Source organism: Oryctolagus cuniculus, chromosome 11, assembly GCF_051225735.1.
Source record: "Oryctolagus cuniculus isolate XC-2025 breed Fujian yellow rabbit chromosome 11, ASM5122573v1, whole genome shotgun sequence".
NCBI lineage: Eukaryota > Metazoa > Chordata > Mammalia > Lagomorpha > Leporidae > Oryctolagus > Oryctolagus cuniculus.
The window spans coordinates 52,083,658-52,364,554 of NC_142877.1; the positions used below are offsets into that span (position 1 = coordinate 52,083,658).

General features: G+C 48.6%; 9 protein-coding genes, 1 long non-coding RNA gene, 3 other non-coding genes and 2 pseudogenes across 65 annotated transcripts in view; 5 read left to right on the forward strand and 10 right to left on the reverse strand.

Annotated features, from left to right (window-relative positions):
• Positions 1 to 11,960: 11,960 nt before the first annotated feature.
• LALBA (lactalbumin alpha) lies at positions 11,961 to 16,252 on the reverse strand. Its single transcript, NM_001082052.1, is given in 4 exon segments — positions 11,961 to 12,294; positions 14,429 to 14,504; positions 15,313 to 15,471; positions 16,091 to 16,252. Coding segments are annotated over 4 exon segments (426 nt in total). The 5' UTR covers positions 16,224 to 16,252; the 3' UTR covers positions 11,961 to 12,236.
• An 8,889-nt stretch (positions 16,253 to 25,141) lies between these two features.
• Positions 25,142 to 25,254, forward strand: LOC127491264 (U2 spliceosomal RNA; annotated as a pseudogene).
• A 24,687-nt stretch (positions 25,255 to 49,941) lies between these two features.
• On the reverse strand, positions 49,942 to 50,559 carry LOC149123461 (small ribosomal subunit protein eS12 pseudogene; annotated as a pseudogene).
• Positions 50,560 to 51,620: 1,061 nt separating this feature from the next.
• KANSL2 (KAT8 regulatory NSL complex subunit 2) lies at positions 51,621 to 74,239 on the reverse strand. 19 transcript variants are annotated; one of them, XR_016216702.1, is made up of 11 exons: positions 74,201 to 74,239; positions 73,425 to 73,683; positions 72,495 to 72,673; positions 71,973 to 72,087; positions 67,746 to 67,909; positions 67,015 to 67,181; positions 65,186 to 65,282; positions 62,162 to 62,252; positions 58,830 to 58,981; positions 53,208 to 53,327; positions 51,621 to 52,335 (listed from the first exon to the last, which is right to left on the reverse strand). XR_016216702.1 is itself a non-coding variant. In XM_070052185.2 (10 exons), exons 2-10 carry the CDS (start codon positions 73,673 to 73,675, stop codon positions 52,204 to 52,206), a joined length of 1,377 nt encoding a protein of 458 aa, XP_069908286.1. In that variant the 5' UTR covers positions 73,676 to 73,683; positions 74,201 to 74,239; the 3' UTR covers positions 51,621 to 52,203. The 19 variants fall into 19 exon arrangements, 12 of the variants coding, with proteins under 12 accessions (XP_069908286.1, XP_002711238.1, XP_089164388.1 ...); XR_016216700.1 differs by having other exon boundaries at positions 58,728 to 58,981; XR_016216703.1 differs by having other exon boundaries at positions 58,830 to 59,608.
• Positions 52,551 to 52,686, reverse strand: LOC127491231 (small nucleolar RNA SNORA2/SNORA34 family). Its single transcript, XR_007919820.1, has one exon. It is a non-coding gene; the product is annotated as a small nucleolar RNA SNORA2/SNORA34 family (small nucleolar RNA).
• On the reverse strand, positions 64,955 to 65,091 carry LOC127491230 (small nucleolar RNA SNORA2/SNORA34 family). Its single transcript, XR_007919819.1, has one exon. It is a non-coding gene; the product is annotated as a small nucleolar RNA SNORA2/SNORA34 family (small nucleolar RNA).
• A 7,395-nt stretch (positions 74,240 to 81,634) lies between the features above and the next one.
• Positions 81,635 to 111,162, reverse strand: CCNT1 (cyclin T1). Of its 3 annotated transcripts, none has more exons than XM_089308257.1 (10): positions 111,052 to 111,162; positions 109,851 to 110,248; positions 108,173 to 108,254; positions 98,020 to 98,148; positions 94,251 to 94,311; positions 92,410 to 92,472; positions 89,058 to 89,103; positions 87,533 to 87,696; positions 87,294 to 87,364; positions 81,635 to 83,188 (listed from the first exon to the last, which is right to left on the reverse strand). In XM_089308257.1, exons 2-10 carry the CDS (start codon positions 110,009 to 110,011, stop codon positions 81,788 to 81,790), a joined length of 2,178 nt encoding a protein of 725 aa, XP_089164383.1. In that variant the 5' UTR covers positions 110,012 to 110,248; positions 111,052 to 111,162; the 3' UTR covers positions 81,635 to 81,787. The 3 variants fall into 3 exon arrangements, with proteins under 3 accessions (XP_089164383.1, XP_089164384.1, XP_017197315.1); XM_089308258.1 differs by lacking the exon at positions 111,052 to 111,162 and adding an exon at positions 108,909 to 108,943 and having other exon boundaries at positions 109,851 to 110,081; XM_017341826.4 differs by lacking the exons at positions 87,533 to 87,696; positions 111,052 to 111,162 and having other exon boundaries at positions 82,456 to 83,188; positions 109,851 to 110,146.
• Positions 90,830 to 90,936, reverse strand: LOC127491282 (U6 spliceosomal RNA). The gene has a single exon (XR_007919853.1). It is a non-coding gene; the product is annotated as a U6 spliceosomal RNA (small nuclear RNA).
• Positions 110,418 to 157,742, forward strand: SPMIP11 (sperm microtubule inner protein 11). Of its 3 annotated transcripts, XM_051845401.3 has the most exons (4): positions 122,161 to 122,386; positions 149,117 to 149,239; positions 157,035 to 157,179; positions 157,556 to 157,742. In XM_051845401.3, the coding sequence occupies exons 1-4, from the start codon at positions 122,308 to 122,310 to the stop codon at positions 157,602 to 157,604; spliced, it is 396 nt and encodes a 131-aa protein (XP_051701361.1). In that variant the 5' UTR covers positions 122,161 to 122,307; the 3' UTR covers positions 157,605 to 157,742. The 3 variants fall into 3 exon arrangements, 2 of the variants coding, with proteins under 2 accessions (XP_051701361.1, XP_089164393.1); XR_016216704.1 differs by lacking the exons at positions 122,161 to 122,386; positions 157,556 to 157,742 and adding an exon at positions 110,418 to 110,529 and having other exon boundaries at positions 157,035 to 157,047; XM_089308267.1 differs by lacking the exon at positions 122,161 to 122,386 and having other exon boundaries at positions 148,887 to 149,239.
• On the reverse strand, positions 111,940 to 178,475 carry ADCY6 (adenylate cyclase 6). 21 transcript variants are annotated; one of them, XM_089308255.1, is made up of 24 exons: positions 177,456 to 177,588; positions 175,345 to 175,520; positions 171,488 to 172,340; positions 167,977 to 168,126; positions 167,454 to 167,575; positions 167,229 to 167,340; positions 166,945 to 167,072; positions 166,308 to 166,466; positions 166,084 to 166,225; positions 165,850 to 165,978; positions 165,571 to 165,596; positions 165,276 to 165,423; positions 164,987 to 165,084; positions 164,718 to 164,805; positions 164,433 to 164,549; positions 164,073 to 164,231; positions 163,662 to 163,840; positions 163,108 to 163,143; positions 162,895 to 163,024; positions 162,340 to 162,603; positions 161,453 to 161,657; positions 160,584 to 160,708; positions 113,220 to 113,285; positions 111,940 to 112,250 (listed from the first exon to the last, which is right to left on the reverse strand). In XM_089308255.1, the coding sequence occupies exons 2-23, from the start codon at positions 175,473 to 175,475 to the stop codon at positions 113,223 to 113,225; spliced, it is 3,564 nt and encodes a 1,187-aa protein (XP_089164381.1). In that variant the 5' UTR covers positions 175,476 to 175,520; positions 177,456 to 177,588; the 3' UTR covers positions 111,940 to 112,250; positions 113,220 to 113,222. The 21 variants fall into 21 exon arrangements, with proteins under 21 accessions (XP_089164381.1, XP_069908279.1, XP_051701351.1 ...); XM_051845387.3 differs by lacking the exons at positions 111,940 to 112,250; positions 113,220 to 113,285 and adding exons at positions 157,973 to 159,215; positions 160,213 to 160,374; XM_070052174.2 differs by lacking the exons at positions 111,940 to 112,250; positions 113,220 to 113,285 and adding exons at positions 157,973 to 159,215; positions 160,213 to 160,374 and having other exon boundaries at positions 161,423 to 161,657.
• Positions 178,476 to 198,768: 20,293 nt separating this feature from the next.
• CACNB3 (calcium voltage-gated channel auxiliary subunit beta 3) lies at positions 198,769 to 209,740 on the forward strand. 4 transcript variants are annotated; one of them, XM_051844886.3, is made up of 13 exons: positions 198,769 to 198,964; positions 204,914 to 205,036; positions 205,229 to 205,351; positions 205,638 to 205,753; positions 206,030 to 206,094; positions 206,302 to 206,321; positions 206,493 to 206,573; positions 206,721 to 206,779; positions 206,929 to 207,038; positions 207,240 to 207,391; positions 207,572 to 207,667; positions 207,795 to 207,944; positions 208,385 to 209,740. In XM_051844886.3, the coding sequence occupies exons 1-13, from the start codon at positions 198,923 to 198,925 to the stop codon at positions 208,676 to 208,678; spliced, it is 1,431 nt and encodes a 476-aa protein (XP_051700846.1). In that variant the 5' UTR covers positions 198,769 to 198,922; the 3' UTR covers positions 208,679 to 209,740.
• Positions 209,741 to 210,355: 615 nt separating this feature from the next.
• Positions 210,356 to 226,231, reverse strand: DDX23 (DEAD-box helicase 23). Its single transcript, XM_002711033.6, has 17 exons — positions 226,095 to 226,231; positions 220,599 to 220,807; positions 220,072 to 220,182; positions 218,066 to 218,159; positions 217,896 to 217,961; positions 217,179 to 217,317; positions 216,770 to 216,903; positions 216,546 to 216,658; positions 216,183 to 216,326; positions 215,859 to 216,084; positions 215,439 to 215,584; positions 214,907 to 215,084; positions 213,552 to 213,794; positions 212,780 to 212,931; positions 212,479 to 212,587; positions 211,649 to 211,823; positions 210,356 to 211,254 (listed from the first exon to the last, which is right to left on the reverse strand). Exons 2-17 carry the CDS (start codon positions 220,805 to 220,807, stop codon positions 211,031 to 211,033), a joined length of 2,463 nt encoding a protein of 820 aa, XP_002711079.1. The 5' UTR covers positions 226,095 to 226,231; the 3' UTR covers positions 210,356 to 211,030.
• A 78-nt stretch (positions 226,232 to 226,309) lies between these two features.
• Positions 226,310 to 258,832, forward strand: LOC149123462 (uncharacterized). Of its 2 annotated transcripts, XR_016216705.1 has the most exons (5): positions 226,310 to 226,457; positions 237,017 to 237,161; positions 251,733 to 251,839; positions 257,488 to 257,593; positions 257,945 to 258,832. It is a non-coding gene; the product is annotated as an uncharacterized LOC149123462 (long non-coding RNA). The 2 variants fall into 2 exon arrangements; XR_016216706.1 differs by lacking the exons at positions 257,488 to 257,593; positions 257,945 to 258,832 and adding an exon at positions 255,785 to 256,038.
• RND1 (Rho family GTPase 1) lies at positions 232,189 to 240,396 on the reverse strand. Its single transcript, XM_002711044.6, has 5 exons — positions 240,150 to 240,396; positions 239,425 to 239,512; positions 236,852 to 236,961; positions 235,922 to 236,056; positions 232,189 to 233,214 (listed from the first exon to the last, which is right to left on the reverse strand). Exons 1-5 carry the CDS (start codon positions 240,267 to 240,269, stop codon positions 232,969 to 232,971), a joined length of 699 nt encoding a protein of 232 aa, XP_002711090.1. The 5' UTR covers positions 240,270 to 240,396; the 3' UTR covers positions 232,189 to 232,968.
• Positions 258,833 to 271,271: 12,439 nt separating the features above from the next.
• DRC2 (dynein regulatory complex subunit 2) overlaps positions 271,272 to 280,897 on the forward strand; it is a 12,002-nt gene continuing 2,376 nt past the window's right edge. For 2 of the 7 annotated variants that reach the window (XR_016216707.1, XM_051845405.3), the window contains exons 1-5: positions 271,281 to 271,653; positions 271,909 to 272,076; positions 278,037 to 278,206; positions 279,006 to 279,144; positions 280,343 to 280,540. Coding sequence is in view for 6 of the 7 variants with exons in the window: in XM_051845405.3 (XP_051701365.3) it covers positions 271,522 to 271,653; positions 271,909 to 272,076; positions 278,037 to 278,206; positions 279,006 to 279,144; positions 280,343 to 280,540 (807 nt within the window). In the remaining variant the exon portion in view is untranslated. Of the gene's footprint in view, positions 271,654 to 271,726; positions 272,077 to 278,036; positions 278,207 to 279,005; positions 279,145 to 280,342; positions 280,541 to 280,897 lie in introns of those variants that run through there. The other 5 variants (XM_051845404.3, XM_051845407.3, XM_089308270.1 and 2 more) reach the window with 5 other exon arrangements.

The following is a 280,897-nucleotide window of genomic DNA, read 5'->3' on the forward strand; positions in this document are numbered from 1 at the left end:
GAAAAAGGAAACGTAACAACAGACACCACAGAAATAAAAAGAATCATCAGGAATTACTACAAGGACTTGTATGCCAGCAAACAGGGAAACCTATCAGAAATGGATAGATTCCTGGACACATGCAACCTACCTAAATTGAACCAGGAAGACATCAAAAACCTAAACAGACCCATAACTGAGACAGAAATTGAAACAGTAATAAAGGCCCTCCCAACAAAGAAAAGCCCAGGACCAGATGGATTCACTGCTGAATTCTACCAGACATTTAAAGAAGAACTGACTCCAATTCTTCTCAAACTATTCAGAACAATCGAAGAAGAGGGAATCCTCCCAAATTCTTTCTATGAAGCCAGAATCACCTTAATTCCTAAGCCGGAAAAAGATGCAGCACTGAAAGAGAATTACAGACCAATCTCCCTGATGAACATAGATGCAAAAATCCTCAATAAAATTCTCGCCAATAGAATGCAACAACACATCAGAAAGATCATCCACCCAGACCAAGTGGGATTTATCCCTGGTATGCAGGGATGGTTTAATGTGCGCAAGACAATCAATGTGATACACCACATTAACAGACTGCACAAGAAAAACCATATGATTATCTCAATAGATGCCGAGAAAGCATTTAATAAAATACAACACCCGTTCATGATGAAAACTCTAAGCAAACTGGGTTTGGAAGGAACATTCCTCAATACAATCAAAGCAATCGATGAAAAATCCACAGCCAACATCCTATTGAATGGGGAAAAGTTGGAAGCATTTCCACTGAGATCTGGTACCAGACAGGGATGCCCACTCTCACCACTGCTATTCAATATAGTTCTGGAAGTTCTAGCCAGAGCTATTAGGCAAGAAAAAGAAATTAAAGGAATACAAATTGGGAAGGAAGAACTCAAACTACCCCTCTTTGCAGATGACATGATTCTTTATGTAGGGGACCCAAAGAACTCTACTAAGAGACTATTGGAACTCATAGAAGAGTTTGGCAAAGTAGCAGGGTATAAAATCAATGCACAAAAATCAACAGCTTTTGTATACACAGACAATGCCATGGCTGAGGAAGAACTTCTAAGATCAATCCCATTCACAATAGCTACAAAAACAAGCAAATACCTTGGAATAAACTTAACCAAGGACGTTAAAGATCTCTACGATGAAAATTACAAAACCTTAAAGAAATAAATAGAAGAGGATACCAAAAAATGGAAAAATCTTCCATGCTCATGGATTGGAAGAATCAACATCATCAAAATGTCCATTCTCCCAAAAGCAATTTATAGATTCAATGCAATCCCAATCAAGATACCGAAGACCTTCTTCTCAGATCTGGAAAAAATGATGCTGAAATTTATATGGAGACACAGGAGACCTCGAATATCTAAAGCGATCTTGTACAACAAAAACAAAGCCGGAGGCATCACAATACCAGAGTTCAGGACATACTACAGGGCAGTTGTAATCAAAACAGCATGGTACTGGTACAGAAACAGATGGATAGACCAATGAAACAGAATTGAAACACCAGAAATCAATCCAAACATCTACAGCCAACTCATAATTGATCAAGGATCCAAAACCAATCCCTGGAGTAAGGACAGTCTATTCAATAAATGGTGCTGGGAAAATTGGATTTCCACATGCAGAATCATGAAGCAAGACCCCTACCTTTCACCTTACACAAAAATCCACTCAACATGGGTTAAAGAACTAAATCTATGACCTGACACCATCAAATTATTAGAGAGCATTGGAAAAACCCTGCAAGATATAGGTACCGGCATGACTTCTTGGAAAACACCCCAGAAGCACAGGCAGTCAAAGCCAAAATTAACATTTGGGATTGCATCAAATTGAGAAGTTTCTGTACTGCAAAAGAAACAGTCAGGAGAGTGAAGAGACAACCGACAGAATGGGAAAACATATTTGCAAACTATGCAACTGATAAAGGGTTGATAACTAGAATCTACAAAGAAATCAAGAAACTTAAAAAGATCAAAACAAACAACCCTCTTAAGAGTGGGCCAAGGACCTCAATAGACATTTTTCAAAAGAGGAAATCCAAATGGCCAACAGGCACATGAAAAAATGTTGAAGATCACTAGCAATCAGGGAAATGCAAATCAAAACCACAATGAGGTTCCACCTCACACCAGTTAGAATGGCTCACATTCAGAAATCTACCAACAATAGATGCTGGCGAGGATGTGGGGAAAAAGGGACACTAACCCACTGTTGGTGGGAATGCAAACTGGTGAAGCCACCTTGGAAGTCAGTCTGGAGATTCCTCACAAACATGAATATAACCCTACCATTCAACCCAGCCATCCCACTCCTTGGAATTTACCCAAAGGAAATTAGATTGCCAAAGAAAAGAGCTATCTGCACCTCAATGTTTATTGCAGCTCAATTCACAATAGTTAAGACCTGGAACCAACCCAAATGCCCATCAACAGTAGACTGGATAAAGAAATTATGGGACATGTACTCTATAGAATACTATACAGCAGTCAAAAACAACGAAACCCAGTCATTCGCAACAAGATGGAGGAATTTGGAAAACATCATGCTGAGTGAATTAAGCCAGTCCCAAAGGGACAAATATCATATGTTCTCCCTGATTGGCGACAACTAACTGAGCACCAAAGGGGAAACTTGAAGTGAAATGGACACTGTGAGAAACAGTGACTTGATCAGCTCTTGTCCTGACTGTTGATGTACAATGTAATACTTTATCCATTTTAGTATTTTTTTTGTTCTAGTACCATTGGTTGAACTCTGTAATTAACACACAATTATTCTTAGGTGTTTAAATTTTAACTGAAAAGTGATCCCTGTTAGGAATTTGGAAAACATTATGTTGAGTGAAATAAGCCAATCCCAAAGGGACAAATACCACTTGTTCTCCTTGATAGGTGACAACTAACTGAGCACCAAAAAGGAAACCTGTTAAAGTGAAATGAACACTATGAGAAACGGTGGCTTGATCAGCCCTCACCCTGACTGTTGATGAGCAGCTTAATATGTTATCCCTCTTAGTATTTTTTTGTTTGTTCTACATAATACTTTTGGTTGAATACTGTAATCAATACACAATTCTTCTTAAGTGCTGAAACTTAACTGAAAAGTGACCGCTGTTAAATATAAAAGTGGGAATAAGAGAGGGAAGAGATGTGCAATTCAGGACATGCTCAAGCTGACTTACCTCAAACGGTAGAGTTAGAAACATACCAGGGGATTCAAATTCAATCCCATCAAGGTGGCATGTACCAATGCCATCTCACTAGTCCCAGTGATCAATTTCTGTTCACAATTGATCGTAATGATAGGACTAAGAACCAAAGGGATCACATAAACAAGCATAGTGTCTGCAAATACTAGCTGACAGAATCAAAAAGAGAGAGAATGATCCAACATGGGAAGTGAGATACACAGCAGACCCATAGAATGGCAAATGTCCTAACAGCACTCTGGCCTCAGAATCAGCCCTTAAGGCATACGGATCCAGCTGAAATGCCCATGAGAGTATTTCAGGCATGGAAAGCCAAGACACTCTGGGGGGAAAAAAATCTAAATGAAAGATCTCCATGAGTGAGATCCCAGTGGAAAGAATGGGTCATCAAAGAAGGAGGTACCTTTCTCTGAAGGGAGGAGAGAACTTCCACTTTGACCATAGCCTTGTCTAAATATGATCAGAGTCAGTGAACTCAGGGGGCTTCCATAGCCTTGGCAGCTCATGACAAGAGCCTAGGGTGATTACTGATGCCATAAACAAGAGTGTCAATTTGTTAAGTCAACAACAGGAGTCACTGTGCACTTACTCCTCATGTAGGATCTTTGTCCTTAGTGTGCTGTGTCGCTCCCCCTCTTCGTGGAGGAACGACACTGGACTCTGCGCTGTTCTTTTGTCTGCTTGGCCCTTCCCGGGTTTGCTGCTGGTCCTTCCTGGGTTGGCTGCCGACCCCCCCACCTCCGTGGAGGGGCGGCTCCCCCTGCCACTTTCCCCCACTTCCACGGGGGAGCGGCACACCGCCAGCCGGCTCTCTCGGGGGCTGCTCAGGTGTTATCCGGATGTTCCTGGTGCATGTTGTCTCTCTCCTCCTTTATAGTCCTCGTCCACCAATCCCAACTCTGCTACCCACACGCCGAGCATGCTGCTCTCTTCCAATCAAGAGCAGGATCAGCTCCTGCAGCTTATCAGTCAAGTTGGTGAGAGGCAGCTGCGTTGAAGTTGTTTACTCCCTTTCAGCGCCATATTGTGGGAGAGCAGATCCATAGAATAAGTCTTAATTCCAGTAACTTAGTCTAGTCCAAGTTGCTCCCCACAGTTCCCCCTTTCTTTTTATTTTTGGCGTTGATACGCGCCTGTCTTCGGTGCCCCACGGCACACACTCTGTTCTGCTTGCTAGAGTTGCCCACAGGTGCTTACAAGCCCTACCAATCAGGCAAACCGAATCCGGGTCCTCTCTTAGCCATGTTGTAAGGAGGTTTTTAGGCGCTGATGCGTGCCTGTGTTCGGTGCCCTGCAGTGCATGCTCTGCTCGAGCTGCCTGCAAGTGCTTATCACCTTACTAATCAGGCAGGCCGAATCCGAGCTCTCTCATTGCCGTATTGTGGGGAGACTTATTGATGTTGATTCGTGCCTATCTTCAGTGACCTGCGGCTCATACTCTGCTCGAGCTGCCTGCTGGTGCTTATCGCCTAATCAGGCAGACCGAATCCAAGCCCTCTCATTGCCGTGTTGTGGGGAGGCCTTATTTTTCTCTATTTCTCTATGTCCAGGCATTCCTATTTCTCTTATTTTACTTCTATCTGCCAGCATTCCTATTTCTCTCATTTTACTTCTATACTTCTGTTTCTCTTATACCTGCGGCTTCCCGGCGCCCGCCCCGAGGTGGCTTCCCAGCTCTGCGCGGCTTCAGCCCACGCTTCTCTCATCTGCGCAGCTTCCTGGCTTCGCGCAGGCTCCGCGGTCTCCGCGCCCTTCGCGCCCGCACCACGGCCTCCGCGCCAGCCCTGCGCTCTCCTATCTACTCACGCCCCATGCGCTCTCTCCGCTTGTGCCCCGCGCGCTTTCTCTGCGCTCGGCGGCTTCCGCGAATCACGGCCTAGCTCACGTTTCCGCTACCGGTCTTCAGTCTAAGTTCCCCGGGCTAACCTGACGAATTCCAACCTAGCTTATGTCTCCGCTTTTCGGTTTGGCTTCCCGTCTTTTTGCTCCCCAGGCTAATCTGACGGATCCTAATCTAGCTTACATCTCCGCTTCCAGTATAGTTTTTTCGCCTTTTGCTCCCCGGGCTAACTTGACGAATTCCAACCTAGCTTACATCTCCACTTCGGCCTGCCCCGCAGCTTCACTTTCCCTAGCTTATATTTTTCTCTACCCGGTATATTTCCTTTCTTCCAACAATATTTCTCTCTTTTCTCCTAGCTTCTCCCCACAGTCCATATCCGAGTCTGTTTCTTCTAGCTTTCACTTTCACTTTCAACCATAGATTTCTCCTAGCTTCCCCCCGTAGTCCGTATCCAAGTCTAAGTTTCTTCTGGCTTTCACTTTCAATCTTAAATTTCTTCCGGCACTTTTTCCATCCGGCTTTTCCCTAGGCTCTCTCTAATCTCTCTCCAGTATTTTCCCACTTTTTCCTGCTTCTTCCCTCCTAGGTTTCCTATCCGAGTCACGGCACCATTATGTCGCTCCCCCATTTGCGGAGGAATGACAGTGCTGTACATTGTGATTTAATGCTATAACTAGTACTCAAACAGTATTTTTCACTTTATGTTTCTGTGTGGGAGAAAACTGTTGAAATCTTTACTTAATGTATGCTAAAATGATCTTCTGTATATAAAGAGAATCGAAAATGAATCTTGATGTGAATGGAAGGGGAGAGGGAGTGGATAAGGGGAGGGTTGTGGGTTGGAGGGACGTTATGGGGGGGAAGCCATTGTAATCCATATTCTGTACTTTGGAAATTTATATTCATTAAATAAAAGTTAAAAAAATTAATTACAGAAAGCTTCCCCAATTTGGAGAAAGATAGGGATATCCACATACAGGAAGCACAGAGAACTCTTAATAGACATGACCAGAAAAGATCTCACCACCACACATTGTAGTCAAACTTTCAACAGTAAAACATTAAGAAAAGATTCTAGGAGCAAGAAGATGGTGGAATAGGGAGGGAGCTTACTGCTCCAGTCTAAGGGAAGATGGTTTTTAAAAAGTGGAAAGAGTACAGTCTCAGCAAAGAGGGATAAAACAACAAAGAAAAATTCATGCAAACTAGAGGGACACTGTGGACCTATGTAGAGGGTGTGGATGCACACAATTCAGGACCCCAGCAGCCAAGAGCCTCAGCACCAGCTTTGGAGAGTCTGCAACAGCCAAGCCACTGGCAATAAAGCTGCAGGAAGAGCCTGGCCATGGGCCTGGCTTGGAGCCCCAAAGGGGACAGTGTACCTGCCAAATTAGAGGAGAAAAAAAGGAGAGGCTTGTTTCTATCTCCCCAACTACCCTGCAACCAACATGCTGTAACAAGCCAATAGAGGATGGGTGCCATTTTGACATACATAACAACTGCACTGGGATATGTACAGCATGGAATATTACACACCAGTAAAAGAAAAATGAAATCTGGTCATTTGCAACAAAATGGATTAAACTGGAAAACATCATTCCTAGTGAAATAAGCCAGTCCCAAGGGCACAAATACCATATGTTCTCCCTGACCTGTGAAAACTAATATAGCACCTAAAAGGCAATCTGTAGAAGTGAAATTGACACTTTGAGAAGCCTACTTTGAACAGCCCTTATCTCAACTGTTGAGGAACAGTTTTTTTATACTGTTTATTGAACTCTTTACTTAACATAGAGTTAATCATATGTATATAAAGTTAATTGAAAATAGATCTTAGTAAAGAATAACAGAGGGAGGAGGAAGGGGGTGGAAGTGTAGGCGTGAAGGCAGGCATGGTGGGAAGTACAATCATGTTCCTAAAGTTGTAATTATGAAGTGTATGAAGTTTGTAGCTGTAAAGCTGTATAGTTCTGGATACACTCCTATGGACTTACTTCTAAGGGTACAGTTTTAAAACTTGCCATGGGACCCCAAAACCCCTTAAGCTGGGTGGCAATAATAGCATAGGATTAAGTGTTTGATAATAATAACAGATACAATTAAAAAGGAGTGAATGCTCCAACATGAGGAGAAGTCCATACAGCAGGCTCATAGAATGGCAATCACCTTAAGTAGTACTCTGACCCCAGAGCCAGCCCTTAAGGAATTCTGGTCTGGCTGAAAAGCCCAAGAGAGCAGTTCAGTCATGGAAAACCAAGACACTGTGGCGAAAAGTGTCCTACATGAAGGACCTCAGTGGGTGAGATCCCAGTGGAAAGAAGTTGTCATCAAAGAATGATGAACTTTTCTCTGAAGGAAGGAGAGAACTTCCATTTTGCCTATGGCCTTGTCTAAACACTTACCGAGTTTATGGAATCAAAAGTCTTCCATAAAAAAATTTAAAAACACTCATACTGAATAAAATCCTTAAAAACTTAAAAAAAATAAAATGGAGGAGGGGCTTCCATAGCCTAGGCAGCTCAAGTCAAGAGCCTCAGGTGATCACTGAGGTCATACGTAAGAGTGTTAATTGTTAAATTAATGACAGTAACTTCCTATGCAGGACCTCTGTCCTCAAAGAGTTGTATTATGAGAGTTAATAGTAAAACGTGTTCTCAAAGATTTCCTTCATTTTAGTGTATTAAGCGGAGGATATTCTTATGTCTCATAGTTGTGTCTAAGTGCTCTCAAAAGATGTATAATTCTTGGATTCTTTAAGTTTATTGTTTCTCAAAAGAAGAATGTTTTAAAAAAAGAAGTGAAATTAACTTCAAGATACAACATTGAACAGCCCTTATCTCAACTGTTGAGGACCAGGGTTTTTTTCATACAATCTGTTTAACTCCTTACTTAGTATAATCTTCATGTATAAAGTTAATTCAAGATATATCTTGGTTAAAAAGTGAGACTTTGAATAGGAGAGGTAGGAAGAATAGGGGTGGGAGTGTGGGTGGGAGGGCAGGTACGGTGGGAAGAATCACTGTGTTCCTAAAGTTGTATTTATGAAATGCACAAAGTTTGTATTCCTGAATTAAAAGTTTTCTTTGGGGAAAAAATAAAATAAAATAAAGAAATCTATCTTTTAAAAAATGCATATGTGAAGTATGTTCCCTTTATAGAGGTTTTAAAATTATTTTTTTAAAAAGGTGATCTTTTAAAATATGTTTTATAAATAAGAAGAAAAAGAAATCAGATGGGTCTGGTGCTGTGGTACAGTGGGTTAACACCCTGGCCTGAAGCACTGGCATCCCATATGGGCACTGGTTCAAGACCCGACTACTCCACTTCTGATCCAGCTCTCTGCTATGGCCTGGAAAGCAGTGGAAGATGGCCCAAATCCTTGGGCCCCTGCACCCACATGGGAGACCTGGAAGAAGCTCCTGGCTCCTGGCTTCGGATCAACACAGCTCCAGCAATTGCAGCCAATTGAGGAGTGAACCAGCGGATGGAAGACCTCTCTCTGTCTCTACCTCTCTGTGTAACTCTGTCTTTCAAATAAATAAAATAAGTCTAAAAAAAAGAAATCAGAAGGATCCAAATTTTCACTGGTACATGCTTAAAGATTTCACATCAAAAAACTGCAAAATGACCCTTACTTGATGAGAAGAATGGGAGCATTGTCATGGTAGAGAAGGAATCTGGTGAAACTTTTCTAAGCACATTTCTGCTAAAGTTTTGGCCAATTTTCTCAGTCTCCTAATAGCAGGGGTTAACATTCTTAGAGCTTCCAGAAACTCTATTGCCATGACCTTTGCTCTTGACTGGTCTGGTCTTGTTTTGGCTGACCACTTCCACCTCTTTGTAGCCATTGCTTTGGTTGTGTTCTGTCTTTGAGAACACCCTGGTAAAACTATGTTTCATCTTCTGTTCCAGTTCTTTGTAAAAAAATGCTTCAGCATTCTGATTCCATTTCTTAGAAATTTCCATTGAAAGCTCTGATCTCTGCAGCAGTTTCAAACACAACTGTTCTGGTATCCACTGAGCAGAAAGTTTGCTCAACTTTAACTTTTCAGATTTATGTAAGCTGGACCAACTAAGATGTTTGTGGCATTGGTTATTGTTTCTCCTGTAAATCATTGATCCTCTTCAATGAGGGAATGAATTGGACTAATTTTTTCCTTGAAAACGGATGTGGATGGTCTGCCACTGTGAGATTCCTGTCTTTTTATTACAAAAAACAGGCTTTTCCTTCAACATCACCCTTGTCACTCCTCAAAACGAGTTATTCATTTGCAAACCGCTTTTCTGAGACATTATCTCCATAAACTTATAAAGTATTAATTACTTCACCATTGTCTCCAACCTTCACCATAAATTTGATGTTTGCTCTTGTTCCAATTTTGCTAGAATTTATGTTATTCTAATAAAGAGTCTTTTCAAACTGATGTCCTTTTTCCCTGTTATTAGATTTCACATTTAACTTTTCATCATATTTTTGCCTCAAATCTCTTTTTAAAAAATTGAACGATTACCACCATAAGTAATATAAATAATACTTCGTCCTTTTTACAACTATCAAGCTTTTCCTTATTCTGACATTATGAAAGAATCATATTTGTTGTTCTTTTACCTCATCCTTCTTAGTGCCTCAAACTGCATCTTTTCAGCCATGTTACAACAAGTTAGTACAAGTTTATTTGGGTACAAAGGAAATATTTAAATCTACACAGAGTTTTTCATAATACATGATTTCCATAAATTTTTGGAAACCATATATATATATATATATATATATATATATATATATATATATATGGTGGAGCAGAAGATATTTGTAATGACTAAAACTGACAAAAGATGAGCCCTAAAACTCAAATGCAAAAGAATGCCAAAACAACAAAGGGGAAAACAGACAAAGGATAAACAGTGGTATATATGCAAGAGAAAACTCACATAACTGAAGAATATATGGAGCCAGCACTGTGACATAGCAGTTAAAGCTGCTGCCTGCAATGCCAATATCTCATATGGGCGCCGGTTCAAGTCCCAGCTGCTCCACTTCTAATCCAGCTCTCTGCTATGGCCTGGGAAGGCAGTAGAAGATGCACCGAGTCCTTGGGCCCCTGCACCTGTGTGGGAGACCCAGGGGAAGCTCTTGGCTCCTGGCTTTGGATCAGCACAGCTCCGGCTTTTGTGGCCATGTGGGGAGTGAACAAGCAAATGGAAGACCTCTCTCTCTCTCTCTCTCTCTGCTGCTTGTTCTCTCTCTGTGTAACTCTGAGTTTCAACTAAATAAATAAATCTTTTAAAAAAGAATATATGGAAAGATACTCAAACTCATTAGTGATTAAACAAATGTAAGGTTTTTTCTTTTTTCAATATTTTATTTCTTTAAAGTGAACAAATTTCATGTATTTCATGTATACAGATACCTGGTAAAATATACAGACGCTTCCCACCCTACTTTCCTCCCACCCACACTCCCACCCTTCTTCCTCGTCCCCTTCATATTCCCTCTCTTAATTTTTACAATGATCTACTTTCTGTTTACTTTATACTCATAAGATGCACCCTATACTAAGTAAACAGCTCAATTTTATCTTCTGAGCACTTAACGTATCACAGCTATGCCTAAGTAGATTCTAAAATTTAACCAAACCATAATCCAGTTGAACAGTTTAAGCTGTCTCATTATTCATCTCTTTCCAGAGGCCTTGTTTTCTCTTCCTCCATTACCACACACTCAGTCAAGGAAAAGGAAGACAGTCCCACAGAGAAGGTGGCACCCATTCACAGGGTCCCAGGTCTGCAAAAAAAAAAATATATATCCTCAGGCCCTCACTAGCCATTTCTATACTTACTGCTTTTTCCTTTCATTATTATACTTTCTATTATCCTCTTCCCACTCTTCCTCTCCTATTACTTTCATCTATGCACAAAGTGTAACTCAACCTAGCAAAGGACCAGCAAACCTACCAAACCATTTTGGCCAAAGATATAGTTACAGAGAGAGGTAAAGCCACAGAGAGAGAAAGAGGTCTTCCATCCACTGGTTCACTCCCCAGATGGCCGCAACAGCCAGAGCTGAGCTGATCTGAAGCCTGGAGCTTCTTCCAGGTCTCTCATGCAGGTGCAGAGGCCCAGGGACTTAGGCCATCTTCTACTGCTTTCCCAGGTGATAACAGAGAGCTCGATCAGAAGTGGAACAGCCAGGAGTCAAACCGGAGCCCATATGGGATGCAGGAGCCACAGGCCGGGGCTTTAACCTGCTGCACCAGAGCACAGCTCCAACTGCACAGATTCTTAAAAAATTATTGAGCTGAGTATAAGGTCCCTGTTCTATCCCTGGTTTCCAGAAAGAGTTCCTTCCACAGTTTGTCATGAGGATAAGGAAACACCTCAACTCTCTCAAGCCACCAGTTCAGGATTTGGGGTGCCCCTGCCCCTCCTGTTCCTTTCCCATCCCACACCTGTCAAAATCTCACCCACACTTCAAAACCAGCTCAAATTTTACCTCGTTCATGAATCCCTTATTCATCCCTTTTTCCACTTCTCCAATGAACATGAAGTATGTTTCCTCTTAGGAAGGATCATGGCACATTTTACCACTCCCATGATGCTTATGATACTATTCTTTATAACCATCAACAGCTTTCTTATCTCCCCCATTAGTCCTTGAGGAAGCAAGAATTTGACATTTTAGCAAATTTGGATCCCTCTATTGTTCCTCGAACACACTGGGTAATCAATAAAAGTTCGTTGAAGTGGTGCAGAAAGCAAACTGCTCCTCTCCCTGGTAAGGTCTTCAAGAGAGATGAACGGTGACCTTGTCCTGTGTCCTTGGTGACCACCCATTTACCCCGTTTCCTCCCTTCCCTCAAAGAAGAAAATACAACGGACCACTCCATATGAGGCCCTTTATTCAGTACAGAGGTGGGATCTGCTGCTGTAGTAAGAATGCCATCAAGGGCACTTAGCTGTAGTCTGAAGTCCAGTGCACCAATCACACATCATTGGAGAAGAGTTCGAAAGAGTCCAGTGGTACACTACAATGCTCAGGGATCAGGGACAAATCAGCTTTGGGGGGAGGGCAGGGGAGAAAAGAGGCCAACTGAGGTAGCATTAGGGAAGTGGAGTTCCAGGAGCATAGGTGGCAGGAGCGGCAAAGACAGCAGGAGCTCACTTCTTACAGACCCACTGTTCCAGGTTCTCAGAGCAGAGTGGTTTATGTGCCAACCTGATAATGGAGAAAGGGACAAGGTAAGTTGGTTATCTGCATCTTAGGGGGAAATTTCCATCTAGCCTCATTCTCAGAAGGGCTGAGTTGAAAGAGTGTGGGTGATAATGGATAAAAGATTTGCCTAGCCAAGTGGTGCTCTGAGCCATCTAGTGGAGTAGTCTCTGTTAAAAACCCAAGAAAAGTGTACAACTAGAAAAGGTGTGCAAAGCAGAGAGTAGCTAACCCTGACAAGGTTGTAGACAAAGGAGAACCTGTATACACCTATTGGTGGGACTGTAAATTAGTGTGTGCAGACACTGCGGACAACAATGTGGGCATTTCTCTAAAAACTAGAAATAGACTTGCCATGTGATCCAGCAGTCCCTCAACTGGGCATATACCCAAAAGACCTGAACACAATGTATCTAAGAGATACCTACACCACCATGTCTATAGCAGCACTGTTCACAATAGCCAAAATTTGGAATCAACCAAAGTACCCATCATCAGATGAATGGATAAAAGAAAATGTGGTACACATACACAATGAATATTATTCATCTATTTAAAAAAAGAACGAAATTCTATCATTTGCAGCAAAATGCACACAACAGGAGGATATCATGTTCAGTGAAATAAGCCAGACCCAGAGAGACAAATGTTGCATGCTTTTCTCTTATATGTGGGAGCTAAAATTTAAAAAGCAAACAAAAAAGTAGAAGGAAAGAAATGTCTATATGTATCAGTATTAGTAAAAATATGGTTTTGTAAAATTTTGTTTTATACTTCTGTCAAACCAATGGTTAAGAATGTTAAACTGGGGCCGGCACCATGGCTCACTTGGTTAATCCTCTGCCTGCAGTGCCGGCATCCCATATGGGCGCCAGGTTCTAATCCTGGTTGCTCCTCTTCCAGTCCAGCTCTCTGCTGTGGCCTGGGATAGCACTGGAGGATGGCCCAGGTACTTGGGCCCCTGCACCCGCCTAGGAGACCAGGAAGAAGCACCTGGCTCCTGGCTTCGGATCAGCGTAGTTCCAGCCGTAGCAGCCATTTTGGGGGTGATCCAATGGAAGGAAGACCCTTCTCTCTGTCTCTCTCTCTCTCACTGTCTAACTCTATCTGTCAAATTAAAAAAATTAAAATACTTACTAAAAAAAGAATGTTAAACTACCGTGGTTTAAGCCAGCGCCGTGGCTCAATAGGCTAATCCTCCACTTTGCGGCGCCGGCACACCGGGTTCTAGTCCCAATCAGGGCACCAGATTCTGTCCCGGTTGCCCCTCTTCCAGGCCAGCTCTCTTCTGTGGCAAGGGAGTGCAGTGGAGGATGGCCCAAGTTCTTGGGCCCTGCACCCACATCGGAGACCAGGAGAAGTTCCTGGCTCCTGGCTTCGGATTAGCACGGTGTGCCAGCCACAGCGGCCATTGGAGGGTGAACCATCGGTAAAGGAGGACCTTTCTCTCTGTCTCTCTCTCTCACTGTCCACTCTGCCTGTCAAAAAAAAAAACTACCATGGTTTAACGATTTGTGATTACTTTAAAATTTACTGTCTCTGTGAAATGGTCATTTTTTCCATTCAATTATTGTTTGTAGCCATTGTGCATATTCCCTGCTAACCTAGGGTCTTTTTGCTTTTCAGTTGTTAAACATCTAGTTCTATGAAGTATTAAGCCTTTTTATTGTAATGTAACTTTAAAATATGTTATCTGAAAAATCTAAAAAACAAAAAGAAAAGGAGAAGGAATGAGGATGGGAAGAAGGGGGGAAAAAGGAGGGAGTGAAGAGGGAATATCATTATGTTCTTAGAACTGTACCTACAAATCACAGTGAATCTGTTAGAAACTAATTAAAATTAAAACAAAAAAAAGTGCAATGATACAAAGGGCTTGAAGTAGGAGATGAGACTAGATGCCAGAATTGTATGTCCAAAGCCAGGTAAAGGGAGGTCTGGGTCTCAGCCCACCATTAGAGACCTGGAAGCTATGAGATCAAACAGGAAACTTAAAAATGAAAAGCTGAGTCTGCGAGAGGCATTTTGTTTTGGATATTATGTTCTGTATTAAATGATAAGGAGAGAAGAAAGTGGCACTGGGCCAAAGGGGTAAGAGGAAGGAGAGAGAAGGACAAAGTAAAAAAAAAAAATGAGAATTTACCAGTGGTCAATCCCTTCTTTATCCAGGATCTTCATGGCACACTTTACATCATCAGTAAGGTTATCATCCAAGAAATCTGGCAGGAGTTTCAGGGAAAGAAACCAAAGAGCTTAAAGGTGTTACCCAGAAAGGTTGTGGGTGCCCCTACTCCCTAGACCCAGTGGGTATGGGTCGTCTTTAAATTGAAGGCTTATGCTTATCATCTTTCTACATGAGAAGACCGATACGTGAATGCCTCTTGTGGGGATAAGACATTTGGTGTAGCAGTGATGAAGCCCACATTCTATATAGATGTGCTTGTATTTGAGTCTCCAACCCATTTCTGACCCGGCTTCCTGCTACTGTGCACTCTGAAAGGTAACAGGTGCTGGCTCAAGTGTTCAGGTCCTTACCTATAGTGAGTTTCAGGCTCTTGGCTTTGGCCTAGCCCAGTCCCAGCTGTTGCAGGAACTTGGAGAGTGAACTGGGAGATGAGATATCTCTTTGTCTCTCCCCTCTCCCTCTCCTTCTCCCACTTCCTCTCCCTCTCTCCTTCTCATCTCTCATCTTGAATTTTTTAAAAATACAATAGTTCCTTCCCCCGAGGAAGGGGCTTCCTTAGCTTCCCTAGGACATCTCTGGAAGAATCATCAACTTCCATGAAAATACAGATTATCAAACTTCAAGACTCTCAGTTCAGAATGCTTGCCTTTGAACTTCAGTGGGGACTATCTGGGGATTTGATCATGAAAACTCCAAACAGGTTCTTACTTAGCACTATAAATTCAAGTCCCAAGATTTTTGTAGAGTCCAACCAAATAATGAAACCAGAGGTGTGTTTGACACCAATAAAAGGAGATCATCGCCGGGAAAGGTCCCAAGGGAATAGGGCAGAGGCTGCTCACTTTCACAGGGGGTGTCACAGATGTTCTTCGACTGAGGGTTCTGTTTGCTCACACACCACAGCTTATCGCTGATCTGGAAGATTCCATATTCTGTGCTGCCATTGTTATTGACTGTAATCTTTGTGTCAAGGCCGCTGGTATGAAATAAGGTACATATCCCTGTGGAGAAAATGAGAAATATATATGACAGAGATGCCCAGAATCAGCAAAGATGAGGAAGTGTTGTTCCTAGAGAGAATGAGCCTTTCCAGCAAACCTCCAAAGATGGCAATACATCTAGGGTATTTTTATAATGCAGAGTTCCAAAAAGGATTAAGCAACTGAAGAAGAGAACAAATGGAATAAAAGAGGGGGCCAGCACTGTGGCATAGTGGGTAAAGTCACCTCCTGCAGTGCCGGCATCCCATATGGACATCAGTTCAAGTCCCAGCTGCTCCACTTCCGATCCAGCTCTCTGCTGTGGCCTGGGAAAGTAGTGGAGGATGGCCCCAGTCCTTGGGCCCCTGCACCTGTGTGTAAGACCCAGAAGTCCTGGCTCCTGGCTTCAGATCGGCACAGATCCGGCCATTGCGGCCAACTGGGGAGTGAACCAGAGAATGGAAGACCTCCCTCTCTCTCTCTGGCTCTCCTTCAATCTGTGTAACTCTCTCCAAATAAATAAGTAAATATTTAGAAACACACATACACAGATAAGCAGGGAATACAATATCCTTAGACAATTAACTGGAGAAGGGAAACAGATAAGGAATGCAATGAAACAAAGGAGCAAGGAACTCACACTCAGACATAGAGATATCTCTGTATCCATCCAGCTCCTTCAGCTTCTCAGTCAGCTCACACCTCGTCAGTTGTGTAGCCTGGATGCCGGGGAAGACGATGCTCACCAGGAGCAGAGGGACAAGAGGCATCATTCTGGCTGTCTCCAAGAACCTGAAATACGAGCTCCATTCAGTTGTCCCTCCTTTTATTCATGAAGAAAGCCTCAGGGGCCCTGGCATCAAGCCCTACGTCCAGGAAGAAGTTGAAGAGAAACTAGTCGTGCCAAGACAGAGACATAGAGCCTGCCAGTTTCCTTCCATCATTTCACCCTACTTTTCCTTCACCGCCTCCAACATCTAGACCATATCAGGTATTCTTCTCTGCCCAGAGACTTCCAAGCACTTGACCTTGTTTATATCTTTGTTTATTGTATGGTCAGTTCTCAGAAGCAGGATGTGCACAGCCCACTCTAGGAACAAAAGCCTCAGGGGCAGTGCAGGGGAGGTAACCAGAAAACACACTGAGAGTCCACAGCCAGCTCCATTTTCCCCAGGAAACACACACAGTGTGGAAAAGGAGTGTATGGCATCACATCTCAGGATGAGAATTGGCACTTGTCCAAAGAACCTATGGAACAAGGTCCAGAAAAGTCCCTTAATATAATGGTTTATGAAGATTCAGAAACAGGAATAAAATATGGGAACATAGACTATAAAAATCAGATGCAACTTGGAAATTTCTAGCATCCTATGAGCTGTTACCAAGTTTCCCACTTCAATTACCACTAGCATAAATATCCAGATACTATTTTGGCATTAAGATGTTATGTAAATACAAAACAACTAACTTGTAACAGACTTGTTTCTGGGTAGAATAGCTTTTATACAATCTCAGAACTGACCACAGAAAGTTGGAAAGAAGGTATATATCTGGATTTATCTGGAATCTTCTGATTGAGTCATAAAGTCAGTGGCCCTCAGCAAGTAGAGTTGAAGGTACTAGTCCAAATAATTGCTCTAATTTGCTGGCATCAGTTCTGATGTTACTGTGCCTATAGATGCTAGCCTCCTTCATGACAAGGCTCACCCTCTATTTTCCAACCTCTAAACCTTATGTCTTACATTTCGGGGATTATCTGTCCCAGCCAAAGTATTCATGACTTAAAAACTGAAGGTATGGCCGGCGTCACGGCTCACTAGGTTAATCCTCTGCCTTGCGGCGCCGGCACACCAGATTCTAGTCCCGGTCAGGGCGCCAGATTCTGTCCCTGTTGTCCCTCTTCCAAGCCAGCTCTCTGCTGTGGCCAGGGAGTGCAGTGGAGGATGGCCCATGTGCTTGGGCCCTGCACCCCATGGGAGACGAGGAGAAGTACCTGGCTCTTGCCATTGGATCAGCGCGGTGCACCAGCTGCAGCGCGCCAGCTGCAGCGGCCATTGGAGGGTGAACCAACGGCAAAGGAAGACCTTTCTCTCTGTCTCTCTCTCTCACTGTCCACTCTGCCTGTCAATAAATAAATAAATAAATAAATAAAAACTTAAGGTATTCCAAGTTAATATCCCCTCCAAGTTTTCAGTGTCAGGAAAGAATCCTGCCACTTTAATCCTGTCTTCTACCATCGACAAGCAGTGCAGGAGCTGGCATGGGTGAAATAGTGTGAAAGGACTTCATGTACCAAGGGAGGAGCAGAGCTATGTGTTCTGAAACAGCCAAAGCTCTGCCCCTGCATTTCTCTTCCTCTGAGTCCACTCAGAAGCATTGGGAGGGAACATAACAGGAAGGAGAATTCTAACAAACATGGGACGTGAAGATGACTTTGAACCATGTGGGAGAGGACAGTTAAGGAGGGCTAGTCCCGAAGACTTGTCTCTTCAGTAATGAAAACTTGGGTTAAAACGCCCCCCTTGACCAGTGCTAAGGAGCCAGTTCCTATGACACAGTAAAATGGTGGGTCAGAGTACCAGGAATCTCAGGGGCTTTCTACCTTCAGCCCAGTCAAGGCTTCTAGGGTAGCAGCCTGCTTGCCTGTAACTCTGCATCTCCCTGTAAGCAATAAAAAGCAACCTTCAATCAACTCTTCCCTGATTGATGGCTATTGCTACACGCAAGTAAAGTCTGGGCTTTTATTGCACAGTAAAGTGAAAGTAGATAGGGGCCAGTACTGTGGCATAGCGGATAAAGCCACCGCCTGCAGTGCCGGCACCCCATATGAGCGCCGGTTCAAGTCCTGGCTCCTCCACTTCTGATTCTGCTCTCTGCTATGGCCTGGGAAAGCAGTGGAAGAGGGCCCAAGTCTTGGGCACCTGTACCTGTGTGGGAGATCTGGAAGAAGCTCCTGGCTCCTGGCTTCAGATTGGCACAGCTCCGGCCATTGCAGCCATCTGGGGAGTGAACCAGCGGGTGGAAGACTCTCTCTCTCTCTCTCTCTCTCTGTGTGTGTGTGTGTAAGTGACTTTCAAGTAAATAAATAAATCTTAAAAAAAAAATAAAGCAGATAATGTTAATTTACCGCAAATTTCACTCATAAAAATAAACTACAAGATGGAATTTTTGGATGTTTTCACCATAACGAAATGTTAAATTCTTAAAAGGATAAATATATTTACACATATTTAATCTGATTAGACATTACACACTGTGTACATTTAATTAGACATCACATAATACCTCCATAAATCTGTATAATTTTAAATAACTGTTAACTTTTTTTTCAAAAAAATTTCAATAAAGGAACATTCAATTAGGACTCACAGCTGAGCACAGAAAAATAATAAATGAGCCTCATGTAACAGGAACCATCATTTCCCTGGAAATGTTTATAAACTAGGGTACCTGGGGAACATCTGAAAAGGGGGATGGAACATGTCTAATGGGAACAATTGCAAAATTCAGAGAAAGATACAGATTCTTAGAGATGGCCCAACAGTGAACAACAAACAATGATCACAGCCTTGAAAGAGGAAGTATATGGAAAAATGCAGTCACAGCTCATGGAGGAAAAGTAAGCAAGTGGTGGTGCAGAGAGAAGAACCTAGGGTCACCATTTGTAGACAACACCCTAGCACCAAGAATATCAGTCATGACTTCTGACAGTTAATATTCTTAGTTCTACTTCCTCTCATAATTCAGAAAAATTATCACCAGGTAGACAATGAGGCTAGATCTTGAACTTGAAACCAAATTTCACACAAGCACGTAATTGAATTAGAGACTTAGTTAAAGCAATTCTTTGAAGAGGCAATGGTTTCTACTGACATTTTCTTTTTTTTTTTTTTTTTTTTTTCTTTTTTTTTTTTTTTTTTTACAGGCAGAGTGGACAATGAGAGAGAGAGAGACAGAGAGAAAGGTCTTCCTTTGCCGTTGGTTCACCCTCCAATGGCCGCTGCGGCCGGCGCACCGCGCTGATCCGATGGCAGGAGCCAGGTACTTATCCTGGTCTCCCATGGGGTGCAGGGCCCAAGCACTTGGGCCATCTTCCACTGTACTCCCTGGCCACAGCAGAGAGCTGGCCTGGAAGAGCTGCAACAGGGACAGAATCCGGCACCTCGACCGGGACTAGAACCCGGTGTGCTGGTGCTGCAAGGCAGAGGATTAGCCTAGTGAGCCGCGGCGCTGGCCTCTACTGTCATTTTCTTTTCTGGTTGTTCATACAAAGGTCTTCGCAAAGTCACTTAGTGCTCTGGATTAACATTCTGCATCCACACTGATGGCCAGCTCTCAATTTATATAGGGTTATTTTGAATTGTTCAGGCAATCTCTCAATACGAATGTCCAATTTTTGATTTTTTTTTTTTGCTTTATGTTAGTTCAAAGACACATACTCAGTAGAAACTGTTACTTCAGTTTTTGAATTTTGATCTTTCCTAGGCTAGTGATATCCCAGTATGATATTGCTGGGCTACAGCAACAACTCTCAGTTCTCAGGCATCCACGTGACCATGAGAGTAAACAACCAATAATCCATAGTGCACTGTATTGCTAAGCTATGCTGTTCAGTAGGCTAGCTGTATTAATGCATTCTGGATTTATGATATTATCAACTTATAGCAGGTTTATTAGACATAACACCATTGTAAGCCAAGAAGAACCTGTATTTGCATTACCACTTTTTTTTTTTTGACAGTTAGACAGTGAGAAAGAGAGACAAAGAGAAAGGTCTTCCTTTTGTTGGTTCACCCCCCAAACGGCCGCTATGGCTGGAGCTACACCAATCCGAAGCCAGGCGCCAGGTGCTTCCTCCTGGTCTCCCATGTGGGTACAGGCGCCCAAGCACTTGGGCCATCCTCCACTGCCCTCCCGGGCCATAGCAGAGAGCTGGACTGGAAGAAGAGCAGCTGAGACTAGAACCGGTGCCCATATAGGATGCCAGTGCTGTAGGTGGAGGATTAGCCAAGCGAGCCATGGTGCCGGTCCCTGCATTACCACTTTTAAAATTGCATTTTTACTTAAATTGAGAGCAGGCCATCAGTGTGGATACAGAATGACTGATATTCTTGGTGCTAGGGTGTTGTCTACAAATGGTGACTCTAGGTTCTCTCTCTGCACCACCACTCACATACCAGTTAGAGGGTTTTGTTTTGTTTTGTTTTGTTTTGTTTTGTTTTGTTTTGTTTTGTTTTGTTTTTGACAGGCAGAGTGGACAGTGAGAGAGAGACAGAGAAAAAGGTCTTCCTTTGCCGTTGGTTCACCCTCCAATGGCCACCGCAGCCGGCGCGCTGCGGTCGGCACACCTCGCTGACCCGATGGCAGGAGCCAGGTACTTATCCTGGTCTCCCATGGAGTGCAGGGCCCAAGCACATGGGCCATCCTCCACTGCACTCCCTGGCCACAGCAGAGAGCTAGCCTGGAAGAGGGACAACAGGGACAGAATCTGGCGCCCCGACCGGGACTAGAACCCGGTGTGTCGGCGCCACAAGGCGGAGGATTAGCCTAGTGAGCCGCGACACCAGCCACCAGCTAGAGTTTAATGTGAGAAATGTGTTCTGAAGCAGACACTGCTGATTCTCTGACTCCTGGAAGTCCTCCAAAAATTGATTAACTTTTATGAACTAGGAATAGTATCAATCAAAAATGCAAATGTTAATAAGATAAAAATAATGTTTAAATATACTAAAATGAATTTTAAATTTTAATTGAATATTAACTAAAACAAACTGTAAACAAAGCCACCACCTGCGATGCTGCGTCCCATATGGGCACCAATTCGAGTCTTGCTGCTCCACTTCCGATCCAGCTGTCTGCTAACACACCTGGGAAAGCCGGAGAAGATGGCCCAAATCCTTGGGCTGCAACATCCATGTGGGAGACCTATATGGGAGTTCCTGGTTCCTGGCTTTGGCCTGGCCCAGCTCCGGCTATTGCAGCCATTTTGGGAGTGAACCAGTGAATAGAAGATATCTCTCTGTCTCTCTCTGTCTCTGTCTCTCTCTCTCTCTAACTCTGTTTTTCAAATAAACAATAAATCTTTTTTAAAAAACAAACTGAACACAAGTAATTATCAAGAAAAAATAAATGTGCAAATGTGTGTACAAGTTTATCAATATATTTTTCATTTTTAATTGATAATTTTTTATTTTTAAATGAACACATCTTTCTATAATTTCACACCTACATTTATTTGATAGAATCTCACATCCTTTTTGTTAATGTTACTTTTTTTCTTTCCTTACTAGATCAATTTCCCCCTTCTTAATTTCTTCCCTGACTGCCATCATCCAATTAATTAACATTAACAGTAAACCATGTATATGTCTATGTTTCTATCAATTACTGTATTTGTCTACATTCATATCATTTCTCCACATCCATTTTAAAATTTTGAATCCACTTAGATTCATTTTTCATCTCAGCTGATCATATTTGCTTATTTGAACACAAATATCTCATTGACTTCACTGCAGTGGGGCTTTTTGCTATATTCTGCTATCCAGTTTGATAAATATTCTTTGTTTTCTCTTCTTTTAGAAGATTCAACTTTGGGGCTTGGTGCTGTGCTATAGCAGGTAAAAGCCACTGCCTGTGACACCAGCATCCAAATGGGCGCCAGTTCAAGTCCTGACTGCTCCACTTCAAATGCAGCTCCCTGCTAATGTGGCTGAGAAAGCAGTAGAACATGGCCCAAGTGCTTGGGCCTCTGCACCTAAGTGAGAGATTTGGAAGAAGTTCCTGGCTCCTGGCTTTTGCCAGGCCCAGCTCCAACCATTGTAGCCATTTGGGGAGTGAACCAGCAGGTGGAAGATAACTCTCTTTCTGTCTCTTCCTCTCTGTGTGTAACTGAGTTTCAAATAAATGTTTTTAAACAAAAGATTAAACTTTGTATTGTCAAAAAGAATTCAAGGGGCAGGCATTTGGTGCTGCAGTAAAGGTGCCATGGATGCTTGCATCTCTGGGTTGGAGTCCTGGCTGCACTCTGTTTTGTTTTGTTTTTTTTGTTTTGTTTTGTTTTTTGGTTTTTTTATTGTTTTTTAATTTTATTTAATGAACATAAATTTCCAAAGTACAGCTTATGGATTACAATAGCTTTCCCCCCCCATAACTTCCCTCCAACCCACAACCCTCCCCTTATCCACTCCCTCTCCCCTTCCATTCACATCAAGAATCATTTTCAATTATCTTTATATACAGAAGATCAATTTAGCATATATTAAGTAAAGATTTCAACAGTTTGCACCCACACAGAAACACAAAGTGTAAAATACTATTTGAGTACTAGTTATAGCATTAATTAAACACCTAAGAGTAATTGTGTATTAATTACAGAGTTCAACCAATAGTTTTAAGTAGAACATTTAAAAAATACTAAAAGGGTAAAGTATTAAGTTCTTTTTTTTTCTTTTTTTTTTTTTGTTTGTTATATAGTTTATTTAATAAATGTGAATTTACAAAGTGCAACTTTTGTATTGTTGTGGCTTCCCCCCCCCCAACCTTCCTCCCTCCCGTGGCCCTCCTCTCTCCCACTCCCTCTCCCATCCTGCCCTTCATCGAGTTTCATTTTCAATTACCTTCATATACTGAAGATCAACTTAGTACATACTAAGCAAGGATTTCAACGGGCTGCACTCACACAACCACACAAGGTATAGGGTATTGTTCGACTAGTAGTATTGTCTTTTAAGTTTCATAGTAGAACACATTAAGGACAGAGATCCTACGTGGGGAGCATGTACCCAGTGACTCCCGTTGTTAACAATTGGCACTCTTATTTATGACGTCAGCAATCACCCAAGACTCTTGCTATGAGCTGTCTAGGCTATGGAAGCCCCTTGAGTTCACCAACTCTGAACTTGTTTAGTCAAGGCCGTATCACAGTGGAGGTTCCTTCCTCCCTTCAGAGAAAGGCGCCTCCCTCCTTGATGGCCTGCTCCTTCTGCTGGGGTCTTGTTCACCAGAATCTTTCATTTAGATTTTTTTTGCCACCGTGTCATGGCTTTCCATGCCTGTGAGACTCTCATGGACCTTTTACATCTTTTGCCTTTTTTTATAATAGTCATTCTAACTGGAGGGAGATGGTACTTCACTGTGCTTTGGATTTGCATATCCCTGATGGTTAGTGATAATGAACGTTTTTCATGTATTCATTGGCCATTTGTATTTCTTCTTCTGAGAAATGTTTATTCAGTCAGCCCTTAAGGCATGCGGATCCGGCTGAAAAGCCCATGAGAGTATTTCAGGCATGGAAAGCCAAGACACTCTGGCAAAAAAAAAAAAAAAAAAAAAAAAAAAAAACTAAATGAAAGATCTCCGTGAGTGAGATCCCAGTGGAAAGAACAGGTCATCAAAGAAGGAGGTACCTTTCTCTGAGGGAGGACTTCCACTCTATGACCTTGTCTAAGTATGATCAGAGTCGGTGAACTCAAAAGGCTTCCATAGCCTTAGCAACTCACGACAAGAGCCTAGGATGATTACTGATGCCATAAATAAGAATGTCAATTTGTTAAGTCAACAACAGGAGTCACTGTGCACTTACTCCTCATGTAGGATCTCTGTCCTTAACGTGCTGTACATTGAGATTTAATGCTATAACTAGTACTCAATCAGTATTGTTCACTTTGTGTTTCTATGTGGGTGCAAACCATTGAAATCTTTACTTAATATGTGATAAATTGATCTTCTTTATATAAAGAGAATTGAAAACGATTCTTGATGTGAATGGAAGGGGAGAGGGAGCAGGAAAGGGGAGTGTTGTGGGTGGGAGGGAAGTTATGGGAGGGGGGGAGCCATTGTAATCCATAAGCTGTACTTCGGAAATTTATATTCATTAAATAAAAGTTAAAAAAAAAAAGAAATGTTTATTCAGATCCTTTGACCATTTCTTAACTGGATTGGTTGTTATTTTTTTGTTGAGTTAGTTTTCTGAATTCCTTCTGAGTGTTAATCCTTTGTCAATTTGAAAAAATTTTCCATTGTGTTACATGTCTCTTCACTCCATTGATAGCTTACTTTGCTGTACAGAAGTTCCTTTGGTTGATATAATCCCATTTATCTATTTTCTTTTTTTATTATCTGTGCTTTTTGAGTCTTCTCCAAAAAGTTGTTGCCTATAACATTGTCTTAAAATGTTTCTCCTAATAGTTTCATAATTTTAGGTCTGAAAATTTTCAATCTTTTATCCATTTTGAGAGATTTGGAATAGAATGAGAGGCATAAGGTGAGAGGTGGGGAGACATTCTTGTTTCAAGTTTTGCATATAGATACCCAGGTTTCCAGGACCATTTGTTAAAGAGACTGCCTCTTCTCCAGTATATGCTTTTAGTTCTTTGTCAAATAAAAGTGATGTAGATGCGTGGATTGGTTTCTGGTTTCTGTTCGGTTACACTAGTCTATGTGTTTGTTTTTATGCCAGTGTCATGCTGTTGTGCTTAGAACAGCTTGAAATCTGGGATTGTCGTGCCTCCGGCTTTATTTACTTACTTACTTATTTATTTATTTATTTATTTATTTTGTTCATGATCACTTTGGCTATTCACAGCCTTTTGTAATTTCATATGAATTTTAGAACTGTTTTTTCTAGTTCTGTGGAGAATGTCACGGGTATTTTGTTGGAGTCGTATTGAACTTTGTATTGCTTCAGGTAATCTCTTCTTGGCCTTTTGGCTAAGATCAAGTGTAGTAAACAGCTTTGGGAAATATGAAAATTTCAATAATATTATTAATGATTAATAATATTATTTCAACATGTGAACACAGGTGTTTCTAATTTTTTTAATTCTGTTCAATTTCTTTTAGAAATGTTTCATAATTTTCATTGTAAAAGGTCTTTCACATCCTTGGTTAAATTTACTACAAGGTACTTTTATGGAGTGGTGAATAATATTGCTCTTATAATTTCTTTCTCAGCAAGTTGATTACTAGTGTATAAAAATGCTAATAGTTTTTGAATATTTATTTTGTACCCTACAACTTTACTGAATTTGTTTATCAGCTCTAATAGCTTCTTGGTATAGTCTTTTGGTTTCTCTCTATGTAGAATAATGTTATCTACAAACACAAATCATTTGACTTCTTTCTTTGCTATTTGTATGCTTTCTCTTGCCTAGTGGTTCTAGGTAAAAATTCCAGTATTATATTGCATAAGAGAAGTGACAATGGACATCCTTGTCTGGTTCCAGGCCTCAGAGGAAAGCCTTTCAGCTTTTCCCCATATAATATGATGTTAGCTGTGTGCTTCTCCTGGTCTCCCAAGGGGTGCAGGGCCCAAGGACCTGGGCCATCCTCCACTGCACTCCCTGGCCACAGCAGAGAGCTGGACTGGAAGAGGGGCAACCAGGACAGAATCCAGTGCCCAGACCGGGACTAGAACATGGGGTGCCGGTGCCGCAGGCAGAGGATTAGCTTATTGAGCCACAGCGCCAGCCCTATTTGTATTTCTGCGCATTGTTTTACTGGATTCCAGACATTACAGATGTTCTGTGTGGTGTGTCTTCATTTTGTTATCTTTCTTTGAAGAGTTTTGGCTTTGCACCGTACACAGCCATTTGAGGTTCAATTTAACCTTTTCAAAACTTGTTTTAAAGCTTTGTTGCTGGCACCGCGGCTCAACAGGCTAATCCTCCGCCTTGCGGCGCCGGCACACTGGGTTCTAGTCCCGGTCGGGGCACCGGATTCTGTCCCGGTTGTCCCTCTTCCAGGCCAGCTCTCTGCTGTGGCCAGGGAGTGCAGTTGAGGATGGCCCATGTGCTTGGGCCCTGCACCCCATGGGAAACCAGGATAAGTATCTGGCGCGGCGGCCATTGGAGGGTGAACCAATGGCAAAGGAAGACCTTTCTCTCTGTCTCTCTCTCTCACTGTCCACTCTGTCTGTCAAAAAAAAAAAAAAAGCTTTGTTAAAATGCATCTAGATTGAGTCTGGCTTTGTGGCACAGTGGGTTAAGCCACTGCTTGTCATGCCAGCATCCCACACTGAATTGCCACTTGAAGTCCCACAAGTCAGAGATGGTGGAAATATTTGGGCCCTTGCAGTTCCAGACTCCTGGCATCAACCTGACCCAACCCAAGCTGGACCATTTGTGGAGTGAACAAGTGATGGAAAATCTCAATCTCTTTCTCTCTCTCTCTCTCTCTCTCTCTCTCTCTGCAACTCTGCCTTTCAAATAAATGAATGAATCTTTAAAAGAAAGTCAGAGTTACACAGAGAGGAGAGGCAGAGACAGAGAGAGAGAGAGGTCTTCTGTCAGATGGTTCTCCAGATGGCTGAGACAGGGAGAAAGAGAGAGAGAGAGAGAGAGAGAGAGGTCTTCCATCTGCTGGTTAACTCCCCATACGGCCACAATGGCCAGAGCTGTGCTGATCCAAAGCCAGGAGCCAGAAGCCTCCTCCAGGTCTCCCATGCAGGTGCAGGGGCCCAAGCACTTGGGCCGTCCTCTACTGCTTTCCCAGGCCACAGCAGAGAGCTGTGGATCAGAAGTGGAGCAGCCCGGTCTCGAACCGCTGTCCCTATGGGATGCCGGCACCTCAGGCCAGGGCGTCAACTTGCTGCACCACAGCACTGGCCCCATTAAATGAATCTTTTAAAAAAAAACCTAAATATTGGGCTGGCGCTGTGGCATAGCAGGTAAAGCCGCCGCCTACAGTGCCGGCATCCCACATGGGTGCTGGTTTGAGTCCTGGATGCTCCACTTCTGATCCAACTCTCTGTTATGGCCTGGGAAAGCAGCAGAAAATGGCCCAAGTCCTTGGGCTCCTGCACCTGCATGGGGGACTCAGAGGAAGCTCCTGGCTCCTGGCTTTGGATTGTCCCAGCTCTGGCTGTTGCAGCCATTTGAGGAATGAACCAGTGGATGGAAGACCGACCTCTCTCTCTTTCTTCCTCTGCCTCTCTGTAACTCTGCCTTTCAAATAAATAAATGAACCTCATAAAAAACTAAATTAAATATTTTTTGTTTTTAATAGCAGAGTTGTTGCATTTTACATGAAGTATAGTTATATTTTTTAACCATGATCCAAGACTAGTTTTGGAAGAAAATTGACCAGGCTATCTAATCTTCTTCATGAAAGATAGTTATTTCATGGCCGGCACCATGGCTCACTTGGCTAATCCTCTGCCTGCAGCACCGGCACCCCGGGTTCTAGTCCCAGTTGGGGCACTGGGTAATAGTCCTGGTTGCTCCTCTTCCACTCCAGCTCTCTGCTGTGGCCCGGGAAGGCAGTGGAGGAGGGCCCAAGTGCTTGGGTCCCTGCACCCACATGGGAGACCAGGAGGAAGCACCTGGCTCCTGGCTTCGGATTGGCACAGCTCCGGCCATTGCAGCCATTTGGGGAGTGAACCAGCAGATGGAAGACCTCTCTCTCTGTCTCTACCATTCTCTGTAACTCTGTTTTTCAAATAAATAAAATAAATCTTTTAAAAAAACAAATATGTACTCTGCTAACCAATTTGTGTTGCTCACTGCTCTATCTCTAGAGTATAAAACAGGTAAAAACATTCAATGAGTGCATTCAATTAACTAATGCTATGATATTTGTTTATACAAAAACATAATTTAATGCCTAAAAACAGTATATGGATCCTTCATGTATACTTTAAACTCATACATAACTCCTCAGAAAAAGAGCTGATAGGGCCAGTGTTGTGGTGTAGCAGGTAAACCCGCCGCCTGCAATGCCAGCATCCCATATGGACACCAGTTCAAGTCCCAGTTTTTCAACTTCCAAACCAGCTCCCCATTAATGTGCCTGAGAAAGCAGATAGCTCAAGTGCTTGGGCCCTTGCACCCTTGTGGGAGACCTGGAAGAAGCTCCAGGCTCCTGGCTCTTGGCTTTGGTATAACCCAGCCCTGGCCATTGCAGCCACTGGGAGAATGACCCAGAGGATGGAAGATGTCTCTTCTCTCTCTATCTCTCTCTCTCTGTCCCTTCCTTTCTCTGTAACTCTGCTTTCAAATAAATAAAATAATTTCTTAAGAAGAAAGAGTTTAAATTAAAATAAACCTTTAAGCACAAGTTGGATATTTTTATTACACTTATTATATGTTCTAAGTCAATAAATATTGACCTACCTAGAAAAGATAGAAAAGACTGATTCGTTCTCTCTCTCTCTCTCTCTCTCTCTCTCTCTCTCTCTCTCTCTCCTGGTAGCTCTCTCAGGCTCTTTACACAATGTAAGATCTAGGTTGGGGCCAGCATAATGCATAGCAGGTAACCACCACCTCCAGTGCCCACATCCCATATGGGCTCCAGTTCGAGACCCAGCTGCTCCACTTCCAATCCAGCTCCCTGCTACTGTATCTACTGTACCTGGAGAAGTAGCAGAAGATACCCCCATGTGGGAGGCCTGGAAGAAGTTCCTGGCTCCTGGCTTCAGCCTGGCCCAGCCCTGGTCATTGCAGCCATTTAGGGAGTGAACCAGCAGATGGAAGAGTTCTCTGTCTCTTCCTGTCTCTAATTTTGTCTTTAAAAAGACTTAGGCCTACACACTTTACTTTTAGCTAACGCCTTTTCTAACACATGCTAATTATCCCTTGCTGGTCACTTTTCCTCATCCAAGCCTCTCCACTCCTCTTCTGCTGAGGTGAGACCCTTGCCCAGTCCCTTTCAGAAAGGTCCATCCTTGTCTGCTGCTAGGAAAGCCAAGCCCCACCCGGACCCGTTCCTTCCTGCTCAGGTCTCCTTCCCCATGGAAGGGGTGTGGTGCTGTGCTCCAGTGGGAGGGCTCCTTGTTATACTTGTCATCCAGCTTCATTTTACTATCTGGACTTGGTTTATGCTAGTCTGGGCTGTTGGACTATTAAACCCAAAATAACTAACGGCAGCACAGAGCAGTCTCCTACTGTCTCTTCGTTGCTAAGAGCTCAAGAAGGACCCCAAGTCCTACATCACGCCAGAGTAAGAAGACTGCTAATCCAGTCTTGGAGCACAGACTTGGTTATCCACCCCAGTCCTCTAAGAATCAAACAGTTATTAAACAAGCTAACATTTGCATTATAAAGTGTTACATAAATATTGACTTTATTACTCTTGAGTCTTGTCAGCATTTCCCTGTCTCATAAGCGGCAAGTCACTAGATTTGAGTGAAACACCTGGATGTGGTCCCTGTGGACTAGAACATTCCCCTGGAATATAACATAGATGCAGCTGCTCCATTTGACTCTAAGTCACATTTCTTCTCCAAGGAGGCTCTTTTCCAGGCCCCAGAAGGAAGGGAGGCTATCTTGCTTTAGGAAAATCTTTAGCATCAATAACACCACAAACAGAATGGGGACCAGAGCCTTTTATGAGCACCATGCGGGTGGGGGGACCAATGACAGAGAGACACCACAGGGCTATCGGATGGCAGAAGAATAGAGTCCCAAGGTAAAGACATTCTAGAGAACAGTTCAATCTGAGCCCAGAGCAGGTCAGGGCCCCACACCACTGAGTATATGGTTCATCTGGGTCAATACTGCCCTCTGCTGTCTACAGAGAAAACCATCTCCAACCCAATCTAAATATATACAGAAGAGAATTTAACATTCTTTCAACACCCGTGTTTGTCCCATGAGGGTACAATGGAAGAGGTCCTTATTTGCCAACAAATCTCTGGAGGCCTGAAGAATAAACTCCATTTCCCACACTCTGACCCTATTCCCCGAACCTCATCCTAATTTCATACCCAAAAATAATGCTGTATGGAGCAATAGCTAACCCCTCAAGAAGGACCTCCAGGAAAACCAGAGATGGGTAGCCATGGATTCTCTGCCACAACCCACTTGATCCCGATTCTGCCCTCTGAAATACTGAATATGTGATCTCTATTTCTCATAAGAGTTCCTCAAATTTATGGAAATAAGTTTGGGATCCTTCCCTTTGCTTTCACTTGTCCAGACTTACAATCCTCATATTTCTTTATTTTTTTACTTTTTTATTTACATAAAGAGAAAAAATTTCATTTATTTTTATATATACAGTTTTAAGGGCATAATAATACTTCCCACCCTACTCTCCCTCCTCCTCCTTTTTTAATTTGTTTTTTTACAACTAACCATAACATGCAACAAGTAAAAAGTAGGAAGACTGGTGGAGTGCGGCAAGATGGCGGAATAGGAAGGGAGCACACTGATAGTCCGGGGAGAGACAGTTTGATAAAAGTGGAGACACTGCAGGTTCAAGGAAGAGTAGGGGAGGAAACAGCAGAAGAAACTCTTCCGGAACACGTGATTCACAGTGGACATGCGTGGAGAGTGTGGGAGCCCACAGTTCGGGACACCAGCGGCAGACTCAACACACCAGCGCTGGAACGCGAGGTGAGCCTAACCTCAATAGCCTGAGACACCGGCAGGCAAGCAGAAAGAGGAGACTAGAGGGAATGAACCTGTGGGGGAAAGTTCACCAGGCTAACTGGAAGAGAGAGAGAGAGAGAAAAAAAGGTGACTGGTACGGACACGGGTTTCTCTCTCTCCGCTCACCTCTCAAGGGCGAGCAAGACAAAGAGCAGGCGCTATCTTGGACATACATCATAAGCAGAGCGACCTCAGGTCTGCACCGGCCCTGAGCCTAGCAGAAAAACCTGACTCTGGGCAAGGCAAATTAACAGGAGATTAGGACCTAGTAAATTTGTGGTGTTACTGAACTGAGACTGTGAAAAAAGAGACAGTGGGGGAGAGAATTCACGGAATTCACGTGAGTACTCTCCAGAGACGCTACACTTCCGTAACTTTGGCAACCCAGTGGGAGACTGAAGGAGAATTTGAGCCCACTCTGAGGGCAGAACAGATTCCCTGTGGGGTCCTTGGGAAAGAGCTTCCGATCTCTGGCTCCTGAGGGTATATCATTTGCCTGCTAACTACATCCAACTTCGTTCAGCTGTGCGGAATTACTTCCCTTTTAAATCAAAAAAAGAAAGAGAGAGAGAGAGATCTACCACGCCTAACCTGGGAGTGTCACATTTGGCACACCAAACAGAGCTCTCAGGCCACACCCATCTCAAGCCTCTAAGGCTCCATCAAAAACAGACAGTCCACTTAATCTAGAGTCATAGTATAACAAGAAAAAGCACCACAGTGAAGAAACCAAATATCTCCAATATGCCAAATAACAAATGCAAAAACCGAGGTAACAGAAACAAGGAAGTCACCATGACGCCCCCAAATGAAAAAGACACCTCAATTCAAGATTATGAAGATGATGACATAGAACAAATGCAAGAAGCAGATCTCAAAAAATTGATAAGAACATTAAGAAGTTCTCAAAAACAAATTCTTGAACTTCAGAAATCCTTAATGGACAAGATAGAAAATCTCTCTCGTGAAAATGAAATATTAAGGAGGAATCAAAATGAAACGAAACAACTAGTACAACAGGAAACTGTGATAGTGACGAGAAATCATAATGAAGTGAAGAATTCAATAGATCAAATGAAAAACACAATAGAGAGCCTTACAAACAGAATCGGTGAAGCAGAAGAGAGAATATCGGACTTAGAAGACAGAGAACAGGAAAGGATACAGTCAGACCAAAGAAAAGAAGAGGAAATTAGAAATCTAAAACATATTGTCAGGAATCTTCAGGATACTATTAAAAAACCCAACATTCGGGTTCTAGGAGTTCCTGAAGGCATGGAGAGGGAGAAAGGATTAGAAGGCCTTTTTAGTGAGATATTAGCAGAAAATTTCCCAGGTTTGGAGAAGGACAGAGACATCCCAGTACAGGAAGCTCACAGAACCCCTAGTAAACATGACCAAAAGAGATCCTCACCACGACACATTGTAATTAAACTCTCCACAGTGAAACATAAAGAAAAGATCCTAAAATGTGCAAGAGAGAAACGTCAGATTACTCTCAGAGGATCTCCAATCAGACTCACAGCTGACTTCTCATCAGAAACCCTACAAGCTAGGAGGGAATGGCGAGATATAGCCCAGGTACTAAGAGAGAAAAACTGCCAGCCCAGAATATTATATCCTGCAAAGCTCTCATTTGTGAATGAAGGTGAAATAAAGACTTTTCATAGCAAACAGAAATTGAAAGAATTTGTTGCCACTCGTCCAGCCCTGCAAAAGATGCTTAAAGATGTGTTACACACAGAAACACAGAAACACAGTCATCAATATGAAAGAAGGTAAAGGAAGGAAACCTCACAGCAAAAGATCACAGGGAATTCAAAGCATATATTAGAACTTATATTTGGCAAATGGCAGGGCAAAGTTACCACTTATCATTAGTCACATTGAACGTTAATGGCCTGAACTGTCCAGTTAAAAGACACCGATTGGCTGATTGGGTTAAGGAACAAAACCCATCTATTTGCTGCTTACAAGAAACACATCTTTCCAACAAAGATCCACATAGACTGAAAGTGAAAGGCTGGAAAAAGATATACCATGCCAACAGAAATGAAAAAAGAGCGGGCGTAGCCATCTTAATATCAGACAACATAAACTTTACCATAAAAACTGTTAAGAAAGACAGAGGGACACTATATAATGATTAAGGGATCAATACAACAAGAAGATAAAACAATTATCAATGTATATGCACCTAACTACAGGGCACCGGTTTATCTAAAAGATTTGCTAAGGGACTTAAAGGGAGACTTAGACCCCAATACAATAGTACTGGGGGACTTCAATACTCCACTCTCAGAAATAGACAGATCAGCCGGCGCCGCGGCTCACTAGACTAATCCTCCGCCTTGCGGCGCCGGCACACCGGGTTCTAGTCCCGGTCAGGGCACCGGATTCTGTCCTGGTTGCCCCTCTTCCAGGCCAGCTCTCTGCTGTGACCCGGGAGTGCAGTGGAGGATGCCCCAAGTACTTGGGCCCTGCCCCCCATGGAGACCAGGAGAAGCACCTGGCTCCTGCCATCAGATCAGCATGGTGCGCCGGCTGCAGCATGCCAGCTGCAGCAGCCATTGGAGGGTGAACCAATGGAAAAGGAAGACCTTTATCTCTCTCTCTCTCTCTCACTGTCCACTCTGCCTGTAAAAAAAAAAAAAAAAGAAAAAAAAAAAGAAATAGATCAACAGGACAGAAGATCAACAAGGATACAGTAGATTTAAACGACACTATAGCCAAATGGATCTAACAGATATATACAGAACTTTCAATCCTACAGCTAAAGATTTTACATTCTTCTCAGCAGTACATGGAACCTTCTCTAGGATTGACCACATATTAGGCCATAAAGCAAGTCTCAGCAAATTCAAAAGAATTAGAATCATACCATGCAGCTTCTCAGACCATAAAAAATGAAGTTGGAAATTAGCAACTCAGGAATCCCTAGAGCATACACAAACACATGGAGATTGAACAACATGCTCCTGAATGAACAATGGGTCACAGAAGAAATTAAAAGAGAAATCAAAAATTTTCTGGAAGTAAATGAGGATAACAGCACAACATACCAAAACTTATGGGACGCAGCAAAAGCAGTGTTAAGAGGAAAGTTTATATCAATAGGTGCCTACATCAAGAAATTGGAAAGGCACCAAATAGATGAGCTTTCAATTCACCTCAAGGATCTAGAAAACCTACAGCAAACCAGACCCAAATCTAGTAGGAAAAGAGAAATAATTAAAAATCAGAGAAGAAATCAACAGGATTCAATCCAAAAAAACATTACAAAAAATCAGCCAAACGAGGAGCTGGTTTTTTGAAAAAATAAACAAAATTGACACCCCATTGGCCCAACTAACTAAAAAAAGAAGAGAAAAGACCCAAATCAATAAAATCAGAGACGAAAAAGGAAATGTAACAACAGACACCACAGAAATAAAAAGAATCATCAGGAATTACTACAAGGACTTGTATGCCAGCAAACAGGGAAACCTATCAAAAATGGATAGATTCCTGGACACATGCAACCTACCTAAATTGAACCAGGAAGACATCGAAAACCTAAACAGACCCATAACTGAGACAGAAATTGAAACAGTAATAAAGGCCCTCCCAACAAAGAAAAGCCCAGGACCAGATGGATTCACTGCTGAATTCTACCAGACATTTAAAGAAGAACTGACTCCAATTCTTCTCAAACTATTCAGAACAATCGAAGAAGAGGGAGTCCTCCCAAATTCTTTCTATGAAGCCAGCATCACCTTAATTCCTAAGCCGGAAAAAGATGCAGCACTGAAAGAGAATTACAGACCAATCTCCCTGATGAACATAGATGCAAAAATCCTCAATAAAATTCTCGCCAATAGAATGCAACAATACATCAGGAAGATCATCCACCCGGACCAAGTGGGAATTATCCCTGGTATGCAGGGATGGTTTAATGTGCACAAGACAATCAATGTGATACACCACATTAACAGACTGCACAAGAAAAACCATATGATTATCTCAATAGATGCCGAGAAAGCATTTGATAAAATACAACACCCGTTCATGATGAAAACTCTAAGCAAACTGGGTTTGGAAGGAACATTCCTCAATACAATCAAAGCAATCTATGAAAAACCCACAGCCAACATCCTATTGAATGGGGAAAAGTTGGAAGCATTTCCACTGAGATCTGGTACCAGACAAGGATGCCCACTCTCACCACTGCTATTCAATATAGTTCTGGAAGTTCTAGCCAGAGCTATTAGGCAAGAAAAAGAAATTAAAGGGATACAAATTGGGAAGGAAGAACTCAAACTATCCCTCTTTGCAGATGATATGATTCTTTATTTAGGGGACCCAAAGAACTCTACTAAGAGACTATTGGAACTCATAGAAGAGTTTGGCAAAGTAGCAGGGTATAAAATCAATGCACAAAAATCAACAGCCTTTGTATACACAGACAATGCCATGGCTGAGGAAGAACTTCTAAGATCAATCCCATTCACAATAGCTACAAAAACAATCAAATACCTTGGAATAAACTTAACCAAGGACGTTAAAGATCTCTACGATGAGAATTACAAAACCTTAAAGAAAGAAATAGAAGAGGATACCAAGAAATGGAAAAATCTTCCATGCTCATGGATTGGAAGAGTCAACATCATCAAAATGTCCATTCTCCCAAAGGAATTTCTAGATTCAATGCAATACCAATCAAGATACCGAAGACCTTCTTCTCAGATCTGAAAAAAATGGTGCTGAAATTCATATGGAGGCACAAGAAACCTTGAATAGCTAAAGCAATCTTGTACAACAAAAACAAAGCCGGAGGCATCACAATACCAGATTTCAGGACATACTACAGGGCAGTTGTAATCAAAACAGCATGGTACTGGTACAGCAACAGATGGATAGACCAATGGAACAGAATTGAAACACCAGAAATCAACCCAAACATCTACAGCCAACTTATATTTGATCAAGGATCTAAAACCAATTCCTGGAGCAAGGACAGTCTATTCAATAAATGGTGCTGGGAAAACTGGATTTCCACGTGCAGAAGCATGAAGCAAGACCCCTACCTTACACCTTACACAAAAATCCACTCAACATGGATTAAAGACCTAAATCTACGACCTGACACCATCAAGTTATTAGAGAACATTGGAAAAACCCTTCAAGATATTGGCACAGGCAAAGAGTTTCTGGAAAAGACCCGGGAGGCACAGGCAGTCAAAGCCAAAATCAACTATTGGGATTGCATCAAATTGAGAAGTTTCTGTACTGCAAAAGAAACAGTCAGGAGAGTGAAGAGACAACCGACAGAATGGGAAAATATATTTGCAAACTATGCAACTGATAAAGGGTTGATAACCAGAATCTACAAAGAGATCAAGAAACTCCACAAAAACAAAACCAACAACCCACTTAAGAGATGGGCCAAGGACCTCAATAGACATTTTTCAAAAGAGGAAATCCAAATGGCCAACAGGCACATGAAAAAATGATCAAGGTCGCTAGCAATCAGGGAAATGCAAATCAAAACCACAATGAGGTTTCACCTCACCCCGGTTAGAATGGCTCACATACAGAAATCTACCAACAACAGATGCTGGCAAGGATATGGGGAAAAAGGGACACTAACCCACTGTTGGTGGGAATGCAAACTGGTCAAGCCACTATGGAAGTCAGTCTGGAGATTCCTCAGAAACCTGAAGATAACCCTACCGTTCGACCCAGCCATCCCACTCCTTGGAATTCACCCAAAGGAATTTAAATTGGCAAACAAAAAAGCGGTCTGCACCCTAATGTTTATTGCAGCACAATTCACAATACCCAAGACCTGGAACCAACCTAAATGCCCATCAACAGTAGACTGGATAAAGAAATTATGGGATATGTACTCTTTAGAATACTATACAGCAGTAAGAAACAACGAAATCCAGTCATTTGCAACAAAATGGAGGAATCTGGAACACTTCATGCTGAGTGAAGTAAGCCAGTCCCAAAGGGACAAATACCATATGTTCTCCCTGATCGGTGACAACTGACTGAACACCAAAAAGGAAACCTCCTGAAGTGAAATGGACACTTTGAGAAAAGGTGACCTGATCAGCATAGCCCTGACTGTTAATGAACAACTTAATACATTATCCCTCTTAGTAGTTTTTTTTTTTGTCTGTTCTACTTAATATGACTGGTTTAATTCTGTAATTAATACACAGTTATTCTTAAGTGTTGAAATTTAACTGAAATGTGATCCCTGTTAAACATAAAAGTGGGGATAAGAGAGGGAAGAGATGTACAATTTGGGACATGCTCAAGCTGACTTGCCCCAATTGGTAGAGTTAGAAACATACCAGGGGACTCCAATTTAATCCCATCAAGGTGGCATGTACCAATGCCATCTCACTAGTCCAAGTGATCAATTTCTGTTCACAATTGATCATAATAAAAGGACTAAGAGTCGAAGGGAGCACATAAACAAGTCTAGTACCTGCTAACACTAACCGATAGAATAAAAAAAGGGGAGAGTGATCCAACATGGGAAGCGAGATACTCAGCAGACTCATAGAATGGCGGATGTTCTAAACAGCACTCTGGCCTCACATAAACAAGTCTAGTACCTGCTAACACTAACCGATAGAATAAAAAAAGGGGAGAGTGATCCAACATGGGAAGCGAGATACTCAGCAGACTCATAGAATGGCGGATGTTCTAAACAGCACTCTGGCCTCAGAATCAGCCCTAAAGGCATTCTGATCTGGCTGAAAAGCCCATGAGAGTATTTCAGGCATGGAAAGCCAAGACACTCTGGCAAAAAAAAAAAAAAAAAAAAAAAAAAAAAAAAACTAAATGAAAGATCTCCGTGAGTGAGATCCCAGTGGAAAGAACAGGTCTTCAAAGAAGGAGGTACCTTTCTCTGAAGGGAGGAGAGAACCTCCACTTTGACTATGACCTTGTCTAAACAAGATAAGAGTCGGAGAACTCAAGGGGCTTCCATAGCCTTGGAAACTCATGACTGGTGCATAGGGAGATTACTGATGCCATAGACAGGAGTGTCAATTGGTAAAGTCAACAACAGGAGTCACGGTGCACTTACTCCTCATGTAGGATCTCTGTCCTTAATGTGCTGTACATTGAGGCTTAATGCTATAACGAGTACTCAAACAGTATATTTCACTGTGTGTTTCTATGGGGGTGCAAATGGTTGAAATCTTTACTTAATGTATACTAAACTGATCTTCTGCTAAAAAAAAAAAAAGAAATTATCAATTCCCAACTTGACTCTCACTTGGATTAAACATGACAATAGGTCTGATCTGATTTCATCATCATTTAAAAAATCATCTATTATTTTTATGTTTCTGTGTGCGAGCAAACTGTTGAAATCTTTACTTAATGTATACTAAACTGATCTTCTGTATATAAAGAGAATCGAAAATGAATCTTGATGTGAATGGAAGGGGAGAGGGAGTGGGAGAGGGGAGGGTTGCGGGTGGGAGGGACATTATGGGGGGGAAGCCATTGTAATCCATAAGCCATACTTTGGAAATTTATATTCATTAAATAAAAGTTAAAAAAGGCCGGCGCCGCGGCTCACTAGGCTAATCCTCCGCCTAGCGGCGCCGGCACACCGGGTTCTAGTCCCGGTCGGGGCGCCGGATTCTGTCCCAGTTGCCCCTCTTCCAGGCCAGCCCTCTGCTGTGGCCAGGGAGTGCAGTGGAGGATGGCCCAGGTGCTTGGGCCCTGCACCCCATGGGAGACCAGGAAAAGCACCTGGTTCCTGGCTCCTGCCATCGGATCAGCGCGGTGCGCCGGCCGCAGCGCGCCGGCCGCGGCGGCCATTGGAGGGTGAACCAACGGCAAAAGGAAGACCTTTCTCTCTGTCTCTCTCTCTCTCACTGTCCACTCTGCCTGTCCAAAAAAAATAAATAAATAAATAAAATAAAATAAATAAAAAAAATTTTAAAAAAGTTAAAAAAAAAAGTAGGAAGACTACAGTTCCATAGGCATTTAGCAAAGGATAAAAGTGACAATCATATCACAAGATGTCTGTTTCATTACTATGCATTTTTTGTATTCTATACTAATTGGCACATACGAGAGAAAACATGATATTTGTCTTTTTGATACTGGCTTATCTCATTAAGGGTAATTGTTTCCAGTTGCATCCATTTTGTTGCAAAAGACAAGATTTCATTCTTTTTTATGGCTGAGCATTTTTAGAAAGCTTTTTTCAAAACACTTTATCAGGCCAGCGCCGCGGCTCACTTGGCTAATCCTCTGCCTACAGCGCCGGCACCCCGGTTCTAGTCCCAGTTGGGGCGCTGGATTCTGTCCCAGTTGTTCCTCTTCCATTCCAGCTCTTTGCTGTGGCCCGGGAAGGCAGTGGAGGATGGCCCAAGTGCTTGGGCCCTGCACCCCCATGGGAGACCAGGAGGAAGCACCTGGCTCCTGGCTTGGGATCGGCGCAGTGCGCCAGCCAGAGTGGCCATTTGGGGGGTGAACCAACGGAAAAGGAAGACCTTTCTCTCTGTCTCTGTCTCTCTCTCTCTAACTCTGCCTGTCAAAAAAATAAAATAAATAAAATAAAACAAAAATAAAAAACTATTTATTTATTTGAAAGACTAACAGAGAGACAGGTATCTTTTTTTTTAAGATTTATTTGTTTATTTGAAAGGCAGAGTTACACAGAGAGAGAAGGAGAGGCAGGGAGAGGGAGAGAGAGAGAGAGAGTCTTCCATTTGCTAGTTCACTCCCCAATTTGCCGAAATGACCGGAGCTGTGCTGATCCAAAGCCAGGAGACAGGAGCTTCCTCCAGGTCTTCCCACATGGGTGCAGGAGCCCAAGGACTTGGGCCATCTTCTACTGCTTTCCCAGGCCACAGCAGAGAGTTAGATTGGAAGTGGAGCAGCTGGGAATTGAACCGATGCCTATATGGGATGCCAGCACTGCAGGCGGCGCCTTTTCACACTGCACCACAGTGCCAGACCCAAAGAGAGAGATATATCTTCCATCCATTGGTTCACTCCCCAAATGGCCAAAAAGGCCAGGGCTGGGCCAGGAAGAAGCCAGGAACCAGGAGTTTCTTTCAGGTCTCCCACATGGGTGGCAGGAGCCCAAGCACTTGAGCCATCTTCCACTGCTTCTCCCAGACCATTAGCAGGGAGCTGGACCAGAAGTGGAGCAGCCGGGCCTCAAACCAAAACCCATATGGGGTGTCGTTGCAGGTGACAGTTTTACCCACCACATCACAATGCTGGCCACCATTTCTAGAAATCTTACGTTGAGTGACATTGGCCTCGTGGCTTTATGGGATGAAAAGAGAAGTTAAGACATCAGGGGTGGGCCGGCACTGTGGCGTAGCAGGTAAAGCCTCCACCTGTGGCACTGGGAGCTCATATGGGCAGCAGCTCATGTCCCAGCTGTTCTTCTTCTTATCCAGCTCTCTGCTATGGCCTGGGAAAGCAGTGGAGGATGACCCAAGTGCTTGGGCCCCTGCACCTGCATGGGGACTCAGAAGAAGCTCCTGGCTCCTGGCTTTGGATCAGCCCAGCTCCGGCCATTGTGGCCATTTAGGGAGTGAACCAGCAGATGGAAGACCTCTCTCTCTGTCTCTCCCTCTCTCTATAACCCTACCTCTCAAATAAATAAATAAAATTTTTAAAAAAATACATCAGGGGTACAGACTCCTGACAACTATGGCCAAGGGTATAGGGAAGCTGGAACAGACACTCATTCAGAAGATACTTGACAGCAAGTAAGCATCTGGTCAAAAGATCTTCGACATCATCCATTAGGAAAAAACTAATTAAAACCTCAATGAGATATCACCATACATCCTTCAGAATAGTTCAAATTAAAAAGACCAACTTTTCCAAATGTTGATGAATATGTGGAGAAATGAACTCTCCTATACTACTGGTTCTTAATATTAATAATATTAGGAGGGCCGGCTCTGTGTAGGTTAATCCTTTGCCTGCGGCACCAGCATCCCATATGAGCGCCGGTTCTAGTTCCGGCTGCCCCTCTTCCAATCCAGCTCTCTGCTATGACCTGGGAAAACAGTAGGAAGTGGCCCAGGTCCTTGGGCCCCTGCACCTGCATGGGAGACCAGGAAGAAGCACCTGGCTCCTGGCTTCGGATTGGCGCAGCTCCGGCTGTTGCGGCCATCTGGGGAGTGAACCAACGGAAGGAAGACCTCTCTATCTCTCCCTCTTACTGTCTTTAACTCAATTTGTCAAATAAATAAAGAAAATCTTTAAAAAAAAAAAAAAAACTTTGGGAAATAATTTTGCAGGTGTTTTAAATTTTTTGCATTTATTTCATTTTTACATAAAAGGCAGAAAGGTGAGATCATCCACTCAACTGGTTCACTCCCCAAATGCCAACAACAACCCGGGATGGGCCAGGCTGAAGCCAGGAGCCCAGAACTCAATCCAGTTCCAGCTACTCAGCTTCTGACCCAGCTTCCTGCCCATGCGCCTGGGAAGCAGCAGATGACGGCCCAAGTACTTGGGCCTCCGTCATCCATTGTGGGAGACCAAGAGGGAGTTCTGAGCTCTTCTTGGCTTTGGCCCAGTCCAGACTTGACTGTTGTGGTCACTTGAAGAGGGAACCAGTGGATGGAAGACCTCTCCCTCTCTGCCACTCTGCCTTTCAAAATAAAATTAAATAGATGAAATCATAAAATTTATATAAATGGTTACCTATAAAGTGCAAGAGAAAGAGAGAAAATAGACTAGAAAAAAGGGGTGGAATTTATTTGAGGATGCTTTATTTTATAGCTTTGACTTTGGAACAATGTAACACTTTATATAATTTTTAAGCAATCCCTAAAAACTCAATAAAAATAAATGCACCTCAGTGTTTATCTGAAAAAAAATCATTCAGGAAGTAATCATGTCAAAGTGACTTTAAAATACAGTAATTACAGTGATGTGGGTGGGTGTTGTGGCACACCAGGTTAAGCTGCCTCTTGGGATGCTGGCATCCCATATCAGAGATTCAAGTTCCAGCTCCTCCACTTCTGTCCCAGCTTCCAGCTAATGCACCCACAAAGCAGTAGACGATGGCCCAAGTGCTTGTGTTCTTACCACCCCTGTGTGATCCCAAATGGAGTTGCTGGCTCCTGCCTGCTGGTTTCAGCTTGGGCCAACTCTGACTGTTGTGGGCATTTGGGGAGTGAATCAGTAGTTGAAAGATCTGTTACTCTGCCTTTCAAATAAATAATCAAAAATATATAAATATATAAATAAAATACCGTAATTTTGCTGAGTATTCCCCTTGGATTCTACCCTAAGGACAGAAGATCTCAAAAAAAAGATGTTTTGGGGCCGGCACTGTGGCTTAGCAAGTAAAACTGCCACCTGAAGTGCTGGCATCCCATATGGGCACCGGCTGCTCCACTTCTGATCCAGCTCTCTGCTATGGCCTGGGAAAGTAGTAGATGTCCCAAGTCCTTGGGTCCCTGCACCCACGTGGGAGACCCAGAGGAAGCTCCTGGTTCCTGGCTTCCGTTCAGTACTTGAGGCCAACTAGAGAGTGAACCAGCAGATGTAAAACCTCTCTCTCTCTCTCTCTCTCTCTCTCTCTCCCTCCCTCCCTCCCTCTCTCTCCTTTTGTGTGTACCTGTTTCAAGTAAAATAAAATAAACTTTTTAAAAAGATGTTTTCACTGATTTAATTTCTTTAATTTATTTGAAGGGCAGAGAAACAGACACAGAGTGATATTCCATCTACTGGGTCATTCCCCAAGTGCCTCCAACAGCCAGAGCTGGGCCAGGTCAAAGCCTAGAGCATAGAATTATATCCAGGTCTCCCACATGGGTGGCAGGGAACCAGTTACTTGAGCCATTGCCCTTTGTCTCCGAGGGTTCACATCAGCAGGAAGCTAGAATTGTGAAAGAAGGCGTGACTCAAACTGAGGCACTCAGATATATATGAGCACCCTAAGCAGCATCCTAACCACTATACCAAATGTCTTCCCCTTTATTGATCTAATAATCAATTTTGATGATTGTGTTATTTTGAAACTGTCGTGCTTATATGGTATAATAAATGAGCAATTAAGTTATATTCTAATTCTATCATCTTCGGTGTCCTGGAAATGGAAATGACGAGCATGACAAAAGAGAGCTGTATGGATGTAAGATAAAAAAGGTTCAGGTGAAATCCTTTAGTCCTTATGAAACCATGGGGCAGCATATCACAGCAACTGTTACAGTAGGAATGGGCATCCCTTGCACTCAGATTGTGAAACACGGCTTCCTATTAGAAAGGAACCAGGGGTGGGGAGGGAAGCTTGGCATTTAGCTCTGTGGCTGGAATGCCCACACCCTAAGTTAGAGTGCCTGATTCAAGTCCCAGCCAGACTTCCTGCTTCAGCTTCCTGCTAATGTACACCCTGGAAGGCAGCAGGTGATGGCTCAAGTACTTAGGTCCCTGTCACCCAAGTAGGAGACCTGCATGGAGTTCCAGACTCTTGGTTGGGGCCTCACACAGACACACCTGTGTGGGCATTTGTGGAGTAAACCAGCAGATGGAAATCCTCTGTCCCTCTGTCTTTCAAATAAAAGGTAGGTAAGTAAATAAATATGTACATAAATGGAATCAGTGTCACTTCTAGAAATGAGTGCTTCTGGACTTGGAACAGGAAATAAACAAAATGAACCCAAACCATCTTGACATACAAATGGCAAAGAAACTATCCAAGATTCTCAAGGTCACATGGAAAGACTTAGAGGCTAATTTAGAGACTATCCCTATGGCCAAAGCTAGGCTAACTTAAGTACTAACAAACATCTTCAGCGTAATAGACTGAACCATATCAAATACACTTAAATTTGTTTCAGAAAAACCTGGCATAGGAAACCAGCTGTTGAAGGTGGAAGTTACCATGAAACCAAAGAAAGAGGCGGACAAATCCAGGATTACACACAGTGCAGTTTATCAGAACCCTGTCCCAGGCAGTGGCAAGACCAGAGGAGCCCCACACCAGGAAGCACGAGAGAAGGGTTTTATAGAGAAAGGGGGTCTGTGTCTCACCAGAATGTACCTTAACTTTCTCAAGAAACATTAACATTCCAGGCGTCAGGCAGGAGACATTCCAAGATCAGATAAAAGTATCCAGCTATCCTGATGACTTTATCTGTAGGGTTTGGGATGACTGTGAGCACCACCTAGAGGGCAAGAAAGCAGCTGCAGCCAAGAGGACCGCAGCCAGACCAAGCCACATCCACGCACATTCACAAGTCCTTAGCTGTAATTTTTAAACTCTGATTACTTTTGAAGGATGCTAATAACTCACTGTTTTTTAAAATAGCAAGTACAGGAAAAGATTTAATGGGCATGCTCTGGGAACAGCAGTTAAGACACCACTGGGGATGCCCACAGTCCACATCAGAATGCTTTGGTTCGAGCCCCAGTTCTGCTTCCAATTCCAGCTTCCTGTTCACGTGCACCTGGGAGGCAGCAGGGGATGGCTCAAGGAATTGGGTCCCTGCCACTTACATGGTAGACTAGAACTGAGTTCTGAGCTCCTAGGTGCAGCCTGGCCCAGCCTGATTGCAGACATTTGGGGAGTGAACCAGTAAGTCGAAGCACACGCTCTCTCTCTCGCTCACTCGCTCTCGCTCTTGCTCGCTCGCTCCCCCCCTTCAAAGAAAAATGAAAATAACAGATGTTTTAAAATATTTGAAGAAAAATAATGAAGCATCATTATGGTCTGAATACCTGTGTTCCCTCCCCCACAAAATCCATATGTTGAAATCCTAATCTCAGAGGTGATGGTATTTCAAAGTGGAGCCTTTGCAGGGAGTGGCTGAGTTGGAGGGGAATGAGATCAGTGCCCCTGTTAAAGAGACCTAGAGAGTGACTAGGACAGAGCAAGAAGGTGCCCTCAGCAGACACTGTATGTGAGTGCCTGTGAGGAAGAAACGTGCACTGTGTATAAATCTCCTAGTGTGTAGTATTTTAACACACCAACCCAAAAGGACCAAGACGGGCCTTTATCCTGACTCTCCTATACCACTGGCTAGCCAGATCCAAGGTAAGGAGCAATTTCCCTTCATAGAGATTGTCCAGATGATAAATGAGGGACAAGTCATCAACTTGGAAGATCACCATTTTACAACTCTGGGAGTATCACTCCTGACAAAAGCAGACATCAGCACCCATGAAATAAACCTCTCAAAATAAGGAACTGGAATCTGCTCAAGGCTCTAAACCCAACTGCTGCATGGTGGTCAAGCGATCAGCCAAATTCAGAATGAAAATTCCACAGCCCACCCCATTTCCTTCAGGACAACAAAACAGGAAGAAGGGGAAAAAGTAACGTATAAAGAAACTCATGTTATCCACCGATCATATTGTGTAAACCTTTTACAATAAATTCAACTTTGAATTCCACTTTCCATGAACTTGTTTTTGCAATTATTTATGTCTTTGAGATGGGGGGGGGGGGATCTTCCATCCACTGGTTTACTCCCCAGGTGACCACAATGGCTGAAGCTGCGCCAATCCGAAGCCAGGAGCTAGGAGCTTCTTCCGGGTGCAGGGACCCAAGGACTTGGGCCATCTTCCACTGCTTTCTCTGGCCATAGCAGAGAGCTGGATCAGAAGTGGAGCAGCCAGGACTCGAACTGGCACCCACATGGGATGCTGGCACTGCAGGTGGCAGCTTTACCAGCTACAGCACAGCACCGGCCCCTGAATGTCATTTTTAAAATCCTGCATCTATTAGGATGGTTATGATTGTTTAACTTCTGTGTCGAAAGATACAACAACATAATAATCTTTATTTAGTATAAAGAATTGCTATTCCGCATTAGAGAACCGAAAGGTCACAAGTGGACATTGCGATTTCACAGAATAATTGCAGGAAGCAACTAGCACCTAAAAGGACCCAGAGTTTGGATAATGGAGCTCCTTAGCTGCTACCACTGCCTCCACTGAGGGACTGTGCACAGGCTGACACAATGTATCTAAGAGGCCCTAGGAAAATGTTTCTGGGAGTGTGCAAACTGGAACCCACTGCATCTAGTACAATCAACTGATGTTACTGTCAGGGTGAGAAGCCACACTGAGAGAATGCTAACTGGGTGACTGGAAGAAGAAGCAAACAAGAAGGAAAAGTGTCCCACTTTCAGTCCTACAACCTGCCTTTCACAGCTCTCCTGGGTAGAGCCCACGGGCAGCTGGCCAGCTGGCAAAAGAGGAACATGGCTTATAGAATTTAGAAACAAGCATAGGGTCCGGCACTGTGACGTAGCAGGTAAAGCTGCCACCTACACTGCCGGCATCCCATATGGGCGCCAGTTCAAGACCTGGCTGCTCCACTTCCGATCCAGCTCTCTGCTATGGCCTGGGAAAGCAGAAGAAGGCCCAAGTGAACCAGCAGATGAAAGACCTCTCTGTGTGCCTCTGCCTCTCTGTAACTGCCTTTCAAATAAATAAATAAATCTTAAAAAAAAGAAAAAAAGAAAAGAAACAGCTGAGAATTCCTTAAAAGGAATCAAGTAGGAGGATTTTTCTCTACCAAGAATCAATACTTATCATAAAAAAATAGACAAAATTATGCCTGCACAGTAAGAAAGACAGTGTAATATGTAGCCATATGGGAAAATAAAAAACCATAAACTTGAACCCTTACCTCCCTAATAGAGTACACAATAACAAACTCTAGATGAGTTAAACCTAAAAGACAAATCTATAAAATTTTCAGAAGTTACATGGGAGAATATCTTTATGATTTCAGGGTGGAGAAAGATCAGACCCAAAAAGTACTAAACATAAAAGGAATAGCTGATAGACTAAATGACATTAAAATTAAGAAACTCAGTCCCTAAGAAATAAAACTAAGTTTAAAACGAAGCACAAAATGGAAATAATCCACAAAGGACTATACTCCACTATATATATATATATATATATATATATATATATATATATATATATATATAAAGAATTTCTACAAGTGATGAGCCAGGGCCCGGCACTGTGGTACAACAGATTAAGCTGCAGCCTGCAACTCTGGCATCCTATGAGAGCGTTGGTTCGAGACCCGGCTGCTCCACTTCCAATCCAGCTCTCTGCTAATGCATCTGGGAAAGCGGTGGAAGGTGACCTGAGTGCTTGAGTCCCTGCCACACAGATAGGAGACCCAAATGGAGTTCCAGGCTCCTGGCTTTGGCCTTGCCTAGCTCCAGCTCTTACAATAATTTGCAGAGTGAACTCAGCAGATGGAAGGTATTTCTCTCTCCACCTCTCTACCTCTCTACCTCTTAACTCTCAAATAAAAAAAAATCTTTAAAAAAAGAATTAGCTACAATGCCCTAGTAAAAACTAAGGAAGTACTTCTGGAACTGGATTTTGAGGGTGCTTGAACAAGGAGACAAGAAAGAACAGAAGACTGGGTAAGCAAGTCATTGGCTGAGTCATGGGCTACATAGGATTTAACATCCTGGCAAGGACACCTAGAAAAAGTGGTGCTAACACTCAGCAAAGAGGGAATTCCTGGAGCTCCCTGGCAGAAGTCAGAGTGAGGAATGAAAAAGGTATATGGAGGGGGCAGGCCGTGGTGGGCATTTGTCAGAACAATTAAGATGTCACTTAGGATGACTGCGTTTGAGCCCCAGCTCCAGCTCCCCATTCCACTTCCTGCTTAATTTTTTTTATTTTTTTATTTATTTTTTTATTTTGGACAGGCAGAGTGCACAGTGAGAGAGAGAGACAGAGAAAGGTCTTCCTTAAAAAAAAAAAGAAAAGAAAAAAAGAAAGGTCTCCCTTTTGCCGTTGGTTCACCCTTCAACGGCCGCTGCAACCGGCGCACTGCGGCTGGCGCATCACGCTGATCCAAAGCCAGGAGCCAGGTGCTTCTCCTGGTCTCCCACGGGGTGCAGGGCCCAAGCACTTGGGCCATCCTCCACTGCCTTCCCGGGCCACAGCAGAGAGCTGGCCTGGAAGAGGAGCAACCAGGACAGAATCCGGCGCCCCGACCGAGACTAGAACCTGGCAGAGGATTAGCCTATTGAGTCGCGGCACCAGCATCCACTTCCTGCTTATGCAGATCTGTGCATGTGTGTGGGCAACTTTAAAAAATGTGTGTTTGTATGTACACACACATACATATATACATATTTTCTTTTAAAGGTATGGCGTTGTGGCACAATGAGTTAAGCTGCCACTCCCGGAACCTCCACTTTTGACCCAGCTTCCTGCTAATGAGTCCTGTGAGGCAGTACATGATAGCTCAAGTGACTGGGCCTCTGCTACCCACGTGGGAGTTTCTGCCAGTGCAAGTTAAGCCACAGCCTGCAGCACCCCTGCATCCTATGTGGATGCTAGTTCAAGTCCCAAATGCTCCACTTCCTAGCCAGCTCCCTGCTGATGTGCATGGGATGGCCCCTGCACCCACATGGGAGACCTGGAAGAAGCTTCTGGATCCTGGCTTCAGCCCAGCCATGCCCTGGCCATTGCAGCCATTTGAGGACTGAACCAGCAGATCGAAGCTGTCTCTCCTCTCTCTGTCCTCCTCTCTGTAACTCTTTCAAATTATATTAAAAAAAAAAAAAAAAAAAAAAAAAAAAAAAAAAAAAAAAAAACCACACATCAGGAATGGAAGGTAGGTTCACACCATCAGGTAAGCTCCAGACCTGTCATCACTGACAACAAAGACCTGAAGGAATTTTTTTTTTTTTTTTTTTGACAGGCAGAGTGGACAGTGAGAGAGACAGAGAGAGAAAGGTCTTCCTTTGCCGTTGGTTCACCCTCCAATGGCCGCCGCTGCAGCCGGCGCACCGCGCTGATCCGATGGCAGGAGCCAGGAGCCAGGTGCTTTTCCTGGTCTCCCATGGGGTGCGGGGCCCAAGCACCTGGGCCATCCTCCACTGCACTCCCTGGCCATAGCAGAGAGCTGGCCTGGAAGAGGGGCAACCGGGACAGAATCCGGCGCCCCGACCGGGACTAGAACCCGGTGTGCCGGCACCGCAAGGTGGAGGATTAGCCTATTGAGCCACGGCGCCGGCGACCTGAAGGAATTTTTGAGTATTTGGTGGAGGAGGGTATTGACTACCAGTTGTGGTTCCAAGACAAACAGCAGCAAAAGGGCCTGTAATTCATCCTTCTAAATTTCTCCTAAAGCAGATCTCTTAGGAGTCATGGAATTCATGGAACCGGCAGCCAAGGCAGTGTGCCACCCAGACTGCTTCCAGAGGAACCAGCTCCCTCGCAGCTCCCTCACAGCACAGACACATCCCCTCAGGCTGCTGTCAACAGCGGAGCACAGCAGGGATACAGGTAGCCTTTGCTTGGGCCAAGACTCAGCAGCAAGGTGCAGTCTGAAGTCCATGTTACCCAGTGCTTGTCTTCCCTGTGCTGACGTAACCTTTAGAAAATGTTTGCTGTGGGTAATCTCCACTCGCCAGCGTCTGCAAGAATTTTTGCAGTACTGAGTACAGGTTCCCCGGCCTCCAGCCCTCAGAAAATGTTCATGGCCTGTTACTTGATTTAATCATTTAGAGCATTTTGTTAGAACTTAAGCAATTCTTCTTGAAGGAGCACTCAAGTTCTTAACACATAGTGGTATTAATGTTTGTCTCAGGGCCAGCGCTGTGGCTCACTTGGTTAATCCTCCGCCTGCGGTGCCGGCATCCCATATGGGCGCCGGTTCTAGTCCCAGTTATTCCTCTTCCAGTCCAGCTCTCTGCTGTGGCCCGGGAAGGCAGTGCAGGATGGCCCAAGTGCTTGGGTCCCTGCACCCACATGGGAGACCAGAAGGAAGCACCTGGCTCCTGGCTTCGGATCAGTGTAGTACCAGCCGTGGTAGCCACTGGGGGATGAACCAACAGAAGGAAGACTTTTATCTCTGTCAAATAAATTAAAAAAAAAAATGTTTGTTTCTGGATGACATTGTATTGCAGCAGGTTAAGCCACCCACCTGCAATGTCAGCATCTTATATTGGCACCAGTTCAAGTCCCAGCTGCTTCACTTTCAATCCAGCTCCCTGCTAATGCACCTGGGAAACCAGTGGAAGACGGCCCAAGTACTTGACCCTCCACCACACTCAGATGAGAGTTCCAGGCTCCTGGCTTCCAGTGGCCCTGTCCTTTCAAATAAATAACCAAACCACAAAACTGGAGCAGCAGGAACGACACACTGATCGCTATCACTCGAAGACCTATCAGAGGCAACCTCCCCAGGAATTCATCTGATGACCTTCCAAGAGTTACATTTTTGTGTGTGAGCCAAGTTTTCATTTGTTCATTTCTTGTATTTGAAGTTTTCTTCAAGGAGATCCTTGGCCTGAGATTCTTCACCGTAATCCCTAACCACTACACAACTGCAACTGACCACCTTACGGGGTCCCCCCTCTTGGTCAATCTCAGAGCCCTACCCATTCACCAAGTGTCTTGTCATCAACCTTAATGAGGTTGACCTGGGGTTCAGCACAGAGCCTCCCCCTGTAACGGCTCACCATAGTTAGACACAAGCATGCAAAGACAGGCTTGGTGCGTGTCTGAGGCTTTGGTGGCTCACGAATTCCACGTGCGAGGCCACTGTGGATGAGGGTGGCCTTCAGCACCTCTTGTAAAGCAGTATCAATGTCCATTTCATAGAATCTTTCAGCTTCCTGGTTATAGTGCACTGCAGAAATAAGAATTTGTAGCACAGCTACCTTAACCTTAACTGCTATTTTAACTCTAAGATGAAGCAGCAAAATATCTTGACAGTTCAGGCCCTATCTCAGTAACCTAGCAGCAGGCCCAATTTCTATGGATATCATACGTATATTCCTAAGTCCTGAAGAATTCTGAGGGGCACATTTTTTTTTTTTTTTTTTTTTTTTTTTTTTTTTTTTTTGACAGGCAGAGTGGACAGTGAGAGAGAGAGACAGAGAGAAAGGTCTTCCTTTTGCCGTTGGTTCACCCTCCAATGGCCGCCGCTGCAGCCGGCGCACCGCGCTGATCCTGGCAGGAGCCAGGAGCCAGGTGCTTTTCCTGGTCTCCCATGGGGTGCAGGGCCCAAGCACCTGGGCCATCCTCCACTGCACTCCCTGGCCATAGCAGAGAGCTGGCCTGGAAGAGGGGCGACCGGGACAGAATCCGGCGCCCCAACCGGGACTAGAACCCGGTGTGCCGGCGCCGCAAGGTGGAGGATTAGCCTATTGAGCCACGGCGCCGGCTTACATTTTGCACAAACTTAAAGCACCACTTGGGACGCCTGCATCCCACACCACAGTGCCCAGGTTTCTGTCCCAGTTCTGCTTCAGTTCTGGCTTCCTGCTAGTTGCTCAACTCATGAGGTAGCAGATGATGGTTCAAGTCCTGGGGTCCCTACAGCTCTCATGGGAGACCTGGGCTGAGTTCTGGGTTCCTGGCATCAGCCTAACCCAGCCCTGGCTATGTGGGGCATTTAGGGAGTAAATCAGCAGGTACAAGTATCTGCCTCTGCCTTTCACAGAAAGTGAATATATTTATAATGCATAATTTAAGAAATAAAAATTTTTGACATACAACCAGGCATCAATTCTGAGAGGGAAACAAAGGGTACGGAACACACACTAGAGGGTGAACAGGAGGCTAAGTGGGACTGGTTAGCTTGAGTAAAGACGCCCCATACCTCTTCATTTATTATTTCTTCCAGGTGTTTACCTTATCCTCAAAACCAAAACAACAACTATTGAATTTACTTACTTCTTAGGCTGGGCCTGTATCTAATTTTCCCTTTCCCATCAGAGACAGCTCTCTAAAACCAAGGGGAAAAAAAAAAAGACACTCTCAAATACAAACAAAATATGCATTCAGGTCAGGTGACTGTTTTACATTTTCGTAACATTTAATAGAAACTATATACAATAAAGTTTTACTATATCTTACATAAGATAAATGACCACAGAAATTGACATAGGTTAGGAACAGATGGATAGTTAGGGAGAGCCCAGACCCGTGAGCCGTTTCCTCGGAGGAGGAGGTGTCAGATGGCCCAATTCAGCTGAAGAGGAAGGGCTACAATCCCCTTGGCCTCAGAGACAGCCAGGCATTGGGGCCACCAGTACTTCAAGGGCACCATCCATAAACAGTCCCCACCTGCGTGGATTCCTGACTGTGACTTGAGAAACCCCATTACAGACATGCATTCACTCCCAGAAGCTTTGACAAGGGATCCTCTTACTCCTTGCTCTTCCTTGCCCAGGGTGGGAAGAGCCCCACAACTCTGACAATACTATTCCACTCTCCCCAGATCTGGTTTCATGTCTGACTGCAGGACTTAGTAACCCAGAAGAAAACCAAGGTAGTCTGGATTGCCATATATAGTGAGAGATGATCAGAGACATTTTTCTGAAGAAAGGGAAATTAAAATCCACCAAAGTCAAATGGTTTTCAAAGCAAACTGTCAACTGATGGACGTAGGTTCTGGCTTCCCATTTGCAGTAGCCAAGCCACTCTGAGGCAACTGTGCAGAGGCTTTCTCAGGATTTTGAGATCCCTGGGATCTGCACCCTTCTCCAGCCATCTGCATCTGGCCCTGTTAAAACAAAGAAAGGCACTGTGGTTAGAAATTCATTAGTTCATTATGAAACATGAGCCTGACGTATCAAGGCCCATTTACAGCAGTAAGAACAAGACAATAGAAATAAAGCAACTCTGCGCAGTTCTCCGGTTCTTAGCTATGCCTGTCCCTTAAAGCCAGTTACTACTTACAGCATTCCTGAGGCTCTCCCACTGGGAGACAGAGCTATGGTTTGTTTCTTCTGAATCAAACAGCCATTCTCTGCCAAGGTTCCAGAGCAGCCAGCAGACACAGAAAGACCATACTTTAGGCCTCTGCTTGAAACCAACAGCCAGAGAGTAACTGCTGGTCTTCAGTCAGGGCCACTGGTACCCCACCCACAGCTCAGAGAGAGAAGCCAAATCATTCTATAGTCGGAACAGGCTCAGAGCTCAATTCCCTTAAATGGCACGATTTACCTAGATCCACTGTCTCAACTTCTTTCTGTTCAGTTAATACATAATGAATTTATTATTATTGTGAAGTAATCAAATTTTATCCTTCAATTCTAACTTCAAATACACTGACAATGAATAGGTAAAACTCTTTGGGTCTGTACTTATTTGGACTCAACCTTTTACTTCAATTCCTACTCTGGAATGAGGATTGGAGGCACCAGGTACTCTAAGGGCCCATCTGCAGGATTAGAGCAACAGGACACTCAGCAGCAGAAACAGGCTTTTTTTCAAGTACCTGCCTCCCATGGAAATTCACTGAGTGAAAGCCACCTTTCCAGGGCATCTTTATGGTCTACTTGTGATGACACCCACTTCCTGCCAGCCAGCACGGAGCCCTCTGCCTAACTCAGTCTCTACATGAGGGAAACTTGGCTGGGACTGTTCACTTGCCAAGATATCCGCTGGGCCTCCAGCCATTTCTTTGATTGAGTGATCTTCAAGGGCGAGTGAAGGATCAAAAAGCAGAGGTGACGGAGGGCACTGCATACCATCACCCACAACATCCAAGTCCTAGGGAAGAGAGAGAAGCTCATGAGCAACCAGAGGGAACCAAGAAGCCAATGCTGGCACATTCTGCAGCAAACTTCACAGCAACTCCACGGTCTCACCAACTCTCGCCAACTGTCAAGCAAAAGAGAATTTTACCAGAATGTCCAACAAACAAGATCCAAAATCACTGAGAACTTTTTCTTGCTGCCAAGTATAAAAGCAAAACCATTACAGTGACTTAAAAACAGCAAATCCCTGGGGAAATTCATAGTGACAAAGTAGAACAGTGTTTGCCAGGGACTGGTGGACAGGAGACAGAATTATTATTCAATCGGTATAGTTTTTCTGTTTGGGTTGATGGAAAAGTTCTAGAAAAGGAAGAGTGGTGATGGTTGCAGACATCGAAATTGTACACTTCAAAATGGTTAGAACAGGGGCCAGCAGTGTGGTGTAACGGGTAAAGATACAAGCTGCAGCACCAGCATCCCATATGGGCACCAGTTCAAGTCTCGGATGCTCCATTTCCAATCCAGCTTTCTGCTAATGCACCTGGGAAAGCAATGGAAGATGGCCCAAGTCCCTGGGGTCCTGCACCCACATGGGAGACCCAGATGAAGCTCCTGGTTCCTGGCTTTGAATGGGCCCAGGTCCAGTAATTGCAGCCATTTCAGGAGTGAACCAGCAAATGGAAGACACCCCTACCACCCACCCCTACTTTCTCTCTGCCTCTGTGTCTCTGTAACTTTCAAATAAAATATATATATATATATATATTTTTTTTTTTTTTTAAAAAGGTTTAAACAGTTAAAGCAGTGTTATATATTTACCACAAAAAAGTTTTTTAAGAAAGCATATTCCCGGCCAGCACCACAGCTCAATCAGCTAATCCTCCACCTGTGGCGCCGGCACACTGGGTTCTAGTCCCGGTCAGGGCGCCAGATTCTGTCCTGGTCGCTCCTCTTTCTGTCCTGCTCTCTGCTGTGGCCCAGAAGTACAGTGGAGGATGGCCCAGGTGCTTGGGCCCTGCACCCGCATGGGAGACCAGGATAAGCACCAGGCTCCTGGCTTCGGATCAGCACAGTGCGCCAGCTGCAGCACACCTGCCACAGCGGCCATTGGGGGGTGAACCAACGGAAAAGGAAGACCTTTCTGTCTCTCTCACTGTCCACTCTGCCTGTCAAAAAAAAAAAAAAAGAAAAGAAAAGAAAAGAAAAGAAAGCATATTCCCTCTGAACTGAACTACAGCCTACATCTAAGTTTACTAGTTGTGAATCTACCATGGACCAGCATGAACATAAATTAAACACTGCTTAAAACATTAGGCACGGCAAGATTGTCTGAGTAACACCCAAATAGCCAAAAGGAGACATGCCTGGGGAAGGAAGGCGTGCAGATCAAAAACTCAAGTTCCTCTGAATGGCCAACATGATTTTGGTTAAGTCCTTATCCCCTCAGAAAAGTCAGAAACCAGCTGGGACTCCTACCCACCAGGTAACTGAGAAAACATTCCTATCTAACAAGCGGGCAGAAAAATGCTGAGGCACACACCCCGACCCAAGTGCTATGCTATAAAATTGGGAAGGGAACCCCAAAACCCAGTTACTCCCTGTGAAGGGAACCAATTCTAAGGTTCCCCATGACTCACTGGGAGCTCAAGGATTAGACACAAGGCCTCTGTACCACAGAAATGGCAGAACACCTGCAGGAAACACCCAGGACTTCACCCCCAGAAGCAACTCCAAAAAAGCAAAGACCCAGGTTTCCTTGCTCACAACTTGCACCCCAACTTTATAACTTCCTCTGGGAGCAGAGGGATCTGGCATATATTTCTCTCTTCAGAGTACAGGAAGAACCATTTCCAGAGGCTTCATCCCCCCCACCCCCCCAGGAACAGTGAAGAGGCTTAAAAAGCACAGCCGTCCTCACTTACCAGCCACCTCCATTCCTGTCCCAGCTGCTCCACTTCCTATCCAGCTCTCTGCTATGGCCTGGGAAAGCAGTACAAGATGGCCCAAGTCCCTGGGCCCCCGCATCCGCGTGGGAGACCTGGAGGAAGCTGCTGGTTCCTGGCTTTGGATTGGAGCAGCCAAATGGGGAGTGAACCAGAAGATGGAAGACCTCTCTCTGCCTCTCAAATAAATAAATACATCTTTTAAAAAAAAAATCACTTATTTACTTAAAGTCAGAATTAGAGAGAAAGAGAGAGATCTTCCTTTCACTGGTTCACTCCTCAGATGTCCACAACTGCCTGGGCTGGGCCAGACTGAAGTCAGGAGCCAGGAGCTTCTTCTCAGTCTCCTACATGGATGGCAGGGGCTCAAAAATTTAGACCATCTACGCTGCTTTTCCCAGGCCACCAGCAGGGAATTGGATCAGAAGTGAAGAAGCTAGGCACAAACCAGCACCCATATGAGGTGCCAATGCCGCAGGCTTTACCTACTACCACAAAGCTGGCCCCATGTTTTGTTCTTATCCCAAAAATGACCCAAAAAGAGCCAGTAAAAGCTCAAAGTAATGGAATTAAGGAATTATGTTGTTATATTTGCCAGTCATTCTTGGATCAAAGGATAGAAAACAGCAAATATCCAGAATGAAAAGCCATATTTTTAGTATTTTTACCTAGAACTGTTCCCTGGTCTTCCCACAAGTAAAAACTTGCAGAACAGAGAGTACTTAAATTTGCTTGATAGGCCGGCGCCGTGGCTCAATAGGCTAATCCTCTGCCTTGCAGCGCCGGCACACCGGGTTCTAGTCCCGGTCGGGGCGCCGGATTCTGTCCCGGTTGCCCCTCTTCCAGGCCAGCTCTCTGCTATGGCCAGGGAGTGCAGTGGAGGATGGCCCAGGTGCTTGGGCCATGCACCCCATGGGAGACCAGGAAAAGCACCTGGCTCCTGGCTCCTGCCATCGGATCAGCGCGGTGCGCCGGCTGCAGCGGCGGCCATTGGAGGGTGAACCAACGGCAAAGGAAGACCTTTCTCTGTCTCTCTCTCTCACTGTCCACTCTGCCTGTCAAAAAAAAAAAAAAAAATTTGCTTGATGATATCTAGATAATTCAAAAAATTATTTTTCTAACAAGATTTATAACAAGTATATCCCGAATTTATGAGTACAAAAATTACCATAAACTGGATTTGTTTTAACATTTTCAGAATTATCCTCAAAGATTAAAACTGTGCTTTTTAATGACCAATGTGGCTTATCAAAAAGTACATTCAAGGCCGGCGCCGCGGCTCACTAGGCTAATCCTCCGCCTTGCGGCGCCGGCACACCGGGTTCTAGTCCCGGTCGGGGCGCCGGATTCTGTCCCGGTTGCCCCTCTTCCAGGCCAGCCCTCTGCTGTGGCCAGGGAGTGCAGTGGAGGATGGCCCAGGTGCTTGGGCCCTGCACCCCATGGGAGACCAGGAAAAGCACCTGGCTCCTGGCTCCTGCCATCGGATCAGCGCGGTGCGCCGGCTGCAGCGCGCCGGCCGCGGCGGCCATTGGAGGGTGAACCAACGGCAAAAGGAAGACCTTTCTCTCTGTCTCTCTCTCACACTGTCCACTCTGCCTGTCAAAAAAAAAAAAAAAAAAAAAAAAAAAAAGTACATTCATATGAACATACAGATGACCAATTACAAATAGATGATTGTCATTTTTAAACTTATAACAAAACTCCACTTAAAAACTCACTGGATTCTCAAAAATAAGGTTACTTCTCATACATTCATGCTGCAAAAAAGGTTAACTAACTTGATGGCATGTTTTTACAGTAAGATTCCTTATTGTCAGGAAACTGCACACAGAAATATCTCACATTCCTAGCTCTCCTTAAACATCCTCTAAAGAATAAACATGTCAGCCACTGAACACAACAGTCATACTTCTTAAAATCTGGATTCTCAAAGATTGGAGAAAGAAAACATCATTTAAAACTACAATGGCAAAAGTACAAAACTGTTTACATATAGCAGGTGGTTAAAAACTGGTGAAACAGGAAAAGTAAAAAGGTCAAAAAAGAAATGGCTCTAGAAATTATCAGAAAGGCAGCTAACTAGTATGTGTATATAAAGACTACAAAACATGCGAGTTTCCACACATACATTAGTATTTGAAGAAAATCGCTATTTTAACACTTAAAATCACTAACTTGGGCTATACACTTACTCTCTTCAATATAACCTCACTGGAAGTTTGGGAAGCACTGGAATATGTCACCTCAAAGGTCCTTTCTACTTCTCAAACTTGGTCAATCTATGAAAGAAACTTTTTCTGTTTAATTATTTGAGACAGAGAGGGCTCTAATCCTCTGGTGCACTCCCCAAATGCCTGCAACAGCAATGACTGGGCCACATCAAAGCTGATAGTCAGAAACTTAATCCACATTTCCCACATGGATACCAGGGACCCAACTACTTGAACACCTCCCAAGGGTCTCCATTAGCAGGAAGCTGGAGTCAGAAGGTGGAGTCAAGACACAAACCCAGGTACTCTGATATGGGATGCAGGCATTTTAACCAATATCATAACCTAATGTTGCTCACTCCCCAAATGGTGTCAATAGCCTGGCCAAAGTCAGGAGCCAAGAACTCCATCCGAGTCTCACATGTGCTTGGCAGGGACTCAAAGTTTCTGAGCCATCATCTGCTGCTTCCACACATATCTCAGCTCCACTGTCAACTCCAGCTTTCGCTAGTACACAGTCTAGGAGGCAGCATACGGTGGCTCAAGAATGTGGGTCCCTGCACATGCAAAGCTCAAATGGAGTTCTGAGCTCCTGGCTACAGCCTAACTCAGCCTGGAGAGACTTGGACTGAGTCCCCAGCTTCCAGCTCCAGCTCAGCCCAGTCCCAGCTGGCGTGGGCATCTGGGGAAGTAATCAGCAGACTGGGGGAAGGGGTGCTCTCTCTACCCCTCAAATAATTTAAATGTTAATTAATTCAGCCACAAAAAAAAAAAAATGAATGATATACTGACACACACATGGATAAGCCTTAAAATAATGCTAAGTCAAAGAAGCTGGACAAAGACCATATTTATACACCGCCCAGAATAGGCAGGCTTACACATGAAAGGCAACCAGTGTGCTGACAGGGTACAGGGGAGGAGAAATGAGGAGCGACTGCTAATAGGCTTTGGCTTTCTTTTGGGGGTGATGGTTGCGTAGCTTTATGAACATACTTTAGAACACTGACTCATATGCTTTCAAAGAGCAGACTTTATGGCATCTGATTATATCTCCAAAAAGGTAAGAAAACAAGCAAGAAAAAGTCAGAAGAAAAAGGATAGGACAGAACTCTCAAAATGAGCACGTTAACATACAAATATAACCACACATCTTATCACTTCAACTCTCCTGACCACAAAAAAAACCACCTTACTCTCACCACCAATAAATAAGGCCTTGTCTCCAGGGCCAAGCAGAGCAGAGCTTCTCTAACTTACATCACTGAACTCCAGAGGTAAACTCTCAGTGGGCTGAAGCTCAGAAGCACTCAAGTACAGATCCGTGGGGCCGGCTTCCAGATCGTCTGGCACAGACAGTACCTGCTCGGGCTTATACATCTGAGGAGGCAACTGGAAGTGCAGTGGGCAGCAGGGATCCTCAGAGAGGCTTACAGGAACCGGCTTGTTGCAGGGAACCTCTTCAGATCCCTGGCAGCATTTGAAGAGAACCTGATTCGTATCCTGACAGATATCTGGAGAAACGGTCAAGGGAAATAAAACAGGATCTATGAGAGGTACAAAGTAAGACAGAGTTGTCTACCCCTGTAAAACTCAAGGTCTAGACTACAGTAAATAATTTCAAATACATCTGATACAGAAAACCAAATGCAACTGATAATTTTCAGTTACTTCTCAAAACACAACTGTCATTTACTAGCACTTAATTCTCAATCAGTCCTCAATCTCATTAAATCAAGGACATCATACCTGTTCTCTCTTAGGAGAATGTTAGGTAGGGCTAATCAAACAGCACTAGTGCTCCTAGGAAAGTTAAGAGCTATTCAAAAGAATGACATTGTGGCAAATGTAAATAGCTTACATAAATCAACAGAAGATGGCCCAAGTGCTTGGGTCCCTACCACCCATGTGGAAGACCAGTATGGAGATACTGGCTTCAGACTTCAGCCTGGCCGGGTCCTGGCCATTGTAGCCATTTGGGGAGAAAATCAATCTCTCACTCTCTCTGCAACTCTGCCTTTCAAATAAATAGATAAATCTTCAAGAAAAAACAAAAGGAAAAGGATAAATATGCTTATAAGGGCCATAGTACTCCAGAACATTCAGTTAAGAATAGTTATATTTCCAAGATGGCAAAGAAGCTGTTAAGATGAATCAAAATTGAGATAATTGAAGTTCAAGTTACTCTACAAATATTTCATGCAAATGTTAACATTTCCCAAAAGCTTACTACATAGCTATTTTCCCTAGCTTACTAAATGGTATTTTACTTAAACTTGAAATTATCTTTAACTACAAAACACAATTTTCCACAAACTGATTATATAAGGATTGCAGAATTATAAATTTCTTCAAAAAAATTTTAAGGTAATGTTGCTCCTGAATATTTATTTGAAAGGCAGAGTGAGACAGAAAGATGTCTTCCGTCCACTAGTTCATTTCTAAATGACTGCAACAGCCAGAGCTGGGCCAAGCCGAAGCCAAGAATCAGGAACTCAATCCAGGTTTCCCACGTGAGTTGTAGGAACTCCAAAGGTACTTCAGCCATCACTCACAGCTTTCCAAGCACTTTAGCAGGGAGCTGAATCATAGCAGACTCAAATTGGCACTCCAATATAAGATGCAAGCAACAGCAGGTTTGCGCCAAGGTCTGCCCCTTTAAAATCACTTTTACAAATAAAAAATCAGGGCTGGCGCTGTGGTGTAGCAGGTAAAGCCACCACCTGCAGTGCCAGCATTCCATATAAGAGCCGGTTCGTCCCAGCTGCTCCACTTCCGATCCAGCTCGCTGCTATGCCCTGGGAAACCAGTAGTAGAAGATGGCCCAAGTCCTTGGGCCCCTGCACCCACGTGGAAGGCCTGGAGGAAACTCCTAGCTCCTGGCTTCGGATCAGCGCAGCTCCGGCCGTTGCAGCCAATTGGAGAAAAAACCAGCGGATCGAAGACCAGACCTCTCTCTCTGCCTCTCCTTCTCTGTGTAACTCAGTTAAGAATAAATAAATAAATCTTTCAAATAAATTAAAATAAATATCTTTCAAATAAATAATCTTTCAAATAAATAAATAAATATTTAAAAAGAATAAAAATTAAAAATCTAGTGTAATTCTAACTTTTAGACCAAATAAACCTACTTAGGGCCAGCACTGTAGCACAGTGGGTTAAGCTGCCACCTACAATGCTGGCACCTCATTATGGGTACTGGTTCAAGTACTGGCTGCTCTACTTCCAATCCAGCTCCCTGCTAATGTGCCTGGGAAATCAGCCAAAGATGGTCTAAGTCCTTGAGCCCCTTGAACCCACATGGGGACCTGGATAGAGCTCAAGGTGCCTGGCTTCAGTCAGCTGTTGCAGGCATTTGGGAAGTGAACAGGCAGATGAAAGACCTCTCTCTCCTTTCGTCCCTCTCTTAACTCTGCCTTTCAAATAAACAAATCTTTCTGGGGGGGAAAAAAAAGCCTTCTTGAACAAAGCTATTTCTTTCAATCCATACTTAAAAATAACTAGCCACTAAAGCAGGATTGCACAGTGTGCCACACTGACACTGGACACCAGGAAATGCTGTGTTGCATGCAGGCTGTTGGCAGCGTCCTTTTCTCTGTTCACCACATTGAATAGCCCCTACTCAAATTAGGACAGCCAAAACTTTGTCCACAATTGCCAAATGGCAGGCAACATAGCCCGAAGTAGACAATCACTATGCTGAAGGAACAGCAGACAGTCCAAAGTATTTATTCCTTAAACATTTGAACCTAAGAGCTGGCATGGTTGCACAGGGGGTTAAGCCACCGTCTGCAACACCATATCCCAAATGAGTTTGCCAATTCGAGTCCCAACTGCTCCATTTCCAATCCAGCTCCCTGCTAACGGGCCTGGGAAAGCAGCAGAGGATGGCCCAGGTACTTGGGCCCTGGCTACCCATGTGGGAGACACAGATGGAAGTTCCAGGCTCCTGGCTTTGGCCTGGCCCAGCCCTGGCCATTGTGGGGAGTGAACCAGCAGATGGAAGGTCTCTGTCACTTCCTCTAACTTTGCCTTTTAAGTAAATACATAAATCTTTTTTAAAAAAATACATATGAATCTATTAGGAACAGAGTTGTGCTCTACAGGCTGAAGAAAACTTAAGCATTATCTAATATATTAAGAAGCCTAGTTTTATATAAATAATTATTAGTATTTAAAATGCCAATCCACTGAATTCAATGTTTCAATCCAGGGGCCAGTGCTGTGGCATAGCAGGTAAAGCCACTGCCTACAGTGACTGCATTCTATATGGCTGCTGGTTTGAGTCCCAGCTGCCCTACTTCTGATCCAGCTCTCTGCTATGGCCTAGGAAAGCAGAAGAGGATGGCCCAAGTCCTTGGGCCTCCGCACTCACATAGGAGACCCAGAAGAAGCTCCTGGTTCCTGCCTTCAAATCGGCCTAGCTCCAGCTGTTACAGCCATTTGGGCAGTAATACAGCAAACATCAGAGCTCTCTCTGCCTCTGCCTCTCTGTAACTCTGCCTTTCAAATATTTTTAGAAATCTTTTAAAAAATGTTTTAATCTGAACTTTTTTCATAGGACTTAAAGGACTCACAAAAATCTCTTATTTAACACCACAATGGCCTGGAAAAACCCTTTCCCCATCTTCCTCCACCTCTTTTCCTTTCAGAAGGGGACAACAGAGACAAAAGGAAGGGAATGGTTGACCTACAACTAAGAGTCTGGGTCCTTCACTTTCAGTCCAGTGCTGTCTCCATTAGACCAGAATATATACAGGTCACCAATGGCAGTCGAGTCTTTCTCTGGGATAAGGACTTAAGGAAGGGTAAGTGACTTAGGCAACCATGGAGTGGAAAAGAAAAGAGCATAAAAGGAAAAACACTCCCCTTCTCTTTTCAAATTTCATTTCCAACTTTGCTTTTTAAAATATTTACAACCTATTTGAGCATAGTACTTTAAGAAACATTTAAAATTATACTTAAAATCTGTAGACTGTGTTTTTTCCTTTATAAAATTCAAGCCACCTTAAAAAAGAAAACCCAAGAAGTATTTAAAATACAACAAAAATAGGGTATTCACAACCCCATCATGTAAAAATAGTCACACTCATGTTACATTCCTTCCCAGTATTTCATTCCATGTAGTTAGCAAAACCTATTCCCAGGGCTGGAGCTGTAATGTAAGTGGCTAAAGCCACCAACCACAATGCTGGGAGCCCATATCGACGCCGGTTCATTACAATTTCCATCCAGCTCCCTGCTAAAGGCCTTAAAGCCCCAAAGGATGCCCCAAGTGTTTGGGGCTCTGCAACCAATGAGGGAGACCTGAATGAAGCTCCTAGCTCCTGGCTTTGGCCTGGCCCAGTACTTGGCTGTTGCTGCCATTTGGAGAGTAAACCACAGGATGGAAGATCTCTGTGTGTATGTGTATGTGTGTGTGTGTGTGTGTGCGTATGTGTCTTTCTCTTTCAAATAAATAAAATTTTTAAAAAATCTACTTTACAAAATCCCTATCCTATTTTTGTCACTGTAATTTTTCTGCTATTAAATTTTATAAAATATGCCCCACATTATGCGGTGCCATGATTTACTTCCTATTCCCATCTCTAAAAGTGTTAAGGCTGTCACTAGTTGGAAAAATTATTTTATGTAAAAATATTGATCTACAAACAACCATCATCTTAAATTTCCAGCGGCGAAATTACCCTATTGAATGATGTACTTTCAAACTGCTTTCCAAATAGTTTGCATCAATTTATATTCCCACTGGCAGTCTTACCCACCTTTGAAATTCACTCATTAAAAATTAAACTTGGCGGCATGTGTTTGGCCTAGTCAAGATGCCTACATCCCTTATCAGCACAACTGAGCCAAGAGTCCCAGCTTCCAGCTGAAATGCCCCCTGGGAGGCAATAATGGTGGCTCAGGTAGTTGAGCCCCAGCCACCCACATGGGAAGCCTGGATTGATTTCCCAGTTCCCAGCTGTGGCCTCAAAACTGTCCATTTTTGGCATCTGGGGAGTGAACCAGCAGAAGGAAGCTCTCTGGTTTTTTTAAATATATACTTATTTATTTGAAAGGCAGATTTGCAGAGAAACAGGGACAGAGAGACAGCTTCCATCTGCTGGTTCACTCCCCAAATGACCGCAATGCCCAGGCTGAGCCAGCCCAAAGAGCCAAAAATTCCAAGTCTTTGTGGGTACCAGGAGCCAAACACTTGAGCCATCTAGCACTACTTTCTTAGGCACATTAGCAAGGAGCTAGATCAGAAGTGGACTCAGCCGGCGCCACGGTTCACCAGGCTAATCCTCTGCCTGCGGCACCAGCGCTCCGGGCTCTAGTCCCGGTTGGGGCACCAGATTCTGTCCCAGTTGCTCCTCTTCCAGTCCAGCTCTTTGCTGTGGCCCAGGAAGGCAGTGGAGGATGGCCCAAGTGCTTGGGCCCTGAACCCGGATGGGAGACGAGGAGGAAGCACCTGGCTCCTGGCTTCGTAGCGGCCATTTGGGGGCTGAACCAACAGAAGGAAGACCTTTCTCTCTGTCTCTCTCTCTTACTAACTCTGCCTGACAAGAAAAAAAAATGTAAATGTTCAACAAAATTTTTTTTTAATTTTTAACACCTAAAATATAAAATACTTGGTATCTCGTTAGACAAATGATTTCTGGTAAAAGTTATGCCTCTCTAACAAAAGTCATCTATTTAACTACTAATAATGCTTTTACTATGCAAAAATTCTTAATAAATATCCACAATAAAGATGTACTTTCGGGGCCGGCCGTGGCTCACATGGCTAATCCTCCGCCTGCAGCGCCAACATCCCATATGGGCACCGGGTTCTAGTCCCGGTTGCTCCTCTTCCAGTCCAGCTCTCTGCTGTGGCCCAAGCAGTGGAGGATGGCCCAAGTGCTTGGGCCCTTGCACCCACATGGGAGACCAGGAAGAAGCACCTGGCTCCTGGCTTCGGATTGGTGCAGCGCCGGCCGTGGCGGCCATTTGGGGAGTGAACCAACAGAAGGAAGACCTTTCTGTCTGTCTCTCTCATTGTCTGTAACTCTACCTGTCTAATAATAAAAAAAAAGACTATTTTAAAAAAATATGTATTTTCACAATAAACAATTCAAAAAGTTTTGCAGCCCAATGATAAATACAGTTCTAGAGTAGAATCAAGAGATGTTATGGGCAGTTCAAAGGCAAGTTAAATTTACGAAGAAAAAACAGCATCTTATTTTTTGAACCATTGTTACTAATTTGAATGAAGTTTAAAATACATAAGAGTCTTGATCATACAAATTTATAATAATGGAAGTTCACAATGCAATATCAACATCATCATTTTGTTTTGGGTAGAAAACCCACCATTCACATTTTTTTGCTAATCATAATTTTACAGCATTATAATCTGATGAACAAGTTAAATCAAGAATCCAAAGATAAATACAAATATTTTAGAATCCCAGTACAACGACTAAAAATAAATATTAGCCCACATCTATCACCAACAACTCCATTGTTTCTTCCCAATGAATTGACCATTACATTTCAGAAGTTCTGAAATGGTCAACAGACCATAGAAAGACATTTCTTTAGGCTCCTGCTTGAAACCAACAGCTTCAGCACACTGCTGGTCTTGATTCAGGGCCAAAGTAAACAAGGAGCTTCAATTAAACAAGCCAGCAGATTCCCACTAGCTCTCAGTCTAGCAAGCAAATCACAGCCTGAACACAGTAAAAGGATACGAGTAAGGCAGTGTCTGGTCATAGGAAGAGACTGATTGGAACAGCGAACATCATCCACAAAGGCCAAACACCTCTGACTAGAACGAGTGGTATGCGCCTAAAATGGAAAAATTAGATAAACTCTTCAAAGAACATACAACCAATTATGATGAAAAGAATTATAAAGTACATCTTCACAGGGTAGAAAATTCAACATCTAATAAATGAATACACCAATATTACACATAAGAAAAAATGCAGAGGGTGGGCATTTGACATAGCAATTAAGACACCTTTTGCGTTTCCCACACCCCACACTGCAGTGCCCAGGTTTGTATCCCCCACTCTGCTTCCAATTCCAGCTTTCTGCTAATCTGCACCCTGGGAGGTAGCAGGTGATGGCTTAAGTGTTTAGGTCCCCCAAGCCCACATGGGAGATTCAGAAAGAGGTTTGGGCTCTTGGCTTCGGCCTTACCCAGCCCAGGCTGTTCAAACCATTTGGAGAGTGAACACCAGCAGATGGGAGATATCTGTCTTGCAAATAAAATCAAAAATAAAATTTTTTTAAAAAATAACAAATTCAAGAATGATCACGGGCCAGCGCCGCAGCTCACTAGGCTAATCCTCTGCCTGCGATGCCAGCATCCCAGGTTCTAGTCCCAGTTGGGGCGCCGGATTCTGTCCCGGTTGCTCCTCTTCCAGTCTAGCTCTCTGCTGTGGCCTGGGAAGGCAGTGGAGGATGGCCCAAGTGCTTGGGCCCTGCACCCGCATGGGAGACCAGGAGGAAGCACCTGGCTCCTGGTTTCAGATTGGTGCAGCACACCAGCTGTAGCGGCCATTTGGGGCTGAACCAACAGAAGGAAGACCTTTCTCTCTGTCTCTCTCTGTCTATAACTCTCTCTCTCTCTCACTGTGTAACTCTGCCTGGCAAAAAGAAAAAAAAAATGATCATGGGCCCAGCACTGTAGCACATCTACCCGCTGTAGCACAGTGGGTAAAACTGCCCCATTCAGTGCCAGCATCCCATATGAGCACCAGTTTGAGTCCCAGCTGCTCCACTTCCAATTCAGCTCCCTGCTAATGCACCTGGGAAAGCAGAAGATGGCTCAAGTCCTTGGGCCCCTGCACCCACATGGGAGACCTGGAAGAAGCTCCTGGCTCTTGACTTTGGACTGGCTCAGCTCCGGCCATTGCAGCTATTTGGGGAGTGAACGAATGGATGGAAGACCTGTCTTCTCTTTCTCTAACTCTGGTTTTCAAATAAGTAAATAAATCTTAAAAAAAAAAAAATCACTTCTTATAAACCTAACTTCCTTACATTCAACTGCTTCTGTTCTATTTTCCCACTCTTTATAACAAGATTGTCAAGCAAGTTAGGCTTAACCTATGCTTACTTCTGAACTGAAGATTAGAGATCTATCCCAAATAATAAATCTGCAGATAAGTTAAGCTATTATGTGATCACAGGAGTAGTCAGAAGGGGACTAAGATTGGAACCCATGTCTCCTGACATCTTGGTTAGGTGCCTTCATTACAATCTAAGTCTAGTGAGTGAGATTACAGAGCCAGGATTGGATATAGTATTTTGACAACACTCCAAACTTCATAAATAAAGGGGCTATATATATACCTTAAAGCAGGAATATGGAATACTTGGCCGCTAAATAGCACCCACTAAATCATTTGGTCTGGCCTTGTCAAGGCAACTATATGTGGGACTCAAAATTGAGTAAACCTACAGCAGACTTAATTTTTAACTGGATAATTTTGGATGGCCCACAAATGACGTTATAAATACCAAAATGGCCCTTGACAGAAAAAAAGGTTCCCCCACCCCTACGTAAAATCACCTGTTGAGCGGCCCCATCTGTGGCTAGCATTCTGCGTTCCTTCAGCTGCCTGTGTAGTAACGCTTCGACTCCATAGCGCTGGCGATACCGCCGCAGACATTTTAATCGTTTCAAATTCTCACGTTCTTTGGCCAAAAGTCCCTCTGGGCCAGTCAGGAGACTACCACCTGGGAAGTCCCAAGAGTCAAGATGTTATTTGCCAAGCAATCCACAAAGGATATGTCTGCTAATCAACAAGAAAAGAGGAAAATCTTGGGACCAGTGCTGTGGCACTGCTATCTGCAGTCCATATGGGCACCAGCATGAGTGCCAGCTGTTCCACTTCTGATCCAGCTCGCTGCTGATGTGCCTGGGAAAGTAGCAGAGGATGAAGCAAGTGCTTGGGCCCCTGCACCCATGTGGGAGACCAGGAAGAAGCTCCTGGCTCCTGGTTTTGGCTTGACCCAGCCCTGGTCATTGCAGCCATCTGGGGAGTCAAACAGCAGACAAAAGATCTTTCTCCCTCTCTCTGTAATCTTTCAAACAATAAATAAATCTCTTTAAAAAAAAAAAAAGAGAGAGAGAGAGAAAGAGAGAGAGAGAGAGAGAGAGAGAGAGAGAAATGGCTATAAGATAAGCAATCCCAAAAGCAAATTCTCCCCCACTGCAGGTACTAAGACAGAAATAAATCTAATTACTACCAAATCCAAATGCTGAATCCACAACATCTGTGGTACTGGCATAAGACTTGCCTAGGGCTTCATGTTCCACTTTGCGGTTATGTAAGTACCGGCGCTTCTTCTCCTTCAGCAGATGCTGAAGTCGTTTAAACTGGTCGATGTACAAAGACTGCAAACGAATCAGCTTCTCGCGCATAATCAGGGCCACTTCTTCAGCTGTGTAGACACCAGCATGTCTGGAATAAAACAGAGATTCCAGCAAAGCATAAGAAAACATTGTAATAAAAACCTAAGCTTAGGAGCCAGCATTATAGCACATCAGGTTAAGCTGCTGCTTGTAACCCCAGCATTCTGTATCAGAGTACCAAGTCAAATCCCAACTGCTCAGCTCCCAACCCAGCACCTTACTATTGTGCATGGGGGCTGAGAATGGCCCAAATATTTGGCCCTGCCACTCACATGGGAGTTCATGCCTCCTGGTGTTCATCTGGCCCAGCCCTGGTTGTTACAGCCATTTGGGGGAGTGAACCAGTGGATAGAAGATCTCCTACCCACTTCTCTTTCAAAAAATAAATAAATAAATAAATCTTTAGAAATAATCAAAAAAGTGAAGGCGTGAATCCATGGTTGCAGTGCTTTAACCATTTAAAATAGAATAATCTCTAACAAGTCAGGACATCTTAAAGTGTAGACTGAACGTCTACATACGCATCAGTATACTTTAATTAAAGTATAAAAGATACCAATAACAAATGATTGGAACTTCTGATTTTTCAGAAAGCCTATCAGACAGGGCCGGCGCTGTAGCATAATAGGTTAAACCTCTGCCCGCAGCACCATCAATCCATATGGGTGCCAGTTCGAGTCCCAGCTGCTCCACTTCCAATCCAGCTCTCTGCTGTGGCCTGGGAAAGCAGAAGATGGCCCAAGTGCTTAGGCCCCTGCAGCCTCATGGGAGACACAGAAGAAGCTCCTGGCTCCGGACTGACTCAGCTCCAGCCATCACAGCCATTTGGGGAGTGAACCAGCAGATGGAAGACCTTTCTCCCTGTCTCTCCCGGCCTCTCCCTCTCTCTGTAGCTCTACCTCTCAAATAAATAAAATCTTTAAAAAAAAAAAAAAAAAGCATATAAGATACTTGAGCTATCACAGACCCCTAACCAACAATCAAAATGGCCTACAAACTACTCAGCAGTTTCTTGACAGTATCCCAAGTCAATCCTTAATAGCCAAATCCACAAAGGTCCATATCAACTTTAAACTTTGCTGCCAATTATAAACAGAACTTCAAAGCATGCCAGTAACTGATGCATTGAAAACTATGTCCTATTTCTGATTTTTAAACCTCAAAATTAAAAGATTAACTTCAAATTTTAAAGGTCTTAGGTTAACCAAGTCTTATCAGGCCATTACACTAACAGAAAACTTAAGTTCAATATACACCATACCTTAATACTAAGTTTCATATTTTCAGAGAAAACATTTCCTTTATTCAAAATTTGGTAATACAAAAAAATCACATACCTAATTAATTTTAAGTTAAAAAATTATGTTCTCTTAAAAAATAGCTGTTAAGTCACCAGAATACACAAAGCAAAATTAACTTTAGGACTGAAATCAAGTTTCTGCCAAAATAATTTTTATAAACGGGAGGGGGCCGGTGTTGTGGTACAGCAAATTAAGACTACTTACAATGCTGGCACTCCATACTGGAGTGCCAGTTCAAGTTTGAGTCCCAGCTGCTCTGCTTCCAATCTAGCTCCCTGCCAATGCACCGGGGAGAGCAGTGGAAGACAACCCAAGTACTTGGGCCTCTTCTACCCAACATGGGAGATGAGAACTAGATGGAGATCCAGGTTCCTGGCTTTAGCCTGGGCCAGCCCCAGCCATTTCAGCCATTTGGGGAGTGAACCAGTGGATGTAAAACCTGTTTGTTCCTCTAACTGTGCCTTTCATATAAACAAAATCTGTACAAAAGGGGGCAGGGGGGGCGGCACAGTGGCATAGCAGGTAAAGCCGCCGTCTGTAGCGCCGTCATCTCACATGGGCACCGGTTTGAGTCCCGGCTGCTCCACCTCTGATCCAGCTCTCTGCTATGGCCTGGGAAAGCAGTGGAAGATGGTCCAAGTCCTTGGGCCCCTGCACCTGCGTGGGAGACCCAGAAGAAGCTCCCGGCCTCAGATCGGTGCAGCTCCAGCCGTTGTGGCCATCTGGGGAGTGAACCAGCAGATGCCAAGACCTCTTTTTCTCTCTCTGCCTCTGCCTCTCTGTAACTCTGCCTTTCAAATAAATAAATCTTTTTTAAAATGTCCAAGGAAGAAAGGAATCAAGAACACATAAAGAAAATAAAAAGTACTTCATTAAATGAACACACTACTAATAAGCTAATAATGTCAACATATTAATTTATAACATTTAACAACTCGATGTACATCCCAAAATTGCATGTATTTAGTGGATCAAATTCTTTTTGGACAACCTCACTAGGAAAATTAAGCAGAGTCTATATAATTTAGTTGCCTAACAGTTAAGAATATTTGGAGCTTTATTTTCCCTTTTGAGTGTCTTTCTTCTTTGAGACTGCTATCAATTACCTTAGTCCTTTTGGCATTTTTACTTCTCATAAAATTGACTGATATTCTGGATTATACAGCAGTCTCTTGTGAATTAATGTATAAGAATGTGTCCCCTAGAGACTAAACCACTCTCCTGACAAAATCAAATTTCTGGACCTTCAAAGCTTAGTTTATTTACTGCATCAAAGGTCAGGCATTTTCTGACTGCACAGAGCACACACATCTGTAAAGCAAGTCTGGCCGCCCAGAATAACAACGGGGGCAAAAACATGTTCTATCTAATTACTACTGTGAAAGAATCCTGCTAGGAAACATTCTCTTTCAAACAACTTAGATGGACTTTCTAAACTAGTACTTCCTGAATAGCTGACTACCCTAAGATTACTCAACAGAAATGAAAGAAATCATTCTACTCAGAAAATGTCACCAGGGGCAACACTGTGACGCAGCAAGTTAAGCCACCACTTAAAATGCCATCATCCCGTATCACAGTGCCAGGATAAGTTCTAGCTACTTCCCATCCAGCTCCCTGCTAATGGCCTGGGAGGGCAGCAGAAGATGGCCCAAGTGCTTGGGCCTTGGCCACTCACATGGGAGACCCAGATGGAGTTTCTGAGCTCCTGACTGTTGCAGTCATCTCTCTCTTGACCTGCCTGCCAAATAAATACATATTTTTTAAACAGGAAAGAAAATGGGGCTGCTGCTGCAGTATAGCAGGTTAAGCCTCTGCCTGCAATGCCAGCATTCAATCTGGGTGCTGGTTCAAGACCCAGCTGCTTCACTTTCCATCCAGCTCCCTGCTAATGCACTTGGGAAAGCAGCAGAAGATGGCCCCAGTGCTTGGGTTCCTGCACCCACATGCAAGACCCAGAAGAAGCTCCTGGCTTCCGTCTAGCCCAGCCCCTGTCATTGAGGCCATTTAGGGAATGAATCAGCAGATGGAAAATTGTGCTTCTCTCTCTTTCTCTCCCTCTCTGCCTTTCAAATAATATCTTAAAAAAAAAAAAAAAAAAAGAAAAAGAAAAAATGTAAGCTGGGTCAGGGGTTTGGCACAGCGGTTAAGACGGCCACATCCCATATTAGAGTGCCTGGGTTCAATTCCTGGCTTCACTGTGTCCAGCTTCCCCTGAGAGGCAGCAGGTGACAGCTTAAGTATTACTTGGGTCCCTGCCATCCTCCTGGGACTCCCAGATCAAGTTCCTGGCTCCCAGCTTCAGTCTGGCCCAGCCTCAGCTGTTGCAAACATTTGGGGATTAAGCCAGGCAGGGAGATCTCAGTCTCTTTGTCTTCCAAATAAAATTTTTTAAAAATCCATAAACACAGAGTTTTACAAAATAAGTAGTTATTACTCCAGTAGAATCACCTCATTATTCCTGAGGTTTAGGCCAAAAATCTGTTCACACCCATCTTCTCTTCTCTAATCCACACTAAGAATTTCTCAACCCACCACCCACTCTCATGAAATTTCCTCTTTTCTCCCCTCTTTTCTTATGTACAGAATCTAGTGTTCAAATTTTTTTCTAAATTACAAGACTTCTAAAAATGAATTTCATCCTGCCTTGAAGCAAGATGGTGATGAACCACGATATGCGAAGCTATCACTGCTCACAACAGCCATCTTGCCCCCCTCCTAAGGTTATTAATGAATTAACAGCATGCAGCACTACATTCCACATACTAACTAGATAAAACATTCAAAAGCTTTTGTGGAGTTACAACTTACTTTAGGGGATCTTCTTGATCACTGTCTATGCTATCAGCTTCACTGTCAGGGTCACCTCTCCATGTCTGATCCACAGTAATGGGTTCCTGCTCCCCATCACTCCAGCTGTCTTCATCTGAGGCAAGGGAGGGAGAGCAGCCATAAGACTTCCCACCTCTGTAACTCCACCACACAAAACTAGGTTACTTAACATATCAACTCAATACACAGGCACTGGCAAATAAAAACACAAGTATAGAGTGCTGATAAGATTATTTACAACTCAAGAGGTCCAAAAAAGTCAACTTAAAAAATTATTATTCTTTCCTGAAATAACCTAGCAAAGTGCTGAGCATAAAAACAGCAATGAAGGAAGAGTCACCAGCTCAGGAAAACAAACCAAAAGCAACACTATTTCAGATTTGAAAGAGTTGGTGAACATAGCAATCCTGGAATTCTCACCAGATTCCCAATAAATTAACAATACTGCCAGCACATTCAAGGCACTACCTTCCCTTTTCCACTACAGGGAAAGGCCCTTACCCAGGATGCGGCTGGCTTCACTGCGGCTACTTTCTGGAGTCTGGGAGCCCAGCTCCGACTTGGCATATGAGCTCAGCTGGCACAGGAGTGTTTCACCCACAGGCCCTGGGTTGGTCTTCTTCATCTGAGCATGAAGCGCCAGGGCATTCCTGCGGGCATGTTCCGCACAGAAGGACACCCTAAGGAGACAAAATACCAGTATTTCACCATAGTCCTTGATCCTCAAAGCATTTTTAAGCAATTCAAAGGACTATTTTATTCACTTCAAAAAGCCAATGAGTCAGAGGAATTTAACTGGCCCGAGATCAACTTAATTGTATTAAAGGAAAATGCAGATAACATAACCCAGCATTCCAACCAGCAAACAAAACATTCCAACTATAAAAATGTTGACATCATCTAGAAACAAATCAAAGAGATTCACTTTTCATCTTTCAATACTGGTTCCGGAAGGCACATTTTAATGCCAATCCACTGCAGGTTAATAAGATGTAACACACAGTTTTAAATTAGAGAATATATACAAATGAACAACCCCAGTTATATTTTTGCAGGGACGCCTCTGAAGTCATGAAGCCTCTTCCAGATTATACACACACACACACACAATTCGGCATATTATTTAACAAAGTTCACAGACACACCAAAGAGCCATACACCCCAAAGTAACAGTAATTTTCAGCATCCCTTCATTTTCAAGAAAAGGGGAAAGACTCCCTTCATTTTCAAGATAGATTGAAAGTAATTTCAATAGACTGAAAGATCCAAATTGAACTAAGTGATTCCAGTGTGTTTCCGGTTTTCACGATTTTAGTAATTTTCCAAGGATATATGCATAAGCCCGGTTTCACAAGGGCGTGACCGAAAACTCCACAGCTATGCAGAAGCCAACATCCCAGCACATTCCCTAAGAGGCACAAGTCTGCATACCCATCCTTCTTCTCTGGTTTCGGGGCAGCATTGGGACATCTTTTCCCATTCTTGGTCGAGATGTAACTGCACTGCTTGAAGGGCGCATTCTTGTCTTCAAGGATGTGCTTAATGCAAAATTCCTGCCCTTCCAGACGAGGCTGAGAGCACGGACGATGAGTGAACGAGCAAGACAGGGGCTCCTGAGACCTGGGCACCGGGGTGATCCTACCCCGACTGGTTGGCAAGACGTGAATCCGAATCCTATTCATACCAAAACCTGTAGGGTCACGCACAAGATCCAAGAGCCCTCAGCGCTCCTGAAAACTCCTGCCGCCGCCGCCCCCCTACATCCGGACGGACCACGTGCAGTCACTCCGCCTCGCCGGCCTCGCTCCCAGACTCCGGCCGCCCTCCCTCGGGCCTCCCGGGCACTTGCACACTTACCTCCCCGCCGAGTTCTCCCTCCAAGCCCGGCCCGCACCGCGCTGAACGCCTGTCCACGGCTCGCACGGCGGCAGCACGAGGCGAGCTCCGCAGGTTCGCGCCCGCCCCGCCTCCCCTGCGCACCGCCTTTGTCCAGGCCCGCCTCACAGCTCCCGCCCGGCCCCAGCGCCCATACAAGCGCCATTTTGTCCTAAGACCCTGGGCACCGGAGAACCAGGCTCCTGGGAGCCTACAAGAAAGGGGAAGGGTACAGACGCTGATACAGACGGGGCACCATGTCTGGGCCCACAGAAGGGGGTCTGCAGCAGCCCTCCGACGGGCACGAAGACCCAACAGCGCCGCCATCTTACCTCCACTGCCGCACTCTCCGGAGGAGCTCACCCTTCTCTGGCCGCGCCAGCCGCTCCTACCTCGGCCCGGCTCCTTTCCTGGCTCCCAACCGTTGATTGGCTACTGCTCCGCTGTAGCCGTGTCGCCATTGGCCGAGGCTCACTACCTATCAAGCCTGGAGGGGGCGGAGCGCTGAGAAAACGCGCGCTTCAGATGGCTGAGATGAACTGTCCGTCAGCAGCACCGCCCCAGGAGAGTTGCCCTGCGGCTGGCTGCAGCGTCCGCTGGCCGCGACTGTGGATTTTCTTTAAGACATGGGCCGGCCCCTGTGCTTGTGGTCTTAGGCTGCCGCTCCCTCAGCTTCCTTACACGGCGGGTGTAAAATCGGACAGAAGGACTCTTAGTATTTATATATGACAGAACTAGCTTTCTTTTATGAGTTCAGTACACGTACACGATGAACCTGAGGAAATTCAAGTATAAATTCATTTTCCAAAGCAGCCCTAAGGAGCAGAGGACCCAGGAGCACAATGGGCTATCTGAACCCAGCTATCCTGCGTTTTACTGCCTCTCACATGGTGGTGTGGAGCACTGGACCGAGAATAAGGAAACAGGAGTTTGGGGTTAAGCCTTGCTTCTCCTAAACTGTGCCCTGATAGCCTACACACCTTCCACAGGCACATGTTAAGTAATTCAGGTGTTATAGAAATGACACAACACCTGCTTCCCGCACACATGCTCGCTCTCTCCAGATCTTTCTTCCTCACCCAGTCTCCTGATCTCTCTCTCTCTCCACCGTATCAGACTTCCCCCATCAATAAACCCTTTCCCTTAACTCTGGTGTTTGGTGTGTTTTGTGGCGGCCCTACATCAACCTTTAAGGATTTTTATTAAAAACATCACATGTATCTCCATAACTCTTGTAGAAATGACCCAATACTGGAGGCCAATGCTGTGGCACAGCATCCCATTTGGCGCTGGTCCAGCTCCCTGCCAATGCACCCCGGGAAGGCAGGAGTAGATGGCCCAAGTGCATGGGTCCCTGCCACCCACATGGGAGACCCAGATGGAGCTCAGGTTCCTGGTTTAAGGCTGGCTCAGCCCTGGTCATTATGGCCATTTGGGGAGCAAACCAGCAGGTGGAAGCACACTCGCACTTTCTCTCCCCTCAACTCTTTAAAATACATCCTTTTTTTTAAAAAAAAAAAAAATCAGTTTCGAGACAAGGAATGATTAAAACCAAATTGAGGAGTTGTGGTGAAATTGGATGGTGCTGTTTCCAGAGAGCAAGGCAGTCCTAGAAGGTGGCCTTTTCCTGAAATTCACACAACAAAGATTGTATTGAGCACCTAAGTGCCAGGCACTAGGGATACAGGGAAAACAACAAAACTTTTTTTAATCCTGCACTCTTGAACATTCTAGAACAGCTTAGGATTCTGAATACAAGTATCAATAGCGGTAATGATCTATATACAGAACAAACACTCCACACCTCAGAACGGGTTCAAAGATGTTTGTTACATACCCCCTTATAACTCAACCCTAGCTGGAGGCAGAAAATTCAGGAACCAGAATCTGCAACAGGGGCGAGTGGTGGGCTTTAAGCTGCTGCTTGGGATGCCAGCATCCAGTATCAGAGTGCCTGGGATTAACCCCTGCTTCCACTTCTGATCAAAATTCCTACCAAATGTGCCTGAGGGACAGCAGATGATGGCTGAGGTCCCTGGGTTCCTGCCACCTGCAATTTGCCCTGGCCCAGCCCTGGCAGTTGTCAGCATTGGGGCAGTGAACCTGTGGATGCAAAATCTCTCTCTCTGTGTCACTTTGACTTTCAAATATGTATTTTTTTTTAAATCCGCAAATATCCGGCCAGTGCTGTGGCATAGCAGGTTAATAAGCCTCTGCCTACAGAGCCAGTGGCCCATATGGGATCCCTGCTAACTGTCTGGGAAAGCAGAAGAGGATGGCCCAAGTCCTTGGGCCCCGGCACCCACGTGGGTGACCTGGAAGAAGCTCCACGGCCCTGGCTTCAGATCAGCCCAGCACCAGCTGTGGCTGCCATTCGGGAAGTGAACCAGCTGGTGGAAGACCTCTCTGCCTCTGCCTCTGCCTCTCTCAACTCTTTCAAATAAATTAATAAAGACTTTTCAGTATCAACTTTTTTCCTTTTAAACCCTTTAGACTACAACTATTGGTAATTTTATATAGTTTGGAGTACTTTTCATTAGAATTCTTTCCCTTTAAGCTCATAATCTTTTTTTTTTTTCTTTTGACGGGCAGAGTGAACAGTGAGAGAGAAAGGTCTTCCTTTGCCATTGGTTCACCCTCCAATGGCAGCTGCGGCCAGCACACCGCGCTGATCCGATGGCAGGAGCCAGGTACTTCTCCTGGTCTCCCATGGGGTTCAGGGCCCAAGCACTTGGGCCATCCTCCACTGCACTCCCGGGCCACAGCAGAGAGCTGGCCTGGAAGAGGGGCAACCGGGACAGAATCCGGCGCCCCAACCGGGACTAGAACCCGGTGTGCCGGCGCCACAAGGCGGAGGATTAGCCTAGTGAGCCGCGGCGCCGGCCTAAGCTCATAATCTTTAAGACTTGTTTTTTTGTTTTCCTATTCTAGGAAAAGAATGGGTATTCACTATCAGTTCTTCCAGGAACCATCAAGAAATTCTTTCTTCTAAAATGTTATTTTCTTCTGAATACATTGCTATACCTAACATTCCACGTTTTTCAAAGAGCTAGATATACAATTATGAATTATGTTGATCATGCTGCTATGTAGGCAGTGCCTGTTGTCAACTCTTGGAGCTATTGTATTTTTGTTGTTTATAAGTCACTCTTTCAAAGTATTCTCGCAACAATATAGAACGAGGGCTCTCCCCCACAAAACAACTACTAGGGTCACTGTGATGACCAAATCTTAGGTCTTTCCAATATACTCAAATTCCCACAGGATCTTGCACACTGACAACCTAGCACTAACACAAGTGAGAGAAAACTGTTATCAATAAAATGGCAGTTAAAGGCTCAGGACATATAAACAACAATCAGATAAGTGTTTTATCAGTAATATTTATTGATGGGATGGATAAATACAGAGAGAAACATACTTGACAGCAAGATATCAAACTGATAGCCAGACTATAAAATGTATACAATATCCTTTTTAAAATTTTTTTAAATTTTTAATTTTTTTTTTTACAAAGAGCCCTTATTATTACAATGGTCACTTACGTCCTATCATTCACTTAACAGCAGTAGAGATCCCAGGGGTAGCATCCAGAATTGAGGTGCCCCAAGGAGGACAGAGGCAACAGCACATAATTTGCTGACAAAGGACTCTTAAGAGCTATACAAAGAAAACACAAAATCTCACCACAAAATTGTACCTGAGTGACGTAGATTGGTAAAGTGTTTTACTTTTTGTTTTTGTTTTTTTCCTTTTTGCTCTTTGGTCTGATAAGAAAATGGACAGGTTCAGGTATATGAAGTAGGACTGGGGAAAAGGTCAGTTTCAAGTTAGAAATCTCGGTTAACACTAAGTTAGGCTGTTGTATTCTTTTCTTTGGGTACTTCAGCCAACTAGCACTTTCACTTTGTAACCAATTCATTATGATCAACGACTAATCAGTTCTAGTTACTCAGCTTTCAACCGAAGAGTTCTTGATGGAGACATACTTGCTCTGGCTTCAATTCGCATGCTGTCAAGCATCCCTCTCCACGCTTCCACGTGGCAACACAAAACCCGAGTCTTTCTCTTCTTTCCATTCAATCATGAATACACACTCATAAAGGAGAAGAGTAGACACTGCTTTTTTAATGAACATTCTTTTTCTTTCCCTCCCTTTTCCAATGCCAAGTTCATAGTTAAAAATTTAGACATTAAAATGGAGCGCTCCCACTTAAAAAATAATTCTTTGCAGATTACTCTGTAAGGAAGGATTACAGTACTGTGATGATTTCAAACTCAACGTTCACAGATAAAAAGGTAAAATAAAACTTGACTGTGAGGCAACATGAACATTTCCTAAACCATCAGAAACAAACACTCAGTTAAAAGCCGGGTGTTAGCAAGCAACACAGGAAATCTGGAGAGACATTAAAGTCACTGAAAGATTAGTGGGACTGCAGAAGGCTATTTGTCACCATCTGATGGCTTGCGCAGACTAAGCTCTCCCAAACCCAAGAGAATACTCGTATTCAAACTTCTATATGTCCTAGATACTCCCTTTTCCTAGTATTAGTATCAAAGTAACTCATCAATAGAAAATTTAAAAAAAGATTAATCAGTTCCCAAAGTAAAGGAAACACAGATATATTTGAAGTTCAACTATACTGGGATAGATATGGCCTCCCTAAATGCCTTTGTCCACAAGTAAGGTTTGAGAAGGATCCATTTTCAATATGAGGAATTAGGTAGCAGAGGCTTAAAGAAACCCAGCAGCGATATTACCATGATTTTATTTCTACAATTTAGCCCATTGCTGTTTGCAACTGGAGATTGAAATTTTTTTTCTATCAACACTGGTGAAGCCAATTATACAGAACTATATAGGATACACTAAATAAAACACTTAAGATGATTTTTTATGTGAAAAGGAAGGATCTGAAATATGGAAACACATTGATTCATGAGTGGAAACACTAGACTACCACCTAAGAATTTTCTAAACCCAAGAAGCATAACTGATAACGTCAGAAGATGAAATTGGCTTTCGATTCATGCTTCACTAGAGTTCAGCTAACAGCAACACAGATATCTGATTAAAAGCCCTAAGGACAATCCACAGGTATTTGTTTTTTCCAACATGAGAGTCAAACGAAGTATTAGGAATGAGATTTACAGAACTTGAGGCTCTAGGCCTGTTTATCATCACTTTCTTAACAGGCTCAAAGAAGAAACAAAAAGCCATGTTTAGTAGACTAACTTTGGCTAAATAAATCCCATTCTCACCATATGAAGGTGGGAAGGTAGGGAAGACACAGAGCTTAGAAACCACACAACCCTTAGAAACCTTATTAAGTTTATGGAATGTGGATGATATGCACGCTAATTGACATGCACATATGCTAACCCAAAGATAATGCAGCAGCTTCATGGAGAGTCCACAAGGAGTTTCAAAACATGTAAATCTACAGACAGACATTGTTGGTTATGTCAAGATAGTACCAGTAGGCATTAAAACACAAATGTCACAAAACAGACCTATTTCAGCAATGATCTATTTAGTGCAAAGGCCAAACAAAGCATTAGACCTGAATAAGCACTTTTTTTCTAGTTCATTTCTGACAAAGGTCTAAGAAAATTAACTACAGTCCTGTCAAGGAGTACTACTGTGAGACCAAGGAGTATGCTGATGGATATGTGCCTCTGTGGGGAGGGAGTGCACGTGATTAGGAAATATGTGACATTTGATGAGAATAATTAAAACACAACCAAATCAGCAACTATCAATTCCACAAAGATACACATGTAAACTAAACGTCGCATTCCCTTTCAGGAGATCGGGAAGGAAAGCGCATTCCACCTAAAGAAAGCTAAAGGAAAGCCTAAAATTTCGCAAACACAACCACACAGTTACCAGTTTACCTGGCACAACACAGAGAACATCAAGAAAGAGGAAATTATCATCTATTAAAGTGAAATGACACTCCAAGTATTACTGTTTACAGTCAGCAGAGAGCTCCTTATCTTACACAGCAATAGCAGGCAAGTACAGAGATGCAGGACGCTAATCCACCTTCCTACAAACTGCTTCCCACATTAGGCCAGCGTATCATCGATCCCTCTTGCCTCCGTTTCTTCCCCCAGCCTGATCCTAGAGCAGCAGTGCATGCATAACTTCCATCTGCCCCATAACTTCCAATGAAAATAATTTAGTTTCTCCCTACAAACTATTTGGCACACAGGAAGCTGCATTAAAAATGATAAATTCAAACAGTACCACCTTTTTCACCACAAGAAGAAATCTCACGAAGACCAAAGAATATGCCATCAAATTATCTGTAGGTAGGTGGCGCTTTCAGTTAGACAGCTTGGTCTCGAATTCTTTCTAGCCAAGATTTCCTTCATGATCAAAACTGTTCACTCCTAGTATCTGGTGTTAACGGAGTTCTCGTAACAGCACTCCTGGCCTGTTTAAGAAAAACTGTTAGAAATATCCTTACAAGCCTGTCTAGAATCTACAGCCACCACAAACTATACCTAACAGCGACCTGTTAGCAAAGTTCACTCATTCTCATGGCACCAGTACTCTTAAATAATTCACAAGCTCCAACCTCTGAAGTCATATTGGCTACAAAACATTAGGATGAAGCTGTTTCCCTTCAGATACACAAATAAAAAGCAAGTCTTACATTCATAATGCATTTTAAGATGTAACACTCTAAAAATTCTGAATCACAATTTCATTGCTTTTAATATCCTCTGGCTCTACAGCTTCTCCCAGAACTACTCTCATATATGGTCTGGGCTTTCACTTGAGGGATATATATCGCACATCTCCTTCCTTCCGGAGACCCTGCAACTGTTCTTACCTGAACCTTTCCCAAAGCCCTATCTGAAAAAAAGACACACCCAATTCTATAGGGCAGAAGCTGGCCCTGCTTGCCCAACCTTCCTCAACCCTATTTTTTGTTCTGCATCAAAATGAAAAATGGGGTGAAAACAAAGTTTTCAGTATGTAGCTAACAGTCAAGCCACCGGCTGCACTTACGGAAAATAGAAATAAGAGGAATACTGCTCAATTGCAACATAAAGGAAGAAACAGCCTGTCAGATAAAGGCATCATCTTTCCTTTAGGATCCCAAGGCCAGCCCTGTTCTCTCTAGTAGTAGACTGTTGGTAAGTGAAAAGTGGTAAGGGAAAGGGAGGGAAAGATCAAACATGATTTTCAGACACACACACTTAAAACACACACATACTCACACTTGCAGACGTACTTAAAGGTTTCAACACTTCAAATGGCCTGAGCCTATTTCAGAACTCTTAGCCAAAAGCCTACCCTCCCACCCACCCTGAACACATTCCCACCCTCCAATCCCACCCCGCAAGAGTTACTGCTATGTATCTCTTACACACAGCAAAATCTCAATCCCCTCCCCAATTATATAAAAAAACTAAAGATAACTTACTTTCTTTAAATTATTTAAAAGTCTTTTAAAAGATTTTGATGTTTAAATACTCCCTCTCTTCTGATATATTAAACACCAAAAGGATCCACAATTGCTTGATAAAACAAACTTTCCATATTTCAGTTCTGGCAAGAAGAGGGAAGATATCAACTCCAATCAACCTAATCAGGAAGTGGAGAGGCCAAGAATGGAGAAAGTGTTCTTAATCCTTCACAGCTTGAACACATTCCCACCCCTCTTATACCAGTAAAAACTAGAATGAAATAGTGAAAACGTAGGAGGCAGCACATATAATAACCAAGGCCACCCACCACCTTCCCACCTACTTCTCAATATCAATTTATTCCCTAGTCAAAGAAGGCTGACATATTTCATAAGGGAAGTAATTTTCTTAGTCCAGAATCAGTAGTAGAGAAAAAAAAAAAAAAAAAAAGCATGTTTTTGAAACAAGTTTTTTTCCTCCTTTTTCCTTCTTTACTTAGGAAGCGGTGGAAGTGGTGGAGGAGGTTCCGATGGCAGAGGTGGTGGCCGGGGTTTGTCTGTATTGCCAGCTCTGGAGGATATTCCACTAGCTCGTGGATTCAGATATTCACCATAAGAATGCACAAATTCAAATGGGGGTTGCGCAGGCTGAACACCCTGGGCACTAAGCAGGGAGTTAAGCATATTCACAGTATCTTGATAGTCTATTGTCTGAGCTGTATTGTGTCCATTGGCCCCAGTAGGGCCTTTATCCAGTTTCATATGAGGAACTCGAGTTTTACAGCTGGGCTGTGAGAAGGGAAGGCCACTTGTGTCTGAGCTATGCCCAGGCAGTTGGGCCATCGCAGGAAGAGGAGGGAAGGAGAAATTTATGGAAGATGATTTAGTACTCTTGGCAACCTTGGCTGGATGATCAAACACTGCCCCCGTCTCTTCAGAAGGGCCTCTTTTACGACTAGAACTAGAAGAGGAAAAAGAACTAGACAAGCTATAGGTTTTATGTGGTAAGGTGCTTGACTGGCTACTGTGTTTTGGGTCACCTGGACGTTTGTTCCCAGTACCAGCTGGAAGCTGTGAGTGAGAGTGCTTATGAGAGTGGTGATTGTGATGATGGTGATGATTAGATGGGTGAGTCTTGTGCTTTTCTTTGTGCTCTCGGCTTTTTGTAATGCTGTCCTCTACAGAATTGTGCTTATCAGTGGCAGCATGGACTTTAATGCGCATTTTAATCTCCTCTGGTTTCGAAGAGGCAGCTTTATCTCCACTTGCCACTGGTAGTCTCATTTTGAGAGCTGTTTTGTCAGCCTTTTCCAGAAAAGACCGCTCAGGGTTCTCTAAGCCTTCCACAGGCATCTTCAGAATGACTGAAGAATGGCTATCATGGTGAGACAACAGATTCTGGGCAGCAAACGCATACTGTGACTTCACGTTGGCCTCCATGTTCTCCAGTTGCCTCTTCTGAGCTGCCAACTCTTCTGCATGCTTGGCACGGTATTCCTTCAGCGACACTTTAGCTGATGGCACATTCTTACTACTTTGTTTCTGGGAAATGAATGTATTTGAACTGTCCTGTTGCAAGGAATGATCAACTCCTATAAGTGCTACATTGTCACTAGTCCGATGACCCTGAGCAGGTTCTAGTTTAAAAGGAGGTTGGGAGGACAGCCAACGCTCGCCCTGCAACATCTCCACGCTGGTTAAGTTGCTAGATGACTCTTCAGATACCGGAAGGGAAGGCACTACACTTGTGGTAGAAGACGCTGACATACTCATTAAACCTGCAATAGTTGTATCTGAAGAGCTTTGGGAAATCATGTTTAGAATTGTCTGCTCTGAAGTGTTTTCATCTGCTCCTCGGTCATCTGCTTTTGTTTTATTGGCAGCTTGGCATGCCTACAATGAAGCAAACAACATCTTTTCAATCCAGATAATTTAGTAAACAGAAAAACACCGAAATGAGTAGATTTTACTTGCAACACCACCAAAGTTCTGGAATTACCCATATGAGAGCCAATGAATCACTGCCATCAGAAGATTTTAAAACCTTCAGTCAAGAGCCACAGCAAGGGACCAGCACTGCCTGCGGTGCCAGCATCCCATATGAGTGCCAATTCATGTCCTGCTGCTCCTCTTCCTATCCAGATCTCTACCATGGCCTGGGAAAGCAGAAGATGGCCCAAGTGCTTGGGTCTTTGGACCCACATGGGAGACCCAGAAGCAGCTCCTGGCTCTTGGCTTTGGATCAGCCCACTCCGGCTGTTGCAGCCATTTGGGAAGGGAACCAGTAGATGGAAGACATTTCTCTCTCCCTCTCCCTCTCTCTAAATCTACTCTCCAACTAATAAATAAAACTTAAAAAAAAGTCACAGCAATCTATAACAATGTTACAGAACAACAAAAATCAATCAACAATCTGTGGGGCAGGCATTTGGCACCTTGGGAAGCAGCAGATTATGGCCCAAATACTTCAGCCCCTGCCACTCATTTGTTTGAGACTTGGACAGAGCTCCACTCTCCTGGATTCAGCCCAGACCAGCCCTGACTGCTGTTGTCATTTGGGGAGTGACAGAAGATGTGTGTGTGTGTGTGTATGTGTGTTGTGTCGCTGTACCATTCAAATAAATAAATCCAGAGTACCTGGGTTCAAGTCTCAGCTATGCTTCCAATTCTGGCTTATTGCTAGTGTGCACCTTGGGAAATATCAACTAATGGCTCAAGTACATGAATTCCTATCACCAGTGGAGGGCACCTGACTTGCAATCCAGGGTCCTGGCTTCAACCTGATCCAGCCCTGGGTGTTGAGGCATTTGGGATGTGAATCAGCAGATAGCAGACCTCTTAGTCTCTTTCAAAAAAATCTAACCAATAAAAATTTAAAATACTTTAAAAAGGGGGAAAAAAGCTGGTATTATCTAGAAATCACTCATGAATGTCTATGACTTTTTTTTTTTTTTTTAAGATTTATTTATTTGAAAAAGAGAGAGGAGAGATCTGGGGCTGGTGCTATGGCGCAGCGGGTTCAAGTCCCAGCCTACAGCACTGGCATCCCATGTGGGCACCAGTTCGAGTCCCAGCTGCTCCTCTTCCAGTCCAGCTCTCTGCTATGGCCTGGGAAAGCAGTGGAAGATGGCCTAAGTTCTTGGGTCCTTGCATCCACATGAGAGACCTGGAGGAAGCTCCTGTCTCCTGGCTTTGTATCAGCTCAGCTCTGGCCATTGCAGTTATTTGGGAAGTGAACCAGCAGACTGGAAGACCTCTCTCTCTCTCTCATATAAATAAAATAAATCTTAAAAAGACAGAGAGAGAGAGAGATTTTCCATCTGCTGATTCACTCCCTAAATGGCCATAACGACTGGGGCTGGCCCAGGCAGAAGCCAGGAGCTTCTTCCAGGTCTCCCAACATGGGTGCAGGGACCCAAGGACCTGAGACATCTTCCACTGCTTTCTCAGGCCATTGACAGGGAGCGAGATCAGAAGCAGATTTGAAGCACAGCCAGGACTTGAACCAGTGCCCATATCCAATGCCAGCACTGCAGGTGGCAACTTAACCAGCTAAGCCATAGCACTGGCCCTCTATGGCTCTCCCCCACCCCCAATTTAATGTTTCCTTGGTCTAAATAGCACAACAGGCAGAGCTGAGCCAATCCGAAGCCAGGAGCCAAGAGCTTCTTCTGGGTCTCCCACATGGGTGCAGGAGCCCAAGAACTTGGGCCATCTTCCACTGCTTTCCCAGGCACATTAGCAAGGAGTTGGATCAGAAGTGGAGCAGCAGGGACTTGAACTGGCACCTACATGGGTTGCCAGCACTGCAGGCCAGGGTTTTAACTCACTGCACCACAATACCGCTGTACTTGGTCCACCAACAAATTCAAGCCTGCTTCTAAGAAAACTCATTTTCTGTAACTCACTGAACTGAGAAGAATGAAATTAACTTACTGCCCTGAATATATGAGATATGAGGGAAATATTTTTCATTGTTTATTATTCTTTTATTTGAGAAGCAGAAAGAGGAAAAGAGACAGTAAGAGAGTTTCCACCCACTGGTTCACTTCCCAAATACCCTCAATGGCTGGGATGGGGTGGGGTGGGGCCAGGCCAAGTTGGGAGGCAGGAAAACCATCTAAACAGGAGCAAAAAGCTGGAGTCAGAAGCTGAGTATCAAATGATGTGTGACAAGACATTTTAACTATAAGGCTGGGTGCCTACTTCCTAAAATTTTCTTTTTACATAAATTGCAATTTAAAATTGTACCTCAGGAGCTGGCATTATTGTGGTGTAACAGATTAAACTCCACCTGCAGTGCCAGCATCCCATATGGACACTAGTCCCAGCTGATCCATTTCCAATCCAGCTCCCTGATAATGCACTGAGAAAGCAGCAGACAATGGCCCAAGTCCTTGGGCCCCTGCACCCGCGTCAAAGAACAGGAAGAAGCTCCTGGCTCCTGGCTTTGGTCTGGCCAACCCCATCCAGTGCAGCCATTTGGAGAGTGAACCAGCAGACAGAAGATCTCTCTATATATCTCTCTCATTCTCTCTATAACTCTACCTTTCAAATAAATAGATCTTTTTAAAAAGTTAAAAGTTAAAATTGAACCTCAAAGTCTTATTTATGAATAATGAGATCATTCTTTTTTATTTTTTCCACTGTCAGATAGATTTTCAAGATACCCTAGGTCCATATCAGAATACTTGAGGTTGAATACCTGGCTCTAGCTCCTGACTGCAACTTCCAGCCATTGCAGATCCCAGAGGGCAGCAGCAATGGCTCAAGTTACTGGGTTCCTGCCGCTCACATGGGAGATCTAGTTCCCAGCTTCTGGCTTTGGCCTCAGGCCACCCTCAAACAAAATTGTTACAAGCATTTGGGGAGTGAACAGATGGGAGTTTACTCTCTATCTTTGTCTCTGTCTTTTTGCCTCTCAAAAGTAAAAAAAAAAAATTAAAAAATTCTAAAAATCATTTTAAAAGTAGGTAATGGCAGGAGCCGGTGCTGTGGCACAGCAGGTAAAGCTGCTGTCTGCAGTGTCGACATCCCATATGGGCACCAGTACAAGTCCCAGCTGCTCCACTTCCGATCCAGCTCTCTGCTATGGCCTGGGAAAGCAGCAGAAGACGGCTCAAGTAGTTGGGCCCCTGCATCTGTACAGGAGACCCAGAAGAACCTCCTGCCTCCTGGCTTTGATCAACATAGCTCCAGCTGTTGTGGCCATTTGGGGAGTAAACCAAGAGTTGGAAGAACTCTCTCTCACTCTGCCTGTCATTCAAATAAACATTTTTTTTTTTTTAAATAGGTAATGTCAGGGCCAGCACTGTGGCATAGTGGGTAAAGCTGCTACCTGCAATGCCAGCATCTCACATGGGGGCTGGTTAGAGTCCCCACCACTCCATTTCAGATCCAACCCCCCTGTTAATACACCTTGGAAACCAGTGGGAGATGGGCCCAAGTTCTTCAGCCCTGAACCCACTCTGAGACCCAGAAGAATCTCCTGGCTCCTGGCTTTAGATTGACTCAGCTCTGGCTATTGTGGCCTCTTGGAGAGCGAACCAGCAGATGGAAGACCTCTGTCACTTCCTCCCTCTCTAAATTCTGCCTTTCAAATAAATAAATCTTTAAACAAATTAAAAAAAAAAAGGTAATGTCAAAGTCCAGTGTTAACATAATTCTATAACTTGATTCTACCAGAAGCCAATAAATGCTCTTCAAGGAAGCCATGGTGCTTTTTACAAGTGTTTCCACACAGAAAATATGCCATGAACATTGCTGAAGAAATGACCATATAACAGGAGTTCCATAATGCAAAGCAGATCCCACTATTGCCCACAGCCACCAACCTCGGGGCCAGTGTCCAGGCTGAGGAGTTCAAGTCATGATTACTGCGCAACCATTAAAGGGGAGATTCCAAACATAAAGTACACATCCAATTCTGCTGTATTTTCACTGGTGCAGTCAAAAGAAACTGGTTTTGTCCCACAAGCTGACTAGAATAATTTCTTACCCTCCAATTCCGAATACGTTTGAGCCTGCTGGGAGTTTTCTCCAGAATCTGTAGAAATTCGTGTGTCAGTTCTATGAATACAGAACAGAACATTCAAGAAAGACTCAGAGACACAGATAATAAAACAAGAATAACCTCAACTACCTCACTCTTTTCATGTAAATCAAGCCATCTTTGGCCAGATATGCGAAGGCAAAAAGTACATGTTTTTCAAGGTCCCTTACTCTTCTAAAACTTACCATCTAAAAGTTCCAGGGTCACAGTGGCGTCAACATACTCCCACCAGTGCTTCCCATCAGTTGAGACTGGGATCTCCCAGTTGGACCACTTGCAAGCCAGGTGAATGCAGACACAGGCCACCACAGGAGGTGTGTACTGCAGGCTAAATGTGGTCAAATGCAGGCTGACATTGGAGGGAAGGAAAAAGAGAGTGTCATGAGCTCTCATTTTTCAACCCAAAGCTAAAACTCTCCACTATTTAAAAAAAAAAAAAAAAAAAAACTAAAGAAACCCACAGAAGGGCAAGAATTATCCAATTATCAGTGCACTGAACTAGCATTCAATGTAATGATTTTTAATTAACCCTCTCCTCAGGTAACATTCCTAAATGTTTTGACTACACATTACTCAATCCATACATTGAGCAGGTACCCCCAAAAGGCTAGATTTTTAGAAACACTGATTTCTAAGGGTGGGCATTTGGTGCAGCAGTTAACTTACTGTTTGGAACACACAGATTCCATATTCGAGTGCCTGATTTTGAGTCCTGGCTACATCACTTCCAGATCAGCTTCCTACTAATGCACACCCTGTGAGGCAGTATGTGGTAACTCAAGTACTTGTGTCCCTGCCACCGATGTGGAAGACCCAGATTGACCTCTGGGCTACTGGCTTCAGCCTGGCCCTGCCCTGATTATTGTAAGCATTTGAAGAGTAAACCATATCTTTTGAATAAAATGAAAAATAAACAAAAATCTAAAACAAAAACATGGATTTCTGGTTTCTAAGCCCAGAAGTCAATGTTTAGCATGTATTTTCCTAAGGAAAAGCTTCTAACAAGGTAAACTATAAGCTTTTTGGTTTGCATAATCCATAAATCAAATACAAAAGGAAATGCCATAAAAGTTATCCTTCTCATCAATCACAGTTCTGTTCTATTTAAAATAATGAGCATTATGGGGTCGGCAATGTGCGTAGCAGATAAAGCCACCACCTGTGACACCGGTATCCCATATGGGCACTGGTTCAAGTCCTGGATGTTCCACTTCCAATCCAGCTCCCTATTAATATACCTGGGAAAGCAGTGAAAGATGGCACAATCCTTGTGACCCTGCACCCATGTGGGAGAACCTCCTGGATTCAGTCTGTCCAGCCCTGGCCATTGTGACCATCTGGGAAATAAGCCAGCAACGGAAGATATCTCTCTCTCTTTCTCTCTGTTAACTCTGCTTTCAAATAAATAAATCTTTAAAAATAAATAAATAAATAAATAATGACCACTCACTCACTCAAGTGTGGATTCATGGTATATTTCAAAAGTTTCAGGTTATCAAACTGAGCTTGTTAGCCCTGACAGTTACTGTGAATATCTTTAGTTACCATAAAAAACACAGGAAATCAGAGATGAGAATAAGCAAGGCGCTTGGTAATACAAGTTATATACCAATAATTTATTTGGGTTCTATAAATCCCTCAAAAGGTGACCATTCCAACCCAAGTAAAAACCAATTCCAAAAATAGAAGAGAAAAAATTAAAATTTAAACCTGTTAGTTGCCATGAAGTAAGACGTCTGTGCTAAGTCCTTGCTTGCTGAAAAAAAATAAATAAGGGGATTGAGGAAAGAGAAAATATTAGTTTCATTCATTCTCAACAAATATTTGCAAGGTACTATGAATACAGGGGTAAATGAGGCAGATGAAGATCCCTAACCACCTGATGTTTACACTCCACCAAAGGACACAGATTAATTTTTGATTTTTTTATTTTAATATTAATTATGCTACTTCCAGACCTAGGGACTCAAGCTTTACTCCATACCCAACGTCTCAAGGGTACTTATTTAAAATTCAATTCCTGAGTCTGCTCCCTAGAATTAGGTTCAACTAAGTGTGGAGAAGAATGTGAGCAATTTGAACTAACAGCCCAGAGATTCAGATGCAAGAGTTCACTGTGAAGCACCAAGGTAAAGGATGAACTAAGATGATCTGAAGGCAAGATAGAATCCAGAAGATCCTTATATTTGGGAAAAGTGACTTTTTCTGACAAAATAAAAGTCTTAAACTGAGTAGCCTGTTAGTTAATCCCCAAATCATAAATATTAATTGCTCTGGATGATAAAGCAAATTTTTATCTTCCTTAGAAAATAAGTCTTTTCAGTATTAATATATACCCATCTTTGGACCGGCGCCGTGGCTCACTTGGCTAATCCTCTGCCTGCAGTGCCAGCACCCCGGGTTCTAGTCCCAATTGCTCCTCTTCCAATCCAGCTCTCTGCTGTGGCCCGGGAGGGCAGTGGAGGATGGCCCAAGTGCTTGGGTCCTGCACCCGCATGGGAGACCAAGAGGAAGTACCCAACTTCTGGCTTTGTAGCGACGGCCATAGCGGCCATTAGGGGAGTGAACCAACAAAAAGAATTGTCTCTCTCTCTCTCTCACTGTCTTAACTCTGCCTGGCAAAAAAAATAAATAATAATATATATAAATACACACACACACACACACACACCCATCTTTGTTTAACCCTACCCAGCTGAATGTAAACATCTTAATACTTTCAAATTAAGAATTTGGGAGCACAGTGGTATCCAGATTTTTTTTTTTTTTTTATTTAATAAAAGTAAATTTAGGAGCTGGTGCTGTGGCATAGCAGGTAAAGTTGCTACCTGCGGTGCTGGCATCCCATATGGGCACCAGTTCGAGTCCCAGCTGCTCCACTTCCAATCCAGCTCTCTGCTATGGCCTAGGAAAGCAGTGGAAGATGGCCCAAGTCCTTGGGCCCCTGCACCCACGTGGGAGACCCAGAAGAAGCTCCAGGCTCCTGGCTTTAGATCAGTTTAACTCTGGCCATTGTGTCCATCTGGGGAGTGAACCAGAGGATGGAAGACCTCTCTCTCTCTCTCCCTCCCTCCCTCTCTGTACCTCTGCCTCTTTGTAACTCTACCTTTCAAATAAAATAAATAAATCTCTAAATCTCTTTAAAAAAAAAAAAAAAAAAGACTGCAGGCTTAAAAAAAAAGAAAATTTATTAAAAGTGCAGAAAACACTCTTGTTGGGCAGCTTAAGGAACAATAACAATGTGTCAAAGTGGCCAAATATATCTGCTGGCTCCATCACAAATGGCCTGACATACCAGGTGAACATGTTCTAATACCAAATACTGAAGTCATTAGGGTTTCAGAATCTCGAATGGTGACGGCCACCAGTCTTTGGGCGGAACATCCTCTGGAGACAGCCTCTTGTGCTGAACAGAAACCAATGCCACCTGAGTTGCACTCTGCACTCAGTACTCAAGCCTCATAAAGGTCGGGGCGCCATGCAAAAATATGGAATGCTTCACGACTTTGCCTGTCATCCTTCTGCAGAGGCAATGCTAATCTCCTCTGTATCATTCCAATTTTATTATACGTGCTGCCAAAGCAAGCACCAGATATTCTTTATTTATTATTATTATTATTTTTTTGACAGAGTTAGACAGTGAGAGAGAGAAAAGAGAGACAGAGAGAAAGCTCTTCCTTCTGTTGGTTCAGCCCCAAATGGCCACTACAGCCGGCGTGCTGCACCAATCTGAAACCAGGAGCCAGGTGCTTCCTCCTAGTCTCCCATGCGGGTACAGGGCCCAAGCACTTGGGCCATCCTCCACTGCCTTCCCGGGCCACAGCAGAGAGCTGGACTGGAAGAGGAGCAACCGGGACAGAATCCGGTGCCCCAACCAGGACTAGAACCCGGGGTGCTGGCGCCGCAGGCGGAGGATTAGCCTAGTAAGCTGCGGTGCCGGCACACCAGATATTCTTGATACAACTATTTAAACTAAAGAAAAGAACTGGGTTTCATTCAGTTTTAACTGTTATTATTAAGTCAGAATGAGAAAAGTCCTTCCAAGGAAATGTCAATCACGGAAATAAATTACCATAAACTCCCTACAATCTTCTAGATAGGCTTTGATCAATCCTGGATTTAAAATATGTTCACCCACTCCCAAGACTTCCTTAAAACTGCCATGACAGCACTTAAGACAACACTTTGGATTGCCTGCATCACACATTAAACTGCCTGGGATCAAGTTCTGGCTCCACTTCCAATTGTAGCTTCCTACTAATGTGTACCCTGGAAGGTAGCAAATGATGGTTCAAGTACTGAGTTCCTATCCACCCATAAGGGAGATCAAGATTTTGAGTTCTGGACTCCAACTATGGCCTGCCCTAGCCCAGGTTGTTGCATGCATTTGGGGAATGAACCACTGGATGGAAGATTTTTCTCAGTCTTGGTCTCTTTTTCTGCCTTTCAAATAAAATGAAACTAAAAAGTAAATAAAATTGCTGCTATATACTTGTGATTTGGTGACTTCTCAAAATATGCCCCCAGTTTAACTCTCCTTACCTGGAAAACATCTAAAAACATTAACTATGAGAACCCAATAGAAAAACTTCAATTCAGAACTACAGATTTTAAGCCAAACAGGCCTTCTAACTTTTGACCAAATAGCTGTGTTGCGGGATTTCCCATAACAAATCAAAGCCTCTAAACTGTAAAACAATTTCTTAAAGATTTATTTATTTGCAAGGCAGAGAGAGAGAGAGAGAGGCAGAGAGAGAGAAAGCAAGTGAGCGAGCAATCTTCCATCCACTGGTTCACTCCCCCAAATCTCTGCAACAGCCACAATTGGGCCAGTCTGAAGACAGGGGCAAGAACTCCATCCAGGTCTCCCACATGAGTGGCAGGAACCCAAGCACTGGGACCATCATCTTCTGCCTCACAGGCACATTAGCCAGAAGCTGGATAAAAGCAGAGGGAGGACTTGATTCCACACACCCTGACCCAGGATGTGGGAACCCACTGCGCCACAATGCCCAACACTGCACAGCAATCTAGACAGTCATCTCCGGCTGGGATTCCTTACCTCGAACAAGCTGAGTGCACTTGACCACATGTGTATGTGGGTGATCTATCGTTAGTTCAAAGCCTTCAAGAGAAAAAGAAACTGGTCAAAAAATGCTAAAGATACCGAGAGGATTTAAACTTCTGTTTATACTTTAGTGCTCATTCATTTCCCTCTCCCTCAACCACTGAGAGGCTAAGAGGCACTGTCTTCTCTCAGACCTATTGATTATCTCCAAAGTTGCTGATGCTTAGAACAGAGCCTGCAAGTACACAGGACCAATGAGTAAACGAAAACCTCCTTTTCTAGGGACAACAGAACACAATACAAAACTGGAATAAGTTGCTCAATAATGACCACCTCCCAAACCTTAATCTTGAAAAAGTTTTCAAGCCTTTCTTCTCTTAGCTGTTTTGTTCATCATCATCTCACATAGGTACCACTTACCATATCCAACCCCAAATGGTCTTTACCATAACTTGGCAAAATCAGTGTGCTATAAAAGTTATTTTTAAGTTTCTCTTTGAATATATAACTAAAATTTCCAAGAAAACATATTCTATTGTAAAATTTACATGATGTTAATTATTCTAATTCTGTGAATTAGATCTTACTGGTTCACACATTAAAACGTTAATAAAAATTTATTCCACCAGAGTATCATTGTCTTCCGAAGTATGATTACCTTGAAGAGGAATGAAGTTAACTAGCAAGAATTAACCTCAAAGATAAAAGAACATCATCAGAGTTGCTCATCCAATCCCTACTGCCTGAATTCCTACACTTCTACTCTACAGTTTTAAAAAACTGGCCCACATTGTGGCATAGTGGTGAGTCCTCACTACTCTGCTTCAATCTAGCTCCCTCTAATGGCCTGGGAAAAGCAGCAGGAGAGGGTCCAAGTGTTTGGGCCTCTGCCAGCTATATTGGAGACTCAGATGAAGTTACTGGCTTTGACTTCAGCCTGGCCCGGTCTTGGCTGTTGTGACCTTCTGGAGAAGGAACCAGCGGATGGAAGATATCCTTGCTCCCCACCGCCACCACTGCCCTGTCTCTCCCCCTTTCTCTGTAATTCTTTGAAATAAATAAATCTTTAAAAACTGGCTACCAATTTTAATAATAAATACTGTTCTCCAAACACAATGACAAGCAGACCATAACAATCCACAGAACTAAAAAGGTTCTGGAGACAGTTCTTGACAGTATTTATTTGGTTAAAGATTGGCAAACCTGGGGCTGGCATCATGGAGTAGTAGCTTAAGCCTCAACCTGCAGCACCAGCATTCTATATGGGTGCCACATATGGGTGCTGGTTCACATCCTGGCTGCTCCTTTTCCAATTTAGCTCTCTGCTAGTGGCCTTGGAAAGCAGTGGAGGATGGCCTAAGTCCTTCTGCCCCTGCACCCACAGGGGAGACCTGGAAGAAACTCAAGGCTCCTGGCTTCAGATAAGCCTAGCTCCAGCCATGGAGGCCATTTGGAGAGTGAAGCAGTAGATGGAAGTCCTCTCTACTCTGTCTCTCCCTCTCTCTCTCTGTAACTCTGCCTCTCACATAAATAAATAAATCTATTTTTAAAAAGTTTACCAATCTTAAAAAGCATACCATGAACCCTAGAATACGGAGAAAAAAAACCCACTAATTTATGCTTTTTCAAAGATCAACTGTGCCTATATTCTCTCTATGATACACACCAGGGTTAAAACTCTAAGCTCTACAACCTCTAAAACCCAGACACAGATGGATATTTTGCAAAAACCTTTCCAAAGGATTTTCTTCCTGTTTCCATCCGACAAACCTAAAAATCAGATGATTTAATTATGTGCATAGTTTTTGAGGTGTGTTGAAGGAAAATATACATACCTAAAGTTTGCAAAATTATGCTTTCTAAAATCACCAGATCTTGAACTTGTTGTAAGTAAGCCTAAAGATGAGAAGACAGAGAAATTATTTCCTGAAAAGCATAATATACAAAATCTAAACAATTCTAACAAGCTCTCCCAGAAAAAAATAAATAAATAAAAAGCAGGGATAAAATTAGAAGTTATAAGGTAGACGAGGAACTGGTGTGCAATCCTTATCTCCATGCCCATTCAACACATTTTCCTTTAAAAAAAAAAAAAAAAAGTGAAGCAATACATTGAGAAATAATTGTGTAGTGATAGAAAAAGCCCCAGAGATTTTGTTCATTGCCTTCTTACAGTACAGTAATATTTTAGTCAAATGTTTGATTCTCACTGAATAATTGGAGCAAAGCTAAATTTCTAAAAGTTAATACAAGAGTTCAAAGGATAAACAAAAAAAAAAATTGAGATTATTCCAGTCAAAAAAATTCAGATTTATCCTACATGGGCTAGTGAACACTTTATTTATTTATTTATTTTTTTTTTTTTTTTGACAGGCAGAGTGGACAGTAAGAGAGAGAGACAGAGGGAAAGGACTTCCTTTTCCATTGGTTCACCCACCAATGGCCGCTGTAGCCAGCGCGCTGCAGCTGGCACACGGCACTGATCCGAAGCCAGGAGCCAGGTGCTTCTCCTGGTCTCCCATGGGGTGCAGGGCCCAAGCACTTGGGCCATCCTCCACTGCACTCCCAGGCCACAGCAGAGAGCTGGACTGGAAGAGGAGCAACCGGGACAGAATCCGGCGCTCCGACCGGGACTAGAACCCGGGGTGCCGGTGCCGCAGGCAGAGGATTAGCCTATTGAGCCACAGCGCCGGCCTAAATTACACACTAGATTTTAAAGACAGTTAAAAAAATAGAGAATACCTCAAGAAGTTTTTTGGTTTTAAGATTTTTTTTTTTTATTTGACAGGGTAGAGTTAAGTTATAGACAGTGAGAGAGAGACAGAGAGAAAGGTCTTCCTTCCATTGGTTCATTCCCCAAATGGCCTCAACGGCCAGAGCTAAGCCAATCCAAAGCCAGGAGCCAGATGCCTCCTCCTGGTCTCTCATGCAGGTGCAGGGGCCCAAGTACTTGGGCCATCCTCCACTGCCTTCCCGGGCCACAGCAGAGAGCTGGGCTGGAAGAGGAGCAACCGGGACTAGAACCCGGCACCCATATGGGATGCCGGCGCCATAGGCAGAGTTAGATTAACCTAGTGCACCACAGCGCCAGCCCCCTCAAGAACTCTTTAATATTGATTACATGTATGCTAAAATGGTAATGTTTTATATATACTGGGTTAAATAATTAAAATTAATTTCTACCTTTCAATGAGGATTTTTAATAAAATTAGATGAAAAGTTTAATTCTTTTAAAATGCATATGCAGCTAGTATGGGCCCTGTGCTGTAGTGGGTTAAGTCACTGCTTAACCCACATCAACTGCATCTCACTATGGGAGAGCCTGGTTTGGGTCTGGCTGACTTTGTGCTTCTAATCCAACTTCCTGTTAATGAACCTGGGAGGCATCAGATAACTTGGAATTTTGGTTCCTTCCATGCATATGGGGGATCCAGATGGAGCTTCTGGTTCCTGGCTTTAGCCTGGCAAAACCTTAACTGCTGCAGGTATCTGGGGTATGAACCAGTGGATGGAAGACAATTGTGTCTTTATCTTCCTCTTTCTGTTGCTCTGCCTTTTAAATAAATAAACAAATCTCTTTTTTAAAGAATTATTTTTTTATATGATCCAGCATTCCAATATTCTAATATGGGATTTGGGCACCATAAGTGGCACCTTAATACACTATGCCATAATGCTGGCCCTCTTTTTTTTAAATCACACATTCCATATTGGTGCCAGTTTGAGTCCCAGTTGTTCTACCTGTGAACCAGTTCCCTGCTAATAAGCATGGAATAGCAGGGGAGGAAGGCCCAAGTGCTTGAGCCCTTGCATCCACATGGGAGACCCGGAGGAAGCTCCTGGCTTCAGTCTGGCCTTGTTCTGGCCGATAGGATCATAGGGGAATGAACCAGCAGATGGAAGATTTGTCTCTCCCTCTCTCTATAACTCTGCCTTTCAAATAAAATAAATAAATCCTTTAAAAAAAAAAAAAAAGGGCAGTGGGGGAGAAGAAGTAAACAAAAAATTATGTGAACATGCATAAAATAAAGATCTCAAAGAAAATATATCAAACTGTGATAAGTAATATCCTCTTGGAAGGAGATGAGTTTGTTGGTTTTTTTGTTTGTTTTTGTTTTAAGATTTATTTTATTTGAAAGGCACAGTTACAGACAGACAGAGGGAGAGAAAGACAGCAAGGTCTTCCATCTGCTGGTTCACTCCCCAGATGGACACAATGGCCAGGATGGAGCCAAGCTGAAGTCAGGAGCCATGAGCTTCCTCTGGGTCTCCTGCACGGTTGTAGGGGCCCAAGCACTTGGGCCCTCCTCCGCTGCTTTCCCAGGCACATTAGCAGGGACCTGGATTGGAAGTAGAGCAGCCAGGACTGGAATAGGCCTTCATATGGGATGCAGCCGCTGAAGGCAGTAGCTTAACCTGCTGCGCCACAATGCTTGGCCCAGAGATAAGCTATAAGTAAACTGTTTCTTAACTGTATTCCTTCAAACTAAGCTCACAGAATTTTTATAATTGCTTAGAAAAATTTTTAAAACTAGTAACAAGATTCACCTAAGGATTCATAACAAAAATCTGTAAGAACATTCTTCTTACAGTGATGAAAAGCCACAAATGACCTATACTTAATAGAGAATGGCAAAATATATCAACAGAGAGATACATTCCTACATATATGATGAAATACTATCTAGAAATTTTTAAAAAGTAAAGCAGACCCAACTGCTCCACTTTCTATCCAGCTCCCTGCTAATGTGCCTGAGAAAGCAGAAGATGGCCCAAGTCATTGGGCCACTGCACCCATGAGGGAGACCCAGAGGAAGCTTCTAGCTCCTGGCTTCAGACCAGCCCAATTCCAGCCATTGCAGCCATTTATAGAGTAAACCAGCAGATGGTTGATTTCTTTCTGTCTCTCTCTCTTTCTACAACTCTGAATTTCAAATAAAATAAACCTTTTAAAAATATAATAAAAAATTGAAAAATAAAAAAGAATAGCATGGAGTATTGTAAAAAAAAAAAAAAAAAATACAGAGTCAGCACTACAGTGAAGATTAAGCCTCCATCTGCAGTGCCAGCATCCCATATGGGCACCAGTTCAAGAACTCGGCTGCTCCACTTCCAATCCTGTTTCCTGTTAGTGTGCCTGGGAGAGCAGCAAAAGATGGCCCAAGTACATGGGCCCCCTGCACCCATGTGGGAGACCCAGAAGCCACCTCCTGGCTTCTGGCTTCAGCCTGGCCCAGCCCTGGCCATTACAGCCATTTGGGGACTGAACTAGGAGATGGAAGATTTCAATCTGTCCTCTCTCTGCACAAATAAATAAGTAAATAAAATCTTAAAAAAAATACATGCACATGTACCTATTCATAGAAAAGCTGGAAATAATAGTGGTTCTCATATATCTGTGCTTCAGCAGTCTAAAATATATCTATTTTTCTGCATTTTCTAATTTTACTACAATGAATACAATGAACTTGTATGATTCTTTTTTGTTAATAAAAAGACAAACACTAAAGTTTAAGTTCCAATTCAAATTTCAGTAAATTAAAGTTGCAAAATTTAGTTACAATCAAAATAAATAAAGAACAGATGTGTAATTGAATTTCCTACCTCACTTCTGGTATCAGGAAGTGACTCCTGTGGACGGAGACAAGTATGTGCCACCTTGATGACATGTTCCAATTTTTTTGGCTGTTCTTCTACTTTAGCTGCCAGAAACAAGGCTGCTGGAGCCACAGACTGCATAAAATGAGAAAAGAAATTATAATCATTATTTATTTATTTCTAGATCAAAGTACAACAAAAGAGGAGCTAAGTCTAAAATCAAGTTCTTTGCTTGGGTCATTGTCTTCCTCCTACTTATAAGATCTTCAACTCTCCTATGGATTAATCCATATCCACCTGCAAACACCAATCCTCCAACAAACTTCTAATAAAAGTTATGCATGGGAGAAGCTACTGATAGAAGCAGACTATATATATATATATATATTTTTTTTTTTTTTTTTCTTTTTGACAGGCAAAGCAGAGTGGACAGTGAAAGAGAGAGAGACAGAGAGAAAGGTCTTCCTTTGCCGTTGGTTCACCCTCCAATGGCTGCTGCAGCTGGTGCGAGACCGGCGCACCGCGCTGATCCAAAGGCAGGAGCCAGGTGCTTCTCCTGGTCTCCCGTGCAGGTGCAGGGCCCAAGCACTTGGGCCATCCTCTACTGCCTTCCCGGGCCACAGCAGAGAGCTGACCTGGAAGAGGGGCAACCGGGACAGAATCCGGCGCCCCAACCAGGACTAGAACCCAGGGTGCTGGCGCCACAGGTGGAGGATTAGCCTATTGAGCCGCGGCGCCAGCCAGAAGATTGTATTCTACTTAAAGTAAGTTTCCTGGGGCCAGTGTTGTTGTGTAGCAGGTAAAGATGCTGCCTGAGATGCTGGCATTCCAAATGGGAGCCGGTTCATGTCCCGGCTACTCCACTTCTAACCCAGCTCCCTCCTAATGGCCTGGGAAAATCAGCACAAGACGGCCCAAGTCTTTAGGTCCTTGCCACCAACATGTGAGACACAGACGCAGCTCCTGGCTCTGGCCTGGCCCAGCGCTGGCTATTGCAGACATCTGGGGAGTGAATCAGTGGATGGATTATCTCTCTCTCTCTTTCTCTCTCCCTAACTCTTTCAAATCAGTAACTAAATCATTTTTTTAAATCTTTAAAAAATTAGTTTCCTTATAAATTTGCATCAAATCACTATATTTTTTAAAGAAATAAATTGAAATGTCCAGAATAGGTAAATCCAGAGATTAAGTTAGTGGGTGCGGAAAGAGAGCAAATAGGAGTGAATGTTAAAGGTAAGGTGTTTCTACAGTAATATCAATCTCTTGGGATTAAGACAGTGATGATGGCCGCACAATTTTATAAATGTACTAAAATCAATGAACTGTATACATAAAACAATGAATTTTCCTATATGCAAATCATCCCAGTTATTTTTATAAGTATACATAAAATATTTTTTAAAAGAATACCAGGCATAGTGTTAAACTCACAAGATGATTTATAGAAGGCATGTGGAGGAAAAATTTCAAGCCAATTCAGACCTAAATTACATTAGAACAACATAACATAGATATGGCCTGATGATCTAGAAAAATCTCAGGAAACAGAACTTTTCTTGAATCTCAAGAAAACGTCAATGAATCAAAGATAGCAATGGGGGGCCAAGGTATGGCGCAGAAGGTTAAGCCTCCGCCTGCAGTGCTGGCATTCCACATGGATGCTGGTTCAAGTCTCTACTGCTCTACTTCTATTAAAAAAAAAAAAAAAAAGATTTATTTATTTGAAAGTCAGAGTTACACAGAGAGAAGGAATGGCAGAGAGAGCGAGGTCTTCCAACCGCTGGTTCACTCCCCAATTGGCCACAATGACTGGAGCCACAAGGAACCAAAGCCAGTAGCCAGGAGCTTCCTCCGGGTCTTCCCATGGCCTGGGAAAGCAGTAGAAGATGGCCCAAATGCTTGGCCCCTGCACCCACGTGGGAGACCTGGAAGAAGCTCCTGACTCCTGGCTTTGGCCTGGCCCAGCACCAGCTGTTTAGGCCATTTGGCAAGTGAACCAGCAGACAGAGGACCTCTCTCTCTGTCTCTCCCTCTCTCTTCTGTAACTCTGCCTCCCCAGTGAGTAAAAAAAAAAAAAAAAATGACAGCAAGAGCTAGATCCTAAGAGCCAAAGGAATGGAATAATTTAATATCTATTTTATTTACTGACAAGAGCTGCCATTCTAATACTTATTTGTAGCTCCACTGTTACCTATGTTATTTTTCTATAATATATTTTCTTTTTTTTTTTTTTTTTAATTTTTTTTGATAGGCAGAGTTAGACAATGAGAGAGAGAGAGACAGAGAGAGAAAGGTCTTCCTTTTTCCGTTGGTTCACCCCCAAAGTGGCCATTACGGCCAGCACGTTGCGGCCGGCGCGCTGCGCTGATCCGAAGCCAGGAGCCAGGTGTTTCTTCCTGGTCTCCCATGCGGGTGCAGGGCCCAAGCACTTGGGACATCCTCCACTTCACTCCCGGGCCACAACAGAGAGCTGGACTAGAAGAGGAGCAACCAGGACAGAATCCAGTGCCCCAACTGGGACTAGAACCCAGGATGCCAGCGCCACAGGTGGAGGATTAGCCTACTGAGCCACGGCGCCAGCCTCTATAATATATTTTCTCCAGATAATAAATAACAATTCTTTTCCTTCACACTGGTTTCACCTGTATATGGAGCTGAGTGTGTATGCATTCCCCAGACTTCAGCATAAACAAAGCAGGGTGAGGGGGAAATGGCCTGAATAAAGGTTAGGGATTTGGGAACGAAGGCTATTTTTTTTTTGAACACTGCACTGAACAGTTAAATGAACTAGATAACAGCATATGGAGCACTAAAGATTTTAGAACAGATGTAGAATTTAATACCTGGTGCTGTGGTGTAGTGGGTAAAACCGCCACCTGCAGTGCCAGCATCCCATATGGGCACCAGTTCTCCACTTCCAATCCAGCTCTATGCTATGGCCTGGGCAAGCAGTAGAAGATGACCCAAGTGCTTGGTCCCCTGCACCCATGCAGGAGACCAAGAAGAAGCTCCTGGCTTTGCAGCAATTTGGGGAGTGAACCAGTGGATGGAAGACCTTTCTTTGTCTCTCCCTCTCTTTTGTCTGTAACTCTACCTCTCAAATACACAAATAAAATTTTTAAAAATAAAACTTTTTTTTTTTTTTTTTTTTTTTTTTTACAGGTAGAGTGGACAGTGAGAGAGAGAGACAGAGAGAAAGGTCTTCCTTTGCCGTTGGTTCACCCTCCAATGGCCGCCGCGGCCAGCGCGCTGCGGCCGGCGCACCGCGCTGATCCGATGGCAGGAGCCAGGAGCCAGGTGCTTTTCCTGGTCTCCCATGGGGTGCAGGGCCCAAGCACCTGGGCCATCCTCCACTGCACTCCCTGGCCACAGCAGAGGGCTGGCCTGGAAGAGGGGCAACCGGGACAGAATCCGGCGCCCCAACCGGGACTAGAACCCGGTGTGCCGGCGCCGCTAGGCGGAGGATTAGCCTATTGAGCCGCGGCGCCGGCCAAAAATAAAACTTTTTAAAAATAAAATAAAGAAGCACTTGGGGGACTTTCAAACCTACTCCCTCCAGAGTCTGATTTATTTCAAAAAACAAAAAAATTCAGGCCCTGTGTTTTGGAATATAAAAAAATACAATATGGGGGCCAGTGCTCTGGTGTAGCGGGAAAAGTCCCGCCTGCAGTGCCAGCATCCCATGAGCGCCGGCTCAGTCCTGGCTGCTCCACTTCCAATCCAGCTCTCCTCTATGGCCTGGAAAAGCAACAGCAGATGGCCCAAGTGCTTGGGCCCCTGCAACCACATGGGAAACCTGGGAAAAGCTCCTGGCTCCTGATCAGCTCAGCTCTGGCCTTTGTGGCCATTTGAGGAGTAAACCAGCAGACAGAAGACCTCTCTCTCTCTGCCTTTCAAATAAACAATCTTTTTTCAAAAAAAAAAAAAAAAAATACAATATGAACACATACACACATCCCAATAGTAGTATAGCATTATTTATATTTCCCCCAATTCAATTAATGAGGTTAAATTTCTTCTCAAACAAGACTAAATGCAACTCATAATATAAATGAAAAAAAAAATGTGAGGGGCATGTGTTTGGCACAGCAGGTAAGCGATGGTTGGGACACTCATATCCCATACCCAAGAAAGGGTTAGTCCATGTTCTGCTTCCAATTCCAACTTCAAGCTAATGCACTCCTTGAGAGGCAGCAGGTGATGGTTTTTCCAGCCACATGGGAGACCAGACTGAGTCCCATGCTCCTGGCTTCAACCTGGTCCAGGCCCTGGCTACTGCACACATTTGGGGAGTAAACCAGCAGATGGGAGATTTCTTTCTCTGCTTTACAAATAAATAAATTTTAAATTAGTTATCTGTTTATTTGAAAGTCAGAATTAGAGAGAGAGAAATCTTCCTCTGCTGGTTCAGTTGAAGGCTCTTCCAGTTCTTCTGGGTCTCCTACATGGGCAGGAGGGGCCCAAGCACTTGAACAATCTTTTGCTGCTTTCAGGCCATTAGCAGGGAGCTGGATTGGAAGTGGAGCAGTTGGGACTCGAACTGGTGCCCATATGGGTTGCTGGCACTGCATACCATGGCTTACTCCACTATGGGGAGAGACAGAGAAAAAGGTCTTCCATCCACTGGTTCACTCTCCAAATGGCTGCAACAACCAGAACTGCTGGACCAATCCGAAACTAGAAGCCAAGAGCTTCTGCTGGGTCTCCCATGTGGGTACAAGGGCCCAAGCTTTTAGGCCATCCTCCACTGCTTTCCCAGGCCATAAGCAGAGTTGGATCAGAAGTGGAGCAGCTGGACACGAACCAGCACCCATACGGGATGCTGTCAAAGCAGATGGAGGCTCAGCCTACTATGCCACAGCACCAGCCCCGAAATTTTTTTTTTTACGAAAGAAACCAATGATTTAACCATGTCCACTAAAAAAATAAGATATATTTCAATGAAAAGGCAAGTACTCTACCTTCCAGGGTATTAGAAATACACTGTCTTTTTGTGTAAGTGGTGGTTACATTCACAAATATAAAAATTAAGAAATGATTTACATGCTTCTCATTTTTGTGCTTTACTGTTATACCTCAACAAAAACATTTCCAAAAAATGAAAGAAAGGCACGAGCTCTGGACTCCAAAACACTATAAACAAAGAGACAGAACAAAATGGAAAAAGTATTCACAAGTGCTTTGACCCCATCACCCATGTGGAACACATAGATGGAGTTCCAAGGCTCTTTGCCTGGGTAGCTCTAGCAGTTGTGTGCATTTGGGGAGTGTCATTTTACCATTTTGCCTTTCAAGTGGATGAAAAAAAAAAACCTCATATAAGTAAGATAATCAGGCTGGTGCCGAGGCTCACTTGGCTAATCCTCCACCTGTGGTGCCGGCACCCCGGGTTCTAGTCCTGACTGGGGCACCGGATTCTGTCCCGGTTGCTCCTCTCCCAGTCCAGCTCTCTGCTGTGGCCTGGGAAGGCAGTGGAGGATGGCCCAAGTGCTTGGGCCCTGCACCTGCACGGGAGACCAGGAGGAAGCACCTGGCTCCTGGCTTTGGATCGGTGCAGCGCGCCAGCTGTGGCAGCCATTTGGGGGGTGAACCAACGTAAAAAAAGGAAGACCTTTCTCTCTTTCTCACTGTCTAACTCTGTCCAAAAAAAAAAAAAAAAGATAATCAGTACAATAAAAAGAGGACAGAAAGAATCAACAGTAATTTTTACCCAGTTCTTCCATTTCATAGGAATAATGATCAAAAAGAAAAAGAAGCTCAACTTTGCTAACTTAAGAATTACTTTTTCAGATTTTATTGATTTATGTGAAAGGCAGAGTGACAGAGAGACGACACACATCTGCTGATTCACTCCCCAAATGACTCAACAGCCAAGGTTAAGGCAGGCGACAGCCAGGAACATGAACAGCAAGATCCCAAGCACTTGAGCCATCATCTGCCTCCTAGGTGTGTTAGCAGGAAGCTGAATCAGAAACACAGGGCAGCCAGGACTGTTAAACTGATGTGAGATAAACAGGCAGGAAGTTAATTTAGGATTACTGAGCTGGAAGTCACAAGCTCCCATGTGTAACTCTATCCTACTTGTCAATCAAAATGTCCCCTTTCCCAGGATGCATCCATTTCATACAGGAACTGAGGGAAGATGCCATGAATATATTATATCGAGCTCCACAATGAACTTGTGTAAGCGTCATATATTTCCCAGGTAGCTTCACACCTGGAGAGGCACCACACTGAGCTCATAAAGGAGACCAAAAACTAGAAAGGGCTTTCTCTTCTGCCACAAATCACAGCTGGAGAGATGGCCAGGCACTTCTGTCTCCCTCCCTCCACGTTTCTCCTTTCAGGCAAATCTTCTGACCCACTGCCGTTTCATGACAGGTGTTTCTGTGTGGGACAACCCATGTTCACCTGAATATGTGTGTGTTTACTTTCTCAACTTTTAAATACACTTTGTGTCAGCACTTAGAATTTGTATCTTTGTGCATGACAGGGACCTGGAGTTAAAAAATAAATACCCATACTCACCCACATCAAAATCAGGCACTTTGATATGGGATAACAGTATCCCAAGTGTGGCTTAACCTGCTACAACCCAAGACCCAAACCAATTTAAGATATTTAAGAAAGTAATTTAGGACCCCATGCATCTTATTCAACAATGTATCACTTGTACTTGACAATAGTTAGTACTTAGTAGTTCTTAGAATGATGAATATTTGTTGTCAAGGTATAGAAAAAAGGAACCTTACACATAGAAACAATGTTGATCTTTCAGTGGGGCAAATTGACACAACAAAAATTTTACACTCTCATACCTTTGGTCAAAGCAATTCCACCTATAAGAATTTAAATTAAGGGGCCGGGGCTGTGGCATAGTAGGTTAAGCCTCTGCCTGTGGCGCCTGGTATCCCATATGGATGCCGGTTCATGTCCTGGCTACTCCATTTCTGATCTAGCTCACCAATAATGCACCTGGGAAAGCAGCCAAAGATGACGCAAATCCTTGGGCCCTTCCCCTTCCAGGGAAACCTGGAAGAAGCTCCTGGCTCCTGGCTTTGGCCTGGCCCAGCCTTGGCTATTGCAGCCATTTGGGGAATAAATCTGTGAATGGAAGACCTCTCTCTATCTCTCCCTCTCTCTCTCCGTAACTCTGCCTTTCAAATAAAAAAGTAAACCTTTTAAAACAATAAGAAAGGTAAGGAAGGTAAGGGACAGTGTTGTAGCATAATGAGTTAGACCACTGCCTGTGATGCCAGCATCCCACAAGAAGAGCTGGTTCATGTCTGGGCTGTTCCACTTCTGATCCAGCTCCTGCTAATGCACCTGAGAAACCAGCAGAAGACATGCAAAGTGTTCAGGTCCAGCCACCATTTGGGTGACCTGGTTGGAATTCCAGGTTCCTGGCTTTGGCCTGACCCAGCCCCAGTCGTTGGCAGCCATCTAGAAAGTGAACCAGTAGATGGAAAACATCTCTCTCCACCACTGCCACCCCACCCAATCTATAACTCTGCCATTCAAAAAAAAATTTTTTTTTAATCTTAAAAATAAATAAATGAATAAATTTGACAGCTTTTAAAAATTTATTTATTCATTTAAAACATAAAGCAACAGAAAGAGAGAGAGAGAGACAGAGAAAGACACAGCATGATCTTCCATCCACTAGCTCACTCCCTAAAGGGCCACAAAGGCCAGGGCTAGGCCAGGACGAATGATGCCAAGAACCCAAAACTCCACCCAGGTCTCCTACGTGGGCTGCATGGGCCCAAGGACTTTGGTTTGCTGCTTTCCCAGGCATATTAGCAGGGAACTGGATCGGAGGCAAGGCAATCAGAACTCCAACAAGCACTTCAATAAGGAATGCCAATGCCTTAAGTGGCAGCTTAACCTGCTGGGATATAACACCAGCCCCACTTTTTAAACTTCATTTCCTTCCATTTATTTGAAAAGCAGAGAGAAACAGAGACAAACATTCCATCCACAGTTTCATTCCCCAAATACCCACAACAGGGTCTCCCACGTGGGCAGTAGGGACTCAATTACCTACTACCTCCAGGGATCACATTAAGAGAAAGCCGGGACTACAAGTGGACCTAGGACTCAATCCCAGTCACTGTGATATGGGATATGGGTGTTCTAAGCAACATGTTACTACTCTGTCCAACACCCACCTATAAAATTTTTCTTTAAAAATCAGGATTTTAAAGAGGACCAACAACCCCAAAGTAACTACTGGATTCTGGAAACAGTCATGACAGCTGAAAGATAACCCATTATGGGAGAACTGCCAGATCATTCATTAACAAGTTTACTGAAGGTGCTTTGGAGAATACATAGAAACTCTGTCCTTGCTGAACTTACTATATAGGAAATAAGAAAAGACACAATTCAAGGAGCAGGCATTTGGCACAGTGGTTAAGATGCCACTTGTGGGGTTGATGCTGTCGCGTAGCGGGTAAAGCCACCGCTTGTAGTGCCAGCATCCCATATGGACATTGGTTCCAGTCCCAGCTTCTCCACTTCCGATCCAGCTCTCTGCTATGGCCTGAGAAAGCAGTAGAGGATGGCCAAAGTCCTTGGGACCCTGTACCCACGTGGAAGACCCAGAAGCAGCTCCTACCTCCTGGCTTCAGATCAGCCCAGCTCAGGCTCTTCCAGCCATTTGGAGAGCAAACCAGGAGATGGAAGATCTCTGTTTCTCTTTGCCTCTGCCTCTCTGTAACTCTGCCTTTCAAATAAATAAACTGATTTATTTATCCCCAAATCGTCTATTTTTATCATAATAAAAGGGAAAAGCCATAGAAAATCTTCAAGTTAGGAAGGCAGCTATGAAGTTCCTCTTCAGTTTCACAATATCCCATCTGGTGCTGTCAGACAGAACGATTCTCTCCCAATAACAATGGTGTATTCTTTACAATCAGAGTAGGTATCAGGGCCAAAAACAGAAGAAAGTCAAGCTGGCTGAATAATCAGAGACAGTCAAGAATTCCTAATCACACCAAAGGGTGTCCCAATCTGGATTCTACCAATTTTTTTTTTTTATATATTTATTTATTCGGAAGGCAGAGAGAGAGGTCTTCCATCCTCTTGTTTACTCCCCAAATGGCTGCAACAGCCAGAGCAAGGCTGATCCGAAGCCAGGAGCCAGGAGCTTGCTCCAGGTCTCTCACGCAGGTGCAGGGGCCCAAGGACTTGGGTCATCTTCCGCTGCTATCCCAGGCCATAGCAGAGAGCTGGATAGGAAGTAGAGCAGAAGGGACTAGAACTGGCGTCCATATGGGATGCCGGCACTGCAGGCGGAAGCTTTACCTGCTACATCACAACATCAGCCCCTGGATTCTGCCCATTTCTTACTTTACAGGAGCTATATCTAGCTTCACAAACTCTCTTCCAAGAGCTTAAAAAAAAAAAGCTCAAAACCATCATCCCAAAGTAAAGCCTAAAACAAATTTATTCAAAAGCATAACCTTTTTCTTTTTACAAAATAATGAAATCTCTGATGAGCAAACCATATAAAGTGTTCCTCAAGCTTATCACCATTACCTTGGAATGTTTTCAAAACAAATACAGCCTTAGTGGACTACCACTATGCATTCACTTCCAAGCTACTTATAATAATCTTAAATAGGACCATTTCAGTTAGCAAAACTGAAAGTAGCATAATTTACAATCTGTCCAGGAGGGAAAAAAAGGTCTTTTACTGCTAACATCTTCTTTGTTCTGTTCTTAAAATTCATTTCTCGAGGCATTACCACATTTTGTACATTCCAGATCCTCTGGGCATTGATTGGAGTTTTGTAAAAGGCTTGTGAAAATCTAAATTACTTATATTCATTTGCTTTCCTGTGACATTATTTTGCCACTTTGAACGCTCTACTGAAATATGATTTCCACTTTAATGCCATCCCCCACAAAAACATCTTTACACGTTTGATAATCTATTTCATTACTAGAGAACCTACCTACTGTAAGGGTGCAGAAAACTACATTTCATAGGAAAATGGGAAAGCTGTATTCATAGCAACAGTGTGACACAGAATGAAAGTGAGCAGCAGAGTTCTCAAGTTCAAATCCCAGCTCAGTGGCAAAGACCAACCTGAAGAAACAGGTATGTAGAAGACTCACGAAGCGAACACCACATAAGAAAAGTCATACTCACATTTCGATGAAACTGAGTGAAGGATTGGATCATGTAGAATCGATGCACATATACTATAGCGGTGTTGATGGTCAGTTGCGAGCTGAAGTGCTCCAGTGAAGGCAAAAACAAGCAGGATACTTCCAGAAAACATAACATCTGGCCCCTTCCAGAAAGACCAGAAGACCAAGCATGATAGATGCCCTTAAAGGAAAACCTACTTACCTCTCCAAATCAGAAAGCAGCCCATTCTCCTCCGCCAAATTATTAACTGCCAACTGGCACTGACCACAATGCCTTCCACATTTACTTACACAAGTACTCACTACAAATTCACCGAATTACTAAGTTTCTCGGGCTGTGTGGCTCAATATGGCTTATAAACAAAACTATGTAATGAGCTCTTAAATGCTTTCACTCACCTTCTGAACACCCTGCAAAGATGATGCATTAGCTCGGGGTATCTCTTTAATCATCATTTACAAGGTCCTCCCTGATGCAGCCATAGCCCTGGGGAATATGTCACCACTATCTCCCTCAGCTTCTACACCCCAGCAATTAAGTTTACAGTTCCACCTCTCTCTGGTCACAGAGCAACCCCTGGGACTACCATTTTTCAAAAGGCCTGATATTCATTCGCTGAAAATAAAACTGTTTTCATGTCTTACATCTTAAGGCCGTCCCAAACAACATGAGATACAGAAATGTCACTTAGCAACAAGGTGAATAACACACATATAAAAAGTTTCAAGGATACACTGAAAACCGGATCTCAGACAACATGATTTAGCTCTGTACAGATCAGATGCTTAGGAAACAAATTTGATACGGAAAACAGGCTGGCAACAGAGGGCAACCCCTGCATTTCAGACTGGGCGCACCCCCACAAACACGACCAATTACATGGAAGCTGCACTTCAGAAAAAAGTTTTCAGCCCACGACAGAAGCAGCTTGAAAACGACATTCTTCCCTCCGACGCAAAACAAACGTCTTCCGACAAGCAAATACATTCGGGCGGAAAAACAAAGCACGGAATTCGCTCAATTTTGAATTACGAAAGGAACGAATACACACTCAAACTCGGCGTAGCGTTAAGCACCCAGAATCTCGCAAACGGTGGGAAACATGAGATCCACAGCTCTACGCATCCCCTACACACCTAATCTGCCATCTTTTCCTTCCTCAGAACTTCTAACAGCGCCCCCTTCGACGTCTGGCCCCCAAGCACCGTGGTGGACACGGAACCGAGGCGGGCCAGGACGGAGGAAGCCTCTGACCAAGTTAAATCAGCACGCGGGAGTCACAGATTCGGAACCACTGCTTGGACACGAATTCTAAGCCACCTGTGCAAGGCTTTCGGGTACTGAATCGCTAACACGCCGAGTTTAAGGGGGACAGGCGTCAACAGTGAACCCTCCACCAGACCCCGAGGGCGTAAGGGAAAGAACAAGCTCAAAGGCAGCCGGCAGACCACGAGAACCGGTGGAAACACAAAGCCGGGAAGGGCCTGCATTCCCGGCAAGGGTGAGCAAGCGGGAAACGAACTCCGCCTCGCTGCCCTGGCGCCAACCCCGACTTTCAACCCGCCCCGCGGCGCGCTCGCTCACCTAGCGCTCCGGCTCCTGCCCACCTCCCGTCCCCGCCCCGAGCCCGGCCGGCACCGACTCCCAGGCCCGAAGGCCTAGGCCGCAAGGATACACGAAAAGACGTTGACCCATGTCCTGAAGCAGATTGGCCGCCTGCTGGCGATAAGAAAGTTCCTTATCGGGGTCCAGGCCACACCGGCGGGATGGGCTGTTCTCCAGCTGTTCTCGAGTAAAATACCACCGCTTGTTGCTGTTCTTCCTCTCTCCCTCCATAGTGCTACAACCAGAAGGCAGCAGCAGAGGCTGCGAGCACTTCCCAGCGTCACCTACGCGGCGACACACATCCGCCGTGCGGGGGCAACTGCGACGTGACGAGTTTCCGCTAGGATTCGACGGCCGGCTTTGTGACACGCTTCCGCCGACGAAGCGGAAGTCTGAGCGCCCACTTCCGGAATGGCCCTCGCGACGCTCCGTAGCCGGCTGTGCAGCTTGCGTACCGCCAGGAAAGACCTTGAAGAGAGGGCGCAGGCGCCGGTCACGTGACCCCACCCCCACCCCACGCGCCGAGTAGGGCGGAGTCATACGTTTACGTTTAAAAACCGCGTCTCTTCCCGCGAGAACTGAGCTCGCGATGGTTGTTTGCGGGGGGGAGGGGGGTGCTGCGAGGCAGTTCCTGGGACTATTATGGTGGCGGCTCACGGCCACGTGCCGCTTGGTGGGTCCTACGAGAACTTTGCTCCTGGCTGAAGTGGCGACGTAAAATGGGACGGTGGCAGAGCTTTGTAGAATAGGTGAGAAGCGAAGAGCGTAGCCGCTATCGTACCGCGGAGATGTAAAGCCAGCAGAGGCGGGCTTTTTTTTTTTTTTTGACAGGCAGAGTGGATAGTGAGACAGAGAGACAGAGAGAAAGGTCTTCCTTTGCTGTTGGTTTACCCTCCAATGGCCGGCGCACCGCGCTGATCCGATGGCAGGAGCCAGGTACTTCTGGTCTCCCATGGGGTGCAGGGCCCAAGCACTTGGGCCATCCTCCACTGCACTCCCGGGCCACAGCAGAGAGCTGGCCTGGAAGAGGAGTAACAGGGACAGAATCCAGCACCCTGACCAGGACTAGAACCCGGGGTGCCGGCGCCGCAAGGCGGAGGATTAGCCTAGTGAGCCGCGGCCGGCCTGAGGCGGGCTTTTTTTAATATTGCTGGTGGGTGCCGAGCACTGCCACTCGTTTGAACATCCCCCTCCTAATAAGTAGCCCAAACCCGTGAGAACAGGAGCAGTGGTGCCCCGGGAAGGTGTAGCGTGAAGTTAGCAGCACTCACTCAGTGCTTGCAGGTCCCGAGCACGATGCTGACGTCTCCGTGTACCGTATGCCTTCGTCATCGTCATTCTTAGTAATATTTAATTCCCGTGTGCAGAAGAAGGTTTCAAGCGGCACCCCTCGAGGCGGGAGGCTCCCACCACCACCCGCCATGGGCGCAAACTTGGGCCTTCCTGTCTCGTGGTGAAGTGGCTCCGACGTCTTGATGCTGGGCAAGATGCCTCATTTCTGACTCTTAAAATATGCAATTGTTAGTACCTACGTTTTAAGTATCAGGTTGTGAACGGCAGTAAATGAGAATTTTTTTTTTTTTTTTTTGACAGGCAGAGTGGACAGTGAGAGAGAGAGAGAGAAAGGTCTTCCTTTGCCGTTGGTTCACCCTCCAATGGCCGCCACGGCCGGCGCACCGCGCTGATCCGATGGCAGGAGCCAGGAGCCAGGTGCTTTTCCTGGTCTCCCATGGGGTGCAGGGCCCAAGCACTTGGGCCATCCTCCACTGCACTCCCTGGGCACCTCAGAGAGCTGGCCTGGAAGAGGGGCAACCAGGACAGAATCCGGCTCCCCGACCGGGACTAGAACCCGGTGTGCTGGTGCCGCAAGGCGGAGGATTAGCCTAGTGAGCCGCGGCGCCGGCCAGTAAATGAGAATTTAAGTTTGCACTCGTACTTGAAATGGTCTGTAGGTCTCATTACGTTGCATAGTAGGCGAGAGCAAATGCAGGGACAGTGCTTTCATTTCTGTCCCTCCGGCTCCTGAGTAGTACAGCCCTGGCCCTTAGAAGATACTCAGACCATCAGCAAATAAACGTCCGTGACACCCTGGAGTATACAAACAAGCTGGTGGAATATCAAGGAGCTTGCCTTACATTATACTGCTAATACTTGTAGACTTTTTTTTAAAGATTTATTTACTTATTTATTTATTTGAAAGGTGGTGATAGAGAGGAAGCTGCATCAGAGGCTAAGCAACCAGAATGTCAGTGGCTGGTGCTGAGATGTAGAGGGTAAAACTGCCGCCTGCAGTGCCAACATCCCATATGGGCGCTGGTTCGAATCCCGGCTCCTCCACCACTTCCGATCCAGCTCTCTGCTATGGCCTGTGAAAGCAGTAGAAGTTGGCCCAAGTCCTTGGGTCCCTGCACCCGTGTGGGAGACATGGAGGAAGCTCCTGGCTCCTGGCTTCGGATCAGCTCAGCTCCATCTGTTGTGGCAATTTGGGGAATGAACCCATGGATGGAAGACTTTTCTCTCTCTGCCTCTCTGTAACTCTGCCTTTCAAATAAATAAATCTTTAAAAAAAAAAAAAAAAAAAAAAAGCCAGCCTCAAGCAGCAGCTAACCTGCCATACCAAAATGCCAGCCCCTAAGTGTAGCTTTTTTTTTTTTTTTTAATTTATTTTATTTGAAAGGCAAAGTTACAGAGAGGTAGAGCCGAGGAGGGGGTCTCCATCCTCTGGCTCATTCCCCAAATGACATTAATGACCAGAGCTGAGGTCTCCCATGTGGGTGCAGGGACCCAAGGACTTGAGCCATCTTCCACTGCTTTCCCAGGCCACAGCAGAGAGCTGGATCAGAAGCAGAGCATCCAGGACTTGAATCGGCACCTTTATGGGATGTCGGCACTGCAGGCTGGGGCTTTAACCCACTGCACCACAGCAGCGGTCCTCTAAGTGTAGATCTTAAAAACAAATTATTCTTTGCATTCTGACAAGCTGCCTTCCTGCTTTTCTGGACCCATACTCAATTTACCTTAAGTTTGCACAGCTTTAGATAAAATTTTAGAATAGAATCCTTTGTTTTGCTTTTATATTTTGGGTTTCATCATTTCTAACATTTGATTCTAATTCATTCTCAGAAGTGTTTCGTTCCATTTGAGGCCCTGCTCTGCTGTATACTGCCCATAATAATTCACTTCAGGTTATAAGCTAAAAGAGCATTTGATTTTAAACTTCTTCTATCACAGACTTTTTTCTTTTAATAGACTAAGCATTTTTTCAGTCATGGAGTCATGTATTGTTTCTTAAACAGCCAAAACTATTTCCCCAGGATTCTTCTTGCCTATTTCTTTGACCTGTGTTTGATTCTCCACTTAACCTCTTGGATTAATGACTCCGTATTGAATTTGCCATTTCTACTGAGCATGCCATTCTTCCAGGAAAAAGTTCTGGTACCTGTCAGGCTCCAGGCAATGCAGCTGCTGCCCATGGCTTGCTACCCTCCCATACAGGACAGGGAGCCTGTCAAAGAAAAGACATATTCTTTTGTCTCAAGATGTAATTATTTCAAGTAGGAAACAATGATAACATAATGCTAAATATGAGTTTGTGAGACAGGCCTGTATTCACATCCCAACTATTCTTCCCACTCTCCCGCACTCCCCGCCCGCCAACCATCTTAACAATTTTAATTGTGCAATTTAGTGGCATCAACTTTATTCACATTGTTGTACAGCAGACCTCAAGAACGTTTTCATCATGCACTACTGAAACTGTACACATTGAACAACTCCCATTTTCCCTTCTAGCCCCTGGCAGCCATCATTCTACTTCCTGTTTCTGTGGTGCTGACAACTTCAGATGCCTCAGATACGTGTATATAGAGTATTTGTCGCCCGTGATTGGCTTATTTCATTTAGTATAAAGTCCTCAAAGATGCCAGCTTTTCTTTTGGTGTGATGTTGAATGATATCTCTGCATTCTGATAGAATACCATCCAGCACATATTAGGTATTCAATGCAAGTTATGTTGTAAACATAACATTAGCCTTCAGATACAGTGCCCTTAAAGAACCACTGACAAATCTTAAGTCACAGGAATTTTCCTTTTTTAAAAAAAATGTCAGTAGGATACAGGCATTGTGGTACAGTGAGTTAAGCTGCCCACGTGCATATTGGAATGTCTGTTCCAGTCATGGCTCCTCTCCTTCCAATCCAGCTTCCTGCTCATGCACCTGAGAAAGCCATAGATGATGGCCCAAGTACTTGGGTCCCTGCCTCCCAGGAGACCCAGATGGTGATCCTGGGTCTTGACTTTAGCCAGGCCCCGTCCTGGTTGTTGCAGGCATTGGGGAATGAACTAGCAGGTAGGAGATCTGTGTGTGTCTGTCTCTCCCTCCTTTACCTCTCCCTCTCTCCCTGTCACTCTCATCTTATTTTGCACTATGCATATGTCATCTTTTAATCATGTCAAACATTACCATTTCTACTCAACATTCATATAGTCTCCATTTAAAATATGAAAGGATGGGGCTATTGGCAACATTCCTCAATTCCATGATAGTTTAAAATCAACAGCACTGTGGTGGGGCCAGCATTGTTGCACAGTGAGTAAAGCCGCTGCCTGTGATGCTGGTATTCCATATGGACACCATTTAAAGTCTCATCTGCTCTGCTTCCAATCCAGCTCCCTGCTAATGTGCCTGGGAAAGCAGCAGAAGATGGCCCAAGTGCTTAGGCCCTTGCATCTATGTGGGAGACCTGGACAGTGTTCTAGATTGCTGGCTTCAGCCTGGCCTAGCCCTGGCTGTTGTAGCCATTTAAGGAATTAAACCAATGGATGAAGATCTTTCTTGTGCTCTCTCCCCTTCCCTCTCTGTAACTCTGCCTTTCAAATAAGTAAATCTTTAAAATCAGCTATGGTATTTGTATGTGTTGGTAACTTATTAATTGTCCATTAAAAATTATATATATATATGCATCTACGTTCATTTTAAAATCTAATATAAAGGATGTGTAGACCACAATTTATAAAACATAAAATTTATAATCTTTTATCATAAATTTCCAGTAGCGAGCTAATTTCTTGCAAAATGCTTTGAGGCTTGCCAACTTTTTTTTTTTTTTTTTTTTTTTTTCATTTTCTTTGAGAGGCATAGAGACAGACAGTTTCATCACTGGGCAATTCCTCAAATGCACACAATGACTGGGGCTGAGTAGGGACCAAAGCTAGGAATCGGGATTGCAAACTAGGACTCCCATGTTAGTGGCAGAGACCCAGTTGCTTAAGCTATCACTGCTGCCACCCAAGGTCTTCATTACCAGGAAGCTGGAATTAGGAGCTAGAGCCAGGTATTGAGCTCAGGTACTTCAGTGTGGGACACAGGCATTTTAACCACTGGGCCAAATGCACACACCAAGTTTTGTTAGATTCCTGAGTTAACTGTGGTTATATTTGACAATAGAGTACAGTGGATTTTTTTTTTAAGATTTACTTATTTATTTGAAACAGTTACAAAGAGAGATAAATCTTTCATCCACTGGTTCACTCCTCAGATGGCTGCAATGTGTCCCTGCAATGGCTGAAGCTGGGCCAGGCCAAGTCCAGGAGCTTCATCTAGGTCTCCCACATGGGTGGCAGGGCCCAAGCACTTGGGCATCTTTGCTGCTTTGACCAGGCCTTCAGCAGGGAGCTGGATCAGAAGTAGAGCAACAAGACACAAACTGGCACCCATATGGAATGCTGGCATCTCAGGTGGCAGCTTCACCAGCAGAAACCGAGACCTCCCATCTGCTGGTTCACTCCCGAAATACTTATTAACAGCTGGGGTTCTGAAAACAGGAGCCAAGAACACAGTCCAAGTCTCCCATGTGGGTGCAGGAACCCAGTCACTTGAACCATCACTGCTGCCTCTCACAGTCTGCATCAGCAGGAAGCTGGAGTCAGGAGAGAGAGCAGGGTATTGAACCCAAGTACTCCAATATGGGATATATACCTCTTAACCAGTGTCTTAACTGCCAGGCTGCATGCCCACCTCTCCTGATACACTTTTTTTTTTTAAAGATTTATTTATTTCACTTGAAAGTCACAGAAAAGGAGAGGCAGAGAGAGAGAGAAAGAGAGATCTTCCATCCGCTGGTTCACTCCCCAGATGCCCGCAACAGCCAGAGCTGCGCCAATCAGGAGCCAGGAGCTTCTTCGTGGGTCTCCCATGCAGGTGCAGGGGTCCAAGGACTTGGGCCATCTTCTACTGCTTTCCCAGGCCATAGCAAAGAGCTGGATCAGAAATGGAGCAGCCAGGACTCGAACCGGCACCCACAGGGAAGCCAGCACTGCAGGCCACGACTTTAACCACTGCACCACAGCACTGGCCCCATCACTTTTTTGTAAGGCTTTATTTTTAATTTGAAAGAGTGATAGAGCTAGAGACAGAGGGAGAGATCTTCCATCTTGCTGGTTTACTTCCCAAATGGCTGTGAAGGCCCCAGACAAAGCCAGGAGCCCGGAACTCCATCCAGGTATCCCACATGGTAACAGATCCCAAGTAGGTGGCCCATCTTCTGCTTCCCAGGCGCATTAGCAAGGAGCTGGGTTGGAAGCGGAGCAGCCAGGACTCAAACTGACACTCCAACATAGGATGCCTGTGTTGCAAACAACAGCTTAACCCACTGTGCCACAAGGTGGGCCCCCATCACTTTCTTAAATTGAGACAATCAACAAAAGAATTAAGTCAGGCTTGCTTTGTAACCTTTGTCAACTTCTGTGGGGTAAAGTCTGCCCCTATAGCTGATTTCAGGCTACCTGTATGATGTCACTGATCATTAAGTTGGGATGAGATGCACACACCATCACATAGTATTTCCTCCTGACAGATGCAAGAACAGATGGGTAATGTAAGCAGAGAGATAAAAACATAAAGAATAAACGACACTGTAGGACCGGCATTGTGGTGTAGTTGGTAAAGCCACTGCCTGCATTGCCAGCATCCCATATGGGCACCAGTTTGTGTCCCAGCTGCTCTACTTCTCATCCAGCTCCCTGCTAATGGCCTGGGAAAAGCAGCAGAAGATGCCTCAAGTGTTTGGGCTTCTTCCATCCACATGGGAAACCCAGATGAAGCTCCTGGCTGCTGGCTTTGGCCTGGCTCAATGCTGGCCATTGTGGCCATCTAGGGAGTGAACCAGCAGATGAAAGATTTCTCCCTCTCTCCCTGTTTCTCCCTCTCTATAACTCTTAAAAATAAATAAATAAGTCTTTAAAACAAAACACTGTAACATAAGTAAATGCCACTGGTGGGCTCATCAGTAGACGGTATGAAAACAGGTCCTAGAAACTTCCCAAACTGAAAAGCAAACAGAAAAAAGATTTTTAAAAAATCCAGATACACTAGCAGTAGACCCATAAGCATAGATAACAGTGAAATAAGGTAAAATAATTAGGAAGAGATGAACTTATTTAACTTTTTATTTCAAATAACTTTAAATTTGAAAAATAAAAATTGCAGAATTATATACAGTTCTCATATACCCCACATCCAGAGTCCCCTATTATTAACATATTACTCATAATTGGTGAACCATGCCGACTTCCTCTGCTTTTTCTCCAGACTCCCTCTTATCCATCTTACCCCTCTCAGCCTCTAAAAATCAAATTTTGTGTCCAGAATTGAGGCTGTTTTTTAGCTCCCACATATGAGGAAGAACATGAGGTATTTGTCTTTTTGTGTCTGACTTATTTCATTTAACTTGATATCTTCTAGTTCTATTCATATTGCTGCCAATGACAAGGAGTTTATTTTTTATGACTGAATAGTATTCTATAAGGTGAGTTTTTAGTATTTACTACTTTTACTCTTTTTTTTTTTAAGATTTAACGTTTATTGGAAAAGCAGAGCAAGAGAGAGAGAGGAAGAGACAGACCTTCCATCCACTTGTTGATTCCCTAAGTGACTGCAGCAGCAAAGTTTGGGCCAGCTCAAGAAGGAGCCAGGAATTCCATAATGGTCTCCTACATGAGTGGCAGGGGCCCAAGTATCTGGGCCATCCTCTGCTGTCTTCTCAGGCATGTTAGTAGGAAGCTGGATGGGACTAGAGAAGCTGGGACTAGAACTAGCGCTCCGGTAGAGAATACTGGTGTCACAAATAGCAGCTTAACACGTTGCATCACAATACCAGTCCCCTAATGGGAAAAGTAGACAACTAGCAAGAATATGTGGGTGATATAAGCAGAGATGAAATCTCTGAGAATCAAGCCGGCGCCGTGGCTCAACAGGCTAATCCTCCGCCTAGCGGCGCTGGCACTCCGAGTTCTAGTCCCGGTCGGGGTGCCGGATTCTGTCCCGGTTGCCCCTCTTCCAGGCCAGCTCTCTGCTGTGGCCAGGGAGTGCAGTGGAGGATGGCCCAAGTGCTTGGGCCCTGCACCCCATGGGAGACCAGGATAAGTACCTGGCTCCTGCCATCGGATCAGCGCGGTGCGCTGGCCGCGGCAGCCATTGGAGGGTGAACCAATGGCAAAGGAAGACCTTTCTCTCTGTCTCTCTCTCTCTCACTGTCCACTCTGCCTGTCAAAAAAAAAAAAAAAAAAAATCTCTGAGAATCAAAGGAGGTGCCAATTCTGTGGTGTAGAGGGTAAAGCTGCTGCCTGAGTGGTCATATGAGAGCTGGTTCAAGTCTCAGCTGCTCCACTTCCAATCCAGCTCTCTACTATGGCCTGGAAAAACAGTAGAAGATGGACCAAGTCCTTGGGCCCTGCAGCCAAGTGGGAGACCCAGAAGAAGCTCCTGGTTTCTGGCTTCAGATCAGTGCAGCTCCAGCCATTGCAGCCATCTGAGGAGTAAACCAACAGATGGAAGACCTTTCTCTCTCTCTCTGCCTCTGCCTCTGCCTCTCTATAACTCTGCCTTTCAAATAAATAATAAATAAATCTTAAAAGATTCAAAGGAAGTGCTCAAAGAAAGAAACACTGTAACATCAATAAAAAAATGCCACTGATAAGCTTATCAGTAGATGATATGACAAAGAAAGAATCAGTGAGTTTGAAAAAGTTTGAAAATAGGTCCTGGGGCCAATCAGGGAGAACATATGATATTTGTCCCTTTGGGACTGGCTTAATTCACTCAGCATGATGTTTTCCAAATTCCTCCATCTTGTTGCAAATGACTGGGTTTCGTTGTTTTTGACTGCTATATAGTATTCTATAGAGTACATGTCCCATAATTTCTTTATCCAGTCTACTGTTGATGGGCATTTGGGTAGATTCCAGGTCTTAGCTATTATGAATTGAGCTGCAATAAACATTAATGTGCAGACTGCTTTTTTGTTTGCCAATTTAATTTCCTTTGGGTAAATTCCAAGGAGTGGGATGGCTGGGTTGAATGGTAGGGTGATATTCAGGTTTCTGAGGAATCTCCAGACTGACTTCCATAGTGGCTTAACCAGTTTGCATTCCCACCAACAGTGTGTTAGTGTCCCTTTTTCCCCACATCCTCTCCAGCATCTATTGTTGGTAGATTTCTGAATGTGAGCCATTCTAACTGGTGTGAGGTGGAACCTCATTGTGGTTTTGATTTGCATTTCCCTGATTGCTAGTGATCTTGAACATTTTTTCATGTGCCTGTTGGCCATTTGGATTTCCTTTTTTGAAAAATGTCTATTGAGGTCCTTGGCCCATCTCTTAAGTGGGTTGTTTGTTTTGATGTTGTGGAGTTTCTTGATTTCTTTGTAGATTCTGGTTAGCAACCCTTTATCAGTTGCATAGTTTGCAAATATATTTTCCCATTCTGTCAGTTGTCTCTTCACTTTCCTGACTGTTTCTTTTGCAGTACAGAAACTTCTCAATTTGATGCAATCCCAAATGTTAATTTTGGCTTTGACTGCCTGTGCTTCTGGGGTGTTTTCCAAGAATTCATTGCCGGTACCTATATCTTTCAGGGTTTTTCCAATGCTCTCTAATAATCTGATGGTGTCAGGTCGTAGATTTAAGTCTTTAATCCATGTTGAGTGAATTTTTGTGTAAGGTGAAAGGTAGGGGTCTTGCTTCATGATTCTGCACGTGGAAATCCAATTTTCCCAGCACCATTTATTGAATAGACTGTCCTTACTCCAGGGATTGGTTTTGGACCCTTGATCAAATATGAGTTGGCTGTAGATGTTTGGATTGATTTCTGGTGTTTCAATTCTGTTCCATTGGTCTATCCATCTGTTTCTGTACCAGTACCATGCTGTTTTGATTACAACTGCCCTGTAGTATGTCCTGAAATCTGGTATTGTGATGCCTCCGGCTTTGTTTTTGTTGTACAAGATTGCTTTAGATATTCGAGGTCTCCTGTGTCTCCATATAAATTTCAGCATCATTTTTTCTAGATCTGAGAAGAAGGTCTTCGGTATCTTGATTGGTATTGCATTGAATCTAGAAATTGCTTTTGGGAGAATGGACATTTTGATGATATTGATTCTTCCAATCCATGAGCATGGAAGATTTTTCCATTTCTTGGTATCCTCTTCTATTTCTTTCTTTAAGGTTTTGTAATTCTCATTGTAGAGATCTTTAACATCCTTGGTTAAGTTTATTCCAAGGTATCCGGGGCTCACTTGGTTAATCCTCCACCTGCGGCTCCGGCATTCCTTATGGGTGCCGGTTCTAGTCCCGGCTTCTCCTCTTCCAGTCCAGCTCTCTGCTGTGGCCTGGGAAGGCAGTGAAGGATGGCCCAAGTGCTTGGGCCCTTGCACCCACATGGGAGACCAGGAAGAAGCACCTGGCTCCTGGCTTCAGATCTGCGCAATTACGGCTGTAGCAGCCATTTTGGGGGTGAACCAACAGAAGGAAGACCTTTCTCTCTGTCTATAACTCTGCCTGTCAAATAAATTAAAAAAAAAAATAGGTCCTGAGGCTGACACTGTGGCACAGTGGGTTAAGGCCCTGCCCTCAGCGCCAGCATCCCAAATAGGCACTGGTTTGAGTCCTGCCTGCTCCACTTGCAATCCAGCTCCCTGCTAAATGTGCCTGGGAAAGCAGCGGACAATAACCCAGGTCCTTGGGCCCCTGCACCCATGTGGGAGACCCAGAAGGAGCTCCTGGATCCTGGCTTCGGCTCAGTACAGCTCTGGCCATTGAGGCCATCTGGGGAGTGAACCAGCGGATGAAAGACCTCTCTCTCTCTGTTTCTACCTCTCTCTGTGACTCTATCTTTCAAATAAGTAAAATAAATAAATAAATAAATCTTAAAGAAAATAAAGAGAGAAAGAAAATAGGTTCTGGGAGTTTCCCAAACTGAAAAGTAAAGAGAAAACGGACTTTAAGAAAGCAAAGACGTGGGGCCAGCAGGTAGCAGGGGCCCAAAAGCTAGGCCATCTTCCACTGCCTCCCCAGTCACATTAGCAGGGAGCTGGATTGGAAATGAAGGCTCTGGAACTCAAACCAATGCTCCAGTGTGGGATGCTGGAGTCACAAGCAGTGGCTCAACCCATTGCACCACAATGCTGGCTCCTAAATTGTTTTAAATCTTTGTGTATTTGACACAGAGAAAGCTCCCAACCACTGGTTTACAACCCCCATGCCTGCAACAACCCTTGACTGGGACCTAACTCACTCCACATCATCCAGGTAGGTGTTGGTAACTTCACCACTTGAGCTATCACTGCTGCCTCCTAAGGTCTGCATTAGCAGAAAGCTGGAGGCCTGTAACAGAACCAGGTGTCAAACCCAGGCACTCTGGTGTGAGATGTGGGCATTCCACCTGGCATCTTAACTGCTAGACCAAAGGCCCACCCTCATACGCAAATCAAAATATTGCCTCTTAAGGTTCTGTTAGGTGCTAAATAGTACGATAAGGAAATTTGCATGTATTAGCTAATTTCATTCTTAAAATTATGAGATAGATTTTGTCATAATTTGACATTTCTTTTAAATTAGAAACATAAGCTTAGTTAATCTATTCAAACTCAAACCTAAAATATGACAAAACTAAGATTTGCACCCATATCAATGCTCTCTTTACTGCCTTCTGAAACAATATAAGACTGTTGTGGCAAAGCAGGCTAAGCCACCTCCTGTAATGCTGGCATCTCATATGAGTGCAGTTTCCAGTCCTGGCTGTTCCACTGCCGATCTAGCTCTCTGCTAATGTACCTAACAAAGCAGTGGAAGTTGGCCCGAGTGCTTGGGCCCTGCACCAACATGGCAGACCAGGATGGAGTTCCGGGCTCCTGACTTCAGTCTGGTCTAGCTGTTGAGGCATTCGGGGGAGTGAACCAGTGGATCTCTCCCTCACCCTCTGCATCTCTGACTTTCAAATAAGTAAATAAATCTTGGAAAAAGAAAAAAAGACTGAGTCAAGAAAAAGGTGTACTGACAATTCCTTCATTGTTTTGAGATTGTACAGCTCTCCCTCATTCCAACTCCACTGTGAACCCAAAAATCCTGTCCCTCATTAGACAAAGGGAGTGTCAGTCATGGAAATTCTTTGTGACGTTACCGTGGTTACCAAACACAGACTCCCCAGTGCTCCAGTGGAGACATTCTAGAAGAGCACAGGGAGGAGCTGAGATGGCCTTCTTCAACTTATACCTAATGGGATATCAAAATGCCTTTCGGAACAAAAAGAGGGACACAACTGAAGAGACAAGTAAGGGGAATATCGCACAGAGGTCTGGGAGAGCCATTTCCTTGCCACTCCCTAGCCATTTCTTTTCCCACCTTGGTTAGAGATATCATCCAAGCCCAATATGGTGTAACCACAGAATCCATTCAGCTTCACTTCCCTGTTATTTAATATCCTTTTTTTTTTCTTTTGGATTTTATTTATTATTTTGAAAGTCATTGAGTTCCAGAGAGAGGGAGAGATCAAGAGATTGATTGATCTTCCATCCTCTGGTTCACTCTCCAAATGGCCACAATGGCCAGGGCTGGGCCAGGCAAAAGCCAGGAGCCAGTAGCTTCATCTGGGTCTCCCAAATGGATGCAGGGGCCCAAGGATGTGGGCCATCATCCCCTGCTTTCCCAGGAGCATTAGCAGGGAGCTAGATCAGAAGTGGAGCAGCTGGGCCGGCGGCAGTGCGCCAGCTGCGGCGGCCATTGGAGGGTGAACCAACGGCAAAAGGAAGACCTTTCTCTCTCTCTCTCTCTCTCTCTCTCTGTCCACTCTGCCTGTCAAAAAAAAAAAAAAAAAAAAAAAAAAGGAAGTGGAGCAGCCGGGACAAGAACCAGCACCCATATGGGTTGCAAGTGTCACAGAGCCAGCTTTACCTGCTACACAACGCCGGCCTCTATCATTTTTTTTTTTAAGATTTATTTATCTACATGAAAGTCAGAGTTAGAGAGAGAGACAGAGAGATCTTTCATCCAGTGGCTCACTCCCCAAATGGCCACGTCATTCAGAGCTAGGCCAGACTGAACCATGAGCTTAATCCAGGTCTCCCATGTGGGTGCATGGGCCCAAAGTACTTGGGCAATCTTCCACTGCTTTCTCAGGTATATTAGCAGGGAGCTGGATTGGAAATGGAGCTACCAGGACAAGCTGGCACCCAGATGGGATGCCAGCATCATATGTGATGGCTTAACCTGCTATGCCACATCACTAGTCCCTTTATATCCTTATTAAGGTCACAATTTATTCAGCCAAATAAATGTATTCTTATTCATTGATTTGCTCATCAGCCAACATTTATTTAGCACCAGCTATGTGCCAGGCTTTATGCTGGTGACTGGAGATAGAATAAGGTCTATGTTAAAAGGCAGCTGACTATATGAAGAGGAAGATGAATATGGAAACAAAATAATTGCAATATAGTATATGACTAAGTTAAATATGGAATGTTACGGAACTACAAAGGATGAAGTACGTAATACTATTGGATTTGGGATAAGAATGGGGAGATCCTTCAGAAAGTTCCCATACAGGAAGTGCTTCCAGAAGTGAGTGTTAAAGAGTGATTAGGCTTCACTTAATGAACATGAAAGGGATATAGCACAGATAAGAAACAGAGACCCAAGAGAGAGTGTAGCCATCTAGGGAGTGAACCAGTGGATGGAAGACCTCTCTCTCTCTCTCTCTCTCTCTCTCTGCCTCTCCTTCTCTCTCTATGTCTCTGACTTTCAAATAAATAAATCTTTTTTTAATTTTTTTATTTTTTGACAGGCAGAGTGGACAGAGAGAGACAGAGAGAAAGGTCTTCCTTTGCCGTTGGTTCACCTTCCAATGGCCGCCGTGGCCTGCGCGCTGCGGCCGGTGCACTGCGCTGATCTGATGGCAGGAGCCAGGTGCTTTTCCTGGTCTCCCATGGGGTGCAGGGCCCAAGCACCTGGGCCATCCTCCACTGCACTCCCTGGCCACAGCAGAGAGCTGGCCTGGAAGAGGGGCAACCGGGACAGAATCCGGCGCCCCGACCGGGACTAGAACCCGGTGTGCCGGCGCCGCTAGGCGGAGGATTAGCCTAGTGAGCCGCGGCGCCGGCCCAAATAAATAAATCTTTAAAAAAATTCACAATGCCTAGCCTTCCCCCATAATATTATTTGTTGAGTAAATGAATGAATCAATGATTTTGAATGACTATAAAGCAGGAAGTTGGGGGGGGGGGCTTTGCAGAAGATATGACGATAAATCTAGGAAAAGTGAAGGAACTTAAAGATAGGTGGAAACTGAAGCAAATTGTACTCAGGTGGGGAAGAAGTGACTGCTAAAGTATAAAAGCACAAAGTCAATATAGTGGAGGAAGATTCACTTTATAAAAAATGGAAGCCTTGGAGTAGGTATTTAGTATGGTGGTTAAGTCCCATACACATCACATCCTGGAGTGTCTGTGTTCAAATCTTGGCTCCTCTGCTTCTGATCCAGCTTCCTGCTAATGCACACCAGGAAGCAGCAGTGACCATTCAAGTACTTAGGTCTCTTGCAACCCACACAGGAGACCCAGATTGAGTTCCAGGCTCCTGGCTTCAGCCTAGATCAGCTCCAGCTATTGCAGGCATTTGGGGAGTAAACCAGCAGATAGAAAACCTGTCTCTGTCTCTCTGCCTTTCAAATACATAAATAAAATTATTTTAAATTAGTATCCTGATGTCATCTGCTTACCCACTTTCTTAGTCTGGTAGCAGAGCCTCGGAGGCAGAAGGCCAAAGTAAGGTTAAGAGAAAGACTGGACAATAAATTTGCTACCCATATTCTTTGCTCTCTTCCCACCACTCCCAGCTTCATACCCTCTTAAGACAGAGGATAATTTCTAATTAATCCATACTTTTTTGCCTCAAGCACTTAGTCAACTATTTATCATTATGTGCAGTGTGCCAGGCATTTATTAGGCATTCTACATGCTTAATTTAACCTTCTTAACATTCCTGTAAGGAACTACAATCCCCCCCCCTTTTTTTAAAGATTTATGTATTTACTTCAAAGAGTTACACAGAGAAAGAAGGAGAGGCAGAGAGAGAGAGAGAGAGAGAGAGAGAGAGAGAGAGAGAGAGGTCTTCTATCCGCTGCCTCACTCCCCAAATGGCCGCAATGGCGAGAGCTGCACTGATCCAAAGCCAGGAGCCAGGAGCATCTTCTGGGTCTCCCACATGTATACAGGGGCCCAAGGACTTGGGCCATCTTCTGCTGCTTTCCCAGGCCATAGCAGAGAGCTGGATTGGAAATGGAGCAGCCGGGTCTCAAACCGGCACCCACATGGGATGCCAGCACTGCAGGCAGTGGCTTAACCTGCTACGCCCCAGCGCAGGCTCCCCAAATTGTCTTAACATCTCCACCTGTGGTCTTAAATACTTTGTTACTTATAGAGTTCTATTACACAAGTCTTTTCCTGTGAACAGGCCACTGTACAAATGATTGATGATCAGCGTTCCTAGGAAAAATCTATTAACCCCAAAATCCAGAGTTCAAATGTCAGATGGACTTTCTTATAGCTATTTGCTGTTCCCTAACAAGTGGTCTCAAGATTGCCAAGAGTCCACCATTCACTGTAGCTGAATGGTAACTTTGCCACACTAATGGTCAAACTTGTTGAGTTGAGACCTCCTATATAAAGTCAAAACCTTGCAGGCTCCCCACATAGCCCCTATGCAGCTTAACAACTTTTGGATAGCATTCTGCAAGCTACTGGAAGGGAAAGAATAATTGGATGAGTTTTTTCTGATCTCTCATTCTCTCATATACACATCAGAGAATCATCTGCTTGTGATCCAACTCTATATGCAGAAACCAAAGCAATAATTCGATTCATTTTCTGTGCTTAAACTTTACTGGAATTATTGGTGAAGACTCAGTGCTAGGAGTTCATCTGCACATATCCTTATTCCTCCAAAGAAAATTCAGGAGTTTTACTTCTGGGATAAGAATTTAGTGAAATAGCTGGCACTGTGGCATAGTGGACTAAGCCTCTGCCTGCAGGGCCAGCATCCCATATGGGCACCGGTTCTAGTCCTGGTTTCTCTTCTTCCGACCCAGCTCTTTGGTATGGTCTGGGAAAGCAATGGAAGATGGCCCAAGTGGGAGACTGGGAAGAAGCTCCTGGCTCCTGGCTTCGAATCAGCCCAGCTCTTGTCATTGCACCATTTGGGGAGTGAACCAGTGGATGGAAGACCTTTCTCTCTGTCTCTGCCTCTCTTGGTCTGTAACCTCTCAAATAAATAAATAAAATCTTAAAGAAAAAAAAAAGAATTTAGTGAAATAACCATTTAGCATGGCAACCAATTACCATTGATCTCATCCTTCAAGGAGGCATCTTGAACTAAATGTGGCCCGTCTGACCCTGGGCTGTGACTCACCTGATCCAAAAACTTCTAACCACCACTACATATACTTGGTATAAACATATCCCAACCAAGCTAGCAGATTTGAATCGATTACTAAGTACTATTTGATAAAAGTTGAGTATAAGTACAATAGAATCTCTCATCACTGACAAACAGTTGGGCAGTTAAATTTTTCAAAGGTTAAAATGTAAGTTGGGAAGAAAAAACACATACATACTTTGTTTTCACTTAGTATGTTTAAATGTGGGTTCACTTACCATTTTTTTTTTTTGGTATAGTGTCAAAGAACTTCCTTTTCTTGGAAAACGTGTCCATGAATGAGGGTCATAACCTCTTGTCTCTCAATGCATCATCTATAATTTCAGTTTGATTACAAATTTGCAAACCAATCTGATTTTTAAATTTATTTTATGATTTTCCCCAAATATTTTATACTTGCTTTCCCTAAATCTAATGTAACAAATATTTATCTTTTTTTATTCTTTTTCAGAGTAATTTTACATGTAAAGAATAGTGTTAAAAGTCTCTTAAAGGGCCAGCGCCATGGCTCAATAGGCTAATCCTCCGCCTGTGGCGCGGGCACCCTGGGTTCTAGTCCCGGTTGGGGCGCCAGATTCTGTCTCGGTTGCCCCTCTTCCAGGCCAACTCTCTGCTATGGCCCGGGAGTGCAGTGGAGGATGGCCCAAGTGCTTTGGCCCTGCACCCACATGGGAGACCAGGAGAAGCACCTGGCTGTGGCAGCCATTGGAGGGTGAACCAACGCCAAAAAAGGAAGACCTTTCTCTCTGTCTCTCTCTCTCTCACTGTCCACTCTGCCTGTCAAAAAAAAAAAAAAAAAAAAAAAGTCTCTTAAAGAAAAACAAGAGTCCTCTGCCTCAGCCTTCTCATCTGCTCTCTCTAGAGACAATCATTTTCAACTCTTTTAATTGTTTATTTTGGAATTTGCCTTTCTAATTCTAAAGAAAATGTGTATATTCTGAATATTATCCATTTTTGGTTGTGTATACTGCTTTCCCATATTATCCATTTTTGGTTGTGTATACTGCTTTCCCATTAAGACAGCTCAGAATTTTGCTTTCCAAAACTACATACTTTCCATTCCTGACCCTTCTTTTTCCAGTACAATTGTCCCTTGGTTTCTACAGGGGATTGGTTCTTCCAGGAGCCTTCTCAGATGCCAAAATCTGAGGATAATCATGTCACTTAAATGAGATGGCACAGTATTTGCATATAACCTACACATATCCTCCCTTATATTTTAAATCATCTCTAGATTGCCCATAATACCTAATACAGTGTAAATACTATGTAAATAGTTGTTATACCATATTGCTCAGAGAATTATGACAAAGAATAGAAGCACTGGGGCCGGTGCTGTGGCACAGTGGGTTAATGCCCTGGCCTGAAGCGCCAGCATCCCATATGGGTGCTGGTTCGAGTCTTGGCTGCTCCTCTCCTGATCCAGCTCTCTGCTATGGCCTGGGATAGCAGTAGAAGATGGCCCAAGTCCTTGGGCCCCTGTACCCATGTGAGAGACCCAGAAGAAACTCCTGGCTTCAGATCGGTGCAGCTCCGGCTGTTGTGGCTATCTGGGGAGTGAACCAACGGATGGAAGACCTCTCTCTCTCTCTCTCTCCATCTCCTTTCTCTGTGTAACTCTGACTTTCAAATAAATAAAAATAAAAATCTTAAAAAAAAAAAGAAAATAGTTTTCTTGGGACAGGCATTTGGCCTAGCAGTTAAGATACTGCTTGGGACACCCACATCCCATAATGGAGTAACTTCTGTTCTCTATTCCAGCTTCCTGCTAATGTACAACCTGGGAGGCAGCAGGTAATGGCTCAAGTAGTTGACTCCCTGCCACCCACATGGGAGACCTAGACTGAGTTCCTGGATTCTGACTTCAGCCTGGCCAAACCCCAGTTGTGGCAAGCATCTGGGAAGTGAACCAGCAAGTATCTGCTTCTTTCTCTGCCTTTCAAATAATAAGTAATAAACAAAGAAATAAATAATTTTTTAAAAATATTTATTTACTTGAAAGAATTACAGAGAAAAAAAGGAGAGACAGATTTTTCCATCCACTGGTTCACCCCACAAATGGCCACATCAGCGGTGGCTGGGACAGAACAAAGCCAGGAGGCGGGAGCTTCTTCTGGGCCTCCCACACGGGTGGAGGGACCCAAGGACTTGGATCCATCTTCTACTACTTTCCCAGACCATAGCAGAGAGCTGGATAAGAAGTGAAGCAGCTGGGATTCGAACTGGTGCCCATATGGGATGCTGGTGCTGCAGGCCGGGGCTTTAACCTACTATGCCACAGTGCTGGCCCTTAACTTATTTCTGAAAAGAAAATGTATCTTCTCAGAAATCTGAAGATATGTTTTTGTTGTCTTCCATCTTCCAATTAGATTCTTTTGTATCTAATTTCTTTGTGAAGGCTTTTAATTTTCTTTTTTATTCCCTAGATTTGTGAAATTTCAGAATCATGGGACTTGCAGTAGGTCTTTTTTCATCCTTGTGATGGGCACTCTGATGAGCTCTTTTATTCTGGTAATTAATACCTTTCATTTCCGAAGAAAATTTTTTTTCTTTTTTATGACATCCTTAATTGATCTTTTAACTTAATAGCCTTTCTCTATGTTTTCTTGTTTTTATTATCCTCTATATCCTCTCTTCTATTTCTTTTTTAAGAATTATTTTATTTATTTGAAAGATAGAGTTACAGAGAAAGCTAGAGCCAGAGAGAGAGAAAGGTCTTCTATTCCACTGGTTCACTCTCCAAATGACCACAACGGCCAGAGCTGAGCTGATGTGAAGCCAGGAGCCAGGATTTTCTTCAGGGTCTCCCACATGGGTGCAGGGGCCCAAGGACTTGGGCCATCTTCAACTGCTTTCCCAGGTCATAGCAGAGAGCTGGATGGAAAGTGGAGCAGCAGGGACTCAAATGGGCGCTCATAAAGGATGCAGGCAGCGGCTTCACACCACAGTGCCAGCCCCTACGTTTTCTTTTATTAGTAGTATTTGCCCTTTGAGGAGGCTTCCTGAATGTTATCTTTCATCCTTCTATGTTAATTATCTTTTGTTGAGTGACACATTCCCCTAGAGTTATGCTTACAACAACAATCATTACATCCTTGTAATATGTCCAGGAGCAGCTCAGATGGTTCTGGGCCAGGGTCTTTCATGGGGTTGCAGACAGGATGTCATCCAGGGCTGTATTTATATAGACAAGGTGAGCCTGGAGGATTCATTTCCAAGATGGTTAGAGCCCTCAGTTCTTTGGCTAGTGACAGGACACATCAGTTTCTCACTTTCTCACTTTACTTGAGCGTTCTCAGCTAACTCTCCCCAGAGCAGGTGATCAGAGACAGCAAGGGCACTAAATAACTTTTTATAACCTGGTCTCAGAAGTGACTGTCCCTGGCCGGCGCCGTGGCTCAATAGGCTAATCCTCTGCCTTGCGGCGCCGGCACCCCGGGTTCTAGTCCTGGTTGGGGCGCCGGATTCTTTCCCGGTTGCCCCTCTTCCAGGCCAGCTCTCTGATGTGGCCAGGGAGTGCAGTGGAGGATGGCCCAAGTCCTTGGGCCCTGCACCCCATGGGAGATGAGGAGAAGTACCTGGCTCCTGCCATCGGATCAGCGTGGCCACGGCAGCCATTGGAGGGTGAACCAACGGCAAAAGGAAGACCTTTCTCTCTGTCTCTCTCTCTCTCACTGTCCACTCTGCCTGTCAAAAAAAAAAAAAAAAAAAAGTGACTGTCCCTCCCACTCTTTCTGTTAGAAGAGAGTCACTAAATCCAGCCCATACCCAAGCTCCTCTTCTTGAAAGGGACAATATCAAAGAATGTATGGCATATGTGAAAACCACTACTCACATTAGAATATTTTATTTTGGTTATTACAGTACGAGATATGTTCCAAGGTCCCCAGTGGCGGCCTGAAACCATGAATATTTTCAAGCCTTATATGTACTGTGTCTTCTCCTAGATACACATACCTATGAAGGTTTACATTTTAAGTTAGTTACAGTAAAAGTAACAATAATAACTAATAAAATGGAATAATTCAAATGATATACTATGGTAAAAGTTATCTTTAAAACTTATAGATTGTTTATTTTGTGAATTTTCTTTGTAGTATATTTGGGCCATGATTGACGGCAAGTAGCTGAAATGACAGAAGGCAGAACTGTGGATAAGGGGCAAGTGCCATGTTTTTGTTTTTTTTGTTTTTTTTGTTTTTTTTTGTTTTTTTAATTTTTTGACAGGCAGAGTGGACAGTGAGAGAGAGAGAGACAGAGAGAAAGGTCTTCCTTTTTTGGCGTTGGTTCACCCTCCAATGGCCGCCGCGGCCGGCGCACTGCAGCCGGCGCACCGCGCTGATCCGATGGCAGGAGCCAGGAACCAGGTGCTTTTCCTGGTCTCCCATGGGGTGCAGGGCCCAAGCACCTGGGCCATCCTCCACTGCACTCCCTGGCCACAGCAGAGAGCTGGCCTGGAAGAGGGGCAACCGGGACAGAATCCGGCGCCCCAACCGGGACTAGAACCCGGGGTGCCGGCGCCGCTAGGCGGAGGATTAGCCTAGTGAGCCGCGGCGCCGGCCAGTGCCATGTATTTTGATTTCTAAGGGACATTCTTGGCCTTTTGGTTTTCCTTTTCATATTTTCTCCTTTTTCTCTAAAGATATTATAATTTATTTGAAATTGTCTTCTGTTTTCTACATTAGTTCTGTTTCTTCTGAGTCCTTTTTCCTGTGAGTTTATTTTGGCCTCTGTTTTCTCATTGATTATTGCCCTCAAATATCTGTTTATCCTCGCCTCCCCTTTAATGAAGAAGCTGACTAGGAGCCCATGGAGGGAGCTGCCCTTTTGTGGGCTTCACTGGAAGCTTCCCTCTGGATCTGCAGTTTTTTCCAGAGAAGAATCCTTGGGAGATTGGTTATGTGCTCGTCTATTGGCATCCTCAGACCAGGACAGGTGAAGCAGGTTTTGAGAGATCTTTTGGGGATCTGGCTTTCACTCCATCATCAGACTTTCATTCTTGCACCATATGCCAGCCTTTGCAGTGAATCCTGTCCAGGGATGCATTGCCTCCTAGATTGAGCTCTTCTAGGGAAATCTTTCATATCCTTGGTAGGGCAGAGTGATGTGCCTGATTATGCTAAATGCTCTGTAAACAGCTTCAGTAATTCTCTTCTATTGATGTGAAAGTCAGAGTTACACAGAGAGAGAGAGAGAGAGAGAGAGAGAGAAAATCTTCGATCTACCGGTTCACAGCCCAAATGGCCATAAATGGGGCCAGGCCAGGCCGAAGCCAGGAGTCAGGTTACTCTCCTATATTTTGTGAAACATGTTACATTCTAAATTTTGGGCCTGTAAGATGAATTAGCTTACTTCTAGATGTATCCTTCACCACAGACGTAGATAAAAACTTTCTCTCTGATAGGTTACTTGCCAACCCTCTATCTGCTTTCTGTAATAGTTAAGAAAGGGCCTACATATATATACAAGCTGTTTTTTTTTTTGTTTGTTTGTTTGTTTTTTTTTTTTTTTTTAAGGCAGAAGGACAGAGAGAGGGAGAGACATAGATCTTCCATCTGCTGCTTCATTCTCCAAATGCCCATAGTAGCCAAGGCTGGGACACACTGAAGCCAGGAGCCAGGAACTCCATCTGGGTCTCCTTCTTGGATGGCAAAGACCCAACTACATGAATCATTATCTGCTGCCTTCCAGTGTGCACATTAGCAGGAAACTGGATCAACAGTAGAGGCGGGAATCCATCCTAGGCACTCTAATATAGGGGAAAGGCATCCTAAGCAGTGGCTTAACCTGCTGTCCATTGCCCACCCCATCTTCTTGAATAACTTGAACAATTCCTCTACTTATCTTTTTTAATATTCAGTCTTTTTAAAAAATATTTGTTTATTTATTTGAAAACCAGAATTACAGAGAGGCAGATGCAGAGAGAGAGAGAGAGAGAGAGAGAGAGAGAGGTCTTCCATCTGCTGGTTCACTCCCCAGATGGCCACAGATTGGCCCGGAGCTGGGCCAATCCGAAGCCAGGAGCCAGGAGCCAGGAGCCAGGAGCTTCTTCCAGGTCTCCCACGCCCGTGCAGGGCCCAAGGACTTTGGGCCATCTTCTTCTGCTTTCCTAGGCCACAGCAGAGAGCTGGATCGGTAGTGGAGCAGGGGAGACTGGAACCAGTGCCCATATGGGATGCTGGCACTGCAGGTGGTGGCTTTACCTGCTACACCACAGCGAAGGCCCCAGAAAAGTTTCTATAACCAGTCTTTGATTCTAAGAATATTCTGGTTTTTTCCTAATGTTTCTGTAGGACTACTTCATACGTTTAGTTCTCTAATTCATCTAGAATTTATTTTTAAGCATGACGTGAGGTAGGAGATCTTTATTACACTAAGAAATACCCCTTTATTCTTAATTTTCAAATAGCTTTTTCAAAGAAAGGCAATGCATATTTTTAGTTTCTAGTGGTCTATGTTCTCTGTTTCCCCTGAAAGCATTCTAAAAGAGGCCTGAACCACTCCTGTTGCAGCTGAGAGCTATTCTGGCATGAATAAAAAGGTGGCCCAAGTCCTTGGGTCCCTGCACCCGCATGGGAGACCTGGAGGAGGCTCCTGGCTCCTGGCTTCAGATCCACGCAGCTCTGGCCGTTGTGGCCACTTGGGGAGTGAACCAACGGAAGGAAGACCTTTCTCTCTGTCTCTCTCTCTCACTGTCTAACTCTGCCTGTCAAAAAAAAAAAAAAAAAGAAAGAAAAGAAACTTTTTATTAGAAGACATTAAGCCTAGATGACTAAAAGACTGACAGTTTTTACTGAATACATTCTAAGTTCGCATCAAAAGACATCATAGAGTTAAAAATAGAGAGACTGGGAAAAAATGTGTGCTATATAAAGATATATGTATAGCGATATCTATCTACACAAATATACACATGTATAAAGACCATATACATGCACATATGTACATATCTATGATTCATGTGTACAATAATATTCAGAATATATTAAAAAGAAAAAGCTCCTAAGAAAGGCACCAATCCAGACCCCATCTCTCATCCAACAACTGACATTAACTTATTGGGAACTGACTATGCCAGGCACTGTGTTAGGCACTAGATATACTTCAGTGACAAATATAGATAAAAGGTAAATAAGATACAGATTATGACAAGTTCAAGGAAGGAAATAACAGGGTAATGCAACAGAAGAGAAGTTGTAAACTGCTGCTCTTGGGGCCAGATACAGCCCGGTAACATGTTCAGCCTGCAGAATGTTTCCCAGAAATTCGGACAAACACTTAAAGTCAGGAAATATTATATAAAACCACATTTCTGACTTCTTAAAAAAATTATATCTGGCCACATTGGCTCTAAACTGTGATCCTAAATGACAAGTAACAGAGCAGTGTAGCAGCTGTTCCTTCAGGTAGGGTAGGTTTCTTACCCAGCTCGCTCTACTCATAAGCATTTGTCTGGCCCTATGGGTGACTAAATTGCAGATCCCAATATGGAGAATAACTGGGAGAGGCTCACCTGCAGTGAAGATAGAGTAATCAAGGAGGTGATGTCTGTGCAACACCCTGAAGAATGAGAGCAATCTAGGGGTGTGTAGAGAGCTCAGGCCCGAGTTTCATCTTCATAAAAGCAAATTTCAAAATCTTAACAGCTCAAAGCCAAAAATGTAGGAAGGCACCTCCACGTCCCACTTGGATTGTACTGCTTTCACTGCAGCCCAGCAAGAAGCCTGAAACCCACCTCCCACTTCTAGCCTTTTTCTTGTGCAAACCCTGACATACCTATGCAGTCTGCCCACTGTCCATGACCTCATAGCAAAAGAAAGCGTACAATAATATTTGTGATGCCTCTACGCTTTCCATAAAGACTTTGAGCCAGGGGGCCAGCCCTGTGGCATAGTGGCTTAGGCTGCTGCCTGCAGCGTTGGCATCCCATATGGGTGCCAGTCCAAGTCCTGGCTGTTCCACTTCCAATCCAGCTCCCTGCTAATGTGCCTGGGAAAGCAGTGAAGGATGGCCTAAGTTGTTGGCCCCCTGAACCCACATGGGAGACCCAGAAGAAGCACCTGGCTCCTAGATTCAGCCTGGCCCAGTCCTGGCTGTTGTGGCCATCTGGGGAGTGAACCATTGGAAGGAAGATCTCTCTCTCTCTCTGGCGCTCTCTCTCTCTCTCTGTTGCTCTCACTCTTGCTCTAACTCTGTCTTTCAAATAAATAAATCTTTAAAAAAAAAAAAAAGACATTCAGCCAATTTGGCTAACCTCTGCCAAGTTTGGTTTCAACAATTTCAGCTACATCAGTCAATCTTTTACCTGGAAATTCTATTCAATAGTAATTATGGTCCCTCCCTAAGAATTCCTTAAAGGCACATGAAGTACCCCTGAGCTGAACTCTGGTTCTGCATGGCAAGTTTTAGGGCATATAGGCACTCAAGGAAACTACTCCAATAACTTTTCATTTATTTATTTATTTTTGGTATTAGTTTTTCCATTTCTTTCTTACATCTTTCTTTTTAAAAAAAAAGATTTATTTATTTATTTGTTTATTTATTTGAAAGGCAGTGACAGAGAAGAAGGGATCTTCTGTCTGCTAGTTCACCCCCCAAATGCCCATGACAGCCAGGACTGGGCCAGACCAAAGCCAGGAACTTGAAACTCCATCCAGGTCTCCCTCATGGGCAGCAGTGGCCCAAGTACCCGAGCCATTATCCACTGCCTTCCCAGGCACATCCCAGGAAGCAGGATAAGAAGCAGAACAGCTGGGACTCCAATATGTTGACTGCCAGCATCAGTGTCACAGTGGTAGCTTACCTGCTGCACTCCAATGCCAGCCCCTCTTCCTTGTGTCTTGGAACCCCACATTCACTATTTCCATGGCCCTCCCCAACCATACAGCAAAATTCCTGGAAAGAGTTTCCTGTTCTTTGTTGTCTGATTGTTCTGCAATTCTTTCTTTTCTTTTCCCTTTTAAAGATTTATTTATTTATTTGAAAGGCAGAATTATAGAGAGGCAGAGAGAGAGAGAAGAGAGAGAGAGAGAGAGAGAGAGAGAGAGAGAGAGAGAGGTCTTCCATCCATTGGTTCACTCCCCAAATGGCCACAAAGGCCAGAGCTGTGCAAATCTGAAGGCAGGAGCCAGGACTTTTTCCAGGTCTCCCACATGGGTGCAGGGACCCATGGACTTGGGCCATCCACTACTGCTTTCTCAGACCATAGCAGAGATCTGGATTGGAAGTGGAGCAGCCAGGACTCAAACTGGTGCCCTTATGGGATGCCAGCACTGCTGACAGTGGCTTTACCCACTACCAGCTACCGGCCGCCTGCAACTCTTTCTTGAGGCCAGGCTCTTTCCCCAACCACTCCACTACAACTGCGAGTATCCAGTCACTAGTGACTTCCATCCTTCTAAACAGTAAACTGTTAATTCTCATAAGGTCAGCAGCTGGGGGTGGGTCAGGGTGGGGGGACCGGCGCTGCAGCATAGCGGGTAAAGCTGCTGCCTGTGATGCTGGTGTCCTGTATTGGAGCCTGACTGCTCTATTTCTGATCCAGCTCCCTGATAATGCACCTGGGAAAGCAGTCAAAGATGGCCAAAGTACTTGGAACTCCACATATACTTGGAGACCTGGAAGAAGCTTTTGGCTCCTGGCTTCTGATCATCAAATACCTGATGATACCATCACTGATACCTCCCAGTATGTGCATCAGCAGGAAGCTGGAATGGAGAACAGAGCTGGAACTTGAACCCAAACACTCTGATGGGAGGGGGCCCATCCCAAGTGGCAGCTTACCCATGAAGCCCATGCATAATTCTTTTCTAACACACATTTCTATGAACTCTTTTGAAAATCCATTGTAGAAATTAAGTAGAAAGTGGAAGTGGAGTCAGGACTTGAACCCAGGCACTCTGCTCCGGGATACAGGCATCCCAAGAAACATCTTAACCACTGCATCAACCTCTGAATGAACTTTTAAGTTCCCTCCGGTATGTCTGCTAGTTGAAGGAACCCACAATTCCTGACTATATTCACTCTTAGTTCCACAAGCCAGACAATCCTGAAACACTGTCTTTTGTAATCTACCCTTGTCTCTAGAATGATTACTTGGTATCAGTTTTTTTTTTTCCTTTTTCTTTTTGACAGGCAGAGTGGACAGTGAGAGAGAGAGAGAGAGAGAGAGAGAGAGGTCTTCCTTTTGCCGTTGGTTCACCCTCCAATGGCCACCACGGCCGGCGTGCTGCAGCCGGCACATCGCGCTGATCCAAAGCCAGGAGCCAGGTGCTTCTCCTGGTCTCCCATGCAGGTGCAGGGCCCAAGCACTTTGGGCCATCCTCCACTGCACTCCCGGGCCATAGCAGAGAGCTGGCCTGGAAGAGGGGCAACCGGGACAGAATCCAGCGCCCCAACCAGGACTAGAACCCAGTGTGCTGGCGCCGCAAGGCGGAGGATTAGCCTATTGAGCCATGGTGCCAGCCGGTATCAGTTTCTTCACCTAGTTACTACAGTAGTTTCCCCTTATCCACAATATTGCTTGCTGTGCTTTTAGTTCCCCACCATCAACTGGGGTCCAAAAATACTGAATGGTAAATTCTGGAAACTACTAACTCCCAAGTTTTAAATTGTGTGCAATTCTGAGTTGCCTAAGAAACCTTTCACCGTTCCACTCCATGCCACCATGCACATGGGTCATTCCCTTGTCCAGCACATCCACACTGTATATGCTACCCGCCTGTTAGTCACTGAGTAGCCATCCCAGTTATCAGATATTGCAGTGTCACTGTGCTTCAGGTCGAGTAACCTTTATGTAAGTAGGCTACCTCCCAAAGTCTCTGTCATTCACTCCATCTCATCACATAGGCATTGCATCATCTCCCAGCAACCCAAGAAAGGTAGGTCATATATTTCAAGAGACTATACTTATATAACTTCTATTACAGTATATTGTTATAATTATTCTGTTTTATTATTAGCTGTTGCTAATCTCTTTCTCTGCCTAATTTATAAATTAAGCTTTATCATGGGTATGTATATAGGAAAACATATAGCAAATATAGGATTCAGTGCTATCATTCATGGTTCATATTCCTATTCATGGTTGTAGGCTTCCACTGGGGATCTTGACATTTATTCCTCACAAATAAGGGGGGAAGAGGGTACATACACACTTGACTCACACACACTGCACCTGCTCTGGCATGTCAACCTGTTCTTATGATCATATCAGCCACATTCTTACCTGCTCCTCAGATAGGCCTTAAAGAGCAACTGTAACAATGAACCTATTCATACTCATACCTTTCATTCTTAGTACTGTATCATGATAGTTTTAATCATTCATAATTTTTCTTTCAAGGACGGGGTTTTTTTTTCTCCTCGTAGGTGTAAGTATATGAACATTCAACTCAAAATGGCCCACTCAAGCTGATTCTAATGAAAACTCAGAGCTGACTCAACCACACGTAATCAAATATCCTGCCAGTCTCTGCCTCCTTCCTAGCTTCTCCTCCTGATAAAGAGCCACAATAGAAAAACCAAAGGAGAAAAACAGGTGCAGGAAGCATACTTCAGTCTATTCACAGATTCAGAAACCCAGTTTGTTATCACTATTATGATTTTAAATTTTTATTTATTTGAAAGGCAGAGAGAGACAGAAAAAGATCTTCCATCTGCTGGTTCACTCCCCAAATGCTGCAATAGCCTAGGGTAGACCAGGCCAAATTCAGGAGCCCAGAACTCAATCCAGGTCTCCCACATGGGTACCAGGAACCCAACTACTTGAGCCATTACCACTGTCTCCCAGGGGGTGCATTGGCAGGAACCTGGAATCTGGAGTGGTGTCAAGATTCATACCCAGGCGCACTGATAGGAGATGCAGGCATCCCAAGCAGCATTGTAACAACTCTGCCAAAAGCCTACCCCTGGAAACTCAGCTTTATCAGGTACTCAAAATTGTTCAGAGCTGGAGGGTGGGGGGACTAACTCACACTAAGCAAATGCACAGAGCCTCCATTTCCTCACTTGTAATTGTAAATAATGTCTGTATTACAGATTTGTTATGGAGATTAAATAATGTATGTAATGCACCTCAGACATAGCATATACAATTGCACAATAGATTATTGGAGAAAAAGTTATCCATTGGATCCAGATAACTATTTACATACAGAATATATAGCTTTCCTATAAATGTCCACTATTTAAGACATCTTTGCCAGGATAGAATACTTGAAAAGCAGTATTTTTAAGGGGAAGGACTCCTTGAATAGTGAAAGCTTCTGGCTGCCTTTATCCAGGCTCTAACAAGATCTTAGTCAGATACAACTGCCTACAAAGAGTACCTTGCACACTGATCAGAATTCTTAGGTCCACCAATGCGTAGATTGCTATTCCTCCCAATTCATGCTTTCTGACCCTGAAATGAATTGCTCCTGCAACTTCAGCCCAGCTTCCAGTGTTCCAGAGTTTGTCCACCTTATGCCCTGATATGATGTACTCTCTCTCTCTCTCTCTGTCGATTTGTTTACTTGAACAGCAAGAAAGAATGAGAGATAGAGAAAGAAATTTTGAATCCTTTGGTGCACTCCCCAAATGGCTTCAAAGACTAAGACTGGGCAAGACCAAAGCCAGGTGCCTGGAACTCCATCTGAGTCTCCCATGTCGGGGGGAGGGACCCAGATACTTGAGCCATCTTCTGTGCTTCCCAAGCACATGAGCAGGGAGCTGGATTGGAAATAGAGCAGCCAGGACTCTGATATGGGATGCTGGAGTCCCAAGTGTCAGCTTAACCCACTGTGCCACAACCCCTGCCATGGTCTCTCGAGTACCTAAGCTTTCCTTTCTGTCCTGCACAGGAGAGCATGGTAATCTCTCTGATTTTTCCTCTGATAATTCTATCTCACTATCTGCTTTGAACCCTGCTCTCTTCTCCACCCTTAGCCTCATACCTAGATAATCCTGTTAGTCTAGAAGTGTCTTGGTTTGGATTTCAGATAAATTCCCTCTAATCTGGCCCTTTTCGGAGTTAACTCTCTTGCCCTATCTTAAGAAAATCCTAGGTTACCCCTGTAGGCTAGATCTCATCACAACACAAGTCCAGGCACTCAGGATATTGCTCAGTGCTAGGAAACTCAGAGGCCCATTGATAGGGATGAGTAGTAGGGGAGAGATCAGGCTTTTTTTTTTTTTTAAAGATTTATTTATTTATTTGAAAGTCAAAGTTACACAGAGAAGGAGAAGCAGAGAGAGAGAGAGAGAGAGAGAGAGAGAGAGGTCTTCTATCTGCTGGTTCACTCCCCAATTGGCTGCAATGTCCAGAGTTGTGCCAATCTGAAGCCAGGAGCTTCCTCCAGGTCTCCCACACGGATGCAAGGGTCAAGTACTTGGACCATCCTCCACTGCTTTCCCAGGCCACAGCAGAGAACTGAATCAGAAGTGGAGCAGCCGGGACTCGAACTGACGTCCATATGGGATGCTGACACTGCAGGCAGTGGCTTTATCCGCTACACCACAGCACCAGCCCCAATCAGGCTTGTTCTTAAGACAAACGACCTCTCCCTGCCAGACTGTCCAGCGAGTACTCTCTAGTCACACTCTGACCACTAAGCTCTTCACAACCACATGGCTTTACTTCAGCTTCCTCCATGGCTGCCCTTACCCTTCTCTTCCCAGAGGAATTCACTCACACACCCTGCCTAGAAATGGTCTCACTTCCAGCTCCAAATGAATTGCATCAAAGAGAAGCTTAACCCTTAAGTCTCCGATAAAAGATGCATGCATCTCACTTGTGTCCTCATTTTCTGAATCCTGCAGGAGAACTCAACAGGTGGTTTTCCCAATCATGGCCAGCATGTCCTTTGCTCAACCTCCCAGTTCTCCTGGCCTCTGAGCTGCCTGTTTAGTCAGGAGACAGCTGGAGATGCCATTTACTTGGGCTCCAGCAGAGGGCACCATAGTTCTGGTTTTTCAAACAAGAGCATGAATGGCACAATTCAGCCAACAATTTCTGAGCTGTCCAGAGCCTCTGGACCCCTTGGCCTTTCTTAATGTAAAGGTGTCTTGGAAACAACCCATATGTGCCTTCTACATACTACCAGTCCTGATCCATGTGAGACTAGAGGGGAAGGGGAAGGGGAAGGTACTATGCTACTCAGAGCTACACTTATCAAAACCAAAGATGTGGGTCTACCTCCAAACTAGGTGTCTGCTGCAGCAAACATGCCACTTTTCCCATAGGGCTCAGCCTTTCTGGTCTTCCCCACTGCAACTGGTCCAGTCCACTGGCAGAGTGACCCACTAAGTTCCAGACCTCTACTCCCCCCAGTACTGGCCATAGGAAATGATAGTTCACATTTCAGTAGAGCTCAGTGAGGCAAGGTTTTGGTTCTGGATCAAGGCAATCATGTTTTGTTTCCCCACCCAACTCAACATTGCTCCAGGTGAGCACACAACCTTAACAGGATCCCCAGTGAGCTATCCACCGGTTAGCCCATCAGGAGGCTGGATGCACCTTTTCAAATCCTTGGTCTTTTCTGGAAGCCATTTAAATTATTTCAAGGTGCAGTTTAGTTTGGTGGTTAAGTGTGTGGGCTTGGGGGGAGGATGGGACAGCTGTTAGGAGCTGAATTGTAAGATACTTCTTGGAACAGCACCACATTCTGTATTGTAGGTTACTTGTTTGAAGTACTGGCTCCACTTCTGATTCCAACTTCCTGCTAATGTACACCCTGGGAAGACAGCAAATGATGGCTTAAGTATGTGGGTCCCTGCTACCCATGTAGAAGACCCTGATTTAGTTCCTAGCTCCTGGCTTCAGCCTGGCCCAGCCCTGGCTGTTGTGGGCATTTGGGGAGTGGATCAATGGATGGATTTCAATATCTCTCTCTCTCTCCCTCTCTCTCTGCTTTCAAATAAAAATGAAAATAAATAGGCCGGCACCGCAGCTCAATAGGCTAATCCTCCACCTAGCGGTGCTGGCACACCGGGTTCTAGTCCCGGTCGGGGCGCCGGATTCTTTCCCGGTTGCCCCTCTTCCAGGCCAGCTCTCTGCTGTGGCCCGGGAAGGCAGTGGAGGATGGCCCAAGTGCTTGGGCCCTGCACCCCATGGGAGACCAGGAGAAGCACCTGGCTCCTGGCTTTGGATCGGCGCGGTGTGCCGGCTGTAGTGGCCACTGGGGGGTGAACCAACGGAAAAGGAAGACCTCTCTCTCTCTCTCTCTCACTATCTACTCTGCCTGTCAAAAAAAAAAAAAAAAAAAAAAAGAAAGAAAGAAAATAAATAAAATTTAAAAATTTTTAGACTATGGAACCAAACTACTTGGGTTAAACTTATGTCTCTGCCATATGCTAATTATTGAACATAAGCAAATTACTACACTTCTTTGTGCCTATTTCCTTTTTGTAAAATAGTAATAGTACCAAGCACATCCACTAAGTACCAGCTGTTTTCATTGTCATCACATCTAGAAAATCCACATACTCCACTTTACACCAGCAATCTACAACCAGCACCAAATTCCATGTTATCTCATGTCCCATGGTTTCCCATGTTCAAAATCCTGAAGAAGTGTACCACTTGGAGGATGGCATATTCTGGATGTGAAAGCAAAGGACTGCTACCCTGTGGAAAATGGGCCCTGAGGTTGGTCTCATTCACTGGGCTCAGGCTTCTGTCCATTTTCTCCCTAAGTATTCATAATTTCCTTCTATCAGGGAAGGCAGTAAGTGCCAGAGAGCCTTCCAAACACACTTCAGCCAATTTCAGCACATGTTAATACTCCATCCAACTTCAAGGGATTAATGTCCAATATTTGACATGACTTCCTAGGCAGGAGTCACTTACTATACCATAACATTTTCTCTCAAACTGATCTGGTATGAATTTCTAGTTGCAGCACCACCACCTCCAAGACAACTGCAAATAATGTGTGTTTGATATTATCACCATAAGGACCCATGCCCTACTCTGAAGTCATACTTCTGGAAGCCACTGGGAAGACCCATTCCAAAAAGTCTTCAACCTAAAACCATTGTTGCCAGTCAGCCTCAGCTGTAACAAGCAGAGGCATGGGGAAAAACAGTGGATAACGAAAGTCTGTATGACCACCCCTAGAACACAAGGAAGTCTGTAGTACTGAAAAATCTGCATCATTCAAATGGATGGAAAATCCACTCCAGTGCTTCTATTTTTTTTAAAGATTTATTTATTTATTTGAAAGTCAGAGTTACACAGAGAGAGGAGAGGCAGAGAGAGAGAGAGGTCCTCCGTCCGATGGTTCACTCCCCAAATGGCTGCAACAGTTGGAGCTGCGCCTATCTGAAGCCAGGAGCCAGGAGCTTCTTCTGGGTCTCCCATATGGGTGCAGGGGCCCAAGGACTTGGGCCATCTTCTACTGCTTTCCTAGGCCACAGCAGAGAGCTGGACAGGAAGTAGAGCAGCCGGGTCTCGAACCAGCGCCCATATGGGATGCCGATGCTTCAGGCCAGGGCGTCAACCCACTGTGCCACAGCACCAGCCCCAGTGCTTCTATTTTCCATTTGAATTTTTTGATTAACATACAATACTGTACTTTTTTTTTTTTTTTTTTTTGAGACAAAGAGAGAGACACAAGTCCCATTTACTAAATCATTCCCAAAATGCCCACAAGGGTCAGGGTTGGGCCAGGCTGAAGCTGGGAGGCAGGAATTCAATCCAGGTTTCCCACATGGGTCACAGGAACATGAATGCTTGAGCTGTCACTACTACCTCCCAGGTCTGCAATAACAAGCTAGCTGGAATTAGGAGCAAAGCCAGAACTCAAACCCAGGTACTGCAGTAATGGGATGCAGGGTATCCCAAGGGGTGTGTGCCTACCCCAATATTTGTGCTTTTTTATTGGGTACTGTGTTTATTTTAATACATGCATATAACATAAACAGATTAAATCAGGCAATTGATATTTCCACTTCCTTATCTTTCTTTCATGTTCGGAGCCTTATTAGCTCTTCTATTCCAGATATTTCTACAATATATAGTAATTATTGTGAATTATAGTAACCCCATTGTGCTATGGAACACTAGAACTTATTCCTAACACCTGTATTTTAGTACCCATTATCCAATCTCCATCCACTCCCCTGCCCGCTGCAATAATCACTAATTTAAGTTCAGAGCAGTTTTTGTCTAACTTCCACATATCAGAGAGAACATGCAGTAGTCTCCATGTCTGGCTTATTTCTTAATATAATGACCTTTAGTTCTATCTGTTAGCTGCAAATACCAGGATCTCATTTTTTTTTAAGATTTATTTATTTGAAAAGCAGAGCTACAGAGGGAGAAGGAGAGAGATCTTCTATCTACTGGTTCACTCCCCCAAATGGCTGCAACAGCCAGGGTTGGGTCAGGCCAAAGCCAGGAGCTTCATCCAGGTCTCCCATGTGTGTGGCAGGGGACCAGCTATTTGGGCCATCTTGCGCTGCTTTTCCCAGGCACATTAGCAGGGAGCTGGATCGGAAGTGGAGCAGCCAGGACTCGAATTGGTGCTCACATGGAATGCTAGCGTTGCGAGTGATGGCTTAACCCATAGTGCCACAGCACCAGCCCCAAGAACCTCATTCTTTTTTATGGCTGAATAATACATTGTGTTATCCAAGTGCTTTTATACCACCCAGGATGTCCTTTGCAGTGCATTCAAAGCTCCACACGTGGTTTTCTAACAGCTCCCACTGATGGCCCAGTTCTAGAAGAAGCTATTTAAAGCACTCAGTATTTATTTGCCAACAAAGACAGTATACAGCATGGTATTAACTGGGTGGATGAAGAACCTCTTGTATCACCTGCTAACAAAATGACTGATTGATTCACCTTGCAGCAGTGCAAATTTACTCACAGAGGGCTCATCTCATCCCTCTACTCAGAACTTTTCACAATAATTGGGCCATGATTCTCATCCACCCCCTGCCACTCATCACCCCAGGTGCCTTCCAAACTGTGGCAGCTTGGTGAAGCTATGGGTTACAAATAACATCTCCAAGCTTTGACAAAAATGAATACAAGGTGTTTGCCAACTGGTGCTTGATTCAGGAGGAAGGCATCCAAGTGGGCAAGACTCTCCAGCAACATATCTCGGCACAGAGTAGCAAAATGGCAAGCTGGGAGCCTACTAGTTACACACTGAGATAATAGAGAACATCAGCCGGCTGGATTTTTTAAAGATTAATTTATTTATTTGAAAGGTAGAATTACAGAGAGAGCTGGAGGAGAACAGAGAAAGAGATCTTCCATCACTTGTTCACTCTGCAAATGGCCACAATGGGTGGGCCAAAGACAGGAGCCAGGAACTCTATCTGGGATCTCCCACATGGCTGGCAAGGGCCCAAGTATTTGAGCCATCATCCACTTTCATACCAGATATATTAGCAGGGAACTGGATCAGAAGTGGAGTAGCTAGGACTCAAACAGCACTCTGATAGCATCGTAGGCAGCAGCTTAGCCTGCTGTACAATAGTGGGAGCACTAGCTGGCTACATTCCTAAGGGCAGTTTGAGTCCTCAAAATCAGATAAAGAGCTCAGACCCACTAGGATATCATGTTCTTTTTTAAAATATTTATTTATTTATTTATTTATTTATTTATTTATTTATTTGAAAGGCAGAATTGCAGAGAGAGAGAGAGAGAGAGAGAGAGAGAGAGAGAGAAAGTCTTCCATCTACTGGTTCACTCCCCAAATGGCCGCAACGGCCAGAGCCAGGAGCCAGGAGCCAGGAGCCAGGAGCTTCTTCCCGGTCTCCCACAGGGACCCAAGGACTTGAACTGTCTTCCACTGCTTTCCCAGGCCTTAGCAGAGAGCTGGAGCAGCCAGGACTCAAACCAGTACCCATAGGGAATACCAGCACTGTAGGTGGCGGTTTTAACCACTATGCCACAGTCCACTCGTGTTCTTTCTTCTCAATTGACATCTATCTGCCCATGGACATTCTGCCACCCCCACTTTGCCTAAAGTCAAACCAACCAAGCTAGGGGCCAGCGCCGTAGAGTACTAGGTTAATCCTCTGCCTGCAGCCCCAGCATCCCATATGGGCGCCGGTTCTAGTCCCAGTTGCTCCTCTTCTGATCCAGCTCTCTGCTGTGGCCTGGGAAAGCAGTAGAAGACGGCCCAAGGGGCTTGGGCCCCTGCACCTGCATGGGAGTCCAGGAAGAAGCACCTGGCTCCTGGCATCAGATCGGCGCAGCTCTGGCCATTGCAGCCATTTGGGGAGTGAACCTATGGAAGGAAGACCTCTCTGTCTCTCTCTGTCTGTAATTCTACCTGTCCAATAAATAAATAAAATCTTTAAAAAAAAAAAAAGCTCAAATGACACTTCTTCCAGGAAATGTCTTTTCATTTCTGTAACCTATGCTGAAGTACAAACCTCCATTCCAGTCCAGGTTTGAGAACTAACTCTATATACTAACCAAGGCCACCACTCTAAGTTCCCAACTGAACAGAGAAGAGACTCAAAGTATACCCTACTCTGCAATGTCATTCTCTCACATTCAGAATTTTTTTTAAGATTTATTTAATTACTTGAAAGGTGGAGTTACAGAAAGGGAGATGCAGACATAGAAAGTCTTCCATCTGCTGGTTCACTTCCCAAATGGCCACAATGGCTGGAGCTGGGCCAATCTGGAGCCTGGATCCAGGAGCCAGGAGCCTCTTCTGGGTCTCCCACATAGGTGCAGGGGCCCAAGCACTTGGGCCATCTTCTACTGCTCTCCAAAGGCACATTAGCAGGGAGCTGGATTGAAGCGGAGCAGCCAGGATTTGAACAAGTGCCCATATGGGATGCTGGCACTGCAGGGGGTGGTTTAATCCACAGTGCCACAGCTATGACCTCTCAGATTCAGAATGTTGAAGGGCATTCTGAGTGGAGGGGGAAAGGGAGTGGGGGAGGGACCAGAGGATGAATGAGTAGGGTTAAGCTAGGAAGGAGGAGAAACAGCAGGAGCTAAGGAAGAACTCCAGAACAGAAGTGTCATCCCCACCCTCCACCTGAGATGACTCAGCTATCCTCACCACTCCCATCCAGAGCGATGGCAAACGCTGATCCAGTTCCTGCCAAGCAAGATACAAATCTGAGCCCCATGAAGATGGAAAAGAGGTCCTTAAAACAGCAGATGTGCATCCAGATTTTATTCTGTACCTGATACTGGCTGAGGAAGACAGGAAGAAAGGTGTTTCTCTCTCTCTCTCTCTCTCTTTTTTTCCCTCTCTGTAACTCTGCTTTTCAAACAAATAAATCTTTAAAATATAATAATAATACTGGGAAGCACATACAAGCTGCAGGAGGGGTGCTGGCATTGTGGCACATTGGGTTAAGTCACCAGCTGCAACGTCAACATCCCATGTGAACGCCAATTCTAGTCCTGGCTGCTCCACTTCCAATTCAGCTCACTGCTAATGGCCTGGGGAAGCAGCAGAAGATGGCCCAAGTCCTTGAACACCTGCCACCCATGTTGGAGATCCAGATGGAATCTCAGTCTCCTGGCCCAGCTCCAGCCACTGCAGCCATTTGTTGAATAAACCAGTTGATAGAAGATATCTTTGTCTCTCTGCCCTTCTCTCTCTCTTCTGTAACTCTGCTTTTCTAATAAGCAAATAAATCTTTTATATATATATATATATATATATATATATATATATATATATATATATAAAAATGTTTCAGGAGGAATGGAGAACTGAGCCTGGTAAAGAGCAACCAGAAACAGTGCTTAGAAACATGCCACAGACCTGGGCTGTCCCAGACCCTATTGCATTCATCACTCTGATAGGCACTGCTGGTGCCATGGGCCCAGGCCCTGGGACACTGCTACAGGACATAAGATACACCCTCACTGCTGTCACTTCTATCACTAGCAAACTTTCTATGGCCAATGCTTCTTTTGCAGCCTCATATGATTCAAAATCTGCCTGGAAAAATTAGTTTCCCATGCCCTTGCTGCAAGACAGATAGATGGGACCAGAGTTGTGGCGTAGCGGGTAAACCCATGGCTTGTGCCACTGGCATCCCATATGGGTGCTGGTTTGAGTTCCGCTTGATCCATTTCCCATCCAGCTCCCTGCTAATGGTTCAGAGAAAGCAGTGGAAAATGGCCCAAGTGCTTGGGTCCCTGCCACACATGTGGGAGACCCAGATGAAGCTCCTTGCTCCTGGCTTCAGCCTGGCCCTGTCTTGGCTGTTGCAGCCATCTGTAGAGTAAACCAGTATATGGAAGATCTCTTTCCTTCTCTCTCTGTAAATCTGGATTTTGAATTAATAAATAAATCTTTAAAAAAAAAAAAAGAAAAGAAAGAAAGAAAAGAGGGGCCAGTGCTGTGGCGTAACAGGTAAAGCTGTCACCTGCAGTGTGGCATCCCATATGGGCACCAGTTCAAGTCCTGGCTGCTCCACTTCCAATCCAGATCCCTGCTATGGCCTGGGAAAGCAGTGGAAGATGGCCCAAGTCGTTGGTCCCCTGCACCCACGTGGGAGACTCAGAAGAAGTTCCAGGCTCCTGGCTTTGGATTGGCCCAACTCCAGCCATTACAGCCATCTGGGGAGTGAACCGATCCAAAGCCAGGAGCCAGGAGCTGCTTCTGTGTTTCCCATGTGGGTGCGGGGGCCCAAGCACATGAGCCATCTTCCATTGCTTTCTCAGGCCATAGCAGAGAGCTGGAATGGAAGAGGAGCTGTCGGGACTCGAATTGTGACCCATATGGATTGCCAGCACTGCAGGTGGAAGCTTAGCCCACTACACCATAGCACCAGCCCCTGGAGGGCCTCTCTCCCTATGCCTCTCTCTAACTGCCTTTCAAATAAATAAATATATCTTAAAAAAAAAAAAAGAAAGAAAGAAAGAAAAGAGACTGGGTAAGAAAGACCACAGCAGCCTCTCAAGCAGGGGTGGGAACATTGGCCCGCAGGCCAGGTAAGTCCGCAAAAGTATCTGGTCTGGCCAAGTCAGCTGCAGGCAGGACTCAGTCCAATAAATGCAGAGCAGGCGATGTTTAAGTTGATAATGTCATATGGCTTGCGGATGATATTCTAAATACCCAAATGCTCTTGGCATAAAAAAGTCTCCCCACCACTGCTAAGATAGAGGTTTTGCTTCCCAAGAGGCAATTCCCAAATACAAGAAGTGTTTGGTAGCCTCTACTCTGTATTATCCTACCTTTCCTATCTCCATGCCTCTCTCCATCCCCCAGCCCTCCAGGCTCCAAATCAACAGAAAATGCTAACATTCTCTGCATCCCTAATGCTTCTAACACACTTACCCTCACTGCTGCCAGAAATGCCCTTCCTGATTCTACTCAAGCTCATGATCTCCAGATCTTCCAAGACTTAGCTCAAACACAGCTTCGCCTGTTTGACCATCTGAACTCTGGGCCATCTTTCACTGTTTTCCCAGGCCATAGCAGAGAGCTGGATCAGAAGTGGCGCAGCCAGGTCTTGAACTGGCGCCCACATGGGATGCTGGCACTGCAGGCGGCGGCTTTACCCACCACGCCACAGCACCGGCCCCAGGGAGTCAGAGAACCAGATGATTGCCAAGTACTCAGAACAGTTCTGTTTTCTTTTTCAGACCAGAAGGAGCCAGGGATTCCTAGGCTCCCTCCCATTGTCTCAGAAGATGGGAATTATCCTGTGCACCACAACAGCCACACTAAGTACCACGAAGCTGTACGGAAGGTGTGGTTGAAGACATGTAAGTATCTCAGAACGGGCACAGTTCCAGAGGAAGACAACACATGTCTAGAGTTCCTAAGGAATGGCTCAGATGCAGACAGGGCATGGATTTAGGGCAGAGAGAGAGAGAGAGAGAAAAAAAAAAAAAAAAAAAAAAAAAAAAAAAAACAGGAAGAGAGACTGAGAATGGAGTGGGAGGAAATAGAGTTGAATGGTGCGTTGAGCATGATATAAATAGACAAATAAATAAACAGTAAGTCAGATTCAGAGAGGCAGAAGATCCAGATTTGAATCCCAGTTTGTTCTGCCTGTTTTTAGTTACCTCACCCTGGGTAAGTCACTTCTCTTGATATTAAGCCGTTTCCTCCATCATTTAAGAGAGAATGAGAATGCCTGTCCTACTGCAACACCAATCATATAGAATTGTTGTGAGGCTCAAACCAAAAATGAAACCATTTAAGAAAGTACTTTGTATATTATCATTGCGTGATCAGTACCAGCTTTGGAATTTGCACTGAGTTTAAACTACAAACAAGTTCTGTGGCCTTAGGCAAATTCCTCTTCCCGCTTAACCTCTTTATCATCTGAAAATGGAGATAATACCCATAAGCACTTTGTAAAAGTTAGAGAAAATGTACACTTTAAAAACAACATCTGGGGCATCCCATATGGAAACACCGGTTCAAGTCCCAGCTGTTCTGCTTCCAATCCAGCTCCCTGCTGAAGTCCTGGAAAAGCAGCAGAAGATGGCCCAAGTGCTTGGGCTGCTGCCACACACACGGGGGACCCAGATGGAGTTTCGGGCTCCTAGCTCCAGGCCTAGCCCTGACCATTGCGTTCATTTGGGAAGTGAACCAGTGACTAGAAGATCTCTCTCTCTTGGTCTGGCCCTCTCTCTGTAACATTGCCTTTCAAGTAAATAAATAAATCTCTAAAAACAAAAACAAAACAAAACAAAACAAAACAAAAACCCTGGGGGCCTAAGTTTTGGCCTAATGGTTAAGTGCCTGCGTTCAAAACCAGGCTTGCTATTGACTTCAGCTTTCTACTAATTCAGGCCCTGGGAAGCAGTGGTGATGGTTCAAGTAATTGGGCTCCTGCCTACCCAACAGGAGACTGAGTTTTGGCTCCTGGCTTTGGCCCCAGCCCAGCCTCAGCTTTGTGGGCATTTGGGGAATGATCCACAGAAGGGAGCTCTCAAATAAAACATCTAGGACAAGCTCCTGATACAAAACAGTAACATATCAGGAACCTCCAGGGAATTACGCTATGTAAAGAAAGACAATCCCATGGGGCCTGCACTGTGGCAGAGAGGGTTAATGCCCTGGCCTGAAGCACCAGCATCCCATATGGGCGCTGGTCCTAGTCCCGGCTGCTCCACTTCTGATCCAGCTCTCTGCTATGGCCTGAGAAAGCAGTAGAAAACGGCCCAAATCCTTGGGTCCCTGCATCCACGTGGGAGACCTGGAGGAAGCTCCTGGCTCCTGGCTTCGGATGGGCACAGTTCCGGCCGTTGTGGCCAACTGGGGAGTGAACCATCGGATGGAAGACCTCTCTCTCTCTCTGCCTATCTTCTCTCTGTGTAACTCTTAATTTCAAATAAATAAATAAATCTTTAAAAAAAAAATGAAGAAGAAGACAATCCCGAGGAGGGCGTTGTGGCACAGTGGGTTAGACCAACACTTGGGCCATCCCTTAATAGGAATGCACATCCAAGCACAACTGCTCGGCTTCCAATCCAGCTTCCTGCTAATATGCCTAGCTCTTGGATTCAACAAATGCCCCAGCTGTTATGGGCATATAGGGAACTAAAACAGCCAATGGACAATCTCTGTCTCTGCCTTTTTTTAAAAGATTTATTTATTTATTTGAAAGTCAGAGTTACACAGAGAGAGGAGAGGCAGAGAGAGAGAGAGGTCCTCCGTCCGATGGTTCACTCCCCAGATGGCCACAACTGTCGGAGCTGCGCTGATCTGAAGCCAGGAGCCAGGAGCTTCTCCCAGGTCTCCCACGCCCATGCAGGGGCCCAAGGACTTGGGCCATCTTCTACTGCTTTCCCAGGCCACAGCAGAGAGCTGGATCAGAAGAGGAGCAACTGGGACTAGAACCAGTGCCCATATGGGATGCCGGCGCTTCAGGCCAGGGCGTCAACCCACTGAGCCACTGAGCCACAGCGCCGTCCCCTGCCTTTTTTTTTTTTTTTTTTTTAAGATTTATTTATTTTTATTTGAAAGAGTTACAGAGAGAGAGAGAGAGAGAGCACAAGGTCTTCCATCCACTGGTTCACTCCTCAAATGGCTGCAATGGCTGCGCCTATCCGAAGCCAGGAGCCAGGAGCTTCTTCCAGGTCTCCCGTGTGAGTGCAGGGGCCCAAGGACCCCTGGGCCATCCTCTACTGCTATCCCAGGCCACAGCAGAGAGCTGGATCGGAAGAAGAGCAGCCGGAACTAGAACCGGCACCCATATGGGATGCTGGTGCTTCAGGCCAGGGCATTAAGCTGAGGCGCCACAGCACCAGCCCCATCCTTTTTTTTGTTTGTTTTTCTAATAAATCTTTAAAAAATAAAAAAAGGCAATCCCACAAAGATCACTTACTATATGCCATGTATATAATATTCTTAAAATTACAACATTATAGAAATGATAAATAGATAATTGGTAACCAGAGTGGGGTGGTAGGGCAATGAAATGGCAGTTCCAGGATTGAAAGGTGATGCACCTGTTCTTTAGCAGCATATCAATAACCTAGTTGTGGCAGTGTGCATACTATAGTTCTATAAGTCATTGCCCTTGAGGGGAGTGGCTACACAGAAACTCCCTGTATATTTTTTTTTCAACTGTATGTGAATCTGTAATTATCTCAAAATTAATTTAAAAGATTCATTTTAATTTATTTGAAAGGCAGAGTTATAGAGAGGAACGGACAGAGAGACAGAGATCTTCCATGTCTTGGTTCACTCCCCAAATGGCCAGCAGCCAGGAATTCCCTCAGGGTTTCCCATGTGGGCCATCCGGCTGTACTTTCAAGAGCTGGATAGGAAGTGGAGCAGCTGGGACTGGAATGCGTGGGTGGGAAAGCTCACAGGCAGCAGATTAACCCGCTGCACCACAACACCAGCCCCAAAAGGTAAGTTTAATTTAAAACACTAAAATACTCTGAGAGTGGCGGGCATTTACACACTGAGTGTCTGGGTTCAGTACCCAGCTCTGGCTCCCAACTCCAGCTTCCTGCTGTTGCAGCCCTGGGAGGCAGCACTGATGGTTCAAGTAACTGGGTTCCTGCCACCCACATGGGAGACCTGGACTCAGTTCCCAGCTCTAGTTCTGGCCCAGCCCCAGCCATGGTGGGCATCTGGGGAGTGGGTTATCATATGGAGGTTCTCTTTCTCTGCCTATCCATCTCTCTGCCTCTCAAATAAACAAAGTTTTTAATATTCTCAGAAATCAAAATAGACATGTGCAGGAAGGGGACTACTTATGAGTGATTTCTAATAGCAAACTTTCTTTTATAATTTTTCCCCCAAGGTTGATTTTATTTTTTTAAAAGATTTACTTATTTATTTGGAAGTCAGAGTTACACAGAGAGAGGAGAGGCAGAGAGAGAGCGAGAGAGACGTCTTTCATCCTCTGGTTCACTCGCCAATTGGCCGCAACAGCTGTAGCTGCGCTAATTCGAAGCCAGGAGCCAGGAGCTTCTTCCAGGTCTCCCACATGGGTGCAGGGGCCCAAGGACTTGGGCCATCTTCCACTGCTTTCCCAGGCCATAGCAGAGAGCTGGATTGGAAGTGGAGCAGCCAGGTCTCAAACCGGCGCCCATATGGGATGCCGGCGCTTCAGGCCAGGGTGTTAACCCACTGCGCCACAGCACCGGCTCCAGTCTAATAGCAAACTTTTTTAAAGTCTACTGTTAGGGGCCAGCGTTGTGGCGCAGCAAGTTAAGCTGTCACCTGCAACACTGACATCCCTTATGAGCACTGGTTTGAGTTCAGGCTACTTCACTTCCCAACCAAACAGCTCCCTGCTAAGGCACCTGAAAGAGCAGCAGAAAATGGCCCAAGTCCTTGTGTCCCTGGACCCACATGGGAGATCCAGAAGTAGCTCCTGGCTCCTGGCTCCTGGCTTTGGCCTGGCCCAGCTCTAGTCTCTATGGCCACTTAGGGAACAAACTAACAGATTTCTCTCTCTCTCTCTCTCTCTCTCTCTCTCTCTCTCTAACTCTTTCAAATAAATAAGTCCTTAAAAAAATTTACTATTAGTAGGAAAGTCACTAAGTAAAAACACAACATCTACTAAATAATTAGAGATTTTAAAAAATTATCATAATGGCCTGAGATAGCAAACTAGAATATTAAGTTATAATTCTCTAAGTTTAAAAAATATATAGGGGCAGGTGTTTCATAGTAGTTAGGACACTGGTTGGGATGCCAGTGTCCCACGTGAGAATGTCTGGATTCAAGTCTCAGTTCCTCTCCTGATTCTAGCTTCACACTAGTGTAGACCCAGGAGGCAATAAGTGATGGCTCAAGTGACGGGGTCCCCATCACCCACATGGGAGACTTGGACTGAGTGCCCAGCCCCTGCTGTTGTGGGAACTTGGGGCGTAAACTAACTCTCCTTTTACTCTCTCTTTGCCTTTCATAAATTAAAAAAAAACTTTTTTCTAAATGAGTTTCTCCTTTCCTTTTGCTATACTGGAATTAATATTATGACCTTATTCATAGTCCTCTTGAGCTCATTTTTTTAAAAGAACTATTTATTTGAAAGGCAGAGTTAGACAGAGAGAGAGAGAGAGAGAGAGAGAGATCTTCCATCACCTCGTTCACTCCCCAAATGGCCACAACAGCTGGAACTGGACAGATCTGAAGCTAGGAGCCAGGAGCTTCTTCCGGGTCTCCCATGTGGGTGGCAGGGGCCCAAGGACTTGGGCCATCCTCCAGTGCCTTCCCAGGCCATAGCAGAGAGCTGGATTGGAAGTGGAGCAGCTGGGACTCGAACCAGAGCCCATATGGGATGCCAGCACTGCAGGCAGCAGCTTTACTGGCTATGCCACAGCGTTGGTCCCTAAAAACATTTTTTAAATACAAATCTGAGGGCAGTTATTGTGGCACAGTGGGTTAAGCTTCCACTTGGGACATTGCATCCCATATGAGAGGGCTTGGGCCATCCTCCACTGCACTCCCAGGCCACAGCAGAGAGCTGGCCTGGAAAAGGGGCAACCAGGACAGACTCTGGCGCCCTGACCGGGACTAGAACCCGGTGTGCCAGTGCCACAGGCAGAGAATTAGCCTAGTGAGCCACGGCACTGGCCTAAATACATATTTTTAAAATTAAAAACTTTGGGGCCAAGCTCTCTGCTGTGGCCAGGGAGTGCAGTGGAGGATGGCCCAAGTCCTTGGGCCCTGCACCCCATGGAAGACCAGGAGAAGCACCTGGCTCCTGCCTTCGGATAGGCGCAATGCGCCGGCCGCAGCACACCAGCCACGGCAGCCATTGGAGGGTGAACCAACGGCAAAAGGAAGACCTTTCTCTCTGTCTCTCACTGTCCACTCTGCCTGTCAAAAAAAAAAAAAAAAAAAACCACCTTTGGGGCCAGCATTGTGGCATAGTGGATAAATCCACTACCTACAATGCCAGCATCCCATATGAGCGTCATTTTGAGTCCCAGCTCCTACACTTTGGATCCAGCTCCCTGCTAATGCGCCTGGGAAAGCAGTAAAAGATGGTTCAAGTCCTTGGGCCCCTGCACCAATGTGGGAGACCCAGAAGAAGCTTCTGGCTCCTGGCCTCAGCTTGGCCAGGACCTGGTCATTGCGGCCACTTGGGGAGTGAACCAGTGATGGAAGATCTCTCTCTCTCTCTCTCTCTCTCTCTCTCTGATTCTGCCTTTCAAATAAACAAACATTTCTTTAAGATTTATTTTAAGGCCAGAGTTACAGAGAAAGAGGAGCTCCTTCCAGGACTTCCATGTGGATGCTGGGGACCAAACACTTGAGCCATCTTCTGCTGCTTTCCTAGGCACCTTAGCAGGGAGCTGGATGGGAAGTGGAGCAACCGGGTCTCAAACCAGCACCTATATGGGATGCTGGCATCACAGGCTAAGGTTTTACCTGCTACACCACAACACTGGCCTCATCAAATAAAGAAATCTTTTTAAAAAATAAAATAAAAATTTTATATACTAGAATTAGATTTATCCAAATAATGAAAATGTATTTTTTAAAAATCTAGGTAAGCCCAATATTATTTCTTTTTTTAAAAAAGATTTATTTATTTGGAGGCAGAAAGAGAGAGAAAAAGAGAGATCTTCCATCTGCTGTTTCACTCCTCAGATGGCTGCCACAGCTGGAGCTGTGCCGATCCGAAGCTAGGAGCCAGGAGCTCCCTCTGGGTCTCCCACGCGGGTGCAGGAGCTCAAGGACTTGGGCCATCTTCTACTGCTTTCCCAGGACATAGCAGAGAGCTGGATCAGAAGTGGAGCATCAGGGATTCAGACAACTCCCATTAAGGCTGCCGGCACTGCAGATGGCAGCTTTACTCGCTACACCATAGCACTAGCTCCGCTTAATATTATTTCAAAATTTTTAAAACATCAGGGCTGGCTGGTGCCGCGGCTCACTAGGCTAATCCTCCGCCTGTGGCACTGGCACCCCGGGGTTCTAGTCCTGGTTGGGGCGCCGGATTCTGTCCCGGTTGCTCCTCTTCCAGTCCAGCTCTCTGCTGTGGCCCAGGAGTGCAGCAGAGGATGGCCCAGGTCCTTGGGCCCTGCACCCGCATGGGAGACCAGGAGGAAGCACCTGGCTCCTGGCTTCAGATGGGTGCAGCGCACCGGCCGCAACACGCCAGCCGCAACGCACCAGCTGCAAGTGGCTGTAGCAGCCACTTGGGGGGTGAACCAATGGAAAAAGGAAGACCTTTCTCTCTGTGTCTCCCTCACTGTCTAACTCTGCCTGTCAATTAAAGAAAAACACACACACTCACACTAGTACTGGGGCTGTGGCGTAGCAGGTAAAGCTGCCATCTGCAGTGCCGGCATCCCATATGGGAGCTGGTTCATGTTCTGGTTGCTCCCCTTTCCATCCAGCTCTCTGGTATGGCCTGGGAAAGCAGTGGAAGATGGTCCAAGTCCTTGGGCCCCTGCACCAATGTGGGAGACCCAGAAGAAGCTTCTGGCTCCTGGCTTCAGATTGGCACACAGCTGGCCGTTGCAGCCATCCAGGGAGTGAACCAGCAGATGGAAGAACCCTCCCATCCCCCACCTCTGCCTCTCTGTAACTCTGCCTTTCAAACAAATCTTTTAAAAAACTAAAAGAAAAAAGAAAAACACCTACTACAACATATAGGACATGATAGGCACTTGATAAGTGACATCTATTTGAGGTTTCTAACTGTGAGATGGTATCATTGTTATATTTCAAAGCATGGCCCGCACTCAGCAAAGCAGGCATTATTTCAGAGAGGAGACAAGGGAATGAGGATGATTAAGCTTAGGAAAAAAAGAAAAGGAAACTAATGAATCGGTGTAATTTTCCAGAATGGATTTTACCAGTTACTTCTCTACCATCTAAGCAGTTGGGGGAAAGCTCTTTGAGATGGCCTTCCTAGGTAGCAAAAAGAACCCAGACTGATTCATCTGACCAGGAGGGCAGGAGAAGATACGGTCTGGAAATTAAGGAGGGTGTGATGACCACATCTCCAGGATGTCTCAGTACCAATCAGGTTCAATTGCAGGGCTGGGCTTTTGCTGCACTAAGGCAGAAAAGTAAGCAGTGAACTTGAAGGAATTTGGTAACCGGCCCTTCCCCCAACCCATTCAGTCCCCAATCAGGTCTACAGAGTCCCTTTGACTGATGCTCAGAACTTCAGTTTCTGGCGGTCCCACGATCCGGGAGTGCGCCCAGAGGAAGCCATGCCGTGGATCCGGAGCCCCTGCCACTGTCTCATTAAGAGCCCGATGACCAGGTTAGGCTGGGAAGGGTCAGAGTGCAGAGACCAAGGCAAGCACTTGGTCTGCTCACGTCAGTCCTTAGAGACTGCCCGGTTGGGGCACAGGAGAGAGTTGGATCTTACCACAGAAAACTGGCCCAGGATCTGAGTGTCCCACCTTGCAGGTGTGACTTCTGAGCAGGCACAAGCATCCCAGAGTATTCCTGTTGGGCCCAGGATACATCCACCTCTTTCTCTTGCCACCTCCCCACTACTCCTGCAACCACAGCCTGTTGGTGGTAACCCTGCTTCTTCATCACTACCCTGAAGCACTCTTAGGGGCTATTTTTACAGACGCCCTCCCCCCCAAGCCTGGCCTGGCTGAATCTAAGATCCTGTCTCTCCCGTCTAGGTTTATGGATCACTGTATTCTCAATGACAGAACCTTTAGTCTATACTGAAGACATGACCGCAGAAGGACAAGGTAGACTGCGCAAGGAGTGGAGTGTCAAGTGGGGAGAGTGGGTGGGGTGTCCCAATTCAGGTGGGGACTGGATGGGAGGGGTTTGAGAAATCAGAGTAAACAGATGGGACCAAAAGTTGCCTGGATGCCTGGGGGCAGTGGGAGGCAGGGTTATTCCAATACCCCAGACTGCAAGTGCGTGAGAGATTCTGCAGAAGCCAGATCTGGGGAGGAGAGGTTTGAGAGGGGCGAAGGCCCTGGAAAGACAACCACACAGATCCCTTGGACAGGAGGGTTGCCACCTCCGCCAGACTCTACCACTGCTGACCCAACCCAGGGCCCAGAACAGCTGCAGAGAACAGGGAATTTTACAAAGAATTTGATTTTATTGATATTTAAATATATTAAATATTTCACTGAAATACATGGTATGCCACCCTCCCCCAACCTCCCACAGTGGTTACATTGTAAAACCAAAGCCCACAGCCTCCCATCCCCCGACTCATCCTCCAGCATCGGCAGCCTGGGGGGAAGGGCACAGCTGGCATGGTGCTATGGGGAGTAGGGGGGCTAGGAGGTGGACAGGCCCCAGCCACCTGGCAAGCAGCAGAGACAGGCCACCCAGGACTGAGGTCTTCCCACTCTGGTTTGCTGACACTCACATGCCCACACCATGACACCAAGCATCCCCCTTCCTAGTCAGAGATACGGCTTGCAGAAGGGAAGTGGGTTTCCCATCTGGATCAGCTGCCTTGGCTAATGAAGCGCCTAATGGCCCACTTGGTTAATGCGTGAGAAACGCCCAAGGCAGGCAGTACCGAGCCAGAGACAGGCTTCTGCAGGGAGCTGGTATCAGAAGAGTATTGAGGGGAGGGTAAGAGCGCCCTCTGCTCCCCGAACCCTGCAACTCTAGGGTTTATTCTCTTCTCTCTTTAGTCTCTTTGTGCAGAATCCACGCTATTGCCTCTGGCTTAACTAGGTATAGGCAGAGAAGCCAAGGCACCAGCTAATTCAGGCCAGAGTCAAGGCGATTACAGGGAAAGGAGTGAGACAGGATAGGAAGAGAAGCTGGAGTCCAACTTACTAACCCTCTTCCATCCCTCACAGGCTTCATGGGGCTGGGGAGGCAGGAGCAGGCTAGACCCAGGCAAAGGCCTAGTGTAAGATTCCCCTGCCCCACCCCTTAGTACCAGTAGCTGGGTCCTCAGAGGGACCCCAGACTTACCCTCATCTTAAAGCATACCACATCCCAGGACACAAGCTGGGGAACCCAAGAAGATTCCTGCAAAGCCTGCCCAACAAACCCTAAACAGGCAAAGTGCCCAGGGCACTGAGGCTCAGGCAGGCACCTGTGTCCCTGCCCTAGGCAGGGAGACAGTCATGCTGCACACGTGGCCCCCAAATGGCACTTAGGGATTTGGCACAAAAAATAAAAGACTTCTCTCCCAGGCCACCCTCCTTCTGCTCCCACTCCTGTGCAAATCTGGGCACCTCTCTACAGCCCTGGAAAGAGGAAACCCTGCCTTATTCCCAGAAGACAGAGGCCCACAGGAGAGAGGCCAACTCGGACTGGAGAGCTGAGGAGCAGGAGCCAAGGACACACACAGACCTGGAAGACAGAATTACACACAAAGAGCAACACACACAAACACACACACACACACAGGCCCTCCCCAGTGCCAGAGGAGTTGGAAAGATGGGTGTGAGACCAGGGTCATCTTCCTCCAAGCCCTGACCCTCTTCTATTTGGCAAATGAAGGGGCAAGAGACACTCATGCCCCCTTTCCAGCAGACAACAAGCAAGCACTGGGGCCCAGTGACCTGATCTTGACCCCACTGGGGTCTCTGATCAGCATCTGGCAATACCCCATCCCAGGCTACCTGCTCTCTTTGGCACCTGCAGGTGAACCTCTAACTCCTGACATCCCCACGCACAGGCCTGCTCTCTGGTTGGGCGTTTTCACAGTACCAGTGAGGCCAGACACTGCTTTTCCCCAGAGCACACAAGAACTGGGGCTAAATCTGAGCTGTCAGAGGTCCCTTTGTTCCCCTTTGGGGACAGATCTTGGGACTAGGATTTGGCAAATGGAAACATTCCCCGGAAACGTGGACAGAGCTGGGCCCCTAGAGCCATCTCCCTCCTGTGCCCTGGCTGCAGCAGGGGCATACCCAGGACCAATGTCAGGAACACAGGCATACCACAGGCAAGCGTGGAATAGGCACTTTTCATGCCTGCCCCAGTCTTTGTACGAAATATTCCCAGGGAAAAGAGAGACAAGGAAGGGCCCAGCCCTGAGCCTGTTTGCCCAGGCAGACAAAGGGTAGGCATGGCAAGCTGCCATTGTGATCTCTTGGGCAGGAGTGCTGCTCCTGCCTCCACAGCTGGGAGAGGAGAGGGAACAGCCCTACCCCAATTAAAAAGAAAGCCACTTGCATGATCCTCTTGTTATCCACTTGTGCGCCAGCCCCAAGGCAGACAAGTGTGGCCCAAGTCCAGCCTGCCTGGGGAGCACCCTTTGACAGTCAGCAGGGTCTGGAGGCTCAGCGCTACCCCACCCCACCCCCACAGCTCCTCCCAGCGAGCACAGAGTCCACTCAATGCCCACCTTGGTCCCGTCAGCTGCATTGGTAGCTGGGCCCCGCTAACTGCTAGGGCCCCCATTGAGGAAGTAGGTGGTCATCTCCCCTTTGCCCTTCACCTTGACCACCCCTCGACACTCCAGCTGGTAGCCCTTGGCAGCTAGAACCTGGTACAGGTCCGTGGTCACCTGGGGGGAGGGGGAGGGGAGGCCACTTAGCCCGGAATCCTTCCTGGTGCACTCGCAGGGGCCCAGGGCTCTCTGAGCCAGGCTAGATCCCTGCCCACCAACCACAAAACACTGCCATCCCTACCCCGTCTCAGTGGACCACACAGAGAGAACTGTGGAAACCCTCTGGACTCATGTCCCTCCCAGCTTCCACTGAACATCCCCCTCACCTGGATTCGGTCAGGGACCCCTGTGCTGTCCATACGGCTAGAGACATTCACCGTGTTCCCCCAGATGTCATACTGCGGCTTCCGGGCCCCAATGACACCGGCCACAACTGGGCCCATGTTCAGCCCTGAGGTGGGGAGAACAGCAAGAGATTTAAACTAGTAGGATGCTCCAGGATCAGCCCAGTGGGCATCCCACTTCAGGGGACCTTTAGAAGGACCCCAAGGAAAACAAGTGGAAAGGGGGTGAGCCTTCTGGTCATGAGCCTACAGGTCCTAGCAGGTCAGCCAGTGGCAGAGCCCCCCGGGGCAAGACAGCCACCGCCACCCCAGGAGCTGGTCTTACCCGCGATGCTCCCTCTGCCAACCACACGAGCATTTTACACAGCTTCATCCTCTCAACACCTCTGAACAGTCATCCCCATTTCACAGATGAAGTTCAGGGATGGTAGGTGACTCACTCAATAAGCCAGTAGAGGTGGAGTAGCCAGAATTCAAACCAGACGGCCTGATCCCAGAACCTAAGCTGTGAACCACTGCCAGCCACCAGTCCATCTAGGAGGAGAGTGGCCACAGACAAGGACCAAGGTAATGGAGTTCAGATAAGCCCAGTTTTAAATCCCAGTTCAGCCTCTCCCTACCTCGGTCTAATTATTTAATTCTCTCTAGAATTAACCTCTTTATCTGGAAAAGGGGTTAATAACATGAGGATTAAGATATGCGCCAAGATGTTTAGCACATAGTAGGCCCTCAAGAAATGACCTCAGTAAGCCCTTAGTATGAGACTTGATACAGGAGGTGGGATGGAAGGAAACCCGCCCAGGAGCCCTGCCGGGAAACACCTGCCAAGTGGCCAGGCTCTCCTCTCTCACCGATCTTCATCTGGAAGTTGTTGAAGGAGTGCTCATTGATGTGCTTCATCTGCTCCATGAGCCGCATGGCGTAGTCAGCCAGGGCGGTGACGTGGGAGCGGCCCACCTGGTCATAGGTGCTGGCATTCAGCCCCGAGGCAGCCATGTAGGTGCTGCCTATAGTCTTGATCTTCTCCAGCTGCCGGAACTGCTCCTCGCTGATGATCTAGACAAACGCAGGGGGGCCTGGCTGTCAAGGCAGAGCCCAAAGCCCAACCCACCCCAACGCGCATGCCCGGCCCATGCCTTGGTTCCTACTCTTGTTTCAATGAACACCCCTCCTTCTGGTGAGTGAACCCCGACCAGGCACAGCTGCAGGAGATCAGCCTCAATGGCTCACTCCTGAACAGAATTTCAGGGGAGAAGCTAAGAATCAATTACTCCAGCCCCTCACTCTCTGGGAATCAGGGTCCCAGGATGAGGCAGCTGATATCCCACCTGAACAGCAGAGGGCCCAGCTCTGGCCAGGACGTTCAGGACAAATTCTCACATTTTGCTTGCTCGGTCTCAAGGGGCTCTACCCTCTTGCCTGCCTTCTTCAATGACATCCACTGGTCCCTATCCTGACCTGGCCCCCTCCCAGAGATCCTCACGTCCTCCCTCTGTTCCCCACTGGGAGCTGGGGCTGGCCCCTTGCTGCCTCGGACACCTTCATGGGTCCCTGTCCCCGCCTCCTCAATCCCTACACTCACCCCCAGTGCTGACAGCTCTCAGTCCCGTTAAAGCTCCCTTTCTCCTGCTAGCACCCCAACCTGACTCCAATCCTGACTTTCTCATCCAAAGTTCTCTCTCCTCTCCTGGTCCCCAAATCCCTCCACTCTCCCGGCACTGGCCAACAGGACAAACACCTCGTCAAAGTCAGCGATGATCTCGTTGAGCAGCCGCAGGCACTCGACGCCCTCATTGTTGGCCTCCAGCTCCACGTAGAACTCAGAGAAGTTGGCGATGGAGGCAAACATCACGGCCACACACTCACACGACTGGTAGTAGAGCTCATCATTCCGGCGCTCCCTGGCCAGGAAGTGGGCAGCCACATCCTTGGGGAGAATGTTATGCAGCAGCCGCCGGTTGTACGCCTGGAGCTCCTCCATCTCCTCCTTCTCCCCTGTTGCCTGTAGACACCACACCCATCACCCACTGCCCGTCACTCACAGGGTGGGTGCAGAGACCAGCGCCTGGGATGGACATCAGAGGGAATGGCATGGAGGAAGAAGGGTACGGACGGGTTTGGCCTGAGGAACAGGCAAAGGGATAGAGGGGGCAGGTACAGGATGAGGCAGGGGAAGGAGGTGGGAGCAGAGAAGGCACAGAACCAATGTGGATTCAGGGTGCCTGGGCTAGCAAGAGATGCGTTTATGGCTCGGCAGAGATTCTGCCCTGCTCCCGGAGGCCCACCCAGTCACCTGCAGTTTCCAGAGGAAGTCCAGACGAGCTGTAGACTCCACCTGCTGGGCATGCAGATACAGTGCCAGCGCAAACACCAGCAGGATCACAGGGGTCATGTATTTGAGGGCCACCCTCCCTGCAGCTGGGCTGAGGGTGAGCAGAGATGTGCTTGGTGTCTGAAGGAGGCATCCGGCAGCCCTACCCTTCGCTGCCTCAGAGCCCTCACTTACCAGTCCAGCCCATCCAAGGTCTCATTAGAAGAAGCCCTGGCAGGAAGGCAGAAGAGACAAAGTTACTGGTGGTTGCTGGGGGCAGCAGAAGGGGGAAGACAGGGACATGGAAGGGGAGACCGAGAATGCATTACTGGGCACATGCCAGTAAGTCAGCTTTGGGCCAGGGTTTTTACTAATATTAACTAAGAGCAGCGATTAGGAAAATCTCTGCTCTTGGTTCCTCTCTAAGCCTCTGCCCCCTCATCATTAAAACAGGAAAGAGATCTAACAACACATGTGAAAGGCTTGGCCCACAGATGTACCAAGCAAATGTGAGAAGCAATTTTTTTAAGGTCTATCATAAAGATACAGGGATTTCCCAGGCCTGGGACTTTCTTGGGGCAGCTATTTGAGGTCATATGTCAGGAGCTCCTCCATCATCATTTCCCTCTCTCCCAGCAGTGAATTGTGGCACTCCAGGGACACCAGGGAGGCTCACCAGGGACCCAGAGGGTCAAAGAGCTTCCTGGGTCGGGGGAGGGGGGCATTCAAGGGACTGAGAATCAACTCACAAGCCATGGACGCTAAGCAGCAGGTCATAGTTGTCAAAGATGGTGGCTGGGGGACCCAGAAGAAGCAGCACCAGATAGATGAGCCCCAAGACTAAGATCATGGCCAGCTTCCCGATGCTGCTGATGTGCAGGAAGACAGAGCTGGCCAGGAGACTCAGCAGCATGTTCCCAACGAAGTACTGGGGACAACATCACAGGCAGCACTGGGTGAGGGCAGAGGCCATGGGAGAGCCTTCCACCTCCATGCCCAGCCCTATACCACACCAGGACCCCTAGCTGCTCATAGACATGGAGACTCTGGTGAACTCCTGTGTCCCCGGGGTCCATCCACAGGACTGGCCTAGATGGCCCTATAACTGTGCCAAGATCACCCTCTCCCACCCCATCGCTGCCTGAGCACTGCTCAGATACCTCAGGGAAGCTGCAGGGGGGTGTGGTGCCCTCACACAGGGGCGCATCCAGGTCCAGAGAGTAATTGAGCTGCTGCAGGTGGCAAGCAGTAACGTCGGAGGGAGTTAAATTCAGCATCTGGGCCACGCACATCCGTATGGGGGTGTGGCTGCAGTTGAACTGTAAAAGTGACGAGGATATCAGGGTAACTAGGGAGGGGAAAGGGCTGCAAGGGCCATGCCCAGGTGCCTGACACCCCAGAGGCCAAAGTTCTCACTCAGGGATGACAAGAGGAGGGGAGCAGGGGCAGCCCCACCCACCCCACCCTCGGAAGAGCAGGCAGTAAAGGTGCTACACAGAGAGTTCCCACGGGATCCTCACCATGTTGGCGATGGCGGAGGTAAACACAAGCAAGACTGAAAAGATGCCAACTGCTGTGCTGTGTGCCCGCGAGCGGACAATGCCGCGAGACAGGCGCTGCAGCACCCTGGGGAACCGCTGGAGGCAGCAAGAGAGGGAGATGTGGCGGCCGCTCAGCCAGGGAAGAGGGCCAGCCAGGCACGGGACCCAGCAGGAGAGGCATGGCCACCGCCTGCCTGCCTCCCTATGCAACTCCTCCCAGCCCTCCTCCCTCCCCACACAGCCCTGGGAGTCTCCACTACGTACAGAACCACAGGAGTACACGGCACAGGTGAGCACAGTGACCAGCAGGAACAGGAAGATACCGGCATAGATCCCGAGCATCAGGGTTGAACTGGGGCAGAACAGGGCCGGGGGCAACTTGACCCTGGGAGGTCAAGAGCATCCTTGTCCCACCCCCCGGAACAGGTTGGGGGGTAGCCTCAGGGACAGTGGGTGTACATGGGTAGGTTTAGGACAGTTCAGGGAGGCAGGGGAGGAGCAGGGAGCCCAGTGAGGAGGGGCAGGGATCTCACTGGGGGAAGACGAGGAGCTGGATGAAGCAAATGAAGCAGAAGACGAGCAGGGCACAGGCGACGTAGGCTCCAAAGCGGGGGTCCACCTTCCGCGAGTACTAAGGGAGAGGAGGCTGAGCTGGGTACGGGGCCCTGCCTTGGTGGAGGCAGGGATGACCAGGGGCCCCAAGGGGAGCAGATTCAGTCGTCCTGCCCTGCTCTGTGGAACCCTCCCCATTCCCCAGAAGTCCCTCCAGCTCCCTCCCTCCTCTCTCCTCCCCTTTTCCTTCTGCCCTGGAATTCTCCAAACCTTCTTCTCTAGATCCTCTCTCTGGAAGGTGAGCAGGAACCGGCGCACGTGGTCCTTGCGCAGCTGATCGATGCTGCGGGCATCGATGGCACGGCCCAGGAATTCATCTACCTCATCCTCAGGGTTCAGAGCATCCTGGGCACCCCGGCTGAGGGCAGGGGACGTGGCTTCACCGGGTGCCCACAGGAGAAGCAATGGGAAGGGAGGGGTGTGTGGCTCCTGCTCCCTACAGTACCATCCCAGGGAGCTGGGACCTCTCCACTCCAGGTCCCCCTTCCTCAATGACCCAACTTACTTGTCTTTGCTGGAATCATCAATGCCCTGGAGAAAAGGCACACGGTACATGAACGAGGTGAAGGACCAACCACCCTCACCTCTACAATCCCTTCCCTCGCCCCCAACACAAGCCAAAGGGTGCTCACTGTAGACTTTGGGGTACTTGGAACCCCTGGGAGGAAACCACAGCTCCCACCCCCAGTACCGGACAGCACACGCACACACATGCGCGCGCACACACACACACACACACACACGCAGTGCTGAGGGAGACAGAGGTGGGGCCCCAGGCACTCACCATCTGGCGGAAGGCCTTGGAATCCTTGGTGCGGGAGAAAGTGCGGTCAGGCACCCAGCGTGGCATCAGACCCTCCATGGAATTGGCCCGCGTCCGCTGTAGCTTAGCCAGCATGGCCTTTTCCTCTTTCTGTGGCCAAGGAGAACGCCAGCTCACAAAAGGGACCCACAGAGGCCTTGAAGGAGCCTGCACCTGCCCGCCCCCAGCCCCCCGCAGCCCTGCCCTGGCCCTCACCCGTTTCTGGCTGGCACCCAGGATGAGGAAGGTCTCTATGTGCTGCTCCTTGAGGTATGCATTGCGCTCACCACCACGGCCAGGCTCCACCTCGTAGTCCCCGTTCAGGTACTGCAGTGTGGCCCGAGTGATGTGGATGCGGCTGGGGGGTGGTGGCGGGAGGGTGAGACTCAGTTCTCTTCTCCCTGGCTCCCATTCCCCACTGCCTGAACCCCTCCACTCACCCGGCCCGGCCCCCGGCCTCCATGTGGTTGGCCAGGGTCACGTCGTTGGACCACACATCGAACTGCCACTTCCGCAGGCCAAGGACACCGCAGTGCACACGACCACTGTGGATACCCACGCGCATGTTCACATTCACACCTGTCACCTCACGCACTAGCCTGGGGGGACACAGCTCCAGATCAGTGTCTGGCACAGCTCTCCCTTCCCCCCACCCCCCCAGCCCAGAGCCCGGTACACAAGGACAGACCCCAATACAGGGGACAAGAGCACAGCTTGGGCTGGACATGGGCGACGTGGGGCTCAAAGGACATGCTTGAGAACTCTGTTCAGCAGCAAAGGCCTTGCGGTATCTTGTGGGGCTAAGTTAGGAGAGGAGGACTCACTGTTCTCACCTCTGGCCCCATTCCCCACTGCCCCTGGGCTCCCCACACCCCAGTCCAGGCTGGCTGGAGTCTAAAGCTGCACAACGGGTCTTTGCACAGGCTGGAGAAAGATCCACTTCCCTCCTCAACGACAGAGAAAGCTCAAAGATGAAGAGCCAAGACCAAGGAAAACTCCTAAAAGCACACACGGAGAAGTAGGAGCAATGTGGGGCACCCACAGTTCTAGGAAGCCCAGGAATGGGGCACTGCTTACGAGATGGCCTCGATCATGTCCACCCCCATCTCCACACAGCAGTGGGCATGGTCTGCCCGGGCCTCTGGCAGCCCTGACACACAGTAGTAACAGTCCCCTAAGATCTTGATCCTCAGGCAGTGATTCTCCTAAAGGGGCAAGAGTTGGAGGGAAGGGTCACCTTGACTCTCTTGCCCACCACCCTCACCTGAAGACTTTCTCTGCCCCCGCGCTCCCAGCTGCTGCCAGCAAAGCTGTGCTCTTTCACCACAGTCAGCACTGCCCCCAAGCCCCAGCACCCTCACCGCGGCCAGTTTGTCAAACCGGGCAAAGAGCTCATTCAAAGTCATGACCAGCTCCTGTGCGGTGCACTGGGAGGCCAGGCTGGTAAAGCCCTCGATGTCGGCAAACAGGATGCTGTGGGTGACAGCAGAGGACACACGTGGGTCCCGGCGCCCTCAGAGGCTCCCCAGGTCTCCCCCACTCCACCCCCGCCGCCTCCTCCTGGCAGGCTCCCACTCCCACCCTACCTGACATTGTCATGCTTCTGGATGTAGATCTTGTGGAACATCATGTCTTCCTTTTTTGTGTTAATGTCTTCTTTCATCTCCATGGCAACATGCTGGGGCAACACGGACAGCAGCAGCCGCTCCTAGAGCAGTGATTGCAATAGGGTTCCACTCTCCTCCTGGCCTCACATGTCCATGTCCATGTCCTTCCCTCCTGGTCCCTCCTCATCCCCGGAGCCCTCCCAGGACTCTCTGAAGAGTGGAGCCTCCATTCTGGACCGCAGCCTCACTAACCCCACCAGGACAATTGGCACACAGATATCTCAGCCCTTTCTGACCACCCCTAATGCCGTCTTCCCAAGTGCTCCTGTCTACCCATTCCCCACTCTCAGAAAGGACAGAACCCTGATTGTCACAGGGCCTCTGAGACACACAGACCAGAGGAACCCTTCCCACACTGTGAACCACAGCAGCAGATCCAACCTGAGAACCACCTGGGGATCACGAGGGGGAAGGCCCCCTGGCCAGGGAAAGTGGCCCCCACCTGCTGCCGGTTCTCGTGCTGCAGGTGCAGCCGGGCCTGGATGTAACCACGGGTCTCCTGAAAAGCCTGGCGCTGAGACACCTCGGCTGGGTAGTGTGTGCAGATACCAATGAGGTTGGTGCAGAGGAACAGCAGCACGTTGGCACCAAGCTGCAGGAGGGCGGCAGAGGCAGATGAGTGACCATTCCTTCCTCCCTGCCCCCAACACTCACGGCCGCAGACACTCAGGCTGGGGTCCCTGGGCTCTCTCTGGACCTGCTCCTTTCGGGAACGAAGTCTGACTCCTATATAACCCGTCTGTCCCCACTGCTGCAATACATCTCCCAGCCCTCGGCCTGGATCACTCTGTAGCCACTAAGACGATCTAATCACTGCTAGGGCCAGGTAGATCATGGGGCCTGCCCCACTACCCTATAACCACCTCCCCTCTAACCACCCAAAGAAAAGAAAAATGCTGCTGCTGCTGCTGCTGCTTGCATGTGGTTCTCCTGTAGGACAGCACCCAGAAGACCAGAGCTCTATGTCCCTCTGTGAGTGACCCGGGACAAGCCACCTCCTCTCTCTAGGCCTCTGCTTGCTTATTTATAACCCAAAGAGGGGGAACAGAAGATCTCTGATGTTCCTCCCTGCCCTGACATAATAACAGTAATTACATTATGATGATTATGATTAGCGGTTACTTTGTTGGCTGTCTACAATGTGCCTGGATTCTATGGGTTTCTTCTATACTCTTTCTTTCAGCTGTGACAGAAGGGGGAGGGACTCAGGCATAGAGGAGCTCAAGGTCGCACAGTTGGTAGTGGCCGGCTTGAGACTTGAGTCCAGGACAGTGGGACCCCAAAGCTTGTGCCCTAATACTACCGTCTAGTGCATTCCGGGTTTCCAAGAGTCCTTCCTCCATTGACTCAAGATTTGGGATCCAGCAATTCTAGGAATACAAAGACCCCTCCCTAACCAGGGATGGGGTGTCACAGTGCCTGGCCACCTCATTGCCCCCGTCCCCAGGGATAACTCTTGACAGTTGGCCTGCCAAGACCCCATGCTCAGGACTCCCCCACCTTAGGGATATGCAGCCCCCAGTCACCACTGGTGCACTGGCTGGGGAGCCGATCTAAGGGGAGCTGGCCGGCTTCAGTGTTCTGGAAACTCAGGGGTTAGCCTGGCATTTGCGGCTCCAGGTCAGAGTTGCATGGGGCAAGGCTCTGGTTCAGGGAGCCGGGAGGGAAGGAGTACAACTGGAAGCCAGGTGTTCCGGGCACTGCCCTGCACTAGAACCAGTCCCACAGATGTGGGCAGGCCACTTGAGCTCTGGAGCCTCATTTTCCCCTTGGGGAGGACCTTTCCCCCTGGGTCCTTCTCACTCTGGCCCTAAGGACTGGCCTCCCACCTTCCCTTCCTAGTTCAGCTCCCAGGGCCCTGGGTGCCTGTGCACTGAGCTCCACCTCCCAGCAGCAGGGGTGAAGTGGGGGTGCACTATCTCCCCTGGGGGTTTCTAAGAATAGCCCCCAGTGGGGGAGAAGGAAAGGGGGGGCAAACCAGGCAACTTCCCTTCCTGGCCCCAGGAGCCCAAGAGGAAAATGTGAGTCACAGTGGAGGGAAGGGGAAGGGGGATGAGGGACTGAAATAACTCTGCACACACATCCTTATCCAGCTATGAGGAAAAAATGGATGCCAGGGCCTGAAGGAGGCTCCGGGCTGGCCTGGGTCACTGGGTGAAACTGCTCAATGCATCTGAATGGGTGAGCCAGGCAGGAGGCTCCTGGGAGCGGGAACAGGAGCAGGGCTGGGGTTGGAAGGGCTGCCCGTGAAGGCCACCAGCGCCCTGCAGGAACCCACAGGCCCAAATGGGCACAAGAATTGTTCTGCGATCAGAGGAGGCCCCAAGGACTGGCACAGGGGCAGCAGCGACTGTCTCCATCACCCCAGAACGTGCCTGCCTAGACCCACTGGGTGAGGCGACAGCCGGGCACCCCAAGGAGGCAGGAGACTGGCACACTCCTGGCCTCCCCCGTCGGATACAGGGCCCGGCTCTGGGCATCACGCCAGCCAAGAGCAGGGCAAAGATGCCCACCCACCCCCTGGTGAGCTGCAGAGGAAGGCGGAAGGGTGGCAGCACCTTTACTAAGCTCCTCTTCCCCAGGAGAGCGGTCCAGCCCCCAAGCCCAACCTGAGAACCAACCTGGAAAAGCAAGGTAGGAAAAAAAAAAAAGCAAGGGCAGAAGGACCTGGCCCTTCCAGAGCTCCCATAGTGCCCTGTGGGCACGTGCTCTACAAACAAACGGGCTATAAAGTTACTTTTAAAAAGGTACATACCGTTCCGGAGCCCAGGCTGGGTGGGGAAGGGCATCATGCCAGAGCACCCAACTTCTCACTCAGGGAGCCCAGAGCAACTTCCTCCCTGGGGGTGGGGCCAGGGTGGGCTACAGGCCACCAGCCCTTGGCAAGGCAGAGGCCAGGCCCTCCAACCTTGAGCGAGACGGAGGAGGGTGCTTCCTGGACCGGGTGCCAGCGAGGGCCTCGTGAGGTGTGCCACCTGTGGGGCTGTGCCTGCAGCCTGGTGGCTGCTCCCTGGGCAGGGGGTGAGGTGACATGGCGGATTCCACCCACATCTCTGAAAGGTGCCTTCCCAGCAGCCCCTTGGCTGGGCATCACCTCTGCAGCCCCTCCCCAACCTGCCTGCCCCTAGGTGGGGCCCTGCTCTGCTTCACCCTGGGGACAGGTAGGCTCTCATAGCAGCATCCTAAGGTGGCTGCTGTTTTTCATCCAGTTTTGCAGACTGGGAAGAGCCTGAGGCCTGGAGAGGAGAGACAGGCTGTCTAAGATCACAAGGAAGAATGCAGCCCACTGGACAGCCTGGGGTCCCCACGGCCATCCTCATCTCCACGAAGAACTCACAGGCAGCAGCCAGCGGGGCAGAGGGCTGGCAGCATGAGGTGGTGGGGTGAGATCTAGCCGTGCACCCCCTCTCTTGTAAGGTTCATGCCCTATCAAGTCACTCCCAGGGAGCAGAATGGATCCCAGCTCGTCACCTCCCCTGACCTCTCAGAACCAGCTCTGCTCCTACAGACACGTGACTCCTCCTCCCCCAGCCAATGCCAGCCAAAACCTGCTCAGTCCCTCTCTGGGGAAACACCACCAAGAACTGACACTTAGGGGTCCCCTTGGGGGCAAGGGATACCAAAGCCTGGACACAACTGCACTGCTTCCACATCCCTATTTGCAGCCCTCCACCCCCGACTCCCCACCCCCCACTATGGGCTGCACCACTGCGGTGGGCACAGGCCACTGGGACCCACAGTGCCAGAGTACAAGCTTGGGCCCTGGGGCCTTGCCCTCTGCCCCAGATCCCAGTGGAGGCTGACCCCCGAAACCTGGCCTCCTGCCTCAAGCCCCTCCTCCCAGATGGAGCCACATGTCTCCATACCCAGCATCCGCCCACGACTGGACCCCACCACCCCTCCCTACCACCACGGCCCCTTCCGATTCCCAGCCTGGTGCCCTCTACACCCACCTGCTTCCAAAGCAAGGCATCGCCACGGTTGAGTTGCCAAGCTAAGATCAAATGCAGAGTGGAAAGGCCAAGGCCGCTGAGAACGGCAGCCCGCATTCGGATGGGCAGGAGGGTGTAGGTGATGTAGACGAAGAACATGGGGCACCAGAGGCCCGCAGACGGGCTGTGCGGGTCGGCTGCCAGGGCGCCCCCGACCTGCACGGCAGCCAGGATGCCCAGCACCACGTAGCTCACCACCCACATGGAGTCCTGGCGGAAGCTATGCCGATTACACACCACCATGAGCGCTACGAACAGGGTGGCGGCCCCAGCCAACAGGGCCACGTAGGCAGGCTGAGGGCTGCCAGGCACAGCGTGGAAAGCCAGCAGCACAGCCATGAGCAGCACCAGCACCGCCATCAGCAGCGTGAGGCTGCTCTGGTTCATCTGGAAGAAGTAGCGCTGGTATAGGCGCTCCAGCTTGGCCGAGCGGAACTGCTTGGACTGGAACACCTGCGCCAGGCGGCGCCAGCACGATCGCCCGCGCCGCGGTGCCACCTCAGTCACCCCCGTCGCTGCCGTCAGCTCCGCGTCCTCGAAGCCCAGGGCCACTGCCCGCAGCCCCAGCTCCACGCCCTTCCCCGGGCCCGGGCCCCCCCTGCGGATGAAGGCCTCATCCTGCCAGGGGCACCTCCGGGGAGCGGCTGGGGTAGGGCTGGGTGGCTCTGCATCCTGGAGGCAGCTCATATAGCGAGGTGCGCAGAAGCCGGCGGCCCGAGTCCCACGGCGCAGGCGCTGCTGCCCATTGCGTTCGCCCCAGGCTGTTTTCCGCTCATCCACTTTGGGAACCAGGAGACCGCTAAACCAGGACATGCTATTGGGAGAAGAAGGGGAGATGGTATTAGCAGCACCACCACCCAAGCGCTTCCCACGGCCCAGCTAAGCTCTCCAGCCAATACACCATCCTCACAAAATCACTCCAGGTTGCACAGTGGCACCCCAAGTCAACAGGGAAGGAAGCCGAGACGTAAGGAGGTGACCCAAGGCTGGGGAGCCACGTAAGTGGGAAAACCAGGATGTGCCAGGTTTGTCTGACTCCAGCAAGAGTACACTTAAAAAGTCACCTCGGGCCGGTGCTGTGGCATAGTGGGTAAGGCTGCCACCTGCAGTGCCGGCATCCTATATGGGTGCCAGTTCAAGTCTTGGCTGCTCCACTTCTGATCCAGCTCTCTGCTATGGCCTGGGAAAGCAGTAGAAGATGGCCCAAGTCCTTGGGCCCCTGCACCCGCGCGGGAGACTTGGAAGAAGCTCCTGGCTCCTGGCTTTGGATGGGTGCAGCTCCGGCCGTTGTGGCCAACTGGGGAGTGAACCAGCGGATGGAAGACTTTCTCTCTCTCCTCCTTCTCTCTCTGTGTAACTCTTTCAAATAAATAAAATAAAACTTAAAAAAAAAAGTCACCTCACTGTGTCAAAGAGACAGATATGGTTCAGGAAAACTAGGTTGTCCCACCCCTAGTATGGGACAACCACCACCTAGCACCAGGTGTCCCAGTGGGGCTGGAGCTTCTGACTGTTTGACAGAAGCTAAAGAAAAAAAACATCTGTAGTTCAAGGCATCATCAGCCTATTTTGAAATGCTGGTACCTAAGCCACATTTTCAACGTGAGTGACATCTACAGAATGAGTTCTGCCTGTGAGGTCCCAATCACTTCCTTCCTTCACACTCATTCTCACCAAGCGAAACTCAGCTTTTCCCACCGGCCTCTTAGATCTGACTTCCTTTGGGAGGTTTCCCAGCTCGGTCCCATGGATCCTCTGCACATCCTTTTATTGCCATTGCAAGCACACCAGCCCACAGCTGTGAATGTCTCTGCCCCCTGATCAGCAGCTGCCTGATTCAGGGGTACCCTACCTGAGGGCAGGGACACAGCTATTCTTTAGGGCCCCCATGGCCAGTGCCAATCACTGGCCCTGGTTCACAGCTGGAACACTACACACTGAAAAGCTAGAATGCGAACAAGCCCAAGGACCCAGACGTGGAGCGGAGGACACATAATAGTAACTGTCAGTCCCGCAATTTTTCATCTTCTCCACTGCACCAGTCACAGCAGCCCACACACCAAGCCCAGGCCAGCCTGGGACCCTGGCACTTGCCACTCCCTGTGTGCAGCAGCTCTGCAAGTCACAGCCCTTGAGTTTCCTTATCAGTGGGACTTTCACTGAGCGCCACATTAAAATAGCAAACCCTTTCTCAGGGGCTGCCTGTCTCTCTTCCCCGCTTTATCCTTTCCTTTTCTCCATAGCGTTTACCAGCACCTGCCACCCTGTATCTTTTTCTGACTTGTTCATCTCTCCTAACCGCAGTATCAACTCCCGAAGACAAGAATTTTGACCTGTTTTGCTGACCGCTATATTCACAACACCCACGAGGATCCGGACAGATGTTCGCTGAGTGGCTGCAAGCCTGTTTGCATGGATGGATTACACTCGCCCCCATGTGCTGCCTCTGGTTTAAAACTTTTCAAGGTCTTTCACAGGACAATCCCATTTGCTCTTCGGCAAAACCCTGTAAAGCTAGTTCTGTGGACACTAGCAACACAGGGCAGATTGGACAGGGAAAAAAAAGGGGGGGGCCAGCATTTGGCATAGCTCCTAAGTCTTGGGGCGATGGCACTGTGGCACAGTAGGTTAAAATACCTGTATCCCAAGTACGAGGGGCCAGTCTAGCCTCCTTCCGATCCAGCTCTCTGTGAATGCATCCTGAGGGTCTAGATGATGGCTCAAGTCCATTGCCACCCACATGGTTCCTAGCTTCAGCCTGGCCCAGCCCCAGCTGTTGAGTGAACCAGCAGGTAGAAGACATTTCTCTCTCTCTCTCTTTTTTTCTCTCTCTCTCCTTCTCTCCGTCTCCAGCTTTCAAATAACTAAAAATGAGTAATGAGACCAGCGCTGTGGAATAGCGGGTAAAGCCACCGCCTACAGAGGTGGCATCCCATATGGGCTCCGGTTCAAGTCCCAGGTGCTCCACTTCTGATCCAGCTCTCTGCTACGGCCTGGGAAAGCAGTGGGTGATGACCCAAGTCCTTGGGCCCCTGCACCCGTGTGGGAGAACCAGAAGAAGCTCCTGGCTTCTGGCTTCAGATCAGCTCAGCTCTAGCTGTTGCACCCAATTGGGGACTGAACCAGCAGATGGAAGACCTCTCTCTCTCTGCCTCTCCTTCTCTCTGGGTAACTCTTTCAAATAAATAAATAAATCTTTTTTTAAAAAAAAATGAGTAAATACTCATTAAAAAAAAAAAGAGACCCAGCTTGGTACATCCACATCCCTACCAGCGTACACAGGTTCAAGTGCCAACTCCACTTCCAATTCCAGCTTCCTGCGGATGAGCTCCTGGGAGGCAGCAGTGACGGCTCAAGTCCTTGGGTCCCTGCTACCACACGGGAACCCAGACTGAGTTCCAGGCTACTGCTTTGGATGTGGGTGGCATTTGGGGAGGGAACCAGTGGACGGGAGCTCTCTTTCAAATAATTGTTTAATTCCATGGTAATATTATAAGGCTGGCCCAAGTTAGCGAGATCACAGGTAACCAAATTTGTCACAGATCCTACGTTTCCTAAAGGAAACATCTAGAACTCTGGGCTCTGCCTTCAGCAGCCCTGGGGACTGAGAGCTGAGGGCACAGGGCCTTGACAGGGCCAGGAGGACCCCCCACTCCCCGCCAAGACAATACCTTCAACTTCTGGCTGAGCCAAAAGTTAAAAGACACCCATGTCCCAGCAGGCCACGCTCCTCCATGCCCACTGGATGCCCCGTGGAGCTACCTGCACTGACACTTGCACTCACCAGGAGAAAAGAAGCCAGAGTACGCAACGCTCACCCCAGACGGCCAGAGAGCCGGATGCTGAGGCCAGAGGAGCGACACTCCAAGAGGAGGCCAGGTCCGGGACTTCTCCGCGCACACTCTAAAGCCCCATCCCAGGGCCACCCGCAGACGAGTTCAGCCAGCATCCCTTTTACAGCCCACAGAGCTGCCTGCCTTTCAACTCCCAGCGCCTGCAACAGCACAACAGGGCTTCGAGTGAGCGAGCACTTGGAGAAGGTCAAAGGCAAGGCTGGCTCCCGAGAACAAGTTCATTTAGAAGCGGGACCAGCTGCTAGCTGCATGGCCTCGGGCATCTTATTTCACCTCCTCTGCATCAGTCTCCTTGCCCGTAAAATGGGACTAATGGTCCTGCAGAGAGAAGCTACTGATGCCTGTCGCGCAGCGTGCATCTGCTGGTGGTGCTGGTTCTTGTCCCCATGCCACAACACCCTGAGGCCAAACCTCTACCAGTGCCCAAGAAAGAGAGAAAGCAAGAGAGTCGTGGGCAGGAACACACATTTCTCCAGCCAGCCAGGCGGAAGCCTGGTTCTATCTCATTCCTGTGTTCTCAGAGCTGTCAGGCTCCAAAGCTGCCAGGGACAGAGCCCAGAGCAGCAGGTTTTCCACTGCTTCCCCCATGACACTCTGCTTCAGCCTCCTCCCATGTGCCAGTCCCCTGCCCTGGTCTTATCTCGCTCCCCCCACCCACTCCACCCCTGCCACTGCCTCACGCCACCCCATCACTGACCCAGACCTCTGTTCCCAAAGGACCTGTTTGGGGCCATGTTCCCAGCCCCCTGGAAGTGCATCCTGGCATCTGGCTTGCACTCACAAAGGAAGGGGCAGAGACAGTCCCAATAACACTCTGACTCCCCCATCTCCACTACAACCACCACCACCAAGGGGACAGCTTCACCAACTGCAACCCCTCACCCGACCCCCCACTCTAGGTGCTGCCCAGTGCTCCCAGCACCCCATGCCACACTGGTACAGCAGGAACAGGGCAGGACACTGTTCCAGGTCACATGGTCCCTCAACCCTGCCTGTCCTGGAACCATCGCTGGGAACCTTGGGACAGTGTTAACAACCTCCTCCTTCATCCACAGCCCAGCCTTGCACCCCCCACCGTCTCCTCCCTTTGCTGCTCCTCGAACCCCCAGCTCCCAGGTCCTGTGCAGACCTGCAGGCCCAAGCCCAAACCCTTATCCTTCAGCCTCAAGGGTAGAATCTGAGGCAGGCCAAGGCCCAGCCCTAAGGAAGGCTCTGGCCACCTCCCGGCCATCCAAGCCCCAGGGAACCTTGTGCCCCTGCCCTCCTTGGCAAAAGGAGGATCCAGGGGACGGAAAACGACTTGGAAAAGTTCATGGGCGAAGGCGCTGCCCAGGCGTGGCCCAGCGTGCCAGCACCGCCCACCATGCTGGGACGTGGGCCTCCATTCCGGGCCATTCCAGATGTAGAGCAGCCTCCCCAAGGCCTGTGTCGGGAGGTTCGGCTCCGCCTTCTCTCTTCCCCAGCCCAGGCTGCACTGGGCGCCCACACTCAGCACCCCCCCCACCACCACATAGCACACAACCCCCACGTCAAGTCTCTCAGGCTCCCAAGGCGCCAGGCTCTGGCCAGGGGAGGGTCCCGGAAAGGGTCTCCCAGTGCCTGCCTGCTCTGTACAGTCTGTCCACCGCCCTGCGGGTCTGCGGGAGTCGGGGGCTGGCACCACCCGCGTCGTGCCAAGGATTCCGGCCGAGGGCAGGGAGAGGATCTCCCAGGGACGCAAGGCAGCCTCCGTCTGCCCTAGCAACGGTCTCACGCGGCCCCCAACTCGGAGCCTCAGCCCACAGCCCCTCCCCCAGCACATGCTTTTTCCCCCTCCTCAGAGCCAGCCTGGAAACTCCAGCGAGGGAAGGCTGTGACGCGCGCGAGGCAGCTGGGGAAGGCGGGGAGCCTGCAGCCCGGGACCACCACCACCACCACCCCATCTCCTCCTTGGCGCCCCTCTGCCAGGCACTGGTGGATAGGACCCCAGCCCAGGCTTCAGTGCCCCAGTGGGAAACTCAGGCTCAGGGCGCTTCAGCCCCCTGCGAGCCCGGGCGCTGTGCGGCCACGTCCCCTACCCCGCCCCACGCTCTCACCTGCCGGCGGGGGTCGGCGCCGCCCCCGCGGGCTCCGGCCGGGCGGCCGCCGAGCCGTCCTCCTCCGTGCAGCCGGTCAGCAGTCCCCCCCACCGCCGCCCGGCGTCCGCCCGGCCCTCGCCCCCTCCCTGTTGTCCAGCGCAGCGCCCTCTACCCCGGATCCAGAAGTCCCCTCCCCGCCGGCTCCCGGACTCCCCGCCTTAAAGGCACAAGCTCCTTTTGTCCGGGGTCCCCCTCCCCCCCCTGCAGGAGCCGCGCTGCCCACAGCCTGCGGGAGAGCAGGGTCGGGCGCTGGAGCTCGAGAAAGGGGAGCCCCACCACCACCGCCCTCCCTGCTCCGCACGCCCCCCTGCTCCCCTCCGGCCGCTTCCTCCCCCAGGCTCGGAAAACAAGTGGCCACTGTTCTGGGATCAGGACCCCGGGGAGGGGGCCGTGCCACCCGCTCCCTCCCGCCACTCGGAGCTGCGCCCTGCAGCCTCCCACTCCCACCTCGCCCCGGGGTCGCTGCGCGCGCGCCCGCGGGCAAATCCACCGCCCCCCGGCGGCGACCACCGCGCTCCGCCCACTGAGGGTCGCAGTCCGTCCCGACCCAGTCCCCGAGGGGCCGAGCTGGCGCCCAGCGCCCCTCCAACACCCCTCCAGTCCTGTGGGCCCCCGCCCCCACCCTGCCATTCCCGCCCTCGCTGCCGCGGCCCAGCTCCCTCCCGCGGGAACTCAGTTTAATAATTAATTAAGATTTCATTCCACAAGGCGCCAGGTGTGTGCGGCCTGCTTGCCCGCACGCCTCTTCTGTCCTCTTCCACCAGCCAGCCCCCTCGGAGGCTGCGACCCCAACGTGAACCTGCCGCACCAGAGCCCAGAAAAAAGGGGTCGGGAACCCCTACGCTGCCCCCCGCCCCGCTCTCTGGGGAACCCTACCCCCGAAACCTGCAAACTTACAGGGGCCCTCCCCTTCCCCCTTCACCCAACGCTTTCTGCTGCGCTGCTGGGCGTTGCACGGGTGGAAAGTGCTTTGGGACTTTTACTTATTTCCCGCAAGAAGCGGCCGCCCAAGTTACTGGGCGGGGAGGGGGCGGGGGGGGGAGGGGGATGGGACAATCCCCGTGAGCGCAAATTGAACCCTAGGCGGGCGGCTCCTCCCACCAGCACAGTCCGCCCTTGGTCCCTGGGCCTGGAGACCTGGAGACCCTGCCCACGGTGCCCAGCTCCTGTCCACGCAAAGTCCCAACAAGGCTGCCTGAACCCCAGGGCAGAGCTTGAAGCAAGGAAAAATTAGGAAAAAAAAAAAAAAAAAAAAAAGAGTTTCCATTACTTAACAGCAATCTACAGCCACAAACTATATATGGAGTCCTCACCAAAAAAAGTCGTGGAAAATACATATTATCAAGAAACTAGCCAAAGATTTTTTTTTTGGTGCCCTAATAAGCTTACATTTTAGTTTTTCCAGAAAGGCAATTTTTGAAATTTATTTGTATTTACTTGAAGGAGAGAGACAGAGATCTTCCATCTGCTGGTTCACCCCTGAAATGCCCACAATAAGCAGGAACTCAACACAGGTCTCCCCTGTGGGTAACAAGGACCCAACTACTTTTTTTTTTTTATATTTCTTTTTATGTATTTGAAAGGCGGAGTTACGGGGGGGGGGGATAGAGAGAGAGAAATCTACCAGCCACTGTTTCACCCCACCCCCACCTCAGCTGGGGCTGGGTCAGGCTGAAGCCAGGAGCTTCTTCCAGGGGTCCAAGCACTTGGGCCATCTTCTACTGCTTTCCCAGGTGCATTAGGAGGGAACTAAGGGGCCAGCACTGTGGCGCAGCGGGTTAGCGCCCTGGCCTGAAGCACCAGCATCCCCTATGGGCACTGGTTCAATTCCTGGCTGCTCCTCTTCCCACCCAGCTCTCTGCTGTGGCCTGGGCCCCTGCACCCACATGGGAGACCAGGAAGAAGCTCCTGGCTCCTGGCTCCCGACTCCTGGCTTCAGATCGGTGCAGCTCCGACCTTTACAGGAACTAAATCAGAAGCGGAGCAGCCGGGACTCAAACTGGCGCCTATATGGGATGCTGCATTGCAGGCACAGGCTTAACCTGCTGCGCCACAGCGCTGGTGCTGGACCCAACTATTTGAGCTATCAAATAATAGCTCAGGGTTCACATTAGGGCAAAGCTGGCATCAGAAGTGAAGCTGGGGCTGAGGCCCAGGCACTAGAATACATCTGGGATACAGGTGTCCCAAATAACCTCTGAACCAGCGCACAAAAAAACTACCCCGCCTCAAAATGTTCGAAGTACTTTATTTTTTTAAGATGTATTTATTTATTTATTTATTTGAAAGGCAGAGTTAGAGAGGCAGAGAGAGAGAGAGAATCTTCCATCCTCTGGTTCACTCCCCAAGTGGCCGCAATGGCTGGAGCTGCACCAACCCAAAGCAAGGAGCCAGGAGCTTCTTCCAGGTCTCCCACACAGGTGCAGGGTCCCAAGGACTTGGGACATCTTCCACTGCTTTCCTAGGCCACAGCAAAGAGCTAGATCGGAACTGGAGCAGCTGTGACTGGAACCGGTGCCCATGTGGGACGCCAGCACTGCGGGTGGTAGCTTTACTTGCTATGCCACAGCATACTTTAAATAAATAATTGCACATTCTATTGGAGCCTTATAAATCAAACAGAGATAGATCATCTGCTTTGTCATTCCTTTCTCATTGCTTTTTCAAACAGGAGTTTTCAGGATCAGATAGGGAAACATTAATTATGTTTGGAAATGAGAAAGCTATGGTTTCTTCTGCCATGTAGGATTCTCACTTGTGCAGTCCTGACCCATAATTTTACTTTTGAGGGCCTCTGTTTTGCCTTATTTTTTCTTTTAAGTTGCCAATCACCATGATCAAAATGTCATCTCAGGGGCCAGTGTTGTGGGGCAGAAGTGGAGCAGCTGCTCCACTTCCGATCCAGCTCCCTGCTAATGCATTTGGGAAAGCAGCAGAAGATGGCCCAAGTCCTTGGGCCCCTGCATCCATGTGGGAGACCTGGAAGATGAAACTCCTGACTTCAGCCTGGCCCAGCCTTGGCATTGTAGCCATCTGGGGATTGAATCTCTCTCTTGCTCGCTCTCGCTCTCTCTCTCACTTTGACTTTCAAGTAAATAAATAAATAATTTTAAAGGGTAAGCCACCACCTGTGACCCTGGCCTCCCAAATGAACACCAGTTTGAGTCCCCAAGTCTCCAGCTGCTCCACTTCCAATCCAGCTCCCTGCTGATGCGCCTGCCCAACTCCAGTCCTGAACCAGCGGATGGAAGACACCTATCTCTCTCTCTCTCTCTCTCTCTCTCTCTCTCAGCCTTCAAGTAAATAAAATAAATCTCTACTTAAAAACTTATTCTGGGCTCTTTGAAGAAGTGGTACCTCTAGCAGAACACAATGAAATATTTCTATTAAAATAACTCTGTTATTTTAATACACATCACATAATTTTGTGCTGTGACAAATCTAAGAATCTGAAAGAGTGAGCACCAAAAGTTTTAGAAAACAATATAAAAAACAACTTCAAAACTGGAAAAATCCTATCCATTATTTTTCTTTGACCCAGAACAAGGAGGATACTATTCAATTTTCATGCAGAGCACCTTGATCAGGTGTGGAACACCAGCCCTGGCAGACCTAGTGTGAAGACTATTGCATTAAGTACCATATTCCGTAAACACCTCCTTGCCAAGGATGGAAAAAACATGGGAATTTATTGGAAGATTTTTATCCTGACAGAAGCGGGGCGGGGGGCTTTTGGCTTGACCACAGCTTGAGACACCCATATTCCGTATCAGAGCACCTGGGTTTCACTTCTGGTTCTACTTCTGATTCCGTCTTCCTGCTAATGCTCACCCTGAGGGACAGCAGCTCTGGCTCAAGTACTGGAGTCTCCGCCACCTACATGGGAGACCTGGATTGAGTTTCAGGCTTCAGGCTTCTTCTTTTTTTAATATATATTTTATTTATTTATTTTGAGAGGTAGAGTTACAGACAGAGAGAGAGGTCTTCCACCTGCTGGTTCACTCCCTTATGGCCGCAGCAGCTGGAGCTGCATCAATCTGAAGCCAGGAGTTTCTTCCAGGTCTCCCAAGTGGATGCAGGGGCCCAAGGACTTGGGTCATCTTCTACTGCTTTCCTAGGCCATAGCAGAGAGCTGGATCGAAAGTGGAGCAGCCAGGACTCGAACTGGCGCCCATATGGGATGCTGGCATCATAGGTGGCAGCTTTACCCGCTGTGCCACAGTGCCAGCCCCCTCTTTTCTATCTTAAAAGGTCACATTTCTGCACATTTAATTTCCTGAATTTGTTCATTCAGCCCGGCAGGCTTGCCCTGTCCATTTCACCACCCTTGACATGGTCGCCCCTGCCACCAACACCGCTGCAGACACTCCCAATCCCCCTGGGTCCCTGGTGGCAGGAGGCTGTGGCCAATTCATCTCAACCACCACCACGCATGTGAATGTAATTTTTTAAAATTGTTATATGTTTATTTGAAAGAGAAAGATCTTTTGCATCCGCTGATTCATTCCCCCAAATGTCTGCCACAACCAGTGTCTTAGGATTCAATTCATGTCTGTCATGAAGGTGGCAGGGACCCAGGTACTTTTTTTTTTTTTTTTTTTTGACAGGCAGAGTGGACAGTGAGAGAGAGAGACAGAGAGAAAGGTCTTCCTTTTGCCGTTGGTTCACCCTCCAATGGCCGCCGCGGCCAGCGCGCTGCAGCCGGCGCACCGCGCTGATCCGATGGCAGGAGCCAGGTGCTTTTCCTGGTCTCCAATGGGGTGCAGGGCCCAAGCACCTGGGCCATCCTCCACTGCACTCCCTGACCACAGCAGAGAGCTGGCCTGGAAGAGGGGCAACCGGGACAGAATCCGGCGCCCTGACCGGGACTAGAACCTGGTGTGCCGGCGCCGCAAGGCGGAGGATTAGCCGGGACCCAGGTACCTGAGCCATCACCACTGCCTCCTTGGGTGCATATTTGCAGGAAGCTGAATTGGAAGCTGCAGAGCTAGAACTCGAACAAGGCACTCGCTCTCACTCTCACACTCTCTTTTAAAGATTTATTTATTCACTTATTTATTTGAAAGTCAGAGTTATACAGAGAGAGAGAGAGAGAGAGAGAGAGAGAGAGAGAGGCCTTCCATCTGCTGGTTCACTCCCCAGTTGGCTGCAATGGCCAGAGCAGCACCAATCCAAAGCCAACAGCAGGATCTGGGCAGCGGGAGCAGCTCATGCAGCGAATGCCTAAGGCAACGGCAGGCAGGCTCCCTGTGCTCAAGAAAATGAGTGAAAGAAAGCCAGCAAGGCTGAAGACTGGGCGGCAGAGGGGCGGGCGGGAGATGAGGTCAGAGGGGCAGGCGTGCCCCAGCTAGTGTGCAGGCTCCTGGGCAGGCGAAGGGTTGGATTCCATTCAAAGCGTAATGAAAAGCCTTTGGAAGGTGTTAAGCTCGGAAGTGGCATGATCTGATTTATGGTTTTAAAAGATCATGCTGGCTTCAGGCTGGAGAATAAATTGTGGGATGGAGGAATGTGAGGGAAACCACTTAAGAGGCTATTACAGTGGTCCAGGTGGGAAAGGCCATTGGCTTGGAGAGCGGGCTGATAAGAATGGAACTCAGGAAGGGAGCTGGGGGGCCCTCAAGAGCCTGTCTTGGTTTCCTCTGCGAGGTCCATCCACATCAACTAATTGTCGACATTGATCAACATCTACTGAGCACCTGCTGGTGCACTGTGCGCCACACTGCTCCCCTCCCACCCCTGCTGCCGTAGGAAGTCCTGCCCTGAGGAAGCTCTGGCCCGTCCCCACCACTGCAGGGCAGAGGTGCACCCCTCCCTGCACTCTGCTCCAAATGCGGAGCTGGGGTTGATGGGATGCTGGGAGTGTTTACAGTTGCAGAATGGATGCCATAAAACAAGAGTCCAAAGTCCTCCGGAGATCTCACAGCCAAGACCTGTGGGGATCCCCAAACTCCAAGGGTGGGGAGACGGGGCAGCCAGGCCATGAACACTGCCCGTCCCTCTCTGAGTGCCCAGCGCCCAGCTCACCAAAGCCCTGGTCAGGCCAGATATCCTCAGCACCAATTTGCTGGCACCCTCTTGGTAAATTTCTGTGTCTCGTGCGCCCTCTGGTGGCAATCTTCTGGTACTGCGGCCCATAATTAGTTTCTACTGCTCAGGCCACAGTCTTCTATCTTATAAGCTGCCCGGGGCAGGATGGAAAATTTTGGAAGGCTGGGAATGTCACATCCATTTCTGAGCCTTCAAGGCATGAACTAGGCCTCCATCTGTCCTGTATGTGACTCCATATTTGTCTTTTGTTTATGAGTTAACTAAACCATTTTTGAGCACCTACTGTGAGCCACACAGTTTTGTAGCTGACCCCAAGCTCAGGTCACTAGGCAGTCACCTGGAAGGCTTTGAGCTTGCACCTGGCAATATAAAGAAGCTAGGGCCGGGCTGGTGCTGTGGCACAGTGGGTTAAGCTGCTGCCTGCAGCCCCAGCATCCCACATGGGCACCAATTCCAGTTCTGGCTGCTCCACATCTGACCCAGCTCCCTGCTAATGTGCCTGGGAAAACAGGGGAAGCTGACTCAAGTGCTTAGGCCCCTGCCACCCTATAGGAGACATGGATGGGTCTTAGACCTGTCCCCACCCCCAGCCATTGTGGCCATTTGGGGAATAAACCATCAGATGGAAGATTCTCTCTCTCTCTCTCTCCTCTCTCTCTCCTCTCTCCTCTCTCCCCTGCTTTTCAAACAAATAATTAAAAAAAAAAAAAGTCCATATCGGCCGGCACCATGGCTCACTTGGTTAATCCTCCGCCTGCGGCAATGGCATCCCATATGGGCGCTGGGTTCTAGTCCTGGTTGCTCCTCTTCCAGTCCAACTCTCTACTGTGGCCTGGCGGGGGTGTGGGGGCAGTGGAGGATAGCCCAAGTGCTTGGACCCCTTTATCCGCGTGGGAGACTGGGAAGAAGCACCTGGCTCCTGGCTTCAGATCAGCGCAGCGCCAGCCATGGCAGCCATTTGGAGGGTAAACCAAAGGAAGGAAACCTTTCTCTCTCTCTCACTGTCTAAAACTCTACCTGTCAAATAAAAAAAAAAAATGCCCATATCCCATATTGCTGTGGTGTCTAGTTCAGTCAGTTAGGGCTTTAGTCTCATCTGTGGTTGCAGTGAGAAAGGGTCCAACCCCAAAGCTTACATGGTGATTGACAGGAGTCAGTTTCTGGCAGGCTATTGGACCAAAGGCCTCTGCCGGTATCATGGTGGCAGCTGATTTCATCCATGCCAGCAAGGTGTGCCTGCTCATATGCACTGCAACCAAACAGGAGCCAAGTGTAGAACCTACTAAAACAGGGGCCGGCGCTGTGGCGCAGCGGGCTAAAGCCCCAGCCTGAAGCGCCAGCATCCCATTTGGATGCCAGTTCTGGTCCCAGCTGCTCCACTTCTGATCCAGCTCTCTGCTGTGGCCTGGGAAAGCAGTGGAAAATGGCCCAGGTCTTTGGACCCCAGCACCCTCATGGGAGACCCGAAAATAGCTCCTGGCTCCTAACTTCGGCAGTCATTTGAGGAGTGAACTAGCAGATAGCGGATGGAAGATGTCTCTCTCTCCCTCTCTCCTTCTCTCTCTGTGTCTCTGTCTTTTTTTTTTTTTTTTTTTTTTTTTTTTTTTTTTTTTTTTTGCCAGGTAGAGTTAGACAGTGAGAGAGAGAGACAGTGAGAGAAAGACAGAGAGAAAGTTCTTCCCTCCGTTGGCTCGCTCCCTCAATGGCCGCCACGGCCGGCGCTGCACCGATCTGAAGCCAGGAGCTGGGTACCTCCTCCTGGTCTCCCACGCGGCTACAGGGACCCAAGCACCCGGGCCATCCTCCACTGCCCTGCTGGACTGGAGCTGGACTGGAAGAGGAGCAACCAGGACTAGTACCCAGCGCCCCAACCGGGACTAGAACCCCGGGGTGCTGGCGCCACAGGCGGAGGATCAGCCAAGTGAGCCACTGCACTGGCCTCTGCCTTTCAAATATATAAATAAATCTCTTTAAAAGAAATATGCACACATTACAGAATGACTAAATCAAGCTAATTAACATACGCATATGTGTATGTGTGGTGCAAACACTTAAAATCTACTCCCCCGGGCTCCCCCGGGCAATTCACAAGAATACGATGTGTTGCTATGAGTCAGAGTCCTCACCGTGTGGTACAATAGATGGCTTCAGCCTGCCTCTGCCTCACATCCCAGCCCTACTCCAGCCCCATGGCACCGTTGTTCTAATCTCTACTTCTCTGAGTTTGGCTTTTTCAGATCCGCAAGGAAGGGAGATCAGGCAGTATTTATTTGTCTTTCTATGTGTGGCTTGCTTTATGGGTGTACCTTGGCACTCTAAGTTTATTCATTTTGTTGCAAATGAAAGGATTTCCTTCTATTTTAATGTTAAGTGGAAGGTATTTTACTTATTTTTTAAATATTTATTTATTTAATATTTGAAAAGCAGAGTTACAGAGAGGCAGAGGCAGAAAGAAAGAGAGAGAGAGAGAGAGAGAGGTAGAGAGAGAGAGAGAGGTCTTGCATCCACTGGTCATTCCTCAAATTGCTGCAATGGCTGGAGCTGCACCGATCCGAAGCCAGGAGCCAGGAGCTTCTTTTGGGTCTCCCACACAGGTGCAGGGGCCCAAGGACTTGGATCCATCTTCTACTGCTTTCCCAAGCACATCAGCAGAGATGATAGATTGGAAGTGGAGCATCTGGGACTCGAACCGGCACTCACATGGGATGCCAGCCCTGCAGGCAGCTGCTTTACCCGCTACGCCACAGTGCCGGACCCGATGCCTTTGTTTTCTTTGGAGAACTGGAGAGGAGTTAAGGACAGGCTCACAGGCACCTCTCCCCTTGTCTCCCAGCCTCCCTGGCTGAGCAGTTGCTGTGGAAACAGTTGGTGTTTGCTGCTCGCCTGCTAAGAAGGCAGCTCCCAAGAATGTCTAAGAGGTGAGAGGCACAGAAGGGAATTTGCCGTGTCACTGGCCTCAGAGGCTCCTGCTGCCAGCGCCTTCCAGAGGTCAGAAATCCTCGCCTAATGAGGATTGCCCCAGCTGACACTCAGCTCCTAGCCAGGAGCAGGAATCGTGGCCACTTTGTGCAGCCTTGGCCCCCCAGACAACTTTGCAGTAACAACGGCCTTTCCACCTTCTCCTCCTTGGTCTCTGCTTCATCCCAGGAAGCTGTCCCTTGGCCCACCTCCTCGCTGAGCTGGCGTCCTCCGTAGGTAAGAACCGTGACAGGGACCCCGCCTTAACCAACTGATCCGACTTAACAGCCCCCAAAGTGGGACAGACGGACATCACATGTCCCCTGTGTGCTGCCCTGGGAAAGCCACAGCATCACCCAGCCGGCGTTCCTCCCAAAACTGGCCAGCTCCAGGCTCATCACGGGAAGCCCCACGAGGGACACTTTGGCACCGCGATTAAGACGCCCGTTGGGGTGCTTTGGGTTTGAGTCCCACCTCCGCTCCCAATGCAGCTTCCTGCTAAAGCAGACTCTGGGAGGAAGCAGGTGATGGCTCAAGTACTGCCTCCCCCACGGAGAACACCAGGATTGAGTTCTGGGTTCCTGGCTTCAGCCTGACCCAGCGCCAGCTGTTGCGGGCATTTAGGGAGTGAACCAGCAGATGAAAGATCTCTCAGGGATGGCGCTGTGGCATAGTGGGTAAAGCCACTGCCTGCAGTGCCGGCATCCCATATGGGCGCTGGTTCGAGTCCCAGGTGTTCCACTTCCAATCCAGCTCTCTGCTATGGCCTGGGAAAGCAGTAGAAGATGGTCCAAGTCCTTGGGCCCCAGCACCCAACTGGGAGACCTGGAAGAAGCTCCTGGCTCCTGGCTTCAGATTGGCGCAATTCTAGCTGTTGGGGCCAACTGGGGAGTAAACCAGTGGATGAAAGACCTCTCTCTCTCTCTCTCTCTCTCTCTCTCTCTCTTTCTCTCTCTCTCCTGCCTCTCCTCTCTCTGCATAACTGAATTTCAAGTAAATAAATAAATCTTTTTTAAAAAATCCTCTCTCTCTCTGGATGTGTGTGTGTGTCTTTTTCAAACAAAATGAAAAATAAATTTAAAAAAATTTTTTGAAAACCAGCATATAAAGACAAATGAGGAAACTCATAGTTTTAATTAACTTATACATAACTAAATGCAATGCAGGATGCTGGATCAGATCCCTTATGTATGTGTGTATGTATGTATGTATGTATGACATAAAGAGACAGAGCGGGGCTGGCGCTGTGGCATAGCAGGTAAAGCTGCAGCCTGAAGTGCCAGCATCCCAATATGGGCACCAGTTTGAGACCTGGTTACTCCACTTCCAATCCAGCTCTCTGCTACGGCCCGGGAAAGCAGTAGAAGATGACCCAGGTCCTTAGGCCCCTGCACTCATGTGGGAGACCTGGAAGAAGCTCCTGGCTCTTGGCTTCAGATTGGTGCAGCTCTGGCCATTGTGGCCATTTGGGGAGTTTGGAAGACCTCTCTCTCTCTCTCTCTCTGTCTCTACATCTCTTTGTTCTTCTTTCAAATAAATAAAATAAATCTTTAAAAAAATACGTCATAAGATGTTATTGGTACAGTTGGAGAACCTGAGATTAGACAATAGCATATCCACATGAAACATCCCGAGTGTGGTATCTGTCTTACAGTTCTGCAGAACTGGCTCTGTTCTCTGTAAATACATGATGATCTCGTTAGTAGTGAAGCTGATGCCTGCAAACAACCCCGCCATGGTTCAGCAAAAACACACAGCTACACAGAGATGGAGCAGACCCGATGTGATGTTAGCTGCCAGTGAATCCAGGGAAAAAGTATATGCCCTCACTGAATTATTCTTGCACCTTTTCTGTAGCTTTAAAATTCCTCCAAATAAAACATTAGGGAAATACTGAGCCTTCTGAGTTTTTATACCATAAGAAAATGCTCCAAGGACTGACACTGTGGTATAGCAGGTAACACCGCCACCTGCACTGCTGGCATCCCATATGGACCCAAATTCAAGTCCTGGCTGCTCCACTTCTGATCCAGCTCTCTGCTGTGGCCTGAGAAAGCAGTGAAAGATGGACCGAGTCCCTGGGCTCCTGCACTTTCGTGGTGGGTGACCTGGAAGAAGCTCCTGGCTCTTGGCTTCAGATTGGCACAGCTCGGGCCGTTGCAGCCAATTGGGGAGTGAACTGACAGATGAAGACCTCTCCTCTCTCTCTCTCTCTCTCTCTCTCTCTCTCTCTCTGTAACTCTGCCTTTCAAAATAAATAAATAGATCTTAAAAAAAAAAAAAATAGAGGCCAGCGTCATGGCTCAATAGGCTAATCCTCCGCCTGCGGCGCTGGCACCCCGGGGTTCTAGTCCTGGTCCGGGCGCCGGATTCTGTCCTGGCTGCTCCTCTTCCAGTCCAGCTCTCTGCTGTGGCCCAGGAGTGTAGTGGAGGATGGCCCAAGTGCTTGGGCCCTGCATCCACATGGGAGACCAGGAGAAGCACCTGGCTTCGGATCAGCACTGCCGCAGCGCGCCAGCCGCAGCGGCCATTGAGGGGTGAACCAATGGAAAAGGAAGACCTTTCTCTTTGTCTCTCTCTCTCACTGTCCACTCTGCCTGTCAAAAAAAAAAAAAAAATAGAAAGAAAGAAAGTTCCAAATGAGGAAAGTGTTTTCCCTAAATTTCACATTTCCCCTGCAGGGGAGGTAGGGTGCAGAGTTAATGGCACCCAAGAGGTGCTGGGAGCGCTCAGTTCTAGCAAAGCAAAAGCACCGAACACCATTTATTTAGAAACAATTTGGTGCTTGACATTTTCCCAAAAATATCGAATTTACCATGGAAAATTTCAGAATCTTCCTAGCCTCCTTGAACTTTTTTGCAGTTGAAAACTTTAACTGCACGTGGGAAACAGCAAAGTCTTTTTGAAAACTGTTTATTTCTACTTTTATCTAGTTGAAAGGAGAGAGAGAGAGAGAGGGAGAGAGAGAGAGAGAGAGAGAGAGAGAGAGAGAGAGAGAGAGAGAATCTTTAATCCCAAATGCCCACAACAGCCAGGGCTGGACCAAGCTGAAACCAGGAGCCCAGAAGTCAGTCTGCACCTCCCTTGTGTGTGGCAGGGACCCAGGCACCTGAGCCATCATCTGCTGTCTCCCAGGATGCATTAGCAGGAAGCTGGATTAGAAGCAGAGCAGTTTCCAATATGGGATGTGGATGGTCTTTGGCTTAATCAATTATGCTGAATGCTCACACCTTTAGTACTTCTTAATTTTTTTTATCTACTTGAAAGAGTAACAGAGAAAGAGAGAGAAAAAATCTTTTAAAAAAAGATTTTATTTATTTATATGAGAGGTAGAGTTACAGACAGTGAGAGAGAGAGAGGGAGAGAGAGGTCTTCCTTCTTTTATCACTCTCCAGATGGCCACAATGGCCGGCACTGCACTGATTCGAGGCCAGGAACCAGGAGCTTCTTCCAAGTCTCCCATGCAGGTGCAGGGGCCCAAGGACTTGGGCCATCTTCCACTGCTTTCCCCGGCCATAGCAGAGAGCTGGATCAGAAGTGCAGTAGCCGGGACTCGAACCAGCACCCTTATGGGATGCTGGCACTGCAGGCACAGCAGAGCACATGTGTCCATGACACCCTTGTCATGGAGGAGATTCAGGTGCATCCTGGGAAGGCGGCTGAGCTGATGTGACATGCCAGGGGCGGTGTTGGCTGCAGGACTGGAGACAAGAACTGCGGGAAAAGCTCCCGATCCTGTGGTTCCCTACCCAACCTCCTGCCCAGCCTGAGCCACCATGAGAAATTAGAACTTTATATTTTAGTCTCCCTTGGGCTATTTTAGAGTTCATGCATTTTCCTTAGTTATTTCTTTTTCTTTAATATTAGGTAATGTGTTTTACTTGTTTCTTTAACAGGAGGCTGTCTCCACTATATTGAAAAGAACCAAGACAAGAGGACCATGGGGCAGAGCTCCTAGGGGAAAAGAGAGCCTTCTAGAGTGCCCCTTGGACAAGGGTGGTTTTCCGAAAAGCCCCTCGCCACGGCCAGCTTCATGGCACAGCAGGTTAGGCTGCCACCTGCAATGACAGCATCCCACATCAGAGCCCAGTCTGCGCCCTGATTGTCATCCCACCTCTGATCCAGGTCCATGCTAATACTACACCAGAGAGGGGCCGGTGCTGTGGCGTAGTGGGTAAAGCCTGCCACCTCCAGTGCCCACATCCCCTATGGGCACTGGTTTCAGTCCCAGCTGCTCCACTTCCAATCCAGCTCTCTGCTATGGCCTGGGAAAGCAATAGAGGATGGCCCAGATCCTTGGGCCCCTGCACCCGCGTGGGAGACCTGGAAGAAGCTCCTGGCTCTTGGCTTTAGATCAGCCCAGCTCCAGCCATTGTGGCCACCTGGGGAGTGAACTAATGGATGGAAAACCTCTCCCCCTCTCTCTCTGCCTCTGCTTCTCTGTAACTCTGCCTTTCAAATAAATAAATAAATCGTTAAATAATAATAATAATAATAATGTGAAGATAGCCCACTCATGTAGGAGACCTGGAGGGAGTTCCTGGCTCCTAATTTTTGACTTTGGCTTGGCCCAACCCTGGCTGTAGCAGCCATTTGGAGAGTAAATCTGCGAATGGAAGATCTCACTTTCCGTGTGTGTGTGTGACTCTGCCTTTCAAATAAATACATTTTCTTTACAGACAAGATTCCTGCATTGTAGGGGCCAGAGAGGAGAGGAGGAACAAGCAGACACGTGAATGAGAAAATACAAGAGCATGCAAAGTGTGTGGCATCCTAACGTGTGACCCCAAGTACCGCGTGTGATGGTCTGGGAAAGGCAAAACGATGCAGACAGTTCCCTGGGTGCGAGGGACACAGGCATGAGTAGGAGGAGCTGGGTGGGTCTCCAGAGCACCAGCCACCATGAAAGACAGAAGTGGCGCAATGCTATGGCGACGACATCTGTGCGTAGCTTGCCTCTCCGTCCAGCCCCACACATGTGCAGCGCACCTGTGGACTTCGGGTGATCACCAAGTGTCCACGAAGCTTCCTCTGCAGTGCAGGATGTTGGGAACGGGGAAGCTGAGCATGTGTGGAGCCAGGAGGGGCTTGGGGACTCCACACTTTCTGCTCATTTGCATGGTGAAGCTAGAACTTGTTCAGAAACCACATCTAAAACGGTGTGGCAGGAAACTAACATGCAATAAAGGGTTGCATGAGGGACACGCTTCCAGGAGGGGCAAACAGAAGCTCTTTTCTCCATGTTCTTGCTTTTCTCCAACTCCTCTTTCTCTCCATTCCCGCTTCCTGTCATCCACGGAGGAGGCCCGGATGGAGTTTCTGGATCGTGGCTTTGGCCCCAAGTGGATGCCATTGCAGCATTTGGGGAGCGAGCCAGCAGACAGGGAATCAATTAATCTCTCTCTCTCCCTCTCTCCCTCTCTCTCTCTCTCCCTCTCTCCCTCTCTCCCTCCCTCCCTTCCTCTCCCTCTCTCTAAAAGCAAAAATAAAAAATAGCTTTATCCCATATCCCATAACCTAGTAATTCCATCTGTAAGTACATATCCCAGAGAAATGAGCTAATACGTCTATCAAAATACATGTTGAAAAATGTTTCACAGTGATTTTGTTCATTCCAGAAAAAAAATCAGAATGACCTCAGGTGTTTCTCAACAGGAAAATCAATAATTAAGTTATGGTATAGTCTAACATTGGAATACTACACAGCAATGAAAAACAGCATGATGCTGATAAATGCAGTAAGGGTGACTCTCAAGAGGTGGAAAGAAGCCAGACAGGGGACCAGCACTGTGGTATAGCGGGTAAGGCCGTCACATGCAGTGCCGGCATCCCATATGGGTGCCAGCTCATGTCCAGGCTGCTCCACTTCTGATCCAGCTCTCTGCTATGGCCTGGGAAAGCACTGGAGGATGTCCCAAGAACTTGGGCCCCTGCACCTGGGTGGGAGACCTGGAAGAAGCTCCTGGCTCCTGGCTTCAGATTGGCACAGCTCCGGCCATTGCGGCCAAATGGGGAGTGAACTGGCAGATGAAGACCTCTCCTCTCTCTCTCTCTCTCTCTCTCTCTCTCTCTCTCTGCCTCTCCTCTCTCTCTCTGTAACTCTTTCAAATAAATAAATAAATTTTTAAAAAAAAAAAAGCCATTCACAAAACAGTACAGGTAGCAATGTACTGCTCCTTTTATATCAAGTTCAAGAACAGGCCAAGGTAACCCAGGATGACAAGAGTCTCAATAGCCATTTCCCCAGGGGCTGGACAATGAGTGGGAGGGGCATGAGGAAAATTTCTGGAATGAGAAGAATGTCCTGGATCTCAGCTGGGATGCAGTTACACAGACATACAGATATAAATTCAACAAATCATCCCATTGTACATTTTTTAAAGATTTATTTATTTTTATTTGAAAATCAGAGTTACACGGGGGGAGGGGGGTCTTCCATCCACTGGTTCACTCCCCAAATGGCTGCAACGTCAGGAGCTGCACCCATCTGAAGCCAAGAGCCAGGAGCTTCTTCCAAGTCTTGTATGTGCGTACAGGGGCCCAAGGACTCAGGCCATCTTCTACTGCTTTCCCAGGCCATAGCAAAGAGCTGGTTTGGAAGTGAAGCAGCGAGGACTCGAACCAGTGCCCATATGGGATGCCAGCACCACAGACGGTCGCCTCACCCACTACCCCACAGCACCAGCCCATAGTTGTACATTTAACACTTGTGTACTTTATGCACTTTTTTGAGTTTACCTTGGCTTTTAAATTTTTTAAGATTAAAAAAATCCAGATGATTATACAGAAAGTGTTCACAGTAGTCATTATAGAATGTTTTCATTTCTTTTATGGCTTCTTTGTTTTTATTAATTTTCCATAACCCACAGGTATGGCTTCTGTAATAATAAAAGGTATATTAGGGGCCTAGGGGTTAAATCGCATGTGCATCCCATATCCAAGTGCCTGGGTTCAAGTCCTGGCTCAAGCTCCCAACTGCAGCTTCCTAACAGATCCTGAGAGGCTGCAGGTGATGGCACAGACATTTGGATTTCAGCTTTAGCCAGGGCATTTGGAGAGGAACCTGTGATTGGAAGTGCCCCCTCTTTCTCCCTCCCTCCAACTCCCTTCCAAATAAATAAATACTTAAAAAAAAAAAAAAAAAAAAAAAAAAAGGCTGTCCAAGCCCCATGCAGCACCACACACACACACACACACACACACACACACACACACACGTGCATGAGCCAAACCCAAAACAAAGGCTGTTTAAAAACTGCATTCCAAAGCATCCGTAATATTATTCATGCATTCATGCTGCCTCTGAGAAGAGTCAGGAAATCTACACAGGGTTTATTCCTGCAGGAGAAGGAGGTGTGGGGACGCAGTAAAGAATGAAGCACCAATGGCCGAGGCCTCGCTGGCTGTGGGGGACTTTTCACAGGGCAAGGTCCCCCCAATCCTAAGTCTGCAGCAGGAGCACTTGCAACAGGAAGAATCCAGGAATGAGAATCGCCAAGTTCTGGGTCTGAATCCAGAGCCCGCCTCGGGCTAATTGTGGCCTCTGGCAAGTCATCCAGTCTCAGAAGAGGAAGGAACCTTCCAGTTCCTTCCTGGGTCAGGCCCAGGGCACGGGCTCACACCCAGGTCATGGGCAGGCGGACTGCTGCAAGGTTCTTTCCACTGGGAGCCCAGCTGAGCCGAGCCACGTCCATCTCTGGCCCCAGCAATGGCTGACCCTGAGACAGCAATTTATCTTTTTATGAAACAAACGTTCCTGTTGAATCCTCACGGAACTTCTGGTAAAATCAGTGCTGTTTTTTGTTGTTGTTGTTATTTTCCATTCTTAAAAGTAGAAAGCTGAATTTCTGAGATGTGAATGCCTTGCCCACACCGGGTATGCGGGAGAACGGGACTTGGCTTCTGGTTGTTAGACTGAGAAGCCTGCATTCTTTCCAAGGTCCGGGGGACGCTTCCTCTCCACCGCAAGCTTCCGGCAGTGCCCCCCTCTTCCACAGCGTCCCCCAATAACCCGATGGCCCTGCTCACGATGGCTTCAGGTCACTCTGCTACCCAGGAGGCATGTGGAGCCCAGACCTCTCACCCCGGGCAACCTTGGGTCAAGAGTCTTGGGGCTTCGGGTTAAAGCCGTCACCTGCAGTGCTGGCATCCCATATGGGCATGGGTTCAAGTTCTGGCTGCTCCATTTCCCATCCAGCTCCCTGCTAATGAACCTGAGAAAGCACTGGAGGATGACCCAAGTGCTTGGGCCCCTGCACCTGCGTGAGAGACCTGGCTGAAGCTCCTGGCTCCTGGCTTCGGATTGGTGCAGCTCCAGCCATTGTGGCCATTTGGGGAGTGAACCAGCAGATGGAAGACTCTCTCTGTAACTCTGCCTTTCAAATAAATAAATAAATAAATCTTTTAAAAAAATAAAAAGATTCTTCCAGCTCCACTTCCCAAGCTGGCTCCAGGGGGGCTGCCAGCTCCCCTCTGGTTGGGGGCTATGGGGGCAGTACAACTCCACCAGACCGCCCTGCTCTCCTGGGCAGGCACCCCCCCCCTCACTTTCCAGTCCCTGTCTAGAGGCTGCCCCTCCCCAGCCCTCCTTCCCAGGTCCCCGGGACACACCCCCTCCCTGCCTGCAGCGGGCAGCAGAGGGAGAGGCAGCAGTGAGCAGCCAGCGCCAAGTCCTCCTCAATAATGCATTCCTGGAGAGGCTGCAGGCACCATGCCCTCCTTCCGAGCCGGAGAGGGTCGCCTCGGCTCAGATGCTTTCCATCGAGAAGGGTGGGAGGCAGGGCTGGGGCAGTCAGTGGAGGGGGACCCAGTCAGCAGATCCACGCGGGCACCTGGCCCTCGACTCTGTGTCAGAGAGGGGCTCTGCTCTGGGCTGAGATTCGGGGCCCAGCGGGAGATCCAGGAACCCACAGTGATCCAAGGAGGTGGGCAAGGAAGGACCCACACACAGCCTTCAGCCCACTCACCTGCTGTCCGCACCTCTGCCACCCGGCCTGCTTCAGCTGCCCCTACGTGGGGAACCCCTCACCCCTAACAGCTCCCCAGCCTGAGGCCAGCGTCTTCCAGGGTCTTCCAAGGGCGGCCGGCTACCCTGCCTTCTCTCCTTGGTTCCAGTTGACAGTTCAAGCGGGAGGAAAGACTCGAAGTGACCCCTTGGCAGTGCAGCGATTCTGAGACCTCAAGTGCCAACAGCTGGTAGGAACAGTGCTCAGCCTCTGGTGAAGCAGAGAAGGTGGTAAAAGCCACCTCAGGGTCCCCATGCCCCTCCTCCACCCAGGGAAGCCCTTGGTATGCTTAGGTCCCAGCCTCACCCCTGCAGTCCATTCTGCAGAATCAGAATCACCTATCATACGCAGTGGACCCAGAAGGGAAACTGAGACCCAAGGCAAAACAAATAAATAAATAAATGTACGTGAAGCAGAGCCATGTGCCAAGCCAAAATATACTCTGGGCTGCAAGAGCGTGAGAGCTGATCACCCCAGCCTCTCACCTTCCCATCTGCCCCAGGCGCCAGGAGGCACCCCCGGGGTCCCCAGCACAGTCACAGGGTCGGGCCCAGAGTGGGCCAGAGTTGTGTCTTAAAAGCCATAGCTCGCTCCCCCATCTCTCCAGAGACCCGGTTTCGGGAAGGAGGGTGCAATCTTGCTGGGCATTGTCAGCGAGAAACTCTTCAGACATATTTATAGCAAATGCTGTGTCAGGGGATGGAGCTGAAAGTGCCTTGAAGCTTCAAATAACTGCACAGGCCCAGGGGCAGGACCTGGGAAAAGCAGACAGAGACTGCAGCAGGAGGGACTGTGGTTAGATGTGGGAAGAACTTCCCCAGAACAACACCTGCAGTTGGCAATGGGGAAACCCCGAGGAAGCTATTTCTGCAGGATGTTCTCAGACCAGAAGGACAGGGCAACTTTTCCTGTCTGAGTGGAATAGATACAAAGGGGTGGGCGTGGTAGGCTCTGTCCTGGTGGTGCACACAACCTGGTTGTGCAGGTTATACCATGCCAAGGAGGCAAGTGGAGAATGAAAGCCGGCCTTCGGTCAGTGGGGCTGTTGGCTGGTGCAGAAAGTAGCTAAGAGGACTCCTAGGGGCCCTGGAGAATATTCTGAGGTCTTGGGAGGTCAGGGCACCCAGGGAAAGGGGTAACCCTCTCACAGAAGGACTTGGCATAGGCAGCTCTGGGGGCCCTGGAGGCTGGACTCCAGGTCCAGCTCCAAGGGTGCTAGCTCCCTTCTCTGTCCAGCAGATGCAGAGAATCTTCCGTGGTCCAGCAGCTGGGATAGGAATGAGAAAAGCTGAGGAGTGTGGGGGTGCCTCTCGGATCCCCTGTGATAGCTAAGGGAGAAGTTGCTGAGATTTCTGTGTTAACATAAGCAGTGGATAGATGGCTTCCGAGGCCGCAGGTGGAGGCAGAGAGAGTGGAGGGATGGAGGATGCTGGGGACAATTGGTTGTCCTGGCCGGCACCGCCCCCCCCCCCCCCCCCCGCCTCCCACTGCACCTCCCTTCTGCTACGGAAACTTAAGCTGCCCCGAGGCCCCAGGAGCTGGTCCATTAGCTGTGGTCAGCGAGCGAAGGGGGAAGAGGGGGGCCTCTTTCCCTCCCAGTCTCACTGACAAATGGAAGGCAAAAGCTTTTGCTTCCTCGATTAGAGCCCCAACCCCAAACACACAAAATCCTCCGCGCACGGTTTGCGCGTGCACACACACACACACACACACACACACACACACACGTCTTTCCCATCTCTTCGTGGTCAAGGCGGAATAATACGTGCCGGGGTGGGGGTGGGGTGGGGTAGGCCCGCCAAAGCGCTTTTCAGGTTAAACCCAAGCTAAGGACGAGCTAGGAGGGGTGGAAGGAAGAGAACAGATTCTCCCGCCCCCAGCTGAGCCCCCCTCGGGAACAGGGGTAAGTAAGGGATGCGCAGAGAGGGAGGCACCCTCTCCCCGAGATCTCCGGGGAAACCAGGGCCGGGTGGGACGCCCTGGAGGTGAAAGACCCCGCAGAGTTGTAGTGTTAGTGTTGAGGCGAAGCGGGGGCCGGGGGTCGCGGTTCGGACTCAGGTCCGGCACACGCGCGCATCGCCGCCGCCCGGCGAGAAGAGTTCAGCCTGAGGGTACCGGGGCGTGGAGGAACCAATGAGAGGTGAGTCCGCTCGGGAGGGCGTAGGGGGAGAGCCGACCGGGGCTCCGCTCCCGCTCCCCCCCTTCCCCCGCCAGAACTTGGGCTTGTCCTGTTTTGACGTGCCCGCCGGAGGGGGCAGGAGGGGGCACGACCCGAGCAGCGGGCCCGCGGCTCTGTGTGCTCCCTGCTGTCCGGACCCAGCCGGGACCCAGGCTCTGGCTGAGCTGGAACGCCCCCCGCAAGGCCAGCATGGAGGTAGGAATGGTCTAGGGCCTGGAGGGGGCGCCGGCGTCTCAGGAGCCCCAGGGGGGTGGGGGTGGGGGACGGAGTGCAGCCTGGTGTCCTCGCCTGGGGACCCAAGTTCTAAGTAACAGGAAAGAGACAGGGGCTAGTCCGGGTCTGGATGCGAGCCGGGGGACCCTCTGCTCCGGACCAGGACAGCGCCCCCTGCCGGCAGGGCTGGGAGAGCCCAGGGGGCGCTGCAGCCGGTCGGGAAGGAGCCGCCTCCCCGCGCTTCGTCCTCCTCGGCAAGGCTGAAACCCGCGGTGCCAGAACTCAGGACACTGGAGTGGTAGTGGAGACTCCCCGGGCGCGGGGCGCATCCCGGCCTGGGCTTTCGCCTAATGGATCCCGCAGGAACCACGGGGGGCCGGGCTTGGGAGGGCTGGGTGGACGGACGAGGCTTCCCTGGAAGCCTAAGCGGAACACGCGCATTCTTCGGTTCTCTCCCCCGGGACCGCGGTGCGTTTCTCTCTCCGGGTCTGGAGGATGCGCGCAGGGCGCGCGGAGGGGAGGCTGAGATAAGACAGAACCCTCCGCCTAGGGCGCAGGTGTTCGGGCAGCCTCGGAGCCCTCCTGCGCCCCAAGCTTGCCCTGTCTGAGGAGGGGAGTTGAGGAAGCAGCAGAGGGGGAGGGGAAGATGGGGCTGGAAAGGCGGTGAGGGAGGCATCCAGATAAACAGAGAGTGGGTATCGTAGAGACGAGAGACGGAAGTGGAGAGAGGCTGGACCGAAAGGCAGAGCGAGCGAGAGACTGACAGAAGCAGCGAGAGAGGAAGGGAAAGGGAGGGAGGGAGGGAGGGAGGAAGGGAGAGGGAGGGAGGAAGGGAGAGGGAGGGAGGAAGGGGGAGGAACCAGGAGAGAGGGAAGGGAGCCGGCGGCGGTGCCGGCGGTGCCGGGCGGGCGAAAGGCGAGGCCAGGCGTGCAGGCGGGAGCCAGCGTGCAGAGCAGCGGCCGGTCCCGCTCCCGCCTCGGAGCCCCTGGCCCGGGGGAGGGGGAGAGGCCGCTACCCGGTTTATGTCTTTTTCTGACTCCAGTGCAACCTTCCTGCTGAACGAGGTAACCGCGGGGGCCCCTCCCCAGTGGGTGGGAGGAGAGCCCCGCCCCAAGCAGGAAGAGGGCTCGCTTTTGGGGGGAAGACTGCCGCATGGGGAGGGAGGGAACCAGAGAAGCCAAAAGCACAGGTTAGGCGAGGAGGGAGGGGCCGGAGCTGGCGGTGCCAGCGACTGGGAGGGGAGAGCGGACTGCTGAGCCAGAAAGGGGGGCTTGATTAGAAAGAGAGCTCCACGAAGCCGCCCCGCCCCCCCCCCCCCAGTTCCCTGGGGACCACTGAGCAGCTAGAATGCTAAGGACCTCTACCTGGTCCAGATCTGCAGGACTGCTGAGGAGATGACTTTTAGGTCTTCCCAGAAGTCCCAGTGCCTGCCTCAGTTTCCCCCTCGAATGCTCAGGACCTGGGATCTGCCCAGCTTCCTGGTGTGGTTACAAGAAGCGCTAGAGGTATTTTGGAGCCTCCCCAAGAATTCTCACTCCCAAACCTGGCTCTTTGGGCGCTTCCTCCCATTGACCGGCTTCCATGCCTTGGGTAGTGCCAGCTGTCAGTTTAACACCTGTCTCTTAGAAAGACTGCAGGAAACGTCCTCTCCCCTAACCCCCCCCCCCTTTTTTGCATTTAGCCCTCACCCATCATGCTAAACCATGGACCAGAAAAGAAGTTAGGGACCACATGGATGCTGACACATGTCTTGTTAAAGGATGGGAAGTCATTAGGTTGGCCTGAGAACCAGAGTAGACAGATGTGGGTGAGACTTGAAAGGGGCGCTGGGTAGCAACCTGGAGATATGGGGAGGAGGGAAGGAAGGTGAAGGGAGGCTTTGGAACTCCTGCAGGACCCAGGGGATGGACCCAGAGGAACTTAACCCATCTCCTGAGGGTGGCTGCCATGGCAACGCAGTCTCTTGGGTACCAAAAAGGTGTATGAAGAAGGGCTGCTGATGGCAGATCCACCAGATCTACAGCTCGTTGGATCTCTGGTGGGTGGGGGGAGTCCCAAAAAAGAGAGACCAGGAGATCCAGGGACAGAGAACGCCATTAGAACCACCTCCCAGGAGTCCTCCAGCAGACTCCTCCAGCCCTGTAGGATGGAAGGAACTGACGCGAGAGAGAATGGAAAAGATACAAGGAATCCTAAAGGAATCGAGAGAGAGGGCACAGTCATGTCCATATACGATCAGCCCCTCCCCTGCCCCCCGCAGGAGCGAGCGGGAACTGTGAAAGCCGAGCCACCGCCTCCCCGAGTAGCCACCGCCCCCCTTGGCCGTCAAGGCGTCCAGGTTGTTCCCCCAAATCTAGCAAGAGGAGAAGGCCGGAACTGCCACAGGCACAGATAAACTGAAGCAGGCCCGAGAGAGTCTCAGGACGAGGCAAGCAGGACACCTGTCCCCCCCCAGCTGGGGCTTGCTGCCAAGGCGGGGTGTGGCCCTGGTCCCCCACCAGGGACTGGGGACGCTCGCCCCTTTCTCCCCTTCCCAAGCCTGTGTGGCAGGCAGGATCGCACCTTCGCCCCCACCCCTCCTCGTGGGTTCTCCTAAAACAGCCCCTTCTGCCCCAGTTCCCACGAATGCCTTTGGCCATGTCTGGCACCACCCTTGGCAGGGAGATGAGGAAGGGAACCTGCATCGTGGCTGCAAAGGGGTGAAATCCGCCGTGCAACAGGTGCGCGGAGGCCTATCCAGCTGCCAGAACCTCGGCCCTTCTCCAGGGTCGGGCGACCCCGCCCCCCAGCTGCGCGGCCCCGCACTGCGGGGCCCGCGCGTACGGGCTGGGGACTGGGGTGGTTGCTTCCACAGCACTGGCCTGGGGTCGCCAAATCCCTTCCTCCGCGGTTGCAATGCAAGGTTTGGCTTTCGGAGTCTCCTGGGACGCGCCGCCATCTCACCTGGGCCCCCTCCCCCGCCTGCCGCTGCCCGGTCTCTCCGTTTTCTGGTCCCCGGTTCCGCTCTCCAGCCTGCGGCCGCCCCAGCGCCCGAACCCCGGCCCGCGCGGGTCGCTGCCCGGCTCCGCTCGGCCCCTTCCCCGCCCCCGCCCAGCCCTTTGTTTCCCGGCGGAGCAGTTTCCTGGGTTGCGGAGCGTCTGGGAGCCCGCAGCGCCCCTCGCCCCGCCTCCAGCCCGCTCGGATCCGCCCGCCGCCTCTCCGCCCCTCCCGCCCGCCGCCCCGGGCCCGTGGGTGCTCGGGGACCCAGCTCCCGTCCGCGCCCTCCCGCGGCCCAGGCCCGGCTGCCCCCCGCGGCCACGCCGCGCCGCCTTCCCGTGAGGGCCGGGTGGGCGGGCGCTATTGTTGCGGAGCCGGCGCCGACTCCTTGGCGGCGCTCGGGGTGGGCCCGCGGGTGGGGGGTGGGCAGCTGCGGTGCGAGCCCGAGCAGGCGTCTCGGTGGCAGCTCCGTCCCCGGCGCGCCCGCCGCCGCCGCCCGCAAGGCTGCGGGGCTCGCTGGCGTCCCTCGGGCGCGGCCCTCCGTCCTCGCCCCTGCCTCGGGGCCGCCCCCGCCCCGGCGCCGCTCGCGTTCCCGCCCGGACTCCCCATGTATGAGGACTCCTACGTGCCCGGGTTTGAGGACTCGGAGGCGGTGAGTGCCCACGCCGGAGCGGGGGTGGGGGTGGGGGGTTGGGGCGACACCTGGGGCTCCCTGGGCCCTTCCCCCAGTTCGGGACTTTGACAAACGCCTCAGTGGCGGGGCAGGGCGTGCAGGGGGCGCTCTGGGAAAGCGGGAAGACAGATTCCACGCCGAGGGCGCCCGCCCGCCCAGACCCGGGGGGCCGGGGGCCCTTGTGGCGCAAGGCTGGAGCAGGTGGCTCCGCAGCCCAGCACGGACGGGGTCGAGGGAGGGAGAGAGGCCGGAGGCTGAGGGCGCAAGGGTTTCCCGCGACGTCTGGAGTTTCAGATTCTGGATTGATGGGGGCTCTTGGGCAGGGGGCCGTGCCACACTTTATGTGCTGTAAATGAACGGCACACCAGGGACCTGAGGGTGTCGGGTACCAAGCCGTCTCCTCAGAGGATTGTAAAACTTGAGGCGGCCCAGTGTCTCCTGCCCGCCCCCGCTGGCGCATCACCATAGCTCACCCCTTCCTCTAGCCCGTTTTCTCTCCTGGGCATCCAGCACCCTGGGGGGTGGGGGGGGGACACCTGATTGCACCCCCACCCCATGCCCAGTGCCCAGCTGCGGCTTGCCTGCCACCCAGCACCTATGGAGGGCCAGGCGGTGAGGCCAGAGGGGCTGGAGGGGGCCCGGGGCTTGGATAGGAAGCTCTCTTGGCTCAGAGAAATCAGGCAGCCGATAAATATTTAATTCTCTTCTTTGCTTTTATCTCCTGACCCACTGAGACAAATCAGCTCATTAGGCAGTGATTCCCGGAGCTCAGGGAGAGTGCCTGGAAAGATAGGGCCCAGAGTGGGGCAGCTTCTAAGCCCCCCTTGGAGCTGCCAACCCTGCCACAGCACCTCCTGGGAGAGGTGCTGGTGGTCGTGGGCCGCAGCCTGCCTCTTCAAGCCTCCAGCCTTCTCTTGCCTCCAAGCCCAGGATGGATGAGTTGCTAAGGGGCAGAGCTGGCAGAGCTGGCAGTCCTTGCCTGGGACCTGACTGCTCCTGGGGCCGGTTCTCCCAGGGGGACCTCTGGGGCTGATTGCACAGCAGCTGCAGTGCAAGGCTCTGGTGGACACTTCTCTCTGACACTTGAAGGGGACAGCTGGCACAGCCCAGGGTGCCAAAGTGAGCTCTCTGTAGGGCTCGAGGGCCTTCACGGGACAAGATAGACACGTGGACGGCTGTCTGAGGGTGAGCCTGCTGCCTTCCCAGCTGTCTCAGCGTCCTGGATCACCCTCTTCCCCCCTCCCCGCCACTTCGCCTCCTCTCTCCTGGCTCCTTGCTCTCTCCCTGAGGCCCCCTCTGAAGCAGTAGGAGGGAGATCAGTCTCTAAATAAATCCACCGGCTCATCTCCCTCCTCTTCTTCCCCCGTGCCAGGCGAGAGGAGCTGCAGCCTGCCCACACACTCACCAGGCAAGGGGGGCACCACCCGTGCCAACTTCTGACAGCTCCAAAGTGCTGAGCCTTTGGCTGTTTTGCCGTAGTGGGGTAGAGCAGAGGTAAAAGATGCAAGAATGGGTTTGCTACGCAGCCCTGGCCATAGCATAGCGTGAGAGGTGGGTGAGCCTTGAGGATTTGGGAGTGGAATCATGGATGGAGGAGTCCCTTCTGAGTATAACTCCGAAACTTGTCGGGAGAGCTCCTGTGATTGCCACTGGAAGGTGAGAGGTCAGGTAAGCCAGACGCACCCTGCACTAAAGTTACCCAGTTAGGCTGAGAGCCCTACAGCAGAAGGAAAGCCGAGGCTCCTCGCCCAGCACCTGCTGGGCGTCTGCAGTCTCCGATGTTTAGGCGCCAAAGTGAGTGGCCGTCCTGCCTCTGCCTCCCAGCCTGCTGGCCACTGTCCAATTCAGCGTGGCCCACAGAGCTGTTTCGCGTGTCCTGAGAGCCCTGGAAGGGGGTCTTCCACCACATCCAGCGGTTTCAGCACAGCGTCTTTCTGTCCCGCTGCCAGACCAGTCTTATTTTGTTCTCAGGAAAGATGGACAGCCGCAAGCACGCTCTACTCATCTATAAAATTAAAGACCGCCCCTCCCTGCCCCTCTATGCAATCTTCACATCTTTGGTCTGCTCCACACCATCATTTAGGCTCGAGGGCCTGCCGTGCCTCCAGCTCTCTCACCTAGGGTTGGGCTGGGGCAGAGAACGTTATGGGCAGCAGATGTGCAGTTTTGCCTTCTCCCCTGAGAGTCTGGCCTCTGCCCCCCCCTCCCAGAAAATCATCATGCACAGTAGCCTTGTGGGAGTGGTGCTCACCCTGAGAATATGCCAGAACCCCTTCCCCTACACACACACCAATACACACACACACACGTGCACACACATGCACGGACGCAGGAACCCTTTATCTAGTTTCCTGCTTTCTCTGCTACCAGCATCCTAGAATTAAGGGAAGAATCACTTTAGGCTTCTGCTCATAGCTGAGGGGTGGGGGTGTGTGTGTGCAGCACTGAAGCAGAAAACACAAAATTCCCTTTTCTCTGGGCAGAGGGAAAAACCCAGACGATGTAAATTCCAGCCTCTTGCCTCCAAGCCCGGCTTCTCTTGCTCTTTAGTGTCTCTCCCTCATGGCCTCAGACATGGCACACACAAACACACACATAAACCCTGCCAACCTCCAAATGTACCCTCATCACCCACAGACCCTGCCTATGGGCAGGACTCTGGGACTCGCCTTGCTGACATTACAAAGACTCCCCCTCCCCACATCCCCAGGGTCCTGGTCCTCGGCTGGGTTGCCTGGCACCAACCTGGCACTGGTGTCCCCTGGCGAGAAGATAGCTTTGTGTTGCCTCACGGTCTGTGTCTTATTCGCTGCTAACACCTGACCCGGTTACCCCAGCAGGTGTAAAAGGAAAGAATGTTCGTGGGGGTAGGGAGAACAGAAAGGGCAGTGAGTTCCAGGAGGTACCAATGCCCTAGTCTTTACTTCTCCTCACCCTGGAAGGGCGGGGGCCTTTGGAGTCTTGTTGGAGGAGGGAAGTGGGATGGAGGGGGTGACTGTCTATTTCATGTGCCTGGGAGTGCAGCTTTGGAGGCTGGCATGAATGATAGGCTGCGAATCCTGGATTCAGAACTATCTCCAATATATCATGTTTTCAGTACATCTGCCTCAGAGCACGTGGTGGGGAAATGAGAGAGGAAGGAGAGACGTGGAGTGTGTTCAAAGATGGTCTTAGGCTTGGAGGAGGAGGGGCCCCGATCTTTGCATTCGTAGATTGCACCATCTTTCCTGCAGCCTTGGGGACCTGGGGGTCCTTCCAGGGGCCGGAAGAACTCTAGGAGTCCAGTCACCCCTAGGAGGTGGCACCCCAGAGTTAGGAAGCCTGCAGGCCTAAGTCCCGGAGTCTCGCCTCTCTCCTTCCCCAGGGTTCAGCCGACTCCTATACCAGCCGTCCATCTCTGGATTCGGACGTCTCCCTGGAGGAGGACCGGGAGAGTGCCCGGCGCGAGGTGGAGAGCCAGGCTCAGCAGCAGCTGGAAAGGGCCAAGGTATACCTCTGGGCAGGGTGGGGCAATCCAGGAAGCCAGCTGGGGGAGGAGGGAAGGAACCCATCCCGGGGCTTGAGCTCCCAGGGGCATCAGGCAGCTTGGAAGAGGATGTGGGGCGGGGTGGGGGACACTGAAGCTGGCTGGGTGCTCAGAGACGCCTCTCACTTGCATTCCTGTGGCCGAATTCTCCAGCACAAACCGGTGGCGTTTGCCGTGAGGACCAATGTCAGCTACTGCGGTGTGCTGGATGAGGAGTGCCCAGTCCAGGGCTCGGGTATCAACTTTGAGGCCAAAGACTTTCTGCATATTAAAGAGGTGACTGAGCCCACTATCCACACACACCTTGGGCCCTGGTGTTCCCCTCCCCCACCCCGCGCCTGTCTCAGACCACAGTCCCCAGAGCTGTAGAGTGAGCAGCTGTGTTAGCAGCCCCTGAAGTCCCCTGTGACTGCTGGGGTGCCTCATCCCGAAATCCTGGTGGCTCAGGCTCCAAACTGGCTGCCACCTTTCTCAGACCTCCCAGCCTCCTTCCCAGGGAAGAGCTGCCTTGAGCCCTGGGCCCACCCCTCTCACCACCCCTTCCTGTCCACCCCCTCCCCAGAAGTACAGCAATGACTGGTGGATCGGGCGGTTAGTCAAAGAGGGCGGGGACATCGCCTTCATCCCCAGCCCCCAGCGCCTGGAGAGCATCCGGCTGAAACAGGAGCAGAAAGCCAGGTGAGAGCCAGGCTGACCCATGAGCATATAAACGTATCACCCCCAAAACACACACATATATATCACATCTGTATCAAATGCATGCACTCATCCCCAGCTCCATGTGTTTACACCACACAAAGAAACGCACACGCATCACACATACACCTCTCTCACTAAAGCATATGGAAGTTTGGGCAACTATTAAATGTTGTTTAGAACACACACACATGTGCGCACACACTTGCACACACACACACTGATGCATTCTCTCTCCCTTGCTCTCTCTCCACTCAGGAGATCTGGAAACCCTTCTAGCCTGAGTGACATTGGCAACCGACGCTCCCCTCCTCCATCTCTAGGTAGCTGCCCCCCACCCCACCTGTCTTGGGTAGGTGGGCAAAAGGAGTCTCTCCAGTGAGCTGCTGGGGAAGGGGCTGGCGGAGGGGACTGAGAGAGCTGGGAGGAGCCCGCTGTCTCCCTGGGGAAGGGGCTGCCACTCCCTCGCCCCCCTCAGGGCCCATTCCCCCCTTCACCAACTTTAATCTCTTATTTCCTTTTCCAAAAAGCCAAGCAGAAGCAAAAGCAGGTGAGTGGAGGAAGGGGCCTGGGCTGGGGGCTCACGGCTTAGGGCTCTGGGCAGTCACAGCTGGAGGGGCAGAGCGGAGAAGGGAGGGAGCCCAGAACTTCTGCCCTCAGTCACTCACCAGGCACCAGGCAGGTCTGGGGCCGTGATGTTGTGGGATTGTCCATTCTGCAGGCAGAACACGTTCCCCCGTACGATGTGGTGCCCTCCATGCGGCCTGTGGTGCTGGTGGGGCCCTCCCTGAAAGGCTACGAGGTGAGAGGAGACCCCTGACCCCAGAGGGTCGCCATCAGGGGCGGGGCGGGGCAGGGTGGGGGGAGGCAATGGAAAGGGCTGCTCACACCGCCCCGCCCTGGAGGGGGTGTGGCTTTTCCTAATGTGGCCCTGTCCTCCCCGTCCCAGGTCACAGACATGATGCAAAAGGCCCTCTTCGACTTCCTCAAACATAGGTTCGATGGCAGGTAAGCTGCCCCAGCCCAGGTGCTGGGAGGATCTGGCAGAAGCTTGCTGCCCTCCTTCCGGGGGCCTGTGGCATGTGTTGGAGTGGGTGGGCTCCGGGGTCAGAGGTGGCCTGCGCTTCCGCTCCACCCTCACCCCTCCCCTCCACCAGGATCTCCATCACCCGTGTCACCGCTGACCTCTCCCTGGCCAAGCGATCCGTGCTCAACAATCCTGGCAAGAGGACCATCATTGAGCGCTCCTCTGCCCGCTCCAGCATCGGTGAGAGCCAGGCATCTCCCGCCCCTCACCTGCCTCCCCCTCCTCCTTGTCTTTCCGCCCAGCTCCCTCCCTGCCCTGGGGATCAGCAAAAGCCCACCACCTACCCCATGCCCTCTCCCTCTCCCTCCAGTTCCTTCCCATGCACCCCCTGGAAGCCCCCAGAGCCCCCTGTGAGCCCGGCTGCCTCCTCCCCCCCCTCAGCCGAAGTACAGAGTGAGATTGAGCGCATTTTCGAGCTGGCCAAATCCCTGCAGCTGGTGGTGCTGGATGCCGACACCATCAACCACCCAGCACAGCTGGCCAAGACCTCGCTGGCTCCCATCATCGTCTTTGTCAAAGTCTCTTCACCGAAGGTAGGGTCTGCAATGGGGGGAGGCAACAGGGGTCCACAGGGCTGCCCCCTGGAACGTGGCACACCTGCCTAGGGCAGCTGCTTATCACCATTGAGGCCTCTGCACCTGCTACCGAGGCTGCATCAGTGTGTATGGGGGACACTCCAGGCCTAGTTCTACCTGCCCCTGTTCCTCCCCCAGGTCCTCCAACGTCTCATCCGCTCCCGGGGAAAGTCACAGATGAAGCACCTGACAGTACAAATGATGGCGTATGACAAGCTGGTGCAGTGTCCACCAGTGAGTGCCCGGGCCGGCTGCTCCTGGGCCCGCTCTTCCACAGGGATCACGGGGGATGGCAGGGGTGGGGGTGTGGCTGCCAATGGGGATGCCAGGAGTCTCCCTCCCTCCCTCCCTGCCTGCCTAGGAGTCATTTGATGTGATCCTGGATGAGAACCAGCTGGAAGATGCCTGTGAACACTTGGCCGAGTACCTCGAGGTGTACTGGCGGGCCACCCACCACCCAGCCCCCGGGCCTGGGCTCCTGGGCCCCCCCAGTGCCATCCCTGGACTCCAGGTAAGCAGTTCTAGCTGGCTCGGCCCCGCCACCAGAGAAGGCCTCCCCTTCAGAAGGCCACAGGCCTGCAGAACTATCAGCTCTGCTGGACAGAGCCAGTGCAGATGGGCCCAGGAGCCTCCTGAGGAGAGAGGGAATAAATCAACCTCCTGGGTGGTCAGAGATGCACTTTCTAGGGGTCAGGAGATACACAGTTTTGATAGTCTTCCCCTTACCACCCACCATGGTTTTGAAGGCAGAGTCTCAATGTTGCCGGAGCCATGGCTCCAGGTTTCCGACTCTGATGAGGAGCCATGCTTCCTCGCAGGGTTTCCCGTTCCTGGGAATTGAGAGTTGAGTGGGGGTGGGGGGCCGAATCCCTCGCCCTGCCAGAGGTGGAAGGCAGGCCAAGGCCTTCAAGGTGTGTGCTGCCTCCCTGAGAGCTGTTGTGTGGCCCCCAGAGCCAGCAGCTGCTGGGGGAGCGTGGCGAGGAGCACTCACCCCTGGAGCGGGACAGCCTGATGCCCTCAGACGAGGCCTGGACGGGGTCCTCCCAGCGGAGCTCACGCCACCTGGAGGAAGACTATGCGGACGCCTACCAGGACCTGTACCAGCCTCACCGACAACACACCTCGGGGCTGCCCAGTGCTAACGGGCACGACCCCCAAGACCGGCTCCTCGCCCAGGACTCGGAGCACAACCACAATGACCGGAACTGGCAGCGCAATCGGCCTTGGCCCAAGGATAGCTACTGACAGCCTCCTGATGTTCCCACCCTAGCGGGCACAGGCACACCTAGCTGGGGTACCCACTCCAAGCAGGCCGGAGTTAGACTGGCATTAGGCTGGCGCTAGGCTCAGCCCCCACAACCCCCTGCCCGGCCCCAGCTCCCAAGGTTATGGGAGAAGCAGGGGTCCCTCTCCCTCCTGGGCACAGTGACCACCCCCCCACACCTCGCCCCAGGCTCCCATTCCAGGTACTAGCTGTGTGTGCTGCACCCCTGGCACCTTCCTCTCCTGCACAACAAGTTGCCCCTCTGGGCAGCACCCTCAGGCCAGGATCTCCTTAGCAGGGGCCTTCCCACCTCTCAGGGAAGGGAGCCGCCTCAGAGTGACAAGAGGCTGGGGTATGGGCACCATGGCACGAGGACACAAGGTTCCTGAGCAGGCACAAGTCCTAACAGTCAAGGGACTCGGGGGTCCAAAGGCCTCCACTCTCACCTCACTGCCACACACAAGACATGAGACAATCAGAGCCAGACAGGTGGCACTCCCGTCAGCTGGGGCCGGGGGCCTCCACATCTGAGACTGGAGCGGCAGGCAGGCTAGGCTGGGGCCCGAGAAAGACGTCACGGCAGATGCTCTTGGAGGAAAGGCCTCTCCCCACCCTACCTGGAAGCTTCTCGATACCTGTCAGGACCAGGGACCAGGAGCGTGGTCCGGCTGAGAGCAGACGGGGCCGGCCTGGACTGGACTGCGGCTTGTGGAGGGCGGGCAGGCTTGGGTAGCAGAAGACGTTAACAACAGCTTTGGGGGCCTCCCTGCCATCCTCATTCCTTCGCCCTCGCATCCCGTCATTTCTGTCCTCGCCTTTCATGGCTCCTGGGAGACCGGGGCTCCAGGCTTTTCTCCCTGACTCACAGCTGCTGCTTGCTAGGTTAGGGCTGAGTAGGGAGCAATGGGGACACAGTGGACAGCCCCCGAGGCCCTGTCTACCCCTATCCTTGCCTTCTGGCTCTTGTGTGTGACCTTCAGAGCATGCTCCACGAGACCCTGCCCAACCTTGCTGTCATCACGAATAAAACACCATGCACAGTCCGCCAGCCTTCTGTTCTGTTTGCACAGGTAGCCATGTTCTGTTCCAGTGTGGCCAGGTAGAGTATTCTGGTCTCGCTTCTCTCTCCAAGGAGCCACTGAGAGCTGAGAGGCAGGGCTGGGGGAGGCACTGTAGTCCCCAGCACCCCCTCCACACCTCATGGCCGGGTATCTGGAGGGACTCCAAGATGCCGGTTCTGCGAGGTGGGGAAGAGGCTTAGTCACAGCTTTCCACTGTCCCTGCCTCAGGCCAAAAAAAAAGCCCTGGACATAGCTGGAACTTGAATTCCATGGACTTGCCAAGCTCTTTCTGAGGACTAAGGAAGAGCATACTAATGGTTGGGGGGCAGGGAGGTAGGAAGGGGACCACAGCCCTCTCAAGACCTCCCTCAACTGGGCCCTGCTCAGCACCGTGATGCCTCTGGCACCTGTCTCTTCAGTGAGCAGTAGCCCCAGCCCCTGGAGAGCCAATAAGCAAAAGCTCTGAGATGTGTGTGAGGCTGCGGCAAGACCGGCTTGCCCCGGCTTCTACACCTGTAGACGTATGACTGCTGGCAAAGACCCGGTTCTCCTGTCCTGTGTGGTGGCAGGGAGAATCGGCTAAAACTAGACACAACCTTAATATTCCCATATTTATTCTCAGAACATACAAACTCATCTTCTCAGAGAATAGAAAACAGAAACTTCACTCAGTGACTTAAAGATGAACACAGCCAGCTCACCCTGTCCCCACATCTACTAAAAATTCCCTGGGGGAGGAATGCCTGGAGTGCACAGCACCCCTGGGCCTGGGGACATGCAGTCCCAAAGGCTCTCAACTTGCTCTAGAATCCAAGTGGGGAAGCAGCTGTCAAGATGAGAGTCCGAGCTCCACAGTCCTCACCGTGCCAGAACCCCCCAACCCCCTCCCCGGGTCATCTAGGGCCATGACGCTGCTGCAGCTTCCAGTCACAGTCCCACCTGTGCCAAAGGAGGGCCCAGCCAGGCAGCCAGGCTCTCACCCAGGACAAGGGGCAGGGATGGGTAGTGCCCACTGCTGCCCCCATGACCTGGCGTGAGCGGACAGCCCAGAACAATCACAAAGGCCCCCGGAGGGGCAGAGCAGGGCCACACCGGTGGTGACTTCCTCCCCTCTTGCAACACCATGCTCAGGCCTCCAGAGTGGAGGTCTGGGCCAGGCGGTCTGACTGTCACCCAAGCTGCCAGGACCCAGGGTTAAGAGTCTGGAGAGAGGGATAGGAGGCACCCGGCAGCTTCGGCTCATGCCCTTAGGCCTACGGGAAGAGTGCTGTGTCAGGCAAAGATGGTCTCTTCCCGGCGCTTCTTGGTGAGGATGGTGCCTGGCTTGTGCTGGGCATCTGGGTGGTTGGCCAGCTCGGGTGGACAGGAAGACACTGGGCTTTCCAGGATGGCCTGCTTCAGCTCATAGAACACAGCGGAGTCCTCTTTGGTGAGGAAGGTGATGGCCACGCCACTCTTGCCTGCTCGCCCAGTGCGGCCGATGCGGTGGATGTAATCTGGGGAACAGGAGGGGCGCCCCTCAGTCTCCACTTCTAAGGCCGCCCCCTCCCCAGCACTGAGTGTGTCCTGCACTGCCTGACCAAAAGCACCTGTGGCGCTTTCCCACGGGTACCCATCTCCCTGTTCCCACGGCTGGCTGTGGTCAACCACTGCACCACATCCGGCCACACCAACAGCCGCCCAGCTTCCTCCCTCCCCACACCTCTACCACAGAGGCTGGACAAGTCCAGGTAAGGTAAAGTGCCAGAGCTCTGCCCACTGAACAAGTGACTCCAGACTTGGAGCCGTGAGAGATGGCAGCAGTGGTCTCCCCAGGGTGGCACCGTGACTTTGCGTGGGAAGTGGCAAGGAGTCCTAATTCCCCCCACTTACCTAATTTCCCCCACTTACCTTCAATATTTTTGGCCATATCGTAGTTGACAACCATAGATACATCTTGGATGTCGATACCACGACCAGCCACATCGGTAGCCACCAAAATATCCTTGGCACCGGCCTTGAGGTTGGACAGAGCGAACTCTCGCTGTTCCTGGCCTTTTCCACCATGCAATGTACACGCATTGTACTGTTGGGAGACAACAGTGGGGTGAAGAGCCAGCAACGGGAGCATGAGAAGACATCCAAGAAAGGACGGAGACAGATGGGGAGGGCGGGGCGGGGGGTGGCAGGGCAGGAGAGAGGGAAAGAATAAGGGCTCCTGAGAGGGAGGAGGAAACAGATGAGCTCAGGAAAGTGGGGGCAGACACCAGTGGGGGGCGGCGGGGACAGACAGGGTAAGGACAAGGACAAAGCCATCTGGGGTGAGACAGGGAGTCAGACAGCTGAGAAGGACTGGGGAGAGAATCAGACGGAGATCAGGGTAGAAGTTCAGGGAGATAAGAGCAGGGTGGCGAGGATGCACCCTTCCTTCAAGCCCCAGCGCCAGCAATAGCGGACATGGTTAGCAACGCTGCCCCGCTGACACCATCACATCCCTTCCCAAACGTCTGCAGACACTGCTTTGGCTTGCTCTGTTCCACGTGCCCAGACTCTGTCAGAATGCGGGGCCCATCTCTCATGGATGAAGACCCCAGGCAGCGTTGGCTGCTGCTGCTGGAACGGACAGGGTCCTCCATGTCCCTCTGGCCCTGAGTGGGACTGAAAGCCCAGGCCCTGAGGACCCCTCTAGTGTCATTGGTGGTCTTTGCAGGCCGCCCTCTGCTCTCCCCTGCCAGACATACCCCCATCTTCTCCAGGGATTTGGCCAGCACATCGCAACCCTTCTTCTGGTTGACAAAAATGATGATGGGCGGGTCAAAGCCTTGCTCCAGGATTGCCAACAGCTTCTTCCTGGGGAAAGGGGCACGAGAGGAAAGATGAGATGTGATGCAGCAGCCACGCCAGCGAAGTGCCCGCCCCTGACCCAAGAACAGGAGCTGAGGATCAGCAAGGCCCTTGGCGTCCTGGAGAGCAGCTCCTCGACACGGCCCTGCAGGAAGTTCCCTCTCAACCTGGTTGCCCCCAGGTCAGCTGTCTCCGTACCTCTTCTCTGACTCAGACATGAGGAAGACCTTCTGTTCCACCCGCTCGTGGGGCTTGCCGGCAGAGCCAATGTACACCACAGCAGGTCGCCGAAGATAGCTCCTGGCCAGACGCTCCACGGCTGGGGGCATGGTGGCCGTGAACATGACTGTCTGTGGAAACAGGAGGCTCAGCTCTGGGCCCCAGCCGGCATACCCGACCATGTCTGCAGGCAGCCTAACCCAGGCGAGGCAAGCTAAAACGAGGGAAGCCAGCAGGTGGTACAGCAGTTAAGATGCCACCCGGGATGCCCGCATTCGTTACTGGAGTGCCCGAGTGTGGCTCTACCTCCTTCTAATGCAGACCCCGAGAGGCAGCAAGTGGCCCCTGCTATTCCTGTGGAAAACCTGGATTGAGTTCCTGGCTCCCAGCTTTAGCACAGCACAACCCCCATCGTGGGGGGCATCTGGGGACTGAACCCTGGATGGGAGCTCTCTGTCTCTTACAGTAACCCCTGCCTTAGGATATTGTGTCCTTTGCCCTCTCGTCTTTGCCCCGCACCGTTCTTCAGGGCAGAGGGCCTAAGAGCAGCTGCCGGCACCTGTGCTCTGGGTCCCTGAGACTCATTCTTCCGGGGTAAGCTCAATGGTGCCACCCCTAGACCTGTCCGAGGACTGCACCTAGGAACATCTAACCATTCTGAAAACAAGTACTCTGGGCCCACCTGAGGCAAGGGGGCCAAGGAGCATCTGTGGGCAGCTGCCCAGCTTTCCCGTTAGGGAAGCAGCCTTACTTGGCGGTACTTATGTTTTCCTGACTCGAAGTTGGCCAGCATCTTCTCGGGGTCCTCCGCCTCGTCGGTGTCTGGCTTCTGGTTGCTGACGGGCATGTGTTCCAGGATCTTCTGGACGTCCGGCTCAAAGCCCATGTCAATCATCCGATCTGCCTCATCCAGAACCACATAGGTACAGCGGCTCAGCACCAGGTAGCGGTTCTCCAGCACATCAATCAGACGTCCCGGGGTAGCAATCACAATCTGGGGGGTACAGTGTAATCATATATGGCCCCGGCAGGCATCCCCTGCTTCTCCCGGAAGTGAGCCAGCCACTCGGTTAAGCAGCAGATCGCCAGGGCCAAGGAATGGGGACCACGGTTGCGAAGCATGTTTGCCAGCGAACGCTCCTGAGAACTGGTAGGACAGCGCGCACTCGCTGGCTCTCTTAGACTTCTCAAGGATGCATGAGGTCTCTGGGTAAAGCCCAGGGGTTAGGCAGAGGCGGTAACATCAGAAGGAAATTTCTTAGAAAGGAGAGAAGCTAACAGATGTCACAGAGAGGGGCTAAACAAAGGAATTACACTCAGAAGTCTGCAGAAGACTTAATTCCTACAGGCAGACTTCTTGTAAAAAACTCTTGTCCCTCTTCCCGAGACGGCAACGCGGTCACTGACTTGAGAGTACTGTACTTGAGAGCACAGGCTTTGGAAGAGAATCTCAGCTCCACCCACTGCCTGCCAGCCACGTGTCAGTCTGGGCAAATTTTTAACATTTATAGAGGAGCTGGGAGATACCATTACCTACTCCAATATGGTCACTGTGAAAATTAATGAGCTTATACAATATATACCGTATGCAACATAATCCCTGTTGCATGAGCTCTTGGTAAATAACGGCACACAGGGGCAGACACTGTGGCACAGCAAGTTAAGCTGCCATTTGCAACGCCGTGATAGCACATCAGAGCGCCGGTTCAGGTCCCAGCTGTTCCGCTTCTGATCTATCCTCCTGCTCATGTGCCTGGGAAAGCAGCAGATGACGGCATAGGTACCTGGGCCCCTACTACCCACGTGGGAGACCCAGATGGAATGCCTGGCTCCAGACTGGGCCAAAGCTGGCTGTTGTGGCATTTGGGGAATGAACCACCAGATGGAAGATCTATTTGTCTCCCTCTGTCACTCTGCCTTTCAAATAAATAGAATAAAATAAAATAAAAAAAAATAGCCCATATATATATGGGCTGTTTTATATATATAAATATACCTCAGGCCCTTCCTGAATTTTTACTGCACATATATTCTAGAAACCAGAAACAGAGCCTCAGAACAGAGATTTCCAGACTAGCTGACTGGCTGCTGTCCAGGGAAACAAACCTCGCAGCCCATGCGCAGCCGGAAGCCCTGGTCCTCCCTGGAGATGCCACCAATGACAGCCACGGTGCGGATGCCCAGGGGCTTCCCAAACTTGATAGTCTCCTCCTCGATCTGCTGAGCCAGTTCGCGGGTGGGAGCCAGGATGATGGCGTAAGGGCCCTGGTCCGACTCTTCGATCCTGTGGTAAATGCGGCACCCCACAGCTTCGTCAGCTTTGGTTCTTACCCACTCACAGAGGAAGATATGGTCACTCTTAAGGGTGGCTATGGACATGGGGAGGCGGTGAGAAAAGGATGCCAATAATCCCTCTCCAAACTCAAGAGACTCCAGGATAGGGAAGTTCTCCAGGGAGTGGTCCCTGCCCGCAACAGAAGCATCCCTTCTTTGAAATCGTGATGCACTTATTCCCTAATATCAGACCCAGAATAAAGAAGGGAGCTTGTTGGTAACCGACTTAAAACTCAACCCCACTTTTGACTTTCACCTTTCCTATCCACCAAAGCCCGCTCCAACTGGTGCCAACTGAGCCCACCTGTCAATTTTGGGAAGCGTGGTGATCCAGACCAGCAACGGGATGAGGAAAGCTGCCGTCTTGCCACTGCCCGTCTCAGCGACACCAATGATGTCGCGATTCTGCAGCCCAATGGGAATTGCCTGACGCTGGATAGGTGTCGGTTCCTGCAGTGACCCAGGAGGAAAGAAATGGGTACAGGCAGAATTACACTGCCCAGGCTACCACTACCACTGACATATTTTAGCACACAGTTCAAAAGAATGAGGACCCAAGAAAAAACACACACTGAAGGCCAACACTTGCACCAAGGAGGGACAGACAAAGCCACTGTGGCGCCGACTGGCAGAGGAGGCACCAAACAGTCAAGGACCAGCGACCTCTATTCCCAAACTGAGTCAGCATTCCCTAGAAAGTAAGGACACAACTGCGCCTCCTCACCTTGTAGCCGCACTTATCAATGACCTCCAGGATGTGAGGCGGCAAAGAAGAGTCTTTCCAAGATCGGATGGGGTTGGGAATCTTGCCGCCTTTGGTGGTGATGCTGTAGTCCTCGCGGAAGATCCGCCAGTCCCTGTCCGTCATCTCGTCCAACTTCTTCTGGGACCAATGGCGATCATCCCAGCGCTGCTTGGCTTCCTTCTTGCGAAGCTTGCGGAGTCTTGCCCTGGGGGGCACCCACGGAGGGAGTGGCCTCAGCGCCCACCAACTGCTTTCTGCAGAGACTTTGGGTTCAGCCCCCCTGCCCCAGCCCCGATCACTCACTCCTCCTGCTCCTTTTCTTCCAGCGTTCGCCTCTTCTCCATCAGGTCTCCATAGAAACGTGACTGTTCCCGCTTCTGCTGCTTTAGGTCAATGCCTGCAATGAAGCCTCGCCCTAGCAACTGCACCTGGTGCCGTTCTTTGTACCTGGGATTGAGCCAGAGGAAGCAAAAAAAGAGAGAAGGGGCTGTTACAGCAGCAGGAGGCTAATTACCAACCTGCCACAGCTCTCCTTCCTAGCCAGGGTGCTTCCTCACTCTTAGGGCTGGCTGAGTAACGGCCCACCAATTTTCCCACCCTCCATGAGCTAACTTCTACCTCGCAGTCCCTGGCTCTCTCTAGGACGGCCTGGTCGAAGCTACTCACAGAGGGTTGTAGTCGATGGATGTGTCCTCGGATGCATCCCACTCGAACACAAACTTGCGGTCATTGAGATGCCTCGTTCGGCGCCGCTTTTTGATGCCGCCCAGGTAACGCTCCTGTCCGGGGAGACAGCACCACGCCTATCAACCTCAAGGCCCATGTGGCACACGCAGAGATCAGAACAGCCAAGTCACTACATCTTGTTATTTGGTGGTGGGAGCCTGCACCTTAATAGCATGCAACTCCTTGCTCTTGTCCTTCTCTTCCCGAATCTTCTGCCGCCCCTCCTCATCCTCGTTCCCGTTGGTCTCCCGCTCCATCCTCTCCCTGCGTTCCCGACGCTCCCGTTCCTGAGGGTCTTCTGCAGGCCAAAGGAAGAAACACTGCAGAGGAGTTCAGTAAGAGAGAAAAGGGAGAGGGAAGGGAGGGGACCCAGACAAGGGGTGCCAAGGGGAAAAACAAGGGGCACACTGAGAGCACAGAAAACATGAAGCTGTAACAGAGAGCGGCTTTTCTTCCAACCTCCCCCCATCTCCCCTCACCCAAACTCCAGTGCAGTGTCCTGATTGACACCACAATCCCATATACCTCCTTCCTACCCCATAACTAGGGCAGGCACAGGGTGGAAAAACAAACCCAACATCTTGCGGCCCAAGTCCTGGAACTGTTTCCTTTTCTTCCTCTCCTCTTCAAGCACCCGCTGCCGCTCTTCCACCTCCTGCTGCCGCCGCTTCAGAGCTTCGGCCTCTCGCTCGGCTTTGGAGAGGAACTTGGGCTATAAAACAGATTGGGATTATAAACAGAGGATCTTGGAGCAGGGGACAGCCACGTCACTGATCAGAATCTGGGAGCAAGGTATATGCACAATCATAGCACAGCTGGGAGCCCACAAATGCGCTCTCAGGCATTACACCTACTAAGGAAAACAGAAACAGGCCTCAGATCTGACTACGACCTAAACTATGTCTCCCCCCAACCCAGCCCCACCCCAAATTCATATGTTGAAACCCTAAACGCTGTACTCCAAGATGTAGCGGCTTGGAGACAAGGCCTTTAGGAAGGTGACTGGGTTACAATGAGGTCACTGGGGGGCAATCCAGGATGGCTGGCATCCTTAGAAGAGCAAATGTGGACACCCAGGGAGACAGCAGGTGCACGCGTGCACAGACAGAGGGCGAGGTAAAGACGGAGGAAGAGAGAGCAGACCACGAGCTAAGGGCAGGGCCTCAGAAGAAACAATCCCGCTGACACCTTCATTCCCGGCGCCAAGTTGGTCGCCAGAACTGGGACATGAAACCCTGCTGCTGTTCCCGTGGTATTTGTTTAGGGCACCCCACGTTCCCAAGCTCTCACCTTGGCCTCAGCTTCTTCCTCAGCCTTCTTCTTGGCCAGAAGTTCCTCCAGGGATAGTGGCTGCACCTGCAGATGAAACACAGGACTTCAGTCCCTGAAGGCTCCCTGCCGCACGAGATCCAGGAAGCAGGGCTGGAGTGAGAGGCTGCAAAGACCTTCCTCCTCCTTACCTTAGGCCTCTTATCACCGTGCTCATCCTCGTCATCCTTCTTAGAGTCTCTGTCTTTCCGAGATTTAAAATCTTTTCCTCGGCCAGGAGATAAGCTTTAAGGAAAGGGAACAGGAAGGGTCCATACTGCTGTCTTTCCCAGGTCCTGGATGAGGTTTAGGCTGAGCCCCAAAACAGGAGGGAAGCTCTCCGAGACTCACCACACTGGCCCCGTTCTACCTGACTCCTCTTTCCTGAGCCTAAAACTCTCCCAGGAAGTCGCCCTTCACTACTGACATCCAAACAGTGCCTCCACACAGCAGCTGCAGGGTTAGGAAAGCCGCCTCAGCTTTATAATATACAGCGAATTTAACCTCCAAGACTACCCCAGAAGCCAAGAAGATACTATGTATACACACAGCAGTGCCCACAGACTGCAAAAGTCTCAGGCAACTCCACTGACTGTGTGGCATGCTCAGTCTGGTCTGTTCAGAACCTCACAAGGAGGCCGGCACTGTGGCGTAGTGGGCAAGGCTGCCACCTGCAGTGCCCGCATCCCATACAGGCGCCGGTTCGAGTCCCTGCTGCTCCACTTCCAATCCAGCTCTCTGCTATGGCCTGGGAAAGCAGTAGAAGATGGCCCAAGTCCTTGGGCCCCTGCACTCGTGTGGGAGACCCAGAAGAAGCTCCTGGCTCCTGGCTTCAGATCGCACAGCTCCGGCCATATGGCCAGTTGGAGAGTAAACCAGTGGATGGAAGACCTCTACCTCTCTCTCCCTCTCTCTCTCTCTCTCTCTCTCCCTCTCCTCCTAACTCTTTCAAATAAATAAATAAATCTTAAAAAAAATAAAAAATAGAACCTCACATGGAAAGTTTCCAGAGCAGAGAGATCAAGGCTCAAGGACACTAAACTATTCCAACAAACATATATCCTGGTAGGAAACTGAGTGGGCCAATGGACCTAAAGGAACACTCTATGGGCTGGCAAGCGTTTCAAATTACTTTCTAAATTCTAAGAACAAGTTGAGCCTCACAGTACTGTGACTTCACTAACTATTACACTCTCTGAAGAAGACACCCAGGGCCTGCGTTGGGTGCAGCAGTGAGGTCGTCACTTGGGACATCTGCAGCTACACCACAGTGCCCGGATTGAGTCCGTTTCTGACCCAGCGTCCTGCTAATGCATGTCCTGACTTCTGGAAGACAGCTGCTCAAGCACTTGGGCCTCTGCCACCCATGTGGGAGACCCAGATGGAGTTCCAGGCACCTGGCTTTGGCCCAGCCCAGCCCTGGCTCTTGTGGTCATCTGGGGAATGAACCAGCAGATGGTAAGATCGCTGTCCGTTCCTCTCTCTGTCTTTGCCTCTTAAATAAAAAGGAAATAAAAGGGGCTGGAGTTGTGGGGCAGCAAGTAAAGCCACTGCCTATGATACCAGCATCCCATATGGGCACCAGGTTTGGGTTGTATCTGCTCTATTTCTGATCCAGCTCCTTGCTAATGACTTGGGAAAGCAATGGAAGATGGCCTAAGTGCTAGGGCCCCTTCCACCCACATGGGAGACACAGATGAAGCTCCTGGCTTCAGCCTGCATCAGCCCTGGCCATTGTGGCCACTTGAGGAGTGAACTAGACAATGGAAGATGTCTCTGTCTCTCCCTCTCTCTTTCAAGTAAATAAATAAATCTTTTTAAAAATTTAAGTGTTAGAGCTTTTAAAAGATATGTGTTTTTTTTTAAAAGATTTATTTATTTTAAAGTCAGAGTTAGAGATAGGGAGAGACAGAGAGAGATCTTCCATCTGCTGGTTCACTCCCTGAATGGTTGCAATGGCCAGAGCTGGGCCAGACAGAAGCCAGGAGCCAGGAACTTCTTCTGGGTCTCCAACGTGGGGGCAAGGCCATCTGGCACATAGGTTCGTGCTTTTAAGAAAGACAGGTGTGCACTCAACTCACTACAAGCAGGATCAGCCACAGAATGCAGAGAGGAAGCGGGAGCACTCCGTGAAATCCCAGCCCCACCCCCTCGGTACCTGGATCGCTTCCGGTCCTTGTCCCGTCGGTGCCCATCCTTGTCTCGATCTCGGTCCTTCTTATTCCGATCTCGCTCCTTATCCCGTTCTCGTTCTTTGTGCCGCCGCTCTCTGGAAGACAGCAAATTCAGGAAGTCTTTTGATATTTCCAGAGCACCCTGCTTCCCTGCAGCCCTGGTGGGAGTTTTGAGGCTCTATGCTCCCCATGGAAATGTCTTATAAACTGGGGAAGTTGTGAGGGAATTCTAAGAGGACCTTACAGACCAGCTGTCCTGCTAAGCAGTAATGGCAACAACAGACCACAGGCTGGGTGAACAGGTGAATGGTTCTCCTGGATTATTTGGATCTTCCTCTTACAAGGTCCCTTTCAGAGCTGGGCCACGGAGGAAACCGGAAAACACCTGCCAGTCCAACAGCTGGGGCATGAAAAGGGAGATGCCTGATACTGAACGCATCAGAAGAACCAAGGATGAAGCAGCAGGAAATGGACCCCCTTCCGGTGTCACAGACAGACGGCGGCTCCTTACCTCTCTGTAGACTTGGAACGGGAACGGGAACGAGAGCGGCTGCCCCCGCGGCGTCGATCCCTTGAGCGGTGCCGCTTCCGCTCTTTAGCGGGGGAAGACTTCCGGTCCCGGTCCCTATCCCGCTCTCTGTCAGGGCTCCGTGAGCGCTTCCTTTCCTCCTTAGAAGGTGACACATCTCGGTCCTTTTTGTCAGCCAGCTCTCCTGCCATCTGTTGTGGGTACCAGGAATATTTATGATGCACTGGGCACCACGCTCAACTGCTTATATGTACTTTACTTGATCTTACAACAACCCAAAGGGGGCCGGTGCTGCGGTGTAGGGGGTAAAGCCGCTGCGTGAAGTGCTGGCATCCCATATGGGTGCCAGTTTGGTCCTGGCTACTCCACTTCTGATCCAGCTCTCTGCTATGTCCTGGGAAAGCAGTAGAAGATGGCCCAAGTCCTTGGGCCCCTGCACCTGCATGGGAGACCCAGAAGAAGCTCCTGGCTTCTGGCTTCGGATCAGCACAGCTCCAGCCATTGTGGCCATCTGGGGAGCAAACCAGCAGATGGAAGATCTCTCTTTCTCTCTCTCTCTCTCTCTCTCTCTCTCTCTCTCTCTCTGCCTCTGCCTCTCTGTAATTCTGCCTTTCAAATAAATAAATAAATAATTTAAAAAAAAACCCTATGAGATAGATCTAACAGTATAATTACTTTATAGGTGAAAAGCTCAAATAACAACAGTACTTCCACAAGTTCATCAGAAATAGAATTGAAAAATAATTTATTTTGGTGCAAAAAAATTTTAATAAAGATTTTATTTATTTACTTGATAGGTAGAGTTATAGGCAGAGAGAAAGGTCTTCCATCCACTGGTTCACTCCCCAAATGGCCGCAACGGCCATAGCTGGGCCAATACAAAGCCAGGAGTGAGGAGCTTCTTCCAGGTCTCCCACATGGGTGCATGGGCCCAAGGACTTGGACCATCTTCTACTGCTTTCCCAAGCCACAGCAGAGAGCTGTATGGAATTGGAGGAGCCAGGACATGAACCAGAATCCATATGGGATGCCAGCACCACAAGCAGAGGCTTAGCCTACTATACCACAGCGCCAGTCCCACAAAAACAAATTTGAAACCTATGTGTAGCTTTTCACAGTACACAAAAATGAGCAAAGTAACACTTTTTTTTTGACAGGCAGAGTGGACAGTGAGAGAGAAACAGAGAGAAAGGTCTTCCTTTGCCGTTGGTTCATCCTCCAATAGCCGCCGCGGCCGGCACACCGCGCTGATCCGAAGGCAGGAGCCAGGTGCTTCTCCTGGTCTCCCATGTGGGTGCAGGGCCCAAGCACTTGGGCCATCCTCCACTGCACACCCGGGCCACAGCAGAAAGCTGGCCTGGAAGAGGGGCAACCGGGACAGAATCCGGCGCCCCGACCGGGACCAGAACCCAGTGTGCCGGCGCCGCTAAGTGGAGGATTAGCCTATTGAGCCGCGGCACTGGGCCGCAAAGTAACACTTTTAAAAGGTGAAGACAGGGGCCAGCACTGTCGCATAGCAGGTAAAGCCGCTGCCTGCAGTGCCGGCATCCCATATGGGCACTGGTTCGAGTCCCGGCTGCTCCCCTTCCAATCCAGCTCTCTGCTATGTGCCTGGGAAAGCAGCAGAAGATGCCCCAAGTGCTTAGGCCCCTGCACCACTGTGGGAGACCCAGAAGAAGCTCCTGGCTCCTGGCTTTGGATCAGCCCAGCTCCAGCCACTGCAGCCATTTGGGGAGTGAATCAGCAGATGGAAGATCTCTCTTTCTAACTCCACCTCTCAAATAAATAAATAAATAAATCTTAAAAAAAAAAAAAAAAACTGAAGACTGCCTGTTTTATCTCACAATTACTTGAAAAAGACAAAATTCTCTACATTAGTACAGCATGTGTACCACACAGAAATACTTAAGCCTCTTCCACTTGTAGGGTTTGCGTGTGGCTCCTGAATTTTTTTTTTCTTTTTTTGACAGGCAGAGCTAGACAGTGAGAGAGAGAGAGACAGAGAAAGGTCTTCCTTTGCCGTTGGTTCACCCTCCAATGGCCGCCATGGCCGGCGCACTGCGGCTGGCACACTGCACTGATCCGAAGCCAGGAGCCAGGTGCTTCTCCTGGTCTCCCATGGGGTGCAGGGCCCAAGCACTTGGGCCATCCTCCACTGCACTCCCGGGCCACAGCAGAGAGCCAGCCTGGAAGAGGGGCAACTGGGACAGAATCTGGCGCCTCGACCGGACTAGAACCCAGTGTGCCGTTGCCGCAGGCGGAGGATTAGCCTATTGAGCCGCGACGCCAGCCCTGGCTCCTGAATTTCATGTTGGAAACCTGGTTCCCAATACAGCAGTCTTGAGAAGTGGGATCTTTGGCTGATGATCTGGCTGATGAAGGCAATGCCCTCATAAATTGATAAATACATTCAGGTAACTGATGGGTTATTATGGGAGCGGCTTTGCTATAAAAGCAAGCTCTCAACGTAGTGCCCAAATCATTTTGCTTTAAAAGGTTGTAACAAATATAGATGAGTTGGAAGAAAAAAAAAAAAAAAAAGGCAAGCTTTCTCTGGTATGCCTGCTGTCTTGCCACACTATGATGTGGCATGTAGGTACCACAGCACGCTCTTTAACTTGCCGGTTTCCAGAACTGCAATCAATTAACGTCTACTCTAGAACTGCCCAGTTGCAGGTATGCTGTTACAGTAACAGAAAGCAGACTAAGACAAGTCCTGAGAGAACAGTCCAGAAAAGAGGACATCTTTCCTACAAGGCAGCCTGAACATCATTCATTCTTTTAGTAAATATTCACTGAGCATGTATAAGGTGGCAGAAATTAGCAGTAACTAAACCAAGTCTCTGGGGGCCACAGTTGTGCTAGGAGTTAAGATGCCACTTGGGAGTCCCGGCTGCTCCACTTCTGATCCAGCTTCCTGCTCATGGGCCTGGGAAGAGAGCAGATGACCCCTGCCACCCAGGCAGGGGATCAGGGTGGAGTTCCTGGCTCCTAGCTTCAGCCTGGCCCAGACACAGCTGTTGTCACTACTTGGGGGGGAGTGAACCAGCAGATGAAAAATCTCTTTCTGCCTTAAGTCTTCCAAACAAAACAAAACACAAACAAAACCAAAGAAACCAGGGGAGGTGGGCATGTTGTGGCATAGCAGGTTAAGCCGCTGCTTGTAACACAGGCATCTCATATCAGGGTGCTGGTTCCAGTACCAGCTGCTCTGCTTCTCAGTCAGCTTCCTGATAAGGCTCCTCTTAGAAAGGGAGCAGAAGATGGCCCCAGTGCTCAGGACCATTTGGTAGATGGGTACCAACATCTGGAAGATCTGTCTCTGTAGCTCTCCCTCTCTGTCCCTCTACCTTTCAAGTAAATAAATCTTTAAAAAAATTTTTAAAAAAAGGCAATATAGTAGAGTGAATTTCAAATAGTTATGAACAAGGAGAATAAAATGGGGTGACATGAACAAGAGATGGATGGCTCAAGAAAGAATTTTTAGTTTATATTTAAACTGAGACTTCCATGATGGGAAAGACAGAACCAGATCTGTTCAGGGAGAATAATTCATTGGGTAGAAGAGACAGCAAGTACTAAAGTACTGAGGCAGGAGTTAGCTTAGATGTCTGCAACTAAAAATCAAACTGTAGGGCCAGCATTGTGGCACAGCGGACAAAGCAGCCTGTGATGTCGGCATTCCATGTGGGCACTGTTTCAAGTCCTGGCTGCTTCACTGCTAATGCACCTGGGAAAGCAGTAGAGGATGGCCCAAGTGCTTGGGCCCCTGCACCCACATGCGAGACCCAGAGGAAGCTCTGGGCTCCTGGCTTCAGCCTGACACAGGCTGGCCATTGTGGCCACTTCTGGAGTGAACCAGTGCGTGCAAGATTTCTCTCTCTGTCTCTCCTTCTCACTCTGTAACTCTGCCTTTCAAATAAATAAAAAATAAATTTCTTTAAAAAAGAAAATAGCTCCTAAATTTGTGGTCTGAACAGTCTGTTAGTTTGAGTTGCTGATAGAGAACCAACCAAAGACTGGGGAAGGAAGAGATTGAGGACGGAACCAAAAGTTCCTTTCGGCCAGGTTGCAGCTGAGACCTCTGTAATAAGACAGCCAAGAGGGGAGTCTCAGAAGGCATATGGAAATGCAAACCTGGAACTCAACAGAGGGTCTGGGGACAACCATGAGTCACAGGTACATAGCTTTTGAAGCCACAGAGCACTAAATGATATTACCCAGTTAGGAAGTAGAGTTAAAGAAAGAAAAAGAAGAGAACCCCATAGTAAGTTCTGGGACACTCTAAACACTTAAGGGTCAGGCACAGCAGCAGTAAGAAATATTGTAGAGACTGGCGCTGTGGCATAGTGGGTAAAGCCGCCGCCTGTAGTGCTGGCATCCCATATGGGTGCCGGTTCAAGTCCTGGGTACTCCACTTCTGATCCAGCTCTCTGCTGTGGCCTGAGAAAGCAGTACAAGATGGCCCAAGTCCTTGGGCCCCTGCATCTGCATGGGAGACCTGGAAGAATCTCCTGGCTTTGGATGGGAGCAGCTCCAGCTGTTGCAGCCAATTGGGGAGTGAACCAGAGGATGGAAGACCTCACTCTCTCTCTGCCTCTCTCTGTAACGCAAATAAATGAAATAAATCTTAAAAAAAAAAAAAAAAAAAAAAAAAAAAGATTAGGGGGCAGAGAAGTGAGTACAGCATTTGGGGAAATAGAGATTATTTGTGACCTTGACAAGAGCTGTCTCAGTGGCACAGAGCAAACCAGAAACTCAAGTGGACTCCGGCCATGCCTCCCAGCAGCCTTCCTCTCCAATTTCCTGAACTTTTTAGTTCCTCCGTTCTTGTACGGCCGGGGCAGGTCTCCCCGCCCCCCCAACTCCCATTCTGTTAAGTATTTTCCAACCATCTACCGCATATAAGGCACAGCGCAGGACACTGTGCGAGTTACAACAGGAAGTCCCATCCCTAAGAAGCTTTACGACAATAGAGGGTCTGAGAACCCATCCTAGTACGGCAGGCTCGCATGAACTAGTAGGGGAGTTCGAAGAAGCACTTCTGCAAGGCTCCACTGAGAAAGTGGCCCTTGATCCCTTAGGGATGGGTAAGGAAAGAAACAACTCCCTAATTCCCGGCCTAATAATACCGACGGCACGGAGGCGGGAAAGTACGGGCTGCTTCTGGGAGAAAAATTCAAGTTCCAGTGTGACTGCGGCACCGGGCTACGAGAGGCAGGAAACAATCAGTCGTGCCGGCGGCCAAAGGTCTGAGCCCGGAACATCGTCCAGAACGTGGCCTGAGCCCCAGCAGCCAGCACTCCCCCTGGGGCCCGCGCCCCTGCGCTCCTGCCCGTCTGAGATTTCCCCCGGCTCGCGCCTCTTCCCCGAGGCGTTCTTCCGCGCCTCATCCCGGAGGCAGGGGCCACAGCCATGCCCCCGACACTTGCCTTCTCTACAACCTCGAGGGAACCATCTCCCCTGCCTAGAACTCACCACCCTGAGTCGGAACCGCCCAACGCGGCCTCAACGTCGCCGAACAGCCGCCATCTTTCCCGTTTCCTGGTCGCCGAGATGCACCCCCTTGCCGCGCGGCAAGCTGGGAAGGCGAGTTCGCGGCGCTGGGCAGCTTAAGCCGACAGTAAGGCCCTCAGAACTACCAATCCCAGGATGCACGGCGCCCGCGCCTGCCGAAGGCCGCAGGGACTGCTGGGCAATGTGGTTCGCCAAGCTTGGCGTGTGCGAGGGAAGTTAGCAGTGGGCCGGGTTCCTGCAGATCTTCCCGCGGTTCAGTCTTCCTGGAATCTGCAGGCCTTCCAAAAGCTACGGTAGCGACCGTCGTGGCCCGTGCCTTACACGGTATGAGTTTAAGGCTTTGCATTTCTATAGCATGGCTCTATGATGGGCTACTGCGAGCAACCACAAGTACCGTTTGTGGAAAAGCAAAAATCTCGTTAGATTGTTACCCATTTTATAAGATGAGAGTTGTACAATTCTTTATCGTGAGGAATTCCACCAGGCTTAGGACAGTGTAGCAACCTGCCCCACCAATCTCCCCTACTGTTAACACTTCATCCTCTGATCTGGGCTGTGGCACCTTCTTTCTCTTTCTTTCTTTTTTTTCTTTTCTCTCATTTTCTTTTCTTTTTTAGATTTATTTATTTTATTTGAAGAGCAGGGCTACAGAGAGAGGTCTTGAATCTGCTGGTTCACTCTCCAAATGGCCACAACAGCAGGAGCTGTGCCGATCCAAAGCCAGGAGCCAGGAGCTTCTGCTAGGTCTCCCATGCGGGCGCAGGGGCCCAAGGACTTAGCCCATTTTCTACTGCTTTCCCAGGCCATAGCAGAGAGCTGGATCGGAAGTGGAGCAGCCAGGACTCGAACCAGCGCCCATATGGGATGCCGGCACTGCTGGCGTTGGCTTTACCACTGCGCCACAGCATTGGCCCCATGCATCTTTTTTCTTCAGGTTCCAGTAGGGACCCCTGCAGTCTTTGGGCTACCTTTGTGTTGGTTTGTTTTTTTAAGGTTTTATTTATTTGAGAGGTAGAGTTACAGACAGAGAGAAGGAGAGATCGATTCTCCATCCACTGCTTCACTCCTAGGCCAATCTGAAGCCAGGAGCCAGGAGCTTCTTCCAGGTCTCCCAAGTGGAGACCATCCTCTGCTGCTTTCCCAGGTGCATCAGCAGGAGTTGGATTGGAAGTGGAGCAGCCAGGACTGGAATCAGTGCCCATGTGGGATGCCTGCACCGTAGGCAGAGGCTTAACCTACTACAGCACAGCACCGAACCCTATATGGGTCTCTTTCTTCTTCCTAGTGTCAGCCTCCCACTGAAGCTGTTTTATCACAAATCCTGTGCTCACTTTGCTCACTTTGTTTCTTGTTGGTCTTTTTGGATCATGATTCTTCCCCTAAAGCCGAACCAAGGCCTCTTTCCTTTGTTTTCCCATCATTAGCTTGTCTTGGTTCCCCATGGCTATATATCTGTTTTCTCTTTGAATGTTTTTCTTAGGTAGGAAGTTAGAAATTAGCCTGTGTGTGTGTGTATGTGTGTGTGTGTGTGTGTGTGAGAGAGAGAGAGAGAGAGAGAGAGAGAGAGACAGGCCTGAAGACCAGCACCTATTGTGGAAGCTCCAGAAGCCCAGCATTTTGCACTGCAAAGTCCTGCCCAGACCCTGATAACCTCCCAGTTGGTCCCAGAATTCTCTCTCAGGACCAGATGGGTTACCTGACCTGATAACATGGGACCCTAAAACACAGGCACCCTAAAGGAAACCCCTCTACTCTGCCTGGCACCAGCAAATCTGGGGAGGAATTTGCTAATTTCACCCAACAAACCCTTCCACCAAGCTCCCTGTCCTTTGTCCTGGAGGAGAGGGGGAGGTGGGTAAACAGACTCCCTTAACAACCTAGGGAGTCCAAACAGACCATGCATTCAGCCCTCTGCCCTCTGCTGAGCCGCCCGCCTGGCCTGCCCAGGTGTATTCTCTCCATTCAACCATGTAACCTCGCTCTCCCCCAGACGGAGTGACTGGGTGCTCTCTGTCCCTTCTGAGGGATGCCCTGTCCCCAGTAAAACCTTGTAGCTTCACTCTGTCTCACGTCTCAATTTTTTCTTGAATGAAGACAAGAACCCCATGGCTTCCACGGCTCTTTTCTCTGGTGACATTTTCAGTCTCCAAGAAGAGCCTAGGAGTAGACTGACATTATCCTAAAGCCCTGAGCATCAGGCATAGTGGCCTAAAGTAGCCGTAGGATAAGCATACTTCTGCTCTTAAAACTTCGCCACTTGAACCCTAGAACAGATCTGAAGGGAAAATCGAGTCTTGAGATCTATTGGGTGTAATTTGCCAAATGAACACTAGAGGGCTGTCCCCTCACAGAAAGGGACCCCAACTAAGAGACCAGCCATGATTCTGGGGAACCTTTAGGAGCCAAGTGCCTCATGCTGTGCTGGACACAACTTACATAATTTTCTTTTTCTTGATTCATTTATTTATTTGAAAGAGTTACACAGAGAGAGGAGAGGCAGAGAGAGAGAGAGGTCTATCTTCTGATGGTTCACTCCCCAATGGCCGCAACAGCCAGAGCTGCGCTGATCTGAAGCCAGAAGCCAGGAGCTTCTTCCGGTCACCAGTGTGGATGCAGGGGCCCAAGGACTTGGGCCATCTTCTACTGCCTTCCCAGGCCACAGCAGAGAGCTGGATCATAAGTGGAGCAGCCGGGACTTGAACCGGCGCCCATATGAGATGCCCACACTGAGATGTTTTTACCAGCTACGCCACAGCGCTGGCCCTACATCACTCCTTTAACTTAGTTCTCATAGCAGTGTGAGATGGGTGTTAACTCCATTTTACTAGAAAGGAGGTTGTAGCCCATAAAAATCCATTGTGCCTTCAAAAGCCATATAGTCAAAAGGGGTCGGAATTCAACTCCAGAGTCGAGGTTCTTTCCCTAGTTTCGGGCTACCATTCTCATTGTCTTTCTTTCTTTTTTAAAAGACTTATTTATTTATTTGAAAGGCAGAGTTACAGAGAGGCAGAGGCAGAAAGAGTGGTCTTCCATCCACTGGTTCACTCCCGAGATGGCCACAATGGCTGGAGCTGAACTGATCCGAAGCCAGGATCCAGGAGCTTCTTCTGGGTCACCCACATGGGTGCAGGGGCCCAAGGACTTGGGCCATCTTCTACTGTTTTCCCAGGCCATAGCAGAGAGCTGGATCAGAAGTGGATCAGCCAGGACTTGAACTGGCACCCACACAGGATGCCGGCACTGCATGTGGCGGCCTTACCCGCTATGCCACAGCACCAGCCCCTCATTGTCTTTCACAATGAGTAAGACAGGACCCAGAAATGTCACAAAGCTTACCCAGGTTCATAATAGCAGGCTTCTCCTAATACCTGTGCACATCTCTCTCATAACACATATAAGACATTGGGGTTAAAGGACACTCACTTAGGGGGTAGGCATTGTGGCACAGTGGGTTAAGTCACCACTTGCCACCTGCATCCCATATCTCAGTGCCAGTTCAAGCCCCGGCTGTTCCATTTCCACTGAGCTCCTTACTAATGAACCTGGGAAGGCAGCAGATGAAGATCCAGGTATTTGGGTCCCCTGCCACCCACATGGGAGATGCAGATGGAGTTCTGGGCTCCTCGCTCCAGCCTGGCCCAGCCCCAGCCATTGTGGCCATTTGGAGAGTGAACCAGCAGATTGGTAAAAACTCTCTTGCTGTGTGTCGTCTTCTTTGTCATTCTGCCCTTCAAATATATAAAATAAATCTTTTTTTTTTTTTTTTTAACAGGCAGAGAGGACAGTGAGAGAGAGAGAGACAGAGAGGAAGGTCTTCCTTTGCCGTTGGTTCACCCTCCAATGGCCGCCGCGGCCGGTGTGCTGTGGCTGGCACACCTTGCTGATCCGAAGCCAGGAGCCAGGTGCTTATCCTGGTCTCCCATGGGGTGCAGGGCCCAAGGACTTGGGCCATCCTCCACTGCACTCCCTGGCCACAGCAGAGAGCTGGCCTGGAAGAGGGGCAACCGGGACAGAATCCGGCACCCCGACTGGGACTAGAACCCGGGGTGCCGGCGCTGGAAGGCGGAGGATTAGCCTAGTGAGCCGCGGCACTGGCAAAATAAATCTTTAAAAAAAAAAGATTGGGGCCAGCACTGTGGCATAGCTGGTAAAGCCGCAGCCTGCAGTACCAGCATCCCATATGGGCACTGGTTCAAGTCCTGGCTGCTCCATCTCCGATCCAGCTCTCTGCTATGGCCTGGGAAAGCAGTGGAAGATGGCCCAAGTCCTTGGGCCCCTGCACCCATGTGGGAGACCGACCCAGAAGATCCTGGCTCCTGGCTTGAGATCGGTGCAGCTGCAACCATTGCAGCCAACTGGGGAGTGAACCAGCAGATGGAAGACCTCTCTCTCTGCCTCTCCTTCTCTGTAATTCTGACTTTCAAGTAAATAAATCTTAAAAAAAAAAAAAAAAAAAAAAGCTAGTCACTTATCTTACTCTGTTAGTTCTCTCACAAACACACATCTTTGGAGATGGACAGACTGTGCTCAAGTAAGGATCATGCGTGGGTCCCTTACCTAGGCACAGCACAGCTGGCCGTAAGAGGCCTGTGGATTGCAGTTAACGGTGAGAACTGGTTTGAATTCTGACCCAACTACCGATGAGCAATATTATTGCTCATCGGTAGTTGGGTCAGAATTTTGTACAAGTTATATAGTATTTTTGGCTTTCTCTTTCCTCATTTATGAGACAAGGCTAATGTTGCCACTTATGTCACAGGATAGGACAGAACAACAATTAAACACGCATGTTCTGGAGCCAGACCACCTGCCTTTGCATCCAGGTTCTCCCATCCTCTGGGTGTGTATCTTTGGCCCTGAACCTTTTTTTTTTTTCTATCTATAAAGCTCAAAGGGTTCCCACAGGAATAAACAACATAAATAATTCACCAGTGCCCCTGGTCCATGGTAAACATTTTTTTTTTTTTTAAAGATTCATTTATTTTGAAAGGCAGAGTTACCAGGCTGGGGTTAGGAGAGGGGCAGCAGAGACAGGGACAGTGATCTTCTGTCTGCTGGTTCACTCCCAAATGGCCACAACAGCCAGCATTTGGCCAGGCTGAAGCCAAGAGCCAGGAGCTTCTTCTGAGTCTCTCATATGGGTGCAGGGGACCAAGCAACTGGGCCATCTTCCACTGTTTTCCCAGGCCACAGTGGCGAGCTGGATTGGAAGTGGAGCAGCCGGGACTCAAACTGGCACCCAGATGGGATACTGGTGTCACAGCTTAACCAGCTACACCACAGTGCTGGGCCCCCATGGGAAACGTTTAACTAATGGTAGCTATAATCTATGGGGTTCAATCAAACAATGTGCATGAAGCCCTCAGCACAGTGCTGCAAGCTCAGTAAGTACTCAATACATAATAACATTTTGCTTGGTAGCTGGCATTGTGCTGCATCAGGCTCAGTTGCCACTGCAGCTTCCCGCTAATGCACCTGAGAAGGTAATGGCTGATGGCCAAGAACTTGGGTTCCTGTCACCCATGTGGGAGACTGTAATGCAGTTCCAGGCTCCTGGTTTCAGCCTGGCCCAGCCCCAGCTGTTGCACTGAGATCGGCAGGTTTTGAAGGCAGAAGATGCCACCTCTCCTTGAACTCAGAGACGAGAACCCCAGGAACCTCTCCTCTACCCTCCAGCTTTTTAAATCTGTGCCCCTTCTGCTGGGCGGGGTATGGGTTGCAGCGTTGGCAGAGACAGACACCTGTCTCTTCTAGATTTTCCAGGGCCAGGGTTTCTGGGGAGTAGTTTGGCCCTCAGGGACCCTTACCAGTATCTGAAGCCATTGGTGGACAGAGGCTGTGAAACTTACCACTACAACCATTCCAAGGTTGGGAGACCCTGCTCTAGGGCTCAGAGCTCTACTCTGGCTTAGTAGGACTTGGGTGGGCTTGGGGCTGGGGCTGAGGATGGTGAGGGAAGGGATGCCTTGTTGGAGGAAGGTGAAAGAGCTCCAGCTTTTTCCTTCTTTTTCATGACCCAAGAAAACAGAAAAACAAAAACAACCAAAGGCGCCCACTCTTTCTATGTATTATATTTTTCATTAATAAATAGGTTTTCTTCTTTAAACACAGAACATAGAACAGATGAAAACACTCCCCCCCTCCCCCCAATTCCAAAGACGAGTCTATAAAACAGACACCAGCTATACTGCCCCAAGGGCAGAAGAAGTCTGGTGACCCCCCCACCCAGCCCTGCCTCTGCAGCACCACCACCCCCACACTCCGCAAGGATCTGGGGACTTGGGTGAGAAGCGTGTGTGGATGTGTGATGTCACCTCCCCATGAGACATGAGCTATGCAAAGATGAGACTCGCTTCTCATCAGCTCTGACCAGCTCCTGCCTGTCCGGTTTCAGTTATGAAGCACCTGGGCCATGCTCCCAAGGGAGCTGCCTGCTGGCTTCTTCACTCGCCACCTCCTTAGATGGGGAGGAAAAGGGTCGAGGACCCCTCTCGTCCCCTGGCCTGCATGGAAGAGCTGTGTGGAAGAGGCATGGAGGCCCCCCGTGGGCCCCTGAGCCCCGGCATGCCTCCCCGCACCCCCGCATCTTCCCTTGTTCTGGAGCCAAGGGCACTGGGGCAGATGCCCCCTGCAATCTAGTACCTGGCGTGGATGTGATGGTTCCTTCTCAGCGTCAGGTCCTTGTCCCAGTCCTGTCTCCTTCCAAGCCCTCACCATGGCCACCTGAAAATCTCATGTCCAGTGTCCTCAAGTCGTCTCGTCCTCCCTCGCCCTGTGCCTCTGCACCCCAAGGGAGGAAGTGGGGGGTTGTCTCCCCTCCCCCGTGGCTCCCACTTCACATGATCGAACAGCTTTTGGCCTTTTCCTTCTTGAAGGTGGAGGAGATGAGTTCAGAGCGACTGGGGAGGTGCAGCAGCCGTTTGGAGAGGCTCCGGACGGGGCTCCGTGGGGGCGCTGGGCTGGGCTTGTTCAGGCACACCATAGAGGCCATCCGGAAGATGCTGTGGATGCTCTTCTCGGAGGTGAAAGCTGACCCTTCCAGGTAGATTTCTGCACCCAGCTGCTTGGCTATTGCACAGCCCTGTGGGAGGAGGGGGAGAGGTTGTCAATTAAGCAGGGGTCCAGAGAGCTGTCTCCCACCCCCACCTCAGCCAGTGAGATTTCTGAACTGTGAGCCCAGGCTGTACAATAGGATCCCCTGAGACAATTGAAAACCCAGGGCTTAAGTATTAGCATTTTAAAAACTACCCATTGGGGGCAGTGCTGTGGCTTGCAGGTAAAGCTGCCACCTGTAGGGCTGTGTTGCTGGTTCCCACCCAGCTCTCTGCTGTGGCCTGGGAAAGCAGTGGAAGATGGCCCAAGTGCTTGGGCCCCTGCACCTGCGTGGGAGACCTGGATGAAGTTCCTGGCTTCAGATTGGCACAGCTCTGGCTGTTGCGGCCACCTGGGGAGTGAACCAGTGGATGGAAGACCTCTCTTTCTGCCTCCTTGTAACTCTGCCTTCCAAATAGAGAAATAAATCTTAAAAAAAAAAAAAAAAAACAAAAACTACCTATTTTGTTTTTATTTGGAAAGCAAAGATGGAGAGAGACAGAGATCTTCCAACAGCTGGCTCACTCCACAAATCACAAATGCCCACAACAGCCAGGTTTGGGCTAGGCTGAAGCTAGGAGCCTAGAAGTCAAGCCAGGTCTCTCCACGTATTTGAGCCATTACCTGCTGCCTCCCAGGGTACACACTCAATGAGGAAGCTGGATCAGAGGTGGAATAGCTTGGTGTTGTAGCGTAGCACGCTAAGCTACCACCTGCAACTCCAGCATCCCGTACGGGTGCTGGTTTGTGTTATGGTTGCTACACTTCCAGTCCAGCTCCCTGCTAATGGCCTGGAAAAGCAGCATAAGATGGCCCAAGTGTTTGGCCCCTTCACCCATGTGGGAGACCAGGAGGAAGGTCCTGGCTCCTGGTTTCAGCCTGGCCTAGTCCTGGCTGTTGCAGCTATTTGTGGAGTGAATCTGCAGATGGACAATTTTCTCTCTCTCTCTCTCTCTCAACTCTGCCTTTCACCAGGCACTCTGAGATGCTAGCATCCCAGCCACCAATTTAACCACCACACCAAAAGCCCACACCAAGGCTTTAGCATTTATAAAAGCTCCCCATAGAATTCTAATCTGAAATGTGGCTTAAAACAAATAACTGGGGGCTGCATTATAGTATATCGTAAAGCTGCCACTTGCAGCACCGGTATCCCATACAGGTGCCTGCCGGTTCGAATCCCGGCTGTTTTACTTCTGATCCAGCTTCCTGCATTAATGGCCTAGGAAAAGCAGTGGAAGATGGTCCAAGTGGTTGGGCCTCTGCACCCACATGGGAGACCACAAGGAAGCTCCTGACTCTTGGCTTCTGCCTGGCCATTGCAGCCATCTGGGAATTGAACCAGTGGATGGAAGAACTCTCTCTCCCTCTCTCTCTGTAACCCTGACTTTCAAATAAATAAATAAATCTTTAAATATATATATATAAGGATCCTTACACTCCCATGTGCATAAGAAATTAACCAAGCCTCTCTTTAAAAATGCAAATTCTGGAGAGGTGGGCGTTTGGCTTAGTGGTTAAGATGCTAGTTAGGATGTCCATATGGCCCATCAGAGTGCATTGGATGGAGTCCTAGCTTCACTCTTGATTCCAGCTTCTTGCTAATGCAGACCGTGGGGGATAGCAGGAGAAGGCTCACGTAGCTGAATTCCTCCCACCCATGTGGGAGACCCAGATTGAGTTCCCAGTTCACAGCTTCAGCACTCAGGCCATTATGGGCATTTGCGGAGTGAACCAGCAGCAGGGAGCTTGCTTTCTCTCAACTGATAAAATCAGATGAGGAGGGGCCAGCACTGAGGCATAGCAGGTTAAAGCCCCAGCCTGCTGCGCCAGCATCCCATATGGGTGCCAGTTCATGTCCCAGCTGCCCCATTTCTGATCCAGCTCCCTGCTATGGCCTGGGAAAGCAGTGGAAGATGGCCCAAGTCCTTGGGCCCCTGCACCTTGTAGGAGACCCAGAAGAAGCTCCTGGCTTCAGATCAGCCCAGCTCTGGCCCTTGCAGAGTGAGTCAGTGGACTGGAAAACCCCTCTCTCTCTCTCTCTTTATCTCTGGCCTTATCTCTCCCTGTAACTGTCTTTCAAATAAATAAAAATCTTTAAAGAAAAAAAAAAGGTAAGATTCCCAAATCTTCTTTACTGAGTATACAGCCAGAAATCTGAAATTTTGGCAACTCCCCCCCCCCCCCCCGAATGATTCCAGTGCAAGTGGTCTCGAAATGCTGACCCACACAGGAATGGCTCACCTGTTAATTTATAGCACACACCCAAGGAAACAAGTATCTCTATCTAGGTGACAATTTTACTTATTTGTTTTCATTTATTTGAAAGGAAGAGGAACAGACAGAGATCTTCCATCTTCTGGCCACTCCAGTGCCTGCAACAGGCAGGGCTGAGTAAGGAACCCAAAACTCAACCCGGTCTCCCACATGGGTGGCAGAGACCCAAGACCAGCTGCCTCTCAGGGAACACATTAGCAGTAAACTGGATTGGAAGAAGAGGAGCCAGAACTTGAACCAGGCGCTCTGAGATGGGATGCAGGTGTCCCAAGAGGCAACTTTGCTGCCATGCCAAACGCCTGCCCCAAGTTTGCTAACTATAGATGGCCCCTAACTCCAGCTGTCTCTAGCCATGGCAGGAGAGTTTGAGCAAGGGTCATTATTTCTGCCTGTAGCCTCCCCCCACTCCCCACACACACCTGCTCATAGGAGATGGGGGCCTGCTTCTGGTGGGACAGCTCCATCAGAGTGCTCAGGTCTGTTCGCAGGTCTGTCTTGCAGCCGATAAGCAAAACACGTGTGCTGGGACAATAATCTAGGATTTCTGCCCTCCACTGGGGGTCAAGCAGGGAGAAAGGAAGGGGAAGGACAGAAGGAAGGTCGGTCAGTGGTACAAGGAGCCCAACTGGCAACACCACACCCCCGTCCCCAGCCCAGTCCTCCCTGAGTCACAACACCTCCACATGGCTACTTAATTACATCATCTTCCTGCTCAACAGACCTCTGGGCCCACCAGAGTGCTGACCCAGGAGCCTGTCCCCTCTGTCAAGAGGCTGGACACCCAAGAGAGTATGGGGGCGATTCTCCCACACACTCTGTGCCAAGGTCGAATGTGCCCTTCCTGCCAGTCAAAGGACCTCACAAGTCTAGGGTGCAGGGCGATGCCCCCAGTCCCTTTCCAAGGGAAGGACCTACTCCCAGAGTCTTCCCACAAGGCTCCCTGTACTCAGCATAGGCAGATCTGGTAACCCACACCCAGGTGCATCCTACTAGCACTTCAATTCTAAACTGCATGGCTTGCCAGGGCCTGAGGGCCCATCCCTGAGCCACCAAAACCTTCACTTCCCAAGCCCTCAACACCCTCCTCTCTGGTGGGGCCCCTGACAGAACAGTACAGGTGCACAGAAAGGTGCACAGGACTGGGGCACCTTGGGCTCCTGTCGCAGGCTGTGATTAACAGTGCAGCCTCATGCAAATCGCTCTCCTTTTTTTTTTTTTTTTTTTTTTTTGCCCTCTGGCCTCAGTTTCTTGCTGGTACACAAGAAAGGATTAGATGACAAGTTTCCCAAAATTCCTCCCTGTCCCCATGCTGGCTTAGAGATGACAGAGCTTCTCTGCTCCGGCCTTACCTTCTTAAGCGCACTGTCCGCCGTCTCCGGACGGCTGATATCAAAGCACAGCAATACGGCGTCTGAGTCGCTGTAGCAGAGTGGACGGACGTTGTCATAGTAGGGAGAGCCTGGTAGGAGGGGAAAAGGCTGATGGTGAGTCATGGCATCTTCCTTCCTCTACAGGCCCCGGTCCAAAGGAGCCCTGGGAATGCCATCCTTGAGCCTCTAGGACCCACCCATCTTCCAGGGGAAACACACTGCAGCCTGTAAGCCTAGGCCACGACCACCTGCCCAAAGTCCTTGCGACTCCCTGAGAAGGGGAAGGAAGGTAAAAAGGGGTGGGGCATGGCGTGAGGCGCTGCCTGGGTTTCCAGCAGTGGGGTCAGCGGAAGGTCCACTTGTTTTCTGCATCTCAAAAGATGCTCCCAACCCCCCAACAGGGAGACCTGCTCTTCTCTGGGGCTCACCTGCAGCCCAACCTCTGCTCCATTCTTCGGCCCCCAGGGCTCCAATGAAGAAACAAGCTGCCTGTTACATAACGGGCAGCGGCCCTGCTTATTTGCTATGGGGTCCAAACTCTAGGAGGCTGGCAGGAGAGGATTCAGCGGCTCCCTCTCCACTTGCCCAAATCTGCTTTACCCTGAAAAGGACCAGAGGCAGGCTTCAGCCCCTACATGCTAAGATGCCAGGGTGGCAACCTCAAAGGCACAGCAGCACCCAACCGCTGGGGATTTAGGCAACAGCAAGGGTCCTTCTTGGGCAAGGAGGCACCAGTGGGCTGACCTGGGTGGATGCTAGGGACGGAGCCTGCCCCTTCTACACCCTGGGGAAGGAATAGTGGCAGATTTGGAATCCAGACAATCCCTGCTCAGAACAGCAAGCAGCCCCTCTCCCTACTCCGCAATTGCCATGGAAACTGGGGGGGAATCCAAGCTTGGGGGGGGGCGTTGGTCATTACAATAAAAGCAGTAAGGGGGAGTTGGGATAGCTGCCCACTCCTTCAGCAATCTGCCCGTATCCCTCTTGGAGCCGGGAGGTGGGGGGTGGTCTTCCCACGGCAAGGCGAAGAGAGCGCTGCAGTCCTGGGGGCGGAGGGAGGGCAGGGCCATCGCTTGGGCTCCAAGCAATCTCCCTCCCCTAAGATGAGCCAGGGACTGATGGGAAGAGGGGGCCCAGCCCCAAGGCTGGGAAGCCCCATCCCGCAGAACTCTGCCACTTCCTCCTTTCTAATGGGGAACCTTATTGAAAGAGGGGGGAGTTTGAGGATGACTGAGAGCCTGCCTGCCTTTGGAAACTGGGGAGTGGGGTTACAACACAGGGAAAGAGAGCTCACTCACCACCTGATTCTCCATTATCGGATTGGGATTCAAGGGCTGCTGCGGGGGGCAGGTGAGGGGTGGGTGAGGAAGCAGCAGAGGTTTTGGGGCGGTGGTAGTGAACGGGAGATGAGCTGCAGTAAGACCGGGAGGTGGGAGGGCACAGCGGAAGAAAAACCATACATCATGCAGCCCTGCATTCCAGTCCCAGCCAACCGGCACAGCAGCGCGGTCCAGGAGCAGACCCCGCCTCCCCACCCCTGGAACCTCCACCTGGGGGAAAGCACACCGGCTTGAGAAATTTCTGTTTGGCGGGGAGGGGGTGGGGGAGCATGAGGAGCAAGGGGAGTCTCATTTTCTGCCCCCCCCACTTCCCTACCCCCAGTCATCTCAACATTGGAGATATTTGGGAGAGCAGGACAGTGTACTAAATATATGTAACATAAACCTCTAGTGATTTGGTGTTCCCCTTTAAACTCAGCCTGAAACTGTATTTGGGGGGAGCAGGGGGGCTTTTTATTTTCTTTTTTCCTGTTCCTGATATTTACTCCTTCATTGTGACTCTCAGCCAGTCTATTAGAAGGAAACCGGGATACAAAGATAGCGGGAGAGGCTAAGGATCAAAGCAAAGGATAGCCGGGCATGAAGGGCTCAGGGCCAGGAGGCTGAGAAACATTGCTTTCTATGTTCTAGAACGACAGCGTCTCCTGCCTCACCCCGGCCAGGGGAAACAGTCAGTGCCAACCAAGCCCCCTCCGCCCCATGAGCCACCTCGCACAGCGGGACTCTGTCCTGTATTAAGCCATCTCCCCCACCCGCCCCAAACACCCGATGATGCATCGTTTCATTCCTGAGCCGCAGCGGTGTGGCGAGCTTGGAGCTGCGGCAGGCAGGGGAGTGTGGAGCCAGAGCAATATTTCCCTCAAGGCAGGCTCCTGTCTCCCTGCCTCTGTCCTGGCTTGGCTGAGGCTATGTGCCTGCGTGTTGGGCGGCAGGCAGTGAAAGGTAGAAGCCCTCTCTGACCGCCCCCCACCAGGAGTATCACTGGCTCCTTCTTCCTCATCAACATCCCAGTCCCATAACTGGCCCCAAAGTGAGTGGCTTCTGGGGTTCACCCATTCTGCAACCCCAGGGCCATCCAACTGCCCCCACCCCACAGATCTCCTTCTCTGCCTGCCCTTGCAAGCGCCACACTCCCTTCTACCACCGCCCACCCCTTAAAAGGTGGCGGCGACCAGCACAGGTACCAAAGGGGCATCTGGGGCCACGTCTTACCCGAAGTGTCCCAGAGGCTGAGCTCTACTCTCTGCTCCTCTGTCTCCAAACAGGCTGTGTAATTCTCAAACACGGTGGGCACGTAGGTCTGAGAAAAGAGAGGGACCAGTGACACCTGGGCACTGGGCCCCTGCCCCCCCCCCCCATAATCCTCTGATCAGTGCTGGCCACACCAGAAGCCACCCACCCACCGAAGACATCAAGGTGACAGGAGATCAGGAGCCAGAGGAGGGGATGCATGGTGCAGGGAGGCCCACGTGGGACACGTGGGAAGAAGAGGCTGGAGAGACAGAGGCACTTTGCTGTATGGCAGGAGACATGTGACGGACCCCCAGCCAGAGACAAGCCCCGAACCTAAATGGTCAGGGGCGCACACACTCATATTTGCCTGCCAGTTGCAGCCAATCCTGCCGTGGTCTGCTCTCCCCCTGCAAGCCCCTGGCCCAGGGCAGCAGCATAGAGGAGCAGCAAAACCTGAACCTTCGGGGGGGGGGGGGGGGACAGCAGCGATTCAGTCCAGAAACCCCAGACTCAAATGCGTCCAATTCGCTCTCCTGAGAGCAGACTCCGGGGCGGAGGGAGGCGGGCGGGGTTTGATCGGGGCCTTGTGGGTGAGGAGGAGCCAGCGGGGCAGCAGAAGTGGGACAGGTCTCAGGGGGAAGCTAAGGCGGGCGGCCCTCCAGCTCGAGGGCGGCGGGGGATGGCCAGGTGGGGTCTGCGCTCACCTCCGGGTAGCAGTCCTTAGCCAGCACCTGCAGCATCGCCGTCTTCCCGCACTGCACGTCTCCCACTAGGACGAGCTTGCACCTGACCACGACTGGCTGGGGAGTGCGTCTCTCCTTCATGGTCGCAGCCGCCGCGGAACGGGCGCTCAGACGCGGGGAGGTGAAGGTGCCGCTAGGGGCGTCTCAGAATGCGAACTCCACCGGGATCCTCGGCCTCCCTCCGACTGAGCGAGGGGACGGCGCGCGGCCCTTTATATAGGCCTGGCGGAGCCAATCGCAAGAGTAGGCGGGCTCTGTCTCGGCCAATCACCGAGGTGGGATCCCCTCCGGCAGCCAATGGTAGGAGGATCTGAGTCAGCGCCCTCGTCCTCTCTCCCCTTTCTCTTAAAGCTGCACTGTGGCTTCCCCCTGGACAGGGGACTCCCACGCTGTTTTGCATTTGTATTAGGAAGGGGGCAGGAGACTTGCAGCGCGAGGAAGAGATCTTGAGTGTCCATCAGTGAGTGTCAAAAACCATAAACTACCGTGGAAGCAGAAAGTGGGGTGAAGTCAGAGTTGTAGGGACTGTCCCAGGAGAAGAGCAGGAAACTATGGGCAGGCAGGGGGGCGTGGTGGGCAGGGGTGGGGCGGAGGGGGCAGAGATCCCTGCTAGGACTCCTGTACCTATGTTCTAATTCCCATCCAAGCCACTTCCCACCTGTGGGGATGGGACAGAGGGAGAGAAGAAAGCAAACAAAGCCACTGACTATTTGGCCAGCTACCCTCCCACCCAAGGCCTGGCAGCAGCATTTGTTCTGCCTGGGACAGCTTCCTGGATGAATCACACAGGTGCAGGGCCAGGCTGACATCCATGGACACAGACTGCTGTGTGTCACCTGGTTAAAGTCCAGGCTGGAAAGACCAGGCCTGGGACTGGAGCTGCCTACCAGCCCACCCTTTCAGAGCCCAGGTGTCTTTGGGAGCCAGTACACTAAGCAGAACCATGGATGGATGCACACAACTACATGAACCACTGATTATCCAGCAACCTAGACAGGCCCAACAAGGCCTCCTGGGAATTGGGCAAAACAGAGCAATCCAAGGCTCTGTTCAGGTTGCTTCAACTTCCAAACCCTTGCTGCATCTGAACTCCATCATTGCTGCCCCCACCCAGGGACAACTGCCCGTGATAAAGGATGTTTAAATGTCTTCCTTCCAAGGCCCACCGCAGACGGTAGGAGGGTGGAAGTTATTGGACCTAATAGCACCCCACACACACCCACACACACACACACTGAGCTGGGGAGATTCCCCTAAGCTGCCCCCAGGGGAAGGCTGGGACCCACCTAACAAGAGTATGGAACAAAGGCAAGATTTTTGATATGCAAATATCAGACTGCTTCTACATTTCTTCCCTCATTGAATTCCCACCCTCTGGCACTTATAAGCTGATGTCTAACAAGGTTGCTTGGTGGAAGGCTCTGGGGCCAGAGGGACCTGCATGCCCTCCACCCACCTCCAGCTCCACCCACCTCCAAGGGTTAGAATCACCAGAGGGTAGAAAAAGTTAACATAGGCAGTCAAATAGTATTTATTTAAGAGGAAGAGAAGGACAGGCAGGCAAATCCTATTCACTGGTTTCCTCCCCAAATGCCCACAACAGCCAGGTCTGCACCACGCAAAAGCCAAGGGGCCTGGAATTCCGTTCAGGTTGCCCATGTGGATGGCGGAATCCAAGCATTTGGGTCATCTTCCGCTGCTTGCCCAGGCACATTATTAGCAGGAAGCTGGATTGGAAGCATAGAATCCAGGACTAGAACCAGTCTCCCAACTGGAGACTTAGCCTGCTGTACCACAATGCTCACCCGACTAGGTTCTTAAGTGACTTTTACTTTAGGTTCTATTAGCGGAAATGAGTGGAATAGGTCCTTATCCTTATACAAGAAAGAATTCTGGAGCCAGCACTGTGGTGTATCAGGTAAAAAGCCACCGCCTCAGGGCCGGCATCCCATGTGGGTGCCAGTTCAAATCCCAGCTGCTTCTCTTCTGATCCAGCTCTCTGCTATGGCCTGGGAAAACAGTAGAAGATGGCCCAAGTCCTTGGGTCCCTGCACCCACGTGGGAGACCAAGAGGAAGCTCCTGGCTCCTGGCTTTGCATTGGTGCAGCTCCGGCCATTGCAGCCAGTTGAGGAGTGAACCATCAGATGGAAGACTTCTCTCTCTGCCACTCCTTCTCTCTGTGTGTAACTCTGACTTTCAAAAAAAATAAATAAAACTTTTTTAAAAAATAAACAAAGAATTCAAACATGAGACAGAGGGGAGCGGTCAGCAAGGGAGCAAGGTTTAATGGGATAAGGAATCCATCAGAAAGGATGTGAAGGAATCTGAGAAAGAATGCCCAGGCATTCAGATGGGGAAAGTAAGGTTTCATGGTTTGATGGAGAGAATACACCCAACAGACCAGGTGAGCAGCTTAGGAAAGAGCTGAGAGCTGAGCATGCAGTCTGTATCCACGCTTGGGCTTCTAAGAGAATGGGGTCCGCTTCTCTCTCCATTTCTCCTTCCTCCCTCCCTCTTCTGGACAAAGGGTTTCCTGGGTGTGAAATGGGTAAAATTCCTCCCAGAGTTTTATTAACCAATGTAATCAGATTGGGGAGCCCACGCGGGTGCTGGGCAGAGAGCATTCTAGCATTCCTTGAGGGAATACTGGGAGCACATGTGAAGTTATGGTGATATGGGCAGGAACTTGTCGTGTAAAATATTGCATGGCTTCCTTTCCCTTCCTGGGTGCCTTGTTTTCTATAGGCCCCTCCTATACGCATAGGCTAATCTCTTACCTAACAGTTCCACAAGTCTTTATTTATTTGTTAAAGATGGGTTAATTTGTTTGAAAGTCAGAGTTACAGAGGGAGGTAGAGACAGAGAGAGAGGTCTTCCATCTGCTGGTTCACTCCCTAAGTGGCTGCAATGGCCAGGACTGGCCCAGTCTGTCCAGGTCTCCACATGGGTGCAGGGACCTAAGTACTTGAGCCATCTTCCTCTGCTTTCCCAGGTGCCTTATCAGGGCTCTGGATCAGAGTGGAACAGCTGAGACTCAAACTGGCACCCATATGGGATGCCAGTGTCAGAGGTGGTGGCTTAACCAACTGTGCCACAATGCCAGACCCTCTTAATCATTTATTTTTGTTTCTGAAATGCAGAGACAGACAGACAGACTCTGCTTATTCATCTCTTTAAACACCTACCACAGCCAGGACTAGGCCAAGCTGAAACCTAGAGCCCAAAACTCAGTCTAGGTCCTCCATGTGGGCAGCAGGGACCCACCCATCCAAGTCATCTCCACGACCTCCCAGGGTCCACATTAACAGGAAACAGGAATCAGGAATCGGAGGTGGATCCAGCACTCAAACACAGGCACTCCTATCCAGGATATAGGTACTGCAAGTGACACCTTTTTTTTTTTTTTTAAGATTTATTTATCTGAAGGGCAGAGTTACAGAGAGCCAGAGGCAGAGGATGAGAGAGAGAAAGAAAGAGAGAGAGAGAGAGAGCAAGAGCTGGGCTGATTTGAAACCAGGAGCCTAGAGCTTCCTCCAGGTCTCCCCAGTGGGTGCAGGGGCCCAAGGACTTGAGCCATCTTCTACTGCCTTCTACTGCTTTCCCGGGCTGTAGCAGAGAGCTGGATCAGAAGTGGAGCAGCTGGGACTCGAACTGGTGCCCAAAAGGGATGCCGGCACTGCAGGCTTTACTCACTATGCCATATGGGATGCCAGCACTGCAGGTGGCAGCTTTACCGGCTATGCCACAGAGCACCCCCCCCCCAAAAGTGGCATCTTAACCACATCACTGTCGTATCTTTTTTTCTTTTCTTTTCTTGCAATTTATCTGTTGAGGAAATCAGGTTGGCTGTTTTTGTGTCTTCCACATGTTTACATGTGGAATGTATACTCTCTTTATAAATCAAATCCCTAAGCACAAAAAAAAGATGAAAAAGTTGCTGTGGTTGAATGAGGATGGGGATCATGGTATGGGGCTCCCTCAGCCTCCCTACCCTCCTTGGATTCCTTCCAGGAAAGAGCACCAAGGAACATTTTTTTTTTAAAAGATCTATTTATTTATTTATTTATTTGAAAGTCAGAGTTGAAACAGAGAGAGAAGGAGAGGCAGAGAGAGAGAGAGAGAGGTCTTCCATCCACTGGTTCACTCCCCAGTTGGCCGCAACGGCCAGAGCTGAGCTGATCTGAAGCCAGGACCCAGGAGCCAGGAACTTCTTCCGGGTCTCCCACAGTGATGCAGGGGCCCAAGGACTTGGGCCATCTTCTACTGCTTTCCCAGGCTATAGCAGAGAGCTGGATCGGAAGTGGAGCAGCTGGGACTTGAGCCAGTGCCCATATGGGATGCCGGCACTACAGGCGGCAGCTTTACTCACTACGCCACAGCGCTGGCCCCAAGGAACATAACTTTAAAACTTCTAGCCTGGACAATACCTTCTAGTGCAACATAAGACAGAGAGGAGCAGTGTGTGTGGGCCTCATGCTCCAAGCTCAGAGCTGCCTTATCTCTTTTGGTTCTGATTTCCCCCGATAAGTTCCCTATCTGGGACACTAGCAGAATGCACAAAGAAGCCTGAGGAGGTAGCAAATTAAAATTCACCGTGACTCTTACCAGCAGCTACACAAGCCCATGCTCTCTCTGTCCTGAGGATTTTTGCAAAGAGCTCACTGGCACCCTATGCCTTCATCTCCCAGGAGGCCAGCAGGGTAAGGTCCATCCTCCTGTCCCTTGGTCTGATCAGGTGGCCATTCTTCGGGGTGAGCCATTTTTCTCATGAGCACAGGGGTCTCAGCCCCTGGCACTTGGGGACGCTTGATGTAAAATACCTTTTGACAGCTGGTTTTTATCTGGCCCAGCCAACAGAGAGCTGACCAAATTGCTTTGCTTTTTTCTTTTTTTAAGATGTATTTATTGCTGGCTGGCGCCGTGGCTCACTAGGCTAATCCTCCGCCTTGTGGCGCCGGCACACCGGGTTCTAGTCCCGGTCGGGGCGCCGGATTCTGTCCCGGTTGCCCCTCTTCCAGGCCAGCTCTCTGCTGTGGCCAGGGAGTGCAGTGGAGGATGGCCCAAGTCCTTGGGCCCTGCACCCCATGGGAGACCAGGATAAGCACCTGGCTCCTGCCTTCGGATCAGCGCGGTGCGCCGGCCGCAGCGTGCCAGCCGCGGCGGCCATTGGAGAGTGAACCAATGGCAAAGGAAGACCTTTCTCTGTGTCTCTCTCACTGTCCTCTCTGCCTGTCAAAAAAAAAAAAAGATGTATTTATTTATTTGAAAGGCAGAGTTACAGAGAGGCAGAGGCGAGAGAGAGAGAAAGAGAGAGAGAGAGAGAGATCTGCTGGTTCATTCCCCAATTGGCTGCAACAGCCAGAGCTGCACTGATCCGAAGCCAGGAGCCAGGAGCTTCTTCCTGGTCTCCCAGTTGGGTGCAGGAGCCCAAGGACTTGGGCCATCTTCCACTGCTTTCCCAGGCCATAGCAGAGCTGGATGGGAAGTGGAGCAGCTGGGACTCAAACCGGTGCCCATATGGGATGCCAGCACTGCAGGCAGCGGCTTTACCCATTACACCACAGCACCGGCCCCCAAGTTGCTTTGCTTTTAAGATTTCTTTATTTGAAAGGCAGAGTGACGGACAGAGAGAAAGAATTCTTCCACCTACTGGTTCACTCCCCAAATGGCTGCAACAGCTGGAGCTGGAACAGACAGAAGCTAGGAGCCTGGAGCTCCATCTGGATTTTCTACCTGGGTGGCAGGGGCCCAATTACATGGGCCATCTTCCACTGGTTTCCCAAATGCATTAGTAGGGAGCTGTATAGGAAATGACGGATCCAGCGAAACAAGAAGTGGCTTAACCTTGTGTGCCACAATGCCAGCGCTGACCAAGTGTTTCAGAAACAGTCCCTGCCTTTGGCGAGTTTGCAGCAAACAGGGGTGAAAGGCAAAGAGCCTGACAAGGAATTAGACCAAGTGCAGCAGAGGTGCTGAGGCGGCAGGGGCCAGCTCTGCGTAGGTGGTCCTAGCAGAGGATGGCTTCACCTGGGCCTCACTCTGATAGCAGATTTGACTCAGTGCTACAGCAAGGGCTACAGAATCAATCTGGCTTCCTAGAACAGAAATTTCCAGATTGAGGCCAGCACTGTAGCGTAGCGGGTGAAGTCGCCGCCTGTAGTGCCAGCATCCCATATGGGTACCAGCTTGAGTCCAAGCTGCTCCACCTCTGATCCAGCTCTCTGTAATGGCCTGGGAAAGCAGTAGAAGGTGGTCCAAGTGCTTAAGACCCTGCACCTGCGTGGGAGATCCAGGAGAAGCTCCTGGCTCCTGGCTTCAGATTGGCACAGCTCTGGCTGTTACAGCCATCTAGGGATTGAACCGGCAGATGGAAGATCTCTCTCTCTCTCTGCTCTCTGTAGCTTTGCCTTTCAGATAAATAGACAGATCTTTAAAAGAAAGAAAGAAAGAAAGAAAGAGAGAGAGAGAGAGAGAGAGAGAGAGAGAGGGAGGGGGAGGGAGGGAGGGAGGGAAGGAAGGAAGGAAGGAAGGAAGAAAGAAAGAAAGATTTCAGGGTTGAGAGTAGAGCAGTTTGCGGAGAGCATACTCAGGAAGGGAATTATGCGGCAAACATATAGAATGCACTTCAAGTCCAAAGATATATAAGAGCTTATAGTATTAAGAGAATATATATGGGGGCTGGTGCTAAGCCTCTGCACCAGCATCCTACATGGGCACCAATTCGAGATCCAGCTGCTCCACTTCTGATCCAGCTCTCTGCTACAGCCTGAGAAAGTGGTAGAAAATGGCCCGGTTCTTGGGCCTCTGCACCCATGTGGGAGACCCAGAAGCTGCTCCTGGTTCCTGGCTTCAGATGGGCCCAGCTCCTGCCATTGTGGCCATTTGGGGAGTGAACCAGTGGATGGAAGACCTCTCTCTCTGTCTCTCCCTCTCTCTGTCTGTAACTCCGCCTCTCAAATAAATAAAATCTTTAAAAAAAGTTTGTGGAAATTTGAAATTAACAAAGAGAATACGTACATGTTGATCTTGACTGTCAGTGCTCTGTAGCCAAAGACCATGGCAGACACCTGTTGCTGAACAACACTGGGTTTATTGATTCCTTTCAAAACGAGTACAGTGAAAGGGGTTAGGAAAGAGTGAGAGCTGGACTTAGACCTGGTGATCTGGTCGAGGGGCCAATGAGGTACAGCTTTGTTCTGGATTGGATGTTATCAGCAAGCAGAATCTCTTAAAATTTTGTACGTGATTGACACTGACTTATTTGAGAAGCAGAGAGACAGAAAGCTCCCATCTTCTGATTCACACCAGCAAGAGCCAAGGCTGGATCAGTCTAAAGCTAGAAGTCCAGAAATCAATCCAGGTCTCCCGCATGAGTGGCAGGGACCAAAGTACTTGAGCTGTCATCTGCCACTTCCCAAGATGTGCATTAGTAGGAAGCTGGATTGGAAGCAGAGGGACTCCAATGTAAGGTATTGCAGTCCCCAGAAGGGATTTAAGCCGCTGCCCCAAACACCTGCCTCTCCACAAACTTACTTACTTTTTCTCTCTCTCTCTCCCCTCTGTATTTCTGCCTTTCAAGTAAATAAATCAATCTTTTAAAAAAGAAAAGAGACTGGAACCCAAAGCAGCAAACTTCTAACTGGAATTATTTCTTCGTTAGGGTGAGTTTTTCCCAAGATCCAAAAGGCAGATTTGCATTTCTGGGTGGATCCGGGAGCCTGCACCACCTTCAGCATTGAGACTTTCCCACAGTGCCCTGGGGCAAGCCTCACTAGGCAGTCACTTGTTTTCCTGTAATCCTGAGGACCCACAGAGGACCGATATTGAGGAAGGGCCTTGCTTCAGGTTGCTGAAGGCCAAGAGCATTAACCTTGGCACAGAACTAATCACGGACGGCAGGCGGCAGGCAGACCCAGTGAAGAGAGCCCAGACCGTGTGCCGCCAGAGTGCTCAAGGGCTTCCCGCCTTCCACTCGCTCAGTCCCCAGTCCTCAGTCCTGTGGGAGTGGGAGAGCCCTGAGGCTCTGGCTGGGGAACCAGCCAGGTCCAATCCAGAAACCGTGACAGGTGGGGGAGTGCAGGCTCTGGCTATGCTGCCCGGAGTTTGAAGCCTGACCCTACCAATTACTAGTTGTGCAACCTTGGGAGAATCACTCTGAGTCTTTAAGTCTCCAGTGGGAAGGACGAGAATTATTCCAGGAAGGCTGACGGGGATTAGAAGTCTGAAACCTGACTGGGCATCCCACCTGACTCCCTGGGGCTCCTGACCACCCAGTGCAGGCAGCACAGGGGCTGCAGGTGTTGTGAGCCCCGGGCTCAGCACTTGCTACCTGTGACCTTGGACAAGCCACAGCCTCTGGGAGTTTCAGCTTCCTAGCAGGGACTCCGGATTTCCCCAGCCAGCAGCCTGGGTTGGCACAGCTGTGACATCCTTCCAATAACCAGCCTCAGTCCGCCCACGCCCAGCACCTCCTCTCCCCTGAAGGAGACAAGACTCACCAGAGACTGACCCCTTGACTGTCTTTCCTCACACAGCACTCTCCAGGAAAATGCAAATTTATTTCCTGTGCCCGAAGCTGGTTCCACACCTCTCCTCTGTCACTTCCCTTTATCACCTCTGTATCTCTTTTTTAAGATGTTCTTTTTTATTTATTTAGTAATTTTTAAAATTTTATTTAGTTGAGAGGTAGAGCTATAGACAGAGAGAGAGATGGAGAGAAAGGTCTTCCATCCACTGGTTCACTCCCCAGATGGCCACAATGGCCAGAGCTGGGTTGGTCTGAAGCCAGGAGTCAGGAGCTTCTTCTGGGTCTCCCACGCCGGTGCAGGGGTCAAAGGACTTGGGCCATCTTCTACTGCTTTCCCAGGCCATAGCAGAGAGCTGGATTGGAAGTGGAATAGCCGGGACTGGAACCAGCACCTATATGGGATGCCAGCACTGCTAGCAGCAGCTTTACCCATTACGCCACAGCACTGACCCCTGTTTGTTTTTTGTTTTATTTGCTTTTTAAATTGAGAGACAGGGGCCAGCGCTGCGGCGCCGGCACTCCGGGTTCTAATCCGGTACTAGTCCCGGTTGCTCCTCTTCCAGTCCAGCTCTCTGCTGTGGCCCGGGAAGGCAGTGGAGGATGGCCCAAGTGCTTGGGCCCTGCACCCGCATGGGAGACCAGGAGGAAGCACCTGGCTCCTGGCTTCGGATCGGCGCAGCGTGCTGGCCGTAGCGGCCATTTGGGGAGTGAACCAACGGAAGGAAGACCTTTCTTTCTGTCTCCCTCTCTCACTGTCTAACTCTGCCTGTCAATAAAATAAAATAAATAAAAAATTGAGAGACAGGGAGAGGGAGAGGTTGGGAGAGAAAGAGCAAGAGCGCATGAGTTCCCATCCGCTGTTCTAGTCCCCAAATGCCCACAACGGTGAGGAGCTGGGAACTCAAGCTGGGTCTCCTTTGAGGATCGCAGGTACCCAAGTATTTGAACCCTCACGCCTGCTGCCTCCCAGGAACTGAAATCAGGAGGAAAGCCAGAATCTGAACCCAGGCTCCGTGACATGCAATGTGGGCATCTTTTTATTTTTTCCTTTTTCAAAGATTTATTTATTTACTTGAAAGGCAGAGTTACAGAGAGGGAGGGAGAGAGAGAGAGAGAGAGAGAATCTTCCATTTGCTGGTTCACTCCCCAGTGACCACAACAGCCAGGAGCCAGGAACTCCATCCAGTCCAAGTTTCCTAAGCAGGTGGGGGCCATCATCCACTGCTTTCTTAGGCATATTAGTAGGGAGCTGGCTCAGAAGTGGAGCAGCCAGGACTTGAACCAATGCTTATATAGGATACCTGTGACTCAGGCAGCCATTTAATCTGCTGTACCACCATGTCGGCCCCCAGATGTTGGTTGGCACCTTGCTAGGCTAAAAGCCTACCTTTTAAATACTATCTTTTTAACTGGTAGGGTGCAGGGTCCTGGGTTCATCTCTCTGTGCTGCTCATCCTTGGAATCTGAGTGCTGTGTGGGACAGCCCAGACCTGCAGGGATGGAGCTGCCTTGGCTGAAGCCAGGGGGAAATGCCGCAGCCAGGAATGCAGGGTAGGGGAGAAGTTTCTAGAAGGCAGGAAACAAGATAAAAAACATAAAAAAGGATAAAAGACCCCAAGGATACAATTCAGAACCGAGCTATGCTCTTCAGATATCAGTGCTCAGGGATGGGAGGGGCAGTGATGGGAGGTAGGTGGGATAAATCCGGGAATTTTCAGCAGAAGGTAGGAATGTGGGGGAGGGGAAGGGGGAAGGGGCCCCATTCCCACACCCACCAAGAACCAAAAGATCAGGAAGGTGCTGGTGTGGGAACTGTGTTTATTTTTTCCGAAGTCTAAAAATACAATGAAAAGAAAATACACATACACACCAACCTAGCCAGAAATGGGGGAAAGTGATCACAGCAACAGCTAATGCGAGACAGGAATTTCAGGAACTGGGACCTGAACTTGGAAATTCCAGCCCCTGACGTGGCTCTCGCAAAAGCTGCCAACTTCCAATCCAGGTCTGGAGCACTTTCCAGCAGCCTGGGCAGGGCAGGACAGGACGCAGGTGGATGCCAAGGGCAATCCCCCAGCCTGTTCAAGGCAGCAGTGGGGGAAGGGGCTCTCCCTGCAGCCACCTCTCAGAAGAGTTAACAGCAGCAACAGGCAACAACACTCTTTCCCAAGTGCTCTCAGATGCCAACCATTCTGCGAAGTGGTGTTATACCCATTTCACAGATGAGGATAGGGAGGGCTGGAGAGGTGCAGGAATCTGCCTAAGGTCTCCCAGCCAGCAAACGGCAGTGTTTTGAAGCCTGAGATCACAGATGGCTTCTGAGGAACTGCTGAACATAATGACCTTGTGCAACACACTTCCCCTTCAAGTTCAGCATAACCACACTGCGCAGTGAAGTTGGAGGCAGGCCCAAAAAATGGGCTATCCCCTGCCCTTAGCCCTAGGCCTGTAGTCCAGAAACGAAAGGTGGGAGTGGCTCAGGATGGAAACATCCTGGTCCTCAGACCTGGGGTTGCTCTGGCTGGTTTGAGAGGTCTGGGGCAGGCACTCAGGTGTGAGGTGGGCTGGGAGGTGTCAGGGGTGGCTTGGGAAAGCCAAAATGGACACGGAACCGTGGTCAGGGTACCCTTCCTGGCCCGGCTGAGATTTGGACCGGCCCAGCCCAGAAGATCTGAAGGCCTCCTCCCTTAATGAAATGCCCAGAGTTGCTATGGAAACCAGAGCTTCCAAATCCTGGCCCGAAAACGGGGAGAGAGGCGCTGTCTCCAGCCCAGCCAAGTGGAGCTTCGGGGCCTCCGCTGGGGACAGGAATGGGGCCAGAGCTGGAGGAAAATACGGGTGTCAGCCAAACGGCTCAGACCCTCAGCTCCCTGGCACCGTGGGAAGGGGCCTCTCAGGATCCAGGAGTCTGAGACAGGGGCAGCCCCCCCACACCCTCCTCGGAAAGGGGGCGGGAGCGGGGGTGCGGTGCCGAAGCTGGGCATTGCCCAGAATTGAACACCTTCTTTGTTCCCAGAGGAGAAAGCCAGCCAAATAGGTAAACAAAGAGAAAAGGCCAGAGTTCAGACGGCTAAGCGATAAAGCCTGGGACTGCCCGGAGCAGAGCGACCGACCAGAGCCGAGGTGGGTGGGGGAGGCGGAGGTGGAGAAGGGGGGGGCGGAGGAGGAGGAAGGGGAGGAAGGGAGGACGGGCAGCCAGTGTCTGCAGACACAGCCAACCTGCCCCCTCGCCCCTGCCGCTGCTCGGGCGCCCCCTTTTGGTCTCCACGCGGGAGCCGCTGTTTAGGGAATGCCAGCCCTCCAACAAGCTCACGGACCTTGTCAACACTGACCGGAAAGACTCTTATTTGGAAAACATTACAGGGCTGTGCATTTGGAGCAATGGCTTAAGCCCCCCCCCCCCCACACACACCCTGTATCCCCATTCAGCTCCCTGCTATTTAATGCAGGGAAGCAGCAGATGATGGGCCTGCCACACTTAAGGGAGTCCAGGATGGAGTTCCAAGCTCCTGGCTTCAAGCTGGCCCACCCTGGGTTGTCGGGCATTTGGGGCGTGAACCAGTGGATGGAACATTCATTCTCTCTCTCTCTCTCTCTCTCTCTCTCAAATACAATGAAAATAATTTAAATTTACATTTGAAAATGTAACTAGAAAAGATCACAATGCCCATGTTCAGAGAGCATCAAGTGCCAGGCCATATGGTACTACTGCTACAACTTGGTGAGATAAAAACTGTGCTGCTCTTTTGCTAAAGAGAAGAATCTGAGGGTGAGTAGAGAAAGCAGGCAAGGGCCCAAGCCAGTAACTCACAGAGTTGGATTTAGCCCAGGTTCTTCTGACTTGCCCTCCTTTTCATACTCTTGGAAATTTTTCTTTTTAACAATATTTATTTATTTATTTATTTGAAAGGCAGAATTACAGAGAGGTAGAGGTAGAGCAAGAGAGAGGTCTTCCATCCACTGGTTCACTCCCCAAATGGCCACAACGGCTGGAGCTGCACTGATCCAAAGCCAGGATCCAGGAGCTTCTTCCAGGTCTCCCACGCAGGTGCAGGGGCCCAAGGACTTGGGCCATCTTCTACTGTTTTTCCAGGCCATAGCAGAGAGCTGGATTGGAAGTGGAGCAGCCGGGACTTGAACTGGCACCCATATGGGATGCTGGCACCGTAGGTGGCAGCTTAACTCGCTATGCCACCGCGCCAACCCTGGAGATTTCTCTGAGCAGGCCCAGCCTGTCCTCATCCCTTCATTTTCCTGCTCTGTGTTACCTAAATACATCTCCAGGGCCAGTTCCCAGTTTGGAAGCTTGCTATTTCTAGGGTTCCTATAGAACTTGATTGTTTGGAATCCAAATGTATCTTTTTCTCGGAGAAAAATGTTAAGTGGGTCCAGAAATGCCACTTGACCCAGAATGTGGCTGACAGTGGTACAGCTCATCTGGTTCAGGATGAGCCTGGGCCCAACTGTCACTAATAAGACCATTTCCTAGAAAAAACGTACCTGTGGGGTTGGCACTGTAGTGTAGCTGGTGAAGTCACCACCTGCAGTGACGGCATCCCATATGGCATCGGTTGGAGATCTGGCTACCCTACTTCCAAACCAGCTCTCTGCTGTGGCCTGGGAAAGCAGTAGAAGATGGCCCAAGTCTTTGGGCTCCTGCACCCATGTGGGAGACCCGGAAGAAGCTCCTGGCTCCTGGCTTTGGATCGGCCCAGCTCTGGCCATTGCAGCCATCTGGGGAGTGAACCACGGATGGAAGACTTCCTCTCTCTCTCTCTCCCTCCCTCCCTCCCTCCACCTCTCTGTAACTGTGCCTTTCAAATAAATAAATAAATCTTTAAAAAAAAAAGAAAAGAAAAATGCCTGTGTTTACATGTTAGGAGAGAAGCACAGCTTTCTTTTCTTTTAAGATTTATTTATTTATTTGAGAGATAGAGTTATAGAAAGATAGAAGGGGAGAGAGAGAGAAAGGTCTCCCATCCACTGGTTCATTCCCCAGATGGCCACAATGGCCAGAGCTGGGCTGATCCAAAGTCAGGAACCAGGAGCTTCCTCTGGGTCTCCCATGTGGATAAAGGGGCCCAAGGTCTTGGGCCATTACCTTCTGCTTTCCCAGGTACATTAGCAGGGAGCTGGATCAGAAACGGAGCAGCTGGGACTCAAACAGGCTCCTGTGTTGGATGCCAGTGCTACAGGCAGAGGGTTAACCTACTGCACCACAGCATGGGCCCCAAAGCTTTTTTTTCTTGCTTTCTCCTCCCACATATGGCTGGATCTGTATTCCAGTTACTAGAGTGCCAAGGAGACTGATGATGTCATAAATATGGGTGCTGACCAAAGGCAGTGATTTTTCAAAGAAAAGTCTGGTGCGCTGTCATCTCCAAGTCCTTGTTGGCCCTCCGGAGATGCATTTTTTATTTGTTTGTTTGTTTAAAATTAATTAATTTATTCGAAAGGCAGAGTTACAGGGAGAGGGAGAAACAGACAGAGACAAAGAGAGAGATCTTCCAACTGCTGGTTCACTCCCCAGATGGCTGCAATGGTCTGGGCTGGCCAAGCCAAAGCCAGGAACATGCAGTTCCCTCTGGATCTCCCATGTGGGTGGCAGGGGCCCAGATACTTGGGGCCATCTTTGCTGCAGGGGGTTGGTTGGCTCAGAAGTGGAGCAACTGGGACTCAGCACCCATATGGGATTCCAGCATTGCAGGCGCTGGCTTGGCCTATTGCGTTGCACACCAGCCCGTGGAGCTGCCTTCTTGAACGGTTGGAGACAGCTTCACACTCACCCCCTCCACCCGCAAGCTTTCTCTGTGCCATCTAAGCAGTTCCTGCAGAGGCGGGTGTTAGGTGCTGGGGACAGCGCTACTGTCCATTTTAGCTTCTTCTTGTGTTCACTCTGGGAAGCAGCAGTGATGGCTCAGCTGACTGAGTCCCTGCCACCCATGTGGGAGACCTGGACAGAGTTCTCTTTGGCCCCAGGGCAGCCCTGCTGTTGGGGGCCTTTGGGGAATGATCCAGCACATGGAAGTGCTGTGTGAGTATAGGGGTTTGTGCGTGTGCCTGCGTTCATGCCTTTCTTGGTGAAGTAGTGAGCTCCCTGTTGCTGGTAGTAAGCAAGAAGAAGGAATATGACTGCTTACTGCTCGTGTGGTCGAGGGAAAGAACTATGGACCAGCAGAACTCTGAGACTCCTCTAAGTTCCGTACCCATTTGGTCAAATGTTATAGTGTATCTCCGTGTGCCCAGCACTATGCAGAGAGCAAAGTTCACAGCAGAGAACAAGATGGGGTCCTTGCCCTCCCGAGTGTATGGTGAGGATTACACATTAAATGAATAAGCACAACTAAACAGTTGACTGCAAATTGTAATACGGTTTATAAAAGAAAATGGTAGGGCCGGCGCCGCGGCTCACTAGGCTAATCCTCCGCCTTGCGGCGCCGGCACACCGGGTTCTAGTCCCGGTCGGGGCGCTGGATTCTGTCCCAGTTGCCCCTCTTCCAGGCTAGCTCTCTGCTGTGGCCAGGGAGTGCAGTGGAGGATGGCCCAAGTCCTTGGGCCCTGCACCCCATGGGAGACCAGGAGGAAGCACCTGGCTCCTGCCATCGGATCAGCGCAGTGTGCCGGTCGCAGCGCGCCGGCCACGGCAGCTATTGGAGGGTGAACCAACGGCAAAAGGAAGACCTTTCTCTATGTCTCTCTCTCTCACTGTCCACTCTGCCTGTCAAAAAAAAAAAAAAATGGTAGGGCATGTTATGAGGGAGTTGCAGAAAGAATCTAATAAAGGGATGGAGCCTAAAAGGCGTCCCCAAAGAACTGGCAGTGATTACAGAGTGCGAGGAGGTCAGTTATAGTGTGTTGTTGTGGGGGTGATGTTTCAGGGCAGAGGCAACAGCAGGTAAGACAGACCTAGGGCGGGAAAGAACTGTGTGACGGGGCAACTGTGAGTGAGGGAAGAAAAGCAAGCATGGGGGGGGGGTACTGTGGTGTAGCGGGTAAAGCCGCCACCTGCAGTGCCGGCATCCCACATGGGCGCCGGTTCAAGTCCTAGCTGCTCCACTTCTGATCCAGCTCTCTGCTATGGCCTGGGAAAGTAGTAGAAGATGGCCCAAGTGCTTGGACCCCTGCACCCAAGTGGGAGACCCAGAGGAAGCTCCTGGTTCCTGGCTTTGGATCTGCACAGCTCCGGATGTTGCGGCCAATTGGGGAGTGAACCAGCTGAAGAAGATCTCTCTCTCTCTCTCTCTCTCTCTCTCTCCCCCCCTCCTCTCTGTGTGTAACTCTGACTTTCAAATAAATAAATAAATCTTTAAAAAGAAAGAAAAGCAAGCCGGATGATGCTGATAAAGGAGCTTGGGCTAGCTCAAATAATTGGGTTCCTGCCATCTACCTGGTTCCAAGCTCTGGGGCTCTGGCTGTTGCAGGCATTTGGGGAGTGAACCAGTGGATGCAAGATCTCTATCTAACTCTCTCTCTGTCTCTCTCCCTGCCTTTCAAATACATAAATTGAAAGAAAATAAAAAAAAAAAAGATGTAGGCAGAGCTGAATTTACCCTGAGATCAGCTTTTCCTCATGGGAGGCTACAGCAGGTGAGCGCATGCTGCCCTTTCCCTTCCAGCTGTGGTCAGAGGCAGAGGGTATCTGAATATACAGTGAAGGTACCACTGATCCACAGCTCCCCAACCCTATCTTGGGCCCTGGGCTTGATCCCCAAGGTTGGGATTGATGCCCCTCCTGCCAGCTCCATTCTACCCTGTGCTCATCCCCAGCGTGGAACCTGCACTTTCACATCACAACCACGAGCTTTCTTCTGTGTGTCCTTGAGGGAGCCCAGTGCCCATATGGATGCTGGCGCTGCAGGCCCTGGCTTTACCTACTACACCACAGTGCCAGCCCCTGCTCTGCTGTGGTTTTAGCCGTTTTTTTTTTTTTTTAAGATTTTTATTAATTTATTTGACAGAATTATAGGTAGTGAGAAAGAAAGAGAGAAAGGTCTTCCAATCCACTGGTTCAATCCCCAAATGGCCAAAATGGCTAGAGGTGGGCCAATCCGAATCCAGGAGTCAGGATCTTCTTTAAGGTCTCCCACATGGGTGCTGGGGCACAAGGACTTGGGTCATCTTCCACTGCTTTCCAGGCCACAGCAGAAAGCTGGATCGGAAGTGGAGCAGCCGGGACTCAAACCTGCATCAATATGGGATGCCGGCACTGAAGGCAGAGGATTAACTTACTGCTCCACAGCACTGGCCCTCTCCTGTGTTTTAAGCATCTCTTACCTGCCTATGCCTGCCACCAGCCTGTTAAGCTCCTCTGCGTGGGGGTCACGATGATCTCATTCGTTATTATAGCCCCAGCGCCCAGCACCAAAGACTGGCCCATGGGAGAGCAGGAAGTTCAAGCCTTGGGGCCAATGGGTGCAAAAAATGTTTGGGGGCTGCTAGTGCATCTTTCTGGGTGGAAGTCTGAATTTTTTCATATAATCGCAAAGGATAGGTGACACCCCTCCCCCGCTCGGGGAAAAGCTTGTGGACCACTGTGTAGACATCCCATACACGCTTGTTTCTGATTGGGTGCATCCGTTGTGACTGTGGTAGTTGGTATCCCACAGTTATTGAGTTTATGATTATGGCTCCTCTTCAGGGTTCGGATGCTTTTAATGTTTTCCTTGGGTCAAGAAAACCCTCAGAAGAAGCCTTTGCTGGGGCGGGGCCCCTGGCTTCAGCCCCTGACCCTGTGCCCTCTCCACCCCCCACCCTCCCCCCCACGCCCCCAGCTTGAGACCCAGGCTTCCGCGGCTCCCAGCTTCTGCCCGAAGCCATCTTCTGGCTTGAAATCCACCTCGGGCGCCTGGCTGCTGAAAATATTCTTGGTGAAAGCAGGTAGGGATGGCTGGGGCAGCCGCGGAGAAGAAGGGGGGTTGGGGGGCACAGAGGGACGCTTTTCCCGAGAGCGACTCTGCCCCCTGCTGGCTGCCCCTCGCTCCTCTGCACCAGCGGCGGAGCCCCTGGTGGTTCGCAGACGGAGGGCGGGGCGCAGCCGCCCGGCGTCCGCAGTGGACCGGCCTCCCAGTCCACGGTCAGGCCTGGTCTTCCACTCCCCGATTAGGAGCTCAGGGGCTGAAGGGGGACGCGGAGGGGTGGAGGTCCCTCTGGAGCTCCCGGGAGGCCAGGCTTTTTCAGACTGGCTTTCCCATCGATCTCTTTTCTCGCGGTCCGATGCTGGATCCCCAGCCGGTTCTCAGCATCGCCTACACTCGGCGTGCGGCGCGCCAGCCTCCTCACATCACCATGGCAACGGGGGACCTCTGCATCCATCGCCGCGCTGAGAAGAGAGAGGTACCGGAGAGGCGCAAGGGAAACGCTCATGGCAAACAGCCGGGGTGGCCGGGAATCGCTGGGCTTCCTCGCCAGGACTCAAGATGCAGTCCTCCGAACTGACCGGCCCCTCCCAAGGGGCGTTGTCCAGGTGCTGTATACCCTGGAGTGAATCGCTTAACCCTCGCTAGGCATCACTTTTTTCGCCTGTGAGATAAAAATAATAGTAGCACCCACTTCACGGGGTTAGTGTAAGAATCCAATGAGGTAATGCATACGCAGCACTTCAAAGAGCCAGCGCTCAAAAATGCAGTTGTTGGGGCCCGCGATGGGCGCAGCAGATGCAGCCCCTACCTGGGACACCCGCATCCCGCATTGGAGTGACTGGTTCGAGTTCTGGCCACCCCGCCCTCGATCCAGCTTCCTGGTAATGTACATACCGGAGAGGCAGTGGATAATGGCCCAAGTGCTTGGGTTCCTGCCTCCTGCGTAGGGGGGCTGGAGTTTCAGGGATCTGCAGAGTCCAGAGCTCAGTGTCCCCATTCACTCCTCTTTTCTGTGTGTCCCTGTACCCAACACAATGCCACAGGCAGCATCTCATTAGTGACACTGAGTCCCTGCAGCAAGAGTGGCAGAGAGCTTATCCCCTACTGTGGTCACTTGGGTTTGACCACAATGGAAGGAAGAAAAAAAAAAAAAAAAAAAAAAAAACCTTGTAATTAAATGAATCTGTGATTCCTGCATAATGGAATTCAGTTATAATGGTGTGGGGCTTCTTTATGGAGTAGTAAAAATATTCTAAAATGGATTGCATGCAGTGCTGTTTGGCCAATGCTATGAATATACCAAAACCCACTGAGCTGTGCATTTTAAATGTGAATTGTGTTTCGATAAAGCTGTAACTTAAAAATAATCACCACAACCCAGGTTCTGGGTCCAGAGGTGGCACCAGTGAAATTCTACCACACTTTCAAATAAGAAATAACGCCAAGTTATCATAAATTTTCCCAAATAATAGAAACAAAGACTGCTCTCTTCCACTCACTTTTAGGGCAAGTGCAGTTTTGATACCAAAACCTGATAAAACATTACATAAATGGAAGATTACGCTCCTGGTTACAGACACAAAAACTATAAACAATATGTAAGCCAACAGTACCTATCCATTTACGGAAAGGATAATATAGCATAATACCTTTACCTCATTCCCAAAATGGAAAGTTATTTTACCATTTGAAAATTAGTGTAATTCACTGTATTAACCAAACATGTGAGAAAAATCCCAATTATTTTGTTCATGTATATGGACTCTTGGTTATGATGAAGGGGCACTTCAGAGAAATAGATACAGAAAGGTGTTGGATTAAATCCAATGTTGATTCATTGTGCCTGCTGATTGATTTTCCTAGTAAATCAAGGAGTGAAAGCTTTTTTAATTCGATAAAAAGTAACTTTGAAATTCCTGTGAGCAAACATGATGCTTAGCGGGGAAAGGCTGAAACATTTGAATCAAATCGCCCCCAACCATTTGCCCAGCCCTACTGACACTGTTTACTATTAGGACCTGAATGTCCTAACCAGCATAGGAAAGCAAGACAAAGGAATACAAGATTTGAGAAAAAGCAAAAGCAAACATGCTATTATTCACAGATGATACAATTGTGATATAGAAAATCTAGAGAAATCTATAAATAGAGTGCAAGAATTACTAAGTGGAATGGGGGTTAAGCAGCTTTGTCTGAAACCAGCAACCCAAATGGGAGCACCAGTTCAAGTCCTGGCTGTTCCACTTCTAATCCAGCTCCCTGCTAATGTGCCTGGGAAAGCAGCAGAAAGTGGCCCAAATACACCCCTACGTGGAGGACCTGGATGGAGTTCCAGGCTCCTGGCTTAGGCCTGGCCCAGCCCCAGCCATTGCAGCCATTTGGGAGATGAACCAGCAGATGGAAGATCTTTCTCTGTCTCTCTCTGTTACTCTGCCTTTCAAAACAGGTCAATTAGCTTTTTTAGGAAGAGGTGATAAGTGAGTTTAGGGGTATTGCTAAAGACAAGATTAACTTCCAAAAAGTCAATTTTGTTCTTGTATGTCAGTAACAAACAAAAAAAATTTGAAAAGATGGTATTTTCTGGACTGGTGCTGTGGTGTAGCCGGTAAAGCTGCCATCTGTGACGCCAGCATCCCATATGTGCACCAGTTCGAGTCATGGCTGCTCCACTTCCAATCCTTCTCTCTGCTATGCCTTGGGAAAGTAGTAGAAGATGGCCCAAGTACTTGGGCTCCTGCACCCGCATAGGAGATCCAGAATAAGCTCCTGGCTCCTGGCTTCAGATCAGCCCAGCTCTGGCCATTGTAGCCACTTGGGGAGTGAACCAGCAGATAGAAGATCTCTCTCTCTCTGTCTCTCTCTGTCAATGCCTCTCTGTAACCCTGCCTTTCAAATAAATAAATAAATCTTTAAAAAGAAAAGATGGCATTTTCATTGGAATAAAATATCAAATATCTAATAATAATTCTAACAAAATATGTTTACACTTGTGGATGAAAACATACAATTTTAAGAGAAATCAAAGAAAAACATAAATAAGTAGAATAGCATATTCACACAAATTAGAAGACTCGTTCTTACAAAGATGATAATTCTCTCCAAACTTATCTAGAGATTTGGTGCAATTCCCACAAAATCCCTGCAGCCTGAACACTGACAGCTGATTCATGAATTTATATAGAAATCCAAAAGGCCAAGAATAACCAAGTCTCCCTTCAAGAAGAACACAATGTAAGTTCTTTGTTTAGCACATACCAACACTTTATAACAAATCTATGATAATTAACACAGAGCAGTATTGGTACAGGACAGATAGATTGGTCATCAGAATAGAATAAAGCACCCAACACAGACCCAGGCCTGCATGGCAGTGAGGAAATATCCCCAAGGCATGTATAAAATTGGCCTAAGGGTCAAGACACTGGTTAATGTATCTGCATTCCACATCAACTGCCTACGTTCAATACTCAGTTCCTGTTCAAGATCCTGCTTCATCATGACTCCAGCTTCCTGCCAGCACAGACTCTGGGAGGTAGCAGTGATGGCTCAAGTAGATATGTTCCTGCCACTCAGATGAGAATTGAGTTCCTGGCTCCTGGATTCAGCCTGGTCCAGCCCCTGGCCACAGGGGCCATTTCAGGGAGTGAACTAGGAGGTAGGAGTTCTCTTCTATCATTCTGTCTGTTTCTGTGTGTCTCTGTCTCTCAAATGAATGAATAAATAAGTACATTTTTAAAAACCAACTGCAGGGGGCTGGTGCTGTGATGTAGTAGGTAAAGCCACCACCTGCAGTGCCGGCATTCCATATGGGCACCAGTTCGAGTCCCGGCTGCTCCAGTTCCAATTCAGCTCTCTGCTATGGCCTGAGAAAGAGGTGGAAGATGGCCCAAGTGCTTGGGCCTCTGCACCCACATGAGAGAAGCTCCAGGCTCCTGGCTTCGGATCAGCCCAGTTCCAGCTGTTGCCATCTGGGGAATGAACCAGTGGATGAAAGACCTTTCTCTCTCTCTCTCTCTCTCTCTCTCTCTCTCTCTCTCTCTCTCCCTCTGCCTCTCTGTAACTCTGCCTTTCAAATAAGTAAATAAAAAAAAATCAACTTCAGGAGTGGTGTTGTGGCACAGCGGGTTAAGCTGCCACCTGTGTCGTCATCACATCTCGTATGAGCATGGATTCCAGTCTTGGTTGCTCTGCTTTCCATCCAGATCTCTGCTAATGCATCAGGAAAATAGGCTCCAAACTTATTTTCTCAAGGTTTTTTTAAAAATAGTTTTTCCTTTTACATTTGTATCTAATTCACCTGTTTATTTTTTAAAAATATTTATTCATTTATTTGAAAGACTGAGAGAGAGAGAGAGATCTTCCATTTGCTAGTGCACTCCCCAAATAGCTGCAATGGTCAGAGCTGGACCAGGCAGAACCAGTGGCCTAGAACTCCAGCTGGGTCTCCCTTGTGGGTGCAGGGGTCCAAGCACTAGGGCCATCTTCAGCTGTTAGCAGGGAGCTGAATTGGAAATGGAACAGCTGGGGCTTGAACTGTTACTCTTATGGGGTGCCAGTGTCCTGGGTGGTGGCTTAACCAGATGTGTGACAATGATGACCCCAGAAGACTTCTTAAACGGTGCACAAAACAAATAGCAAGTCTACAAAAAGATTACTTTACATTTCTAAGATATTTTGTTAGTCCAAACAAAAAGAGACTCAGATGGAATTTCAGGCTCCTGGGTTCAACTTGACCTAGTCCTGGCTGTTGCAGATGTTTGGAAGTGAATCAGCAGATGGAAGCCCTCCCCCCCGCCCATCTCTATCTCCCTCTCTTTCCCCCGTCACTCTGTCACTCTGCCTTTCAAGTAGATGAAAATAAAAATAAAAATAAACAAAGGGCATACAATCTGATATAAAAGCAGGCAAGAAACACGAACAGATATACACAAAAGAGGATGTGCAAATGGCAAATAAACAAGGAAAAGAACAAATCCAGATTTGTCTTCCCTGTGCACAATGCTTCTGCCAAAACTGCCACCCGTGGACTCATGGCTTGCCTCATCCGCCCTCACAGTATTCCACGCAACATTGCTTTTGATCAAGGAACTCACTGTGCGGCAAGTGAAGTGTGACCGTGGGCCCGTGCCTACAGAATTCATTGGTCTGACTATGTTCTTCATCAGGCTGAAGTAGATAGCATGATAAAACAGCAGGATGATCTTTTTTTTTTTTTAAGATTTATTTATTTGAAAGTCAGAGTTACACAGAGAGAGAAGGAGAGAGAGAGAGTGAGAGAGAGAGAGAGAGGTCTTCCATCTGCTGGTTCATCCACCAATTGATTGCAACAGCTGGAGCTGCACCGATCTGAAGCCAGGAGCCAGGAGCTTCTTCTGGGTCTCCCAAGTGGGTTCAGGGGCCCAAGGACTTGGGCCATCTTCTACTGCTTTCCCAGGCCATAGCAGAGAGCTGGATAGGAAGTAGAGCAGCTGGGACTTGAACTGGAGCCCATATGGGATGCCAACACCACAGGTGGCGGCTTTACCAGCCCCAGGCTGATCTTTTAAAGCCCCAAGTAACAGTGCCAGCACCATGGGCAGGGTCTTTCAGAAGGTGCTCTGACTCAGAGCTAATCCTCCCACAGCCAGGATCCAGGAATCAAGCAGGTAGAATGGAAGTGACACTGCTCCCATTATGTTGAGAACAATCTCCCAGACTTGTTTCAAGTGTTGCTACAGAATCCCCAAACCTGGGTCCACTTACCCAATGCACAGATAAACCTTGAGCTAAGGCAGACAGATGAGACACACTAGGTGCCCCTTTTGCATTACAGGGACTTGGTCTCAATTATCCCTAGTGATCCACTAGTAAAATTTATGTTTTCTGTTCCCCAGTCTCATGCCCTGCTGGCGTCGAAGTCTTAATTCCAAAGAGTAAAATACTTCCAGTAGGAGGCACAGCAATGACTGCACTGAACTGGAAGCTGAGCCTGACACAGGGCCCCTTTACTAACGCCTCTGCATCAACAGCCAAAGAAAGGAGTGATTGTGCTGGTCAGTGTGGGTGATCCTGACTATCAAAGAGAGCTGAGCGGGGCCTGCATTGTGGTGTAGCAGGTAAAGCCACCACCTGCAGTGCCAGCATCCCATATGGGTGCAGTTCTAGTCCCGGCTGCTCCACTTCTGATCCAGCTCTCTGCTATGGCCTGAGAAAGTGGTAGAAGATGGTCCAAGTCCTTGGGCCCCTGCACCCACGTGGGAGACCTGGAGGAAACTCCTGGCTCCTGGTTCCTAGCTCTTGGCTTTGGATTGGCGCAGCTTCAGCTGTTGCAGCCAATTGGGAAGTGAACCAGTGAATGGAAGACCTCTCTCTCTCTCTCTGTCTCTCCTTCTCTCTGTGTGTAACTCTGTCTTTCAAATAAATAAATAAAATCTTGAGAGAGAAAGAGAGAGAAAGAGAATCTTCTACTATCCACTGGTTCACTTCCCCAAGTAGCTGCAACAATCAAGGCTGAGCGAGGCTGAAGCCAGGAGCCAGGAGCTTCATCTGGATCTCCCATGTGGATGCAGGGATCCAGCTACTTGAGCCATCTTCCACTGCCTTCCCAGGCACATTAGCAGAGAGCTGGATCAGAACTGGAGCAGCCTGGACTCAAACCAGCGCTCATATGGGATGCCAGCACTGCAGGCGGCGGCTTAACCTGCTACGCCACAGCGCCGGCCCCACCATGAGTGTTTCTTCCTTGTTTACTTATGAATATGTTTGTGTGTGTGTGTGTGTGTGTGTGTACTCTTGCATACATAAGTTCTTGTTCCCTTATAGAACATAAATTATCAACTTTATGTCATAATATTTAGGTATTGTTAATTTTACTTGAGCTATTGGAGCGGGAACCATAGCTGGCTTAGTGAGGCAAGACAGAGAAGAAACAGGCCTAGGGCAGGCGACCTCATTAATGACGTCACAGATATCTCTTGACAGACCAACAGTGATTAAGCAGTCAGACCCAAGCCCCCTCCGTGGATGGAGCAGACCAGCAAAAACTGGTTTTACCAGATCAAGTGTGGTTGTAAATTTTTTTTAAGATTTATTTATTTATTTGAAAGGGAGAGAGAGAGAGAGAGCCATTGGTTCACTCCCCAAATGGCCACAATGGCCAGAGCTGTGCCAATCCAAAGCCAGGAGTTTTTCCAGTCTCCCACGTGGGTGCAGGGGCCCAAGGACTTGGGCCATCCTCCACTGCATTCCCAGGCCATAGCAGAGAGCTGGATCAGAAGTGAAACAGCTGGGACTCGAACCAGCACCCATATGGTGCCATTACACCACAGTGCCCATAAGGTGCCATTACTCCCAAGTGGTCATCTTATCCACTGACCAACCTTTGCTTCATGATAATCGTAAAAAACATACCCCTGGGAGGAGACCGAAGATGCTAATGACACACGTAATCTATGTCAGAGCGTGTGCCCCTACTGCACCTGTGCAATCAGAAATTCACCCACCCTTGAAGAATCTGCCTCAGGCCCTGCGCACACACCAGCTCATTCTCAGGGGTGCCCGTGCTATGTGATGGGGTGTCCCCAGCTGAATTTACTCCAAGTCCTTGTCTCAGCATGACAGAAGGATTCAAAGTAGAGACACAGAACAGGATTTATTAAAAGAGGTGACACACACAGAGGTGAATGTGGGCAGCCTCACTCCATGTGCAGAATCTGCTAGCATCACTGCTGCTGCTGCCCCCACTGAAACTGGAGCTGCCTCCTTTATGGGGTAGGGAGTGCACTGGTTGAATATACACATGGGGCGGAGTTTGGGCAGGGTTCAGTGTGCGTGTTGATCCTCTTGGAAGGTTTCATGGTATCTCCGTTGCAGCTCAGCACGTACACATGCTCTTCAAGCTGTCTTCCGCCCAATGGAGGAATGAGGTTCAAGTGCATCATGGGAAGGAGGTGCTGAGTTGGCATGGAAGGCGGTGGGGCTCTCAGCAGGGCAGGGCTGCAGCAAGAAGGAAGCTGGCAGACTCCTACCTCCTCGGTTCACTAACTAGCTCCCTACCTAGCCCACTCGCTCGCCCTCACTCCTTGAGTGAACTTGGCTCTGTCAATAAATCCTTTTCCACCAGCCTTTGTGTCCCTACACTGATGACAAGACCCTGGACCCCTTGGCCACCCCCCATCCACATCATGAGATGTCAAGAAGAGTAGGGGCTGGCATTGTGGCACAGCAGGTGAACATAGTAGATGTTCAGCTAAAGGTACCTGCTCCTACAGTTATTTTTATTAGTTACACTAAAACATCAAAAGAATTTTGTCGGGAAAAGCAAACACAGAGACTCCTGTGTAGGAAGCCAGTGTTTGCAGTGCAGTGCGTTAAGCAGCTGTTTGTGGCACTGGCATCTACTGCAGTGCCACTTCCAGTCCTGGATGCTCCACTTCCACTCCAGCTCCCAGATAATGTGCCTGGGAAAGCATAAGATGATGGTCCAAGTACTTGGGTCCCTGCTACTCATGTAGGAGACCCGGATGGAGCTCCTGGATCCTGGCTTCAGCCTGGCTCAGCCCCAGCTGTTGCAGTTATTTGGGAAGTGAACCAGCAGATGAAGGTCTCTCTCCCTATGTCTCTCCCCTTCTCTCTGTCACTTTCAAAAAATTTATTTATTATTATTTGAAAGGCAGAGCTACAGAGAGGTAGAAGGAGAGAGAGAGAGAGAGAGAGAGAGAGAGAGAGTCTTCCATCTGCTTGTTCCCTCCCCAAATGACCACAATGGCCAGAGCTGGATTGGTCTGAAGCCAGGAGTCATAAGAAGCTTCTTATGGGTCTCTCATGCAGGTTCAGGGGCCCAAGCACTTGGGCCATCTTCTACTGCTCTTCCAGGCCATAGCAGAGAGCTGGATTGGAAGAGGAGCAGCCAGGACTTAAACCAGTACCCATACGGGTGCTGGCACTGCAGGTGGCGGCTTTGCCCACTACGCCACTAAATAAAATTTTTTTAAAGAAGAGTAAGGGCCAGCATTGTGGTATATCAGATAAAACTGCTACCTGCATCCCATACAGGCCATCTTCTACTGCTTTCCCATAGGGAGAGCTGGGTCGGAAGTAGAGCAGCCAGGACACGAACCGGCGCCGCTATAGGACGCCAGCACTGCAGGCGGTGGCTCTACCTGCTATGCTGCAGGGCTCCCCCGTTTCTTCCTCTTATGCTTTTTCTCCTTAGGTTACAAGGAAGCTATTCCTGCCATGGATAACTCCCTGTCCATTCCCGTGGACTCACCACATGAAGCCTTTAGACTAGATGTTCTAAACAAGCAAAGGCTTGTTTTGCAACAGTGTCTGGCCACAAAATAAGGTAGAGAATTGGGAAACCCGGCCACCAAGTGGGACCCCCACCTTTAATCGATCGTCTTCTGTAAGACACAACAAAAATGGCTAGATTTCTTACATTCTGCCTGCATGGCACTTTTTCAACATCCCACCCTTAGAGGGAGCTGTAGGCTCTGTTATACCCATGCCCTCCTGGAGACACAGGGAAACATTTGTGCTGAGCCCCCTCCCCCTCAGCTTGTCCACTTGCTAGAACCATCCCAGGGGTGAGGAGCCCCCACCTCCGTGCCCCTCCAGCCCCAATTCTCTTTCACCTTTTACTAGTCCACTGCATCCACCCTGTTGGAGGATAACCCCACTGGAATCACTTACAACCGGGTAGAAGTGGCCTTTGTCCTCTGAGAGAGGTGGCTGACAGAGACACTGGAGCAGTAGAATTCATGCCTGTTTTTCCATGACTGACTGAAATCAATATAAACAAAAGCCAGGGAGGTAGGGGGCTGATACTGTGGTGTGCTGCATCAAGCTGCCATCTGCTACGACGCACGCATCCTATATGGCCGCCAATTCAAGTCTCAGTTGCTTCACTTCCTATCTGGCTTCCTGGTAATGCTCCTGGGAAAGCCAAGGACTTGGACCCCTGCCACCCACATAGGAGACCCGGATGAAGCTGCTGACTCTTGGCTTTAGCCTGGCTGTTGTGGTCATTTGGGGAGTGAATCAGCAGATGGAAGATCTCTCTCTCTCTCTCTCTCTCTGTCTCTCCCTCTGTCTTTGTAACTCTAACTTTCAATAAATAAAATGAAATAAAATAATTTTTTAAAAAAAGAAGATTCCAGCCTGGTTCCAGGGATGGCTGGTAGAGGCCTTAAGGAGATAAACTAACAGAGATCCCAGCACCCTTGAAGGATTGGTTGCACTTGGTACTCACTTTCTCAGGCAGCCCCAGATATCCGGATAAACTCCAGACTGGAAATGGGCCCCTAACTCCATTGAACCAGATGCTGTAGCATTTGGGGTGTTGACCAATAGAGGCAGGCTGAGGAGGAGCCCACGGAACAGTAGTCCAGACAACAGGTTCTCAGGACAGCATCAGAGCCAGCACCCCAAGACCTCAGTGCCAACCCAGGGAGCGTCCAACCCTGGGCGAGAAGCCCAAGAGATAACGTTTCAGGTGTGGGAAGCTGGACTCTGGGGAGGCGAATGTCCCCGCCCGTTCCCTGCCCCTGATGCACGTAAGAAGGCACTGGAAATGGGTTCACTCTCAGCTCCAAGGGGAGGGGAGTACTCCCTTACTTGAGGACTGAAGGCTCCTGGGTGTTCAGGCAGCTCCCATAACTCATAACCACCTAACCCCTGGAGGACTGGGTGACCCTGGATGTCACAGGTAAGAATATTGATTTTATTCCTTTGAAGATTTATTTATTTTATTTGAAAGGCAGGGTTGCAGAGAGGCAGAGGCAGAGAGAGAGAGAGAGAGAGAGAGAGAGAGAGAGAGAGAGAGAGGTCTTCTATCCATTGGTTCACTCCCCAATTGGTTGCAATGGCCAGAGCTGTGCCAATCTGAAGCCAGGAGCCAGGAGCTTCTTCTAGGTGTCCCATGTGGGTGCAGGGGCCCAAGGACTTGGGCCATCTTCTACTGCTTTCACAGGCCACAGCAGAGAGCTGGATTGGAAGTGGAGCAGTCGGGTCTCAAACCGGCATCCATATAAGATGCCGGCACAGCAGGCGGTGGCTTTACCTGCTACACCACAGTACCGACCCCAAGAATATTGATTTTCTAATTGATGTGGGAACCACTGATTCTGCTCTGAATTCCCAAGTGTTCTGAATTCCTATCTTCAAAGAGTGTGCCACCGTGGGAATAGATGGCAAACCTGCTTCTCACCATTCCTTTGCCTGTCACATACTACCTAACGCTCCTACTGCAGTTACATTACAGGAATTTTCAGGCCAGTGCTGTGGCATAGTGGGTAAAGCCACCACCTGAAGTGCCAGCATCCCATATGGATGCCGGTTTGAGTCCCAGCTGCTCCACTTCTTCTTCTTTTTTTTTTTTTTTAAAGATTTTATTTATTTATTTGAAGGTAGAGTACAGACAGTGAGAGGGAGAGACAGAGAGAAAGGTCTTCCTTCTGTTGGTTCACTCTCCAAATGACCGCAATGGCCAGAACTGCGCCAATCTGAAGCCAGGAGCCAGGAGCTTCTTGCCGGTCTCCCACATGGGTGCAGGGGCTCAAGGATTTGGGCCATCCTCTACTGCTCTCCCAGTCCATAGCAGAGAGCTGGATTGAAAGAGGAGCAACTGGAACTAGAACCGCCGGCTGTTCCACTTCTAATCCAGCTCCCTGGCCTGGGAAAGCAGTGGAGGATGGCCCAAGGACTTGGGCCATGTGGGAGACCTGGAAGAAGCTCCTGGCTTCAGATTGGCCCAGCTCTATCCATTGCGGCCATTTGGGGAGTGAACCAGTGGTTGGAAGACTTTCTCTCTCTCTCTCTCTCTACCTCCGTCTCTCTGTAATTCAACCTTTCAAATAAATAAATAAATCTTTAAAATAATAATAATAATAATAATAATAAGCTATACAAAGTACACCAAACATTAGCTTAAGGCAGTACCACTTAAAAAAAAATTAAAGGAATTTTAGGGGCCAGCATTGTGGCACAGTAGGTTAAGCTGCTGCCTGCAATTTTGGAGCTCTGGTTTGAGTCCTGTTGCTGCACTTCCCATCCAGCTTCCTGCAAATGCACCTGGGAAATAAGGGGAAGATTGCCCAAGTACTTGGGCCCCTAAAACCCACATGGGAGACCCAGATGGAATGCCTGGCTCTTGGCTTTGGCCTGATCCAGCCCTGGCTGTTGCAGCCATCTGGGGACTGAACCAGCAGGTGGAAGATCTCTTTCTCTGTCTCTCCCTCTCTCTTTGAGACTCTGCCTGTTAAATAAATAAAAATAAATCTAATTTAAAAGTGTAAAAATTACAGGAATTTTTAGCTGGGTACCTCAGTCCATAATTAAACTTTGACCCCTTGAGACACGCCTACAAGATAATTTGTTCTACATTTATGAGTCATTTCCAGCTGACACGCTTTTCCTACTCCTTATCTTTCTTAGGAAATTGTCAATGACAGGAAAATACCCTGGAAACTTTCCCACCATAAAAGCAAAAGGAGGAACTATTACTACACACCATGAAGTTAATCTTTTTTAAGATTTATTTTATTTGAAAATCAGAGTTACAGAGACAGAGGACCAGATATATATAGAGAGAGATCTTCTATCTGCTGGCTCACTACCAAAAATGGCTTCAACAGCCAGAGCTGGGCCAGGCTGAACCCAAGAGTCAGGAGCTTCATCTGGGTCTCCCACATGGGTGTAGGGGCTCAAGGAAACTGTTTTTCCAAGGCACATTAGCAGGGAGCTGAATTGGAAGTGGAACAACCGGGACTCGAACAGGCGTGCCTATGGGATGCCAGCATTGCAGACGGTGGCTTAACCTGCTATGCCACATCTCCGGCCCCTACAAAGAGGTTCTTTAATCTTAATGTTACTTCACAAATATCCTTTTATCCTGCCATATCAGCAGGTTGAACAGGGAGCCATTAAATTTGGAGCAAATATCATGTCTAGGTTTAACATGGGCTGGTGCTAAGCTTCACCCTGCTGCAGTGGACATCATTGTTGCAATCAGAGCAGAAGGAAAATGGAGGTGCTCTGTGTGTTGGAGTCATGAGATGCTTGCAGACGACACTGAGAAAGCTAACAAAGGAATTAGCCTAGAAAACTATCCATCACTGGGGCTAGTATTGTGACATAGTTGCTTAAGCTGCTACTGGTATCCCATCTTGGAGTGTTGGTTCAAGTCCCAGCTGCCACGCTTCCCAGTTTCCTGCTAACGTGCCTGGGAAGGCAGCACAGGATGGCCCAAGTACTTGGACCCTTGCCATCCATGTGGGAGACCTGGATGGAATTCCTGGCTCCCGGCTTTGGCTTGGCCCAGCCCCAGCCATTGTAGCCATTTGGCAAGTGAACCAGTGGACCAATGGATAGAAGCTCTCTCTCTCTCTCTCTTTTCAAGTAAGTAAATCCATAACTAAATCTATTTTTAAAAGAAAATATCCATTATTTACAGCAGCAATGGGCTGCGCGTGTGAAGACTTGTATGTGTGTCCAAGGAGGAACGCACTTGGGCTACATATGCATATAGCGCTGTATCTGTGTGCGTGACGGCATGAAGACAACGTCTCTCTGGTTATGGTGAATAAAGTATACGATGAAAAACAGCACCCAGGAGACAGAAAAAGACTCTCTCCGAAACTTACCGCGGTCCTCCAGCCGGCAGGGGGCGCTCCAAGACAGAGCCCCTCCTCCAGGCCTCTGGTCGCGCCATCTTGGCCAGACACTCGTTGCTAGGAGACGAGACGCCGCTCTCTCCCTGGAAAGCGGTCTCTGGGGCAGCAGCAGTGCTGTCCCCTGCCCAGCCGAGGGTACTTCCGGGAGGCCTCCCTCTCTCTCTCTCTCTCTCTCTCTCTCTCTCTCTCTCAGGGCATCTTCTCTCTCCCTTCCACCGCCCCACCTGTAACGCGGGCCGCGGCGGGCCGAAGCTTCGTGCCTGGGTCCAGTCCCCCACCCCCGACCCGCGCAGCCATGCCTAAACGAGGGAAAAAGGCCAAGATCCCTTTGTCGGAAGAGGAGCAGCTGCTGCTGTTTCAGCAGAAGTTGCTAGCGGAGGAAGAGATAGCCAAGAAGAAAGAGAGGCTCCTCAGCCAGTTCTTGAAGGTGATGGCGGCCCCCCACCTCCTGTAGGGCCGGTGAACCCCGCGCAGCGACACGGCTCTGGAGGCGGGGAGCTAGGTCAGCCGCCAGCTGTCACTCACGCCGTCCGGAGTGGTGACGTGTTCCCTGGAGAGGGGTCACTACAGACTGCAGCCGGCTGTGTCGCCAGGTGCTCAGCTCCCTGTCCTACAAGGGGTTCAAGTGTCAGCCTGGTTTTTGGCCTTGACCTCCTGGATGTGTGTTTATTCCTGTACGCAGGACAAGCTGGCCAAGGAGGAGCACAACAGTGCTCTGAACCTCAATAAAATCAACACGCAGTGGAGAGCCATCCTGCGGGAAGTGAAGACCAGGGAGCTGCACAGGGACATTGAAATCCTCAGCCAGACGTTTGAGCGTGTGGTGGACTGCAAGGACAGTGTCATCAAGGTGGGCGCTCTTCCTGAGGAGACACGAGTATGGCTGCCTGGGTCTCTGTTTTTGTTTTGTTTTGCAGAGAGAGAGAGAGAGAGAGAGAGAGAAAGTCTTCCATCCACTGGTTCAGTTCCTCAAATGTTCCCCAAACAGCCAGGGCTGGGTCAAGCCAAAGCCAGGAGCCAGAAGCTTCTTCCCGGTCTCCCACACGGGCACAGAGGCCCAAGCACTTGGGCCATCTTCTGCTGCTTTCCCAGGTGCCTTAGCAGGGAGCTGGATTGGAAGTGGAGGAGCCAGGACCTGAACTTGTGCCCACATGGGATCCGGCATCACAGGTGGTGGCTTTACCTGCTACGCCACAGCGCCAGCTCTGTTCTCTTCTTGATAGAATGGGCAAGTGAATTAATTAATCAGTCTTAAATCCTTCACAAGACACAGGCTAGTGGTACTGAGTTTTTACTGAAACGAGTAATTGAACATTGGGCACTACTCACTCCCTCGGGCATCTACTGCCCCAACCCAGTCCTATACCATAAGACACCATAGACCTCAGCTGGTGACTCGAATTCAGTCCCATGCCTTCATTTCAGCGTCAGAAGGCTCAGTTTCCGAGAGCAGAGTTGACTGATCCATGGTATGACAAGTCAGAGCCAGGTCGGGAGTAGGGGTGCCCTGACTCCAGTCCAGTGCTCTGTTCAACCAAATTGTTTGGCTTCTTTGATTCAACTTCAGTAGCCCTGGGTCAGCTGGGAGATCTCCATGGGTCATGCATTTAGTCAGCCATCCCTATGCTCTCGGGAGATTTTTTCCCCCTAAGATTTATTTATTTATTTGTTTTAAAGGCAGGGTAACAGGGGAAGAGGGTTGGGGCAGGGAGAGTCTTTAGCAGCCAGGCCTAGGCCAGTCCAAAGCTAGAACTCCGTCGGGGTCTCCCACATGGGTGGCAGGGCCCTAAGCACTTGAGCCATCTTGCTCTGCATCCCAGCCACATTAGCAGGAAGCTGGGTCAAAAGTACAGAGTAGGGGCAGGTGCTGTGGCGCAGCGGGTTAACACCTTGACCGGAAGTGCTGGCATCCCATATGGGCACCGGTTTGAGACCTGGCTGCTTCACTTCCAATCCAGCTCTCTGCTGTGGCCTGGGAAAGCAGTGGAGGATGGCCCAAGCCCTTGGGCCCCTGCACCCGCGTGGGAGACCCAGAAGAAGCTCCTGGCTCTTGGCTTCAGATTGGCGCAGCTCCAGCCATTGCAGCCAGTTGGAGAGTGAACCAGTGGATAGAAGACCTCTCTCTCTCTTTGCCTCTCCTCTCTCTCTCTCTCTACCTCTTCTTCTCTCTCTGTGTAACTCTGACTTTTAAATAAATAAATAAATCTTTAAAAATAAAAAAATTAGGAGCCGGCGCCGTGGCTCAATAGGCTAATCCTCCACCTTGCGGCGCCGGCACACCGGGTTCTAGTCCCGGTCGGGGCACCGGATTCTGTCCCGGTAGCCCCTCTTCCAGGCCAGCTCTCTGCTATGGCCAGGGAGTGCAGTGGAGGATGGCCCAGGTGCTTGGGCCCTGCACCCCATGGGAGACCAGGAAAAGCACCTGGCTCCTGGCTCCTGCCAGGATCAGCGCGGTGCGCCGGCTGCAGCGGCGGCCATTGGAGGGTGAACCAACGGCAAAAGGAAGACCTTTCTCTCTCTGTCTCTCTCTCACTGTCCACTCTGCCTGTCAAAAAAAAAAAAAAAAAAAAAAAAAAAAAATTAGGCCGGCGCCATGGCTCAACAGGCTAATCCTCCACCTTGCGGCGCCGGCACACTGGGTTTTAGTCCCGGTCGAGGCGCTGGATTCTTTCCTGGTTGCCCCTCTTCCAGGCCAGCTCTCTGCTGTGGCCAGGGAGTGCAGTGGAGGATGGCCCAAGTGCTTGGGCCCTGCACCCGCATGGGAGACCAGGAGAAGCACCTGGCTACTGCCTTCGGATCAGTGCGGTGCGCCGGCCGCAGTGGGCCGGCAGTGGCGGCCATTGGAGGGTGAACCAACGGCAAAAGGAAGACCTTTCTCTCTGTCTCTCTCTCTCTCACTGTCCACTCTGTCAAAAATAAAAAATAAATAAATAAAATAAATAAATAAAAAAGTACAGAGTAGCCAGGACTCGAACCAGGGGCTCCAATATGGAATGCTGATGTCCCAGGCAGCTGCTTAACCCACTACACCATAACAGAGGCCCCTCAGGAGGTTCTTGAGTTCTGGATTCTACCACATTTTCTTCAACAAAACCTTTTTCCCATCTTAAAATCCTAAAGTAAGGAGAAAGTATACATTACCTCTGGAACACACACATCTCTCCTTTACAGCCTGTCCCCCAGTGAGAAAATTCAGCAGGCTCTGAACAGTTTTAGGAAATGTACATTAAGAGTCTCTGAGTTTGCAAGGCCGGCGCCGCGGCTCACTAGGCTAATCCTCCGCCTAGCGGCGCCGGCACACCGGGTTCTAGTCCCGGTCGGGGCGCCGGATTCTGTCCCGGTTGCCCCTCTTCCAGGCCAGCCCTCTGCTGTGGCCAGGGAGTGCAGTGGAGGATGGCCCAGGTGCTTGGGCCCTGCACCCCATGGGAGACCAGGAAAAAAGCACCTGGCTCCTGGCTCCTGCCATCGGATCAGCGCGGTGCGCCGGCCGCAGTGCGCCAGCCGCGGCGGCCATTGGAGGGTGAACCAACGGCAAAGGAAGACCTTTCTCTCTGTCTCTCTCTCTCTCACTGTCCACTCTGCCTGTCACAAAAAAAAAAAAAAAAAAAAAAAAAAGAGTCTCTGAGTTTGCAGAACCCATTATAATACATCAGAAGTCCTCACCTCACCAGATTTTTTTTTAAGATTTATTTTATTTATTTGAAAGGCAGAGTTAGAGAGGGAGAGACAGAGAGGTCTTCTCTCCACTGGTTTACTCCTTATATAACTGCATCAGCCTAAGCTGAGGCTGATCTGAAGCCAGGAGCCAGGAGCTTCTTCCAGGTCTCCCACACGGGTGCAGGGGCCCTGGGCCGTCTTCCACTGCTTTCCCAGATGCATTAGCCATTAGCAGGGAGCTGGATAGGAAGTGGAGCAGCTGGGATGCGAACCAGTGCCCATATGGGATGCTGGCACTGTAGGCACGGCCCCTAAGATGCCACTTGGGATGCCTGTCTCCCATATGGGAATGCCTGGACTTGAGTCCCAGCTTCGCTTCCATTCCAGCTTCCTGCTAACATGCACCCTGGGACGTGGCAGGTGATGACTCAAGTACTTGGGTCCCTGCCACCCCCATGAGAAACTGGGATAGAGTTCCTGGCTCCTGGCTTTGGTTTGGCCCAGCCCCAGCTGTTGTGAGCAAATGAACCCACAGATGGAAGAGATCTTCCAAATAAATAAAAATGTAAAATTCAATTAAAAAAAGAAACAAAAACAAAACCCCCGCAACATTGTGCAAATGTTAGTGATCCTCATTTGCTCTCTAAGAAATGGTCCTGGCCAAAGCCATCAATCTAGAATTGTGGCCACTTTTCATCAGTCTTTTTTTTTTTTAAGATTTTATTTATTTTATTTGAGAGGTAGAGTTATAGACAGTGAGAGCAAGAGACGGAGAGAAAGGTCTTCCATCCACTGGTTCACTCCCCGAATGGCCACAGCGGCCAGACCTGAGCCCATCTGAAGCCAGGAGCCAGGAGCAGCTGTATTAGTAGATGCATTAACAGGGAGCTGGATTGGAAGTGGAGCAGCTGGGACTCGAACTGGTGCCCATATGGAATGCCAGAGCCGCAGGTGGCGGCTTCACTGGCTGTACCACAGTGCCAGCCCCTAGAGGTATGTTTTATATAAGAAATGCTGATGCTTTCTCTTCCCTTCATATACTAGTTGTTTTGGCTGTCTGACACCCTCCAGTGGTCAGTGATTTAAGTACCCTTATGAACTTTAATCAAATGATTGCTGCCTTTCAATCCTGGCAGTCCAAATATTATGGATACTCAAACTATCCCTTTTTTGCTAGTGGAAGTGTTCCAGGTATCCATTGCTACATAATAAACCATTCCTCAACTAGTGGCTTAACACAACTTCTCGTTACCACTGCTGGTTCTTCAGCTGGCCGAGCTCAGCGTGGCTCTTCCTTGTGATCTCTCTCTCTCTCTCTCACTCTTTTTTTTTTTTTTTTTTTTTTTTTGACAGGCAGAGTTAGACAGTGAAAGAGAGACAGAGAGAAAGGTCTTCCTTTTTCCGTTGGTTCACCCTCCAATGGCCGCTGCGGCCGGCGCACCACGCTGATCCAAAGCCCAGAGCCAGGTGCTTCTCCTGGTCTCCCATGGGGTGCAGGGCCCAAGCACCTGGGCCATCCTCCACTGCACTCCTGGGCCACAGCAGAGAGCTGGACAGGAAGAGGGGCAACCGGGACAGAATCTGGTGCCCCGACCGGGACTAGAACCCATGTGCCAGCACCACAGGCGGAGGATTAGCCTAGTGAGCCGCGGCGCCGGCCCCTTGTGATCTCTTAAGCCAGAAGTTTTCAGTCAAATGTCAGTTGGAGCTGCAGTCACTTAAGGCCTAACTGAACTGGATGGCCAAGGAGCTGGGCGCTCATTCTGCCGTCGGTGGGGCTGCTCTCACCTGGCCCCTCCATGTGCCTCACAGCAGCAGGACGGCTGGAGCATCCCAAGAGCAAGCCTTGGAAGGCGCAGGAAGAAGTTGCTAGGCCAGCGAAGGGCAGTGCCACCATCCGCAGTTGATTCTAGCAGTCGCAGGGTCTGCCCAGTTCACGGGGATGGAGGAGACTCAGCCTTCTGATGGTGATAGTGGCGAGATCACCCTGCAGAAAACTGCGGGATGGGAGACAGCTTTGCTCATCTCAGGAAAGGTACAGCCTCCACAGTGAACCACTTCATGTTGGTCTCTGAGTGCTTCCCACATGACCTGCTTGGTCCTAGATCACTTTTTTGCTGTCTTATATGACAGGATACTCTAGTCCAGGTTCAATTTATTTTCTGCCTCAGATCAGAGCAGCCATTTTACCAAGAACCCCTCACCCCCACTCCGCCAGTTCCCTTTAGTGGTAGCAAATCAGCGTAAATGCTTATTGTCCACAGGACACTGGCTGGCTTCTTGCTTCTTTTTTTTTAAGATTTATTTATTTATTTGAAAGTTACACAGAGAGAGAAGGGGAGGCAGAGAGAGAGAGAGAGAGTGAGAAAGAGGTCTTTCATCTGCTGTTTCACTCCCCAATTGGCTGCAACAGCCAGAGCTGCACCGATCCGAAGTCAGAAGCCAGGAGCTTCCTCCGGGTCTCCCACGCAGGTGCAGGGACCCAAGAACTTGGGTCATCCTCTACTGCTTTCCCAGGCCATAGCAGAGAGCTGGATCAGAAGTAGAACAGCCGGGACTCCAACTGGCGCCCATAAGGGATGTCAGCACTGCAGGTAACGGCTTTACCCACTATGCCACAGCACTGGCCCCAGGCTACTTGCTTTATGTTCAAGAGTAGAGGAGGGCTGGTGCCGTGGCTCACTAGGCTAATCCTCTGCCTGCGGTGCCGGCACTCCGGGCTCTAGTCCCAGTTGAGGCGTCGATTCTGTCCCAGTTGCTCCTCTTCCAGTCCAGCTCTCTGCTGTGGCCCGGGAGTGCAGTGGAAGATGGCCCAAGTGCTTGGGTCCCTGCACCCGCATGGGAGACCAGGAGGAGGCACCTGGCTCCCGGCTTCAGATCGGCTGCAATGCGCCAGCCGTAGTGGCCACTTGGGGGGTGAACCAACAGAAAAAGGAAGACCTTCTCTCTGTCTCTCTGTCTCACTGTCTAACTCTGCCTGTCAAAAAAAAAAAAAAAAAAAAAAAAAAAAGAGTAGAGGAGTCTGAATCCCTCCAGTCAAAGAACTGGCATTAGGAACTGAAGGGGAAATGCCATCGTGCCGCCCAGCTGGCCAGCCGAGTACACGTTTATTTTCTCAGCCAGAGCGGTGACTCTCTCCTTTCTCCCTCTCAGTCCTTAGCAAAGGACCTGTCAGAAGCTGAGGAGCAGTATGCCCACGCCCTCCGCAGCCACCTGCACAACATTGACCAGCTCTTGGCCCTGCAGAGGCGCCGGCTGAGCCTCCTGGAGGAGAGCTATGTCATGGAGCTGGAGACCCTAACCAAGGAGTTTGAGACAGAAAGGTGGGGACGCCTAATGAAGGTGGGGGACTGAACCCAAGGCCGTGCTCTCAGAAGGTCCTGGTGCCTTCTCCGTGAACTCAGTTTTAGGCCTGAGGCCCTAGCCTGCCCTTACCTGTGCCACATTCCTTGTCTGTGTTTACTCTTTTTTTTTTTTTTTTTTTTTTTAAGATTTATTTATGTATTTGAAAGTCAGAGTTACACAGAGAGGAGAGGCAGAGAGAGAGAGAGAGAGAGAGAGAGAGAAAGGTCTTCCATCTACTGGTTCACTCCCTGATTGGCTGCAACAGCCAGAGCTGTGCTGATCCAAAGCCAGGAGCCAGGAGCTTCTTCTGGGTCTTCCACACAGATGCAGGGGCCCAAGCACTTGGGCCATCTTCTACTGCTTTCCCAGGCCATAGCAGAGAACCGGATCGGAAGTGGAGCAGCTGGGTCTCGAACCAGCACCCACATGGGATGCTGGCACTGCAAGCCAGGGCGTTAACCCGCTGTGCCACAGCACCAGCCCCTCCCTGATCTACTTTTACCTGTTGAAATCCAACACATCTGGCAGGCGACAGGGATGGGGAGAGGCTCTCACCGCAGCCTTTGGTGCTTTGCGATTTTTGTACCATATGAGTAGACACTACCCATCCAGCAGCCAAAATAAAATCATCTTAGTTATTCTTTCTGGCTCCCCCATCAGTTCTATAGAATCTGTTCCACGGTGTAGTCCTTATGGCATCCCCGACTGCTGCACGTTGTCCTTGTTGGTCCAAGGATAAACATGTTCTACCCCTCACAGCCTCTCCTTTCCCCACAGGAAGACAATTCTTGAACAACATGAGAAAGAGATCCACTACTTACAGGACGTCTTCATGGCCATGGAGCAGAACTACATAGATTCCGAGTATGAAAGCAAACTGGAGTTCCAGAGCATGTGGGATGACCTCAAAAACAAGGTGAAAAGGGGGCGAGTGGAGGAGGAAGCGCCGGGAGAGAAGTGAGAGACTTAGCGAAGGTGGCTAGCACTAGAAGCCCCCTTCGGCCCAAGCAGGTGATAAAGTCCGTTGCTGCTGCAGGTGACCTCCTCCCGCCCCCGCCTCGCCATGGTGCTGCTAGTCATTTGGTCAGGAGGGCAGACCATTCTAGAATGTCAAGGGAATGCATTTTGGAGCTACAAGGCAACAAGGAGGTCATCTGGCTTTCTCCCTGTGATTTGCAGGCAAGGAAGTTAAGACCCAAAGAGTTAAACTGACCTGCCAAGAGGGCGTGCTGCTGGTTTGTGGCAGAGCAAGAGGAGAACATGGGTCCCCTGCCCCTGGGTCCAGAGTGCTTGCAGCCACCTTGGAGGCTGCAAACTTAGCCTACAGACCTGGAGGTGGGGGTGGGACCATTTGTTTCAATTTTACCCCACAGTGGTTTTTTAAATTTTTTTTAAAGATTCATTTGTTAGGCTGGTGCCCGCGGTTCACTAGACTAATCCTCGCCTGCGGTGCCGGCACCCCGGGTTCTAGTTCCGGTCGGGGCGCCGGATTCTGTCCTGGTTGCTCCTCTTCCAGGCTGTGGCCAGGGAGTGCAGTGGAGGATGGCCCAAGTCCTTGGGCCCTGCACCTGCATGGGAGACCAGGAGAAGCACTTGGCTCCTGGCTTCAGAAGGCACGGTGCACTGGCCACAGCGCGCTGGCCACAGTGGCCGTTGGAGGGTGAACCAACGGCAAAGTAAGACCTTTCTTTCTGTCTCTCTCTCTCTCACTGTCTAACTCTGCCTGTCAAAAAAAAAAAAAAAAAAGAGATTTATTTATTTATTTGAAAGACAGAAAAATAAAAAAAAAAAAAGAGAGAGAAAGAGGTCTTCCATCCATTGGCTCACCCCCCAAAATGACTGCAACAGCCAGAGCTGGGCTGATCCGAAGTCAGGAGCCAGGAGCTTCTTCCAGGTCTCCCATGTGGGTACAGGGGCCCAAGGACCTGGGCCATCTTCCACTGCTTTCCCAGGCTGTAGCAGAGAGCTGGATCGGAAGTAGAGCAGCCAGGACTCAAACCAGCACCCATATGGGATGCTAGCGCTGCAGGCGGTGGCCTTACCCTCTATGCCACAGATCTGTCCCCCGTGAAAGGGCAATTCTAATCCTTGCCTGTCTGGGGGCTGCTTCCTAGAATTTAGAAGAGAAGCATTTCCTAAGGCTGCAGCTGGAGAACATAGTGGAAGATCTGTGGAAAAGGTTCCAGGATGCACTCAAGAATTACGCCGACGCCACCGAGGATCGGAAGATCGCCTTCGAGACTCTGAAGGTGAAGGATGAGAAGAGCTCGAAAGAGATTGAGGCGCAGATGAAGAAAATACAGAAGCTGCAGGTTAGCGACACAGCAGTGCTCTGCCGGCCCCTTTATCCCCTTTTCTTTCTTAAGATTTATTTGAAAGGCAGAGTTACAGAGAGAGAGGGAGAGGGAGAGAGAGAGGGAGAGAGGGAGAGAGAGAAAGAGGGAGAGAGGGAGAGAGAGGTCTTCCATCTGCTGGTTCACTCCCTAAATGGCCACAAGGCCAGGGCTGAGCCAGGTTGCAGTCAGGCACCAGGAACTCCATCCAGGCTTGGCAGGGGCCCAAGCTCTCGGGGGTGGGGTGGGGAGCAGCATCTTCTGCTTTTATCTCAGGCGCACGGAGTTGGATAGGAAGTGGAGCAGTTAGGACTCCAGCCAGTGCTCATATGGGAT

What these genes read in the sequence shown, in the direction of transcription:
- KANSL2 (XM_008256402.5), bottom strand. Translation starts at nt 74,034, where the DNA reads ATGGCGCTTGTATGGGCGCTGGGGCCGGGCGGGAGCTGTGAGGCGGGC. An exon ending in AGGGAGAACTCGGCGGGGAG is followed by an intron (nt 73,684 to 73,850) that starts GTAAGTGTGCAA and finishes GTGACCCTACAG; the next exon opens with GTTTTGGTATGAATAGGATT. An exon ending in TACCTCTGGAGTTCAGTGAT is followed by an intron (nt 53,328 to 58,727) that starts GTAAGTTAGAGA and finishes TCTCTTCCCTAG; the next exon opens with GACTTGGATGTTGTGGGTGA.
- CCNT1 (XM_089308257.1), bottom strand. Translation starts at nt 110,011, where the DNA reads ATGGAGGGAGAGAGGAAGAACAGCAACAAGCGGTGGTATTTTACTCGA. An exon ending in TCACTCAGTTTCATCGAAAT is followed by an intron (nt 98,149 to 108,172) that starts GTGAGTATGACT and finishes CATTTTATGCAG; the next exon opens with TCTGTGGCTCCAGCAGCCTT. An exon ending in CATAATTTTGCAAACTTTAG is followed by an intron (nt 92,473 to 94,250) that starts GTATGTATATTT and finishes TTTCTCTTGAAG; the next exon opens with GCTTTGAACTAACGATAGAT.
- SPMIP11 (XM_089308267.1), top strand. Translation starts at nt 149,005, where the DNA reads ATGCTGGCACTGCAGGCGGCGGCTTTACCCACCACGCCACAGCACCGG. An exon ending in GAAGGTGTGGTTGAAGACAT is followed by an intron (nt 149,240 to 157,034) that starts GTAAGTATCTCA and finishes CAACCCATTCAG; the next exon opens with TCCCCAATCAGGTCTACAGA. An exon ending in ATTAAGAGCCCGATGACCAG is followed by an intron (nt 157,180 to 157,555) that starts GTTAGGCTGGGA and finishes TCTCCCGTCTAG; the next exon opens with GTTTATGGATCACTGTATTC.
- ADCY6 (XM_089308247.1), bottom strand. Translation starts at nt 175,475, where the DNA reads ATGCTGGCTGAACTCGTCTGCGGGTGGCCCTGGGATGGGGCTTTAGAG. An exon ending in TCATCGCTGACTTTGACGAG is followed by an intron (nt 161,658 to 162,339) that starts GTGTTTGTCCTG and finishes GCGTTTGTCTAG; the next exon opens with ATCATCAGCGAGGAGCAGTT. An exon ending in GGGTCCCTGACCGAATCCAG is followed by an intron (nt 116,041 to 160,583) that starts GTGAGGGGGATG and finishes TTTCTGATCCAG; the next exon opens with CTCTTTGCTATGGCCTGGGA.
- CACNB3 (XM_051844886.3), top strand. Translation starts at nt 198,923, where the DNA reads ATGTCTTTTTCTGACTCCAGTGCAACCTTCCTGCTGAACGAG. An exon ending in AGCAGCTGGAAAGGGCCAAG is followed by an intron (nt 205,037 to 205,228) that starts GTATACCTCTGG and finishes CGAATTCTCCAG; the next exon opens with CACAAACCGGTGGCGTTTGC. An exon ending in AAACAGGAGCAGAAAGCCAG is followed by an intron (nt 205,754 to 206,029) that starts GTGAGAGCCAGG and finishes CTCTCCACTCAG; the next exon opens with GAGATCTGGAAACCCTTCTA.
- DDX23 (XM_002711033.6), bottom strand. Translation starts at nt 220,807, where the DNA reads ATGGCAGGAGAGCTGGCTGACAAAAAGGACCGAGATGTGTCACCTTCT. An exon ending in AGGAAGAAGCTGAGGCCAAG is followed by an intron (nt 217,318 to 217,895) that starts GTGAGAGCTTGG and finishes TCTGTTTTATAG; the next exon opens with CCCAAGTTCCTCTCCAAAGC. An exon ending in ACGCTTCCCAAAATTGACAG is followed by an intron (nt 215,085 to 215,438) that starts GTGGGCTCAGTT and finishes CATTTACCACAG; the next exon opens with GATCGAAGAGTCGGACCAGG.
- RND1 (XM_002711044.6), bottom strand. Translation starts at nt 240,269, where the DNA reads ATGAAGGAGAGACGCACTCCCCAGCCAGTCGTGGTCAGGTGCAAGCTC. An exon ending in CTAAGGACTGCTACCCGGAG is followed by an intron (nt 239,513 to 240,149) that starts GTGAGCGCAGAC and finishes CTCTTTTCTCAG; the next exon opens with ACCTACGTGCCCACCGTGTT. An exon ending in CGGACAGTGCGCTTAAGAAG is followed by an intron (nt 236,057 to 236,851) that starts GTAAGGCCGGAG and finishes CTTGACCCCCAG; the next exon opens with TGGAGGGCAGAAATCCTAGA.